The 265157-nt window shown below is 50.3% G+C and overlaps 4 protein-coding genes across 5 annotated transcripts; 1 reads left to right on the top strand and 3 right to left on the bottom strand.

The window, feature by feature from the left end:
- The first annotated feature begins 2578 nt into the window (after positions 1–2578).
- Positions 2579–5840, top strand: Hand1 (heart and neural crest derivatives expressed 1). Its single transcript, XM_021642526.2, has 2 exons — positions 2579–3344; positions 4884–5840. Exons 1-2 carry the CDS (start codon positions 2802–2804, stop codon positions 4986–4988), a joined length of 648 nt encoding a protein of 215 aa, XP_021498201.1. The 5' UTR covers positions 2579–2801; the 3' UTR covers positions 4989–5840.
- Positions 5841–25293: 19453 nt separating this feature from the next.
- Positions 25294–33232, bottom strand: Sap30l (SAP30 like). 2 transcript variants are annotated; one of them, XM_060363677.1, is made up of 5 exons: positions 32540–32655; positions 31803–31923; positions 29074–29196; positions 26932–27030; positions 25294–25565 (listed from the first exon to the last, which is right to left on the bottom strand). In XM_060363677.1, the coding sequence occupies exons 2-5, from the start codon at positions 31893–31895 to the stop codon at positions 25437–25439; spliced, it is 444 nt and encodes a 147-aa protein (XP_060219660.1). In that variant the 5' UTR covers positions 31896–31923; positions 32540–32655; the 3' UTR covers positions 25294–25436. The 2 variants fall into 2 exon arrangements, with proteins under 2 accessions (XP_060219660.1, XP_060219659.1); XM_060363676.1 differs by lacking the exon at positions 31803–31923 and having other exon boundaries at positions 32540–33232.
- LOC132646293 (EP300-interacting inhibitor of differentiation 2-like) lies at positions 32927–33325 on the bottom strand. Its single transcript, XM_060363678.1, has one exon. It carries the CDS (start codon positions 33308–33310, stop codon positions 32927–32929), a length of 384 nt encoding a protein of 127 aa, XP_060219661.1. The 5' UTR covers positions 33311–33325.
- Positions 33326–48244: 14919 nt separating this feature from the next.
- Positions 48245–182785, bottom strand: Galnt10 (polypeptide N-acetylgalactosaminyltransferase 10). The gene is made up of 12 exons (XM_060363679.1): positions 182500–182785; positions 115090–115192; positions 111050–111188; positions 100748–100914; positions 70708–70893; positions 67038–67221; positions 65344–65461; positions 58423–58530; positions 55911–56132; positions 54876–54992; positions 51809–51958; positions 48245–51306 (listed from the first exon to the last, which is right to left on the bottom strand). Exons 1-12 carry the CDS (start codon positions 182656–182658, stop codon positions 51148–51150), a joined length of 1812 nt encoding a protein of 603 aa, XP_060219662.1. The 5' UTR covers positions 182659–182785; the 3' UTR covers positions 48245–51147.
- Between the last annotated feature and the right edge of the window lie 82372 nt (positions 182786–265157).

Raw genomic sequence — 265157 nt, forward strand, 5'->3', positions numbered from 1 at the left:
ACGGTCAGCGCTGTTTTCTCTCTTCTAACTCGTGTCCATTACCCGACACTCCATGGAACTCTACTCCCTGCTTCAGCCTCTGAAATCACGCCGTGGTGACCTCCTGCCTAAAATCCCAGGATCGGGCTAGGCTAACGCAAGACTCTGTTATTAATCAGTTAATCAATAATTAGAATAAAATTAAGCCTGTGGTCTGGCAAGATGGCAAGATGGCAAGATGGTCAAGGCACTTGCCACCAAGGCTAGCCACCTGAGTTTGATCCCAGGGATTTACATACGGAAGGAAAGAGCTGCCTCTGACCTCCGTGGGTACATTACAGCACCCACAAATAATTTGCCTCCCACAAATAATTAGGTTTTAGTTAAAAAGTTTTTGGGCTTGTGAGCACATGTGTGCACCCCTACGTCCAGTGTTCAGAGGTGTGTGCCTCTGATAAAACTGTGACCCTTTAGTCACAGAGAACCCAAACTGAAGACCCTCTGTGTAAGCTACTCAGAGAGCGACGGACATCGAGTTAAAAAAAAAAAAAAAACCTAGGAATGTGTGAATCTTGCAATACTGTACGCATGCCATGTCCCTGTGTTACTTAAGGCCATCTGTAAGAACACGCAGGTGGTTGTGTTTGCCACAGAAGGGACCAGCCCGCATGTATGAACTTATCCTAGTGTCCAGGATGGTCTGCTGGGGTCAGGACTGTGGCTGAATTGAGGATCCAAGCCCTTTTCATGGAGTTATTCCTCTCCATCCAGATTCCCTCATTCAGAGAGTGCCTCGTAGGCTTCTCGGGGAGTCTCATTGGGCTTGGGCGGGCTCTGGGCTCAGACAGCCAGGTCTGCCGCGTGCGTGCGAGGCGCCGGTTTCCAGCTCGCCTGGGGCAAGAAAGCAGGGTCCCAGGACTTCTCTCCACAGCTGCCTACAACCAGGGCGCACAGCCCCACCAGCTCCCACAGGTGGAACCTGGGAGCTCAGACCGGAGCGACTGACTGAGCTTCCATCCCCGCCCCAAAGCCAGCGAGCACTTCTTCTCACAGAAGTCCACGTTTACACGGACACGCAGAATCTCCATACGCACACGCTCCTGTGATTTTACGTAAGCACGACGGCTGTCATCTGCTGCTCCACATTCGTTTTCACTTACCCACTTGCCACTCGGCCTCACATCCCGCCTGCACGCGGTGGCTTTTCTCCCACTGTCCCTGCCTGGTAATTGTCTGGCTCACAGGACGGACCTCAGGAAGCGGCTTCTGGGTGGCTGGATCAAAAGCGAATTAAAAAGAATTGGACGTCATCTTATTTCCCCCTTAATTCACGTTTGACAGAAAGGCACATCTCCCGCATCCCACCTGGGGAAGGAGGGAGACCAGAAAGGATGGTGAGGTTGGAGGGGTCCTTTGGGGCGGGGATCTTAATGAAAAGACGAAGATGCGGAGTCCCAGGCCTGAAGCCTATATCCCAGTCTCCCAGGAAGATGGACGCCATCTCTAAGAAGGCTGCACGGAGAGACCGAGCCTCAGCGGGGTGGCTGTGAAGCGGCCGGGGCTGTCTTCTCCGTGGATATCAGGACAGGGATGGGGGGGGGGGGGCGCTGGTTTCCTACAGTGTGGGCCTCGGGGGAGGTATCTTGATAGGATCAAACATTCTCCTGCGGGTGGGGAGCCGGATGGAGTAGCCCGGCAGTCGCCGGCCCTATGTGCGAATCTTCCCAAGACACCGGGGAGTCCTGCCACAGAGATGCCTTAGGGCCAAGGCGCCGCCAGGCTGCCTGGCCACCGGCTCGGCCTGCCGGCGTTTACACCGAGGCAGGCGCCTGAGAGGCGAGAGGAGCAGAGATCAGCCACAGCCTCCACCCCCAACCCCCAAGCCCGGAACAAACCGGTCAGTGCCCGAGAGCTGGAAGCCCTTTCCCTTTCCCGCCCACTTCCAACTCGGCCTCTGGAAGACTTCTCTGGGAGTCAGCAGCTGGGCTGGAAAGAGAACTGGACCACTGGGAACCACCTTGTGGGGCAGTAGCTACAGGTCCAGCCAGAAACAGGGGACCTAAGGGCGGGGCTGGAGGTGTTAGGGCCTAGCCTACTTCCCTGCTGTGCTGTGGCCTTCGGGCTCCCACGAAGAGCAGTGTCCTTAGAGTTCGGGTTCGGGGATGCTGGATATCCTATTCTGAATTTCAGGCCTCAGAGACAAGAGCCAGTTTTGCTCTGGTCCTCAGTTTCCCTATCTGGGTAATCAAGCGTGCGTGTGCGTCTTGGTGAGGTTCTGTTTTCAAGGGATGATTCTGGAAGCCCTTCCTTGGATCCCTGAGGAAAGGGTAGCTTCACTACAGGGCGTGAGCAGGCCTGGCCTCAAGTTCGTAGCCCCCGCCCTCCCAGGAGGGGAACTGGGAGAGGGGAGGGACATAGGCGGGGCCGTTCCCAGTCCCTGTGGTCAGCCTGGAGTCCTGTGGCGCTTGCTGAGCATGAAACTCCGGACTGCCACCCCCTTTCCTCCTGCTGCCATTGGCTCCAGCTAGAGGTTGACATCAAAGCCGAGGCCTTATATAAGCAGGATCCCGATGGCAAGTCCGCAGAAGGGTTAAAAGGGTCTTTGGAAGTCCGCACCCTCACCTTTGCCGCTCGCAGAAACGCCCAAGAAGCAGAAACCCTCAAGAAGCCGGCAGGTCCGTCGTGTCACTTCCAGCCTTGCTCCGGACTCCTCCAAACCCCAGCCAGTTCGCTGCCTCTGGAGCCCACGGGCGGCCCCGTTCTGTGGGGCGCATGGGGCGGCGCTAACTGGGCTGGCGGCACAGGCCAGGAGCCTCTCCAACATGAACCTCGTGGGCAGCTACGCACACCATCACCACCATCACCACCCACACCCGGCGCACCCCATGCTGCACGAACCCTTCCTCTTTGGTCCGGCCTCCCGTTGCCACCAGGAGCGGCCTTACTTCCAGAGCTGGCTGCTGAGCCCGGCTGAGGCTGCCCCCGATTTCGCCGCCGGCGGGCCACCGCCTACCCCCGCAGTAGCGGCGGCTGCCTACGGTCCCGATGCCAGGCCGGGTCAGAGCCCGGGGCGGCTGGAGGCTCTCGGAGGCCGCCTGCCCAGGCGAAAAGGCTCAGGACCCAAGAAGGAGCGGAGGCGCACGGAGAGCATTAACAGCGCTTTCGCGGAGCTGCGTGAGTGCATCCCCAACGTGCCCGCCGACACTAAGCTCTCCAAGATCAAGACCTTGCGCCTGGCCACCAGCTACATCGCCTACCTGATGGACGTGCTGGCCAAGGATGCGCAGGCGGGTGACCCCGAGGCCTTCAAGGCTGAACTCAAAAAGGCGGATGGAGGCCGCGAGAGCAAGCGGAAAAGGGAGACGGTGAGTTCTGGGGCTGCTAAGCTCCAGCCGAGGGTGCGGGTTGGGGGGAGTAGGAGCAGGCCTGCCCACAGCGAAGAACCGCGCTGTTCCGGATTCGGTTCTGAAAGGCTAGGGGCGGTTCTGAGATTGTCGCAGTACCGTCATTGTGTGCACGGAAGGGAGGCAGGGTCAGTTAAATTCAGTCATTACTGAGTGAACATAGAGTCTTGCGTTTTAAAAGTGATCCTGGGGCCTTTGGGCTTGAATTGAAAACCCTGTCACCCCCCCCCCCCCCAAGAAAGTGCACTCTGTACTATATTTTGTTTTAAATCTGAAGGAGTTCTGAGGCTTCCCATGGCTCTCCTGGAAGCCAGGTTGAGAATGAAGGTAGGAAATGACGTAAATGCTGTAGTCACGTATGAAATTCTCAAAAAAAAAATTTTTTTTAAGTTAAAAAAAATGAACGCAAGTAGGGGCTCCCTACTTTAATTTGCTTTAGTATGAATATCCGAGTTTGGAATCAGTTATCGATTTCCCGATTTCTGAAGGGTTTACTGGAGAGGATTATCTAGCTCCATTGTGGTGCTAATTGGAGAAACAGGCCCAGTTGATGAGTAAAAGGGAGAAGTGGAGTGAAAAGTCAGTTCAGTTTGCTCCACAGGCTGCCAGGGAGGTTGGCTAGGCTATCTCAAGGCTTTGTCTGCCACACACAGGCAAGACGGCCTTTGGCCTTTAAGCTAGCCTAGCCAGCCTTCCTGGGTCTCTTCCCGGTTGAGCCATCTTCCTCCTTAGGACAGTGGGACTTGTGGCCGCCAGAGTTCCTCCAGTTTGGTAGGCGCAGGCCCAGGCCCGGCACAGGCTGGGGACCTTTGCTGACTTTTCATCTGACCCACAGGGCCTGTGGCAAAAGGAGGGCTACCTTACCTGGAGCCACCGGAAAGACAGACTTCCAGCCTCAGCTGCCTGAGGCCTGGGCTGGAGATGCGGGCGGGCGGGTGGGTGGAATAGCACCTTGCTGGAAGCAGTTATAGGGCCAGTCCTGAATCTGGCAGGGCTCTGCCTGGGGCGAGGAGCACCACAGTGGGGTCCCGCTGGGAGAGCGAAGGACTGTGGGGCACAGGCCGATGTGATGTTATCCTCCCTGGGTGAAGGAGGCTTGCAGCACCGCTACTGACACCCCGTGTACCTCCAAGCCAGGATGAAAACACGGAGCAAGCTATGTACGGAGGGTGGCTTGCTATTCCCACCTTCCCACGCCAGCCCTCTAAGAGGCTTGCTCCCTCTGCCCGGAAGGCGCCTTAAAGCCAAAACATCAGTAGCAAACCTCCCCATGCTGGTCTGACCATCCTGAGTCCTAGGAACTTAGAGCAGAAAGGCAGATTTATGATCCCGATTGTCTGCTTCTCAAACAGACATCTGTCACTTATTTAGAGTGCTGCTGCTCCCGACCCATTTCCCCACACCCCTCCAAGCCGGGGGTGGGGTGGGGGGAAGTGAGCCGAATGACTTAAACCTGACTTTCTGGCCTTTGTTTGTTTGTTTGTTTGTGTCCGTTGGCAGCCTCAGCACGAAGGCTTTCCTCCTGCCCTGGGGCCAGGCGAGAAGAGGATTAAAGGGCGCACCGGCTGGCCTCAGCAAGTCTGGGCGCTGGAGCTAAACCAGTGAGACCAGGCCGGCGCCGAGGAGCGGGCCGCGGCTGGCCCCTCTGGCCACCTGGAGAGGCGAAGGAGGAACAGCCGAGGCCGGCCTCCCGGTCCCCCCAACCGCGCGCCTCGCCCCGGTCCCCGCGGAGCGCCGGCGGCGGCTGCAGCTACCCACCAGGATGGCACGTGCAATGTCCTTTGAATTTGTTAATACAAGTAAGAGAAAGAGAAAGTTATATATATTTTTCGCTTCCCGCCGAGGGCGGCTCTTGGAGGCTCCGATGCAAGAAAAGAAGGGACTGCGGGAGCCCAGGCGCCCAAGGACGCGCCCTTCCAGACCCGTCTAGGCGGAACTCAGCCCCAAAGGCCGCGGTCGCGCGGCTCTCTGGTTCGGTCACTCCCGTCGCCCCTTCGGCTCTGCGTTAGCACCCCGGACACCTTCTTCTTGAGTTTTTTAAAAAAAAATGCAATAAGAGTAATTGGTAGTTGCCTGCCAGGAAGACGGACGCTGCCTGGGTTGGTCTCCTCCACAGCGGTGTTTTTCCTCTTTGTCTCTGCACTTCCTACCTGGAGGGAAGGCGCTGCTTCCTTCTGTAGCACCTCTGCTTTCCGAGGGAAACATCTCCCTTCCTTTTCCCTCCCCTCCCCTCTCCCCCCTCTCCTTTCTCCTTCCCCGTCTTCTCGGCCCCCTCTTCCCTTTCCTTCTTTCTCACTCCTCTCCTTTTCTTTCTAAACAAAAGCTTTCCCCTTCGTTGCCGATTTTTTTTTAAAAACGTATTTAAACTACCTATGATGCCTGCTGCTCTCAGGTATACAACTCCCGGTCCCCACCCTCTTTTCTACCTCAAATCCGTGTGCCCACTCGCAGCCCCACCCTGTGCCAAAGCAGTATCTATGCTCTTGACTTAATAAAAAAAACATTTTCAGAGAATCTTCGCGGGCCTGTGTGGAGTTGCTGCCCCGTGGTCTCTGGTGCCAGCTCTCTCCCTCCCTCCCTTCCCCTCCCCCCTTTTCCCTCTCCCCCTTTTTTTTGATAAATACCAAACCAAACTGCAAATCAAGCTGAGGGAAGGAGGGAGGCAAAGAATTTCTGTGTGGAAGAACAGAGTTAAATTCTCAGAAGACAGTCGGGTGGCGGCTGGAGCACGCCTGTAATCCCAGCACACGGGGAGGCAGGGGCAGGCGAATTTCTGAGTTCGAGGACGGCCAAGGCTACACAGAGAAACCCTGCCTCGAAAGACAAAGAAAACAAAAGTCTCCGAAGACAGCAAGCTAGAGTCACTCGTGGAAGTGGGAGGGAGGAAGAACGGAGAAGGTAATCAGACAGAGAGACTTACTTGGTTGGGAGTGCCCAGTCCAGCTTGCACAGCGGTGTGTGGTTTTTTTTTTTTTTTTTTTTTTTTTGTAGCGGTACAATGGGTGTTAGAGCACAAAGGAGCCCCGCCTCTGCTGGGGAATGCTGAGCTCGTGGGGGTCGGCTCCTGTGAGAGCCAGCTCCTATAGATCCCGGGGACTGAACTGGTCCTCTTAGCCCAGCTCCACGCACCGTCCGCCCTGAAGGCTCGCTCCTACGTAACCGCTGTTGTTCTATCCATCAATAACCCGGTGCTAACGGTTAAGCTGAGGTTTCTCTCTTGCAACAGGACACTTAGCAAATGCTCATGAGCGCGTGTGTTGATGTAGGATCCCCAGAGCTCTGTGTCCCCCGACATGCCCATCCTCCGCTCCTGCGTTTGCTGGGGGGCGCGGGTGAGCCTACAGCTAAACCGGGCGCTCAAGGCAGGCGTCTCCTCGGGCGAGAATAACGGTCGCGTGCAAGCGCTCGGTTTCCTGCGTGTGAACGCAGCCACGCGCCCGCTGTCTGGCAGCGGCTTCCAGGCCCCACGGGCGACCGTGGGCGCGAACTCTGCTCAGGCCTGGCCTGGCTCAGGCCGCGGACCGGGCGGGATCGGCGCTCTGCGTGCCCTTGGGCCGCGGATGGAGCCTGAAATGGTAACCCAGGGCGGACGCCTCCACCCGACGTCGGGGTGAATATGGGACCCCATTAGTCTCGGCTGTAAACACCGTGACAGGGGCTGCGAGGCCACGCGGGCCGTTCCGGACGCGAAGGAGTTAATAAAAGGTGTTTTATGGGCGCTGGGAAACGGCGGGGGAGGTGTGAGCTGCGCCCTGCCCGCGCCCCAATCCTTTCTTCTTCTTCCCCTCTGCCACCCGCCGCCAGATCAAACAGGCCGGCGCTTTAACTAGACCAACACCTCGACGTAATGAGCTGGCCGGTGCGCCCCTCCCCCGGCCTCCGAGGCCCCTCCGGGACACGCAGAAAGGAAACCCGAGGCTCGTTACGGGTTTTCTTTCCCTTTTGGAAATGGTGGCGTAAGTGAGGAAACGGAGCGAGGGAACAAACCTTCCTTAGACTCGAACCCAGGACTCTAGTTTAGGTCCTGATCGTCAACCCTTTGGCTAAACTTAAGGGTCCCGTTCCCGTTTCTATTTTTAGCGTGGCAAAGCATCCTAAGCTCGGGAAGAATGCGCGCCCACTTCCACTTCCTTACAGTCCCGGGTGGAGAGGGTCCCTAACCTGGGGCACCTCCTTTGCCCTGCCTTACAGCCAGGCCTTTGCAGGGACATCAGGTTCGGCGGTCCCTACAAAGGGGTGGACCCCTAAATAAGCTCAGACGCCTGTGGTCCCGTGCCCGGCAAGTGGGGCCAGTGCTCAGGGAGGATGGACTCCGGAGACTGACGCAGGGTTCCAAAGGCTTAACCAGAATCCATCCCTGCCTCTGGGTAAGGCCCAGCGGTGAGGGAGAAGGGCACTGTGGCTTTGCGGCCTCAGCTGGGCCTTTTTCAGCCTCCCACCTTGGCGAATACCTTCAGAGCCTGAACCACCACCCACTGTCAGCTCACCTCAGAAGGCATGCTGCTGTTGTTATTATTTTAATTAAGTATTTCGTCTCTTAAAAAAATATGTGTTTGAAACAGAATAGTTGACAACTCAAAAATAAGCACCAGGGATGTGGTATTAAGAAACAGGGATTGCAGGTTTTAACTGCAGAACCAGCGGACTAGGAGTATAAAACTTCTCAAGACCCCAGGCAGACTAATTAGAGACCCACTTAAAGAAATCCATCAGGGTAGTCAGTGGTTATGATCCAGCCCTTAAAACAACCGCTGGGATTGACGAGGGAATTCTCCCTGATACATTAAGGAGCGCCTCTCCAGATAACCCAGTGTTGTCCAGGCATCAAAAACATTTACACCTCCACCTTTGTTGGGGTTTTTTTGTTTGTTTGTTTTGATTTTGGTTTTGCTTTGTTTTGTTTATTTGTTGGCTTTGTTTTGAGACAAGGACTCTAAAGGCCAGGCTGGCCTCAAATTTGTTAATCCTCCCAAATACTGGGATCACAGGCATGAGTCAATAGACCCTGATTTTTTTCACACCTTGATTTCTGACCTGTGGAAATAAAGGGAGTTTTTAATTTCCTTTTGCTTTGGTATATTTTTAAAAACTTTTTTTTTTTACAATGGATAAATACTATTTTTTTTTATATTAAAACAGCAAGTTCTCTTGCCTTCGGTTGCCAGCATACTTTCAATACTGTCTATGTGATGCCCAACCCGGGTTTTGAGTGCCAACCATGTACTGGGCACTCTAGTTATAAACAAAATGAATAAGAGGATGGTCCAAATACAGAGCAGAAATCAACACAGCCCAGCAAATGAGTCCTGAAAGAGCTATGGTTTCCACCATGAATATATATTTTCTTATGTTTAAAGACAGCAGTTAAAATTCACAAATCAGGCCCCTCACACTCTTAGCGTGCATTTATTTCACAGAATCCTGGCTCACACCAGAGAGGTCAGATTAAGGCAATTATGGACTCAGAGAGATAAAGGATTTCGTTCAAGGTCATGTAGACAGTAAAAGTCTGTTCTGGGCTGGGATCAGAGGGAAGAGATGGCTGTCTTCAGAGACCAGGCTTTCCCTTACACCCTGTGACACCTGGCTGTGTGGCTGTGTGCCATGCCACACACTTGTTCGTGAGTGCCTGTGTGTGTGTATTTACATGTGCAGCCAAAGTCAGTTAATTTCCTCTGACTTCCCCTGGAGTAGGTTAAATGAGAGAAGTGAGGGGTTACACATGGGAAAGGGTCTGGGATTCTGCCCTCCTCCCAGACCCCTGTCTGCTGGAGGAAGAGGGCAGCTTCACCCCCTAGGGGTAACATTCTGATCCCAGAAGCCTCCTTTCTAGGGATCTGTGAAGCAGCCACTCAGTTCACTTGCGAGGATCCTTTTCTGAGCTTTTTCTAAGCTTTTTCTGAGCTCTCCCACTCCTCAAGAAAAACAAACAAACAAACAAACAAACAAAAAACAGGCATTCATTACTAGTGCCTGTGCACAGGAGTGCATACGTGAGTAGAGGTCAGAGGGCGACCTTGAGTGGTCATTTTCTCTTTCCACCTTTACTTGGCTTCCAGGGAACAGACTTAGGTGGTCAACTGTGGTAGGCTCCAGTACCATCTCACAGCCCCTCTGACTGCCTCTTTGAGCAGTTTAGTCCCCAAAGCCTAGAAGGAAGCCAGATAAACATGAGGCTTCCTTAGGACAGGTGGGGAAAGAGGAGCTGAGAGTATGGAAGCCACCGGCTCAGGGCCACGGGCCAGAGGAAAGAGCAGTAGGGACAGAAGGCAGCTGTGCCTGCTTGGGGCACAGGGTTCTTTCAGAAAAAGGCAAAACACATTCCCTCCACACAAGCCACAGTTAAGCTATGGCCTAACTAAATCCTCATTTAAAAAAAAGAAAAACCCAAACAAGCCAGCCTCATTCTTAAATGAAAAGTGACTAGGGAAGAAAAAAAAAATGCATGTTCTAAAGTGTCTGAAGCCAACTTCTGATTTCAACCCAATTTGTTTGGGTGAAAAAAGAAAACTTTTTTTTTTCAGCTGAGAGTTTTTACAGCTGAGCTCTCCCAATCCCATAAAAAACACAGTTTATGTGGGAAATAGTGAAAGACTCTTCACTCTAATACACATCCTCTAATGTAAGCAGACACAGGCACTATATAAAGCTCCTGCAGATGTTATTAAAACCAACAGAAATGCACATTTATCCCCACAGAATGGACAATGGGAGGCATCGGACCTCAGCCCAGGAGCCCACATCCACTGTGCAGCTTGGCTAGCATTTTGCTGGGGTTTAGCTAGGGTTCCGGGCCCCCCACCACCCTGAACCTGCATTCCCTTCACACAGATCCCTCATTTCATCGAAGGGGAAACTGAGACTCCACAGACAGAGAGAAGGCGCTTGTTCATGTCTCCTTTGCTTACTGGCGCTTGTTCATGTCTCCTTTGCTTACTATCAGTTTCTATTCCTAATGCTGGGCCAAGTCACTCGTCATTTCTCTCTTTGTCTCTGTCTCCCTCTCTCTCTGTCTGTGTGTATGTGTGTTGCGGGGGCCAGTCCAGAACCCAGGGCCTTCCATGTGCCAGGCAAGTGCTCTGCCACTGAGCCAGCCTCCCCCCAACCCCCTTCAGCTCAGCAGAGCCTCATTTTTCTTATCTACAAGAGAAGAGTCATCTAAAGCTTTCCTGGGTCCTGTTAGTATAGACCAGATAAGGACAGCAGAGCATTAGCTGTTCTCTGTGGTGAGCTGTTTCCATTATTTGATTGAATCTTCCCACCACCTGTTTAATTGGTTTTGTTCACTTAACTTCGGGAAAACACAGACTTATTTCTAGCAGGCCTGTGTTTCATGGACTTGCACAGACCCAGAGAGTGAATTCCAGCATCAACAGCATTATATTCCACACGATGAAGGTAAATCAAAGCTCCCACAGAAGGTAAGTTGAAGCCTATACGAGACATTTGAATAGAGGAGACTGTCTAAGGCACCACTGTTCAGTGGAAACTTTGTGCAAACCACAGAGGTGTTCCGACACGTAATTAGAAAGTGTAGCTACAGCCAGGTGTGGTGGTGCACGCCCGTAATTCCAGAACTCCGGAGGCAGAGGCAGGCGGATCTCTGGGTTTGAGGCCAGCCTGGTCTACAAAGTGAGTCCGTGACAGCCAAGACTACACAGAGAAACCCGGCCTCAAAAACCTAAAACAGAACAAAATTGTAGCTACATTAAAAATATGAAGAAATAGGTTGGCGGGAAAGCTCAGTGGGTTGGTAAAGGTGCTCGCTGCCAAGCCTGAGGACCTGAGTTCTGGGAACTGAAAGTGGTTCTCTCCTTTCCACGAGTGCCCTGGAGTGTGTGCACCCGAGCCCACTCCCACACAGGTGCACACAATACACGCCGCCGTAAACACATGGAACTAAAGCTTATTTTAAAAATTATTAAAAGACTTCAAAAACATAGGCTATGGATATGAGTATTTTGTCTGCCTGGATGTCTGTGCACCACATGCATGCCCCGTGCCTGAGGAAGCCAGTAAATGGTGTCAGAGCCCACGGAACTAGCGTTACAGATGGTTGTGGGTCACCGTGTGGATTTCCGGAACCAAACACGGGTCCCCGGAAGCAGCTACTGCTCTTAACCCCTGGGCTGTCTCTCCAGCGCCTAAACGTTTATTTTAAAGAAGACGCAGGAAGGCTGGGTGTGGTGGTGCATACAATTAATCCCCAAATAAGGAAATCTCGAGGGAGGGGGGGCAGGGGAAGGGAAGGCCGAGGGAGAGGGGGAGTAACTTGGGCTGGAAGAATGGCTCAGTGACTCAGAGCACTTGCTGCTTGCTCTTGTACAACCACATGATGGCTCACAACTGTCCCTAATTCCAATTCCAGGGATCTGCTACCCTCTTCTGGTCCTCAAGGGCACCAGGCACACATGCAGAGCGTGTACAAAACACTCATACACGTGAAGATAGTCAATTAGTCACATGGACCTTCAGTGATCACACCAATAAGTTATCCGCCACTCTTTTTTTAACTGAATTTTTATTGTGATTGGTTGGTTGGTTGATTGGTGGTGATTGGACCTCTTGAGTAGTGCAGGCTAGCCTTGAACTCTGTGTATGGGGGGATGAATTTAAATTCTGATCTTCTTACTTCTGCCCCCTTAGGTGCTGGGATTACAGGTGTGTGTCCTCTCGATCAGTATATGAAGTGCCGGGAATTGAACCCAGGGCTTCATGAATGCTAGGCCAGCACTCTGCCAACCAAGCGAAGTCTCCAGATCCTTATTGTGTTTCGGACAGTGTTGTTTAAACCATCTGGACTTGCCTGCTTCTTTAGACTTAGGAGTTCTGTTTTTTGCTTGGTTGTTTTTTTGTTTGTTTGTTTGCTTGTTTTGAGACTTGGATGATGTGGAACTCACTATATAGACCAGGCTGGCCTTGAATTTACAAGAGATCCACTTGCCCCTGCCTCCTGAGTGCTGGGACTAAAGGGGTGTGCCACCAGCTAGACATGGTGGCACACACCTGTGATCCCAGCACTTGGGGAAGCAGAGGCAGGCAGATCTCTGCGTTCAAGGCCAGCCTGGTCTACAAAGTGGGTCCAGGACAGCCAAGGCTACATAGAGAAACCCTGTCTTGAAAAAAAAAAAATAGCATGTGTGCCACCAAACTGGGCCAAGAGTTTGACTGTGCTGTCACTATTAAGCTGCAGAGCTAAGGCTCAGCTTCAGACAGGCTGGCTCTCCAGCCTGCAGTGAGAGACTGAGGGCGGCAGGATTTGGGTAGTGTGATGCAGCATGTCCTCGGAGAGTCGCTTTTGTTCTGGATTAAGCCTAGGATCAGGAGTCCTCGGCCCAGTCACCCTCAAGCTAATTCTCTAACATCCAAGGACTGCCCATAGCTGTCCTCGTGTCAGGCTAAAATGTTCTGAAGCAGAATGGCACACTCTTGAGGTCACGAGAGAGGCCTGCTCAGACCCCAGAGAACGTGTTCACAACTGCTTTGAGCCGGCTGGGTGAGCTGTGCGCTGTGGAGCCGGCTTCGTCACTGTTCTGAGTGAAGAACTATCTTTTCATTGAATTTGAAGAGAGACGAGCTCCTGGAGAGGGGTCAAAGGTACAGGAAGGGTGAGGCAGTGCTTGGGGAACTGCCTGGCATGGTGAGGCAGGTGGTAGCACCAGCCTTAATGTGGCTTCTGTGGTCGCTGGTATGGGCAGACTGGGGGTAGAGGGGAGGCCTTTCACAGGCCTGAGATGGTGGTGGTGGTGTGTTTGTGAGTGTGAGTATGCGTAACTAGTGTGGGGTAGAAGACTCTGCTTGAGCACTGGACAGCTGCAAATCAAGCTTCTACCTCTCTGCTTGTCTAGGATCTGAATCAGAACACTCAAAAGTCCTGTGGAAAATGTGCTCGTCATCGTCAGGGCTGCCACCGACCAAGGAGAGGGCGCCCCCTGGTGGCCAGTCGGCCTCCTCTGTGCCACGAGGGGCAGAAAAGTCCGGAAGATCCAAAAGCCCTCTCTTAGTAAGGTAGGTAGCACAGACCTCTGAACCCTTGTGCTAAAAGCCTAGGAGATTTGGGGCATGGAGAGCAGACCCAGGAGGGTCATCGAACTGGAAGTTCTGGGCCTGTTGCCAATTCCAGAGGCAACACAGGGTCTGCAGCCTAAGATCACTTAGGCTTTCCTCCCTGAAGGCACCCAGCAACAAACTCTGTCTGGGCCTCCTTGCTTAGCAAAGTCCAAAACACAGGGCATATTTTCTTGGAACGGAGGCTACTGAAAGCATGGCAGTCCCCTGGTTAATCGACTTGCCTCCTGCTACCATTATGCTCTACTGGGCCGATGGAAGGCAAGGTGGGTGTTCCTCCAGACTCTCTTATGTCTGAATACTACTTTCAACCTTTCTATCCTCTTGCCTGGCGCATGCAAGGCGTTCTCCACAAGATCCTCCTGGAAGGTATCTAGCAAACATTCCCCTGCTGTCCTCATCATCACCTCATGCCCAGCTTTGGAGATATTCCAGGCAGAAATACGGATATGACATCAGCAACTAGAGAAACAAACAAACAAACAAACAAACAAAAACCCCAAAAAATCAAAACACAACGCCCTCAGCTGGAGATAGCCACCAAGGAACTGTTTAGGTTGATTCAACCAAGTTCAACCTCATCTCATTTAGAGAGATCCCCTAAGGACCGGGGTCCCCTCAGTGTCGGTCTCCATCAGAGGTCTCACCTCTGGCAATTGCTCACTGACGTGGTCAAGAGCAAGCTGTGAGGAACCCCTGGAGTGCGCAGCTCCCTCAGCAGTCCGGACATCTCCTGTGTGGTGGATGTTCTCTTGGCACTGGCAGAGGGGCTGCCTGAGCACAAGTATCCTGCAACTGCTCTTTGAGCTCAGTCCAGACCTTTCTGTGTGGCCGTGTTCAGACAGGGTCTTACTGTGGCCCAGACTAGTCTCGCTGTGTAGCCAAGGTTGGCCTCGACTTCCAGAGATCCTCTTGTTCTTGTCTCCCAAGTGCTGGGAGGACAAGCTTAAGCCACTACACACCCAGCTTTAACATGGTCCGGTTGCTGGTGGCTGTGAGCCCTTGGTTAGCCTTCCTTAGTGGTCTTAGCATAAGCCTTTGATGCCAGCTCAGGCATCTGCAGGCTCACGGGCACAGCCCTGTCCTCAAAGGCAGGGCCGGTGGACTCCAGACCTTTGCTTTGGTCTCATCACAGCACTTTCCTGTGACTTGGGACAAATCACTTATTTTGTTATGGTTTGAATATGAACTATGACCCCAAAGGGTTGGGAAGTGACTGTCTCCTGAGCACTGCCTGAGCAGACTCACAGTACAATGGCATTACTGGGAGATGGGGCCTGGTTGGAGGAAGCAGTAAGAGGGGTGCGTCTCTTAAAGGAGAAACATGACCCTTTACCTGATGAGCCCTCTTTATTTTTTATTTTATTTAAATCTTTTCATTACATGAGGTGATGAGGAAGGATGGACCGCAGGCAGTCATGAAAGAGGATTGGAAGTAATTTCCCCCCCTCGTTTCAAGTCCATCATAGCTTTTGTTTTGTTTTGTTTATTTTGTTTTTATTGTGATGGATAAGTGGATTCAAATTCTGGGTATTGATGCAGCAAAAACCATTTTCAAATTGCAAAAGGAGCCAACATACGTCATTCCTTTGACATTCAGGGTCCTCGTTACTTCCCTATTGCTGTGATAAGACACCATGACCAAGGCACCTTATAGAAGTAAAAGATTATTAGGACTTACAGTTTCAGAGAATTAGGGTTCACCACCATCATGATGGGGAGCGTGGCAGGCAGGCAGGCAGGCGGGCAGGCATGGCACTGGAGTAGTAGACCAGGCTGGCCTCAGATGCAGAGATCTGCCCAACTGTGCCTTCTGAGCGCTGAAACTAAAGTTGTGTGCCACCACTGACTGGCTAGGACTCACCCCTTGATCCTTAAGCACCAGACAAAGTAAGAGCTAACTGGGCTTGGCACAGGCTTTTGAAACCTCAAAGCCCCCCCCCCCCGACACACCTCCTCCAATAAGGCCAGACCTCCTAATTCTTCCCAAGCATTTCCATCAACTGGGGACCAAGCATTCAAATGTGAGCCTATAGAAGCCATTCTCACTCAAAGCACCATCCTTAGTGACTGTGAAAGTTGGCCTTTTTTCTTGCTTGTTTCCTGAGACAGGGCCTCACTATGTACCCTTCGCTGACCTGAAGCTCACTATGTAGACCAGGCCTCTCCCGAGTGCTGGGATTAAAAGTATGCACCACTACATCTAGTGATTTCCTCTTTTTAAAAAAAATACCTGAATTAAAAACTCCATTGCATATCTGTACTACATAAGTCATCTGTGGATGGACATAGATGGACATTTCCTAGCTATTGTGAATAAAGCAGCAAATGTATGTGAGTGTGTGAGTGTCCCTGTGGTAGAAAATGAGGTCCTTTGGGTATTTCCCCAACATCAGTGTAGCTGGAACAAATGGGAGCTCTTTTTAGCTTTTTTTCTTTAGATAAGCCCCCCCAGACTACAAACTCTAGCTTTTCCTGAGTCCCTTGAGGCCAAGTGCAATTAGGGTAGAATTGCACACAAATGGCTGGGAGGAGCAGCTGGAACCTCAGGTGAGGGTCTAGTGACCCTGCCTACACCCGTTTTTTTCTCTGAAGGAATGTCAACAGTCACCAGGCTCTGCTAGTCCAAGATGGTCTCTTGCAAGCAAGTGCAGCTGGTCTGATGGGGACGGTGGTGGTTTTGCTCAGAGGGCTGATGTGTAACAGTTGTCTGGGCATGCAAGGTGCTTAGCACGGAGCCTGGCACACAGTGAGTTCTTGGCGACAAACATAGTAGCAGGTGATGGGTTCTGCTTTCCTCTTCCCAACTACACTGTTCCACAGCACGTACTGAAAACCCACAGAGAGAGCTGGGTGATGCCCCTTTATAAGACACAAATGTCCAGATTTAAGAGTGCATTGTTGCCCAGTGGTGGTGGCGGCGGCACACGCCTTTAATCAAAGCGGAGGCAGGCAGATCGCTTTGAGTTTGAGGCCAGCCTGATCTACAGAGTGAGTTCCAGGACAGCCAGGGCTACAAAGGGAAACTTTGTCTCAACAAACAAACAAAAATAACAAACAAATAAAAAGTGCCTTCCGGGATCTGGAGAGAGACCTTAGCAGTAAAGAGTCTTTGCTCTTCTAGAGGGCCAGATTTCGGTTCCTAGCAGCCACGTTGGGTGGTTCAGAGGCACCTATAACTCCAGTTCCGGGGCATCTGGCACCCTCTTTTGGCTTTCATGGGCGTGCACGAAGGTAGCATAATGTATAAATGTATGTAATGAACACATATGTACATATAAAGTTTTAAAAAGTAGCCTTGGAGGTTGGTAAAGCGCTTGCCTAGCATGAGGCTATGAGTTTGACTCCCAGCTCCCCAACACACTGGAAATGGTGTTACATGCCTGTAGCCGAAGTTCAAGGTCATCTTCTGTTTCATTGCTATTTCTAGGCCAGCCTGGACTACGAGACAGTCTAGATCAGCAATTATCAACCTTTGGGTCTCCACCCATCTGGGGGTCGAATATTTCCTTTTATAGGGGTTGCCTAAAACCATTCTGCATATCAGATATTTGCGGTATAACTCACAATGGTAGCAAATTACAGTTAGGAAGTAGCAATGAAAATAATTTTACGGTGGTGGTGAGGAACTGGATTAAAGGGTCACTGCATTAGGAGGGTTGAGAACTACCGGTCAAATGAGAAGTTGGGGCACACATAACTGGCACTGACCATTCTACAGTTTAAATGGCACCCAGAAGCAGCCCACTCCCAACCCACCAACCAGGGCTCTCACAGTTGGTATGATGCTGGTGGCCTTCCCTGCCTGGCTGTCCATGTGGTGTCCACCTGTAAGAGAGTAGCGGCTTCAGCTGTTTAATAAATACATCCTGACCTCCAGCTGCCAGGCTCTTTAACGGAAGTGTGCTCCTGCACTGTCCCCCTTGACAAATTCTGATGGTTTCTTTAACCCCATTAAACCCCTGCAGGTGTCCGTACTTCTTTTTTGTGCTAATACTCTAGGGTCCCGGGGAGCTAAAACCTGGCTGGAAGGTTGGGTGTACCTTGTTAACCTCCATCAGACCCTATTAAATCCCCTAACTGGAGTTGTAGTGATTTCCCGGAATCCCTCATTAAAACTGAGCAAATGCTGTCGACGGGGACCGGGGTGACCCACAGCCGTGCAGCTTCAAAGCAAAGCACTTTGACTTCTTTGCTGTGGGGCTGAAGAGTGCTCCCGGAGCCACATGAACCTTGGGTCCACAACCAAAGCAGTTCTAGTACCTCAGGGTCTCTTTAGGGGGGTGGATGGGCATGTTCCATGACCTCTATGAGTGTCTTTACAACCACAGGCAACAGTAGAAATAACATTCAGCTCCCTGCACAGTGTCCCCACGCACACCAGACGCCCACTGGGAAGGGTGGGCACATTATTTTGATTGTTTCCTAGCTTGTTGCCACCCAGGTGGGTCTTTTCATGGCCATCTTTTCATGGCAGGTCCCTCCTGCCATTCTCTTCCTCTTCAACAGTGTACCGTGTAGTACAGGCTGGCCTCAAACCCCTTTTGTAGCTGAGGATGACCTTGAACTTCTGATCCTCCTGTCTCTGCCTCCCAAGTGCTGGGATGGCAGGAGTCATCCCATTCAGTTTATGTAGTGCCTGGGTTCAAACGCTGGGCTTCATAATGCTAGGTCGCACACCACAGTCTGAGCTGCATCTCCAGCCTAAGGCCATCTTTCTTCTCTTCTCTTCTCTTCTCTTCTCTTCTCTTCTCTTCTCTTCTCTTCTCTTCTCTTCTCTTCTCTTTCTTTCTTTCTTTCTTTCTTTCTTTCTTTCTTTCCTCCCTCTCTCTCTCTTCTTGGAAAATCTCACTATTCAGCTGTCATTATTCAATCCCAATTGGCTTAGAACTATGTAGTCCAGGCTGGCCTGGAACCCACATAAATATGCCTATCTACACTTCCTGAATGCTAGGTTTTTGTTTTGTTTTGAGACAGAGTTTCTCTGTGTAGCCCTGGCTGTTCTGGACTCACTCTGTAAACCAGGCTGGCCTTGAACTCAGAGCTCCACCTACCTCTGCCTCCCTGAGTGCTGGGATCACAGGCATGCGCCACTGTGCCCTGCCTGAGTGCTAAGTTTAAAAGCATGCATGCTCCTCTCTTCCTTCCTCCCCTCTACTTCATATTTTCCTCTTTCACTCTCCTCCAGCTTGCTAAGTAATTGAGAATGGCATTGGATGAATGGCTGATCCCCTCTACTTCCCAAGTGCTGGGATCACAAGCATGTCCTCCCACCCCTGGCTGGCTGTCTCCTTCTGAGGCTGTGTGGATGGCAAGAGAGGAGGAGCTAGGCTTTGAAAATTTCCATCAGTTGAGCAGGTGTGCTGGAGCAATGACTCCTCACCTGGGGCCAGGCAGGTCAGGAAGCCTAACTGAGAACCCAATTCAATTACTCTGCTAAATGGACAGAGTAGTAATCCGACTCTCAAAGCCTTACCCTAATCAGAGCGTCTCTTGACCCTCATCTGAGTTCCTTCTGCTTGTAAGGAGACGGCAATTTGCAATTATCGCATAATCCCAGCAAGGGCTGGGAAGAGGTGGGTTGAAGAGCTCTTGGCATCTGAGAGCTACCTGGGAGGTAGGTGGGTGACAACTCAGGGCAGGGCCTCACTCCCAAGACCAGTGGGCAACACAAACTGGACTTGATAGACGAAGACAGAGAAAAGACAAAAATCCTAAAGTTGGGTGGGAAGGGATGGGCGTGGTCATGAGAGCTGGGAGAGGGGTGAACACGTTCAAAACACATTGTATAGGATTCTCAAAGGATTAATAAAAAATTGTTAGAGCCGGGTGTGGTGGTGCACGCCTGTAATCCGAGCACTCTGGTAGGCAGAGGCAGGCATAGCTCTGTGAGTTTGAGGCCAGCATGGTCTACAAAGTGAGTTCCAGGACAGCCAAGGCTACACAGAGAAACCCTGTCTCCAAACAAACGAACAAGAAAACCTTGTTAGGTAGGTCAGCTTTTTGAGGCTGAGATGAGGAAACAGAGTGAAGAGTCCAGCCTGGGCTACATAGTGAGACCTTGTTTCAAAAAGGCCAAAAACAAAAGGAAAGCAGTAGCCAGGTATCACATCTCCATAATCCACCACTCAGGAGGCTGAGGCAGGAGGATCATGGGTTCAAGGGTAGCCTGGGCTACACAGCCAGATTGCCTTTTAAAAAACAAGCAAAACAGTAGGCTGAGCATGGTGGCACAGCCTTTCATCTCCAGCACTCGGGAGGCAGAGAGAGGCAGATCTCTGTGAGTTTGAGGTCAGCCCGGTCTACAAAGATAGTCAGGGTTACACAGAGAAACCCTGTCTGGGGGGCAGGAGGGAAGGGGAAGGAAAAAAAAAAAAAGTAAAACTGGAGAGATGGCTCAGCGGTTAAGAGCACTGGCTGTAAGTCCAAGAGGACCAGGCTCAAGTCCCAGCACCCACAGGGCAGCTCACAACTATTTGTAACTCCAGTTCCAGGGGATCTGACACACATACAATCAGGCAGAGAGCACCAAGGTATAAACACACACACACACACACACACACACACTAAATGAATCATTAATAAGCAAAACACAAGACAATAAAAGAAAACCATCATATACCTCCCTTGGCTTTCTGCTTAAGAAAGAGGCATGGGCATGCACGCTGAGCCTGGCTATGATCCCGGCAGTGTAAGGCTGGGCAGGGTGCTTCCGTGAGGCCTTAGGAACCTGCAGGCTCAAAGCTCAGTCACAGAGCCCTGGCTTCTCCAACTGTGGGATGTCTGTGCGTGTGACTAGCCTGGGGACTGGCAGCAACACATGTTGACGCAGGAGGAGACACAGCAGTCCTTGAGCTGCTGAAGGAAGGTTCTGACACTTTGGCATTGGGGTAGTCTGGATTTCCACTCCTCTTATCACAAGACCTGTTCAAACTGGGAACTGATGTGTAACAGATGTCTGGGCATGCAAGGTGCTTAGCACGGAGCTAATGAGAGGAACCTGGATAGTCCTTTGCAGCCTGTCCCCTATGGGCAGGAGCTAAGCAGGGGGAAGGGGGTGCCTACTGCCTCTCTCCAGGTGAGGGACACACACAGGAGGACCAGGACCTGGGTCCACTCCACTGGGAGCCACATGCCCTTGCCCGCACTGAGGCTGAAGGGCAGTATTGGTGTGGGTCACTAGGGTTGTCACTAAAGCCTGTCACACACCGCTGGGGCCCAGTGTGGGCAGAAGCAGCTAAGATTCTGAGCAGGAATTCAAAGGGAACCATGGAGTATGTCTCTTGCTTGTTCAGATCATTTATTGAGAATTAAAGGTTGGGCCATCCTGTCTGTGTGACACTGCGACGAGAGTCGCATATATGCCAAGGCGAGTCCAGAGAATCGAGACCTTCAACAGTACAGAGCCACAGGCACAAAATCAAAATACAAGTGACCCATTCCCCCCAAGTTTGGCAGGAGAACAAATACAGTTGGAGGCCTGGGATGGAAGGGCACTTACTTTTCAATAAGGCAGTTACAAAGCAGACAAATCCCATTCCCCCAATACACTCCAATCAGCATCGCAGGCAACAGAAAGCAGGGAAGGACGGCGTGTGACAGCAAGCAGAGGGGGGCTTTGTTCAGATATGCCAGGAGGGGGAAGTCACTGGAGATGCTCCACACCGAGCCCCAGACCCACTCTGCCCACCTTAATATCACAGTGACTTTTACCGACCATAAACTTGGAAGCAGTCTGCAATCCAATGAAATAAAGGAAAGGCACCCCCAAAGACCCGTGCTCCCCAGTGCATGAGCTCGTTTCCCCTTCAGTCTGATTGATTGGTTCTGTAGGAGCCCAGAGCCAGGGCCTTCACCCAGCCTCAGAGACAGGGTGAAAGGCAGAGAACACGGACGGAGCCCTCTTTCTAAGGACAGAGAGGATAGGCTAAGACTTTATCCCCCAGGTGTTGGTCCAGCCTTTGACATCTCTGGGCCTAATTCTTACCAACAAAAAGTTCATGTTCGAGAACACAGCCGAGTTTTAAAAAATGGTGAAATAAATCTCATAATGCTTCACATAACTTGTGATTCTATGCTGGGCTACATTCAGAGCGAGCTATCCTGGGTGGCTAGGGGCTGTGGTGGGCATGCCTGCTGGGGTTTTACATACAGCTGGTCTGCTTCTTGGCCAGTCATCTTACTAAGCTTAGCAGGTCCTATCCTCACCTCGTTTCTCCTAGAGTTCTGCAGGTCGGTTCATCCCCAGGAGCCCAGCTGCCCTGGAGGGGCTCCTAGTGATAGGCTCTAGCATGTGCCAGGGCAGCTTACTTTAGATGACCCTGCAAATGACTGAAGAGAGTGCAAATGAGGGGCATTTGCAAAGGCCCCTCACTGACATGTGACCTTGGCAAATCCCTCGGGACTTTGTTTCCCTGATTCACTAAAGAAAAGACATGATGGGATGGCAACCTTGGGTGACTCATGAGGGGCTGGCATGCCTCTGATACTGAGACATGGAGTTCCGGTGACGCCCACCTGAAGGCATGAACCCTCAGCAACCTCGGGTCCTTGGACTCCAGGCAAAGCCTTGTGCTGCTTAAAATCCTCCAGCTGAAGTTTCCCCTCAGAGACACCACGAGCTCTGTGTGGCCGGCTGTCGTGGGACTAAGGCCTCCGTTGACTTGGGAGTCTTGTTAGCATGCTGGTGCCTTGCTAGCAACTTTGGCATGACGGAGCAAGGGCTGAGGGGTTTCTCCAACGTTTCCCAAGACCGATACTTAGGGTAAGCCGGGTGAAAACAACACATTGTATCCTGCTGTTTCCTTCTGGAAGAAAGATACAATGTGTGGGACAATGGGGGCTATGGGTCGCTCTTTGGGCAAAGGACCCAGTCCTGGCAAATTACAGAGAGCGCGGAAAAGCCAGAAGCCAATGACAGAACAGTCTTCCCCAAGAGGTAGTGAACTCTTTGTCCCTGGAGGTAGCCAAGTGTGGACTGCTTCCTGGCTGGATGGGTATAAGCAGAATGTCAGCACCAATGGAGAAGCTGGATGGGAGGATTCAAGACTCTTCAACCTTCCGGATCCCGTTATAGCACAGAGAACCTTCAGATGGTGTTGAGGAGGCAACTTCTTTGGGCCTATGCCTGGGACCAACGCTATCCGACTATCACAAACCAGGCAGTCCCTTGGACGGCACACACCCGTGTGCGCTCGGGAGATGTGACCACTATCTGCTATGCTAAGATCTGCTCTGAGGGCCATTATGAGCACAGCTGTCTATGGCAGGGACACGGGGCACACAGGCACCAAGTTTCTCCAGATACAACCTCCACCTGGAATTTTGGGTTGTTCTTCTTTGTGAGGTTCAGTCATGATCTTTTTTTTTTTCCTTCACAGTTTGTTCCATGAAATGAGAAATCTGTCCGTATGTGTTGTAAAAAAAAAAAAAAAAATTTAAATCCCAAATGAATGGCAGGCTATGGATGTCTCCATCTGATCACCGTTAGGGCATACTGAAGAACTACACCGGGCTGGACTAGAGGCAGGAAGCCACACCACTTCTGGGCTTGAAATTCAGTTCTGCCCAGGAGCACCGAGTAGAGAGAAGACCGCGATGAGGTCATAGGTATGTGTGTGTGTGTGCGTGTGTGTGGCATGGATAGGTGATATGAAAACACAGGCAGCCGAGACAAGCACTGTTCTCTCCACTGCTCCCAAGCCAGGCCCTGGCCCTTCTTGAAGGCAGCAGGCTCTTGCCCATGGCTAAGCCAGCAGATGGGAGGGAAGGGCTGCTGCTCTGACAACACAGCAACGCAGCCAGCTTCTTCTGGATGTGAGTGAGAACAGCTTCTCCCGGTCTGTCAGGCGATCTGTTTTGAAGGGTTGAAAAAGGTAGGCCTGCCTCTGCTTCTCCAGGGCTGCTGCCTGCCTCAGAGAACGAGGATTCTGTGATGGCGTCGGGCTAGAGGGCAGATGTTCTCCAGCGTGGATCTGGACATAAAAACACGGGGACAGGTAGAGCCTAGTGGCACATCTTGCACAGAAGTGAGCCTCTCCAGAGGAAACCAGACTTGATGCTAAAGGAACAGGGACAGAACTTACATGCCCACAGTTTTGGTTTAGGTATCAAAAAGCTACATATTCTTTCTTGACAAGACACTGACGTTCCCACAGGACCGGATAAGCTAAAGGTTCCATCTGCCCACAGCCACCAGCTTCTCCGGGGCTCTCCTGTTGTCTCCTTCTGTGGCAGGAGGGAGAGCGAGCCTTCCGCATGAAGTCTGAGGATTGACCACACCAGGGGGTGCCTCACCAGCCCTCGCTTGCAAACAGCACAGCGCTCATGTTCCACACACACCTCTTTACACATGGTCTACTGGGAAGTGGTCTGCGTGGTATGCATTCTGAACACTGCTTGGAGTTTGGCTACACGGGAACACACTGCATGTTAGTGACAGACACTGGCGCCCTGTCCCCATTCCACAGGAGCATGGTGTTCTGCTCCACAGAAGGAACAGCATCCCACATTCTCCACTCACTCAGTGTAGGGTCAGGTCTGATTTCTGAGAAGCGCTCAGGGGAAGCCATCTGGGAGACATTAAGTGTCCGGCCAGGCCTCTGCTGTCCTGTTAGGGCTTACAAAAAACTCAAAGAAGTGGAATAGGAGAATGACACATTTGACCAGGATGGTTGGGAATTAGGAATCTTTGTCTTATTCCTCTACCTGCACCCTTTGCCCCACAAACTGACTGGAAATTCTGCACAAGTCTTTGGATACAAAAGCTTTGCTCTCCCAGGGTGCTTCAGTTCTGACAGAAGTAGACAAGAAGAGTCTGACAGTCTGACTTGAACAATGACAACAATTAATACTTAAAAGAGCAGTGACCTTTCTTGTCCAGGCTCATGACCTCCTGCCATACAAGGTCAGGGAGCCAAGTCCAGCCACACTGCCTTCCCACAGCTGGGCTTCTGAGCAGGAGTCCCGGGACTTCAGCAGCTCTCCTGCAGGTTGTGAACGAAAGACCGGGAATGTGAGCACAAGCCACCCTGTCTGTCTGTCAGAGCACTTACTGCCAGGAGTGTAAGGGGTCATGGTAGTCACCTCACTCTGTGTAAAACGTAAAAGACCCTCATGAAAGGATGTGGTTTTGTTTAGACTTTTAAAAAAAAAAATCATTTATCTATTGTGTGTGCAGGTCTTTAGCCCCGGTTATCCTTGGCCTCACTGTCCTTCTGCTTTGGTCTTCTGAACTAAAGCATGCACTGCCATGGCCAGCCTGTAACGTCTTTGCGTTGCTTCTAGAATTGCAACAAGTTTTACAACTGCTGAGAGGTCCTTGCTTACCTGAACTCCTTGCGGAGGGGCAGGGTTTCCTCCACCTCTAGTTAAGGAGAGAGCAACATACATGACAGGTCTCAGTGGCAGGAGGAGCGAAGCAGAAGCTGCGTGGCTGGGACAGCTCTTGGCCAATACACACTGGGCGTCCACTGTGTACATGTCACAGGGCAAGTGAGGGACCAGTGTCAAGCCGATTTGCTACTAAATGGGCAAAACTTGCAATAAAGCGGCATGCCCAGCGGGCAAGGGTCAGTCCAAACATGGGCCTACTCTGTCATCCCGCTGTCACTGAGCCATACTGCCGGGGCTGGGCCTTGCCTGTGGCAGCCTGGTACTGCTTGGTGATTGCCAAATGCATATCACCCAGCACTTCTAGAACTGATTTAAAGCTTTGCTGTGTACTCAAGACCCGGTTTTAAAAATTCCTTTTATAATACTGTTGTTTCAGTCTGAGCGGTTATCTTAAGGTCTTTCCGCACACGCGCTGACCTGTGAGAATATAATCCTCCTGACAGAGAGATTTACAGCATCCATCATTCAGACTTTATTTACAGTGGATATGAACAGTCCTCAGGGGCCGAGATGTTGCAGGGACCACCTGTCATGGAGCACCATGCGCCTGTCCTCTCACCAAGGCCTCCATCTCCCCCAGCCGCCTGCGTCTCACTCCAGCTGCTTGCTGCCGTCCGATTTCTGGTCCAGTCTGCTCCTGTTACTCTTCACCATGTAGATGAAATAGGCGAGCGTCTCCTTCTCGTTCACTGGGATGTTCCTGAAGTGTCGGCTCACGGTCTACACAGGAGGAAAGCGCACAGTCCCTTAGGATGTGTGCCAATCGGGCCCTCCATCCCACACTCTGCTAATAGGGGATAGGAGCTGCTTCCAGAAGTGACTGCCTGGCACTCAGGCTTGCCAAGGAGCTGCAGGATGTAGCGCTTTTTCCCAGGCACCACCGTGGCCCAGGATGGCACCAAGGTGTGGATATACTTCAGCAGCAGTAGCAGCTAGCCATTCCTGGCATGACTTCAGCTACCCTGTGGTGTAAAGAGGCTGGGATGGCTCCGGTCGGTTGGCCAATAGCCACCAAGCCTTTCAGGCTCTGGAAGTTGGCCAAAAAAAAAAAAAAAAAAGAGTTCTTTAAAAATTGTATCAAGCTGGGTGTGGTGTTGAATGCCTGTAATCCCAGCACTCAGGAGGCTGAGTCAGACAGGTCAGGAGTCCAGGACCAGCCTCAGCTTCCTTGACAACATGCACACGCTAAAACAAAAACCACCCCAAAATGTCAAATGAACAGTTGATCTAGGGGGGACAGCTGCCCCTGGGAAAGCGTGCCGCTCTGAAGGAGGGTGCTCACTGGCTGTGTCCCAGATTCTGCTTTAGTCTTAATCCTGGAGAAACACACTTCTTCCCCTTGCCCTTCTCCTCCTGCTAGCTGGCAACGGGTCAGCAGCGAAGCTGTGTGCTGCTGTTGTGCCTCTCTGCAGGTGTGGGAAAGGCTGAAAAATGAAGACACATCAGCCTTTCAGGAGGTCCATGCGTGGATGGAGGTGGGTAGGTAGATGAAGACAGACCTGGAAGTAATAAAGTCTATGGGGTGTGTTTTCCTTTTCTCTGCCTCTCAAATTTTCTAGAGTTAAAGAGACAAGGAAGCCGAGTGCATGAGGCAGGAGGTGCGCTTGAGCCCAGCAGCACTGTGGATCACACACAGGAGAGGGCCAGGGGGTGTTAATAAGGGTGACTCTCCACCAGGACAAAAAGTAAGTTAAGAATTCAATGAAGAAAAGAGGTGGAGAAAGTTTGTGTGTTGGGTCAAGTCTTTGAGGTGAGGGAAAGCTCACCTGGTAGATGACTTGCCACATACAAAGAGCCCTGGGTTTGATCCTCACTACCCAGAGACAATCAAACCCTAAACCTAAAGACACAGTGGCCAGTCATGCTGACACACCCGAAAGGATGGGCTCTATGAAGAACTTTGCAAAAATGATGTCATGACTCAGAAGGAGGCCTCAGGTTGTGTGGCTTCTCGAAAGACTATCCCTCTCTGAGCATGGCTTCTTTTGGGGAGCAGAACTTTCAGCCCTGTGTGGGAAGGTGACCTGTGGGAGGAGTAGCTGGGGCACGGGAGCATAGGCTGGACCTCTTGGATGTGTCCACCCACCTCTGCTAGCTGGGCCTTGTTGAAGCCTGGTCGGGTCTGCAGCTTGTAGTGCCGTTTGTAGCGTCGGAGCGTGTTCACCTGCAGCTGGAACAGATCGACCTGGGGAGGAGGAGACACAAGCATGTCTGAGCTCACCCTGCCTGGCACACCCGAAGGAGGGCTGAGGAGGGAAGAAACTGCAGACACTGTCCACCAAGGACTAGTGACTGCCAAGGAGGCTAAAGGCAGCTGTGGAAAGGGCTGTGTGGGTGGAGGATGGTAGGCTGAAGCAGAAGAGGGGCAGAGAGGTAGTGAGAAAGAGGCGAGGAGGGAACGATTCTGACAATGGAAACCTGGAGTGGAGGTCAGGCTGGGCAGCTGGCGGCAGGTCAGCATGTCCTGAGAGGAAGAAGAAGCTCAGGTTGGGGGAGCTGCTTCAGGGTGGAGCTGGATGGGCTGGAGGGAACAGGGAGCTGCTCTGGCGAGCAGACAGAGCTGAGCCCTGCTGTGGCCAGTGCTAGAGGATACCAGGGTGTCCAAAAGGCCGGCTCAGGGACACCTGAAGGAAGTGAGCATGGCTGGGCAGCAGCAGAACACAGAACACCTTGCCTCAGGTGTCACCTTCTTGGAAAGCTACCACAGTGATCTGCCTGCAGGTCAGGGCTGGGGTCTCTGCAGATGGCTCAATAAGGGGCAAGAAGGGCTCCTGTCTCTTTGTTCAGCTAACCGAGGAAGGGGATAAGCTATCCAGTCATGAAGTACAGAAGGCCCAGAAACATGGGTTGCCTTTACCTGCCTCCAAGAGAAGCTCTTGCTTCAGGCAAGTAGAACTCACTTAAAAAAAAAAAAAAAAGTGATCAATATGAGGGTTCAGAGTCATCCATTCATTTCAAAACATTCTTGGAAACCTTTTCCAAAATGCTTGGTCAAAGGGATTCAGAAATTGAATACGTCTTTATGAAACAGCAGCAATGCTGCAGGCAACAGAAAGATTGGAAAGTAAGGCTATGGAAGGGACATGGGGAGAGGGACAGGGACAGGGACAGGGACAGGGCTGAGTTTCACGGGCCCCTTCACACCTGCAAAATAAGGCCTGTCTACTTCTCCTCCCAACCACGAAGTGTGTTCATGGTGAGATAATGTGTCAAATACTCAGTGCACACTGGGCATGGTTCCTTTCACAGACGCCCAAGAGGGAACACTTTGGAAGGAAACCCAGCTGCTATTCCTTCCTGGAGCCCCCTCAGCACACATGGGAACCTTCTGGGGGAGAGGCTGGGGCTCAGGGTTTTGTGCAGTGCTTTTTTGTTTGTTTGTTTGTTTCTCAAGATACAGTTTCTCTCTGTAGCCTTGGCTGTCCTAGACTTGCTTTGTAGACCAGGCTTGTCTTGAACTCACAGAGATCCACCTACCTCTGCCTCCCAGGGTGCTGGGATTACAGGCGTGTGCCACCATGCCCAGCCTTGTGCAGTGCTTTTTTTTTTTTTTTAATTTGGGGGCACATCTTGAAGGCCATGTGGCAGTGTCTGAAGGACGTGCCACTGTCACAACTCAGGCACTGATATCACTGGCCTCCAGAGGTCAGGGGTGTTGTTGCTGATCTTATAACACTCAAGATGCTCACTCCCCTCCCCTCAAATGTCAGTGCCGGCTAAATGACCGCAGTGTGGCTCTGGGGAGAGGCCTCAGCCCACTTGGTGATGGTGACAAGATGAACCTTTACTTTCAGGTCAAACAAGAAGGGGAGAGAGCTGTCTAGATCACACACACTCAGCATTAACTTTAAAGGTGAGGACAGGGTTTTACAAGATGTTATGGGGGCCCTGGTCAGGTTCAAGACACAAAGCCCTTCAGTCTACTGCAAGAACCATGAGCAGAGCTTCTAGCACCACCTGGGACCTTGGCCCTTGGGGCTGTCGGGAGAGTGACTGGCAGGCAGAGCAGCTGATCACCAAGCTTTCTCGGTCAAGATCACTGAAAATCTAGAAAACTTCAGACAAACCACAGCAAGGCAAGCAGAAAAAAAGATGACTGCTTAGTTCAGAAAACATAACAGCTAGGGAGAGAACTGGAGTCAGAACCCTCTCTTCTCATTCTCTTGCTGGGAAGGCTCGAATCACAACCTGTTCTCCCTGCTCTCTCTGCCAGCATTCTGGCCTTTACCTCAGGAATGTCGGTGTCATGCTCAGGGGAATCTCCGCCATCATCGCTTGTCTTCCTCTTCCTTTTATTTCGGACGCTCTGGATGAAATTTTTGTGGAAGTCGCAGATGTACAGGTGCCTTACCTGATGGGAAGAAACTCAACGTCAGTGTCATCCACCCAATGGGACCCGGGGAGTCAGGGGCCTCCTCTTTTGGCCAGGTAGTAGCGAGACGGATGAGTGAGAGACTGGCCACAAGTGAGAGACAGGCCACAGCTTACAACCTTAAGGCCAGGGAAGAAGAAATACAGAGGACTGAAGGTACAGCTCAGTGGAAAGTACATGTCCAACTTGCATATCACACACACACACACACACACACACACACACACACACACACACTACCACCACCACCACCACCACCAACACAGCGTATGAGCACTCAAATCTCTACAGTACAGGGGAGATGGCTGCAGCTGGGAGAAGGCTCTCTTGACAGGTACGGGAAGGAACTATGCACTTGCAGGGGGCAGAGATGGGCAGCATGGACTGGAGATGGCATTCACAACAGCTACCACTGCAGGGTACCAGTGGAAAACCTGACTCCTGCTGCTTCACATCTGATCCACAAAGGAGCACGGAGAAGCAGAATTCTTACAAAGGAGACCCACATAAAAGAGAGTGGATATTACCCCGATTTTCTAATAAATACCACAGCATATTAGTAAAGGTGCCAACAGCAGCTCAAATGTGAAGAGCGTGTTTTTATTTAAGGACGTAAGTACCACAGTTGCCTGGAGGAGCCATTCAAAGACCCTGAGGAACCCAGTGCGCGTGTAAAAGGCCCTGGGAAGGGACAGATGGTGCACAAATGTTCTGGGGGACATCTGAACTGAAGTTTAGTCCTTAAATCCCTGAAGATAAAAGTAAGCTGACAGGAAGTCACCATCAATTAATTCAGGCTGTTTTATGGAGGGAATAATGAAAACTGTTTAGTCAGATGATTATCAGTTTCGTGTGGTTGGATTAGTGAGTCATGAGTCATTTTGAGTTTATACTGAGATGCTGTTTTGCACACAGCAGGCGCTCAATAAGTGCTGATGCACCAATGTACGTATTCTCATATCTAAAAACAGCTTATGCCGGCAAAAGCCCCCTCTTACATGGTCACAATCTTGGATGGCTTTTCTGGATTCCACTCTGGCAATGAAGTTTCAGACATAGTATGTGCCACTGTCCTAAAGAGTAACACAGCTGATACAAGACATGGATCCCCGTCCCATCTCTGGCATCTGGTACTTGGGTTGGCAATGCAGCCAAGTGCCTCTTGGGAGAGCAAGCTGCTTCCCAGAAGCACAGTGGTAAACTGAGGAGATTAGCAGAATGGGGGGTTTCTAAAGCTTAGGTGGGAGGTATCAGATCCAGAGTGGGAAAGAGGGTCCCCCAAGGCTATGAAACCTTCTGAGCCTTGGTAAATGCCCTCCCCCCAATACACTTTCTTTGCATGATTCCCATTTTCAACCACTCTGCAGAAGTAAAGAAGAAACTTGTCAATTGCAAGCTGGCTAGGCATTAATACATTCCAGAGGTGACCAGTGTCCACCTGAAGGGCTGTGGGGTTTTATTTTAAAAGGATGCTTGCTAGGTCCTTTTACAAGACAGCCATTCTCTGTCCTCAACCATGCTCAAGTCTGAACTGCTTTTCAGCAGCCTCAGGGCTCAGTGGCCTTTGTGGGTGCAGTGGGGCCATGAGGGCAGGAGCAAAGGCTCACTGTGGTTGTCTTTTTTTATCCCCTTTCCTCTCCTGTTTCACTTGCTACAACAGCTAGAAATTCCCATAACACAGCAGTCACTTGGGATTGAGTTCCTGCCCAAGCCTGTGGAATGAAACAGAAACTCTTTCAGAGACGACCACACCACCACCTTGAAGTGGACTGAGACGGCCTGTCCGTCTAAGGACATGCCTTCCCAAGCACTGCCTTGGGGGAATGCTTGGGCAGGGTATGGGGGGGGGCTTTCTTCTAGAAAATGTGTGTGACACACTCAACGGTGCTCTACATGGGTTCCCCAGGGGGTGAGTGAGTGGGCAAAGGAAAATGGAGTCTTTTCTGCAACAACCATCCAGATGTGGGAAATGCCCACAGAAACGCCGCCAGCAGCCCACACAGGAGGCACGCACTGTTTCCACTAGGGTATGTTCACTGCCATTCTAGAATTCCCTTTCCATCCCCACATGTGATTATCAGGGGACACCTTAGCGTTTGGCCAGTTTTTGCTTCAGAGTAAATTCATTCATTCATTCATTCACTCATTCATTCTTCACAGACATTTGTAAAAAGAAAGTCCCAATCATTTAAAAACAAAACAACAAACAAACAAACAAACCAAAAACCCCCAAACTATTTCAAAAGAGCCAGACTACAGTGGTTAATTAAATAAACCTGAGAGTGCAAGAGAAGACTCTAGAAGGAAGGATGATGACCTTATTTATTATAGACAAATGAAACTTGGATATAGGGTTTGGAAGCAGGCCAGGTAATGAATGGGTTTAGGAAATCAGCCAGCTTCTAAGTGCAGTGTGCTTGACACCACTGCTTCCTACGCCCAGCCTCAGCTTCTGCTCCATCAGAAGTGTAAAGATGGGCTCTCCTTTCAGCTAACAGGCAATGTCTGATTTCCCCTAACCGTTGGGCATTGATCATTCAAGCTCCCCCGAATACGAGTTCCTTAACTCAGCCCCAATTCCTAACCTGGAAGCGGCCACTCAGGGATTGCAACAACCGATGTGAAACTAACAAGTTCTTAGCCGGTTGGCACGGGCACATCTTCAGAACCGTTAACATCGGTAGGTGAAATCACTCAGGAAGTTTCCTATAATTAGCCACAAGGCGCATTAAAATCCCATTCAATTTCAAATTTCCACATCTCCGCCTCCATCAGCATTACCAAAGACGCTATCCCTCAAGAAAACTGATTCCCCGCCCCCCCTCCAATCACATCCACAGCAACAGCCATCTAAGACCTGGCCTTGGCCTTATTTGTACCACATCTCTGAACAACTCATTCGCCGCCAGCTGCTGCGCTGCAGAGACCGAGGCCGCGGGAAGCAGGAAAGTCGCAGCCACCTTGCTAGTGTCTGAAAGAACGACAAGGTCCCTGGAGGGAGAACGAAGTTGAAGACCAACCTCCGGGTCCCCTCGTCACCCCTCATGCCCAATTCCTGCAAAAGTAACCAACCTCTTTCTGCTCTACTATCCGGCGCAACAGTGACAGCTGGAAACTGCTGTCACTTTCCCAGGCAGGGAGAGTGTGCCAAGCCTTCTCATTTCCCTCAGCCCACCCTCGGGGATGCGGGCAGCACCGCGGAGCACAGAGCGGCCTCCACGATTCTGAGTCCCCCGTCTCGCACAGACCGCGCGGCGAGGCCCAGCGCGCGGAGCGTCCCCGGGGTCCTTCCTGCGGCCCTGCGCTGCGCCCCGAGACTCACGCTCTTGTCGATGTCCAGCTTGAGTTTCTTCTGCGAGATGCTCTTCTGCACCCTCTTGCTGAAGGAGGCGTTGCCCGCGGGCCGGACGCAGCGCTCGCCGTCCGCGATGAGGCAGCAGCTCTGGCCGTAGCCCGGGGCGGCGGCGGGGGCGGCAGGGGGCCCTTCGCGGCTGTCCTCCTCCGTGCTGAAGCCGTTCATCTCCCCGCCCCGGCCCGGCCCCTCCGGGGGAGGGCCCCTGTAGGCCACTCCGCGGCTGCTGGCCCCGCGGGGCAGCTCTTCGCCAGCCCCGCGCCCGGGTCCCACGGTGCGCCCCGGGTCAGGCGCGCTCTAAGCTCCGCGAGGCCCGGCTGCTCTGTGCTCCTGCAGCCCGGGCCCCGTCGGGGATGTTCAGGCCGAGGCTCCGGCCCGGGCTGACGAGGTTCCCCCGGGATCCGGGCCCGGCCGCCCTGGGGTTCCCGAGGCCCCCGCCGGCTCCCGCCTGCTCCGCGCCGCGCGGCAAAGTCTCCACCCAGCGGCTCCCCGTGCAGGGGCCCGGCCTCGAACCCGCCGTGTCCGGGCCCCGCGGTGAGCACGACCCGCCCCAGGGTCCGGCCGCTCGGCGGCGCCCCGAGTCCCCGCGGCAGCCCCTGGGCCGCCCCGGCCGCCGCCCGCCCGACGCGCCGCACCACAACAGTGCGCTCCCCCGCCCGCCGCGGCACAACGGAAGTCCTGCCTCCGTGCGCTCAATGGCCGGATTCTCTTTGTGGGCGGGGCCTCCGTCGCCGCTGGCATTCCCCATTGGGTGCTGCCGCTGCCGGTCTCCGGTGCCAGGCTACTTCCTGGACTCTGCTGGGATGGGTTCAAAGTAGAGAAAGTGCAAGAGGCAAGAGTTAGCCTGGCTAGGGAGAGCAGCGGCGTTCAGTCCTGGCTGTGGAGCTGGATGCTGAGACGGGTCTGGAAGAATGCCGCATGTTCTGGTCCCAGTTAGGTGGTGAGCAGGGTCCTCGCTCCGAGGAGGGATGCTGAGCGGGGTCTGGAAGAAAGCAGGATGTCCTGGTCCGGGGATGGAATGGTGGTGAGCATCTGGCTTTGGGGCGAGATGCTGAGCTGGGTCAGGAGGGACGCGGGGAGGGCTTGCTGAACGAGATGTGGAGGGACGAAGGGTTTCCCCTCCGGGACTGAATGCTGAGCAGCGTCCCCACTCCGGGACGGGACGCTGAGCGAAGACAGGAGATACACAGGGTCCGGTCGAGGGACGGAATGCTGAGCAGATTCCCAGTTCCAGCGCGGGATGCTGAACAGGAACCCGGCTCCATTGTGGGGTTGTGAGCAAGGTGCCAGTTCCGGGACTGAATGCTAAGCTGGGTCTGACAGGCCGCAGGGTCTGGTATACCGCAGGTTGCTGAGTGAGGTCAGGGACAGGGACAGACGTGCCACAGAGATCACGTTTGAAGTGAACTGAAGCATCGTTGTGCGCAGGGAACTGAGGGACAGGCGTAGGGGAGGGGTATGGAAAGGGGACCTTAGGGAGAAAGTGCTACCAGGAGAACAGACTGGGCAAAACGGAAAAGCCTGGGCTGGAAGACCTGCGCAGCCACGGGAGGCAGGGTGCATGACACGGACGTAAAGCCAGCGTGAAGGTGCAGATGCTCATAAAGAGGCGTGGAGAGACGGCAGAGGTCGGATGGGAAGTAGCAACCTCTGGGTACAGCGAGCACCAGGGAAAGAGGGACTTGAGAAGTTCAGGGACAAGAGCAGCCTTCCCTGGGCTGGTCCGCAGGATGGGCTTTGTAGGCTGAGGCCACTCAGCAAGGCCCTTAGGCCACCGACAGAGGACTCACTATCAGACATTACTGATCTGTAGTTTTATTGCTTCAAGCCACGAAGCAGGGAGGAGGCCACCTTGCCCTGCCAAGGCCAGGGTGCTACCTCGCCCTTCCTGAAAGGACACAGGAATAATTTTCTGAGGGTCAGATCATACATCCAGTAGAGTTGTGGGGGGTGGGGGAGGGAAAGGGTAAGAGGCTGGTATGGGTGTCAGTGTCAGGTAAGCTCTTAAATTCTCTTTAAAGGCTTTTTTTTTTTTTTAACTAATTTCATCCAGGAGATAGTATATTAGAAAAATACATCTATCAGATAAAATATAGTATTAGGGCCACCATGGGAGCTGACTCTAACTGGGTGGCAGTGCAGCTGACCAGCACATTCAAAGCTCCGGAATTGCCCCTCCCCCGTACTACTTAAATAGGGTGTGTTGGCACAGTCCTGTAATTCCATCTTTTAGCAGGAGGCTCTGAAGTTCAAGGTCATTCTTGACTACATAACAGGGGGGCCAGTTTTGGTTTTGTGAGATCTTGTCATAAAACAAAACAAAAACAATGTGCATTATGAAATTGCACATATATATATATTCAGGGGACATGGTGATGCATGACTGTAATCCCAGTGCTCTGGGAGGCAGAGGCAGGTGGATGTCTGTGAGTTTGAGGCCAGCCTGGTCTACAAAGTGAGTCCAGGACAGCCAAGGCTACACAGAGAAACTCTGTCTCGAAAAACCAAATAAAATAAAAATACTCTAAAAGTTACCAACAAGAAGTGGTGAAACGAAATTTAACATCTTCAGAAAATGATGTGCACTCGATTTTTAGGGTATATTCAGCATCGGTGTATGTGTGTTAAAATTCACTATCAACTCTTTATTCAAAGAGTGATGGAGAATTGGAGAAATGCCTTTTTCAATACTGAGTAAAAGATGTGACATAAGTTCTGGATGGTGGCACACACCTGTCATGCCAACACCTGAGAAGAAAGCAGCGGGATCAGGAGTTCAGAATCATTCTCAGCTTGTTGAACTTGAGGCTAGCCTGGGCTATGTGAGACCTTGCCCCCTCCCCCCCAAAAAAAAGACAAAACAAGTACATAAAATTGCATGTGGATTGTGATGTGTGTGCATCTATGTCAAAATAATACGTGCAGGAATGGGACACTGGAAAGATACTGCTCTTCCACAGGACCCCAGTTCATTTCCAAACACCTATGTTGTACGGCTCACAGCTGGCAGTAATGCCAGCTCCAGGAGATTTGGCCTCCCTGGGAGGATGTGCAAGAGCGCCCAACCCCAAACACAACACAACACAACACAGCACAACACAAACAACAATTGCTGGGCCAGTGCGATGCCTCAGCAATAAGCTTACTGACCTGAGTTCTATCCCCAGGACCCACGTGGCAGGAGAGAACGGACTCATGCAAGTTGTCCTCTCTCCACAGCCTGCACCACTCCCCCATAGGAAAAAAAAGTACGTAATAATTTTTTTTTCAAAATCAAAAACACACATAGGAAATACTTTAGATTACAAATAGTGATTATTTTGGGGTGGCAGAAATGTGGTTGACATTTTTGTACTTTTGCATTTTTTTCTAACAGGTCTTTTTATTTTACAGTAAAAAAACAAAACAAAACAAAACAAAACAAAAACCCAACAAAACAAAACTAGAGCTGGAGAGATGGCTCAGAGGCTAAGAGCACTGGCTACTCTTCCAGAGGTCCTGAGTTTAAATTCGAGCATCCACATGGTGGCTCACAGCCATCTATAATGAGATCTGAAGCCCTTTTCTGGCCTTCAGGCACACATGCAGGCAGGACACTGTATACATAATAAATAAATAAGTAAATAAAATCTTTAAAAAAGAAAAATAGTAATAAATATTAATGGGAAATCACAGTTTACTAGGAGTCTTGCTGCAGAGTCTATATTCCAGAACAAAGTCTTGAATGTATCATGAGTACTACATAGAGGGGGTGCTCTCGTTTCATTTCTGTTGCTGTGACAAATAACCTGATTAAAAAAAAAAAACAATAGGGGATAAGAGGGTTTGTTTGGCTTATAATTTCAGTCCAACACTGAGGGAAAGTCAAGGCAGGAACTCAAAGTATCATCACATCTGCAGTCACAAGTAGAGAGAGAATAGGTATCCTGGATCCTTGCTTGTCCTTTACACACACACACACACACACACACACACACACACACACACAAAAGATGGTGTGTTTTTATTTTACATGTATTAGTGTTTTACTTGCATGTATGTATGGGAGCATTGCATGCATACAGTGCCCTAGGAGGCCAGAAGAGGGCATCAGATCCTCCGGGACAGAAGTTACAGACAATGTGAGCTACCATGAGGGTGCTGGAAGTAAACCCAGCCCTCTCCAAGAGCAGAAAGTGCTCTAAAGCACTAAACCATCCTCCAGTCCTCCTTTCTCTACTCTTACACAGTCCAGGGCCCCGGGCCAGGGAACAGCACTGCCCACAGTAACTTGGGTCTTTCTATATCAATTAACAATTAAGACAACCTCCACACTGAGACATCCCGCAGGCCAACTTAATGTAGCTAACTACTCATTGAGACTCTTGTCTGTAGTGAGAATTTGGGTTTCTTTTAAAAACACAGAAATAAAAGCTGGCCACGGTGGCACACACCTGTAATCCCAGCATTCTGGGAGGCTCAGGCAGGAGGATTTTGTGCATGTGAGGCCAACCTGGTCTACAAAGTGAGTCCAGGACAGCCAAATAAAACCACACACACACCCCACAGAAGCATTATGGGTATATGTTTTCATTTTAATCCCAGGTGTAAGGATATGAGGCTGTGTCACGGCAGGTGACTATGACTTACCTAATGCTTTAGCAGGGGCATGGTTTTGATAGCTGCAGATAGTTTCTGTGAGTGTGTGATGTTTGGAATTCTTGGAACTTTTCAGAGGATATATAAATGCTAGGGCCCCACAGGTGAGGTGGCTGTTGGTTTGTCAAGTATCCATGGGAAAAGAAACAACGAGAAGAAATTAGATATCCTGACAGCAAAGATCAAAATTACCCCAAGGAACTTGATACTCCTAATCAGCAGGAAGTAGTCTAACGGGAACATAGAGCCCTTTCCTCACTATTCTTCATTTCTGTTCTATCTAGTGTTAGGGGGTTAGAAGAGAGGGTGGAAGAGAGAAAAGGGAACCCACAAAGTAGCAAACAGCTGCTACGCTTCTCAGATGATTTCAGGTTATACCAAGTTGACAGTTAAACTACCTGGCACTGGTAGCTACAAAAGGAAGCATGATTCTGGCCTCGTAAGGATGCCTCACAGATAGGAGAGCATACAGAGAACAAAGTCAGTGTGCACTGGCTCAGAGTCCCTTGGTATGGATGTAAGCCCTGTTTTCTTTGCATGTTTTTTGTTTGTTTTGTTTTTCAAGATAAGATTTATCTGTATAGACCAAAATGCCCTGACTTGCTCTGTAGACCGGGCTGGCCTTGAATTCACAGAGATCAGCCTACTTCTGCTGGGGCTAAATGCGTGAGTAACCACCACCTATCGTCTTTACTTGTTTCCTATGCTGAGATACTTTTTGGAAGAGTCTCGCATTCTGCCAGGTCATTTTGGTACCCAACGGGTTCACTGCCAGCCTCCCTTGGCTGGAGGAGTAAGCAGCTCCCACCTGGGAGGAACCTGTCATTCCTGTGTTCTTTAGGGGCCCCTCTTTTTACTTGCCAAGCCTTTATTGGTACAGTCCCTGGTTAAAATCAGCTCATCTTTAGACCGGAATAAGCACCAAGCCAGTTTGTAGAGCATGTGTGTGTACAGGCGCCATAATTGGAGAGGAGAGAGAGAACAAGGAGTGTGCGCATGCTCTCATGCTCTGACCATCCTTTGCAGACACCCTGGGGTCTTTCTTCCAGGGATGCTCCATCACAACCTTTCCCTATGTGTGTAGCTCTGGCCGTTGCTGTTTTAATGACTTCACAGTATTTCAGCTCATGCACCATTAGGTGGTTGGCTTTGCTGTTGGAACTGTACTCAGATCTGAGCACCACTCTTCATGTGCTGTGATATGTTAACAGATTACTCCCTCCCTCCCTTCTCTTTCATTATGACACAGTGTCTCATGCATCCCAGGCTGGCCTAAAACTCACTGTGTAGTCAAGAATGACCTTAAACATCTGATTCTCCGGCCTTCACCTTCCAAGTTCTGATGACAGACACATGACACCGCACACAGTGGTGGTGAGGATGGAACTCAGGACTTCATGTGTGCTAGGTAAGCGCTCTACTCATTGAGCTACAGCCCCAGCCTCATTTCACTTCAGCCTGCTATAGATAGTGACAAGTGACTGCTCAGTGCCATGCCTGGTATAATGTTAATGAACGCTAACCTGTGCACCTACCTCGATTCACTTGTATTTGCTTCCAATGGCTGGATTTTTTTTGGAGGGGGGCAGGGTTTGTCTTTATGTTTTGCCTGTAGGCATGTATGTGCACCATATGTGTGCCTGATGCCTATGGAGGCCAGAAGAGGGTGTTGGCTCCCCTGGACCTGGAGTTACAGATGCTTGTGAGCTGCCATGTGGGTGCCAGGAATTGAACCCAGGTCTCTGCAAGAGCAGCCAGGGCTCTTAACTACTGAATCATGTCACCAGCCCCAGAGGACATGGGGTCTCTGGGAACTGGCTGGCAGATGGTTGTGAGCCACCTGATGTGGAAACGGAAGCTGAGCATAGGTCCTCCCTGAGAGCAGTAAGAGCTCTGAACCCCCGAGGCATCTCTCTAACCCCAGCATAAGCTTTTCAACACAGAACTTTCCTAACTGGGTGAGGCGGCGCACGCTTTTAATCCCAGCACTCAGGAGGCAGAGGCTAGTGGAGCTCTGTGAGTTTTTGGTCAGCCTGGTCTGCAGAGTGAGTTTCAGGACATCAAGGGCTATGTAGAGAGAACCTGTCTCAAGCAAAACAAAACAAACAAACCTCCAAACAAACACCCCCCCCACCTAAACAACATTAACAAAATAAAAGTTCTTCCTGTTATTTAGGGTTACTATGACAATGGGATGTCAGAAGGGGGATTGTAGTGAAACATTGAAGTTTTCTGTGTCTCCATCAGGTCCCCTGATCCTCTCCTCAGCCTTAGCTACCCTGCTCTCTCCCCATCACCCTGCTAGCCAATCAACTGACAACATAGCAATGATCCCATATCATCCTAGCCTTAAAGTCTCAGGGTTGGTGCCCGTGCTGAGCAGCCACAGGGCAGGAGGCATCTCTCTGTTTCCCTTCCGTCCCTTTTGGAGGGCTGGTGGCAGACGGCACTGGAGCTACTTTCAGTGATTCTGTCTTTGGGGACAGGTGGAAAATTAGTGATAGATTAGGTGGCTCATTATGAGTGTCCTAGACTCAGTCACTGTGAGTGTCCTAGATTGTTTGGGTAGCTGATAGGTTAGACCTTTGGCTCAGGCATCTGTAAGAGTGTCAGTGAGCCCATCAGAACTGAGATGCTATAGTGGTTAATCTTCACTGTCACCACAGCTGGATGTCACACCTCTGTGAGGCCATGAGAGGACGGGTTAAACTTTCCAGAAAAGTTTAACTAAAAAGGAAAGTCCCACCCTGAATGTGAGGCTATCCTCCCTGGGCTGGCCTCTCAGACTGAAGAGAAAAAAAGAAAACTAGTCTCTCTCCCCCCACCCTCCTTCCCAACTGTGGACACAATGTGATCATTTGCCCCACGCCCTGCTACCATGCCTCCCCTTTCAGGATGAACAGTTTACCCTAAAGCTGGAAGCCAAAATAAACTCCTCCTTCCTTGAGTTCCTTCCCCTTGTCACAGTAATGGGACAAGTAACAGATTAAGATGCAGCGCAGTCCTGCGGCTTGGATCGCTAACTCTGGATTTAGTCTGGTTGGGATCCTGGCTCTGCCGCTCAGCCTGGGAACCTTGGGGAAAATGACACAGTCTTGCCATTGCCTCAGTTTCCTCACCTATAAAATAGTAACGTTTTACACTTGTGATAATTATCTGAGTTAGTGGATACAATGAACAATGTAATGCCTGTCACAAGCTGGGTGTTCAGCAGGTGTGAGTTACTATTAGTGGCCAAATCAGTTATTGTTGGGTTTGGCAAATAACAAAATCTCCATAGAAGATTAAATGTTTCTTTTACCCTCAAGAGTTCTGAAGCAATTAGAGACTTTTCCTCAGGGGCCAGCGAACAAGGCTTTTCTGCTACTCCACCATGAGGTGGACTTCTACCCCCACGGTTTCCACCTTGACTAAGATGGCTGCTGGAGTTGCCTTAGCATTTTGACCAGAAGGAAGACAGGGAGTTATAGGGCTCATACAAGCCCATAAGGAGATTTCTTATAGGCTCTGGGTGACCTCCTACTTGTAGCCCTGATCAGCATCTGGCCACACCTGACAGCAGGGAGAAGGGAGTACCGAGAAATGATCTCTGACTTTCTGGTAACCATGTGCACATACACATTTGCATATTGGGGGGGGTCACAGGCTGCTACTGGGTGTCATTCCGTGCTTGTTCACCATTATTATATTTTAAATTATGTGTATGTGTGTGCCTGTGAGCGCCAGTGCCTGAGGAGGTCAGAGGTGGTGTTGGATCTCCCTGAAACTGGAGTCGCCAAGGCTTATGAGATGCCATAGGGGTGCTAGGAACTGAACATGGTTCCTGTGGAAGGTCAGCAGGGAGTCCTCTTAGCCACCGAGCCATTTCTCCAGCTCCAGCTGAGTCTCACAGAACCCGAAGCTCATTGGTTCGGTTAAGCTGGCTGGTTAGACAGGGATCCTCCCACCCCTCCCAGTGTTGGGGTTAAACATGTACTGGGCATCTGAACTCACACTGCCAGGCTTGGCAGCAAGCTCCTTTACCCACAGAGCCCACTAACCCTGGGTGACTCTTTTTATGTATCAGTGTTCAAGACCCTGCTTTAAAGGTCAGTGTGTAGGTCAGTTAAAGGTCAGTTTAGTTACTTTTGTGTCACCGTGACAAAAACAGCTAAGAGCTCTTTATTTTGGCTCATGGTTTTTGAGAGGTCAGCCATCCTACCCAGCAAAGAGAGGGGCAGATCCTTACAGAGAGGGGGCAGTCCCCTAGTTAATTCCAACAAGTCCCCATCTCCTGTCACAAGCTCCCCATGAGCCCATCATATTAGGAATCCATGAATACGATACTACTCTCTTACAGAGCTGGGTGGGCTTCACTCTGCCCCAACCCCCAGTAAAGACTGAGGTCACAGAAACAACTCCGACTCTAGAAAAGGGAGAGGGGTATTCAGATGGGGAGAGATGGATTGAGTGCAGAGCACAGAGACAAGGCTGAGCTACTCTTTTCTGCTCTGGGTGGGTTTGAAGGTTCTTGAAACAGCCAAGAGAATCTACTTTGGCACATACACAAGTTTAGGTATTTTTTTGTATCTGTGCTTTTTTGTTAGACAGTGTTCCACGTGGCCCATGTTGACCTCAAACTCAAGATGACCTTGAACTACTCGTCTCCCTGTCTCCATACACTGAGTGCTGGCATTATGGGTGTGCTGTGCCATGCGCAATTCACAGGGTGCTGGGGATCAACCCAGGGCATGGTGCATGGATGGCCAGCGCGCTACCCACGCAGCCATGGCTCCTGCTCCCAAGTTCCCCTGGTCATCTGCTTGCAACAGTTCCTGAACCCCTTGGAAAGGTTTTTACTGTTTTGGATTCGTCAGTCTGCTCTGCTGGGCATTTAAATCTCTGAGAAAACCCAGGCACATTCAGTCCTTAATTGTCCTTTGAAATATCTAAGGAAGTTTGATTAAGGCAGTGAGTCTTTCAGATGTTTAGGAAGGATTAAATCTATTAAATTTAACAATTCAACACGAACAAAGAACAAATGAAGATGATTCTTCTTATCTTTGCATGAAAAGCTACTGAATTTCAGAGTGCCAAAATCTTCAAATTGAACTTAAAACCTTAAAGGAAAGTTAGTATTTGAAACGGGCAGCCTTAAGCCAGGCTGGTGGCACACAGCAAAAGGATCACGAGTGAGGCAAGCCTGCGCTAGCTACAGAGAGACCTCCTAGTGTGGGGGAAGGGTGGGAAGTAGCTCAGTGGTGCCAGGCTTGCCTAGCCTGTGAGAGGCCCCAAGTTTGTTTTCTAGCACTACAAAAGACAGACAAACACGAACACGTATGCACTTATGCATATATGATGACACACACAACACACGTACCTGTGCATATATGCAGACACAATACACATTATTCAAGTTTAAATAGTTCTTTTTACAAGTCGAGAATTCCTGCTGGCAAGATGGTCCAATGGGTAGAGATGCCTGCGAAGGAGCCCGACTATCTGAGTCAGTCCCCAGACCCACATGGGGGTCTGGAAAATGGACCTTGCAAATTGCCCTACTCCACCTCATGTTATGCACCACCCAGAAGAAATAACCATATATAATATAAAAGTTAAAAAAAAAAAGCTTGGTGGCTCATACCTTTAATCTCAGCATTTGGGAGGCAGAAACAGGCGCATCCATCTCTGTGAGTTTAAGGATAACAGCCTGGTCTACGTATTGAGTTCCAGGACAGTCAGGACTTACACAGAGAGACCCTCTCTCAAAACAAACAAATGAACAAAATATTTGATATTGATAATATCAGTGCTGCGGAAGCAGAGGCAGGCAGATCTCTGTGAGTTTGAGGCCAGCCTGTTTGGCATAGTGAATTCTAGGACAGACAGATCAAAATAGTGAGATCCTTTTATAAATAAATGAAAGAAAAGAAAGAAAGAGAGAGAGAAAAAGAAAGAAGTCAGAATTCTACTTGATAGTGGTACATGCCCATAATTCCAGCATTTGGGAGGCAGAGGCAGGAAGATCAGGAGTTCCAGGTCATCTTTGGCAGGACTTTGATTTAAAAATATGCACATGTGTGTGTCCAGGCCCCCAAAGAGAAAGGGGATCATGAAGGGGAGGGAGAACCCTCAGGGAAGGTGAAGAATAATAGCACAGTGAACTTGAAGAGCAGAAGCGGGGACTTCTAGAAGAAAGGGATCCTGTGAGTGGGGAGGGCCGTGACGGGAGGATGGTGGGGGAGGGGAGAACCAAAGTGTCCTGACACCTGTTCGAAGACACATTGTTTTGTAGATTAACCTACAAATTGATTAAAAATGAGAACCAACACATTTGGAGGGGAAATTGATGGAAATACAGAATCTATATATGAAACTTAAAAAAAAATAAAGCAATTAGAATGAATTTTTGGATTAGCCTATGTCAACTAGTTATGCCAGTGGGGCCCACGTGGTGGCCTCCATCCTGCGGCCTTCAGCTCCTCCTGGCTTCTTCAGTTCCTGCTTACCCAGCAAACTTGTAAGGAGTGACACAGCACGACCAGGAGATATCACGTCATCATTCCGGTCACCGGAAGATTCTAACACCCGTGGACAGAATGAATAACCTTTCCTTTGTAATTCAGTCCCCTGCGGATGTGGTCCAGGAAAGAGAATCAGTCAGCCTTGGTGGGGTTGAGTGATGCGCAGGCCTTGATCTGTGCATCCCAGTGAGCACCTTTCCTGTTTTATTGAGATTGAGCCTGCACGTGTAGCCACAGTCTCCTGAGGGCTGGGATTACGGAGGTGTGTGGCCACAGCTGGATTGCAACTGAGCTCTTAATGGAAAGCATTCTCGTTGGGAGCCACAGCTCAAGGTCAGCAGCAACTTCGCCACCATCCAGCTCTCTCTGCTCCTTCCATCGTCCCGTCTTGCTGTTATCATGTGGTTTAATCATTAATGTGTGTAGACATTATTTAAACCAGATAGCAGAAAGAGTGATGATAAAAACATCTGTGCTGCTTCTGGATTTACTTACCTACTTATCTTTTTCTTTTCAATTCTAGGAATTGAACCCAAGGCCTAGTGTATTCTGATGATTTAGTGCTGGGCCCCAGTCCCAACCCCAGGCTTACATAGTTACCTTGACTAGTTATTCAAACAAAATTATTTATGCCGGCCGTGGTATGCATGCCTGGAGGCACCCGAGAGGCAGAGGCAAGTGGGTCTCCCTGAGTTCCAGGCCAACCTGGTCTACATATAGTGAGAGCCTGCCTCAAAACAGTAACAACAAAGGAAAAAAGTTACTTATTATCACATTGTGTGTGCGGGAGCCCATGTGGAGGTCAGAGGGCAAGCTTGTAGAGTTAGTCCTCTCCCTCCTCCTTCATATGGGGTCTGAGGCCTGGGACTGGGGTTTCCAGGCCTGTACATCAAGCACCTTGCCCTACTGAACCATTTCACAAGCCCCTTTATTTCTTCATGTGGATTTGAATGGGACTGTGTTCCCCAGTCCCTTCCTGTCGGCAGTCGCTGTTGCTAGCCCCGCCTCCAGTCGGCACCATGTTTGTTTCTGTAGCTCCTACTACTGTTTTGTTTTTTTTTTTTTTTTTATGTATCTGAGTATTTTTCCTTCATGTATGCATGTGCATCTAGCGCTTATAGAGGCCAGAAGAGGGCAGCAAGAACTGGAGTTGCAGATGGTTGTGAGCTACCATGTGTGTGCTGGGAACTGGATTTGGGTCCTCTGCATCTCTCCAGCCCTATCAAACACTTTGTTTTTTTGCTTTTTTTCCTCCCGAGACAGGGTTTCTCTAGCTTTGGCTGTCCTGGACTCCCACTTTGTAGACAGGCTGGTCTTAAACTCACATCTATCTGCCTGCCTCTGCCTCTCTGAGTGCTGGGACTAAAGGCCTGTGCCACTATGCCTGGCCTCAACTGCTGTTTTTAAGCAGGCCCTTCACTGAACTCACCTCAGCGTACCAGTTTGTAGGTAACTTAGTCACTGTTCTGTTGCTGTGAAGAGACACCACAACAGCTCTGACAAAAGAAAGCATTTAAGGGCGGGCTTGCTTACATGGCAGAGGGCATGGCAGCAGGCAGAAAGAGAGAATGAGAAAAACAAGAGACCAAGAGGCAGAGGCAGACAAAGGAGAGGGGCGGGGGAGAAGAGAGAAGGAGAGGAGGGTGGAGAGGGGAATGGAGAGGAGAGGGAAAGGGAAGGGAGGGAAAGGGGAGGGAAGGGAAGAAGAGAGGAGAAGAGAGGGAAGGTGGGGAGGAGACAGGAGAGGACAGGAAAGGGGAGGGGAGAGGAGAGGGGAGGGGAGGGGAAATAGAGGAGAGGAGAGGGAAGGGGTGGGGGGAGAAGAGGAGAGGAGGGGGGAGGAGAGAAGAGAGGGGAGGGGATGGGAGGAGAAGGGAGGGGAAGGGAGTAGGAGAGAAGAGGGAAGGGGAGGAGGAAAGGAGAAGAGAGGGAAGGGGAGAGGGGAGGATAAAGGGAAGGGAGGAGAGGAAAGGGAAGGGGAGACGAGGGGAGGGAAGGGAGTAGGAGAGGAGAGGAAAGGGGAGGAGGAAGAGGAGGAGAAGAGAGGGAAGGGGAAGGAAGGGGGAAGGGGAAGGAGGGGAGGAGAGGGGAGGTGAGACAGTCACTGGGCCTGGCAAGGACTTTTGAAACCTCAATGACAGAGCCCCTCAGTGTCACTAGGTTCTTGCTAGACTTCATTATCAGGTCAGGTTTGGGCAGTGTCCACCATACAGTAGACACTTGATACTTTTTGGTTTTGAGTTAGAGTCTCACAATGTAGTCCAGGCTGGACTTGCATTCACAATTCTCCTGCCTCAGCATCCCTGAATGCTAGAGTTACAGGCAAGCTGTACCAGTCTGGGCTACCTGAAACTGAATGAAACGCTACTATTTCTGTCACACTGGTTTCACGGACTTCTGAGAGGCCGTGGAAGACAACATAGGCACAAAGGGCTTTAAAAGCAGCACCTTGGGGTTGGAGAGCCGGATCACTGGTTAAGACTGATTGTTATTCTTGCAGATGACCCAATCCGGTCCTCAACACCCACGTGGTAGGCCACACAGCTACCTGTAACTCTACATACCAGTACCCATATACTCATCTTCAGCAAGCAAGCGAAGGAACAAACGTAGCACCTCCCCCACATGTTGGGAAAGCCAGACAGTTGAATTGTGTGAGGGTAAATAAGGGTTAAGGGAGTGCAGATCCGGTTGAGAAGCCCTGACTAACTCCATTTTGAGAGTGGGTCCAAAGCCAGGCCCAGATTATACACCCTTCCCCCTTTCCTGCTTGATGAGTTCGGGCAGGGGTGGGGGAGAGCACCACAGGATATGGGCAACCAATCAGTAACTGCTCTGGGGCTATGTTAGGGGACTGTTCCTTCCCTTAAATTGGAACCAATCAGGAACATTCAAGTATCCCTTACCATGAACCCATCCAATCCTGTAAGGATTACCTAACTGAGACTGGAAATCCCCTAGCTGGCTTTAAAAGGAGCCTTCCAGGGCTGGAGAGGTGGCTCAGAGGTTAAGAGCACTGGCTGCTCTTCTAGAGGTCCTGAGTTCAATTCTCAGCAACCACGTGGTAGCCACAAACTCTAAGGTGAGATCTGGTGCCCTCTTCTGGCGTGTGGGCACACATGCAGGCAGAACACTGTATACATAACAAATAAATAAATGGCTCCTCTCGTCGTTGCGGTTTTGTTAAGTGGCTGACCCCTGCATGACTCTTGCTTTCTTGAAATAAAAACACTCTTCTTGATTCCATACAGGAGTGGTGGTCTCCTCGAAGTGATTTTGGATTCAACACTGTAAGCCATTAACCTTGGTTCTTGCTTACATAATCCTTCAGTTTCTACATACAATAGGCACCTGACACTTCTCTTTGTCATTCAGCACTGGGTCACAGTTTCTCTATCTTAAAAAAAAAAAAAAAAACAACTCATAACATTTATTTGTTTATTTATTTGTATGAGTGTCTTGCCTACATATGTCTGTGCACATTGTGCCTGTCTGGTACCTGTGGAGGCCAGAAGAGGGACGTGGGTGCCGTGGAACTAGGCTTATAAACAGTTGTGAACCACCCTGCTGGGAACCTGCGTTCTCTGCAAGTGTGGCAGGTGCTCTAACCCACTGAGCCATCTCCCCAGCTCCTTAAATTTTTTTTTTTTAAACAGGATTTCTTTTATTCTCTGAGTGTTTCTGCTTGCGTGTACGCATGTGCACCATGCATGTTTGGTCCTAGCGGAAGTCCGACAGCAGAGCATCAGAGCCCCTGTAAACTGGAGGTAAGGATGGTTGTGAACCACTGTGTGGGTGCTGGGAATCAAACCCGAGTCTCTGAAAGCACAAGTGCTCTTAATCACCGAGCCATCTCTCCAAGTGTGTACCTTTAAGAATAGCGTCACTGTAGTTCTTGCACCTGTTTTTGGGGCCAGAATTCTTTATTCCTTGTACCTGGCCTTCTCCAAGCTGTGGTCCATAGCGCCCTCTGGTGGATGCTTGGCGACAACACCAGGGCCAGCATCTGCTCAGGGTTCCTCTAAGGACAGTGTATTCAAACACAGGTTATTTTACTGTGAATCGAGGCCTGGGTGAGGGTAGGAGTTGCACAAGATATCATAGAGGATGTGTTAGTGATGGTCCTGTAGATGCTAAACAGCCCAGAGACACTTTGGTAAACAGGTCATTTGTGGCTAATGGGGGAGCACAGCTCATTCTCGTCACCGCCCTCCTTTCTGGTCTGATTTAGATGTCACCCCTGTGCTTCTCCACACCAGCACCCCTCTCCAGCTCATGACCTTTGCAGGGGCTGCCCTCTGCCCTCTCCTTGGTTTGGTCTTTCGGCTCTGAAGGGTTATCTCCTGATAGTTCTACCCCAGTTTCTAAGACACCCGGTTTAGCTATCCTTCTCAGCCCTTTGCACCTACCACCATCCTTGCTTTGGTTCTGCCTTCAACTTGGTTCAGCGCCCTGTGGGATATCTGGACACTGGTTCAGTGCTCTGAGGACATGGACAGAAAGGCCGGACAAGGAGCGACATACAAGACACGGCTTTAGAGAAAGTCTGGAGGTTTATTGAAGGATCACAGTCACAACTGAACATGGTAATCCATCCTTCACAAAGCTCACTCTTCCAGGCAGGGGAGGTGGTCTTGGGCTTTCCCCCATGGAATCCCTGTCTCACTGCCCAGCTCCCCCTCCTGCAGCCCCTGGGGACCCCAGCCTTCTGGTCGGGCATAGAGCAGAGCAGAACATGTTAAGATCTCAGAACCCGGGACACGGACACCTCTCTCGCCCAATGGTGGCAGCAGGGCCCTGGCCTAGCATCAGTGGCAAGTGTCGTCAAATTCACGGGCGGAACCGCGCACCCTTTGTCCCTTTTACACTGTCAGTTTTTTGAAAACCATAAGCTGGAACTGCCTCCTGGGCACTGGATGCAAACCGCCTAATCTGTAAGAACTAGGGGCTGCTGAAGCAGGAATGCTGCGCTTCTCAGCTATACACGGGAACCGGGGCGACAGGAGGGCTTGAAGAGGAGCTACGAAGCTGGCTGGCTTTGGAAATCCACTATGCAGTCCGCTGATGATCTGCCACTCCTGGATGCTTTTAAAGCTGGAAGCTCCAGCTGGCAGGGGAGGGAGGGCAACACAGCTTGCCACACAAAGGCCTTAGCCTCAGAGCCAGGACACTCTGAGTTCCAAAATGCTTCCGGAATCATCCGGGCGTGGGGGCCGTGTGGGACACTGCCTTTCTGACCCAGTCTTGTTTTGCGATCTTAGCCTCTGATTAAAGCTTTGGAGGGAAAGGGGCCAGACACCTGGCCTGTCCCTCAGCATGTGGCATGTCCACAGGTCCCTCTGCCTGGGAGGAGTATCAGCTGGGTGGAAATCTGACCCTCTGCCACAAGATTTCCACACCTGAAGCCAAAACAAGGTGGGGATTAAGCACTTGCGGCTGGCCGCTGAGTGGACCTGGTCCTTCCTGTGACACACCTTCAAGTCAAAAGTTCAGTGGTCACAAACAGGGCTGAGGTGAGCTTAGAAGAAGTGGCCGCAGGAGAAGGGGATGGACCAGAGGAGGATGGAATGAAGCGAGCGAGGCTAGAGATGGCTTATGGCTGCACCTGCCTTATTAAACACTTGCTTGGCTTGGCGTCACCTGGATGCCAAGCTGGTCATCTTACCCTTGGTAGTGAGGGACAGGCAGAGCACTTCTTGGGGGGGGGTTCATCATCCCCACTCCCCCACCCTGCCAGGTCCCTAGAACTTGCAGCCTGTTCCAGGAAAGGGCTGCTACACCGCAGGCAGTTGCCTCTGCTGTAGGGGCCTCTGTGTCTCAGGTTCTGCTCCAAGCCTAGCAACTCCTGCTTGAAAGTCAGACACAAAGACACACACTCAGCTCCTAGGACCCCCACCCACCCCTGTCTGTCTAGCAAGGCACTAGGAAGTGGTTCAAGTTTAGGGAAAACTGGCTGTTCAGTTGCATTTTCTCTTTGTAAAAGGCACATTTTTTTTTTAAACTGTAAAATCACTCTCTGAGGACTGACTCCCCCTGGCTTGCAACACGCGTCCCCATTGGACTCTAGACACACACCCACCCACCCCCCGTTATGACTCCTTCCTAGCCACTTGTCAGGTAGAATGTTCATACGGGAAAGGACACTAGGAACCCACAAGTGAGCCGTGATGATGCACAGGAGATGTGTGAAGATGGCTCTGCACCAGCCACTTAGGGTCAACCTAGGCCAACCTAGGGTCCCGATGACCCTAATGCCAGCATCTCTAAGGCAGAGCTCTATCCCCAGGACCACACCTCAGTTACCTCACTGGTAAGGGACACCGTCAAGTGACAGTCACAGGGTAAAGGTGACACTTACCCTGGGACTCTGACATGGGGCTAAGGGTGATCTGGTCAGGGGACAATAGCTCATGAGGTCCTCACTGCGAAGAGGGCTGCGGCTGGGATGGTCAGCCATTGGGTTGTACCAAAGCCTCTGTTCTCCCACTGCCTCTGCCCCTGGGGGAGGGGTGTCACACATGGGCTTGGTGAGGACCTGGCTGCTTACACTATATGCTCACACATCCCCTGGCTCGCCTCTGCTTGCAACAGAACCGTGGCACCTTTCTTAAACTCTAGAGTTCTGTGAGGTTAGAACCACCACGGTCATTGTCTGGGGGATGTTGCCCCAGGGGACTGCAGGAGGAGACACCTCCCTGTCCTCTCTGAGGCAGGGAGCTGCCAAGGAGAGACACAGAGAAAAGGGCTTTGGAGGCATCGGCTGGCAGCTGTTCAGTCTGGAGGTCTACTTATTCAGCTGATGGAGCCCTGAAAACCTGGTGCCCAGAGAGCCCTGACGCTGGCATGGGTGTCTGAAATACCCAGAGAGCCAGGGGAGACATCCTTTATACATCCAGCTGCAGAGTGAGGGGCCCCTTGCCTGGCAGCTGGCCAGTGCTAGGAATGGAACACCCTGAGGTCCCAGTGGGCTCTCAGGGCCTTGGACTAACACGGAAGCTGGGCAGTACTGGCAGTACCCCCCTCCCACCCCCAACACAGGCAGACCGCCTTGCCAGCAGCTGGCACATAGGCTTAAAAGCTGCCCTAAGGCCAATACCACCTTTCCAGAGCACTGTCGTGTCTGGGAGCAGCCTGAGGGCTGGGCAACCTTGTAGAACCAATTTCCTTGCCCAAGGCTGGCCAGGTACTCCTAAACACTTAGGGGGCATGTTGGCAGGCTGGTGAGCTCTGCCGTAACGGAAGCAGGCTCTGCCTTCTCGTAGAGCCGTTTCTATGGCCTGTTCTCCCACTGGCCCCACAACCCAAGCGCTTCAAGAACCCTCTGTCCCCAAGCTCTTTGGCCCAGCACCTTGGGGCCCACAGATGCTTCTTCTCACAGGAGGAAGGTTTGTGAGCTCTGCAGCAACCTGAGGGGCCTTGACGAGGAGGCCTGAGGACTCAGTTTCTGTTGAAATTCTCTAAGACCGTGGAGTTGGTGTGTTCAAAGAGCCACTGCTGGGTGAGGGAGGAGGGGTTGCAGGTGTTCATGAAGATCCTGTGGTCGCTCTCACTGCAGTCCATGCAGCTGCCGCTTACTGGGTGGTACAAGGTCTTGTCCTGCAAAACAGGGAGGGTGTCAGGTGTGTGTGTGTCGTGGGGGGACGGGACACAGCAGCCATGACAGCAGCGAGGAAGTGAGGAGCTGGTCAGACTGGCGGTCACGTCCTGCAGACCCTACTGTTGACTAGATATGGCCCAGTGTCTCCTGTTGCCTTGTGGTGAATGCTACTTCTAAGTAGACCAGGCTGGCCCCCATCTCACTGAGGCCTGTCTGCCTCTGCCTCCTGAGGGCTGGGGTTTAAGATTTACAGCACCACAGCCCCAGCTTGGCTTTCTTTTTAAACGCATGAATCTGGGTTTCGGCCCTCTCTCTCTCTCTCTCTCTCTCTCTCTCTCTCTCTCTCTCTCTCTCTCTCTCTCTCCCTTGGAGCTGGCTCAGTGGCAGAGCAGGATGATCGAGTGGGCAGGCTCTACAGGGCTGAAGGGAGGCGCCTCAGCCGTTCAAACACAGGACCTAGCAGGCGGGTGCTCAGGTCCCCCGCCCCATGCCTCCGCCCACCTTGCGGTACTTCCACAGCTGGTTGCCCTTCATGCTGTGGCAGTCGTAGAGGGTGACCGGGCTGGTGTGGGAGACCGCGTCGAAGCAGAACTTCTTGGTGTGCTGAGGGTCCCCAGGCCGGATGTCCTCCTTCCAGGTGAAGGTGAAAACCTGCGTACACAGGGACACTGCTAGAGGGGCGGCCAACCTTCAGGGGTGATCTTGAGCTCCTGCTCTTCCTGCCTCCCACTCCCAAGTGCTGAAGTTACCGTCATGTGCCGCCATTCCCAGCTTAACTGACTTTACTCAGTAACTAATAACTTACCGTGGTTGAAGCAGGCTTTTACTCCGCAGCCCAGGCTGGCTATGGACCGTGTGAACTACTGTGTCAGCCTCCTGAGCACAACAACTACAGGCATACACTGAAATGTTGGGCTTCTGTTTTGTTTTCGTTTTGAACATAGTTTATTACATAGGAACATCATTATCTGAAGATTATTCAGAAAGTCTGCTTAACAGTTTCAACTTTATTTCTTTTCTTTTCCAGACAGGGTTTCTCTGTGTAGCCCTGGCTGTCCTGGACTCACTTTGTAGACCAGGCTGGCTTCGAATTTAGAGATCCGCCTGCCTCCTCCTACAGGCGTTCAACACCATGCCTGGCTTCTTCTGTTTTGTCTTAAACTAGGAATAATGAAACTCAGGGGTCTGAAAACATTTGTTGACTCTTATCTCCTGTTCTAATAGGCCAGCCTTAACTTTAAAAAAAGAGATTACTTTTATTTAATATGTGCATGAGTGTGTGGGCCCTGTGCCTGCAGAGACAGATAGAGGGCGCTAGGTCCTCTGGAGCTGGAGTGACAAGACTGTGAGCCACCCGGTGTGGCTGCTGGGGACCGGACCTGGGTCTTCTGCAAGAACCACAGGTTCCGTTAACGGCTGAGCCATCTTCCTAAAGCCTCCAGCCACTCAACTTCAAGAGGGATGAACTCTCAGCTAACGCTCTCACTGTGTTGCCTAGTGTGCTCAAGTGCAACCCAGACACAGTGACCCAACAGAAAGGCTTCAGCACGGGCCCCCTCTACAGAGATGAAGTTCCCTCAAAGGCCTTGGTGTCAGGAGACACCCAGGGGACTTCCCAGCCTGAATGCAGACCCACTTCCTGAATTCAGCTTATTAATCCCCCCAGCCCAGCCCAGAACCTTTCCATAGCTTTTACTGAAGACTGTCCACACTGAAGAAGGCTGCCTAAAACCACCCTCACCATCAGGATAACGAGCCCACCCCTCCCCAGGGACCCTGTGCTCCCAGGCCCATCTCCCTCCAGTCCTCTCACGGTGGGTGTCCCCAGGCCACCAGTGATCTGCTCTCTCTCACTAGAGATGGAGTTGCAGCTTTTAGAGCTCTCTGAAGCTAGAATCGGAGTATGCCTTCCTGCCTTTCTTTCTTCCCAACTTAATCTCCTTGTGATCACGCTGGTGGCCAGCACATTTATCAACAGTTCCCTCCCTGGTGTTACTGTCCTGTCTCCCTCTCCTGTGCTGGTCCTCACGCCTGGGCTGTGTGCCGGATTTTGGCTTAAAAAGCAAGCCACTAAGAACTTTTGTGTGTAAATCTTTGACCCAATAGGGCTGCTTAAGTGAGGAGCGTCTAGAAGGCTGGAATTGTGTTGAATCTGCATAGCGGCTTCGAAAGCACAGCCACAGACTCCCAGGAAGAAGCTGCCACCTTTCCTTTCCTCGAGCCTCTGGTTTCCATCAGCAGGGTTTGCGGTGTGCGGTGCTCCGGGCTCCCCGAGTCCTGTTAGAAGCCCCAGCAGTGAACGCTACTCATGCTTTAGTGCATCTGTGTTTTTAATTCGAATCAGCGAGAGAAAAGAATGACAACGGAAGCCGCAGGGATGCAGGGCAAGTAGCTCTGCTGCCTCGGGGAGGAAGGCCAGTCAGTGCAGCCCTTGTGAGGATCAGTGTGGAGAGGCTTCAAGACCAAAAAAACCCACGATACGACCCAGCTCTCCTCCAAGGAATCTCTGCCAACATACCAAGGAGAGACCTGCCATGACTAATTTATTGAGACAAGGACTCACAAAGCACAGGCTGGCCTTGACCTTCCCACGTCCTGCCTCAGCCTCCAGAGTGCTGGGATTAATTACAGGCGTGTGCCGCCACGACCACTGGTGTCAAGGATTAAATCCAGGGCTTTTCACATGTTAGGTGAGTATTCAGGTAGCCATCCCGCATTCCCAGACCTTATTCTCTCAGTGTTGTTTTGTTTGTTTGTTTAAATTTATTTTTCTAGGCCGGGTATGGTCACGACTTTAATTCCTAGCACCCAGGAGGCAAAGGCAAGAGGATCTTGGTGAGTTCAAGGCCAACCTGGCCTCTGTAGCAAGTTCCATGACAGCTAGGGCTACATGGGGAGGCCCTGATTTTTTTTTTTTCAGTAGTGTGTGTATGGTGTGTGCCATTGCATGAGTGTGTTGGTCAGGGGCAGCTTTGGGAATCTGGTTCTCACCTTCTACCCAGAGTTCTGGGGACTGAACTCAGTTTTTCGATCTTTTAAGGCAGCAAGCCCCTTTACTGGCTGGGCCATCTCACCAGCCAGCCCTGGTTAGTGACTTCACAAGCGAAGGAAGACAGACACGTGCCACAGCGCATGCTGCCTTCCAAGGCCAGGCCTTCTGTGAGTCACTGCCCTGCAGAAAGGTCCTTGACAGATCTGGCCAGAGGCTGGTGTCACACTCTTGGATCTGCAGAACCATGAGGACCTCAGGCTAAATAAACTTCCATTCTTTATAAAGTATTCAGAACATGGCACTGAGTTGTACAGTAATAGAAACCAGAGCAAGCAACACACACACAGACAGACATACACACACACAACTAATTAGTGAAATGAGTCAAAAGTTGCCTATGCTTATAGGCGTGAGAGCTGGAGTTTAGTGGATAGTCCAGATGGACAGTGGACCTGTCATTGTGCAGGAAGTCCCTCCCCCTCCCCTGGGGTCCTGGAAGTTCTCAGACAACTGGAATCTGGAAGCTCTCTGACTGACAGCGGTCCCGGGACCTGGGACCCACTGAGTGGGCCTTACCTGCATGCTGTTCCAGGCGGCCTCTCCACGGCCCCGAACACACATCTCCAGCCTCAGCGGGGAGCCCAGCGTGCCGTGCTTCGTGTCTGTGCACAGTCCTGTGCCCACATTTCGAATCTGAGGGTGGAAAGGGAGGACCAACCGCTGAGGCACCTCAAGGGCCCTCGCTGGGTTGGTGGGGAGACTCAGGCAGAAATCCAAGCCAGGCTGAACTTTGAACTGCCTGTGAGGAGCTTAGCCCTGGCTGCTGGGAGGTCCTCCCAAAGGAAGAAGCCTGGAGGCCAAGGCCCTTCTCTGGCCTCACACTGAGAACATTCCATCCAACAGATCCAGGACCCAGTTTGACCTCCATTCCAGGGACCTGAGGGGCAGGTGTCCAGGGACAGTGTCTTGGAAACTATTCGAGAAGGATGGGAGATGTTTGCTATCCATCTAAGTTATCCTTTAGGGCAAGGGAATGGCTCAAGGGAGTGGGAGTTCTTCCCAACTCAGTCCACAGAACGGGCACGGGCCTGGCCCACTCCTCAGCCATGCAGGCTGGACGTCAGCTAGGAGTTCTGGGCTGCACACATCACCAAGAGGCTAGCAACAGTTGAATTAGTTTCGAAAGGGCTTCAGGAGTGCCCATGAGAAGTCCTGTAGTCCGCAGGAAGGGGAGGGGGAAAAGAGGACATTAACTCAGTTCTGAACCTGGCCTCTAAACTCTTAGTCTGTATTTCCGATGGGCAGGATGGGCTGTGTGTCTCACACAGGGGCACGGCTTACAGCGTGCAAGGTCTTGGGTGTCTGATCCCTGGCATGGCAAGTCAAAGGACATTAAAAAAACCAAACCAAACCCAGGAGCGTCTCCCGGTCAAAATGCATGCCAACCCAGCTCAGATACTCAGAATACTCAACACTCAAAACACAATAAAACAAAAGTCAACTCCTCCAGGATGGGGGTCCCGGAGAGAAAGGAGAGAGAGGCTGTGACTTTTAGGCCTTCTTCGGCACGTTCTCGGGGTGTCTGTGTCTGGCCCCTCCATCCACACTCACCTCCCCCCACGCCGCGGCCGGGGGCTCCACGGGTGGGTAGAACTTGGGCAGGTCCCAGGCGATTTTGGTCATAAACCACTTGAAGCTCTTGCAGTTGAGGGAGCTCCGGAGCTTTTTCTGGGCCACGACATCCCCGGGGGAGAGGTGGCGGTACTCCGGCCTGCGCTGGTAGATGTATTCGGCGTACTCATCCATCCACACCTCCGCCACTCGCTTCAGGTTCTGCAATGAGACGCAGCTGCAGGGGTCGGGCTTGCTAGAGAGCCCAGGCTAGCTCTGAGCCATCTCACCAGCCCCCTCACCTTATTTTATTTTATTTTGTGACAGGGTCTCTCACTGAGCTAGGATGGTGAACAGCCAACCCCAGCTATTCTGTCTTTCCCCGGCTGAGCTGTGGTCACACAGGTGTCTATGGGCTAGCTGGAGGGTGCTGGCATCCAAACTCAGCCACCCATGCCTGCACCAAGTCACCTCTCCAGTGCTTCAAAGCCAATCTGAGTTGGGTTTCTGTCATTTTTAACCAACAGTCCTGGCCATTCCGTAAGAAGAAGAATTTGCACCCAGAAGGTCTAATCCCACCAGCAGGTGGGATTTCTAACAGTCCTCAGAGGTTTGAGAGTTTCGTTAGGAAGCCTCAGGGCAGCCGACTACAAAACTACAACCACTGGAATGGGAGGAAGCCCAAAGGGGAGGTAGCCCTGGGCAGAACGATTTGGAGACAGGAAGATTAAGATCCTGTGTGTCAATCAGGTGGGAATCTGGTATCCCTGCCGCACAGACTCAGAATGAGAGCACAAGTGGATGCTTGGAAACCTCTTCCTTCAAACCCAGTCTTCCTTCAATGGCTAGGACCCGATTTCCCCTTCTTTAAGACCCACCCGTGACTAGGCGGGCTTGATTTCTAGCCTGAGGTTCATCTGAGGTCTCCCCTGAAGTGTGATCAGTTATTCACACTGGCCTGGAACGGTCTGCTTCGGGAGCAGACGGCTTGGTGGGGCTGGACAAATGTTGAAGTGTTTTCTGGTGGAGACTTGAGCTCTTTGAACCAGATGGTCTCAATGGCACGGAGATGTAAACCAGCCACGGCCTGTGTAAATGAGGGGGCACGGCCAGGCACCAATGAAACACAGGTGGCAGCTGGGCTTATAGGGAAGCCCTGGGATACACCCCTTGGGGCTAGCTCATGTCAAACAAAGGACCCGACTCGGGACAGGTGGCCAAAGATGTCAGCTGCCCGAATGGGATGCAGGTGAGACACGGCAGCGTGCTGTCCAGCCCCAGCTGTTAACAGGATGCAGCCACGAACACCTGTGTGGACAGTCATGGCTGCTGTTTAGGGAAGGGATACAGGCACCTGTCAGGATACAGCTCAGCGGGTCTGAGCTGGAGTTGTGAGTTATTTAATTGCTCCCATTTCATCTCCATCCATCCTGGAAGCGGAGAACGGAACCCAGGGAGAAGGGAGGCCGGTGTGCCCCCTTCTACAGGGTGCCTGGCTGGAAGGCAGGCTTACATGGTGTCACTGTAGCGTCCAACAGGCTCACACTCATCTTTGGCTTGGAAAAGGGTGACTGTCCCCATGCTCCTGGTGGCCTCCAAGGGTGGCAGTCTCTAGCTTAGGAAAAGGCTGTGGCTCTGTTTTCCTGTTTGTCAGGGCAGGCCAAGGACATCTGGGAGGATTCCTACCTCTCCGTGGAACCCAGCTCCCCGGTTAATGGGATGTCCACGGAGCAGCAGGCCTGGAGGCTGTCTTTAGAGACACCACTAGAGGGCTCTGCCGCCCTGCCTTCCAGCCGTGTTCTGGCTCAGCTGTACCCGAAGCTGGGAAAATCCCTCTCTGGCAAGGAAGGAAGGCCTAGGAAAGTGGACGGCTGAGAATGTAGGCCAGAAGGTCTCCCAAAGTTTCTTTTTTGGGGTGTGGCTTCACTCTGGCTTTTCTCGTACTACCACAAACACTGATGTGTCTTTTCAGAGGCACCTCTTTCACTTATTTTTGAGGTCACCTTTATTTTTTATTTTTCCCAACGAAATTTATTTCCCTAGCAAAAGAACCCCCGTGCCCCCAAGACAGTTTGCTAATGATTACTCCCTGTAGTCAGCGGTCAATTCAGTTACACCCCTTAAAGGGTTTTCAGGTCAGTGAAACAGTTTTACATGTATAGGGGAAGGGTAAAGAAGAGAGCCATTTATTTATGGCTTCTTGCAAGCTTTTCAATAGAAAAGACCGCCACCATGCCTGCTTGACAGGTTTCTTTAATTTTTTTTTTTTTTTTTTTGGTGCTGGGCAATGCTGAGTTCGGAAGGATCAACTCCATTTTCATAAAGCTCCAAATCCAGCCTCAGAGGGGCCGGGCAAACCTCCCAGCCTGGCACAGCCTCCAAGCGGCCGAGCAGGGCTCTATGGAAGTTCCTTTCAGCTGGATTTCACTTGGAAATCTATCAGCCTGGGGCCCCAGGAGGCCTCTCCGCTGCCACAGGCTGCCCCCAATTCCCTGGAAAGCCACCACCTTACCCGGGCCAGGCTGACTCCAGCAGGGACCTTGTAGGGCACATACTTCCTGTAGATATGACCCACTCTGGAGCAGGGGATGTCCTCCATGCGGCCCCCACACATCCACACCTGCAGGGGAAGAAGGGAGGATGAAGGTGCCGCCTCTGTTCTTATGTCCTCTCAGACGCCTGCTCGAAGCCTGTGTGGCCTTCTCAGGCCCTGAACTCAGAATGGTAGGGAGCCAGGCGGGGGGGTGGGGGGGATGCAGCAAGGCAACAGAGTAGAAGCAGCTGACAGCCCTGGCCACCAAGGGCTGTGTGGTTGCCCGCTGCAGCCACTGAGAGGAACAGTTGGAGGCCAGAGGGCAGAAGAAAAAAAGTGGCAAGGCTAGAATAGAAACCCATGGGCGTGACGTGGCTACCATACTCTTGAATTCACAGCAGCTGTGGTGCTTAAGACCTGCCCAGGATTGGGCCCCTATAAACGAAAAGATGGCTCATCAGATAAAACAAACAAACAAACAACACTGCCAAAGCTCTGGAGCTGCATGCAGAAGGAAAGAACCAACTCCCCAAGACTGTCCTCCACCTATGTGCTACAGAACCTCCAAATTCATTAACAAGAACAAAACAGATTGGGCCCCTGATTGTTCCCATATGACTGAGGCTGTTAGCAGTTGCTAGGGAGGGAAGAGACGTTTTCTTCAGTGCTGTAGCCATGGGTAAGGTGTCCGTGATCCTGTGAGTAAAATGAATTAAGCTCCTTGGTTTACATGCACACAAGACCTGAGAAGTGGGGGCAGGCTGGAAAAAAGAAGGAAATCAGTGTGTGTGTGGGGGGCTGCTACATTGTCCTCATTAGCCAGGATGGTCTGACTCAGGGGGGACTATGGTGAAGAGAACACCAAGTGTGCAAAGGCTCATGGGTAGACACAAACACTGTACCATGAATGTGAGAGGCCTGGAGTCCAGCGGAGTGTAAAGGAAGGGAAGGCATAGGCTCTCACCAGGCTCTGGTTGGACAGGATGTCTTCATACCATTTGATTTTACACAGTTGACTCTGCTCACGGAATGGGGTAGGTGCGGTCCTGGGCAGATACTACAGACCAGAATCGGGGCCACAGCGGCTTTGGCTGTGGAGGGTCCCAGCTGCTTCTGGGACGCCGTTAGTCACATTTTCATATCCCACCTCCTGTGGACTGAGAGACTGGCACGGGGCAACCCCAGTTCTGTGCAGCACCCTTGCTGGGGGCTGGGCTTTATGTCCTAATCCATTCGGGGCTCTCAGAGGGTCTTGGGTCTTGCTAGCCCCTGCCAGGATGGATACAGGATGTCCCCTGTGCCGTTTCCCAAGATGGGAGCTGTTCCAGAATGCAGTTAGCAGAGGTGCAGTTCTGATGGTACGGAAGAGGAAAACCCTGGCTGCTCAATCAAACAGAATACTGGTCTCTAGATAATGGGCTCTGGATGCTGGATTAATGTCAAGGCCAAGCCAAGAAGTTTATTTTTAAAGCAGGAGATATCGATCAGCCGCCAGCCTCCCATCAAGGCCACTCTCCTCTCACAGGGATTGATGGGGAAGGATGCTTTTGCCAGGCAGATATGTCTGCCTGCTGCCAGGCCACCCTCTGCCTTTCTGAGTGGTGTTGCCAAGACGGTGGGGACAACTTGCCTACCCTGGCTTTGACATCTCCTGTGACACTGGCATTAGTTAAAGCTGTCCCAAGCTCTGCTGGCTAGGAGTCCTTTCACTGTGCAAGTGGACAAATGAAATCCAAAGCCGCCTTTTTGCAGGGACCTCCAGTTCCCTTGGCCCTGGCTACACTGGCTACCAGCCTGAAGGGACCAGGGTGACCTTGCTCTGCAGGAAGGTCTGAGGCAGCCGAGGTGTTGCCAGAGCCCAGGATGTCCTGAACTCACAGAGGACCTGGCTGAGTCCCCTCCGTGGATTCCTGTCCTGGATGGAGGTGCTGGAGGAGTGTCTCCTTATCTCTCCCCGTCCCATAGCTCTTTCCTCAGTCTGGAGAACTCCTTGTACCCTGAGCTCTGCTGTCTCCCCACCCTCCCCTGCAGGCCCTGACCTGATAGGGCTTCTCGGTTTGCAGCAGGGACTTACAGCACTTGCCTTCGTTGCTTTTCCTTTAAATGCAACATGAGTATGTACACAGACGCAGCTCAGCTGTGAGCCTCGTGGGCGGCTTTGCCTGACGGCACTCTTTCTCTGTGTGGAGGTCTGTCCTATTCACCCCTCCTGGGGCCAGGGAATGGCTTTAGTCTACCAGCTTTAGTCCCCAGCCTTGTGGGCTGAGGTCTCAGGTCTTTCTGTTTGTTTTGAGAAAGCGCCTGGCGTGCTTGTGCTTCCTCTTAGCCAGGAGAGCTGTCACTGTCTGAAAGAAAAGGTCCTACCCCCATCTTTCTCTGGATGCAGCCTGCCTTTATTTTTATCTTGGGTGAAGTGGAACGGACAGTGTCACTACCATGGTCTCCATCAAATCTGTCTTGTAGCAAACATCTTTCAACTGGAGAGACAGAATCCCAAAACTGGGGGATGCCCCTTTCTGGGAAAGAAAGCCAGAGACCCAGGTAGGTGCCCTGAGTTGTATTGGACCATGGCAGCCATGTTAGGCCCTAGCCCTAGCCCTGGCTCTGCTCTTAGCCAGTCACACAGTACCTTCAGGCCTTGCTTCCTGCACAGCCAATGCAGCTTCACATGGGGAAACCAAGGCCGGATGCGGTCAAGTCCCTCCCCAGAACAACACCTTTCTGGCTCCAGGAGGGCCAGGGCTGCAGCTGGCCCTTGGACAGACTCACATTCATCAGGCCAAGGACACTCAAGGAGCTTCCCATCAAGCTCCCATAGACTGCTGGGGAGCTTCAGCAGACAGCCCTGAAGAGGACTGGACATGGATGAGGGGCGGGTGCCTACCTGGGAAGGGTTACTGGCATAAGAGCCCCCAGAGAATGGTGGGGTCAGAAGGGAAGGGGGAGGCATAGAGAGAAGTGGGGTGAGGGGTGGAGGTGCACTGAGCTACAGGGCCCAGTATTTAACCGGCCTCTAGAACGGAGGAGATGCTAAGCTCCAAGCAGGAGACTCACACAATGACCCCTGCAGGAGAAAGAAGGGATCAGTGACTGGTCCAGATATTTCAGACTGTGGTTTTCCTGTTTTATTTTGAGGTAAAGTCTCACGTAGCCCAGGCTAACTTCGAACTCCTAATTCTCCTGCCTCCTAGTGCTTAGGATCACAGGCATGCACCACCAACCTAGTTTATGTTGGGAATCAAACCCAGAGCCCACGCTGGGCAATCATTATATCTAGTGTGCCACATTTCCAGCCCTTGCTTTCCTTTTCCTTTTCCTTTTCTTTTCCCTCCCTCCTTCCCTCCCTCCCTCCCTTCCTTCCTTCTTTCCAACAAAGAACATTGCTATTGTGTAGCCCAAACTAGCCTTTGACCATATCCAACCGATTCATCAATAGCGGAACTGCCTTAATTGGTTATTTACCTTGTGGCAGTAGCTCACAATTGCTGGGCAAACCCTCTCCCACCAAGCTATGCTTTTAGCCCTGGAGTGGGTCTGCTGGGGTTCTCCCATCAGGAGAAACAGGTCTGGTCTGGAATCAGAGCTGGATTATTAATCTGTCAGGCTTCATGGCACAGACAGATCCCTCATGATTTCTGGAAGTGCACTTGTGTCTTTCAGGCCAGCGGCTTTTCTGTCACCATGAAGAATGGGGTCTCAGCAAAGGGAGAGGCTGAGCTCTGGCTGACCCAGAACTTTGTGTTCAGGGAGACACCAGGGCAGATGGACAGGCCTGCCTGCCTTGGGCCTGGAACACAGGCAGGACAGGTGGACTGTCATTGGCCAGGAGGGAGAGGGAGAGAGAGAGAGAGAGAGAGAGAGAGAGAGAGAGAGAGAGCACCGAGAGAAGAATGTCTTCCTCCCTGATGCCAGGGTCACTTATTATTTCGGCTGGCTCATTTTCCCCAGAGAGTGGCCAACATAATTGGATCAGATGGAATTCGAGCCAGCTTCCTTCCACATACTCCAGTGTGGCTTCATTACCAAGTCTTTTGTAAATAAACTGAGTGGAGGAAGAAAAAAAAAACATCATCTGTTCTGCTGTGACTGGCTGAGGAGTGAGTGTCACTATGTGACTTTTTGAAACACATGGAACAAAATGAAATCCTTTTGGTTTTCGAGATCCCTTTGTGAGCGACTCACCGTTGGCTGTTCTCCAAGCCAGCGGTTTCTAGAGAGCAAGTCGCTGGGAGAGTTAGAAATGGCTCTGGCCAGTCACACAGGCGTTCCAGGCCACAGATCTTCAGGCAGCACCTTCCTCACCAGCAATCCTCCAGTTGCTGCGGAGGTAGCCATGGCTTAAGACACGGAAGGATCCCGGATCTACTAGACTTAGTTACCTAGCAACACTTCGCTCTTCAGATGGGTCTTTCCCGAGAACAAGCCTGGAAGAATGTGTCATAAAACAGCGTTTGGCGGCAGACTGTGACTTCAGCGCACCATGGGGTGTAACGTTTGCCAAGCCAGATTACACGGCTAGGGACACTGACCCAACTGACTCTGTGCTACGACTCACAAAACCTGCACCCATGGCAGGCACCATCGATTCTCAGTCTATGGAATGAGCAGCCTCAGGCTGCACAGCCACTGGGAAGGCCCCTACCAAAGGGCCAAAGGCATCTAGGGAGAGGCTCAGGCTATTTCTTTTCTTCTTCTCCTTCTTCTTCCTCTTCCTCCTACTCCTTCTTCTTTCTTCTTCTTTTTTTATCCTCCTCCTTCTTCTTCTATTTTTTTTTCCTTTTAAAAATTATTATTTTAGCTTTAAAAAAATTCTGTAAGCCAGGCAGTGGTGGCGCACGATTTTAATCCCAGTACTCGGGAGGTAGAGGCAGGTTTGAGGCCAGCATGGTCTACTGAGTGAGTTTTACAGCAGCCAGGGCTACACAGAAAGATCCTGTCTCAAAAAAAAAAAAAAAAAAGAAAATTGAACATATGTGTCTGTAACACATATAACAACTACTCTTATGCACATAAGAATAGGAACAGAGGCCACAAGGAGGTGTCTGATCCTTTGGAGTTAGAGGAGCTTGTGAGCTGCCCAATGTGGGCGCTGAGACTTGAACTCAGGTCCTCTACAAGAACATTATGTGCTCTTATCCACCGAGCCACATCTCCAGCACCTTATTTGCTACTTTGGATTTAGGCCTGTTACCCATTCTATTTATTTACCGAGGGCCCAAAGAATAACCAAGTAAAACGGGAAGGACCCCGGGGAGAGGAAAACCTGAGAGGCAAGGGTGAGCGAACGCTGCTGATTTTCTTAGGTTAGCTTTCCTCTCGGTCGCTTTTCTCTTGGTAGGTTAATACGTGGACTTTGGAGCCGGTAAGCTTGGGGTCAGGCCCAGCCACTGTAGACTGTGTAGTCTGAATCCTATTTGCTTGATACCAATGTTAGCTGTATCTGAGAGGCTGAGCCTCTCAAAGGAGAAAGCACCAGTGACCTGGAGGCTAACAGAGACACAGAGTACTGTTTATCGCAGCAGAGAAATGTTACGCAGAATTCTAGGGAGCTGTCTGTATTCCCAACGCCTGAACCGTGCAGCCGGTTCTGTAGTTGATACCGACATCTCGATAATGATAATGCTCTTTAGGACTCTTATTAAGTAGCCTCCTATCAAGCATAATCTCATTAATTCTCAGCAACACTGAGAACCACATAACCACCCACCTCCTTCCATGAAAGCTGAAATTAAGGCTCAGTGAGGGGGACACATCCCGGCCCAAGACCACACAGCTGCTGCTGGAAGGGGACGAGCTAGGACCTGACATGGACCACCCGGGCCCAGCCCCGAGGTCCTTCGCCAGCGCTTGACATCAGATTGCTGCACTGAGGCTTGAGGCTCAGGCCAGTGAAGGTGCTGCTTGTCCCTCATGGACTGGGGGCTTGTCAGCCAGGGTCTGGTCATGCTGAATGCTGGTTCTACTGTTGTGTGTATGTGTGTGCATGTACGCATGTGCCTGTGAGTGCCACAACCTACTACAGAGAGGACAACTTGTGGGAAATGGTTCTCTGCTTCCACCATCTGGGTTCTGGAGATGGAACTCAGGTCATCGGGCTTGGCACTGAGTGTCTTTATCCTAAGCCGCCTCACCAGCCCTTGATACTGGTCCAGATGGACGGCAAGCGTATAGGGCAAGCTCTTCTTTCCCTCGTAGGGGCTGAGCCTTCTCCTGCTCTCCAAACAGAACCCCACAAATACCGAGTAGAAAGCACACTCCTGTAGCTGGTGGTAACTAGATTCTGTAGTAACTTCTTCATAGTCGCTGTCAGGCAGCACGTTGGCTCTCCGATCCAGAGGCAACGGTAAATATTGATTCATGTCATCTTTAGCAATGTCTGTCAGCCACTCATCTCTGGCTGTGGTCCAGGCTCTGTGATGAGCATTTTCTAAGTCATCTCAGTTAACCTTCCCAGGTGGCCGTGTGTGTGTGTGTGTTACTGATCTCATTCAGCAGAGGAGGTAAATCCTGGAGAAATGATCTAAATTGCTCAAAGCCAAAGCTACCCAGTGACAGGATTAGAATTTGGACTGAGTCTTCCCAACTCTTCCACCTACTGGTCTCTGCCCATTCCTGCTGTGATAGAAACAAGAGGAAAGACTTGAACAGGCGACCATGTAGGCCAGCTGGGCATCTGTGGGGCCACGTGGCCGGAGGCCTAGGTTTGTCTGTCTTCATCTTCCCAACACTGGTGCGAAGTTCTGTCACGGCCCTGCCCTGCCTAGCGGAAGCAAATGCTGGTCAGATCTATGGCCGAGGCAGCTTGCAGGTCCCTTCCACCCTCTCACTGTCCCCTACCACAGGGAGTGGCCAGCAGGAGCAGAGAAGCCACAGCAGCTGCCCATGGGAGAAGAGACTCACCTTGAAGGAGATCTCATACTGCTCCCCTCCCCAGATCTCCAAGCCAGGGTCGTATCCGCCCAACTCCCAGAACCACTTCCGGTCCACAGCGAACAACCCTCCAGCCATGACGGGAGACCTGCCGGAGAAGGTGCAAGGTGTGAGGGCATGCATGCAGTCAGGAGCCCCTGCTTCTCGGCTGATGGCGTCCCCAGGAACCCGGCTTATCTGCTGGAGACTCTAAGGCCTCATGGGTGGACACCTGGCCTTCCTGCCTGACACGTCCTCTGCCAAACCGCTGCATTTCAACCCAGCAGGTCCCCAGTCCCTTGATGCAGTCAACACTTGAATGTACTTGTGAAGTGAAATCTGCTGCAGCAGCAGCTCTTCCCCACAGGCCTTGCAGCTGCTCCACAGACCCGTCTCTAGCTTCCCCTGAGTCACAGGGTCTGAACCGTGGTCTTCAGAGTGTGCGCGCCGCAGAACCCTCTAGAGAGACTGAAAAATAACACAGCTCGCTGGGCCCACGCCAGGCCTGTGGAAGCAGCCTCTGGGCTGGAGCCCAAGCACCTGGTTTAGTGCTCGATCCTTTGAGGGTTTTCTCTCACTGAGCTCAGCGGATGCCTGCTTGGCTGTGCTCTCCACAGACGCCGGCTCAGTCCTCCCAGTTACTCTGGGAGCAAGGATGAACTTCATTCATTCATCACTGAATGCCACCCACAAAGCAGGGGCTGGATGGAGTCAGGGGACAGCAGTATGGTGGAGAAGTCACCTCAGCCAGAGGGATCCAGGAGACAGTAAAGGCAGTAAAGTACCGTAAAGGCCTAAGGGAAATACTGACAAAAGCACTAAGAAAGGCTGTGTCTGCTTCCAGCCCTGGGGGTGAGGAAGCAGATAGGATGCTCAGAGGAAAGGCTGTTGAAGAGGTGTGCTGAGGCAAAAACACTGCAGGGGAGAAGGGAACCAGCAAGGCGCAGACGTGAACGCACAGAGGGGTGGCCAGGGGATGAGAGAGTCAGGGTGTGACATGACGGGCTCCAGAAGAAACCATGGCACCCCACACAGGAAGCCGTGTGCACGCTATGTTTGCCGTGTGCACACCTATCAGGGTGGATGGCTGTGTCCCGGTCTGTTGAAAATAGAACCCAAACTTCCAAACCAACATGACCAGAGATGGCCTGTACAGCCCTGCTTGGCCCCAGGACTCATGGGAGAGGCCGATGGGACAAGGCTGCACCTAACCATGTAGTGATTGGAGGGGACCTTCATACAAGAGCGGCTCCTGGGCCATTACTGAGGGTGTGACACGGCACAGTGCTCACCTCAGCCTTCAAAGGAGGCGGGGCTCACCCTGGCCATCCGGATTCCGCCCTTGGGAATCGGTTCAGAACGACCGGCCTCACAGCTGGCTTCTGACCTGGTCTCCCAGCCACAGGTCCAAACCGCTGAACCTACGACCCGCCCTCTTAGGAATGAGCTGTGGTGATACCGTGGGCAGTGTCGATGGGATGGGAACCCTTCACTCAACTTCTGTGGCGTCACCAGAGGTGACATTAACCCTGGGTGGTCTGCGGCAGCTGCTGCACTTGGAGGCACTGCTGCGTGTGAGAGAACGAGGTAAGTTCAGTGGTCAGAGACACCCAACGCTCGTTTCTGAGTGTACTGGTAGGGTCCCCGGGTCACCGCCAGGATGAGCCCCGACCAGTTGTACTTACTCAAATGGCTCACTGGGGTCAGCCTTCTGCAGCTCGGGAGGGATGGGGATGCGTTTGTAGTACATTTCCCAGTCGAAGGCGCCCCGCATGGCGTCCCCGGCCTGCGTCTCGTAGCGGAAGTCATCGTGGTCGATGACGTCGATCATGGGGCACACGATGGTCTTTCGGTTCCGGGCGATGCGGTCTGAGGTGGTGGAGAGATGCCCATTAGTGGAGGCAGCAGCCAGGGGGCTGCCCCTGCTTCAACAGCTCCCAGGATCACCGGAGGCTGGCTTCCTTCCACACCCAGCATGGGGTGGGAGGGTCTGCCTCTGAGCTTGTTAAAAGGCTCGGATAACACAGTATGTGAAGATACCAAACCATGGGGCTACAGGTGTATGGCTCTGCTTTTCTTCTCTGAGGACCCCTCACCATGCTCCTTATTGCAAAATCCTGATCGTGGTTTGCGGCCGAAAGCAGTCAAGTTCCCTAGCGTCTGTCTGTTCCCAGCTGCCCATGGGCACCCACAGCTGTGGTCGGCAGTTAAGACAGTTCAGCTTGAGTTTTCAAACAGCCCAGACTACGCAAGAGGGAGCAGCTAGCCCTCGGAAGCTCTGAGTGTATGTGGGCAGGGTGCACCACCCCATGGTGGAATGCCACGGGCTGAGTGAATCCAAACAGCACATGCGACCCTGACCTGACCCACGCCATGGTTCCTTCCAAGCTTGGGAGGGGCTGACTGAGCCACTGTGCCCAGTCTGTCACAAAGACCCCAGTGCTGGTCTGATTTACCCTATATCATTCCCACAGGGTGCTCTGAGGACCACTGTGGGCTCAGTGGTCTGTCATGAGGGGAAGATGGCCCGTGCCAGGGAGCCTGCTGTTCAGGGTCAAGGGTCATAGGTCACGGGTCATGTTCAAGACTTGCAATGTGGGCCCTAGAGGGCTAGAGAAGGGCAGGAGCCACGTTTTAGCAAGCCGTACAGAATTTTTCACAGCGTCTGTGCCTGTTCTCTCTCTCTCTCTCTCTTTCTTAATCTGAAGGCATGACCCATGGGTAGGTAGGTGAGTGATGGAATTGTGTGTGCGCTTGTGTGCGCATATGCATATATACATGCATACAAGCCTGGAGAACAGTGACCACTCACGGGACAGCAGGTTCTGTTACAGGCAAAACGTCAGGGAGCACGGCTTAGTCCCACTGTGCGTGTGGGCAGGTGTGTCCTAGACTGAGCTGGCCGCTGCATTTCTAACTGCGACACGTGATATGAACCGTTGCAGAGGCTAGAGAGGTAGCTTGGTGGTAGAGCATTTGTTCAGCATACACTAGCCACAACACACACATACACACACATACACACACACACACACACACACACACACACACACACTCACAGAAATGCCACTTGTGTCACGTATCCCCAAATGGACAGTAGCATGACCAGTGCTGGATGGCACGTGGCGTAGGTTTTACACTGCTCTCCTCACCCACTGAGTCAGAATTCCTGGTCCATGGCAGATGCCCTGAGGTGGGAGTGTCTTCATGATGCTTGAGGGGAAGAGGGAGAGACCTGGAGAAGGCACCCCGTTCCGTGGCGGTTTCACTTCCAGAGATTACTGGTATCGAGGACGGCTGACAACTGACCCTGCCGGATGGCAGTGGCCCGTGCTACCTGTACTTGTTTGGGAACTGAATGCCCGGGTTCACATCCCGATGTCACCCCTTCTTCACAGTGCAGCTTTGGGCATGACCGGCCGATGCCTCGGAGTTTTGGTTTTCTTGTTGCGGGGAGGTCTCTGAAGACAGATGCCGGTGTCCCCCGTTTTCTAGGACCATGACGGTTACCGCCAGGCACTCACAGGAGCCACAGAGAGCCTGAGTACCCCTGCCCTCTTTGTCACATGCAGAATGTCGATAAGAACGCTGAGCCTGCCTGCTGGACTGTGTGCGTCAAATCCAGGTTCAGATGTGGCCTAAACTCAGAGGGACTCGCAAAGCCTCGAGGACCATGACAGTAATGAGGCGAAAGGATGATTTCTGAGGTTGGCTTTCCCACCAGGTGGAGTCCTCAGGTTCCCTAATGTCTAATCACTAATGAGGGCAGAGCCAGCCAAGCCCGGAGGTGTCAACGGACTCACAGACAAAAGCCACACTGGGATCCACGTGGAAGTTCTTGGGTTTCTACTAGAGAGGAGGGGAAAAAAGAGAGAGAGAGAGAGAGAGAGCAAGAGGGCTGTGTCTCCTTTCTGTGGAGGATGAAAAAAGCCCTCACCCATTTCCATAGAAACAGAGTTAAGGGCTGTTGAGGCCAGCTCAGCTCAGCGGTCCACCGCTTCACTTTCTTGGAAGGACCCTCCACACGCCCACTCCTCTTGGACTGCAAACGTGCTGGCTGCTGAGGCCGAGGCTTCTCCAGTCTCTCTCTCTTTCCTTCGGTAATGAGAGGCAGATGTAGGCCATGGCTTGGTCTAATCAAATACACAGTTTACCAGAAATTCTGGTCTTGCCCTCAGCCCAGGGAGAGTCCCCGGCACGTAATCCAGTAAGGGCGTAATCCAGTAAATTCATAGTGATGTGGTCAGGGAAAAAAACCCAGCTGGGTTAGCCCGGAAGTCCGTGTGGGGCTTGCTTTCATTCCTCACCCGATTTGCTGCCTCAGTTATTGGACCAGAAGCACTTGGAAGACAGAACTAGTGAGGCCGCTCAGGTCCCTGTACTCTGCATGTCCGCGTGTCTGGCTGGGGCACCGAGGGTCTTTTGGAGGATTGTGCTGCTCATTCATTTGCCATCCACGTCTGTCCTCTGGCGTGGGGTTCACTGTTCTCTTGAGGGTGAGAGCATCACAGCTTGCCCTGGCTCTGCCCTGCCGTGTTTCCCAGTCTTGACAGATCACCGATACTAGCTGTCTGGAAGCATCTGTTTGCCGCCCATCTCTGGGTGGGTCTCCTTGTGCTGTGTGCCCACGCTCTACCCACGGGCTTCGGTGGAAAGTTCCTGGATTGTGCCTCCATCCTGGGCACCTGAGAGTTGTGGAGAACAGGCTCTGGTCCCTGACATACTGTGACTCTGACTCCAGTGCCCCATGGGACAAGCAAGCCACCCAACAGCTCAACTTCAGTTTCTTCTGCTACAGAAGAGACCGGTTCAATACTGTGCGCCCTTGTGAGGCCTGGAGATCTTTCCTGCACCTGGCTCACAGTGTTGGTGCTGAGCGGCAACCATTTTCCCCTGCTATAAACACACACCACTCCCCACCACCAACCATAATTTGGTTGGTGTCAAGAATCCCAGTGTGGCCTTAGACTCACTTTTCAACTGAGGATGACTTTGAACTTCTAATCCCTCTGTCTCTACCTCCCAAGCACTTGGGTGACAGCGGTATCATTCCTCATTTATGCGGTGAAGTACTGGGGAATCGAACCCAGAGACTCATGCTAAGCAAGTGCTCTACCAACTACATCTCCAGGCCTCATAATTTGGCTCTCAATGGTTGGAGGCTTTGGTTTGCTCTCCAACAGCCTGAGAGAAGTCGCCTAGTCACTCTATAAAACGAGGGGACAGATCTGAACTTCTGAACCCCTTCTGGAGCTTGGAGCTCTGCTGTGTGCCGCCAGGTAAGCAGAAGTCTGTGTGTCAGCTTGGGAGTGGCAGGCCACCCGCCTACCCACTCCAGGCCACCCCACTCCTTACCCAGCAGAGGGGGCAGCCAGTTGACGTTGGCTTCACAGTGTGAGTCTAAGAACGTGATGACGTCTCCCGTGGCAGCCGAAGCCCCCAGCATGCGGGTCCTGATCAGGCCTTCCCGCTTCTTGGTCCGGAGAATCCTCACGTTGGGGAAGAGGGCCATGTAGTCCTCCAGCGGCTTCTTCAGGTGCTCTGTGAGGAGACAGAGGGGTTGGGGTAGGTCAGAGTAGCCGCACGAGAACTGCTCTGGGACCCACTAGTTTGGACATGAATTCCCAGCTCACCGCCTCATGTGTCTCAGACGGAGCCAAGAAGGGCAGGGGCCGACATCTACAAATGGGGAGAGGTTCACAGAGGTCCAGGGATGAACTAGGGCTGGGACACGGAGACTTCACGTGTGGGGGTGGGGACTCAGGTATCTGCTTATGGTTGTCTAGTGTCAATTCCCTCACTGCCCAATAGAAAGACTGCTGTTTCCTGAGGAGACTGCCCCTCTCCTTCTGTCCACTGCTCTCCTTCCCCAGGAGTAAGTGGGCGGGGCATGCGGCTCAGGCAGGAAGTCCTGGGAAGAAAAAAGTAACAGGAGGAGAGGGGGTGTGGGTTGCTGCTGAGGCTGCAGGCAAAGCGCAGATAAGACAGGCCCTGTGATGGTTAGATTCAAAGTCACCTAGGAGACAGAGCTCTGGGCGTGTCTTCGAGGAGGGTGTTTCCAGAGAGGATCAAGTGAGGGAAGGACCACCCTGGAGGTGGGCGGCACCAAGAACACAGAGAGAGACACTGTGTTGGTGACTTTTCTATTCACCCTCTCCTGAACCTGAAGCAGACAGTCTACAACACACGACGGCTTTTCTTGTTCCTCTACTCCACCTCTACCACGGCTGGATTTCTGCCCTACCCCTGGAAAGAAAGGTCTTCCTCAGTGAGTCTTGAGTACTTTCTCTCCGGCCAGTGAAACGACTCGCCCGGTAAAGGCACTTGCCACCAAGCCTGCTGACGGGACGCAGAGGGTGGAAGGAGACTCACTCCCTCAGGTTGCCCGCTGTTTCCCGCTCTTGCCCCGTGGCATATGTGTGCTCTTTCCCCTTCCCCCACGCACCTGCAAAAGCCTACAGCACCTGATATTCCCAGCCTGTCTCTCATCCAACTACAAACGAGCCCTGACCCTGCTTAGCTTCCGAGATCAGATGAGGCTACATGAGTTCAAGGTGGTATGGCTATAGACACAAATACTACTTTAAAGAATGGAAGAAAAAGGAGCTGGGGGGAGATGGCTCAGTGGTTAAGAACATTTGCTGCTCTCCCAGAGGGCCCAGATCAGTGGCTAACTTGTTCCAGGGGCAACTGGTGCCCTCTTCTGGCCACCAGGGGCATTGCATGCACATGGTACATATACATATGGTTAGGCAAACATTCACACATATACAATAAAAATAAATAAGTTCAAGCCTTCCCGTTGGTCTCGATATTCATGAGGGCTCAGGATTTTTATAAAAATCTAGAGTGGCTTAAAAAAAAAATCAAAAAACAAAAATGAAAAAGCCCTGTAGCTTATGCCACAGTTAGTGATAGCTGGTGTTCCCTGTAGCCAGGAAAGCTGTGTGTGCTTATAGCCCTCCTTTATTAGACCAGATTTCCTACCCAGGGCAACTGGTTAAAAAAAAAAAAAAAAAAAAGAAAGAAACTAACAGTGCAAAGACTCATCTGAAAAGATAACAGTGTCGTCTGTGACTGAAGATGATGCGAGCCTTTACACCGAAAATCCCATACGTTTCCAAAGAAACCAGAGCAAATGGACTAATTTTAAAAGGATTCAGGACACAGCTCAGTACTGAAGACTCTCTGGATGTGTGTGTATCATCTGGAAAATACAATGAAAAATGATAAAAATATCATTCACATGTCACTAAAACAAGAACAAGTGCACAGCCTAAAATAATATAAAACATTAGCTAGGCGTGGTGGCACACGCCTTTAATCCCGGCACTCTGGAGGCAGAGGCAGGCGATCTCTGAGTTGGAGGCCAGCCTGGTCTACAGAGTGAGTTACAGGACAGCTGGAGTTTCACAGAGACATCCTGTCTTGAAAAACAAAATAAAACAAAATACATGGTTGGAAAAGGTGAAAGAGCAAGACAGTTGGGAAGACACCCCTTGCTCAAGCATCTATCGGGGTGAAGATGGCAATGGTTCCTGGCGACACAGATGTAAAGCTACTGGAATCACAGAGCGCTCTTTTGCAGAGATGACAGTCAACAAACTGCTCTGAAAATTTACACGGCAAGGAAGAGTCCAGAATGGTGGAGGCCTTTCAGGAAAGAGCAGCTTGGAAGACTCACGTTTCTTGATCTCTTCCCTGTCTGAACTTACTATACAGCTGTAGTAATTAAAAAGACAGCACGAGGGCCGAAGAGATGGCTCAGGGGGTGAAGGTGATCGCCACAAAGCCTGACAGCCTGAGTTCCATTTCTGGGGCCGTGTAGAAGGGAAGAACAGGTCTCCACAAGTTGTCCTGACTTTGACAGTGTGCTATGGCATACTTGTGCGTCACACACAATGCATGCACACACGCCTACTGAACAGCATGAGCCTAAGGATCCACCGGCCCCCATACCCCAAGGCTGGGGTTACAGATTTACACAGCCACGCTTGTTTTTTTTTTACATGCGTGCTGGGGATTCGAACTCAGGTCCTCAATCTTGTGCGGTAAGCACTCTACAGCCCCCTCTACTTGTTTTTCTTTAATTTTTATATTAATTACGGTTTATTCACTTTGTATCCCTGCTGTAGCCCCCTCCCTCATTTCCTCCCCATCCCTCCCTCCCTCCCTCCCCTCTACTTGTTTTTAAAGATAACTTTATATAAACCTTATAAATGTACAGTTTTACCATTTGTAATACACCTTTTTAGGATGAAGGGTGCACCAAGCTGTGTTGCCTGGCATCACGAAGGTGGAGCGAGGGGAGGGATTATGGGCACACAAAGAGCCACGCTGAACAGCCAGCATGCACTCTGGGTGAAGTGAGACTCTCACCTCGAGAGGCGTGGCCAAGCGTTGGTGGGAGGCCACCCCTGTGGGCACAGTCTCTTCGAGGAAAACAGGAAACCCGCAGCAAGTCCCTGCCAACTGCTGCTTCCGGGCTGCTTTCAACCAGTGGGTTGTTAAGCCAGTGGGTCGTTAAGTCATGAGCGAGATTATCCTCTGCACCACACACCAGCGCTCCCAAGGAGGGAAAAATGTCACCCTCCACCCCCGTGTGACTGCTGAGGTCCTCACAGGCACAGAGCCCCCATCGCTAAATCACCCTAATTGCAGATGGCTGCAGTCGTTACCGATTGGCCAATTAGGGCCTTTCGACAGCTTGTGGTGGAGTTGGAACGATTATTTAGGGGCGATTACTGGCCTCCTGTCCTTAGGAGAAGGTGTGTTTACTCAAAGCGGGCAGCCTTATTTTACCTGTCTCCCTGCACGGGGACATCCCGGAAGGTGACAGGAGTTGGAGCTAAAAGGAACTGCGGATGGATGAGGACGATGATGGTCACCATGGTGACCATTACAGGGGACCACCTGCTGAGCCTGCCTCACACGCCAGGGTCTCCCCACTTCACATGCATTACCTCAGACACCTACAACACTGGAGGTCCTGCTTACAGAAGAGGATACAAATGCTCAGGGAGGCAATCTGCTCAACCAGCACTTACAAATCACAACGCCACGCCTTAGAGAGATGGATCTCACCTCTCGACTGATTCTTGCTAGCACACCCGTCACTCCAGGCCCCATCCCCCAACCCACACACTTCTTACAGGAGTGAAGGGGGAGAGGGCTAGAGAAGCTAATGCCTTTACCAGGTTCACACAGTAGGTCAACATGGCGGGGCCATCTCCCACTTCAGACCTCTCCCGATGTCATAAAATGCCTTTCACCTTGCCACCCCTGACCCCGCTCGGGTGAGTGCCATCTCCGTTACCCACTACTATGTGGGAGAACTGGGTACATGGTCAGTGCTGGCTTCCAGCGTGGCCACGCTCATTTCCTCCCTGTCCTGCCCGAGATCCTGAGGCTTACAGGGTCTGTACTGTATGGAAAGGCCAGGGAACTGATGAAGGTTCTTCACTGACATCCTCTCCCAAGAATACCTGCAGGTGGTCATGTGACCCTGGACTCACTAGCATGGCAGGAGAGGTTGAATTATTCCCTTGCATCCACTTCAAGGCCCACGCTGGGGGCCGGGCAGATGCTATTGGTTCTGGTGTCAGAGGAGAGGAAACTAGGGCTCAAGGGAGAAAAAGGTCTCACCCTGAGTTTCCCAGCTGCAGAGGACCTGAGGCTACCTAATCCCCCATTGGTCCCTCTCTGTTTGGGGCGGGGGGTGGTTTGAAATGTTCTTTCCTTCCAACACGTGGGTTCTAGTGATCGCACAGCTTGTTGGGTGCAGTGGCTAAGCCATCTTGCTAGCCCAGGCTTTTGGATTCTATACGGGAGACTCAGGGAGTGCTGAACCCCAAAAGGCTGATGATCTGAAATGCACCCCCTAATGTCCCAACTCCCTGATTCCTGGGGCCACGGCACTGTCTGGAAACAGTCCCTAGAGAGCGACTCAGTTCAGGTGCCATCAACACTGGGTGAGGATGGGCTTGAAGCCAGGGGCTGGCAGCCTGTTAGGAGAGAAACTGGACACACGGAGAATGCCAGGGGTCTGCACGTTCCTTCTCCCACGTGGGTCCCAGGATCGAATCAGGACGTCAGGCTTGGCAGCAAGTGCCTTTACCCTCCGAGTCATCTGGTCAGGCCTCGCTTTTTGTCTATTATTGTTGTTGCTGTTATTTTACATTTACTTATTCTTGCGTGTGTGCAGGGTAGGGCGGCACATTCTGATACAATGCAGTTTGGGGGGGTGTAGATTCTCTCCTCAAAGGGCAGTTTGGGGGTGTAGATCCTCTCCTTCCACCATTCAGCTCCTTGTGAGGTGACAGGCACCTCTGCATTCTAAGCCATCTTGCTAACCCCTACTTTATTTATTTATTTGTTTGTTTTGAAGATTTGTTTGTGTTATGTATATGAGTATGCTGTCTTCATGAACACGAGAAGAAGGCATCAGATTCTACTATAGATGGCTGTGAGCCACCCACCATGTGGTTGCTGGGAATTGAACTCAGGACCTCTGGAAGAGCAGCCAGTGCGCTTAACCTCTGAGCCATCTCTCCAACCCCAAGCCCCTTATTTATTATCTTAGTTTTTTTTTCTAATTATATGTGTGTGTGTGTGTTTGTGTGTACACATGTTCCTGTGTGCAGCTGACCAGAGGCGGAAGTCAGACATCTTCCTGTCTCGTTCTCCCCTTTATCTGTGACACGGTCCCACCGAATCTGGAGCTCACTGACTGTCTAGACTGGCAAACACTCTACCACCCCAGCCTTAGAAGCCCTTTTTCTACTTCTGTGACCAGAGTGGGTGCCCATATCAGTTGGTGGCAGTGGCCTGGAACTCACCTCCCATGCCCCCCAGATCAGATCTCTGGACCACAAACTTGGTTGAGGTGGGCTGTGTGGACTCTGCTCATCCTTTGTGCCAGCACCAAGCCAGAGGCTTCTGCATCTTGCTGCCAAATCCTCCGTGGTTTCGTGAGGCTTCCCGTCAGTGCCACAAGGGAAGCGTCCATAGGACATCACTCTTGTCTCATGTCGAGAAACTTGCTGGTTACACAACTGGCAAGCCGAGTGCTGAAGGCAAGACTCACATCCCCTTTGGTCCTCTGGGGAGAGTCTTTGGTGCTCTGAGCTGTAAAATTAATTCCCACGTGGACGATACTGGGATTTCAAAGCATGTAGCCGAAACGCTGTCGGGGGAAGGGACACCAGGAAGGAGGAGGCTCTGCTTGCCCGTTGGATGGAAAACAGGCACTTGTCCAGCTGGTCCTCAGGCCACCTGGGGTCACCAGAGCGTAGCTGCTTTCTTTTGCGTGCTTGTGACGTCCCGGCTCTGCTGGACTCTCCTGGTGTCCTGAGTCGTAGCTCATCTTCAGGGACAGAAGTGCCTAACTGTCAACCTCAGAGCGCCCTAAGGCATCAGTGATCCCTTGGTGGGAAGCAGAGGGCCTGTGGCAGGCGAAGCCATCCTGCTTAGCCCTGCCCTGATATGAAGGTATTGCCCTTCACATATTTAGGAGCAGTGGACCGTCAGCTTTATGGGCTCATGCTTCCTGTGCACCAAAGCCCTATGTGATGCGCTGCTACAGACATGGGTCACTTCATTCCCGAGACTCCAGAAGGTGGTCACCCAAGGCCTTCTTGTGCCCCATACAGGGAAGCTAAGGATCGACAAAGTCCTGTGTGAAGCTGTGTTCAGCCAGCCGGGAGTTGATGGCTGGGATTCAGGCAGGTGGCAGGCATCGTTAACCATGTGACTGAACCGATTCTCCAGTCCTCAGCTGCTCAGCCTACCTGCCTGATGGGGTATCAGTTTCCAGTTACCCAATTCCAAGCCTCAGGGTGGTCCAGGGCTCTCATTTGCTCTGGTAGGTGACAGTATGTGGGAGCATCATCTGCTGTGAGGACCGGTAGGTGACCCGCTGCTGACAAAGATGGCGAGGGATTCTGGAGAGAAGCATTGACCAGAGGCCCACATCTGCCCACATCTGCCCACAAGATGGCGGCATTCAGGACGTGCGGCCCTGTAAACCCAGCCTTTGCTTGCACGGCTGAGAATGGTGAACCGGCGTGGCTTAGCAATGGTGCTAGGGAAGTGGGTGCTGTGTATGAGATGTCTCAGGCAGTAAAGAGCACATCTCGAAAGCACAAGGACCCGAGTTCAAGCTCTAGCATCTGTTCAAGAAAAGTCAGGTGTAGTGGCAAGCACACATGGTCCCAGAGCTGGGGAGGCAGACAGGACGACCCCTGACCCTTACCGATTGGTCAGCCTAGCCTTGTCAGTGAAGCTCCAGGCCATCGAGGGGCCCTGTCTCAAAAACCAAGGTGGCTGGTACCTGAGGAAGGACACCCAAGGCTGACTCTGGTCTCTGCATGTCCACGCATCATCCCCCTCCCCAGACCCACCCCAATGAATCCTAACAAACTTGCACAAGCAGATACATGAGTGTGCACACAACAGACATGCGAAACTGACATACTGGAACGGACTTTCCCCACATCTCCTCTGTGTTCTGATCTGCTGACCAGCTGGGCTTGAAGACCTGGCAACTTCCTTCCCATTCCTACTCTCTAGAGAACTTCCCCAGAATCGTCAGTGATAAAAGAAACCACACTTGATCCTGACAGGGTGGTCCTCCGCCTCATCCTGGGGCAGGTGCTTCTTGCAAGACCCCTAGTTGCTGTGATGACCAAGCATCTGAGAACACACTCTCCATATCTAGAGAGGGCTATCCTCACCTGCTCATCTCAGCGGGACATTCCTCTAAACACTGCCCAGAGACTCAAGGTCTCCTAAATGCCAACTGCCTTCTTCCTTCTCCAAAGACTCTAGAGGGCGTGCTGGGTTTTCCCCTTTCGCCAGAGGCTGCCAGGAGAGTATGCATGCGTCGGCGAAAGTTTTACATCTGTGGGCCTCTTGTCTTGGAGGCTGGAAAGCATGAAGGCCACCGGGAGTCTGTGGGAATCGGGCGGGGGCTCTTTGTCAGAGGCCTGCGGAACATCTAGCCAGACCCCCTTTTAATTACGGCTCGGTGTCTCTTTATGTCACAGCTGGTTCACATGCTGCCTTTCCAAGTCTTAAAATTTATAAATCACATAATCGGCGTAAGGCGGCCACTTTTCAAAAATGCCCACGTAATGCCACAACTGAGTTACTGCAGAGGAGTAACAAGACGAGAGTTTTGGTGTGTAAATGTTTGGGTTGGGGACAGGAGGAAAGAGACGGAGTAAACCGTCTGTACAGTCAGTGCCCCGGATCCACGGGTGATCCCATCTTGTTCAACTGTGTGTGGAAAATACTGGAAAAATCAATTGCGTCTGTACTGCTCACACGTCAAGTCATGACAGGCTTGCTTTTCTTGTCATTATTCCCGGAACAAGAAGGGAGAAAGCCGACCACAGGGTAACACTGCAATGAGGCTTAGGAGCTACCCACTCGGTATGCACAGTACAGTGTCCACTGTACTGTGCACGATAAACAACGTAGGGCGTTGTCAACATTACATTTGTGTGTGTGTGTGTGCACACGAGTGCACATAGGTACACACATATGTGGACATGTGCTATGGCACACATGTGTAGGTCAGAGGGCAACCTGCACGAGTCAGTTCTTTCCTTCCATCACGTAGGTCCCAGGGATTAAACACTGGTCATTAGGCTTGACAGCTTGACTAGGAGATATATGCAGGTGTTTTTTTTTTTTAAATTTTAAATAGAAATGTTTCTTTATTTTTTTTAAAGATTTATTTATTTATTATGTATACAATGTTTTATCTGCATGTACACCTGCATGCCAGAAGATGGCACAAGATCTCACTATAGATGGTTGTGAGCCACCATTTGGTTGCTGGGAATTGAACTCAGGACCTTCGGAAAGGCAGGTAGTGCTCTTTTCCTCTGAGCCATCTCTCCAGCCCCTGTTTTCTTTATTTTTAAAGATTTATTATGTGTACAATGTTCTGCCTGCATGTACACCTGCACACCACAAGAGGGCACCAGATCTCATTATAGATGGCTGTGAGTCACCACATGGTTGCTGGGAATTGAACTCGGGACCTTTGGAAGAGCAGCCAGCGTTCTTCACCTCTGAGCCGTCTCTCCAGCCCACACGTGTAGGTTCTATGCAAATGCTACGCCATCTTGTATGAGGGACTTGAGCATCTGTAGATCTTGGTATCCACTGGGCTCTGAGCACCCAGCTCCCGAGGAAATGCACTCCTATGCAGGGATCATTCCTAAGGAGTCATCTACCTTGTTTCCTGTGACAGGATCTCTCACTGGCCCGTGAGCCTGCCTCTCTCTCTCTGCTTCCCCAGTGCTAGGATTACAGGTGTGTGCCACCATGTCAGCTTTTTAAAGTGAGGTTTGGGGACTGGACTCGGGCTCTCATGCTTGCACGGCAAACACTTTACCAACGGAGCCATTCCTCCAGCCCCTGCATTAAACGAATGAAACAAAACGAAGAACAACAACTAAAACAGCTTGCGGTGGAGTCCAGCCAACACACACAGCATGCCCCCTGAAACACCGATTCCTGGGCGGGTCAAGGAGGAAGATACAGGAGTGGAAGCTGTTCCATCCGCCGGGCCTCCTGGGTAGGAACCTTCCCTGGGTATGGAAGGGGCTTTGGATGACACATGGCAATGGGGGTAAGAAAACAGGAAGGGAAGTTAGGGTGAAAACGTACTGGTTGTTTCCGGGTGAGGGAGATGAGGAGAGAAAGCAGGACAGTGGGACAGCAGACAGTTCCTCAGGGGACAGGGATATACAGAGGTTGTGGGCAGTGGCCCTGGGGTCAGCAATGGCAAGTCTGTCTGCGGCCTCTTCTGGTCAAGAGCTTGGTGCAGCCTCAAGTACAGCCTGGCACCCCTGGGCACGTGTGGTCTTTTAGGAAACTGAGGGTCACCAGCTTCAACAGTTAGTCTCAGATTCTAGGGCAAACACAGAGAAAGCCCTTGAGGAGAAGCCAGTGGACATGAGGACAGCTGACTCCAATGTGAACCCACGGAGCCGCGGTTCATCCGAGGGCACCTAGGAGACCCCACAGGAAAGCTAACCGTAGCTGGCACCTATGGAATAGACTCAGGGTGGGCCTGGCCCTGGCTGGCTGAGTTTAGGGGCGCTTGTGATGGCTGAAACTGACTGGTGACTTGACAGGATCCACAAGTGCCCAGGCGACAAACTCTGGACCAGTCTGTGAGGACATTTCTAGACTAGGTAAACTGAGGTACGAGGACCCACCTTAAATGAGAGCGGCATCAGCCCATGCCTGGGGTCCTGGACTGAACAAAAAGGACCAAATGAGTTGAGCACCAGCACCGTGGACACAATATGAGCAAGCCACCTCTAGCTGGCGCCTCCGGGATTTCCCTGCCATTGAGAGACCGTGCCCCCAAACCACGAGCTAACCTTTGTAAGGTATTTCATCACAGTACAGGAGTAACCAATACAACGGTGCCTCGGGACAGGCATTTAGCTTTCCACCATCTCTCCTTCGGTAAGGAGCCTGCTGGCCCACGGTTTAGGTAAACAGGTGAACTTTATAACAGCCTAAGACCTCACGGCTGGACGTGTGTGGGCCTTCCCCATACACTTCCTTTTGACACCGCATCGCAAATGACCTCATGTGCACAGGTCTCTGCCCGGATCGTGCCTTTGGTGGCTTTAGGAACGGATTACGCTGCTTCCTCAAGCAGTGGCATCCTCCAGGCAGCTCCCAGGGGCTGGAAAGCACTTCATCACACAAATGAAATGCGTGTCCCCATTCCACACGAGATGAGTCACCCATTGAGAGAGCTGCTATTACCTACACAGTCAGCCTTGCCTGCATTTTTAATTTCGGCTAAATGCCTCAGTCTCTTTTCAGCAGGTGGGCAGGGGCATAAATCTGTTTAATAGTCAGACAATGAATGAAAACACTCAGGAAGCCACCTTGACGGAGTTAATTACGTGCCGTTTTCTGAAAGCGAGTCCCCACCAATTGGACACGTCCCTCCCCAGCCGCAGCCCATCCGGGGACCAGGCTCTCACCAGGTCTAGTCCTTAGTTCCGGCTCTTGGTGGCTGTTTTTAAATCATGTCACTTGACAGATGTCTAGGAGTAACACGTGTTTTGTGAAGGATGCAGGCTTCCCTGCCCATCACTCACAGGGTTATCAAGAAAGGAGAAGAAAATTTCCATTCCAGCAAGGTGTTGGCCTGTCAGCTTCTCATCTGTTAAAGGGTAAAAGTGCCTCCCGGGGAATTTTCCTGCACGGTTCATAGAAAGAAAAAGCCGAGTACACACGTTGGAGCTTTCTAAGCACCCCTCCAGCCATCCGTCAACTCCCCACCAAGAAAGAAAAGGGTGGGAGACATAGCTGAGGGAGTAAAGGTGCCAAGCCTGATGGCTCGAGTTCCATTTCTCGTACGTGGTGGAAGGGGAAGTGACCTCTGCAAATTGTCCCCTGAACTACACATACACACACACACACACACACACACACAGTTAAAAAAAGAATTTAAAAAGCTTGGGTGGACAGTGGTGGTGCACACCTTTAATCCCAGCACTCGGAAGGCAGAGGCAGGGAGATTTCTTGGTCTATAGAGTGAGTTCCAGGACAACCAGGGCTACACCGTCAAACCCTGTCTCAAAAACAACAAAACGACAGGGATGAGGAGACAGGTCAGTCGATGGGAGGCTTTTCACGTTTAAGGGCTTGAGTTTGGATCCCTCGCACCCATGGTAAAGGCTGGCCATGGTAGTGTGTATTCGGAATCCCAGCTCTGGAGAGGCAGAGACAAGAGGCTCCCCCGAGCTCCCTGGCTGGACAGCAAAGGCAGATTGGCGAGCTCCAGGTTTGGCGAGAGACCCTGTCTCCAAAAACAGTAGAGGAAGAAGCCTAAACCTGACCTCTGACCTGACCTCTGGCCTCCTTGTGCAGGTGCACACCCACACACCACTCCAAGCCAACGCTGGGTATTTGGGCTTCTCAGACTACTTCCACACTGGGTAGCTCTAGGGTAGGAACTCTGAGAGTTCGAGCTGTTTCTAGAAGTTTCTACCCAGCAATTAATCTGATAGACAGGAGTCTTCTGGCCTCTCGATCTACGACCACAGTTCACGTGGTGACAACCCAGGCGTCGGCCGACTCCCCATTCTCATCCTTCCCATCCTGTCTCCCCAGTCTCATGCTCCACTGTGCGCTGCTTCGCACTGTCTCGCCTTGTCCCTTTATTCTTGCACGTCCCTCAGCTCCAGGCCTCCTGCTCCTCGTTTCTGTCCTAGAGAATCATGGATGCCTGAAGTGCTCCCCAAAGCAGCAGCAGCCCCAGGTGGTGCTCACTCACAGTCCCTGAGGGCTGTGTGGGCTCCCGCCCCGCACAGGTTTCTTGGGGGGTGGGGACAGGAAACAGGGAACAGGGTAATTTATTTCCCTCCCAGCACCTAGCGTCTGGGAGGCGCTGAGAGGCGTCTGGTGAACAATGCTGATTTGGTTTACTTTGTCGCTTTTACAGTTTTAGGTCCCCACAGACAACTCGAACCTTGAAAACTCTCCTGCCCCCACAGAGAAGGAGAGAGACAGCGTGCTGGAGCGGCTTCCACCCAGGTTACTCTCTTTCGAGTGTGCAAGATCAGGGAGCCTGTGTCCTGAAGCAAACAGTGCCGTCCCAGCAGTCAGTACCGAGGAGCTGACTGCTCAGGAACTTGCCACCTGAATGCCACACTATACTTCGCAGAGGAGCGGTGCGTGTTCTCAGCCCGTTATAGCTAAGTCTGCTTTGTGAGATGGCTATGTTTCAGGTGTGACCATGAGTGGAATGGCACAGCAGATGACAGGCCACTACACAAGGAAGGCCCGGTAGGATTTAAGCCAGCAGCCACCGACTCATCAGGTGTATAGTGTAAACACATGTCACATGACAAGCCACACTATCTATCACACCAGTCACCCATGCCAGAGATGGCCAAATCCAACAGTTTATTTCTTGACTGGTTTCCCAATTTTCCTTTTCTGTTTTTTCCTGATTCAACCCCCATTCCCTGCCATTTTCCCTCCGGGGAAACATGAATGTCTCTTTACCCCTGAGAGAGCACCAACAATGAACCGAAGAAATGATCAAGAAATGATTCTCCAATCTGTTTCTGTGAGCTGGGAAGATATTGGGGTAACTTACAGAGGCACAGGTGGCCCTCAAACAGCGACACCACTGAAGAGCCTCCGGTGTGAGCGACAAGGTAGGAAGGCGGCATCCCTGGGGGTCTGTGCACAGCTCAAAGGCAGCTGCGCTGGAATCTCCTCCCTAGCCATTGCTATTGCTGGGGAGGGGCCTGGAGCAATTTCCAGAGTTCGCAAGTTTCCTCAGCCTCCCGAGCCTCCTCCACGGCGGAGTGTTTTAATGCCAAGGACCGCATTGGTGCTGATGTGTCCACATTCCTTCTGGAGCCTCTTTTCCTAGGTATTAATGGCGGTATGTCATGGTCTTTTTTCTGGGTCAGAACCTGTAGATCTGGCAGGTCCTTTCCCCCACTGCCTGTCTTGCTCCTAAGATTATTCCAAGTGAGGGACACGCCCCAGCTCGGTGGACAGGGAGACCAACGTAGGGAGAGGAAGAGGATTCACCCGCTGCCAACGACTGTGCTCCCTGGCTCAGGCTAGGGTATCATCGGAGCCAGAAGGAACACTGCAGGGGACGGCAGCTCAGTTCAGTACAAAGGAGGAAGTTCACACGAGAGCTTCCACCCTTGTCTTCCGTCATTGTCAACCCAACGGGAGGCAGAGCTAACTAACTGGACCGACCTCGGATGTTGGATGAGTGAACCTTCATGGAGCTGAAGGTTCTCTCCAGCCCTGGCACTGCGTGAGTCTACTGTCCCACCATGCAATGCTGAGGGAATGGGAGAAGCCTGACTCCCATTCCCCGATGGCTCTTTCTGAGAGGCAGCCAGTAATCAGCGTGGACAGTGTTTACCTTTTGTATAAACGCTACCCTGTTTATCTACCCCTGTGGTTTTCTCTCGGCCCCAGCTGGGAGCGATTTGTGCTTTCCAATGCCAGGTTTGTTTTAATTTGTCAAAGGCCAGAAAACACACACCAGTGCTGCCCAGCGAGGATGCTGTAGCTGTAGGAGGATCCGTGTGCGAGGCTGGAGTGCTGTGTGTTCTGGACTCAGAGCAGCAACAGGGGGGATGTTCCAGGTCTCCAGTTGATCGGGAGCTGGTTGGTGCCTGGGGATTCTGATTTGCTCCACCTGCGCGTCCTCCCCTAACGGTCAGTGCTCTCATCTCAGGTGGAGGTGTTCTCTAAGGACAGAAGATGTGGCTTGTAGCTGGGGCATCCGAACAAGGAGGGCTGGAGACCTGCGTGGGATGTAGCAAGAAAGTACCCAGTCCTGCAGCTATATTCTTACCATCTAGGGACCCAGAGAGTCAACTCGCTCGGAGAGCAGCATCCCCAGAGGCCAGGGGTGTGAGCTCAGGCACACAGCAGTGACCCAGGGCTAAACAGCGTAAATGCCCCCGGGCTTGTCACTTCCCGGTCACCAACACCTCATTCCCGTGGGTGACCCGGCTCTCCTCTGGGGAGCTTATAAAAATGGTATACAGTAAAGCAAGTTCACAGTTGGAAGATAGGACATACAAGAGAAATTAAATGCCACTTTTTAAACCCAGAGTCCACGTAGCTTCCTATAGTTTTTCTATAGTCTGCTTGGCCATCATGTCCCTAAGGTGAAGAGAAGATCTGTGCAGCCCAGCTCAGTCTTCCTTATTCTGCACTGCACAGGATGGCACAGATTAGGGTAGCTGAGCCTCCAGGACTGGTCAGGGGTGGCATGAGCTGTCGGGGCACTGGCTGGCGAGCTCAGACCTGCATCTACAGAGAAAGGCATCGCTCCTCCATAGGCAAGAGGACACCTTGCACACAGCGACCTCGAGACACCGCACCAAGCATCCTCCAGGATCCTCTTATGCACCCCAAGTCAGATATGGGAATATGGAGGCCAAGTGGCAGAGCAGACATATGGCCAGGTCAGGGTGAGTCCACCGGGATTCTAACCACCGGGACTCCCTCAATCATCAATGTGTGTGTAAAGATTAGCAGACACGCTTGAGGAATGGGTTTGGTTTGGGGAGCTACCCAAGCTGACTGCAGTGGAATTCGTAGGGTGCACATTCTGGGAAAGAGAACATTCACCCAACGGCGCAGGGCGATACAGTCTCTGAGCACCCGAGGAACTGGAAACCGACATCCTTTGCTAATGATCTGTCTCATTAGGATGCACTGAGCAAGTTGTTCGTAATTGCTTTAGATGGAAAGGGGGCAGCTCTTAAGGCTGCGTGAGTACCAAATGCACTCTTTGCTGGGAAGCAAAAATTCAGTGTAGGCAGGATTACGACCTGACCCCCTGGCAGGATGGGAAGCCAAGCTACAGCCTTGTAGGAAATCAGTGATTGGATCAATTGCCTTCTTTCCTCCAAGACTGCCACTTTCCAATTAAATGAGAAATAAGCACTCCTTGAATAAATAAGACATCACAGATAAAAGTGCCATAGGTTTTGTGAGTGTGGAAAAAATAAACAAACAAACTAGACATGCCTGGGAGGAAGGACCCTTAAGCTAGGAACTCCTCTTCCATAAGAGTGGGTATTTCTTGTTTTTTGTTTGTTTGTTTGTTTGTTTTTTGAGACAGGGTTTCTCTGTGTAGTCTGGACTGTCCTGGACTCACTTTGTAGAACAGGCTGGCCTTGAACTCACAGCAGTCCACCTGCCTCTGCCTCCCTGAGTGCCGGGATTACAAGTGTGCCACCACACCTGCCTTCCACAGCTGTATCATATTCCACGCCGGACCTATAGTGCCACCCATTCCTCCGTGGATGAATTTTTAGGTTTTCTAATATAGTGTGATTAAAAGTTGTGTCGCAATGGCTGTCCTTGGGTACGCTCGTGGCTTACACATGGCTGCTTCTCTAAGCTAGAACTGAGCAGCAGGCTCCCCAGATGACTAATACACACGGATCTGGGTTTGAGGTGATACAAAGAAGTAGGGCCCCTCTCAAAGAGGGGTGCAGGTCCTGCCCACATCTGAGGATAGACCTAAGTGATGAAGGGAAGAGGGAGAGAGGTAAGAGAAAGAAAGAAAGAAAGAAAGAAAGAAAGAAAGAAAGAAAGGAAGAAAGGAAGAAAGGAAGGAAGGAAGGAAGGAAGGAAGGAAGGAAGAAGGAGGGGAGGGACGGAGGAATGGGGGAGTAAAAGAGTAAAAGAAGGAGGGGAGGGAGGAGAAGAAGGAGGGAGGAACAGAGTCCATCTGGGTGTGGGTGGGGAGCACTAATTTGGAGGCTCCCCAGAGGCAGACTTCCCTCATTCCTGGGCCTTGGGACCATCTGTGTGTATTTTGGAAGGCACGCCTGTTCACCACCAAAGCCACAGGTCTGACATGGCCAGGGACCCAGGCAGGCTTGTTGCAGTGACCTCATGCATCTCTTGCTGACCCACGTTCTTGCCCTACTCCTCTGAGCCAGTTCAGACGGCCCAGCATTTGTGGGGTGCAAGGAGGCTGCGGTGGTGAGGGGAAGCCGGGAAGGTACATTTTCCTGGTGCTAAGGGTATCGGAAGGAGGAGACAGCGATCGAGAGAGCTCCGCTCTGCTCCAAAGCGAGCACCAATTAAGATGATTACTGGTTTCCCTACAACACAAATACTAATGGCCTGTCACGCTCTGGCATATTTCTCTTGGTAACCTTCAACTCCGAGTGATTAATCAGGCTCTTGTGGGAAGGCTCATACACACACTGGCAGGAAGCAGGAAAGCTAGGGTGGAGCAACCACATGCTCTGGGATGGGGCAGTGTGGGGGAGATGTCCTGAGAATGAATGAAGAGCGAGGAATGAGGGTGAAGACTAGCTGCGTCACTCCAGTCTACCACTCTGGGACCCACAGCTCTGCCAGTTAAAAGCCAGTTAAAAGTGGTTCTAACTCCTGTCCCGTTCCCCAGGGAGAGAGAGAGAGAGATACCACGGTGCACATGAGGGAATGGGAGTGAGCACAGCTCCTCAATCGACAGGCAGACCCCTCACTCCCCCTCTTTTCTTTCTCATGTAATCCAGGATGGTCTCAGACTTGTTATAGGTCTGCGGATGACCTTGAACTCCTGACCCTCCTGCCTCCACCTCCTAAGGGCTGGGGTTATAGGCCTGTGCCATTACACCTGGTTTATGCGGTGCTGGCGATCTGACTCAGGGCTTCTTTTACACTAGGCAGACATTGCCAACTGAGCCACACCCCCAGATCAACACCTACCTTCTTTACAGGCCAGCTCTGCCACAGTTCTTAGGTCTCTGAATCCTCGTCTGCAGAGTAGGAACCCAGTGACTGACAGACTGAACACCCATTTGATAATTATTCAACTACTGCTGTCTGCAAGCCAGGAAGAACGGCATAGGTCTTGGAACCTCAAACAAGCTCCCTAGTTACTGAGACGCTCTCACGCCAGTTTTCAGAGACACCTGTAGATGCAGAACGCTGCACCCTCGGTAGTCACGCTCAGTCTGACATTCGGTGATGATGAGGATATGGTGGGAGCCGTTCATGGACAGCCTAGCCTTCTCCCTCCTCCTCTTCTTCCAGGTAGAGCAAACAGGATCTGAAGTCTGTCCTTCCCAGCCTTCCCCTGAATGGGGCATTCTGGAGTGTCCTGGGCCCTGAGCTAGCCAAATGCTAGTAGATTCTGACCAGTTCTTAGCAATGCATGCTAATGCCTGAGCTGGGGTGGGGGGAGGGTTGAGGGAGCTGCAGGCCGTGTGTTCTTAGAGATGGTTAGCCTGAGGATGTATGGGACAGTGCTAGGCTGGAAACCCTCGCCCCCAAGACCCAGCTGGGGATGTAGGCTCAGCAATGAGAAGAGCCAGAGACCAAGATTTTTGTAGGAATCCCCCTCAGCTTCTAAATATTGGCAACTACCTCAGAACTTAAAAATTATTTTGACCATTAAGTAAGAAGGTCTGTAGGGCTGTTTCTAAGATCTTAAAAGGAACACGGGCTCTTTCTTCAAGGTTAGAAGTTTAGGGCCTAGAGCAAAGGAGAGTAATTCACTAAATAATTCTTGCAGACCAAAGGTGTTTAGTGCATGGGAAAAGGAAGACGGAAGGACACGTCCAGACCACTGCTAACATGGACACACACACACACACACACTGAACATACACACATTGGTATACACACAGGTCACTGGTGCTTTTGGTGTTGTCTGCATTGCACGGAAACAGGCCCATTGCAGGCAATTATCGAACACCAACCCGTCCTCCCTGTCAAAGCCTGCCCACCGCTGTGCCTGGATTCACCTGATGAGCTTGACACCAACTCATCTGAAACACAGCAACCGATCGCCTTATTTCTAGGGAAAGCAGTCAGGGTGGTGGAGATGGTTGCAGCAAGACCAAGCCAGGACATAAGCAGCAGCTTCTCCGTCAGCAGCATTTGCTGCCTTGCAAACTCTTTCTGTTTCTGGTTTTTTTTTTTTTTTAATTTTGTGAGCAAAATTAAGTGAGAAACAAACTTTCAAGGCCTGCCGGCTTCCACTGAACCTGGCCCCTCCTAGTCTTCAGTTGGAGAGGCAGGTGCCTGGCCTGGAGCCCAGGGCCAGGGACCAAATCACAAGGCACACAACAGTGAGCGGCTGGGGATCCCGGCTCCGGGACCTCCCAGGAAGAGAGCAGTACGGCGAGATGGGAGCACCAAAGCGGAGTTCTCAGAGCCTGAGAAGCCTGCCTGCCCAACCTAGGGTAGGGACGGGGATGAGGGCTGACAGAAGGCACCGGGCAGATGCCTGCACCCAGGAATGAGGGTGGTACGCGCTGGGGCTGAGGCTGGACAGGCAAGCGGGTGGATATGTGCATGCGCATGTGTGCCTAGGTGTGTGCGTGTGTCTATGCTTCAGTCTCTTGGCTTGCTCCTGAGGATAGATTCCCTGACTCCCTTCTGCAGCAGCATCCAGCCCTGGTCTGTTGCACCCCAGCCTGGCATGATGCTAAGGGGTACCTCAAATCTATCATGGAGATGACATGAGCTGCCCAAGCCTACTGACGGTGTCACAGTGAGTAGGCAGTCTGGCTGGGAGGTGGCAAAAAAGAAACAGTGGCTGCTGAATGGGCCAGAGCGGGGGTCCTGGTAAGGGTAGGGCTGATGACAGAAGGTGCTCAAGAAGCTTCAGGGTGGTCACGCGGCACACACCCCTTCTGTTCTCTGAGATCTACCTGATTATTATTGTGTTGCTTTCCCTCCACCCAGCAAAGCACGGAGGACCTCGAGCGCCTTGCGTGTCTACGTGCGTGGCAGCCAGAAGTCAACACCAAGCACCTTTCTCCACTGTTTTTTTTCAGGTAGGGTGTCTTAAGAGTTTCTAGTGCTGTGAAGAGACACCGTGACCACGGCAACTCTTATAAAAGGAAACATTTCATTGGTCCTGGCTTGCAGTTGAGGGGTTTAGTCCATTATCATCCTGGCCGGGAGCAGGGTGGTGGCACACAGGCAGATATGGTGCTGGGGAGGTTGCTGAGCGTTCTAACATCTGGATCAGCAGGCAGCAGGAAGAGAGAGACTCCGGGCCTGACTTGGGCTTCTGAAACTTCAAAGGCCAGCCCCAGTGACACACTTCCTCCAACAAAGCCTCACCTACTCCAGCGAGGCCAAACCTCCCAATACTGTCACTCTCTCTAGGCCTCTGGGGGCCATTTTCTTTCACACTACCACACAGGCTCTCTCACTGAGCCTGGAGCTCACAGACTCTAACACTGGCTGTCCAAAGAGCCCCTGAGGTCCTCCTGGCTCCACTCCTCAATGCTAAGATGTCAGGCAGATGTTGCCACACCCAGCTTTTTATGCTGGGGACTAAAGTCAGGTCCTCACATGCATAGAGCAAGCACTTGACTGAGCCATCTCCCCAGCTTGTACTGTCAATCTTATAAGGACACGAGTGTGTCTTCTCTGATGCCTTGACTATGCATACACTCTGCTGACTCCTGTTCATGTTGCCAATTCTTCTCCTGTAGCGTTTTGTAGAATCCCAAGCCTGAGGGACAGGCCCTATCTTCTTCCTTAGGTATTCCTAAAGCCTTACTCAAAGCCTGGCATACACTGGGGGCTCAAAAACCCCAAACAAACTCTTGGGGGCTGTAGGGCACGAGGGTTAGGCAGGGGACCAGAGCTCAGTTCCCAGCACCCACGCCAGGCAGCTCACACATGCCTGGTGATGGCTAGTCTTTGTTATCAACCTGAACTATATCTGGAATCAACTATAACCCAAGGGGCTGGGCATGCCTGTCTGAAGTGGGAAGACTGACCCTGAATCCGGGCCACACCTTCAGGGAGGTGGGGAAGCCCACACAAGGGACCTGGAAGAAAGAAGCTTTTGTGTTTTTTTTTTTTTTTTGCCTTCCTGCCCTCACTCTGAATGGCAGGTTGGTTTACCCCACTGCCGAGGTGTTCCTTTGCTGGTGTCAGACCCTACTTCTTTTTGGTCCCTACACAGACCCTCAGGAATCCTCTGGACTCCAGCACCAGCTTGGGACTGCTGAGACATCCAGCCTGAAAGACAACCAGAATCAGCCATTGCTGGACTACCCAGACTACACAGAGAAAAGAATACATTCATTCGATCGACCCTCCTCTTTTTAGAGAACTCAGACTAATCCACACCTGTGAAAGCAGCATCGTCCCCTCCTCCCCAAGACCTAAAAATCAAAAACAAAATCTTAAAAGAGATAAGTTCCTGGCCAACTTCTTGGCATGGATGGTAAGGGGAACATCCGTGCCTAAGAATGGTTCTTCTTGGTTCTTCCTGGAGCTGTGGCCACTTCTGCTCTGTGGGTTAGTGGGTTAGTGCCCAGGAGGGTTCCTGCTGGTAGGACCAACTTTCAGATACCAGAAGAAAACTCATGACAGAGGACAGAGAAGAGCCCCGTGAAGATTCTTCTAATTGACAGCCAAGGCTTGATGTAATTCACAGGGGAGCAAAGGTTTCATAAACCAAAGGTGAATCAAATATCCTTGGCATTGGCTTCAAAATGTCCAGGCACTTGGCACAGCACACCTTCCTTAGTTTGGCCAGGCCCACATTTCCATTCCTGTCAGACCTGTGTCACTGAGCGCCGGCTGAACTGGAGAAGCACCAACAATCACAAAAGCTGCATCGTAGCACATGCCATGTGGGTGTTGGCAACATATTCAGAGCAGCAAGCGATCTTTTACTTTTTTTTTTTTTTCCCTCAGAGCTGAGGACTAAACCCAGGGCGTTTCATTTGCTAGGCAAGCACTTTCCCATGGACACAACTCTACAAGTACCCTTACCCTAACCGCTAACCACTGAACCATCTCTCCAGCCCCCACCCCTCTTTTAATTCAGCCAAGACCTCAGGCGTGGGACGGTGCCACTGACATTCAGGGCAGGCATTCCACATCTGTTCTCCTCAGTTAACGCTTTCTGGAAACGCGTGAAGGTGTGCCTCACCTTTGTCCTAGTGTTTCTTTCCTTTTTTATTTTTATTTTATTTTTTTGAGCCAGGGGTTCTCTCAGCAGCCCAGGTTGTCCTTCAGCTTGACATAAAGACCAGGCTGGCCTCAAACTCACAGAGCTCTGCCTGCCTCTGTCTCCTGAATACTGGGATGAAAGGCGTGTGCCATCACACCACAATCCTTGGTGTTTCTTAATCCAATCAAGGTAGTGGGGGCTCATGATGTCAGTACAACAACAAAGTAGAGACCCCCACGCCTTGCTTCTTTAGGGTGATGGAGGGATGACAGCCTGGATGGTGGAGGCCTGACCGTGCCACACTTCCTCAGGAGCCTGGCATCAAGTATAGCTACGGCTGCCAGTAACTGGTGCTCCTCAAACATGGAACAGGACTTGTCACTAACTGGCTCTGTGAGGTAAGGCAGTTCCATAAATGAACAAGATGTTCAACTTGGGAGCAGATTCCTGGGAAGCAGTGGGGAATTCACTCCTTGGTGCTGAAGACAGGTGGGCTAAGAACATGAAGCTTCCTAGGGGAAGGGAAACGTGATCTCCGGATTTGAAAACAGCCTTTGCACGTAGGGAACATGCAAGAGAGTTTACCGAGCACAAAGAGCTGGATGCCCTGGATGGAGTTTTACATCTTTTCAAAGTCATGAAGGCGGAGGCAGGCTCGTCTGGGTAAAAGATTTTAGAAATGCAAAGGCATGTATCCCAAGAAAAACCAGAGACCCTTTAAACCTGCTGCCTCGAGTTGGAAAAGATGCAATCTACCCCCGAGTAAAATGGACAGGGCAACAAAAAAGGCAGGACACATCAGCCTGAGGAGCATGCAGGACCCCAAGCACATTCTCCCATAATTTTTTTTTTTTATTATTATTCATTCAGGAACGATTTATTCTATGCCCCGTGAGTTTAGAGTTATGGTCTTGGTGGAAGCCTCAAACAGGTGATTATGGTAATTTAGAGAGAAAGTAGCAAGCCATTTCTGTCACGGGCCGCTCCAGCTGGAGAATAATAGTGTCACCTTGTATTTATAGAGTGTTGAATGATTCTAAAGTACTCTGTCATCTATTAGCTCATCGCATCCCCACCGCAGGCCAGGAAGCCCGGCTGCGTCTCTGCCGTGGAGCTCTGACCCAGGGCTGTCCCCTCCAGGGTTCAGTTTCTCTACTGGAGAAGGAGAAGCTGAACCGCACCTCAGCTGGTAGAATGCTTGCATGGAACCCCAAGTTCTATTCCTGGCACTGCATACACTGGGCCTGGTGGTGGGTGTACACCTATAATCTAAGCAGCTAGAGGTGGAGGCAGGAGGATCAGGTGTTCAAGGGCCATCGTTGGCTACACAACAAGTTTGAGGTAAGCCTGGGCTACGAGAGACAGTATCTAAATAAAAAGGAGAATGAATGTCCTTGTGGTGGTTTGAATAAGAATGACTCCACGGGCTCATATATTCGAATGTTTGGTCGTTAGGGAGTGGCACTGCTTGAGAAGGATTAGAAGGATTAGGAGGTGTGGCCTTGTGGGAAGAAGTGTGTCACCAGGGTTTGAGGTTTCAAAAGCCCACAGCAGGCCAGTCTATCTCTTGGCCCCTGGCTCAAGGATGTGGCTCAGCTGCTGCTCCAGCACCACGTGTGCCACCATGCTCCCTGCCATCGTGATAAACCTCTGCAACTGTAACCACGCCCCCAAATTAAATGCTTTCCTTTATAAGGGAGGCCTTGGTGATGGTGCCTCTTCATAGCAGCGACCAAGAGAGCTTTCATTCCCGTTTTTCTGTTTCTCCCACCAGCTATTCCTTAAGAGGTCTTTGTAGCCCTGACATCTACAGCTCACTCTCTTAGCTCTGGCTCTCAGGACTAAACCTGTGAGCATCCCCAGAAAATCTGGCTGTGATGTGGTTCCCTGGCTCCACCCAGTCAGAGGGTGGAGAGGGGCATGGCCTGGGAATCTGCACAACACAGCCACTCCCCAGAAGATTTCATGCACACCCAACTTTGAGAACTTCTGCTCTCTGCCTCCTGACCCTTTGGCTTAGGTCTTGTCTTATGACACAGGTGAGGCATTGGGGGATATGAATGGGAGGGGGTAAGGGGTGGGGCACAGGGATGACAGACACTGGGGATGGCACAGACTAGTGCCGACTGTGGCCCACAAACCGGGTAATGACAGCCTCTTGAAGATATAATTAGAACCCTCACAACCGGAACAGGATGTTTTAATAATTTAAGTGTGATCTCAGGATTAATGAGCAGTAGTTGAAATGACATGCGGGACCATAAATCCTAGCCTGATGTGGGAAAGTGATGATTTACAACAAGGCTTCCGGGAAAAACAGGGTCTGATGAGCCTGTAGGCTGACGACCCTCCACCCCCCACCCAAAGAATATGTGTTTTTCTAAGCTTGGTGGATGATCTAGTACACTTTCCTGGACCACACCCTCCAAATATGCCACAAAGACTCTTTGTATGCTAACTCAAGGCCCTCTATCACTGAGCCACTCTCCCAGCCCCATACTGGGGGATTCTAGGCAAGCGTGCCTAGTTAATAGTGATAACACAGCCTCACCGTAACACTGACAGACAGACAATGGCTCTTTACTGGATGCTGGCCAGGAGCATCAACTCACACTTAGTCCTCCCTCAACCACGCAGGAGAAAGTGGGAGTGATGGAAAATCCACTCCCATAGGCCTGTACAAGAGAAGGTATGTGCTCTTGGGATGGGGACGGGACGAAATCCACTTGCTCAAAGCACACTGTGTGCATGAGCCTGTGTGCAAATGCCTGTATGTCAGTGTGCATGTCTCTATGTGTTGGTGCTTGTGTGTGTCTCAGTGTACGTAGGTGCACACATATTTATGCATGTGTGTGTTGGTGTGTATATCTGTGTGAGTTGGCACTGGTGTGTGTCTGGTCTGTGTGTGTACACACGCATCCATATGCATGTGTGTGTCAATGTGTGTATGTCTGCGTGTGTTGGTATTGGTGTGTGTGTACATTTGTGCAAATGCCTATGTGTGAATGTGTGTGGATATTCACAACAGGCAAGCAGTGAAGGTGTGAGGAACACAGCTTTACTAACCTGAATCTGCTTCCTTCCGTTTTATTTCCCACCTCATTTTGGTGAGCGTGACAGAAGATAGAACCCAGGGCCTAGCACATGCCAGGCAAGTTCTCTGCCACTAAGCTACTATCCCCCACCTCCCGCTTTCTTTTCCCTTAAGCCTAAGGGAGGAACAGGACGAGAGCTAGTGTCCACTACAGAAAGCGTGTCCCACTGGCCCCTTCTCAGGAAGGACTCGCTCGGGGGTCAATCTCCCTCACTTCTGTGTCACAGGGCTGGGACTAGCTGCAGTGTGCTGGCCGGGAAAGATCAGGGCTGGTTGTTGGGAGGCCCAGCAAAGTGACTGTTGTTGGGACTCATGAAGAAAGGTCAGAGAGCGGTTCAGAGTATTCTAGCGTACACCCTGACAGCGTGCAGAAACGGATCTCCCTGAGCAGACTTGGCAGGAAGCGGAGCTCCCCTCCTCCCTGCTGTGCTCCCCTCACTGCAGCTGGTCTACAATGCACAGGAACCCCCTCTTATGAGTGGGCTCAGACGCCGAGAGCTGACAGCAGACAAGAAGAAGTTAGCGGCTCTTCTAGGGTCCCCACTCGCTTGCAAATAATGCATGCATCTTGAAGAAATGAAGCAAATGAACACAATTTTTTAAAGATTGTTGTGGGATCAAAGAATGTTCTGGAAGGAACTCAGTGTGCTGGCTTCCCAAAGCTAAGCGCAACGCATCTGGTAATGCTTTACAGGAACCTATGTCGCCACAAGAGGCCTCAACACATGCTTGACCCTTTGTTCTCTGTAACGATGTAAAAATTATATGTTCATAAACCTTGTTAATTTGAGGTTGGAAAGCAAGAGGAGAAGACAGACGAGAAATTAAACTTTCAAGGCTGGAGGGAACTGGACACTGTTTTCTCCTTTCAGAAAAATCTCAGAATAAAGACGCATAAAAACGTGTGGCTTTGGCCTCCCTGATTTTCAGTGCTGTGGAGCCATGCCTAGCCGGAGCTGTGAGAGCCAGTAACATTTTAAGCCGGATGGTAACAGCTTCAAAGGTGTTCCTGGATTCAAATCAAACCAGCACGGGCGGGTGTCTGCTAAGACGCGCCTGGAGGCTCAGAAAAGCAGGAAGAGTTCCTGAGGCTTCTGCTGGCCATGACCACATCTGGAGGCTGCCAGGTGTGCGCATCTGTCTTCCTGCACAGGCCTGTGTGCATCTGAGTGTGTGTCCGTGTGTCTGTTTCTATGTGTTGGTGCTACTGCGTGTCCTTCTGTGTTTGTATGTGCACGAGTATTTATTCGTGTGTGTGTGTGTGTGTGTGTGCGCGCGCGCGTGTGTGTGACTTGGCACTGGGATGTGTGTGCACAGGCGCCCACACGGCTGTGTATGTTAACGGGTCTATATCTTTGCGTTGGAGTGTGCATATGCATGTGTACGTATGCACACATGTCCCTGTATGCACACAGTCTGTATACACTGGTGCTGCTTTGTTTGTACGTCTGTATGTGTGCATTGTGTGTGCTGGTGCTGAAAACACCTATTTTTTTTGGCCAATGCCCTTCCTTAACCTATTATAAACAATGTTATTTAAAGAATCTGCACTAATGCTTACAATAAATAAATACAGGAGGCCATATCTTTGTTTGTTTGTGTTGTTTCAAGTCAGGATTTCTCTGTTTAGCTCTGGCTGTCCTGGAATTAGCTCTGTAGACCAGGCTGGACTCAAACTCACAGAGATCAGCCTGCCTCTGCCTCCCGAGTGAGTGCTGGGATTAAAGGTGTATGCCACCATGGCCCATATCTTTTAGAGGATAAGGATCATGTCATGATTGAATATTTTGAATTTTTACTCAAGAGCTTTTGCAGTTTGATCTAGGAGGTGATGTACAGGGTCAGGGTAGGGGTGTAGATTTCTTACGCTTTGCGGTGATGCTAAATACTACGAATTTTCCCTTTAGGTAAACGCTAGCTGAAAGAGGCTTTCTGTCAACTTGCTACACTGTGTTTAAGTCACTTGTATTAGTTACTTTTCTTTCCTGTGACCAAGTATCTGACAGGAAGCAATTTAGGGCAGTGGTTCTCAATCTTCTTAATGTTTCGACCCTTTAATACTGCTCCATGTGTTGTGGGGCCCACCAACAATAAAATTATTTATTTTCCTACCTCATAACTTTAATTTTGCTACTTCTATGAATTGTAATGTAATATCTGTGACCCCTGTAAAAGGGTCACGACCCACAGGTTGAGAACCACTGACTTAGAGCGAGGCCAGCTTATTGCCGGTCCCACACAACTTGAGGCGATCCTGCCCATCATAGCCGGGATGGCACGGTGGAGGCCAGAGCATTGGGAGCATGTGGCTGGGACTCAGCGTATCTGCAGGCACACAGAAGCAGAGGGCAGCCAGGAAGTGGGGACAGGCTTTGTCCTGTCCCTAAACCCCAGGGGCTAACACTGACCCACCTCTTCCAGCAAGGCTCTGCTTCCTAAAGGTCCCACAATCTCCCCAAGCGACACCACCAACTGGGGACCAAGGGTTTAAACACGTGAGCCTGTGGGGACAGTCCTCATCCAAACCATTTGATCACAACAGCATCCGGCCTACAGGTTGGAGCTCTCTCGGTGTTATTGCTCAATCTCCTTCACGTGCTTCCCACTTAGTGAGCTCACTGTGAATGACACTTAGCGGGTTTCGGTTGGCAGAGTGGCCCAGCATCACCCTGAGGACAGACTGACAGCCACAACAAGTCCATGCCCTGTCTCTGGGGACCTTCTGGCGAGGAACTCAATGTCCTGTGCCACTGGGCTTCATTTCCCTCTCATCCCTCTATCAGTGGAATGAAAACAGTTTAAAGTTTGGTCTCAGAGTCTGGGGAGATGACTCAGTCAGTTGGGTGCTTGCCAAATGAGCACGGGGACCTAAGTTTGATTCCCCAGCCTATGTAGAAAGCTGGGCATGGTGGTGCATGCTTATAATCACAGAGCTGGGGAGGCTGAGACAGGAGAATCCTGTGGCTCACTGGACAGCCAAGCTAACGGAATAGCGAGCACCAGAACACTTAGAGGCCCCATCTCAAAAACAAACAAACAAAAACACCAACACACAAGGCGGATGGCTCCTGAGAAATGATGTGAAGGTTAGCTCTAACTGAAGTTCAGGATGATGAGATGGCTTAGTGTGCTTACAACAAAAACCTGACAACTCAAGTCTGGTGCACAGTGGAGGGAGAGAAGTGACTTCCACAACTTGTCCTGTGCCCAAACTCACGCCCATGCATACACACAATAAATAAATAAAATATATTTTAAAAATTTAAATTGCCAATAAGAAAAAACAGAATCACTTGAGAAGAGGACTTCGGTGAGGGACTGCCTACGTGGGTTGGCCTGTGGACACGTCTAGGGAGGACTGTCCTACTCAAGTTATGGGGAAAGACCCCTGCCTACCGTGGGTGGTGCCATTCCCTAAGCAGGGTGTCCTTAGCTGTCTAGGAGTTGAAAAAAATTCAAGCTGAGCACAAGCAAGCAAGTGGCACACATGCATTCATCCGCTCTGCTCTTGACCATGGGTGTGACAGGACCAGAGGTTCTTGGCACTGTGACTCTGCAGAGATGGCCTGTCACCTGGAGTTAGGAAGTCAAACCTCTTTCCCCCTGAGGAGCTTTTCGTCAGGGTGCTTTATCAGAGCAACAGAAACGAAACTAAAACAAACGACGTCTGAGGCCATCACGAACACGTACATGCACACATACATGCAAACACACACATACATGGTTGCAAGGCTTAACCTGTGACTGTGAAACCAGGAGAAAATGCACAGCTGAGCATTCCTGCTGTGCAAGTTTCTGAAATGGAGACAGCTCAGTGGAGTGTCACTTTCTGAAACTAGAACGCAGCTATTTTCCACTGCAAAAAGATGATCCTTTCCTATTCACTGGAACTCTTGAAGCTTACGATGAAATCTGAAGGGATACACCCGATTCTTTTCTCTCCCAGGACATCATTTATATAGTGCTTGATTCATAAACCCCGGCTTTTGCTTTCTTAAAGATGCACAAAAACGTCCCATAAATACATCGATTCTTGCACCCTGTGTTTTTGCCAGACATTCCCCAAAAGTTTATAGATTTCCTTCAATACAAACTCATTGATATTCCGGAAGTGCTCGCTCGAATCTTAGCAGTTCTTGATGTTGAAAGTGAGGAAAAGTGGTTGGGATGTCAGCAAAAGGTGAGGAAAGCCTGGCAAGCCTACGCGTGTGGTCACAGTGGCAGGAGGGGTAGACACGAGGACCTGTAAGCCCGTGCGCATCACAGTGACACCAAGCTGCCATTTCTACAGATTTGGGGCTCTTAGAATTAACTATTCCTTTTTACACACCAGGGAGCTGAAGCACAGAGCGGGGTCCGGTGCCTGGGCTAAGGTCAGAGAGCAAGTAGGGTGAGATCACAGGCCGATTCTTCCAGGCTTGCAGCTAAGTGCCAGGTTAGCTACATGACAAGGAAGGCTTCCCACGGCCATCGGATGCCCCCGGAGTGGGTGGCCGTGAGCTGGAAGGGAGCCTGTCTGTCTTGGGTTTCACTTCTGTGTTCCTTCAAGCCCCAGGTGAGCTGCACAGTCATGAGGCTCTGCACAGGGGCATGGTCACGGGGCTGGAGGCGAGACAGACCCAGCCTAGCGCCTTGCCATGCTGGGGTGGATGCCATAGGCAGGCTGGCTTGACATCTGTGTATTCATTCCATGCCTCCAATCTCCTGCCTCTACCACACACACAAGGCCTAATGTTTGTAGCCTCCCACATAGAGAGAAGGACCAGACTGCAGAGTTCTGGCCTCAAGTTTCTGGAGAAACTTCTAGAAAAAGTCTAAGCTTGCCAGGAGGAGGCTGGGACATTTACCCACAGGTCTCAGCAACCTTCTGTGACCAGAAGGAAGAAGAAGCATGGAGTCAGCTAAGTGACTGCTTTATTTCTGCTTGTTTGTTTGTTTGTTTTGGTTTTTTTGAGACAGGGTTTCTCTGCGTGGCCTTGGCTGTCCTAGAACTTGCCTTGTACACTAGGCTGGCCTCGAACTCACAGAGATCTGACTGCCTCTGCCTCCCAGAGTACTGGGATTACAGGTGTGTGCCATTGTGCCCGGCTTGTTTTTTGCTATGGCTCCCCCATCTGGCTACATGTTTTGGCTGCCAACTTGACACAATCTAGCGTCCCGTTCTAGAAAAGTCGGAACCTCAACCAAAGAACTGCTTGAGCACATTAGTCTTCATGCCTGTCTATAGGGCACTTTCTTTGCTGCTAATTGATACATAGAGGGTCTGGCCCACGGTGGGTGGTGCTGTCCCTAGGCAGGTGGGCTGGGCTGTATCTGAAAGCTGCTGAGGGGAAGTTCGGGATCAAGCCGGTAAGCAGCATGCCTCCATGGGTTTCTGCTTCAGTTCCGGCTTCATCCCCTGACTTGACTCCCTTCAGTGATGAACTGCGACCATGAAATAAATGTGGTGGTGTTTATCACAGCAGTGGAAAAACAAAACAACAACAACAACAAAACCTTGGCCAGCCCCCAAATTAGAGAGATACCAGTCCTGTAAGCAGGCAGACAGGAAAGCAGGAAAGTGACTTAGGCCAGCCACTGCTCATCTAGTTTTCTGTTCTTCACAGTTTAAGCATTTCCCACCGGACCCAAGGGGGATTAAAGTAGGATCTGCTGCCGGGAGGCTGTGGGCGTGAAACGAGATCGTGCGTAAGGAGAACGGTCTGCATGGTCGCTGCCGGGTAAACGGGGGATCACACACCGCACTGCTGGAGAGCACCCCTTTGTAAGCATGGGGCTCAGGAAGCAGGGTGGGTGAGGCCTACCTCGATCGCTGAAGTCGTCCACCAGCACGATCTCCGCCACCAGTCCCGGGGGCGAGCGGTTGAGCACGCTGTGAACGGTGCGCAGCAGCGAGGACCAGCCCTCGTTGTGGAAGGGGATGATGATGCTGGTGTTGGGCAGCGTCTCCAGGTATTGCTTGCTGTTGCAGCTGGAGGGAAGACACGAGGGGAGAAGGACAGGCGTTACTCAGAATCACGGCTCGGCACTCATACTGCAGCGAGACCGCAGATGCGGCCCCAGGCTAAGTGGGAGTCGTGTCTTTTCCCGCCACTAGGGTAGGAGGGAGTGGAGAGACCTCAGCCGCTGCAGGACTTTCCTCTTCCTATTTCCACTGCGAGCCGAGTGGGCCCTGTGTAAAAGACCCTTGTCTCTGTATGAAATCGGGCTTACACACACGCACGCACGCACGCACGCACGCGCGCACGCACGCACGCACGCACGCACGCGCGCACACAAGCCCCCACTGTGAGACTTGTAATCACTGAGACTAGATTTTTGGTCTTTGTTCTTGACACAAAGCCAAAAACCCCTGGTGTTTCCCGAGAAGTGGTTCTGGGAAGCACTTTGGTTTCTGACTCTGGCTCCTAATGACTTCAGAAGTTTCCCCGAGCAGAGTGCCTTTGTTCAAATGAAGTGACTCCTCTGGGCTCCGGGAGGGGATCTGGTCACCTGAGCCACGATCAGAGGGTTGGCTAGGACCAGGAGAAGTCGAGCATTCCTTTAATCCCAGCACTGGCTATGGGCTACACAGCCGGGTCTGGGACAGTCAAGACTACACAGTAAGACCCTATCTCAAACAAAACAAAACAACAACAACAAAAACAACAACCTAAAGGGAAAGTTAACTGGTATTCAAATTCCCTTGGTTTTATGTTTTCCTAAAGTTGGCTAGTTTAAGTGAAGATCAAAATGAAGTCTACATACTGTGGACACGTCTCCTTCGTCTCTCTAATTGCCCATTTTCCCCTTATGATTGTGCACTGAAGATACTGGGAGTCACTGGTACTCCAGGATCTGCAGTGGTCTGCTCCTGGCTATCTGTATGCTTCCTAATGGTGCTGCCTGCAGCCAGCCCCGTGCACACTCGAAACCAGTGGAGACTGTGGGTTTCTAAGTTATTGATTGGTTACTCTGGGGCCTGTATGTGATGCAGAAGCTCTACGTAATTAAATAAGATACCTGTGCAGAGCAGGCCATGCACATGTGTAGAAGTGGCAAGGGTAGACAGAGACACCTTGTCCTGCACCTGATCTCAGGAGAGGGCTGGAGGAGGATGGATCCTTCATCCTTGAGCGTAATGTCAGTGTACTTTTCCACTGGAGCCACTTACGAAGGAGTTCCTTATATTCTTAGTCTTCAGCTTTCTAACGTGTTGGATTTTATCCAGTGCTCTCCCCGCCCCACACATCTACTGTCATTTGTCTTCTCTTGTATTAGTATGGGTGTACCATATCGATCGCTGTTCCTACTTTAAACCAACCTTGCATTTCTGGGATAGCCTTCCTGGCCACTGTACATAATCCTTACATAATGCTGAATTTCATTAATGGGTCTTTTGTTGTGGAGTTCTGTATCAGTTTTTATTAGGAATATTGACATATTATATATTCCTTTATATATACATATATATCTAAGTATATATTAATTTTTGCTATATTGCATTTAGTTTGCTAACAACTAGGCTACTGGGGCTAAATCGATGGCTCAGCAGTTAAAAGCATTTGCTGTTCTTTCAGAGGACCCAGGTTTGGCTCCAGTAGTCACATCAGGTGGCTCATAACCCCAACTCTGGCTCCAGAGGGTTTCAACACCCTCTTCTGGCTTGTTCAGACACTAGGCATACACATGGCTCACATACAAACATGTAGGCACTCATGAGTATACATAAAACAAAACAAACCCTACCTAGGTTATATATATATATATGCATTTTGCCCTACAAAATGCAATATTGTCAGGAAAAACAATTCCACTATTACACTATCATTACCTATTTTTTTCTATAGTGTACATTTCAGCTTTGAAGCTGTGTGAGCGATTCGTCTCTGCATCTTTCTCTCGTCACATGTGCATGGGACATTCGGGTTCACTTGTTATATTTAGTTATTTATCTTTACGGCTTGCATTCTAATTTTTAATTTAGATCTAGTCCTGTTTATATAATTATGTGAAGCATACAGTCCCAAGGCCAACTCTAATGGGTAATTCAAAGATTCCTACCTTTTATTAATGTCTCCTCATCTAGTTTTCCCTTCTTCTGGGGAGGCCACGTTGTTTTGTGGCTAATGGCTACACTGTTTCTACTTTTTTAGTATGAACAGCTGTGGATACAAATTGCTAGCCTCTCAGTCCTTTCCGGGGAAACTTCACAACTTTGCATTTTTTACCGACTGTTACATTGTGGAAACCATGCTACATGGTATACCATGCTTCCAAGGGTCTCCCTGCTACAGTGTCCCAGACTTTCCATTTGTTTCCGTGTGTGTGTGCTGTTGAGATAAGGTCTCTCTTGAACCGGAAGCTGGCTGTTTTGACGAGGGCGGCTGGCTGGAGGGCTCCAGCCCCCCAGTGTGGGGTGACTGGCATGCAGGCACACCATCTTTTCACATCGGTGCTGGAGACTCAGACTCAAGTCCTCACCCTTGCTTTCCCAGTGCTCTAATCCACTGAGACATCTCCACAGCCCATTTTAGGCTTTGAAGAGCTGGGTGAGTCCTGTTCTGGGGAACGGTATCTGAGTCCATTGGCTCAGCTTAAGATCCTTTTACAGAAGGTAAGCTAACTTATTTGCTCCATGACAAACTCTGTTTTGCTTCAGGTGAGAAGAGGGATGAGAAGAGGGAAGCAAGGGGGAGCTGAGAAGGCAGCTGTTCTGAATGCCTCGGGGGACAAATAGGCAGACTGTTCTTGTGTGGCCCCATCTGGGTTTCATTTCTGCTGTGATGATAAAGTATCTTGACAAAAAGACATAAGGAGAAAAGAGGGCTTCCTCTGGTTACAATTCCAGGTTACGGTCCATCACCTCAGGGAACCTGTTTAAACACGGTCCCGGGACACCCACGGTCAGGAATGAGAACCGAACAGAGGGAATGGCGTGCCTAGTGCCCAGCTCGCCCTCTCTGGCCACACACTGGCGCCCAGTCTCCTTCTTAAGTGGGAACCCCTCCCCCCTTCTCTCCCTGCCTGGGGATGAGACAGCTTTCTCTTCAGTGCACCTGGCTGGAAGCGAATGTGGTGCTGAGCACCTGTCTGCCCAGCACTGAAAGCACAGACGCTGAGGGGGAAGTGGGAGGGGAGGGAAGGCTGGGAGTCCAAGGCCAGCCCTAGCCACACAAAAACCTAGAGTGGAAAAACCAACACAGAACCGAAACGACAGCAAGCAAACCCTCAACAACAAACAGCGGCCCACAGCTGGCTGGAATCAGGAGTGGGAAGACGTGTGGGACAAAAGAGACAAAGCTAAGGTCTTTATGAAGCCCTTCTCCATTCACAGCCACGTTGCTGAGAGCCAGCCACACACACACACCTGCTCGAGACACAGCCAGAGGAAGGGAAGTTTACTGCTACTAAGTCATGGGTCTCAGCCCTATCAGGCATCAGTAAGTAGATTTACATTTCTGACTTGCTTGCCCCAGAGTTCGGATGCAGGCAGGCTTAGCTAAACCTTGAAATGTGTCTTTGTGTCTTTGTTACCTGTATGATTCTATGTACTAAAAACTTCTTTGTTCACGTCATAAGCAATTCTTCCTTTTTCTTTTCCTTCCTTCCCCTTTTTTTTTCCCCTCTTTTGAGACAGGGTGCTGCTATCTAACTCAAAGCTGGCTATCTAACCCAAAGCTTGTAATGACCTTCCTGCTTCTGCTAATGACTGTGGTTCCTAAGGGAGGTCATGGCAGCGATGTAGGTGATGGCTGACAGTCACGAGGAGAAAATGGTCTTTACTCCAAGACACTGGATTCACAAAAGGAGAGAAGACAAACAAGCTGGAAAGAGTTCAAACTCCAGAATGTTCTGCCACGGGGTCTACAGAAGCAAAGAGCTGTAAAGTACCAGCACACCTTTCTACAATGAGAGACAACAGACTATTCCAGAGGAATATCACACCGAAATGGAAAGGAGCTAACAAATGACATAATACATAAAAGAAAAGAAACTACTTGTAGAATAAAATGGTCCAAATACATTAAAAAAAAAAAGATTTATTTATTAAGTATACACTGTTCTGTCTGCATGCACACCAGAAGAGGGCACCAGATATCACTATAGATGGTTGTGAGCCACCATGTGGTTGCTGGGAGTTGAACTCAGGACCATTGGAAGAGCAGCTAGTGCTCTTAACCCAGAGGTTAAGAGCCATCTCTCCAGCCCCTCCAACCATTTTGTTGTAAAATCAAATAAAACACTAAACTCACACATGTCCATATATATATTATGAGCAAAGACCAAATGGTTTGCCCTCACTGCTTGGATGGAACTTGGCTCGGAGTGGGTGGAGAGTTGGGACGGAAGACTGCTGCCCCCAGCCCCCCCCCCCCACCCCAAGCCAAATTCGGAGAAGAGAACTTGCCACAAATTCTGTTCCTAATCTAAGATGCTTAGCTGGTCACCATACTCCCCTGATACCATCTTAAAGGAGAAGGAGATGGGATGCTCTGAAAAACAAAGGCGACTTAGGGGAAGACAGGGTTTTATGTTAGTTTACACTTCCGGGTCAGAGTCCATCACTGAGGGGAGTGTGAGCAGGAACTTATGCACAAATCATGAAGGCATGCTGCTTGCTGGCTTTCTTATATAGTCTTGGACCACCTGCCTAAGGAACGGTGATGCCCACAGTGGGCTTGATCTTCCTACATCAAGGAACAATCAAGGCCCACAGACCAACCTGATGAAGACAGATACTCCACCGAGAATCTCTTTTTGGGTGATTCTAGGCTGTGTCAGGTTGACAGATGCCTTCATCTTTCCTTTGTTCTTTTCTTTTTCTTTCAACTCCTCAAGACCAACATCACTTAAAACTCCAACCATCTCTAGCCACTCCAACTGGATTTCCACTGCCTGTTTCTGCAGAGGTGTGAATCATCTTCAGTGTGGAGTATGAAATGCAAGTGGAGAGTGTGTTGGCCATATTTGCTGGACTTCTCTAGCAAAACCTACTCGAAGTGCTAGTCCAAGGACCTCCAGCCATTAACAAGTAAAATACTAATAATCTCCCTCCTCTCTGTGAGACATGAGCCTCTATCCACATGAGGGTACACTGGCAGAAAGAGTCACAGGCTTTGATCTGCTTTCTTCTAGCTGTGCTGACTTTAGCCCAGAGCTCCCCTAAGATTCAGTCTGGTTGATGCAGCGGGAGACCTCCATAAAACCATGCTGAAGGGGCTGGAACCACGTTGTAACCGGGAAGTAACCAACCCAGTGCCTGGCACACCAACAAGTGAATAAAAGCACATGATAAATGGAAGCCTTTATTAAAGATGGGCCTAGCAGCCGGGCGATGGTGGTTGTATGCCTTTCATCCCAGCACTCAGGATGAGGCAGAGGCAGGCAGATCTCTGTGAGTTCAAAGCCCTCCTGGTCCAAGAGTGAGTTCCAGGACAATTAAGGTTACAGCACAGAGAAACCCTGTCCCAAAAATACCAAACAGATGAACGAAGCATCTATTTCTAAAGGATTCGGAAAATGCCTCTGTTTGTAAGAACAATAAAACAACAACAATGAAAACTCCAAACCCACGCACACCGAACACCCCTCGGCTGGTATGGCTGCGGGTGGTTTTCAGCCAGCATGTGTTGTGGGTGAGATACAGGCTTGTTTGAGTTTTAGCTGACAGGCAGCCATTTTTTCTTGTAAGCCATCAATCTTTGCAATTTTCAACCCAAGGGCTGAGCCCGCTGGAATCTGGTTTAAACACCAGAGGGGAAAAAAGTCAATTGGAGAAATTTTATTGGCTGCCATTTTACTTCAAGGCTTGTGAGCTTTTAAATCTTAACATTGGGTCCAAAGGATCAATAACTGCTATCCTAAACAAAACAAAACAAAACAAAACAAAACAAAAAAACCAAAAACCCAAAACACTCTGGTTCATAAGGGAGTTATTTGATTTTAGAGGAGAGCTGATCTGAGTCTCCTGAGAAAGTGCTGAAGAGGAACCCAGACTCCTTTTCCCAGTGCACAGACCTCCCCACCCATAGGGGACCCCAGGCAGATCCTCTTCTGATCCCAGCTCTCACAAGTCACTCTCCTCTCTCCTCCTTTGCGGTCACAGACTCCTACATTGGCTCCCTGCTCCCCTCCGTGGCTTCTGACAATGACTTATTCTTTGTGTGCCTGTGTGCGCATGTGTTTGTGTGCGTGAATGTGTGCCCAGGCGTGCCACGCCGCACATGAAGAGGACAGGGAACAGCCCTGTCCGCCCTCACCTTCTACCTCTTTTGAGGCAGGGTGTCGCTGCTGTCTATACCAAGCTGACTGACCCACGAGCTTTCAGAGCCTCTCTTGTTTTCATCTCTCCATCTCCGTCTTGCTGTGTGAGCGATGAGATTGCAGACACGTTTCTTCCATGTCTCACTTTGGCTCTCAGAAGCTGAACTCGAGTCCCCACGCTTGAAGTGCTTTAACCTCTGAGCCACCTCCCCAGCCTCCTTTCTGGGTTCTGTGAATACAGCTCTAGAGTTGCCACCCAATCTGGAGACGCTCAAGCTGTTATTTTCCTTCTCTTTGCAACAGATTCCAATTACAGGCACGTTAGACAGATCAAAATTGTCCCCATCTTCAGAGAGTTTTCACTTCTCAAAACTTTTATTTCGGTCAGTTTGTTTTGCTTTGCCTTCAAGTTCACTAACACTGGCCCCTGCAATAGCCAATCCATTGTTAGTCTATGTGTATTGCATCTCAGACACGGTTGGTTTCATTTCTGGAATTTGAGAGCTACTGAGATGGCTCAGTGGTTAAGACCACTTGCTGCTCTAGCAGAAGATCTGGCTTCGGTTCCCAGAATCCACTTGGCAGGTCAAAACCATCTACCTGTAGCTACAGTTCCAGGGGATATGCTGTACTTTGCTGTGTTCTGAGAGCGCCAATCATGTACCCACATGGAATACACACATACACATTAAACAAAAATAACGGTGGTAAATAAATCCCCGTTTCCAGACTTTGAGTCTTTTCACATTGCCTATGCCTCTACTTAACTTTACAAATAGAACATGGCTGCAGTGTCCTGCTAAGGCCACATCTGTGTCATCTCCAGGTGGCTCTGACTGTTATTCCAGGTCACCTGCCCTGCTCCTCGGCACTCCTATTAACTTCTGACTGGCTTTTAGCGATCACGGTCAAGTGTCCGTTTGTACGTCCGCACCCTTGAGCTTTGCGTTACACTAAGTTACTTTAAAAAGCACTTTTATCTTTCCGACTCATAATTTACCATTATTTTCAAGACTGGACCCGATGGCTGAAAAGTTCCCACTGAGGTAATTAAACAGCACTGGGCACTATATCTACCTCCTCATGAAGGTTGGGTTAGGATCTTTCCCAGCCTCAGTGGTGGGAAGAGGCACAGTTATCAGCCTTCGGTGGACTTTCTCCAGTCTTCCTTCGTGATTCTTTTGTCTCTGAGACACTTGCTGAACAGGACTCCACTCTGACGGACCCTCAGACAGCACTAGCTCCCTCTGTGTGCTCTGGGGATCCATCAGGTTCTGCCCCACAGTCTCTACTGCTGGAGGCGTGTGCCACCACACCTGGCTATTATGTGGGTGCTGGGGATTTGAACTCGGGTCTTCATGCTTGTGCTGCAAGCACTCCATTAACTGAGCCACCTCCCGGGACCATTTTGTTTTATTAGTGTGTGTAATCCGACTGTCAGAGGTGGCAAGCTTTACCTTCCTTTTCATCTGGTCTCTGTAACCTGTTGGGGTTGTAAGGAGGCTCCAGAGAATCCAGGCTATTACAATAATCTATATGCTCTTTTGAGGAAGTTTAGCACCTATCATGAAATTAACCATGTTAACACAGAAGGAAAAATCCAAAGGGAGTGGAGATGTGGTAGAAAGGGATTCCATCCCCGCCCGCTTCTTCCTGAAGCTAGAGATTGTGGCTGCAGGCCGCTGTCACGCTTAGCTTTGTGCTGGGAAACTGAGCACCCGCCCGCATGCAGCGAGGAGGAGCCTACAGACCCTACTCACTTCTCCAGTCGAGGCTCCCTTGTGTCACCAGCCTTGGGTCCTGAAGAGCCTCTCTGTTCAGTTGCCAAGTGGCTGGGCTGGGCTCCCCATCGAGCAGGGAAACTGGGCCAGCCCACCAGCCAGCCTGTGTTCACACTCACTGGGCTGGAGGTGCAGGCACAGGCCCGCTCACAGCCAGCTGGCCAACATGCTAGCCCAGCAAATCGGGGCCAAACTGCCTGGCTCCTGTTCTCTGTGGGTATGTGTTGCCGGGGCAGCTTCCGGTGCGGGCTGAGGCGGCCGGCATAAACAAACAGCCCGTCCATCCCTCTTTTGCCGCGCTGTTGCCAAAATTTAGTTTGAAGGGATGAAAGGCCAACAGGCCTGGGAGGTTGCTTAAGCTAAAAGAAACCGAGGGCCGCTCAGCCACTCCGATTTACTCATAGGCTCCCACAGCCAAACTGCAGGGGAGTCTTCCCCCTGGGGAGAGAGGAGGTCTGCTTGCCGCCGGGACTCAGCTTCCACACTTGGCGGCTGCAAAAAGCAGGTGTCAGACGTGGCCAACATTAGCAACCGGGAGGCTGGTTGGGTGGACAGGCTCCAACAGAGGTGCCAGAGGGCTCCTGAGCTCAGACACCCTCCCAAGCCCTGGACACATTTCAGGGCAACATTCCTAATGTGAAAGGAAACAAAACAAAACAAAACAAAACAAAAACCCACCACAAACGAAAGAAGAACAAAAGCCCGAAGAAACTGCTTAGCAGGAATAGGCCATTGCTGCCACATCTGTGTTCAACCCCAGGAGCCCACATGGTGGAAGCTGTCCTCTGGCTTCCACAGGCATGTAGTTTCACGTTGCACCCTCACATACATACACATGAAATTTATGAGAGAGAGAGAGAGAGAGAGAGAGAAGGAAGTATAGCCAACTGGGCAGATACCGTCCTCAACTTTGGACTGTCGAGCTGGATTTCCTTCTTCTATGATCATGCAACATCCCACGTGTAATCTACTCCCTCCTTACTGTCTGTGCAGTTTAGCGAGTTACACGAGCCGAGCCTGGCAACAAAGGTCTGTTAACCCAGTTGCTCGGGAGGCTGAGGCGGGGGGACAGGTAGTTGATGGCGCACACCAGAGAACTAGTGCGAGATGAGTCACTATGCTGCTTCCTTGTGGCTCCTGTTGGAGGAAGGTCGGGACAGGTGGTGTAAGTTCTTTTCACAGTTGCAACAATCAGCGCTCTGGGTCTTAGACACGGGGTTTGGTCTGACAATGTGACGCGTCAGCTCACCGTTCTGAACCCAGAAACACCGTCATGGCTGAATGACATTCTCATATGTCAGTGGAAGATTCTAGAGCATTAGTGAAGCCTACGGGAAGCAAATCCTACAGGAAGCACTCCAGGTCCCTCTCTTGTCCCCTCTGGGTAAGAGACGGTGGTAAAGGACCTAGTCCTGAGGGTCAGCCTGTCTTCTACGTGAGGCTTCCCAGATTCTGGTTTCCTTTTCTGCCCTGTGCCTGCAGCAAAGCCACCCGCACACAGGTCTTCTCGGGGCACTGACAGCTGACTCCAGTGCTTGATACAGTTAACCCGAGCGGAGGCCCAAGGCTGGGCTGGAGAGAGAGCCCGATGGGGCCAGCTGTAATGCCAGTACTCTTAACTTACAGTGAGATGGGAGAGAGGAGAGTTTCTAGGAGCTGGCAGCTAGCCTGCTGTATACAGGGTGAATAACAAACAGACCCAGTTCCAAACAAGGCAGAAGGCAAGGACCTATAACAGAGGTTGTCTTCTGACCTCCACAGGTATTGTGGCACAAGTGCCCCTCTCTGTCTCTGTGATACATACACACACACACACACACACACACACACACCGATGTCACTGTTCTGAAGAATTGCTGGTTCCTACATCCTAAGTGACAGAACAGACCAACCGCACCATCCCTGGCCACGCCAACTCCAACTTGCAGAGGGGTCTGATCACCCGAGCCTCTGTTCCACAGGAGGCCGGCAGCACCCCCTGCTAATGGTGTTCTTGTTCATTTGTTTTCATGAATTCACAACCCAGAGCAACGGGCGAAATCCTTAAGATAGCAGAAGAGGAGATGGGGTGCCACTCACTTTGGGTGCCGGATATCGGGGAGAGAGCGATTCAGGGAGATTTTATCACTGACGTAGATGTTAAATCCATTTTCTCGGTATGCCTGGTCCACCCTCTCGGCATCGGTCATGGGGAAAGGCTTCCCCTGTTCTCCATTTCCTAGGGGCAGAGAGCAAATTCAGTGTTGTTGGTTTACCGGATGCCTACAAGGGTTGAGAGTGACTGGACGGCAGACAAAGCCTTACACCTGGGGCTGAAGAGATGGCTCAGCCGCTAAGAGCAGTGCCAAAAAACAAACAAACAAACAAACAAACAAAAAACAAAAACAAAACAAAACAAAAAACACCAAAACCAAAACCAAAACCAAACCAAAACAACCAATCAAGGAGCACATTGGTTACTTCTGCATTACTGTGACCAAGGACCTGAGGAAAGCAACTTAATGAAGGAAGGATTTATTCTAGAAGGTTCTGTCCACTGTCACAAGGCTCTGTGTTCCTGGGCCTGAAGTGAAGTGGAACATAGTGACAGCAGGAATGTGTGGAAGAGGCTGTTTGGCTCAGGGGCGCAGGAAGCAGAGAGGGAGCACAGGAAGGGGCCAGAGGGAGACTCAGCCCCAAGGACAACCCCACCCCCACCCTCACCCCCACCCCATGTTCTACTTTCTTCATAGAGGCTACACCCCTACCTTTGTCTCCCCGAAATAGTCACTATCAGTTTCATCAAAGGAATAAAGCATTCGTTGTTGGGTCCCAAACCCTTCTGGTGGTGTTCTGGAGGGCTTCTCCAGGGCCAGCCACACTTTCTGGAACACACACACACAGATACTCTCTCCCAAGGGTTTCTTCGGAAAGTGGACAGGCCGCTTACTGTCCTCATGAGAAGCCAAATCCTCTCCCTCCCTCTGCCACCCTGACAGGCATGCACTGTGGTAGATCACATACTAATAACTAAGCCTGCTTCCAGGAAACCACTAAGGACGGACATCATGGTTTGTCCGTGGGGACTGAGGACTTCCTCTTCAGGGCCCTGCTATACCGTCTCTGACAGTAATTAATCTCCCCATGCCTTTCTCCTAGACCCATGCCTTCTCGTCTTCCTCCCTAGAACCTAATATTCACCAGGTCAGAGCTCCAAAGACCTTCTTGTCCCTGGAGAGGTCCTTGCAGACAGACCAACAGTGAGCTCTACTAATTTAGGCACTTCCTTAAAAAAACCTACACAAGATTTAAAAGAAAAAAAAATTTTCTTCTGTTTTAAAAATATTTGGGGGCTGGAGATATGGCTCAGCAGTTAATTGCACCTTCTCACAAGGACCTGGGTTTAGGTGCCAGCACCTAAATCATAGAGTGGTTTATGGCAATCCAGAACTCCAGTTCTAGGGAATCTGATGCTCTCTTCTGACCTCCTCAGGCACCAGGCATGCACACAGTACACATACACACACAGGCAAAACACACACACACACACACACACACACACACAGAGGGGCATATAATGAAATAAAGAAATCTCATTTAAAAAAGTGTGTCTGTGTGTGTGAGTATGCGTGAGTATGTGTGTATCTGTGTATGGGTATGTGCCTGTGTGAGTGCAGGTGCCTGTGGAGGCCAGAAGAGGGCATCATGTCCCCTGGAGCTAGAGTTATAAGGCAGTTGTAAGCTGTCTGACAGTGAGTGCTGGGACCAAACTTGTACCTCTAGAAGAGCACCAAATGCTCTTAGCAGAGCTATTTCTCCAGCCCCCAACAATCAAGATTAATAACTTCACCCAAGCATCCCCTTTCCCCAGACTGTGCCAGGGGAAGGGAAAAGAAGGAGAGGGGTATCAGCACTCACTTGGCCAGGATCCTGTTCTTTGTCCTGGACTCCCTATATCAACTCTGTACAGTGGACTCAGAACTCTCACTCTGCAGGTATACTGACATTCATGAAAGGTTACAGAACCAGGCGTGAGGACCAGAGCCTCGCAGTAATGGTACAAGCCATTACAAGCTCCCTGCACCCCCTCCAGAGCCAGCACCCCCTGTCCACTGCATCCCCCTGGACAGGAGAAGGTCTACCTTCTCTAAGATATGACTATCTCCTCTGATACCAGCAGCTTGTCTGGGGAAGTCAAACAAGAGACCACACAGTGAAAACTGTAAACTGTCAAACACCAGATAAACTTGACACGACCTGATTAATATCCAAGTGAGGCAAATGATCTGTGCCATAAACAAAGGTTTGGGATGTAGCTCAGTGGCGGCATGCTTGCCTACCACCTGAGATGCTAGATTGGGGCTGGCTCCTCAGTATGGCTTTAAATAAATAATCAATGATTTCTAAAATGGCACGATGACAAAAGACAGAAGAGCCGCTGTATCCTCTGAGCCAGGTCTGCTTGGGGAGCTGTGCTTCAAGTCACAGCTTCAGTGGACAAGTGGTCAGCAATCTGTGTATGATACATCAAGGGAAGGGTCTCTGATGTTCCGGGAGCATGCTCTCTGGGGCTTCCGGTGGCTGAGACTGGACACGGCCCGGCAGAAGCAGCTCAAGGGTCTGCCCTGCTGAGGGTCCCAACCCTCAGGGGCTGCTGAAGGCCAACCGCCCTCTGGGTGTTACAAAACCAAGGGCATTGACACCGCCGAGGTGCAGCGGCCAGAAAGGGGTCTGCCCTCTGCTCAGAGGGAGGCTTCAGGAGACCCCCACACAGGGGAGCAACGATCAACCCCAAAGGCCAGCCAGCTGGACCCCAGCATTCTGGCAAGGCTGCGGCTTCTGCCTTCTCATCAGACGAGGTCCCCTGGGATGGTCTAGGAAGCTCCTCATGTGTAGTTAGCATTCCTCAGTCCCGTCAGCCATTTTTCCTTTTTTTTTTTCTTTAAATAATTAGGCAACTTCATAAATTACTTTAAAAATATTTACTCTTTAATACTTATGTACAATTTTATTTCAACAGACAATAAATTAAGCAGTAACTTATTTTTTAAAAAATCTCTCTGTTGTTCTTTCTTCCCGTGCTAGGCAGCCCAACGTTCTAATAATTCAGGCACAACTGTCTGGCCAGCTGGCTCTTTGCAGATGTTTCCTCTCTTAATGTAAGTAGCACTCTTCCCCGTTCATGTAACATTCCTGGCACACAGAGTACTGTGTGTCGGGGCTGGGGATGCCCTGGGCATCAGCTCAGTTATTACACCTGTCCTCTTCTGAGCTTTGTAGTGAGCTGGTTTTGTCATGAATAATTTAGAAGGGACAACACCTTAAAACCAGATCGCCACATACAATTTCAATCGCTCAAGCCGCTGTATCCACTTTCCACTCAAGCAAAGCGGCCTCACAGACATCATCTGACTTCACACCCTCAGAACAACCTTCTGAGGCTGCCCAAGCAGACGGCATGTGGTCACCCTCCGATGGGGAGACGGAGGCTCGGGAAGGGTGGCACTCACTGGTGGCCCCGCAGGCTTGCGGGTGGCCTCTGCCTGGCCGCTGCAGAGAAGAATCTCCACACGGTCTCTGCGGCTCCTTGTGCTGGCCCTGCCCCTACCTGCTAGCCTCCCAGGAAGGGTGACAGAACCCCACTAGCAAAAGGAAACTTGAACCGAAGCCCACGCAGCCAAATCTGCAGCTGGTGAGGGGCTGGCTCTGCCCTCCAGACTTGGGTTCAAGGCCCAAGCTGGCCTTGCTCTTCCTGTGTGAGGGCTGGCAGATGACAACATCTCTCTGAGGTACAGGCCTCCTCTGATTCCGTGGGCCATAAAGGCTGGTCACGCTGTAGAAGTTGGAACTTGCTCTGTGCTCAGTCTGTGTCAAGTCAAATCATTGCTCCTTGCTTTAACACGGGACATGCTGGAGACAAGGTCACTTGCTAATCGGAAGGTGGCAGGGCAAACCTGAGAACCGCAGGTCTGGTCCTGACAGCAGAGGCCGGGAAGGGGAAAGGCGGGTACAGGAATTAGGAAGGATGGTGGCAGGCAGGAAGTGAACGAGAGGTCCAGACACTCCTAACACGCTCAGCACTCGCACACCCACCCATGCCACGTGTACACAGCGCCCACAGGCAGCCCTGCCCTCCGTACCTACGCGCTGTGCGTCCCTCCTGATGGCTTCCTCGTTGTGCCAGTCCTTCAGCTTCTGTTCACCTCCCAAGAAAAGTGCCTTTTTCTGTCGACTGTGTAATTCCTTAAAAAGAAAAAAAAAAAAACAACAACAAAAAGAAGAAAGCGTGAACAGGAAGAAAAAGGAAAATATTGGCCGTAACAAAGGCCCGGAGGCTACACTGCCTAAAGGGAACTCTACCACCTCCCGCCCTCACGGCGTCTTCCTGAGTGCCTGCCGCGTGCCCGTTAGGTGGGCAGAGCCCAGGGGGACACAGAGACTCAGCACGACCCCTTGGAGACTCGCCCCCCGGGGAGGATGGAAAGACAGGCATACTCTTTTCACTGCGAGGGAAAGCGCCGCGTGGGTTGCTGCCCGACAGGAAGAATATGTGAAACAGACACAGCAGCCAGAGCAAGCCCGCTTCCCTCGTGAAGAAAGAGAGCAGGGCTGGGCGTGGTGGGCAACCCCCCGTAAGCCTAGCACCCGGGAGGTAGCGGCAGGGAGAGCGTGAGTGCCGGGACAGACTGGCCTACCTAGTGAGACACCGTCATACAACTAGACTGAACGGTGAGTAGAGGCTAAGGGGTGTAGTTCAATGGTGGAGTGGCTGCTTAGTATTCACGAGGCCTCAGCACGCCAAAGGCACAAACAGATGCATGAGCCTGGTTTTAGAAACACTGATTTTTAAAAATTTTTAATTACGTGTATATATGTGTGTGTCTGTAGTGGGGGGGAGGGGGAGGAGTATGTCTATGGAGGCCAGAAGAGGGCATCAGATCCCCTGGGGCTGGAGTTACCAGCGGTTGGGAGGTGTGAAGAACCGAATGTAGGTCCTCGTAAGACCAGTGTACACTCTTAACTGCTAAGCCATCTCTCCAGCCCCACTATGTTTAATTAAAGCCAATCCACTTTGTCTAAAATACAAGCACTTCAATATGCAATCAATGTAAAACATAATTATGGCATTTTTCTCTTTTTTTGGACTAAGACTTTGAACACTTGGGTTCGTGTCAATCCCGACCCCTTTTCCAGTGCTCTGGAACTACAGGTGGCTGGCTAATGGCTACACCTCAGAAATGAGTGTCAGGTGCTGGGATGACAGCCTCCTGCTTTTACAGGAGTCCTGGCAATTCAAAACCAGGCTCTCACGCTCAAGCAGCAAGTGCTTTAACCCCTGAGCCTTCTCCGTTGCTCCAAACACACAACTCTTAAGTAACCCTGATCACGTGGTATTATGTAAAAGAGCACACCAAGACTTTCAAACCAGACGTTATTCGGGGTGTGTCTCTGAAAGTTGAGATCAGTTTCTTTGTTTGCAATCGTCTTCTGGTACTTTCCCTTCCCCCAGCTCCCGGAATGTCCCCTCGACACAGGAGATGAAGGCAAAGGGGAAGGAGCACCTTGAGGATGTGAGCTAGTCAGGAAGGATGACAGGACAGATGAGAAATGCCTTTAGACAGCAAACCGTAGAAGCGTGTTGACGTGTCTGGAGCCCATGTGTGCTCAGTCAACATTTCAAAAGGATCGATCACGGTCCCGGCAACCACTCACTCACTCATCCAAATGGAATTCTAATCTTTGTTTAATCACGGTTTAGTGTGCCTGGCACCCTTTGAGGAGAGGAGAGGACAGAAAGGCGAAACAAAGCCAAATGCAGTCTGCTGGAGAAGAAGGGTTGGTCAAAGCACGCACCCCAAGCCCGAGATTGCAGACTTGGCAGAGCCTGTCAGCAAGGGGCCTTGAACCTCTGGCCCAGCTGGCCAGGGTTCTCAAAACCACAGGAGTGCTGAAAAAGGAACTGGAGAGGGTTGTGGGCTTCAGCCAGGTCTCGGGTTGTATTGCGGGGACAGGCTTTGCTGTAGATGTTAGGGTGAGTCTGTAGAGTCCCAGCCCACCCCTCAGAGGAGCTGGGGTGATTCTGCTCCAGGATCGCATGCACTCATTGAAGCCACACATTAAGTAGATAATTCTAACAGCCTTTCTGTGTCCATGCACGGACATACTCAGAATCACACAGACGGACAGACACATACACACACTCACAATCAGAGTGGACCAGGTTGAACTTATTTAGTCAAATGCATAAAGTTGGTTTATACAAGGTGGCCTGGTCTAAATGAGAATGACCTCCATAGGCTCATATATTTGGATGTTCAGTCCATGTTTTGTGAAAGTGTCTTGGAGGTGTGGCCTTGTTGGAGGAGGTGTGGCCTGTCACTGGTAGCGGCTTTGAAAGTCTCTAAACCAATGCCATGCCCAGTGTCTCTGCCTGCCACCTGCAGGGCAGGATGTAAAGCTCTCAGCTCTTGCTACAGTGCCGTATCTGTCTGCTTCCCACCATGATGACCACAGACTAACCCTCTGTTACCAAGCCCCCAATTAAATGCTTTCCTTTTGGGGGCTGGAGAGATGGCTCAGTGCTTAAGAGCACTGTCTGTTCTTCCAGAGGTCCTGAGTTCAATCCCCAGCAACCACAAGGTGGCTCACAACCATCTATAGTGAGAGCTGGTGCCCTCTTCTGGCCTGCAGATGCACACGGAGGCAGAACACAGTATATGTAACAAAATAAATAAATCTTAAAAAAAAATGTTTCCTTTACAAGAGCTGCCTTGGCCATGTTGTCTCTTCACTGCAGCAGAAGGGACCTGGGTGGTTGTATAACGCATCTCTTCATGAATTTTAAGGGCAAACACTGAGTGATTTCCATTCACCTATGTAACAAGGGATTATCGAAGGCCTACTACGTCCAAGGAATTCTGGGTGAGACAAAGTATGACAGGCAGTCTTAGGGTGCATGGACTGCACTTGGCACCACCCAGCAGACAACCCTTTGGGAGTGCCTGAGAGAGCTTTACCAGAGGGGTTTAACTGAGGAAGGAAAGTACACACCGAGTGTGGATGGAACCATCCCCACGGACGAGGGTCCCGGACTCCATAAAAAGGAGAATGAACTGAGCATCAGCATTCATCTCTCTCTCTGCTTCCTGACTGTGGGCCCAATGTGACCCGTGGTTTCACCCTCACCGCCACCGTGCCATCCCTGACACGACAGACTGTCACCACTGTTAAACCATTAATTAATACAAACCCTTCCTGGGTCTGGAGAGATGGCTCCGTGGTTGAGAGCACTGGCTGCCCTTCCCAAGGACCCGAGTTTTCTCCCCGGAAACTACACCGTGGCTCACGAGCACCTGTAACAATAGCTCCAGGGGAGCTGACGCTCTCTTCTGGCTACCACAGGCACTAGGGATGTACACGGTGCACCGACTACGTGCAGACAAACACCCACACACATCAAAAAAAACAAAACAACAGCTTCCTGCCGTTAAGTCGCTTTTGGTGACGTTGTCATAGCAATAAGAAAAGTAGTTAACATGTATAGTTAAATAAGACAGCCACAGGCTCAACAAACAGGATAAGGAAAGACACACGTCGCTATAGCGTCTTGCCCTGAAGGTGGTACAGATGAAATCTGGAGGTATTTAGAAGAGTCAGAAATCAGTGTTCCCACGGGGGGTGACAGGGAAAGGAGTCTTTGGCAGTGGTGTGGAAGACTGGGGAGGGGTCTGCCTGGGAGCAATGAGGGCGAGATCTAGCTGGGGGACATGCATGAACCAAGAAGGGGAGGTAGAAGGTGAGAGACAGGCCTGACCTGGAGAGAATACACATGGTTCAAAGTGTAGGCATGAGCCACACAGCAGCAGGAAGTCTGGACCAGTGCTGCTTGGCAGGTGGGAGCCACAGAAGGTCTCTGAGCAAGAAACGAGCCACGGCAGAGCTCAGGAATAAAGCACTGAGGACTGGAGAGATGGCTCAGAGGTTAAGAGCACTGGCTGCTCTTTCAGAGGTCCTGAGTTCAATTCCCAGCAACCACATGGTGGCTCACCACCACCTATAATGAGATCTGGTGCCCCTTTCTGGTGTGCAGACAGAACACTGTATACATAATAAATAAATAAATCTTAAAAAAAAGTATTGATACCCACATGCTTTTGCTCAGTTTTCTCCTTCGAGAGAAGTGGGGATGTAGCCTGCTTTGTTTTCATCTAGAGAAAATACTTCCTCTCCCAAACTGAGGACCACTCTTATTCTAGCCCTCACAACTAAGACCCAAGTGAGGATAAGTACATCAGCCTCAACGAGACCTGAGGTTTTGAGAAAGGCACCCCAAGGGTGCCTTTTGGTTTCCTGAGGGGATCCGACATGACCATCCATAAAGGTTGCAAACACTGAGCCACACTTCTGCGACACGTCACCGCTCAAAGGACGGACGATGCATGGTGCATTTAACTTCTACCCCCTTGCCAGAAAACAGCTGCTCAAAGCACAGAAGAACCTCTCGCTACTCCACCAGCCTTGGAAAACTGGGAACTAGATGCCATCTCCTCGATCTAAAATCTAGACCCTTGGCACCACCCTGGTCCGAGAGGAAAGCCTCAGGCAAGCTGCCCTGGCTTTCCAGTGTATCCTCAGGGCTCCACATTTCATGTTTCGTTGGCCCTTCATCTGAGGACTGCCTGTCTCCCCAGACTGTGAGTTCCAGAAAAGCAGGTCTCATTTCGCCAACTAACAGATGGGCAGATCCGCCTCTGTTTTATGTTTTTTTTTTTTTTTCTGGATGGAGGGAAGAAGGTCATGCTGGGATTAGACATGCCTAACACAGTCAAGGGGATTTAAAACCAGAAAGGGCTCTGCAGATTAATTCTATCCTCTGATTAAATGGCTGCAGGTCAGTTTAATGGGCTGCATAATTCTAAAGAGAGAGAGGGCTCACCTGACCCTGAAGTGATTTCTAAGAGATGGCACAGGCTTTGAACTCTCACTCTGCCTCCTCCACGCCAGTCGGCTTCCTGTCTGCATTCCTAACCCCGAGGCCAGTGGGCTCATGGGAGCCAGGGATGGTGTGAAAAAGTCCATTTAGTTTCTAAATACTAGCAAAGAAAAATGGGAAACAGAAATTAAAAAAAAAAAAAATCATTTACAACAGTGCCAACATATCAAATACTTATGGGACAAACTGAGCAAAATATGCAAGATACAGATTGAAAACTACAAATCGGTGCCAGGAGTCAGAGGTCTAGGTAAATCAGGACTCAGGTCCCATTAGAATTTAGAAAGACTCAATGTTACAATGTTATTTCTCCCAGAGGTAGGAGTCCAGCCTGTGGGAGGTGGAATTAGGTCATGAGATTCAGAGCAGCCTGGGAAGCAAAATAAGACCCTGCCTCAAACACAAAACCATGCCAGTCCTTAAAGGACTGATCTGCAGACACAATGCAGCCTTGGCAGAAACCAATCTGGCCTTTTAATTCACGAGATCTGCCAGCCTCTGCTCGAGTGCTGGGATTAAATGTGTGTGCCACTATGCTGTATGCAAAATCTTAAACAAGACACGACATACAGTTTGTGAATTGGGATTAATTACAATTATACCTTTTGTTCTTCAGGGCACGAGCTGTGGACTAGAATATGTCTGTAGAGAGTAACTGGTGAAGGCTTCACATTCGGAGTATAGCAAGAACACTTGGAACCCTGGGTACTGGCCATTAGGGAAACAGGACTCAAACCCAACAGGGAGCATCCTTTACTACTTAGCAGGATAGTGTAATTAAAGAACCAGAAAACAAGTGTTGGCAGGATGTGGGCGGAGAAACTGGAGCCCGTGTTAGCATCGGTGGGAATGCCAGGGGGAACACAGCTCCTGTGGATAAGGTTGGAGGTTTCTCGAAAGGTTAAACAGGGTGATCACGTGACGACCACGTGACTCTCACCTAAAGCAATGGACAGGAGAGGCTCGGACTGGGCACATCCGTGTCCACTGCAGCATTGGCCGTGACTGGCCAAAGATACAAAGCAAGCAGTGTCCAGTACACACAAGCCATGGCTCAGGCACGCAGAAGAACACCACTCAGCCGTAGAAGGGGCAGCCATTTGATAGCTGCTTCTACACAGACAGACCTTGAAAACACAATAACGCTTGGCGAGGTAAGGCAGACGCAGAAGGGAGTGCTGTATGCCTCTGCTTCTGTAAGTAGCTGGAGGATAAAGCCAGTAAAAGAAAGAACAGAGGTATTACTGTGGAGTGAGGCAGGGAGGAGGGGCCTTTGGGGAAAGGTAAGGGAATGGTGAGGCACGGGGAGTGTGTCTAAAGCCAAGAATCACAAACTTGCGAATGGATGGGATTAAAATGTTAGGCTGCCTCCCTCTCTGCATCCTCGCTTTCAGCGCTCACACATCCCGTCGCCAAAATGTCTGTTAGCATGGTAAGGCCTCCTCTGAGGGCTGGGAAATAGCTCAGCTGGTAAAGCGCTTGCTTTGTAAAACAGGGGGAACCGAGTTCAATCCCTGGAGGTCACATTAAAAAAAAAAAAAAGTGATTTATGTCCTGAGTTTGTAACTCCAACACTTGAGAAGGCACAAACAGGCAGGTCCCCAGGAGCTGCCTGGCTGATCAACCTACTCAGCAAGTTCTAGGCGGGTGAGAGATCCTTTGAGACCCTGCCTCAAAAAGGCAACATAGACAGTGTCTGAAGAACAACATCCAAGATTGTTCCCTGGTCTTCACACATATGCACACTACCAACCCCACGTGCACGAGCGCCCACACAGATCTGCACACGCATGCACACATTAAATAAAGGCACTTTGAAATCCCACAGAAAGAAAGTGACCTAACTTTGCTTATTTAATACAGCATTTCAAAGATTTACCCGAATAGACGCCTCCCCGCCCCAACTCACCCCCACGTTTCCACGTAGTGACTGGTAGAGCAGGGAGGAGACTTGGGGACCCCACTGGCCTGCCCACAACCATGGAGTTCATAAGAAAGAGCACAGTGCTCCTCCCACACAATGCAAAACTGGGTTTTGATTTCGATTCGTTTCTTCAAAGCACTAGGTTGCTGAGCGTGGTCACACGTGCCGTTAATCCCAGGGAGGGTGGGGAATTTGTGGCTGGCCAGGGCTAGAAAAGCAAAGCACAACAACAACAACAACAAAAACCCACCAAGGAAAAAGCTAGTAGACATGAAACATTTGCAGGCAATCTCAGTAACTTTGGCAGGAGGGAAATGAATTTTCTGGTAACAACCTCAGAAGTACCCTATATCTGTCTCCTCAACCATCTGTTCCCACAATGATCCACTGATTCACCACAAGCCCATCCATCCATCCATTCATCCATGTTAACTGTGCAACTACTGTTGGTTAGAAAACAGTCATTTTTAAAGAGGTGATGGTTTCTGTCTACGCTACAAGGCAGATCTGAAATCACTCTAGTCTGCAAACTTCTACTAAGGAGCGACGGCACAGCTGTAAGTTCTTCTCTCGGTTAAGAATAGTTCTAGGTGTGGGTGGCAGAGGGGTCCTGGGCTAGGCCCTGGAGGGTGAGTAGAATGGGCATGGGTGGGGTACCACACAGGCAAAGGAAATGAGGTTGTCCCACAAGCCTGGTGTGTATGGCCCATGCATAGACAACGTCTCATTCCCAAACAGTTTCTCATGTGCCCATTTCACCAAAACCTTGGCTTAGTCCAAGGCATTGAAAGTTCTTTTACTCTACAGAATTCAGTTAGATTGGGCACATTACTATGACAGGCTGGCCGGAAGTGGCCCTGACCTTCCATGCTGTTCTGTATCCACTTGCCACGATCCCTGCCATGAGATGTCCTATGGCTCCTTCCATCAAAACAATCACTTCCCCATTTCTGGGAGCTTAGGCTGGCTTCCTGCTTTTGCTTTGGCCAAAACAACAAGGCAGAATGAGGCTTGAACCTAAGCCATTGACACTTGAACTCTTTCACCGGCTGGTTAGTTCCTCTGCCCGACCCAAGGCACTGGGGGAAAAAAAAGCAGAAAAGAAGACCGTGTGGAGACCTGGGGCCACCTGGATGGTCAGCCTTCATCATCACCATGGGTTTGCAATCCCTTAGGAGACCCGCTTCTGTGGGGTGTCTGTGAGTGTGCTTGCAGGGAGCTTTGACTGAGCAGGCAAGAATGATCCAGATTGTGTATAGAGTGGGCTGGGTCCTGGATAAAGCCAGCTGAGCCCCGGGATCCATCCCTCTCTGCTTACTGACGGCAGATGCGATGTGACCAGCGGCCTCATGCTCCTGCCATCCTGCCGTGGCCTCGCCTCTCAGGCTGTCGGCCCACCCATTGCCTTTTAACCAGGCATTTTGTCACAGCAACAGAAAAAGTAACTGGCCTAGACCAGTGGACGGACCATCTCCAAAGAGACGAAAGATCCCAGGCGCAGAAGCAGGGCCTCTGGCTAGGTGTTTGTGATCAGAGATGCTCGGGGGAGCCCAAGGCCAGAAAAGCACCCAGTGGCCTGCAGACCTGTGAGCGAGATCTAGTGGTGGCCACAACAGCACTGACCCTGGATGTGGGCTTTGAAGGTGAGCCAGCCACAAGAGTGTGAGTGTGGGAGAGCTGGCCATGCTTACATTTATACACACACACAGGCCCCCCTCCCTCCCCCCCCCCCCGCACACCCCGACCCCGTGCTTGCAGTGTGTTACGTGGCAAAAGAAAGCAAACTGTGGCCAAATTCACCTAACCCCACACAAATACCTGAGCGGTTCCTCCATCTGGCAGCGTGAAGGGAAGTCAGAGGGATTTGGACTGGGGATCAATTTGCCCTGGAGCTGTGGGCTCTGAAGATGGAGGAGACCATCTGTGGATGGCCTGAGGAACAGAGACCAAGTTTCATCAGATAGCCTGTAATGAAGCGCAGGTTTCAATCCCATATCCACGAGGAACTCAATTCTGCCACCAACTTAAAACAGACTCTTAACTGAGTCCAGGCTGGTAGACACCTTGATTTTGCTCTTGTGACAAAATCCAGTCAGGCTCACTTGGAGTCAAGACCTATAGGGTTCCCGGCTTTAAAATGTGTGATAACGTGTTCCTGGCAACAGAAAACAATCGTACCTCTTAACGCCATTTTGTTTTCTGTTCTATTTTTCCAAACTGGCTGCGAACAAAACCTTTCACCGTATGTTTTCTTCTAGAACCTTGGACAAGCCCACCAAGAGATGGGCTCTTGGCTCCTTCCTTTTAAACATGAGCGGATCCTCTGAACGTCCCACTCAATAGGATGTGGCAAGGCAGACGCCACAGGCGTGTACCATGTGTGTGCCAGGTGCCTGTAGAGGCTAGAAGAGAATTGGAACTGGAGTCACAGACTGTTGGGAGGTATGTGGGTTCTGGGACTCAAACCCAGGTCCTCCGAAAGAGCAACCAGTGCTCTTAACCCCCTGAGCCACCTCTCCAGCTCCAAGCTGCCAAGGTTTAGGGCAATCTGTTGAATACCAACAGTAACCAGAGCAAGCGTGTGGCCTGCACCACACAAAGCTTAACGCAGGACCCTGATCCACACCTGTTCAACAGCGGCCTGCCACCTGTGCCCATGCCATCAAGACAACACCAGAAAGCTCTTCCTCATCCCCTGCAGCTCTCTCATGAGATAGCGGTATCTGCAAATCACCTTCTAGAACACGTCTGGGCTGCACCCATTCTTTTCACTCGGCTCCGTGTGGTCACAAGTTTCTGTTAGGCATCCTGGACATGAGAGGGCCCCGGAGGGCTGGGCTATGTGGCGCAAGCCTGTAATCCCAGCCCTTGGTAGGCAGAGGCAGGCGGATCTCTGTGAGTTCAAGGGCAGCCTGGTCTACAGAGTGAGTCCAGAATAGCCAAGGCTACACAGAGAAACCCAGAGGATGGGAAGGCAAAGTGGAGGAGCAGGAACAGGAGCAGGAGGTGTGTGTGTGTGTTACAATGCGGTTGTGGAGGTCAGAGAACAGTCTGTGGGACTCAGTTTTCTCTTTCCACCAGGTGTGGCACTCGGGCGGCATGCTTGGTGGCACAAGCCCACCCTTGCTGAGCCCTCTTGCCAGCCCCTTCTCTATCACTTTGTTCTGTTAACTTTTCCTATTGCCGTGGCCCAAAACTGAACAAGAAGCAACCGAAGGGGGGTAGGATTTATTCTGGCTCGAAGTGAGAATACAGTCCACCCTGTGGCTTAAGGCTGTGTGGTGCTGCTTGCTCACATCTGGTGGGATCAGAAACGGAGATTGGGACAGAAAATGGAGACAGGCTATAAACGCCCTAGCAACTGACTTCCTCCAACCGGGCTCCCACTTCCCAGTGGTTTCAACGCCTCCCAACACAGCAACGCTGACTAGGGGACAACATTCAAATACGCCAGACTGTTGGGGGCGTTTTACATACAAACCATGCTGCCGACACCCCAGCCTAAGTGAAGCAATCCAAAAGTGACCCATTTCCCTACATCCCAGGATTCTGGGTGACACTCAGCTGGTGCCAACTACCACTTCTCACAAGGTCTGTGGCTACCGTGTAGGCCACAGCCAGTCCTCGGGGCTGGAGCACCCAAGCTTTCATAACGAGTACAGGGCAGACACAGAGCTGACGAGGCAAATGGGCCTGAAAGGAATCACCAAAACCTGTTGTTCTTCTAGCTGTGCAATAGATGTGTGGAGATGCTGGGGCCAGGAGGTGGGGCAGGGCATGCCAGCCTGAGGGGCTTCCCCCTCTGGTACACATTAATTAGGCTTTCGGGTAAGATTGTGCAGAAAGTGCTTTGCGATTTTTAAAGCCTGAAAACCAACGGTCTGATCCAAACCCTTCATTGCATTTTTTTTTTGAAAGCCAAACCCTGCAATTTGATTTGCAATTATAGGAATAATAAAGACAAACTGTGAAAGAGTCAAATAAGAAAGACTCAAAAAAAAAAAACAAAAACCACACAGTAGAAAATAAGTTTCTCCATTCCCAAGCCCCAGTCTTGTGCCCTAGAAATGACCCTTTTCTTGTGGATCTTTCCAGAATCAATAGTGAGAAAACAAACCCAGAGCCTAGTACCAGACAGGCTCCCTCCCTTTTCACTGGACTTTGTGTTCCTTGCCTTTCTTTCTCCCTTTCTAGCTTGCTGAAGTCCCCGGAGTTTCCACAGATCACCCACTGTCACTCCAAGCCACCACCAGCAGCACCACAGCCCATGCACGTTTCCTGTCAGGCCCCTGTGCACGTCCTGTCTGTGAGACCCTGCCTCCCGGTGGGCTCTTTTATGGTAGGGATGACTAAAATTCGGCTCTCCGCACCCTCAGCGTCGGCACTTGCACAGTGCAAGATGCTGTGAAACTCTCGCCAAGCAATCTCAAGCAGAGAGAGGCTGAAAGCAACTCCCTGCAAGGGTAACATCTTCATACCCTTGACCTTGGAGAGTCCCTTCCCGAAGCCTGGCTGCTTTTCTCTGCTTGGCTGGCATATTCATCATTGTCATGTCCTGGGCCCCACCCAGGCCTCTGGTGCCTCAGTTGTTCTCTGTGGTCTCCCCATCTGCTGCCCCCTTCCTCAAATTCAGAAGGAGATGAGGCAGGGTGGCTTTCTTCCCACTCCCCTGTCCCCAGGGTTAGCGTTTGTTGGGCTCTCTTTCACTAGGATCTGCACAGGATGGAACTGCTAGGGATAATGAGATAGGAACATGGACCTGGCTAACCCAAGGCTTAGGGGATTTGCTCATAGTCATCACTCAAGCAACTGCTTTTGATTCCACGGTCTTCTTATTGCATCTGTCTCTTACACTGATGTGCTGTGGCTCTGAAGGACAGGGCCCCAAACAACCAACCCCAGGAGACTCTACCGACAAGCCCCCCTCCCCCCATCATCTAATAGCCTACCGAGCTCCGCCCAGAGGCTCTGGATGTAGACTCAGCTCCAGGGAGGGCCAAAGATCTGGATCGAGGAGGCTCCCACTTTTGTCACCAGTGGTATTTAGGGCACTGCCTATTATGCCCCACGAACTGTAATTAATCAGACTGGTATAATCCCTCCAGGGTGGTGGCACATACAGCCCTTGATCTCCTGGGGCAAGTGAGGAAGTTGGGAGATAGCTGACTGATATAAAAAAAAAAGGGGGGGGGTTTCAATGCGTGCGTGTGTGTGTGTGTGTGTGTGTGTGTGTGTGTGTGTGCACGCCAGGGAGTTAATGTGAGTGGAATGCCTGAGGCGGCCAGGAGAGGGCATCACACCTCCTAGTTACTGGATCTGATGTTCCAGAACAACCGGACGTAAAGGCAGTTGAAAGGCACCTAACGTGGATGGTTGGGAACCGAACTCAGGTCCTGGAAGGACAGCCTGTGTTCTTAACTGCTGAGCCTTCTCTCCAGCCCCACTGCATGTGCTTTTAAAATGACACATTTATAAAATCCAGTAAGAGAAAAGTGCTGGGATGCACAAATGTTCTCAGAACAGAACAACAGAACTAGCATTTATTGAACTTAATAATTTTAAAAGCTCCTTTAAAGTTCTCCGATGGCTTCCCATTGCTCTTAAAACAAAGCCAAATGCTTTACTCCACTTAAAGAATTCTGAAAGGCCTCTGCCCTCCTCCCCTTGGTCTTAGGGCTCCAGGTGCTTTTTATGTCCCTCAAACACACTTTACTATCTCCCACTGTGAGGCCTTTGCACAAGTCATTTCCTCTACCACAAGCACCTGTCACACCCGCCCCTGTTCTAAGACCACCGCACATGTTAGATGTCAGGTCCTCTGGGAAATCTCCTCCAACTTCTCGGTCTAGGCTGCTCCCTGCACAGCTTGATCCCGTCCTGGGCACACGACCTTAGAAAGTGGCCGCACTTGTCATCTGTGCCTGGATAACACACTTCAGAAGGGGAGGGGCAGTGTCTGCTCTGGTCCACAGTAACCCTTGGCTGACCACACTTAGCAACACACCAGGCGTGTGCAATTGCTCAATAAATGCCAGCTCAATAAACTAATTAAACGGATGGATGGGCACTTAATAACACACGGATCCTGGGAACTCCTCCTCAGTGCATCAGCTCATGTTATACTCTGCACAACCCCAGGGGCAGGGTAAAAGTGTCGCCAAGGTCACAGACCAGAGCTAATGCAGTTTACCAGTGGTGCTGGGTCGGTGGAACCTGCCTAATCCCAGCACTGGGGAGGCAGAGGCAGAATAATCTCCGTGGCTGGGTTCAAGGTCAGTCTGCTCTATATAGCAAATTCCAAGCCAGTCAGGGGTACATAGGGAAACCCTGTTTCCAAAAAACAAAACAAAACAAACCAGTGTTCAAGAATTATTTCAATGCTACCGATATAGCGATGATTTTAACCTGGGTTTGCATGACTGCAAGGCTTCCAACTCTCTCGAAAGTTTTGTTTTTAGGGCTGGAGAGAGGGCTCAGCAATCAGGAACACTGTCTGCTCTTCCAGAGGTCCTGAGTTCAGTTCCCAGCAACCACCTGGTGGCTCACAACCAGCTGTAATGGGATCTGATGCCCTCTTCGGGCCTGCAGGTGTACACGCAGATAGAGCACTCAGATATCAGAAACTTCCACTTCACCACTCACATCTATAAAATGCATACATACATGGACATATAAAAATTTGTTTAAAGATTACAATGACTCCGTGCATGTGTAAATGTGTGCGCATGTGTATGCATGTTGAGGAAGGGGACGATTTCTACCCTGTGGATCTGTGAGACTGAATTCAGGTTGCCAGTCTGAACCACCTTACTGTCTCCAATTCTTTACTGGGCAAAACTTGATCTCCAGACCAACAGTTGAGGACATCTGAACTTGCTCTCCTTGCTTTAGTATCCAAACTTCAAAGGGGTGTGCCCTTAGGGACAGTCTTTTCTTCCACACACTTGGATCTAGGGCTCGGGATTCGTATCTCAAACTCTCTACCACATTTTCTAAACTGATTCACATTAAGTTCTCAAGAATTCCATCTCATCCTTGCTTTTCCTATCTCTTCTTGGGTGCTCTTGAGACTGAGACTAGACAGCAACCAGAAAGTCACAAGAGGAAGAAATCTGAGGAGATCGGACAGAGAAGAGTTCAGCATTTGTCATCTCAGCTAATACTACTGACAGGAACCCAACCCGGGAATGGAGAGATGGTTCGGCAGTTATGAAAGCTGGCTGCTCTTCCAGAGGACCCAGGCCCAGTTCCCAGGTCACGTGGCTCACAGCCAGCTCTAGCTTTCGCTCCAGGGAGGCAGACAGACATAGTCACGGATGCACATAGACACAAAGACACAATTTTTAAAAAATAAACTCTTAAAAAAAACATTAACAGCCCCAACTCCAAAATTATACAGCTACATGCTTCTCTGGATAGATTTCTATTAATAGACTCTAACATTCTCTTACTAGCTTTGTGAACCTACAGTGATCCTAAACCACTACTGAAATGTGCAACTGTTGATCTAAATATACCGGTGCTATGTGTCCCTTCAAATGATATATATCACCTGTGGCTCCTTACTTGACATTCAGTCTGGGAAAGGGCTCTTGTAAGTGCTTGGATGCTGGGTGCTGAGCCTCTCTAGCCCACACTTTGGAAGTCGAGAGTTCGAGTCTAGCTACGAGTCATACCGCACATACTGCTGACCTTGCTAGTAACTACTGAAGCTACACACCTGCCACGCAAGACACCATGTCATCAGGAATTCCGAGACTCTGTGCAAAAATGCTGATTTCATGCTTTGTAAACATAACTCTTGTAAAAGAACAGCCTGCCTGTAAAAACTGCTCTTGACATCCCTGGAATAATCTTCAGGGGAAAGGAAGCAGAAGTCTCCCCTGTGCATCCGTTTCTGTAGCCGGCTAACTGTAAAGCACATCTCTTTTACAGAGGAGGCCTGGACACCAAGCTTCACTAAGGCTGCAGAGAACCAAATCCTGCCCCCAAAGACCGGCTTCGAAGGAGGCTCAACTTCTTGAGGAGCATGGTGTCTCTTCAACAAAGGTGCAGGGAGATTGGGAAAACTGGCAATGTTCCACACTCCAGGCTGACTAACCGAGAGCATCTGGGAGATTGAGGAGCCTGAGAAATGATCTCCTCAGATACCTCAGTCAGCTAGCAAGGGAAGAGCGACCCTGACACAAGGCAGCCAGCCAGGCTCATACGGAAGCCAGCAGCGGAGCTAAGAACCCAAACCACAGGACTGATTCACTGCTGAGACTGGGGGTGCTTCTCTGTAAGCCGAGAGTCCTAAGACATGCAGAGACTCCCCCCTTTGCGGCAAGTAAAAATAAACACACAAAACAAATAAAATAAAAATAAGGGAGAAAGACTCTAGTCACCCCGTTTCCTACGATGCTGCGTATTCTGACTTTGACCATGCTGGGTGAGGGCAAGAAAACAGACAAGCCATCTAGCTGAATTCCTGAAGCTCTCCACGACATGTGCTTGCTGGACCTGCTGCCACCCTCCATCCTGCTGCTGTCCCCAGAGGAGACGGATAGGGGCAGGGACCTGTTTTGACAGAAGGTGGCAAAACTGTGCTCGGCTTTAATGTTTATTTCAGGCCTTGTTTTCCACTCCAGCATCTGGATGTTTCGATTTCTCTTTACCATGAAAGCCACGTGTCTCTTTCCTCTCTTGCCTGAACGGATTGAGGAAGTCTGGTGCTATCGGAAGGTGCCCCTCGCTGGCCAACATGAACTCTGTCCATGAAAGCCTACACCAGGCATGGGTCTCAGCAACTCAGGATTAGCATGAGGTTCTGATATGCACAGTGGGCCAAAGAGGCAGGGATCTGCAGATAAACTAAAGGCCGGCTTCCCCAGATGGAAGAGTGTGCGTGCATATGTCTGTGCTTGCGCGCACAGACACAGACATATGTGCCTGAAATGATAGCCTTCGACTTTATTTTCCCGAACTGCCAATTATTCGGCGAGGAAGAAGCACAAAGGGAAAAATAAAGACTCCCTGCAGGAAACAGAGACGAAGGCACACAGGACTCGCCTGTAATTCTGACTGCCTGTAATTGCATGTGAAATTTACAATTAACTCAAAGCAACAAGACAATGTAATTAAGGAGGGTCCCCGTAGCTCCACGCCATCCAGTGTCACCACTGCGAACGGCTTCATGTTCTCCTTTATTATCTTGTCTCCACACATGTGTCTGAAACCCGAAGGCCAACGCAGAGGCCCAGAGGCGGCTTTCTTCATCTCTCAGTTGTCAAGAGGAGTTTACTGTTATTAAATATACTCTGGAAGTAGTGGTCAGAGTCTGTTGTGGCCTAACACATGGATGTGTGTTGTCCCCTCGTGCTGGACATTTAATTTGCTGTTTCCCACTATTAAAGTTTTTGCATGGGGCGGGCGGGCGACTCTGTAGATAAAGTGCTTGCGCGCAAGCGTGAAAAACGGTGTTCAGTTCTACAGCAGGCACATAAAAAGTCTCCGGTGCTGGGAAACTGAGATAGAGTTCCAAGGCAAGCCAGCTGGCCAGACTAGACCTCCTCCATAAAGCGAAGAGGGCCAGTAAGATGTCTCTGTGGATAAAGGAGCTTGCCGCCAAGTCTGAGGAACTAAACTTTATCTCTGGGCCCCACCTAGTGAAAGGAGAGACCCAACTCCCACAAACTGTCCTGCGTCCTACACACACACACACACACACACACACACACACACACACACACAATGGGTAGCCTGCACGAAAGGGCACACAAGAAATGAATGTGCTTTTAAAACTATCGTAAGCCATGATTACAATAACCAAATGCCTACATGAAAAGTGACTGAGGCTCTCTGGCCTCCACATGCAAGGGCTCTTAACTGCTGACACATCCCTCCAGGCCTGGGATCTGACTATTCTGAAGAATAGGCCCTGCTCTGAGGAGGTCACAGCTCGGCAAAGAGGCAGAGCATTGCTGCTGGGGTGCAAACAGCACAGCATGATCCGAACCCTGTACCACCGAAGGTGCCCTTTGTGAACTTAGAACCAAACGCTCTGTAAATTCATGACAGACCATGACAAAGGCCAGTCACTTCCGGTCACACTGCAGGGGTTGGTGTGTAGTGTGAGTGGGGTTCTCCTGTGGTACGCCTCATCCATGTACAGGGAGCAAAGAGCCCAGAGGACCCTTCTAACTCTGTTTTGTTTGCTTGGTTTGGTTTGGTTTGGTTTTTAGCCAGGATCTAATATATCCCAGGCCACCTGCAAACTCACTATGTAGCCCAGGATATCCCTGTCTGTCTCATCTTCCTGTCAGTATCTCATGAGTGACAGGATTATAGGCAGGCTGTGCCTTGCCTGAGGGACTGAACCCAGGGCCTTGTGCATGCCTCGAAAACTCTGTACCAATTTAGCTACACCCCCGGCCCCCAGGGCTGACATTCGGATGATTAATTCTCCCATTCATTCTGGGAGACATCTGGCCAGAATCTTCATGACTGTAAAGATTGCCTGGCAACTTGCAGCCTTTTTTTTTTTTTTTTTTTCTTTCTTTTATATTTAGGGCACAAGGACACAAAACTAGAGACCAATTCCACAAGGTTCTACACGCCTTCAGGCAGAAACAACACAGAAGGGTCCAAAACTCAGAGAAACCTTCCTCCCCAGATCTCCACGCCTGCTTTGGATCTCTCTGGGTTTTCCTGGAACAGGAAAGTCTGCCGGCTTGCCTCTAGAATAAGGTCAGAGAGGGGGCTGTGACCAGCTGCCCACTGGAGCTCAGACGAAAGTTCCCTCTGATGGGTGGCACAGGGGCCCACAAGACGGAGCTGTGAGTTTCAGACTTTCCCGGGGAACAGCTGGGCGGGGGAGGGGAGCCTGGCCTGCTCTGAGACAAGGGTCCATTTATCCTTGTCGTAGACAGGGACTAAAGATGGGTGACAGCCAAGAGCCCTCTGACTTTTTTATTTTTTCTGTCCCTTGGCATTCTAAAAATTCCAACTTGGTGCCTTGTGAAAACAGAACGTGCTACCCTATCATTTCCAACGATGCCAACAGGCGATCAAGGTGCCGTCACCAAGCAAGGGTGTCAGACTTGGCGGCTCATCACCTCCGTAGACCTTTTGTGCGGGCTCAGGAGACAATGTCAAGGCGTCTGACAACTGGATGTTTCAGCACACTCCTCCCCAGCCAGAAATCCTTTCCTTACGTGGCCACATTCTCCTGCCATGCCACATAACTGTCACCTGTATGCTTTCCTGTTGGCCCCCAAATTACTCTGCACAGCAGTCTCTTCTCATTTTCACGGAGGTATGTGTGATGGGTCTGTGTGTGTGTGTGTGTGTGTGTGTGTGTGTGTGTGTACACGTGTGGAGGGGGATTGGCATGCATGTGTGTGGAGCCCTGACGATGACGGAATTATCCTGGATCACTCTTCCGCATCATTCACTGAGGCACAGCCCCAAGGGATCTGGAGTTCGCCGACACGGCAAGTCCCACCCCTGCCTTCAGAGGCCAGCAATACTGGCGGACTGCTTCACCCACCTGACATGTACCTGAGTCCTGGGAATCCGACCTCCCATCCTTATGCCTTAAGACTGAACCACCTCCACCTTCTTTTCTCTCTCTCTCTCTCTTTTAAGATTTATTTATTTATTATGTATGCAGTGGTCTGCCTGCATATACACCTGCACTCCTGAAGAGGGCACCAGACCTCATTATAGATGGTTGTGAGCCACCATGTGTTTGCTGGGAGTTGAACTCAGGCTCTTTGAGCAGGCAGTGCACTTAACTTCTGAGCCATCTCTCCAGCCTCTCCTATATAATTCACCTATATAGTTCACACATATAATTCACAGGACAAGCCCTCTGGAAGTGCAAAATACAATGGATCTTATTCTGACACGGTTGTACACACACTACCACTATCTACACTCGAATTCAGGACTGTTTTCATCGTCCACTAAAGCGATTCTGTAGCGTTGTGGGCACAGTGGTTGAACGTTTATGAATTCGTGTGACAGCACTGACCCCAAGGTGATGAGAACTGAGACATGAGGGCCTGGATTAGCTTTCTCATAAGAGATCTCTATCCCCTCTACCATGTGAGGGCCGAGAAAGAATACACCGTCTTCGTAGCAGAAGACAGGCCCCCATCAGGCACAATGTCTCCTGTCACCTTGATCCTGGGCTTCCAAACCTTCAAGGATGGGAGATACAAACTGTATGTGTGCAAGTCGATCATTTCAGGCACTGTGTAATAAGCATCTGCAGGGATCTGAATGAGAATGCTCCCTCCCGCCAGTCTCCGGCATTTGAACACTCGGTCCCCAGGTGACGGTGTTATTTGGGGAAGTTTAGATGGTGCAGCTTTTCTGGAAAAAGTATGTCACTGGGGCAGACTTTGAGATCAGAAGCCCTGAACCATTTCCAATGAGCCCTCTCCGCTTCATGCTTTGAAGACGTGAGCTTCTGTTCCAGCCACTGTGCCTGCTGCTTGCTGTTAGGATGGCTGGCCTGGAACTCACTACATAGACCAGGCTGGTCTCCAACTCACAGAGGTCTGAATCATCCAAGACTAACCAGTCCCTTCCCATCTCTTCCATGGCAGGCTTAGCCGCTACTAACCCACTTCCTGTCTAGATGGGAGTCACCAGCTCTGGGCTTGTCGTGTATGCAGCACTGTACGCCCTGGCTTCTTCACGCACTGGAAAGACGCCAGGAATTGGCATGCTCCCTGGGGCCTTCTGCTGCATGGCAATTTCATCCCGACTGAAACACTCCCTCTTGGACGGAGGAAGAGGCTTACAAGACTCAGGAAGCAAGAGAAACTCACAAGGCTCAAGAAGTTCGGAAACTTAGGAGTATCACAGAGGTCCCTTACCAAGACCCTACAAATACTAAACAATCCCTAGGGGAGGGGGTTCTTCAGTGGAGCTGCCTGCAAGCTGTGCAGAGCCTAGTGCACAGGAGGGGTTCACTCTGGTTCTGGCTGAACCCACAAATCATGTTTCTGTAGCCTACCATGTCAACAACTTGGACGTTCTGGGGTGCAGCCTCCAGGGATCAGTGCTGAGATGATCCTGTGGGTTCTTGACCAATGGGAAAACTACCTGAAGCAGGGGAAGGACAGCAGGCTAGACAGAGGAAGGGACATGGGGGTCAGAGTTCGGCCTCTAAGTGGGCCTTGGTGATGTCTGCTTGCTTTTGATCCCTTAAGTGCTAGGGTCAACTGGAGTCAGGGTGTAGTAGGGAGAATAAAATCTCCGCTCTCAGCATGGAAAAGAGCACACACACACACCTCCTCTCGGGTGGGAGCTAATGAAACACAGCACACCATCTGCAGGAGCAAGAACTTGGGCGCTTAAGCAGGAGGACAGAACTGGTTAGCAGGGACCTAGTTCTTGCTTAGCCAGGCCAAAGAGGAGATGCAGTTCAGGCAGGATGCTGTAGCCAGTGCTGCTGCTGAGACCTCATGCTTTCTCATCCAAGGAAACACGGCAAGAAGGCAGAGCCAGTAGTTTCTCACTCAGGGAGTACTTGCTGTTCTGCTACCTCTGCTGTCTCTCTTGTCCCCAAAGGGCTGAGCTATTCCCACTTAACCGATTGAGGTTTTTGAGCTCGGCTAATAAATTAATTCCTGAACATTAATCACAGTGGATCCAGCCAGTGCCAGATAACTGCAAGACCAGGGTTTCTACACCTGGGGCTCTAAAGAAAGGGGCTCTAGACTGCGGCCCCGCATAGGGCTGGGTGAGTAGGGATTCCTTTTGCATTTTCAGCTAGATTGGAAACCCGATGAAGCTTATGCTGAAGAACAAGAAGCGTTCAAGTGGGGACCCTACCCTAGCCTAGTTATTTGTCTTGGTGACTCAGAGAGGGTATGGTTCTGGGGACTTCTGCTCTCTCTAGCCAACCAAAGCAGAGGAAGACACATGCCTAGGGTAGCAGGAATGAGACTCCACCTGGGCTTCTCTAGTTGGGAGACCTTCCTTCCCTGAGTCAATCAATGAACGTACCCAGTTCCCAGGAAGATTTGTGTTCTGGGCAAGGGTCCAAGCAAGGGTGCTGTTAGCCTGTGGCCGGGGGCCCACCCATTTCTTCCTCATGGGACCCTGGTTCTCCATTTATAACTTAAGCTGTTCTTCAGCTAAGGAGCCATTGTCTCTCTTCCGTTTCCTAGCACACAGCAAGGTAGGGAGGTGTTGGAGAGTTTCCATGGTGTTCTATAAGATTGCAGGAACAACATTTACTCTGCTGGCTGGACACAGCTGTTTACTAATGAGTCCCCACCCTGCCCCACCCCACCAAACCTCACACACCTGTGTAGTCAACTGGGCCATCCGTAACTCATCCCAACGGGGGTGGGGGGTGGGGGGCCTGCATGGCTGGTCCACGGTTTCTGTGGAGGCTGATTCACAAAGCAGTATCTACCCCTTCTCTTTAGCCTGACATTGCCTACAACCTATTAACAATTAATTAACCCATAATCATTTCATACACTGACACTTGGTTGTGATCAGCATAGAAATGTACAGATCTGAGGAGGTCACACTGAGTCTCAAGAAGAAACTAAAGAGAATTCACTTAGAAGAGCATTAAACAGTACAGCGCCTGAGTGCGCAGCACCAGACCCTCCGCATTGAAGAGACTTGGAGGAGATAGATGCTTTCTGCCACTTTACTCCCCCGAGAGACAGATGCTTTTCAAAGTTATTTCCTGAGACTAGAGCGGTTTTGACAATTTTCTGATTTGCTTAAAATGAGCGATGACGAAATGTCATTAGAAGCATCTGCAATCATTGAGGAAGAAGGGGGAGCGCGTCCTGGATTCTGCCACTGTCTTGCAGGGAAAAGAGACAGGAGACTAATTAAATGGAGCCGGCTCAGCCGGGAGCCTGGCTTCCAGAGGCACAATCTCCCTTGCCAGGCGCAGGGCAGCTGCCTGGCTGCGCTAGCTTCAACGGACCGGCCTAATCCTCCTTCCTCTGTGACAAGCATTCCGATGGTGTCTGGAATAATAATGTAATTACAGAGAGAAAACACCTCAGCCATGAAGGGCAAGGATTTGGAGCTGTTCAAACATGGGAACTAGAATCAAAGCTTGCAAAGGGTGGGATTTAGGGGAGAAGGGGGTTAGGACTGTATTATCATTCCCTCTCCCTCCCTCTCCCGTTCTCTCTGCTGAAATGAATGTAGTCCTCTTATCGTCAGGGAGCATGTTTGGAGACACCCCGTGACCACCTAAAGTGGCAGGCAATGCTGACCCTCTCTAAGCGCTTTATTCTACACATGTGAACCTGAAGTGAGGTTTAATTTAGGAACTGGGCAGTGTAGAGATTAATAAGAACAATGAATTATAAAATGGTACAATTATCTATAATAAAGTTAGATTAAGACCAATGAACTGTCTATTTCTGGAATTTTCCATTTTGTATGTAAGAAAGGGAAACTTCAGACTAGAGGGAACTCAGAGAGGAAATAACTAGCTATGGGATAAGGCCAGCTAGCCCAAAGTAACCTCCACACCGCCCCTGAAATCTCCCAAGATCCTCAAATATATCGCCATTAAAGCGCGCATTTTCTGTTTGTTTGTTGTCTTTACGGTTGCTCCTTGGGTCTTGACACAAAACTCTCTCCACAGTAAGGGGAAAAGATGTAGGTTTGATGGGCAGCAATTGTGCCGTATGCACTTCCTGTTCCTTAGTCAACCTGGGGACTATACACAGAAAGTGCTAAATAAATGCTTGCTGACGGATAAGAAGTATGCTCCATGTTGCTTTTGTTCAGTCTAATTTGGCTCATTTCAGTTTGTAAGAAAACCACCCTGCAGGGTATTCTGGGTGCAAGGGGTGTTATAACTTGTGTAAAAAAAAAATTCATACCTTCCAAAAGCCAAAGCCACAAGCCAGAGCTATGGCTTGCAGGCAGCATACCAGAACATGAAGTTCATTTTTACATTTTTGGGGGTTGGGGCATGCATCTATAATTATTCCAGAATGAAGGCAAAAACTTTCTGCAAAACAGTAACATCTAACAAGTCAGCATTTTTTTTTTTTTTTTTTTTTTTTTTTGAGAAAGACAACTGTACTTTTCCTAGGGTTGACCTCACCAGCGATTCCATTTCTGGATCAAAGTTCTGAAGGGTCATGAAGAACCGATCATAATTCCTGCGTCTGTCTGGAGGTGCCAGAAGAGCAAGAAATGGACAGTGAGGGGTGCCAAGAAAGGCACAGACAACCCACTTCCTCTTAAGTGACAAGGGCCATGGGTTGGAATGGTGAGCAGTCAGGCTGACATCCCATTTATCTGCTGGCCAAAGCCTGAAAGACTAATGTCCCAGTGTGGGTCTGCCTTAGACAAGACACAAAAAAAAGCTGACCAATTCATGTGGCAGAAATCTAAATGGATTCATTTTGAAGGCCTGGTCTCTGCCTTCTCCCAGCGAAGTCTAAATGTTTCCTGGCATGAAGGCTTAGTTAGTGGTGAGCTAGGAATGGAAGTTCATTCCCTATAATCCCTTGGCTGGGGTGGCTGAGGCAGATGAACTGCCATAAGTTTGAGGCCAGCCTGGGCTATCGACTGAGTTCCAGAGCAGCCGGAGCTACGGGGTGAAGCTCGGTCTCTTTTGGATTTTATCTATAAAAAACTCCCTGGAATTTTACATCACACACACACACACACACACACACACACACACACACGTTTTCTTCGTGTGAAATCCCAATTCCTCCCACCTCAGGTCTGGGAAAGAAATCTGATTTCTCCCGTATACTCTCACACCTGCTGGCACTCAGCCTGGCTTCCAGAAGTCAGACGCAACTGATGTGGAAAACCTCCTTTCGTGTTCATAGGATCAACGTACTGTTAGGGTGAAGAGGGGTTTTAAGGAAGGCTTTCTTAAAAACAGAGTCAAACCTTGAGAGCACAAACAAATCGATAAAGCCCGCTCATGCAGAAGCCCTTTCCTCCCAAGGATGGCAGGGGAGAGAGGCCCTGCTTTTCTAGGATGCTGCGTGAAGACCCCAGGAGGCTGAGGTGCACGCATGGGCGCTAAAGCTGACCTTTCCCTCTCTATCTCGAAAAGCCTGAGTCTGCTGGGCTGTGCTGGGCCTGGAACACAGGGCTTAGAGCATACTAGGCAATTGTTCTACCAACTGAGCTGCACCTACAGCCCTATAATGTGGCATTAAAATTCCCTGACTATCTCCTTTAGCAACAACCTGGGCTCCTTGAATCAGGTGCTTCTGGGATTTTGTAGTGCCTGCTGAATATTAAGGCATCTGAGGCTTTGAATATAAAAGCAGGCGACTGTGTACCCAGCCTGCATCTGCCTCCTTTCTAGGGCCTATACCCCGGTCTTGGGGAACAGGTACTTTCCCTGGCTGTTCGTTCCTGAGCTTTTTCATTACATTCCAGATTAAGGGGTCCCCACCATCATCACACGAGGAGGTTATTAGGTAAAGTCCAGAACAGGAAGAAGGTGCTGAGGTAGCCCATGATTTTGGCCAGTAGCAGCAGGAGGGAGACCTTTGCGCTGGAGATGCTCAGCTGAAAACCCAAGTCCAGAGCTACTGGAAGCTTCCTGCTGCCCTGAAGGGGTATAAGGGCCTTCCTGGAAGAGGAAAATGATGCCCAGAAGAGGTCACAGAAGCCTTGGGGTCCCTGGGAGCATCAGGGCAGCAGTGTCCTAGTCTTGCCCATTTTGGTCCCAACAGCTTTGAGAAGACTTCTACATTTGCAAGTGATGACATCTTTAAAACCAGGATGGCAGCCATGGTCACAGGGCTCAGGCAGAGCTAATGCTTGGAAATGCGCAAAGTTCTCTGAAGACCCAAATGTCCAGTTTCCCTGAGCAGACAGTACAGATGGCAGGGCCAGCCCTGGGTGCCCAAAGCAGCGTGTGACAGCTGTGTCTCAATGCTGGAGGCTGGCTGTCTAACCCACAAGCCAGTCAGCCCCTCTTCCTCAAAGGCAGCTGTCTCCCTGGGCCACCTGCCTGAAGTAGGCCCAGTCAGCGAAGCAGAGGTGTGCAAGCTCATCAACCATTGCCAAGGTCCTTCCTGCTACCCTCTCCACTGCAGATGAAAGCCACTGGACGATGGAAGAAACATGCCTTCATCGGTGAGGCCTCAGAAGTGTAGATCCTAAGCCACCGGGACATGCGATGGTAACAGTGTGTGAATCCAACCTGAGCAAAGCCAGGAGGAAGGAAGGGACTCTCCTGAGGGCAGAGTCCCCGTGCAGGGAGAGTGCCACAGCCTGCGTGACCTCCAGGGCCAGGATCAGGGCCAGGCAAGAGGCCAGCCCCTGACACGCACATCACTCCAGAAGCTACTGGGCTCACAAGATCAATACATTCAGGGAAAGGAAAACTAGAGGCTGGAAGTCTGTGTCCAGCAATGCTGGCATTCAAGGTCAAAGGACAAGACTGCTATTAAACGCTGAAGAATGTAAGGCATATCACTCCCAGGAGCCCATCAGAGAATCTACCAGAAAAAGCCTCAGTGAGCCGAGCCAACTGCAGACGCATCACTGTGCAGACGGCGGAAACATTACACAGCTGCCCTGGGACTAAGGGAGAGGTGCTAAGAGGGACTGTGAAGAGTGACAGACAGGGGGCACCTAGAAACACCCAGAGGAGGACAGCGGGCGCAAGGAGAGTTTCCAGTGCTCTCCAGGCCTGGGGAGGTTATATTAACGATGCTTTGCAGACACTGTCAGGACTGTTGTCCAGTAAAGGTAACTAGGATTCTTCATGGCCCGAGAATAAGAAAATAGGAGTCTTAGGTTTCAATTAAAAACATACATCAGGATACGTGAGATAGCCTATGTTCGTATGTGAATACAGCTGTGTTTATAACCCCTCTCTCCTAAGGGTTCCCCCAGAAAAAGTCAAGAGCATACACGGTGGCCAAAAGCATCCCTGGTATCCAGTTCTCAGTCTTAAAAATCCCATTTTCCACCGAAAGAAGCCAGGCAGAGCTTCTCAGGGAAACGGCTGATGCCCAGCCCGAGGCAGAAAAAGCATAGGCTGCATGCAGGTATCGGATATGGCAGAGACCAGTGACACTCTCAGAGAATCCAGGGTAATGTCATTAGGACTGGAGAGCCCCACAGAAGGACACAGAAGACACCACGAGACACGGTGTGTCTACCGATGAGGAGGCCGAGGGTCACCCAGGGTCCCTGCCACAGGGACCAGCTGCAGTCTGGTAAGGTTTTTGTATTAGCTGCTGCTTGGCAGAAAATATGGAGAAGCCGGGAGCGCTGGAAGCTGTGCCCTAAGTGTTCGGCAAGCAAAGGCCAGCTTGCCAGGCCAAACCATAAGACACGGATATCACGGAGGGTGAGGGTGCGCGCCCCACTGGGATATGAATCTGAGTATTAAATCTGTTTTCTCAGTGGCTGCCAAGAAGGTAAATCTGTTCCTGTAGGAGAGAGGAAGTTGATGGCACAGGGCATGGGCACCTGGGAAACAGCCAGTTTCCTCATCTTCGTGGCATGGAGGGGGGGCGGCCCTTTAATTCATTACCTTGAGTTGTCTCCTACATTTCCTGCTTTCCTGTATCTTATTTTTTTCAGTAAAAAGTATATTGTGGAACAGACAGGGATGCCAGGGAGGAGAGAAAAGCTATTTATACCTTGTGGCTTGATAAGTCTTGGGCTGAGAGCTAGGCACCATGGGATGGGGGTGTTCCAGACACAGGTCATACCTCACACAAGGCAGGGAGGTAGAAATGGGGTGTGGCTCCCTCTGAGAAGAGCCAGTGGTCTGACTCCGGGTGGGGAGTGGCTCACTCGAAGAGAGCAGAAGGAAATAAATCTAAGAAGTGTTGGCTGAGGGTCATCCGTCTCATTCTGCTAGGACAACATGTCTGTTGTCCAAAGAACGAAAGGCCAGTGTGTCTGAAAGTGGCAGGGGCTGGCATCCTCACCCCAGGGGTCACGCCTTAGCAGAAAACTCTGATTTCATGCATTTATCCATTCTGCAGGGTTCTGTTATCTACATGAGTTCTGAAGCTGCCGCCCCTCCCTCGTCTTGGCACAACGAAGACATTTACCTAGGGGAGAACGGGCCCAGGATGGCAGAGCCGGAGACGGCAGGAGAGTGACTATCAGATCATACTGGCTGAGCCGCTGAATTAATTCATTCCACAGTCGCCCTTCAGCCAGGTTCTTAGGCAGAAGTGATAAATCTCCTTATCATTTGAACGAGCTGTGCCTCCCATTAATTACAGCTACAAGCAGCCAAAAATTATGCATGGGGCTTCTAGGGGAGATAATCAAAAGGTCCACTCAGGGGTGATACTCGAGGAAATAAAACTACATCTAAACAGCGCCTAGACCCTCAAGTCCAGAAGACACACCCAGCAGTCTCCTGGTTCTACAAGGGGTTCTCATGGCTGCCTTAACTTCAACACTTAATCACACAAATCTAACTGGTGTCAGGCTCGAAGGAGAGCTGATCCCAGGAAAGGGGGAGAAAAATGAAAAGAAAATGCAATTTAACAGTAACCCGCAGAGACCACCGGCTGAGCAAGATTGATTCCACAGAATCTCCGTTTGTCTCCCTGGAATCTCTTCATGGAATCCAATGCTTGGGGTCCCCGGAAAGCATGGCTGCTTACATAGGGTATGTGCACGTGATCAAGAAAGACAGTCTCTCACATGCTCTTGAAGGCCAAGGGTGACCTGGAGGGTAGCAAGAGAGAGAAGCCGTCTGCGGCCTCTGCAATCAAGGAGGAAAGGCTGTGTGGCCTCACCTCCTTGGGGATTCTGACTCTCAGTAGCAGGAGCACCGGGGATTAGGGATGTATGTGTGGGCCTGCCATGGGGTCTGCAGTCCCTCAACTGTTTGAGACTGGCGCCTTGGCCTGACCACAGCTGGGAAGGTCAGGCCCTTGCTGGACTTACATCCCGAAGACCACACAGGGACAGAGCTGTTAGTGGGATCAGGAATCGGGGCCAGGATTAAGGGAGTCTACCCTCTTGGCTGTTCAAAATGCCTCTCCGCCTGTTGCTTTGACTCCGACAGCCTCTAGTGTGAGGGCTGGTGCTGCGCCCCACCCCCTGACCTAGAACCCTGTACTCCGGGGGGGGGGGGGCGGGGAGAGACAGAACAGGCCAGCAGTAAGGCTCAGAACGAAGCACCGGCACCAGTGCCAGAAACTAAGAATGCAAATTCCAGACTGTGCCCTCAATCCGACGGAGCTCACCCTGGGCTAGGGGCTGGAAACAGCAGGTTAACAAGCCCACAAGAACTTGGGGCAAGCAGAAAGGGGCAGGTAACGGAGGGAGAGACCTAAGTACGTGGCTGCGAAGCAGCAGAGGCTGAATGAGGTACCCGGCGGATGCCCACCCTTTCCCAGGGCAATGGCAAAGTGGAAAGAGTACGATCTCTCAGTGATTTGTGACAGCCTTACAAAATACAAACTGCATGTCCAAGGACTCCCCCCCCCACAAACACACACGCGCACACACACACACACACACACACACACACACACACGCACCAGGGCTTCATCATCCTGCTCTCTTGACTTGCTGGCGGAGCAGAAACGTAAAAGTGGCTGTGGTCAGCTGGTGACTGTCACAGCCGCTGGGTTTGCTCTTGCGTCTGCGCTCGCTTTCATTCTGCCAACTTCCTACACGGTGAAATTTCACGGCTGTTGGCAAAGAAAACAAGAAGCTCTCACCTCACGCTCTCTGAGGTCTCCCTCTGCCTCCGATAAGTCTTGGCGCATTTCAGGGGCTCTCGGGCCCAGCACCCCAAGAACTGCCAGGCCTCAAACCCATACTCTTCAGGACCAGCTGGGGTGGGGCCTCCCAGGGAAGCCACACTGAACTGGCAAGAGCATGTCCTCTCCCTGTGGCCCACAGCTGGGTAGGGCTACTCCATGAATCGCCTCTCATGCCGGCAGAGCACTCCAGCAATATGCACCCCAAGTACTGCCTTGCTTTGTTTCCACAGCCCTGCCAGACAGGTATTTCCCTCAGATTACAGATGGGGACACGTGAGGCTCTGTTATCCCCTGCCTGGGTCTCCTAACCAGGCCCCAAAACGTCTCAACCCTAGGTGCCCTGTGGAGTTCCAGAGGACAGGAGCACCCTGGCGCTGGCTTGGGGCTGTACACACCTGGCCTTGAGTTGCCTTCCTTATCCAAGAAACAGATTCATGCCCACTCCGTCCCCACTCATAGGGCAGAATGGCTGTTTTCAGCCAACAGGCTAGTCCTTAAGACTTGAGCACAGGGGCTGGAGAGATGGCTCGGAGTGGTGATTCCCAGCAACCACACGGTAGCTCACAACCATCTAGAATGGGATCTGATGTTCTCTTCTGTCATGCAGGCATACATGCAAATAGAGCACTCATATACATAAATAAATGTTAAAAAAAAAAAGACTTGAGTGCCCATCTTTTAGGTGCTAGAGAGGCTCTTACTTCTCCCACTCCTGCCCTGGGAACAACAGGAAGGACCCATATCCTTAACATCCAACCTCCTGTCTATCACATAAGAGTGATAGAGAAGCCAATGGAGTCGTCGGTTTCTGAGAATACACAACTGTGATTAGACTGTCACTCATCCTTACTGGATCCACCATCAACCCAACACTTTCCCCTCTTTGGGTCCTTATCAAGACCCAGGGAGAGCCACTGTGACTTATCACCTTGTAGGTGAGGACATGGGGCTAAGAGAAGAGACTCAGGTACGGTCATCTGGGACTAGGAATGGCCCTGGCAGTGTTCGATAGCCAGGCCTGAGGGTTGTCCTGTACCTGTCAGTTTATCAGACTGCATACCCGTGAGGGAAAGGCATCCATCTCTCATAGGCCTTATACTCCACCTGGCATGCTGCAAGCACAAGCTTGAGTGCTCTCTCTCTCTCTCTCTCTCTCACACACACACACACACACACACACACACACACACACACACACACACACGAGTCAGGGGGCAGAATACCACATGGGGACTGGAATGGGAGCCTCCGGATTTGGAGAGACCCTTCATGTCTAATCGGCTCTAACAGCTCAGACTCCTGTGAGCTTCAGGCTTTCTCAGCAGGCCTACAGACTCACCAGCAATCTTATCCAGCGAAGGACAAGAGTCATGGATGTCACCCTCTGAGCACAAAGCCTGGCTGTTAGTAGCTGCTTACTAAAAACACAGATAAAGCTAGAAACAGAAGCTGCCAACCCATGGGCTGCCCAAGACTCAGCATTTCTTCCCTAGGAGAATCTGAGCCGCTTAAGCCCCGGGGCCAGGGCACTCATGCCTCTAACCTCAGCAAGTCCCCTAAGCAGAGGATTCAAGAGCTCCCTGCCCAGGGTAGTGACTCTGAGTTGTGCCCACGACAAGCAGGCCAATCCCTCCCAATTACAGTATCCAGCTCCTAAGGTCCCTCACTGCAAGATGAGGAAGAGATGTTGTCCTTCTGCAGGGGAACAGTGCTGGGACTTTTGCCCATCTGAAGCCTGTGGAAGATGACACTGTGAGGACACACAGAAACATGGCAGCCAGGCTAGAAAAGCCTTGAATGGTCAACTGAAGAAAGGCACAGACAGGAGGCTCTGAGTTCACACCCTGACAGGTCATGATAGGGCAAGCCTGGGGTGGGGGGCAGGGAAGCTAAGGCAGGAGGATTGTCTTGAGTGTCCGGCTAGCCTAGACTAGACTGCACAGTGATGTCCTCGACGAAAGAAAAACACCAAGAACCAAACAACAATGGGTTCACATACCAGCCCTGCCCTTGGCCAGCCTTCAGGGTTCCCTTCGCTGCGCACCGACGTCCTCGTGTGACCAGGAAGAAATGACAGCCTTCCTCCTGAGGTGTGTGTACATCAAACCCGCAGCTCACCCGGTGCATTGTGCACACACAGGGAGAGAGCAATCAGTGGCCACATTATAGAGAAGACACGTTTTTGTTTTTGTTTTTTTTTTTCCTGGAGATAAAGAAACCAACCTCTTCAGACAATAAGAGAGCCAAGGAGGAATTCAGCTGAAACACAAACGGGGGCAGAAACCGCCTCCCATGGATGAGTATTTATGAAGCCAATTTCAGCTCTAACAGTTAATGATTCCCCGATGGCGTCCATGCAGTAGCATCCTCAGAGGGGGACGAATCCTCCCCCAACCAGTGCCCCTGGGGCTGCACACGCTCTTGAGCCTCAGCAGCGCTTCCTGATCAGCCATAATCCCGCTAATGACCTCAGAGAGGAGCGGGGAGAGGGGTGGATGCAGGTGGAGGGAATCCAGCTACTTTGCTTCCTCCAGACAAACTTTTGCCTGAAACAGATGAATTCAATCTACATATTAATGCGGATTACTAATTAATGACTAAAAAAAAAAAAAAAAGGGAGGGTTTAAAAACATAATAGCATCCAGGAGTCTCTGGGTAAGATCGAGGAGGAAATAAGCCAGCCCCTTTTATTTTATTTTTTCGTATTTTTAACATTTTATGATTTTATGGTTGAAGGAAATGGCGGGCATTAGGAGGATTCGTGCAACACACAGAGAGATAAAACAGGAGAGTATGGTGGAGGGGCGGTCACCTCTGTCCCAGGTCACTGGGAGCCCCCGTGCACAGTTCTAGGTCACCTCAGGGTTGAGGCCACGTCCTGACCTCTGCAGCTTCTGTGCCCACACACAGCAGCCAAAATGACATGTGATGACAGCAACGCTTGTCAGCAGAGGACAAGGGCAGCCCACGGCAACACTTCCAAAGGGTCCAATGGGGAGAGGAAGGGGGAGTTCTGAAAACCCTTGTCTGGGGAAAGGGAAGCGGATACTAACTGCCGGAGCCCAGCTGACCATGCACTGGGAATGGCAGCAGGTCCCGGGCTCTTTCTCAGTCTAAAGCCAGCCTCACACTAGAGCACCAGAGAAACAGACACGACAGCAGGCTCTGGTGACAGGAGGGTTAGGAGGACTGCAAGGCCAGCCTGGGCTACATGAGACTCAGGAGAGAAAGGAGAGCAGGAGAGGGGAAGGAGGGGAGAGAAGAGGAGGGCAGGGAAGGAAAGGGGATGTATAGATGCAGATCTTGGTCCCAGGCTCACAGAGATGACAGGGCAGGAACAAGGACTCACACAGGCTCCCTCGGACCCTTCACTGAAAAATCTTCCTAGCAGGCTAGTGCGTTGGAGTGCTGAAGGCGGCATCTCTTCTCATACACACTGAACACCCTGGCTTTTAATTTAACCTAGAAACTTAAACCCTAGTTCCTCTTCTTCTTTGAAGCCCTTGACTCCTCTTGATCAAAACGCCTGTATAATTTGGCTGCCAGACGCCTGGTGGGTGTGTAACGATTGAGTGGGTGGAGGAGGCCCTCAGCGTCACAGGGAGAACCTGGCAGCCCCCAGTACAGGCAGCACCGGTGGCGGCTGCCACTGCAGCCGCTGCTGCCAGGTATCTGGTCCAGCCTGCACTCCTATCTCAGAGTGCTTTCTTTATAATTTTACGTTATGCGCATGAGTGTTTTGATTGCATGCTTGCATGTCAGGGATCAGAAGAGGGCATCAGATCCCCTGGAGCTACAGGTGGTTGTGAGCCTTAATGTGGGTGCTGGGAATTGAAACCTGGGTCCTCTGTAAGGGTGACAAGTGTTCTTAACTGTCAAGTCCTCCTCTCCAGTCCCCAAAGCTCTTCCTATCAACTAGGGAGTCAGATAGAACCAGCTGAGGACTTTGGGGGGAGGGGGGAAGAGGAAGCCAACCTAATATTTAGTGACATGTCTTTCTACCCTTGTCTACCCTGGTCACCTCCAAACAGACAAGCCCAGACGTGGTAGGTAAGGCCTGAGCCACACAGCCAGCCTACAGCCGGGGTGTGTGAAAAAGGCCGAAGCTTAGCCTGGAGGGCTGCCACACTCCGCCTGCCTGGCCCCATCCATCAGCCTGGGGAGGAAGGGGGGTGGAGAGGGGTTGTGTGTCTCATTTTCCAGCATAGCTTTGGGGACATTTTCTAAATGTGACCCTATTTCTGTTATGAGGCTCAAAGTGCTCCAGCCGCAAGATCATAAATACTCAAAAGTGACTGCTAATGGCTACGGCAGCTTGTAGAATGCCAAATGGCAGTGAGGAGTGGCGACCGTAAATTACACATGGCCTCCCTCCTCCCTCTCCATCTTGCCGAGGTGTTCGGTGAGTTGGCGGTGATAAGACACACTTTCCAGTGGGTGTCACGGGGTTCCCTGTGAACTTAGGTGGAGCTCTGAAAAATACTCCCAACAGATGCTAAAAAGAACACTGAAGACGGCTGGGATTTTCAGACAGGACAAATCCATTAAAGATACGTTGAATGAGCTGGGCAGAGTGGATCATCAAGGATCATTATGGGTTGGAGGCCAGCCTGGACTATACTGCAAGACCTTGCCTTAAATAAAAACAAAGAAGTCACAGCTTTATGACCCGAGTTTGAGGCCCTGAACCCGCATATGAAGGCTGGCTTTAACTGTCAACCCCACGTGATCTAGAGCGACTTGGGGAGAACACGGACTCAGTGAGGGGTTGCCTAGGTCAGGCTGGCCTGCAGGGACTTTTCTTGATTGCTTTATCTGATACGGCAAGGGCCAGTCCAAAAGCGGTAGCACCACTCCCTGGGGTTTGGGGTCCCAGACTGTGTAGGAGGAGAGCAAGATAGCTGAGACCTAGCCATGCACGCATTCCTTTCTCTCTGCTCTTGACCATGGATATGAGGATCGCTGCCTCGAGTACCTGTGGCTGTGACTCCCCTACAGTGATGCCTGTGAGCTGGAACTGTGAGCCAGAACGCTTCCTCCCCCGAGATGCTTTTTTCTCGGGGTGGGTTATCGCTGCAACGAAAATGAGAAGTTTTTTTACCATCAAAGTTGTCTGAGACACACAATGCACAACAGTAAGACGTGAAACAGCAACTAAAAAGTTGAAGTGTGTACCCATGTTAAAAAATATATACATATGTGGCCCAAACAAAGATGAACATACTTAGTATAGGAAAGCAATAGTTACAAGAATGGAGATGATGACAGCCATGACTGGGATCAGGGGCTACAGTCATAGCTCAGCGGTAGAGCTCTTGCCTCTCATGCAAGAGGCCAAAGGTTCAATCCTCAGTACTGCCTGTAAGTAAACAGCTGCCCTGGGTCAGAAACTGGGCTGGGCACTGGACATGGATTATCTAATGGAGTTCCTGTGATCATTCCATGCAATAGATGCTGTGATTATCCTTATTTTATCCCCGAGAGTGGTGCTGAAGTCATTTGTCCGAAGTCACAGCTGGAGGGATGGGCTGGGGGTGTGCACACAAGCAGAGTCTGGGCTCAGGCTAACTCTGCTGGTCTCCCAGTCAAAGCATACAGAGAGAGAGAGAGACAGAGACAGAGACAGAGAACGCGCAGCAGGGGCCTGCAGAGCTCAGCAGCACGTCAGGGTTCAATGGCACACGCACCTGTGCTCTCCATGCTCAGAAGGCAGAAGCAGGAAGTTTATGAACCCTAGACCATCCTGGACTACTCTATCCCCAGGGGCCATGTCAATGTCACATTACAGAGCCTGTGGTTGGCATAATGAGCAAAGGCCATGACTTTAGACACCCGTTAGGAAACGGTAAACATCTGAAGTGCCCTGCTCCTCCTAGGCCTTTTAGACTCAGTTCCTTCTTCAGCGAGATGAAGGCAAGGCCAGCTTCCAGCTGTTAAGACAATTGGATGACATCGCATACACGAAAAGCCCTTTGAAACTCCGAAAAGCACTGCCCTGACTGTATTATTCATAAGAATTCATTGATGAAAATTTTTAAGTCCAGCCCTGACATGGAAGGTAACAGCATAGCAATAGCAGAATATCCACAGTCACCTCAATTCCACCTCTGGTCTCCTCTCTCTCTCTCTCTCTCTCTCTCTCTCACACACACACACACACACACACACACACACACACACACAGAGAGAGAGAGAGAGAGAGAGAGAGAGAGATTTTAAAATAAATAATAAAAAACAATTAAACTGAAGGGAAATCCTGGGCAACTACACTGACTCCACCCTAGACACAGACCATCTGAATCTACCTGGTGGCGGTTCTAGCAAGGCTCCTGACCTCATGCCGCTCCACTTCCCTCACATACAGAACGCGCTCACGATTCACAAGGAGCAAACGCCTTAACCACATGGCACAGAGCAATGCAGGGAAGAGTAAACACGGAGGTGCCGACAGCTGCGCCACACACCACGCCAAGAACACGGTCCTCTGGATTTCTGCAGAGGCGCCCCCACAGCCTTGAGCCTCTCTCCTGCCCCGGAGCAAAGGGCTGGTCACTCCTGCAGCATTAGCCGCTAAGGCTCTGGGGAAAAAAAAACCCACAATTGCCATCATGACCTGATTTGGCTTTGTGGGACCTGTGGGGAGGTTCTTTAAAGAGAATGAAAGCTGGAGTGTTGCTAAGTTGCTAGGGTGTTTATCTAACATGCATAAGGTCTCTGGTTCGGTCCCCAGCACTGCATGAATAGGAAGGATGGTCCATGCTTATAATCCCAGGACTCAGGATTGAAAGCAGACTAAAAGCAGAGGAACTAGAAAAGGTGAGCTGGAAATGATGAACAGTGGTGTGGAAGCACGAGCCTAGTACACCCTTTCCTCCCCAACTAGCTTTTTTGGTCATGGTGTTTCATCACAGCAATAGAAACTCTAATCAGGATGCCCGGCATGGTGGCACAAGCCTTTAACCTCAGCACTCAGGAGGCAGAGAGAAGCAAGTGAATCTCTGAGTTCGAGGCCAGCCTGATCTTCACAACAAGTTCCACAATAGTGGGACCCTGTCTCAAAAACAAAAACTGAACATCATCAACAACAAAAAACTAGGAAGGAAGGAGGAAAGGAAGGAAGGCAAAGAAGGGGGGAGGAGGAAATCTCATAGGTACACCTCTAGCCTAACACGTGCAAGGTCCTCCATTCAATCCCCTGCACGTGGGTGGGGGAAAAAGGAAATCAAGGCATGCACATGGGGCGTTTTGCAAATGCTGACAGATGTGTCTTAATTCAACTCCGTTGCCCAGAAGCTGGGGGAAAAAAAATGCCTGTGGCTCTGCCCCAAAGGAGGGGAAGTATCAGTGTCGAGACAGTGGTGAGACTGGCTAAACTACCTCATTTTTGCAAAGTAAGGGCATGTGACCCTAGAACGTGCGTCTGGGCCCCACCCATGATGCAGAGAGGCTGGGGCTTGCTGGTGAGCCAGACAGGGGCTGCCACGCCAGCAGAAGATGGGCCCACAAATGAGAAGACAGCAAGACCCATAGAGCCAAATGCTCTCCGAGTCTAACCCCTGACTGTCCCCTGCTGAGTACAAGACTGTCCTGTTCCCCTCAGGCCCCACCCAACTGTCAACCCTGAAGAATACAGACCCGACAAGAGGAAAAACCCAGACTTCTCTCCTTGGGCCACAACTCCCTTCCAGGACCCTCTGTCACCTCTGCTCTGGGTCCTTAGGCTCACTCCTCAAGATTGGCCACACCAGCTAGGCCACAGCAGCTAAGCCACACCAGAAGCCTTGGCCTCATTCTGGGGTCAGCCCCTGGGGCTATTTTATCCTTCAGACATTTGACTAACAGTATTTCTCTGAAGCAGCTTTCCTTTATGTCGCAGCACTCAACGCTCTGGCCGGCGTCTGCTGCACCTTCTGTTTATTCTTCAGGGCTGGTCTCCGTCCTACCTTGACTGGGGGCTCTGTCTACCACGCGCCCACCAGAAACAAGCTGGATAGCTCACAGCCACTTGTTGCTGCAGGACTGTTTTGCTGTGCTGAAGGCACAAGGCAGGGGCTCCAGGACCCCTGGGGTGCTGACACCCTGAAAACCCACAGCCTTAATTCGCTGACCTGATGGCCTTGATGCCTCACAATGCTTCTGGAGGCTGCGGCCTTTGCTGGTGACAGTCTCTTGCAGAGACGGCAAGACAAGACTGCCCACAGTTGCTGTGTTTCCTGTTCACAGAATCCTTCCAGAAGCAGCTTGGCTTCGCAAACATTCATTCATTATTCATTTCCTTCCTCGGGGTACTGTCTCTGCGGCATTCCAAAAGGACGAGCCTGGAATGGCTTCCCATCTGCGGATCCACCTGATCCAAGCCGACCTTGGCAAACCTTGCCAGGAGCACCCGGTCGCCAAAGCCTGGTGAGTCTGCGATGCCAAGGACCCAGCTGTGGTCAGGTCTCTGTCCCATCCACGGCATCAGTAAAGTGAGCCAACATGTTCATGGTTTAACTCTAATCTGCATAACCACCCTCGGAAGGATGGCGCTGAGAGGACTAGCCCTGTGGTACAGATGGGGATCTATCGAATGGCTGTACCGTTTGTCCGAGGTCAGAGTGGCAGAGCTGATGAGAGCCCAGAGACAGACACCATGGCATACCATCCTCCCTTCTACGTGCTGACCACGTTTTCTTACATGTTAATCTATGGGCATGGGGCAGGGAGGGTGTTTGTGCAGGTCACAGAACATCTGTGGAGTTCGTTCTCTCCTTCCACCATATGGGTTCTGGGAGACCAAACTGAGGTTGTTGGGGTTTGGTAGTCCGATGAGCCATCTCAGCAGCCCCCTGAGGATGATTTAAAGAATGCCTTGAATACTCAGAACAAACCTCCGCTGACTTAATGACACCGATACTTAGAAAATAGAAAGAAACGGATGCGATGAAGTGGAAAGTCCTCAACAAGGAACAAATAAGACACTGCTCTGCCTGCCCGAAAGGCTCCCCCTGAAGCTGGCCCTCGTTAGCCTCCACCATGCTGGCCCCTCCCCAGCCTCTAGTGAGCCCATTCCCAGAAGCCTTAGGAGTCTCCACCCTCCATAACCTTCCTGCCGACACACTCTTCCGAGCTTCGTGCCATGAACTTAGAAGTTATGTTGTCGGGGCTCAGGAAACACTCCTCCAAGTTCAGAGCTCTGAGAAGCAGCACTGCCCCCAACCTCTTTCAACTCTCCCTCTCACAGAAGGCAGCTTTCAAAAGATCCTCCTTCAACCACGCCCAGACAGATTTTCCTTTTTTTGTCCCTTTCTGTGACTACAGGGGTGCAGTGTACCATGACAGTTTTGTTCCTCACCTTCCCAGGACTGTCACACCTCTCCAGAGCCAGGGGACCTGTGTTCCGTGTCATGGTAGTTTCATCGTTTGTGGTCTGGCCTGCGCCAGGCTATGGATGCCGATCATCCATATCCCCATTTCCCTCTCCCCTATAAAGAATGTGTTATAAACTTCCAATGTCATTGCATCTTGGGGTGTCTGTGTGCCTACAGTCCTTCCAGGCAACATGATGAACTCAGTGATTCTAGCAGGCTGGAACTTTCAGAGGGAAATAGGAATGTCCCCTCAGTTTGTTTGCAGACCTCCCGCTCCTCTTATATCAGCACCACAAATATTGCCCCATCGTTGACTGGCTTATTTGCCATCTAGGGTTTCCTCCCCACCCCACCCTCACTATAGTGGAAGCCTCCAGAAGGCTGGGTATGGTTTTTGTCACTATACACAACTGTTTCTAACATATGGCAGGCAATAAGCGAGCTGAATAAATAAATCTTGTTTGCACTGGATGAGTGTGCTTGCCTGTAACAACTCATTTATAGTAACCTAACGACTTACACTAGCCAAAGCCCTTCCTATAACCAACTGAGAGAAGGGTAGCATTTTCTATAGGTCCCAAAGACACAACAAAGATCAAGAGAGGTTCGTTGGCTCGCCTGGAGTCACTGAGCATGGGCAGAGGTGGGCTTTGGACTCACACAGGCACGGGTTTCCTAACCTTTTCCATAAAACTCTGCTTGGAATGTTTTCCCTCTAGTGCCTTCCCTCTGCCTTGAAGATCCTCACAGGTCACTGTGCTTTCAACAAGTCCATGGCTCTCCCTCCCCAAAGTGCAGAGAGAGGCCCTCCTACCTCCCACCCCAAGTCCAAACAGATACACAGCAGGAGATGGCAGATAAACAGACTCTGACGTGAGACTCATTCATAAATAAAAGGTGCTGAGGACTCTGCAGGGAAGCCACTGGCACAGAAGCCCGGGGCGTGGGCATTCTCATGGGCCATGCAGCATACAAAGCATCGGCCCACAGACTGTACACCAAGCACGAGAAAGGAGCGTAGAGGCTGGGGCCTGACAGCTTGTGGCTCGTGCCAGCGTCCACGTGAGACAAGGGATGGAGGCCTACCCACCATGACCTAGGACTCCAAGCCTAGGACTAACAGGACACCGCTGACGGCCTCCTCTTCCTGTGTCTATGATGCATACCTGATTGTTCCCGCTCATAGCTAAAAAGAAATCTGGGTTTGCTTAGCTTTTAGTCTCTGCCATGGGCACGTTAGAGAAATCATAGCTAACGAGACAGAAGCCAGGCAACAGGCACACACCTTTCGTGGCCCCTCTACACAGAGGTCTTTACAGGCATACCCCGTCATTTGTCGCTGCAATACGGCACTGTTGTCTATAAGGCTCACGCCAGAACCTCACAATTAAGCGATCTGAAAAGAAAATCTGAGAACATAAAAGTGTTTTAACTTTACAATCCCGTCCTCTGACCTACACACATACACACGATGTGGGACACACACCCACACACATATACAAATTATTAAGCTTAATTTAAAAGATTTTTGTAAAAAGAGAGAAACAAACAAACAATTCAGGCCATTCACTTGATGTTACTGAAGTGCAGAGTCCCCACAGGGCTCAAGGCTGCTACTGGAAGCAGGAACAGGGGAACAGGAAGATGGGAAGACAGGCGTCAGTGGCGGCCAGTGGCTTGGGGAGAGCCGTGAGTGAGGCCTGGATGTGATTAGCTCTGAGGGCGCCTTCGTGGCAGAGCTCATTTGCTCTGCAATGGCGTCCCTACCAGACCCAGAGGGCCCCATCAGGGCACATGCCTGTGGTTTCTCTCTTTTCCTTCTTTCATTCTGAAGCAGTCTTTGGCACCCTTGGAAGGTGCCAGGGTTATAACCCCCCAGATGCAGGGTTATAATGGTGATCGTTTGGGCAAAGCTGGAGGCCTGACACATGATTCCATGGAGGAACAATGAGAGGCAGCACCCCAGAACATCCAGGGCGGTTCTGTATAGATAAAAGAGCTGCAAGCAAACCCCACAGGCTTCCCCAAGCCCTGGGGTAGTGCAGGAAGGGGGCAGGATGGCATCTTTTCATTCTGGTGCCCTTGAGAAGTGGAATTCTGTGCCAGCATCTGACAGGAAAGTACCAGACTTTTCTATACCTCACCCTCCCCCCAAAAAACAAACAAACAAACAAACAAACAAATAAACAAACTCCTTACCAGGTCTATTTTAATAAAAGGGTTGTTTAAAATGTCAGTGATGGGCAAGGATGAAGCTGCCTGCGTCTGCTCCTTGCAGTTTCTCCTCTGGAACTGCTTAGCCTCCATGTGTTCAGGCCCCACCAAGCTGTTGGATCACAATGATGCGGCTTCTGCAGGCTCATACATCTCACCTATCAGGGGAGGGCTATGTTTGGACAGCACCGCACGTGACCCTCAGGAGGTCCCCTATGACAAAACCCATAACTGAGCCCACTGACCCTTTCTAACAGTTAGGGTATGCCCTGTGCCGTATCGCCAGAGGGTGCTGGGTCCTAACCTAGCCCAGGCTGCCCCTTCCTCACCCAGAACTCTGCAACTGGCCTAATACATACATGGGCCCGACCCTGATCATATCCCCTGCCATGGGAACTCATGACCTTTGAAGGACCCTCACTGATAGGAGTTTGTTTTCTGGAAAATTCTCCCCCTACTTAAGTGGAAGAAGGTCTCTCCCAGGACCCTCCACCACTGTGTCAAGGGTCTTTGCTGTAAGCCCTCCCGCTGGCAGCACACGGGCATTTATCTGAGCTAAATTCTCCAGGCAATGCAACAACGGGGTTTCTCAGCACTTGCCTTCAGGTACAGTCGTCTGATGGCCCCACCACTCCGCAGATCTTTTCTGTGCTAACCTTGGTTCTCCCCACTACCTGGGGGCAGGGGGATTAAGTGAGTACCAGGCTCTCCCCTGAAGACACGCAGAAAGGCCACAGGATTCGGCCCCTTCCCAAACACTGAACGTGGTCTGTCCACATTGGGCTCCGCCTCCCAGACAGACCTCCCAGCGCCTCTCAGGATCATTCTCCTCCCTTCAGATCATTTCTGAGACAGAAAAACCATCTGGAATTTCCTGTATTTAAAAAAAAAACAACAAAAAAAACCCTAAAATAACAAAAAACACCCAAGTCACAGAGAACCGAAGTCGCTCTCTCTTCAGAGTTTTAAAAATAAGTAGCCGTGTTCTGAATCGAAGCTCTTTTACAGAGAGGAAGCAAACAATGTGCCAAGATTCCCCAGCTCAGAGCTGAGGTTACAAGGAGATGAATTCTCTCTCCTGCACTTCCTGACACTTGCCGGAAGATCAATACTGTGGGAGTGCAGGAAGCATCAGGCTTTTTATGTCATCTCACGGATGAGTGTGTGTGTGTGTGTGTGTGTGTGTGTGTGTGTGCGCGCGCGCGCGCGCGCGCGCGCGCACGTGTGTACACATGCAGAGGCAGTGCAAAAGGGAGAGAGCAGAGGGTGGATGAGGAAAGGGAGGTGAAGGAGAGCAAGAAGGACAGGGAGGGAGATACACATTAGAATGATACTGAAGTCACTGTCTGTCTCAAGGGTCAAATATCAATTTTGGGAACACTGGACTTGGGCCAGATCACTGCAAGGTCTTGTCACACTTAGGGAAATGCCTGTCTGGTCACCTACAGAATTCTCATTCTAGGAGAGAGTGTTTAATACATACATTCATACATATATACATACATACATACACACACATATCTATGCATGTATGTATACATATATATCTCTTCTCTTCTCTTCTCTTCTCTTCTCTTCTCTTCTCTTCTCTTCTCTTCTCTTCTCTTCTCTTCTCTTCTCTTCTCTTCTCTTCTCTTCTCTTCTCAGAATTCTGGCTCCAGCAGGTGTGACATGGCACAGGCTCAGAAGCTGTGTGTGAGTCTGACAGGTGCCTGGTTCCTAGGTGTGGCAGCGCTCCATCCTGTCTTCCATGGCTTGGCTCCCATGGTTGCTAGAGGCGGGGGGCTGAGGCACAGGAAGTGAGGTACGCAGGTACAGCCCTCAGGAGCACATGCACCCTCGTGTTGGGAAGAGATGCTATCAAGGTCACCCTGGCTGTGCTGGGATGTGGAGGAAGCCAAGACATCCACAAGCCCAGGGCTCAGAGGCCACCCATGCTGGCTGAAGAGCAGCCAAGACATCTCAGCAGGGATCTGGCTGCGTGTGGGGAGGACCTGGGCGGGAGATGTCCAAGATGGAAGCCCTTCTCAGTTGGGCAATAGGCAGAGCACATGGTTGTGGCAGAAGAAGCTGGGGACAGCAGAAGAGGCTGGTGACAGTGGTAGAGGCTGGATCATGCCAGGCCTGGGCAGCAAGAACTCTAGATTCTGTCCGAGCAGCCATGGGAACCAGCAGGAGATCTGACATGCTCAAACTTGAGCTTTGGAAGATGGTTACCATGCAGAACAGGATTCAAGGAAAACAACAGTGGAGGAAGAAGGAAGGAGAGGCCCTTGCCTAGCACATGTGCAGGAGAGTCTGGGCCCAGTCTCTGGTATTGCCAAAGAAGGCTGACATACAGTGAATGGACCCTTCACCATAAAGAAAGAAAAGAACAAGTGGGGGTCAGCAGGGTGACGGGAAATTTGCAGGCTTCGGGTATCTCAACACAGTTCCCACAGGATGGCTAACTCCTCCTCGCTGGAGAAAGCCAGGGTGAGACAGGAAACTCTCCCTCTCTGTTTCCACTGCTGTGGGTTGCTTCCTTCCCTTAGGCTCTGGAACCTAAGGAAGCTGTCAGTCGGTTTTAAAGCAACAAGTGGCAAAATCAAGAAGGTTCTAGAAAGGCTTTTGATAGTCAGTCAGGCCTCATACTTGCCATTTAGGGATGTAAGTTCTGTCTAAATCACAGCTTGCTTATGGCCAGCCCTCTAAAGTTACTGTGCCTTTTGCCTCACCACACTCCTGTAAAACTGGGGTCCCCATCCCATGGGGGATACTGAGCCTCATGTATCTGCTCACAGACAGCTAGACACAGGGCAAGAGAGAAAGTCTCAGCTATCGATGATCCCCAACCTCTACTGTAATTAATTAAAATGTCTCCAAAACAAAGCTCTGGAGACACTCTCCTCTGTTGGGAAGGCCTAGAAGGATTCTGGGATGACAGGGCAGGCCTGCTGGCCAGCTGAGAAGTCTTGACCACTCCCATAAGACAGAGGAGCCTGCTTGGGCAGGGGGTGGGGAGGGGAACAACCATGGGGTAGGCTGGAGAGTCAGGCCTGGGTGACGGGAAAGAAGCTGGCAGGAGGGGCACAAGAGGCCTGTTCCTTTCCTTCTACCTCTCCTACTGTTTTGATCCACACCGAAGCAGGTCAGATCAACAACACATCTTGAAGAGAGAAGGATCTCCAAATGCCAGAGCAGGTCCCACCTATCCTCGGAAGCCCGTCAAGCCACAAACTATCATCTCCATTACAGGGAGTACTGAGGATTCTTAAAAAGCTCAGCCTCTTTCCAGTTTCTTCCTTCAGACCTCCCTATGCCATTGAGAGTGACAGGGTCAAGAGCTACTACACCAGGCTCACCTGGCTGCTGAGCCCCCAAGGACAAAGGTCAAAGTTTACCATCCTGCCTGCTCCCCTTACTGCTTGTGGCTGCATTCAGAGACAAGGGGGGCCCTTTCCACCTTCTCCGCCATCTGATTTTTCCATCAGAGGGAGAGGAGGGGACAGACACAGCAGCGGCTAGGGGCAGCTGCTGAGAGGCTAATGGACTCCCATCCCCCAGCCTCAGATTCCACCCCCCACCCCAGCCTCAACACAAACACAGCGAGACAACGGGGCTACCATGTCGCCTTCCCCCACCACCAATCTGAGTGGTGAGAGATGACATGGAGACCAGCCATCCAGCTGAGGTCTGTGTAGTTTACAAAGGGTAGAGGTGGGAGGGGGGCAGACGAAGGGTCGGGAGAGGTGACTAATCGAAAGGAGGAGGGGAGGGGGGAAATGAGGCTCTCTGGGAGGCTGAGGGCTAATCTATTCATCATCCCGTTCGATACTTTTGTGGGGGGGGTGATACGTTATAGGCAAACTGCCTACTAAGCCTCTGGGCACACAGGGAAACAAATTGACCAAGAGGTAAAAGGTAATGTTCTTATAATTAAAGCAAGACCACCCTGGGGAGGGCGGAGGGCACACCCCTCTCTGGAAGCCAGTGGAGGATTTCTTTCCCTGGGTCGATAACCACAAGAACGAGGGAATCATCCAGGCTCCACTCACAAGTTAAAAACTGAGGAAGTTTCCGGTAGGCAGGACTTTGTTTCGTGAAATCGGGTTGTCATGTCGTCTAACCAGGACATAGCTAGTGAACAACAAAGGCCTAATAGGACCATCCATCACTGGGTTCATGCAGTGTTTCCACAACTGAAGCCTCTTGTTTGGTAAGTTCAAAAACATCCTTCATCACTAGAAAGTCTCAACTTTCAGATTTCTAAGGTTTACTGTGACTCAATGGGACTTTGCTGTTGCTTGAGGGTTTTGTGTGTTTTCTTTCTGACACAGTATCTCTCTCTCTCTCTCTCTGGTTTCTTATTTGTTTGGAGACAGGGCTTCTCTGTGTAGCCCTGGCTGTCCTGGAATGCACTCTGTAGACCAGGTTGTCCTGGAACTCACAGAGATCCACCTGCCTCTGCCGCCCTGAGTGCTGGGATTAAAGGCATGCGCCACCACCACGCCTGGCTGACACGGGACTTCTCACAGCTGAGTGTGACCCGATCCTCTTGCCTCCCCCTCCACAGCGCTGGGGTGCTGTGCACCACCACAGTGAGCGCCGCACTCACTGATTTCTTTTCTGTGCATGCGTGTGGGCAAGCGTGTGCCAGAGGACAGCCTGTAAGAGCCAGTTCTCTCCTCTCACCATGTGCGCACCAGCCGTTGGGACTGGCAGAGAGTGCCTTTACCCACTGAGCCATCACACTGATCCCAACACACTCAGTTCTGTTCGGTGCTGGGGACTAAATCCAGAGCTTCCTGAATGCTAGGCAGGGCACTCTGCCAACTGAGTTACAGCCTGGCCCAGTGTGATGGTCTGTGGCTGTGGCTGATGGAGATGGATGTCATTTTTTTTTGTGTGTGTGTGCACATAGCCAGCTCTGCCTTTGCTCTGGGATTAATCTTCAATTAGACCGAAGCCAAAATAGTAAGCCTGTGACTTGCAACGTGATAAATATGGGCCCGTGACACCTGCGAATGGTTTTAAAAATTATTCTCGTTCCTCTGAAGAGAGTTAGGAGAAAGAACGTTCAAAGGCCAGTATGGGATACCCATGTGGGTTTCCAGAGCTTGTAAAGTACCGTCTGGGATGACTTCTAGGTGTCCCAGCTTGGGTCTCTGCTTCCTCTCTCACCATGGCATCCTTAACAGAAAGCAACGAAAGCTCCAGTGGCACAAACCAGCGTTAAGGGGAAATAAAGGTAGGAGAGATGGTGTAAGGGAAAATAAACGTAGGAGAGATGGTAGATAATACCATCATTGACAGTACCTCATGCCCAGAGCTACAGAAGCCTCAGCAGCTAGAGCAGAGGAAGTCCTTCAGGTATCCAGTGCTGGGCACCCCCACTGATCCCTTGCTTAGGGCCAGAATCAACACCCCACTAAACCAGGGGCTTCTGGGAATATGGCAGAGAGAAGAGAAAAGAGAGAATATGGAAGCCCCAAGAAGTAATATCTTCAGTGCATGCTATAGCCTGACTATCCATTTAATAACTAATTAACTAATTAATTAGTAGCAGTGAGGCAGGGCTTAACTCTGTAGCTCAGGCCGGCCTGGAACTTGCAGTGATCCTCCTGCTTCAGTCTCCGGAGTGCTGGAATGACATGCTCAAGCCACTGCCACCTAGCACAGGCTCTGCCATCTCAGAGGCAAGGGAGAGCCCAGTTACGTCCCATATCTGGAAAGAAGAGATAGGAATGACAATGGAAAGGGAGAGAAGGAAACCTCCATGTCCTAGAGCTACTCAAGCCAAGACTAGGTGAGGCCTGTGAAGGCCACTGGCCAGACTTTTTCTCAGAGAGGGGACGTCTGTTGATACATCTGAAGATCCCTTTCCCAACCCCTAAACTCTGCTTCTCAGACTATCAGCGATTCTTTCAACGTGATTTTAGTTGTCTCGTTGTATGTGTGCACACATGTGTGCATGTATGTTCACAGGGTACATATCCATTTGGATACATAAGCATGCACTGGTAGGTCAGTGGTCAACATTGGGTGTCATTCCTCCATCTTTGGTTTTTGAGACTAAACCTGTAGCTCATTAGCCAGTCTAGGCCGGCTGTTTAATGAGCTCCAGGGATCTGTCTATCTCTGCCCTCTATCTGTGGCCTGGCCGCTGGGGTCACACATACCTATTTCATTTTCTTTTTAAAATGGGGGTGTAGGGGTCTGAACTTAGCTTGTTATGCCTGCATGGCAGGCACTTGACCAACTGAGCCATCTCCCCAGCATGGTTTTAGCCCAAGCTGCCCTCCACCCCTCTGTGTAACCAAAGATGACTTCAATATGTTTAATTTTATTTTTAAATGACACCAGTTATGTGTGTAGATACTGGTACTTCAGGCCCCATGGTGGCTGACAGAAGTGACTGGTGTTTTTCTGTGGGTTTCTTCTCAGGTAATCCTGGCATCAGCTCCACCAGTGACTATTATCCTGATCTTGGTGGAATGGACCTCTCAGTTTCAGGGCTGTCCTCATCTCCCTTCTTCCTCTCACCCCCCTCCTCCTCTTTCCTACCTTTTGAAAGGCTGCCCCCCCCCCCCCCCCCCGTGAGAGGAGTGGAAAATGAGGTGAGAATCTAAGGCGTCTCCTGACCAGCCAAGCAAGAGGCTGGATCTGCTCCTGCCACTTTATGCCCAGGTGTGGCTAGGGGCACATTCACCCAGACTTGATGTGTAATAAGTGCACTGAAATGAGCGGTCATTTGAAACACTGGCCCACAATAGCCACGCCAAATTAAAAAAAAAAAAAAAATCCCTTTGGGTTTCGAAAAGGAAGGGTTTTAAGTCGGAAGTGAAGAAAGAACATAAGAGACTCGGAGGGTTTTCATGGCGGGGCTGCCATTCCCACGATGAGAGTTTGATGCCTCGGGGCTTAGTGAAACCTTGGCCTGGTTCCAAAGCGACCCTGCACAGCATAGCCGACAAGTCAGGAAAGAAGAAACACAGTCGTTGTACCTCTGAAGTCCTGCAAGCTGCTTATTACTGGGTTTGGGGTTCGGCTCCTGATTTTGTTTGGAGAGGCTGTTGGGGACCCTCAGAATTCAGACCCAAACTCATTTTTCTCAGAAGCATTTTTTTTTTTATTAATAAAGACACAGTGTGAGTGGCAGTGGGCAGGGCAGTGGGAGGGGCTCTCGGCCTTCCTCCAGACAGAGAGCTTCATCAGAGGCCCCAGGACCCAGGGAGGTTCAAGAATTCCACAACCCAGGCCTGCACCCTGCCTGACTCAGGCTGTCACCCTGCCAGGGCTCTTTGTTCAACAAAGAAAGCATGTCAGGGAGGGTTGCCAGCTCATCTTAGCTTCCTAAAAATCCGCATAGGCCGTGATCTGGGCCTGCGGAGGAGGTTAAGAGCAGGCCTGCCTGATGGCCTTCGCATCCACATGGACGGAGCTGAGAAACAGATTCAACGCCTGCTGGATACGCCTGTTTTCCCCTTCATCTTTCACTTTTATTTTTTAATTATGTAGAAACAGAAAGACACAGGCTAAAGCACAAGGTTTGAAAGCCCCACATTTAGCCGGGCGTGGTGGCTCACGCCTTTAATCCTAGCACTTGGGAGGCAGAGGCAGGTGGATCTGGCAGGAGTTGGAGGCCAGTCAGATCTAGAGTTCCAGGACAGCCAGGGTTACATGCCCTATCTAAAATAATAATAATAATAATAATAATAATAATAATAATAATAATAAAGCCCTGGATTAATTAATTCCTGTCCCTGGATCTCACAATGTAGCTGAGAATGACTTTGAACTTCTGATTCTTCTTTCTTTACCTCCTAAGTCGCAAGGTGAGCCTGACCACCATTGCTGGTTTATAAAGTACTGGGACTCATGCATGCTTGGCAAGAGCTCTACCAACTGAGCTACATCACCAGCTCAAAGCTCCAAAGCTCTGAACTTCCAATCCTTCTGCCTCCACCCTCCCAATGCTGGGACTATACAGATGCCCACCACCACACCCAATTTAAAGAACGCTTACTGGGCCAGTATCTTAACTGTAACTTCCTGGGACCCTGAGCTAGAATCTTCCAACAAAGTCCTTGATCCCACCCAAACCGGGAGCAAATGAATATCCGTGTGTTAAACCTCCATGTTTGAGAAGGATGTTTTTAAATGGCGATAAATAACCAAGAAAGGAAATGCACTGTGTTCAAGAGCAAGTGGGCAACCGGAAAATTGTGTGTGTTTTAATAGAGAAAGAGCAATCCACGATATTAGATGAACTCAGATTGAAACTCTGAAACCACCTGGCTTCAGACAATCAAAAAGTCATCACCAGAAAAGGTGGCGTTGTAGGAGGTCCCTTCAGCTGAGGCTGACAGTATGGCACAGCACGCTCCCTCTTCTAGGGACCGCTCCACAGGAAGTACAGCCAGCCTACCAGGGCCACACTGCCTGCCTGCAGGCTCCCTGAAGGCACCAAGCCCTTTTCTGTCACCTGCCTCTGGACTTAAGGGTTTGCTTTCTCCCCCAGCTCCTTTCTCTTTTATCCACCTACTTCTATTCACGGAATTTTATATTTTTGTTTGTCTGTTTTGATACAGGGTATCTTGCGGCCCAGGCTGACATCAAGTGGTCTAAGTAGCCAAAGATGATTCCTTACCCTCCGGCCTCCACCTCCTGAGGGCCGGGTGGGGCTGCAGCAACACATCCCAATTATGTGGTGCTTGGGATGGAACCCAGGACTTCTTACCTGCTAAGGAAACTCTCTACCAACTGAGAGGTGTCCTCAGCCCCTCTGTAGTTGGTTGGTTGTTTTGCTTTAAGGGGGAAGGGGAAACAGAGACAAGGGAGAGAGGAGGTGGAGAGGGAGGAAACAGGGTCTCATGTAGCTCAGGCTGGCCTCACAGCAATCCTGTTTCCGCCTTTGCGGGCTGGGGGTTACTATGCGTGTGAGCTGCTGCGTCCTGCTTATTCACTCTTCAGTTCTCTACATACACTTTAAGCCTGCAGGAAGATGCAGGTAAGAAACAGCTTCCACTGCCTTCGCTGACACTTGGCTGTGATTATGTCACTCATTTCTCATTCTCCTCTTTCTCTGTCTCTGATTTTTTTTTTTCTGAACCACATGAAAGTTGATATAACTTGATTTTCAATTCTTCAGTGTGTGTCTCCAAAGAATAAAGACATCAACATGGATACAACACTATGGTCTAACTACAAACCACATACAAAAATCCTCACTAACATTCTTTATACCTTTTCTTTTTTCCCCAGTCAGTGTCTCATGCAGCCCGGGCTAGCCTTGAAACTGTTATGTAGCCAAGGATGACCTTGAATGGCTGATCCTCCTGCTGAGATTACAGGCCCAGGACACCACTCTCAATCTATGCTCATATACACATATATTTTTAAATTCTGGTCCAGGACAGCATCCAGGTCTGTTCACTCCCTTTCCACATATCTAACGTGGGGCACTGTGTAAAACAGCAAAACGATGGGGAACCAGACAAAGCTACCGTCCTTGTAGATTTACAGTTACTAGCGAGACAGACTCATCAAACAACCTCACTAAGTTTTAAGACTATATAAACGAAGACACGGAGCTTTAACGGGGAAGAGATCCGTAAGTGCGGTGTGAGCTAGGAAGTCCCACCTGGGTGGGGGCAGGGGGACATGAGCTGAGATCTGGAGGGAGCAACAGCATCAGCAAGGCAAATGGTGTGTATGGAAGTGCTGTCGGGTTGTGCAGACTTGTGTGCTGTGAATGTGAGCAGGCGTGCATGTGTATGTAGTCCATATGTGTACGTGTCTGGTGTGTACACATATGTTTGGCACGTGGAGCATGTGTGTGCATCTCTGATGTGTGCATGTGTGCCCATGAGCGCTTGCATCACGTGTGCAAGTATGATATATTTGTGCAAGTATTTGGTGTGTGCATGTATGATATATTTGGTGCATGCATGGTTTGGGTGTGCTCATGTGTGCATATGTGTGTGCTCATGAGTATACAAGCACCAAAAAACCAAAAACAACAACAACAAAAAAAACGACTCCCTGCAGTGAGGAGAACAGGCACAGAGGCTTCACAGCAGGAGGACAAGAGGCTGGTCTGCATTTAGTGAGGATGGAGGTGGTGTCAGGAGGACAGCACAAGGAGGGGCCTGGGGCAGAGCTCAGGTCTCTGTTCTAGAGCAGGAAGCTGCTGAGGAGCTCTCAGGAGAGCAGTGGCATAATTTACAAACCAGAAGCAAAGTAATGAAAATAAGATGGGTCAACCAGCCCTTAGCTCCAATTCCCAAATCCAAAATGCATTTTTAATAACTTCTTAAATTAACTTGTACAGTGACAGAGCCTGCCCTGAATAGACACGGGCCTGTTCGTCGCCTTTATTTCTCCAGCAGTGTCTGTACTTTTGTCACGAGGAAAAATAAAAGCATTTGATTTCGCAGGAGCCTCTGTAGACCCCCCCCCAGCAAGGCGACCATGTGATACAATGCAGGCCCTCCCCCCGGATGTTCCCAAACAGACGGCAGCCGCGCTGGGGTTATACATGGAATGCTTCCCCAGGTTCATGTTCAAATTCTAGCTAGCTGCCACTTTGACGGTACCTAAGAGGTAGGAAGTAATGAGGTTAACAGGTTACAAGGGTGGGGCCCCCATCAATGGGATTAGCGCCTTCCGAAGAACAGACTTAGGGCTCCTAAGCCGCCACGGGACACAAGGCATCCGCCATCTGTAAACAGAGAGAGCCCTCATGGGGGAAAGACCGCACTGGCACCCCAAGCTTGGACTGCCAGCCTCCACAGCTGTGAGAAGTAAATGCTTATTATTTAAATCGCTTGTCTGTGGTACTTTTATTATTATCAGGCCAAACTATGACAGTCACTTCTAAGTTTTGCTTCCTTTAGGCTCCAAAGACGCTGTCACGGCCTGCAAAAAAATGTCCCTGTACCTTTAAACCTGTTTCCCTTCACAGTACTGTGTGTGCTATGTCCCTAAAAGGGGCTGGGCGACACCACGGTGCAGAAGAAGGGCTTTCGCATGCTAGCTGGACAGGCAGTAAGGGTAGTGGCCCTGGCACCGGGTTCCTGCAGTACACAGGTCTTCATGTCTGGATCTTACACTGTCCGCTTCCTCACTAGCATCCGGTGCCAGCAGCTTCCTCAGCACCTGCTGACGAGTGGCTTCCCAGCCAGAATTCCTGCTGTGAGACACTTCACCTGAGCTGCCTCCCCTAGCACCCTAGCAGGAAGATCTCCACCACATTTCACGAGTGGGGCCCGCTGCAGGTGCTTCTCTGCCACGGGAGTGCCCTCTCCAATACAGCCAGGGGTCCAGTAGGTGACCTCCACATCAGCCTTGGCTGGAGGGTGCTTCCAGGACTTCATTTCAGCAGCCCTCAGTCAGGGCAGGCCTGTAGTGACAACGGCATCTGTCACTAACAGCCGGAGACTGGTCCAAGTGCTCTGTGTGTGTGTGTGTGTGTGTGTGTGTGTGTGTGTGTGTGTGTCTGTCTGTGCACGTGCGCGCGCACACACACTCTCTCTCTCATTTAAGTCTGATAACTGGCTGGTGTGATGACTCAGTAGATACAAACACACTTCCCAGGAAAGATGGCAGGAGGGAACCGACTCCACAAAATTGTCCTCTGATCTCCACACAAGCATCCAAACACACAGATTATACAGGAACATAACGATCCTGACAAGAAGCCTTGGAAGCAGGTTCTAGAACCATGGATCTTCATTTTATTTATTTTATTTTTCCCATGGTGCTGGGGATGGAGTCCAGGACCTTCAGCACACAGCCAAACACCCACCACTGAGTAGCCAGCTTAAAAATGAGAAAACAAAGAGATTAAAGCATACAACCCAACTCACATGGCTAATAAAGTGCCAAACAGGCTCAACCCCACTCAAACCTGGGGCCTTAAGCCTACAGTTAGACCAGGCATGGAGGCTCATGCCCATGATCCCAACACTTGGGAGGTGGAAACAAAAGAAGGAGGAGCTCCTTTGACTATACAGGCAGTTCCAGGGTAGACTACCTGAGACCCTGTACATAAAACAAAAACAGTGGGGTTGCAGAGATGGCTCAGTGGTCAAGAACACTAGTTACTCTTCTAAAGAATCGAGGTTCAATGCCAGCATCCATGTGACAATTCACAACCACCTGTAATTCCAGTTCCCGGGGGGATCTGGCTCCCTCTTCTGGCCTCCACAAGCACCAGACATACACATATGTGTGCTCAGACACACATACAGGCAAAACATCAATTCACAAAAACTAAAAGTAACTTAGAAATGAAAACAAGGATTTAAAAGCCTAGGGTTAAGCAGTGTGATGATGGTTACTTTCTACTGCCAACACAATCTGGAAATACCTAGGAAAAGAATTTGAAGGAAGGAGTGTGTAGATGGGGCTGGCCTGTGGCATATCTGTGGGGGGCTGTCTATACTGTATTAATTGATGTGGGAAGACCCCAGCCCCAGTCCCTGGCTTTGTGCCTTGGATTACATTAGAGTAAGGAATGCGAGATAAGCGCTGAGCATGTGTGTAGCCATTCTTTCTGCTCTTGATCAGACACATAATGGGACTAGCTACTCCAAGTTCCTGCCTCCTTGGCCTCTGTGCTATGAGAAACTGTAACACAGATAAAACTGTGATTCCAAACCCCCCCCCCAAAAAAAAATTTTCTCCCCTACGTTTAATGTTTGTTGGGAGATTTTTTTTTTTATCATAGCAACAGACATGGGACTAATGTGGGGAGGGACACGGAGGAGGGAGGAGCAGTTGGGAAGGCAGTCTGGGGCTGCTCTGCATCTTTTACTGCGCTTCCTCCAACACTGGCAAGTACTCTGCCCCGGAATGACCTGTCTAGCGCTCTGGCGGTCCTCAAGGACAGGGAAAGCCGTCCTTTCCTCTTGGAAGTCAAGTGCTTAGCAGAGCCAGCCTGGGGCACATCCAGTACTGAGTCAGATGCTGATGAGTGATGGACGGGTTAATGAAAGCAGAACCCAGCTTGTAGGGCAGCTCCATAGACAGAGGCCATCAGGTGCTGCTGCTCCTCTGCCTCACCTGGCAAGGAAGGAAAGAAGGAAAGAAGGAAGGAAGGGAAGGGAGGGAAGGAGGGAGGGGAGGAAGGAAGAAAGGGGAGGGAGGGAGGGGGAGGGAGGGAGGGAGGGTAGAAAGGGAAGGAGGGAGGGAGGGAGGAAAGGAAGAAAGGGAGGGAGGGAGGGAAGGAAGGGAAGGAGGGAGGGAGGAAAGAAAGGAAGGAAGGAAGGAAGGGAGGGAGGGAAGGAGGGAGGGGAGGGAAGAAAGGGAAGGAAGGAAGGAAGGAAACCCATGTTTTCAACTCTTGAACTGCAGAATGTGTGAAAAGCAATCTGGCCAGGTGATTTCGTGGCTGGGTACTCTCTGCTCCAGGACCAGAAGACAGGCCTTTCTAGATCCCACATGCCAGTGTCTTTCAGTCCCACACCTGTCTTACCTTCTCAAGGCCAAGTGCCAATGAATTTGGAAGACCTTGAGTATCCTATACTGCCCCCCCCATCTCCCATCCTATAATTCTGACTGTGTTGTCACCCCACCTGCCTGGAGTGCCTCTGCTCCCACCCTCTCCCCAGTCTAGTGAAGGCTAACCCACCTTATTCTCCTCGAAGGAAGGAAGTCAAGATTCCCTTCTGTAAGCCTCCTGCAGCCATAGCCCAAACACTATGGCTCTCCCACACATTCATTATTGTCCTGTGCCAGGGCTACTACAGAGGCCCTTCCTAGTCCAGAATAGAGACACCAGACTCTGTGTGCTAGCCAGCTTCTCAGTGGCTGGGATGTGGTGTGGGCTACGAAACAGCTCATTCCTGCCCCTCTCTGCTTCACACCCTCAGGTATTCAGCGAGGATAATTACATTCTCCTAGCAGCTGGTGGAAGACTAAAACAAACAGGGCAGCAGAGGGCTTATCCCTGCACCTGGCAAAACAGCTAGCAACAGTCAATGTCACCAACTTCTAGAGCTCAGAGACTTCAAGTGGTAGATCCTGTGGCTGTAGCACCAGTCATCAGGACACAGCAGGATGAGTGAGAGGATTCACTCTCTCTCTCTACCTCAGCGGCTGCTCTCTTTGCCTGCATAACCATGGCTACCTATCCGGTCATCTTCTGCCCCAAACCATCCTAGCTTCCCAGTCTCCCAGACCAGCAGCCAGAGCCAAAGATCCAGCACACACAGTTTCAGTAACCACTGCCTTCCCCGCTGCTGCTGGGCTGACGGTCCCTTTCCTGGACCTGGCCCTTCTATGCACACACTGCTAAGGTCTCGGCCTATGTAAAAATGACCTGTTTATAGAAACCCTTTCTGACCTTAACTGGCGCTGGTCTCCCAGGCAGCACCAAGCCTGTCTGTGTTTCCCTTTTGGCTGGGAGCTGTGAAGGCAGGGGCTGGCTCTTATATCTAGCACACAGTAACCCTCCAGATCAATTTAGTAGGGACTCAGAACAAAAACTATTTGTTGTAATCAATGCAGGAACCTGGGACAAAACCGTACAGGGAGGAGGAGGGAGGGAGGGAGGGAAGGAGAGAGTGATTGATTTTAACCAGGAGTGTGGCTTTAGTTAAAGAACACATGTGTGCAGTGTGACATGTGTAAGGAGATAACCTTTCCCATAAACTAAAAAGGAACAGAAGTAACTGGAAGAGGTTAAGACGATTACCCGTGGCTCTGGACGTGCTGGGTACTTCTTGTTTATGGTTTCTCTAGGTTCCCAGGGCTCTCTTTCCTCTTTCCCCATCAGTCATAGACGATGAAGAATATCCTCCACTCCAGCACAGTCCCATCCAATTCCTACCCTCTTTCTATGGAAGGTTTTATTCTGAGGTACTGGGACTTACGAATTTAATGCATGACCTGGGTGGGGAATATGTCAACAACTCCCCTCAAATCCTCCTGTCTGTTTATCCACTTCACAGGAGCTGTGAGTGTAGGAAGAGCCTGGCCAACAGCCCTTCTCCTCAGAGACCCACCACACACTGACAGGATTCAGTTCCACCTGCAGCAAACACCCCCCCCCCTTAAGTTCCACCCCACCCCACCCCAACCACCCCTGCCACCGAGGCGCAAGCAGGGGCCCACATGCCAAAGAACCACAGGGAAAAAGAAAATACCAGCCAGGAGAAGGTATTTCAAATTGTCAAGACCGGCTGAAGGGAATGCATAAAACCCTCCTCCGGCAAGGGTAGCAAACAAGCCTCGGGCTGAGGATGGAGACTGCCTGGGGGAGAGAAGTGGAGCCCCGCCAGGGTTCCTCTAAGCAATGCCAACAATCCTTGGCTGCTACTCTGAGCTCACACTCTCACAGCCCTCGCATCTCACCAGGGAAGAAGGAAGTCTGTCTCTCCCCCTTCTTTCCAGCACGGGTGGGGGGGGGGGGCAGGCAGAATGTTCACATGAGATAGATGCAAGGAGAGAGCAGGTGGGAAGGTCCAGCAGTCAGTGGCCCTGCCCTGAGGGTGCTCAGACCAGAGCATGCACCAGCGTTTCACCCATCAGCGAACAGTTTGAGCACCCACCATGTGCTATCGCTGTGTATGCAGCAGTGGCTAAGTCAGACAAGGCGCACACCTCCATGGTGCCCAACAGAAGCATGAACCGGTGAGTGACCAGTGAGCGACCAGTGAGGCCAGGCTAGTTGGTGCTAAGGTGAAGTGTGGACAATCCTGGTGAGATAGTGCAGAGGGATGAGAGGGGTGGTCTCTCTGAGGAGACACTGGAGCTGAGACCTCAAAGATCATGACCCAGTCACGCACCAGTCTTTGGGAAGAGCATTCGACATCACAGGGTCATCATGTCTGGGGTGCTGGGTAGGCAGAAGTCAACAGCACCTGTATATTTTGTGGGCGCTGCCTTGAGAAGCCACTGGGAAACTTCAGAGGAGGGACAGGTGCCTCTGAGCTCTGCCTGGGACATGTTCTCTGATTGTATGTACCGACTGGACTATGATCTCACAGGAGGGTGTGGCTATGATCTCAGAAAGGTGGGGCAGGCGCCCCGTGTGGGGATGTCAGCAGGAGGAAGTATTTGGTATGCGCTACAGAGCTCTGCTCAGATACAAAGATAGGCTGGACTCACAGAAGAGAGTGCAAGGCCTTACTGTGTGCCCGGAGCTGCGAAGACCCTCAAGCCTCCTCCTCTCAGTGAACACAATCTACAAATGTGGAAATGGAGGCACCTCAGAGTCTGAGGCCAGCTCAAGGTCCTGAAGGCTTCTGAGCCAACTCCTGAAGGCTCCCACCTGTCAGTCTGGGGGTTCCTCTTTCAGGAAGAGAGCAGAGCAGGGGCCTGCAAACCAGAGCCTGCCCGCTCAGCATGCTGCCTGTTCTACAAAGAAAGTTCTATTAGAACGTGGAGCATTCACTCATGATGTAGCCAGGCTTATTCCACAATGGCATATTCGACTGGCTCCAACAGAAAACAGACTGTCCATAAGCCCAAGGGATCTCTTGACTGAAAAATTATCCCCTGACGCAATGGTCATTTGGGGGAGTAGAAGTCCCAGGCAGGGGGACTGTGGGCAACAACCTAGGATCCTGCCCACCCTCTCCCCCCACCCCCCTCCCATCTAATGCTTTCCCAGCAGAGTTCCTGCTGGAATGGCTCAGAAACACAGCTTCCCTCTGCCAAGCAAGCACTAGGTCCATGGCATTATACAAAGCAGTAGGTTCTACATACTTCCAAGAAGACAGGTGGATCCCTCCTCCAACGGTCAGCTAAGGCTTTCTGGGAAAGGAACGACTTGAGAAGAGACAGAAAAGCTGAGTGGAGAGCACCCTGAGCCACTGTGGAAAACCGAGGAACCCACTGAGAGAAGTGGGATGAGCTCCCATCACTGGGAGGTTCAAGTTTAAGACGGCTGCCCAACCAGGACCTGGCACCAGCCCCAAGGAGGAGAGCTATACCATGTTTTTTGTTTTTTCGTTCTTGTTTTGTTTTGTTTTGTGCCCTTTTAAACGCTGCAGGAAGAAAGTGAGCAGAGCCTGACAATTTGGATTGAAAGTAATCAAACGTCCCTTTATTACCTCTGGCTTGGCACCTGGCAGCCTTCTCAATGTCCCCCATTGTTCCCTGGCTCCGGCCCTGGCAGGAGCTGTCACCTGTCTCTCCTGCTGCCGGGGGGGGGGGGGGGGGGGGGGGGGGGGGGGGGCTGGAGAGCGGCAGGATTTAGGCTGGGGATAGGAAGCTACCAGGATCTGCACCACCCCAGAGGGTAGGAAACTTCCTCCATACTAGAGTTCTGACAACTGTGCCCAGGGGAGGGCAGGCAAGAAGAGCTGTGGGTAGCAAACTGTCTTATCCCTCTTAATGTACATTGCTCACACTGCCAGGAAAGTCAGTTTCCATGATTCAGGCAGAGAGGTGAAATGACTCCCCCGCTTGGGGTCAATCAAATAACTGTGGGAGCCAGGAGCCTAAGCACGAGTACCCACCGTGGCTGGTTTCTGCACAAACCTGGGAGTTACTGAGGCGTCCTCAGCCTACTGACCCATCTGTGACAACAGGCAGGCTGCCCCTCCCCAAGGGATCGGTGGGCTGAAGAAAGGTCACACTGAGTGTCAAACACAGACTGGCTCAGTTAGCGATCGCCACTGTCTCTGCAAAGGAGCCAGGGCGCAAAGACAGGGCAGGCTGTAATCCCAGAACTGCTACCACCCCAAGCCAAGGCTCCCCCTGCAGCTTCCCTGCCCCACGCACCTGCATGGCACAAGCCCCTAGGCGAAGTTCCGGAACTGTGGTCACCACATCCAAGGTCACTAGACTCAGAACTGCATGGTTGCATTCGGCTGAATTGAGATTCCCCTGCGCCCCCACCAGTATACTCTGGGGACTCCAATCTGACCACACACGGGTCCTCTGCTCTTTGGGTTGCCTGAGCTGCCTGTTGCTGGGGCAGCTGTCCTCACCCTCCTGAAGATCCAGCCATACCCCCAACATTAGGAATGCACAGCTGGAACAGGCTGGCAGCCAGCAGAGAAGAAAACAGGGTAGGCCATATCCACACAGCTGCGAACAAACTACCACCCACAGGCCCCTAGCAACGAGGGAGCTTCACCAGACAGAGGGGCACTGAGTTCAGAGGCCTAGCGAGAAGCAAGGGACCCCACTCTTGGTGACATGGGGCAGGAATCTGCACATAAGCTTAGGTTGTAAGCGTGCATAGGTGGTCTGTCTGATAACCAGGGATGACAGGCTTTCTTGTTCCCCCTGGAGAAAGTCTGTGAGTTAGAAGGCTCAGCCACTCAACTCACCTGCTCTTATCTCCTCACAGAATTTTCAAATGTCTCCCATGATTGTTCAAAAGGGAGCGACACCAAGTTTCAGGCCACAGAGGGTGAGGGATTCAGGAAGCTAGAGAGAGATGATGGGGGATTGTCTAGAGAGAGGCAGCCGCTTTGGGACCCAGCACATTTTTCATGATACTCACCCCTGGGCCAGGTCACCAGACTTTCAAATTTTTACCCCCAAATTTCAAACTTTATCCCAAATTTTTATCTTCAATTAATTTTCCTAAAATAATAGGATAAAGTGGATTTTTCTTAAAAATACGAATTATTTAACAACTTATTTTTTGATTATGTCATTTATCCTCTGACAGTTTCCATACACGTTTACAATGTAATTTGGTTGCATTCGCCTCCAACTCCCACCTCTCCCTCCCACCACTACGTCTTCTTTTTGAATAACCGCCTGAATCCAACTGGTGCTGCTTCGCTGGGGTGTGGGCCGGCCCACTGAGCACCCTGCCAATAGCCACAACTCTCCAGGAAAAAAAATGACTCCCCTTCCTCCAGCAGCTACCAACTGTCCTCAGCCAGGGATAGGGCCTCGACGGACCCTACCCTATCAGTGCTAGAATGTTGACTGGCTTTAACCAGCTTACTAACATCTAGTAACAAATGAGATCTGGCCAAGTGAGGGCTGGCCCTGGACAAGCCGCATCTTACTACTGGTGGCCCATGGGTCATGGTTTCGTACTCAGTAGAGGACACACACACACACACACACACACACACACACACTGGGGAAATGGGATGGGGAGTGGGGCCTAGCTTAGTCCATAAAGTGCTTCCGTTACAAGCATGAAGGCCAGAATTCATGCCTAGAAGGCATACAAGAAAGAAAGAAAGAAGGGAGGAGGAAGGGAGAGAAGGAAGAATGAAGGGAGGGAGGGAGAGAGCAGCCAGCCTTGGTGACACAGCTGTAACCCAACAAGGAAATGGAGGCAGAGACAGGAGGAGGCGTGAAGCTCAGTAGTCAGTGTAACCTAACTGGTGAGCCCTAAGTCTCAGTGACAGATCCTGTCTCAAAAAACACGGCAGGCACTAACCAAAGAATGACATCTCCAGGTTGACCTCTGGCCCTCACATCCAAGTTCATATATGCACAAGGGAGCCCACGCGCAGTCCACATTCATCCCCCACCCCATACACACATCCACACACTCCCACACACAATTAACGAAAGAAGACCTGCTGAAGGAAACAGCTGTTAAGGCTCACTGTCAACAGAATAACCATCGATCCAAATTACAGACCCTGGCACACGGGAATCATTAACTTGTTGCTGAAGTTAGGCAGCAAATTTAGAAACTAGTTATTTCACAAATACATACACACACACACACACACACACACGCATGCACCCACTGCTGTCAGCAGCTGACAACGATCAATACTCAGGAGGAAACAGACGAGAAGAAACAGTTCTCACTTGAGAGTACAGTGTGCCTGAGCAAAGGGAAGACACACATACCTCCACCAGATGTGCTAGGAAACTTCTTCCCTACAAGGTCCCCCATCACCAACCAGCCTCCTGAGGGGACGCACACCAGCACACAACCGGACGCCCAGGCTCTCGGGAGCCCAAAGGAGCATGTCCAGCCATGACCCTCATCCAGACGCTGCTATTGGACACACTCGGTGAAGGCGCAGCTTTCTAGAAGCAACAGCTATCAGAATAAGCTCTGGGTTTACAGCCTTCGGTGGTGGTAACCTCCAACTTGTCCTTCTGTACTCGCCAAGGGAGGGGACAGACTGGACTCAGCCCGAACACACAGACAGCGGCTCTAAAGCAGTAGAGAGAGGCAGCCAAGCCTCTTCCCCTCATTGCTTGGCTCTGTGGCCCCAGATACCCTACTGCACCCCACTGACCTCAGTCTCCCCATTTTAACTAACACCAGGGCACTGGGACATGGTGTAACATATTCATTTGGGAAGGAGGAGCTTGATGCCTCAAAGGTCAGTCATGGTACCTAATTCAGGGGTGGCCAGGCCTGGTAATGAGATAGGACCAGTTCCCAGCTCCACCACCGTCCTTTCTGCTGCCATCCCTAAAGGGAGAGGCTCATGAGTTCTCCATGATGACGCCCTTCCCTGGGGCCCCTGGTTCAGGCACCCTGCCCTGGTCACACAGGTACAGCCCCAACACCGCCCTGGAAGGCAGCAGATGGCTGGTGCCCAACCCAAAGCAGAGCATGCCAAAGGTAACCACTCAGACCGGATCTAGACCAGGATGCCTGACCTGCTGGCATCTGGCAGAGTGCTGCTCCTCACGCAACAGGAAGGCTTTGGAGAAAGGCACTCCCAAAGAAGAGGCCTGCGGAAGCCACTCTTGTGGGAGTGGAGTAGGCCCAAGAAGTGGTCTGTCTCCCAGAGGAAGCAAAGAAGAGCTGTGTGTGGAAAGCGCCGGGATGACGCTCAGCCACATTCTTTGAAGTCACCATCCTTTCCAGGCTCAGGAGTTCTTAACACCCTGATGCTCACAGAGAGCCATTCCTGAGGCTGAGCACTCCCATCCCCCGAGCCCTGGACAGGGCCTAGAGAGGCTAAACACACTTTCTAGAGGTGACTGGTGAGGAGATAATTCTAGAAAGATGTCAGCGGCTTGGGTTCTCTCCCAGGTGGGAAGCAGAAGGGCACCACCCGGAAGACTGCTTCAAGTTCCAAACAGTCGGAGAGCTTCATGCAAAGAGAAGTGTTGGCATGCGCGACACCATTCGTACCACACACATTAGCTCCCAGCAATGGCAGTGCTCAGAAGCTGTGCCGCCTCCACGTGGGCCAGACCTTCTTCCCAGAGACAGCATAAGATAGCCTGAGCTTCCTCGCAGTCACAGAGGAGATTAAAGCACACGCAAACACACACACACACACAAAACAGTCCCTACCCAAAGCCAGGTCAAGCTGAACCACAGCCATTTTCACTGCCATCAGGGGCTCTCCTTCTGTGCTAAGTGCCATGCTCAGGGCTTTTGCGCTCGGTGACCTGTGAATAGTCCATCCTCAAAAGAAGCTCCACTCTTGTGACAGAGGTCAGGGATCTCAGGTACAGGCGTCAGGTAGCCCACCCAGGCTGGGGGATTTGCATCAGGCTGTGGGGTGACAAATCTGGACCCTCGTACGCTGCCCAAACCACAGTCTCAGAGAGCAGGAAGGTCGGCCCAATGGACATGGAAGCCAGAACTGGATGTAGAGTGCCTTCCTCCACCACTCATGGCCTAATTGCCCTCAGACAGGGTCACCCACTGAGTCAGACGGCTGTCTGGCTAGCCCCGCTGTCTAGCGGGCTCACAGAATCCAACTGTCTTTGCTCCCAACACTGGGGTGACAGGCGCACACAGCCATGCCTGGCTGGCTTTGTACGTGGGTGCTGGAGATTCAAACCCAGGTCCCTCAAGCTTGTCGAGCAGCAATGTTACCTACTGAGCCATGTCCCCAAACCCCAAACAACCCTCCCCCCACGTTGTAATCATTCTCACTAATGCCGTTTTAGGCAGTGGCTTCTCTCCTGAGAAAGGAAGAAGAACCAGCATTTGAAGCTCAGCTTTGTCTCAAGAGCAAAAAGGGAAGAAACGGGCCTGCTTTCTGCCTTCCCATCTGCTATCAACACTCAGCAGAGGGCAGCAAACGGGAGCCATGGAAAAGATAAGAGGGAGGAGAGCGCCACACGGAGAGGGAGCTACACACGCATAAACACACACCCACCCACCGCAGCAAGCGGAATTGTTTAGCTTCCTCTAGCTTCCAAAGTATGAACACTCCGCCTCCTCCAGTGAACAGGGCCAGGCAGGAAAAAAAAAAAAAAGTCAAAGCTGAAGAGACAGAAGTTCTTTTTTCAGCTTGAGAAAAATGTGCAGTAGACTGGCTTTTGGTGTGTGGAAGGGACCTGTGTGAGGGGAAAGGAGGGTGGTGGCAGGGCTATCGAGATGAAATAGCAGGACGGCTTTCAACCCTCCACGCTGTGTCGGCAAAAATCTGGGCCCCAGCCTCCCCAGCTTTGAACGAGGCCACACTCTAAGGCTCAGCCCCAGACGGGCAGGGCTGATGGGAGCACAAACTCACAGACACAGCGTCTGCACTTGAGAGTGAGTCGTCCGGGTGACTGAGGGGTGGTGTCCTCATGGTGACTGAGCCCAACGCCTGGAGCGACACCCCAGGACCCTGGGTAGACGCACTGGCTTCTGCTCCGGGTATATCTCTGTCCCGTGAGTATTCAGATTCTTCTGTGGGGAGCTATTCTTTCTCCCACCTGAGGAGACCAACCCACCCCCAGCCCCAGCACGGAGGGGGTGCACCGGCAGACATGTCGTTGTCACAGGTTCTGAGCACGGGGAACCCCAAACTGGGATAGGAAGACTGGCTAGGGCTCAAAGGAAGGGAGGTTTCTTCTCTTCTACCAGGCAGCCAGAGACAGACTCTTTTCCAGGATCATGTTCTGCTCCCATAGGGACTCGGTCTAGGTCGGAGCTAACGGAGAAAAACCCAGAAGCGGGAGAACCCAGATCACCCAATACTCAGAACCAGGAGTCTGTGAGCTTCTGTATCATTTCAGGCTGAATTCACTGTTATTCAAAATAGAGACAGAACAGAACATAAGGGGGCTCTGAGGACCAGTTAGCTCAGTCTGCTGAGGACAGTAACACTGCCATGTGCCACATACCTCTGAATCCCTCTACCCCAAGCTGGGTCCCTTCACAGCCTTAACGTTTAATTCATTTTATTTGCCGGCCTCCAGGACTCGGCGAGAACATCTTAGCTCTCAGGGGAAATAATGGCAGAGAAGGCGCAAATATTAGTCTGTAGAGGAAAATCCTCGGCTGTGAAACGGAGCGTGAACCTCTGAGCACTGCATTCCAGCCTGAATTCCTCCTGTGAGAACCTGTTTAAGTGATCAACCCCTACGGGGCCTCAGTTTCCATCAGACAAAAATAAAGGGGGTTGGTCTAGGGGTCCTCTGACGCCCCCGCCTGACTTGACGAGTTCAGTCATTCAATAAACACATTCTACCTTCCTGGTCTCCAGATACCTCAGGGCAGGAAGGCCACGGTGGAACCCACGGGCACTCAGACCTGTAGAATGTACTTTCTGCCCCCACTCTCCCAGACATGAGAACAGTGGTTCTCTGGAGAAGCAAGATTCTTACACCAACCCCCTGCTTCGTCACATATCCCCAGAAGATGTGAGGACCAGGGCTATGCAAAACAGAGATGCCACCATGAAGAGCAGTGAGCTCTCACAGGGCGCCCTTCACCTCCAGGTGCCTTTTATAAAGCGACAAAAGACATCCTGGATGCCATTTCTGAATAAGAGCCAGCTGTAGACAAGGTACAATTAGCGAGCTAGATGGTTATCTTTTAAATAGGCCTTTTCGTTCCCATCCCTGGTTCCATTATCTGTTATCTGTCACCGGAGCCAACACACACAAAAGCTGCCTGAGAGAAGAAGCTAGAACACGAACAAACACCTAAGTCGGGGCTTCGGCTTGACTCTAGACCTTTCCTACACAAAACTCACGGAACCCTGGGATGTCTGATTCGGAAAAGCCATAACAAAACATCTATTTCCCACATTAAAAACAATGCCAACAATCCCACTTGAGAAGCCCTGCTGAGCAACAGACTGAGGCCAAGTCTGGGATTTGTGGTAACTATTGATTAGGAATGCCTGCCCTGGCCATGGGTGGGTGGGGGCCATAATGCCTCCCTCCTTTCTGAATCTACGTGCATTCCACAGGTGAGGAATGCCAGGCCCAGAGAGGTTAAACCACTCCTCTGAGGTCTCAATGGAATCAGGGCAAGAGAAAACCAAAAGTCAGACTTTCCTCCCAGGCTTTCCTCAGTGTGGCATCCTTGGCAGACAGGAGGCCCAGGAGGAGAAGGCAGAGGCATATTTGCCCTGGTAAGTCAAGAACCCTTCCCTCGTGGCATCAGATTTCATCTGGGCAAGCTGACAGAGAAGTGATTAGCAGTCAAATGGATACCAGCTCCTCCTTGGAAAAGCAAAGAAACCACTCCAGACCACACTGCCATGGTGCTTAACTTGCTGACGGGTAAGGTTCTACTACCGAGCAGACTGAAAAGAGGGGGAAGTTTTGATTTTGGGATGTTCCAAGAATAAAGTTCAGCTCTGACATAATGAGAGAGAGAGAGAGAAAAAAAAAAACCCAGATACTTAAAAATCACAGGCACCAGTATGCCACAATCCCACCAATCTCTACCGAACAGATGCCATTACCCAGGGAAGCCATTTCCCACGAGAGTTCCTGGCTCAGAAGTGGGGAGGAACTACATCAGGATTCCTACTGGGGGATTTTAAAAACCAGCTCCCAAGTCTGCAAGATGAAACCAGTCGTAGAATTAAACCAAGATGTCAGGCCTCCTAGGGAGTGGGGAAGAGAAGGATCCCCAAGTTAAAATAAAAATGGCCTTGAGGGCAGCTTTCCTTATTGGATCCTTCAGCCTTCTGTGTGAGCAGCTAGAGCCCGAGTATATGACGTGGGCTTTACAAATCAAATGTCCTGCCTGGTGGCTCCAGCAGCATCGGGATGAGACATCACAGGGCAAGGCATCAGAGGACTGCTCAAACCGAGATAAGTAACCTCACGGAAGAGCCACCAAAATCTCTCAAGGGGATAAAGTCCCAACAAGTGTTTTTCCAGAGCCAGGTCTCACGTAGCCAAAGTTGGCCTTTAACTCTCGGTGCTGAAGGCTGTTTCCCAGCTAGCCACCTGATATGGAGGAGCGGGAGAAGCCAGCGTCTTTTCTGGAGGCCGGCTGACATTTAGAAGAGGGACGGGAGGGCTTTGCATCTGCAGGATCGAGTACAAAGGGGCTGTGTGGAAATTTGGCAGAGCGGTCCAGAAAGGCGGCCCATGAATGCGGAATCCTGCCACACCTACCAGGGCCCATCCTTGGGAAACAGGTCCCTTCTGTGACCCCCCAAGAAGCAAGGATAATCACATAGAAGCCCTCCTGAACCCCTTCACCATTTCTTCCTCCCTTCTATGGCAGACAGAAAACCAGAGCGCCTAGACCAGCCCTTGCAGGGAGGTCCAGGTAGCACCTCCAAGAAGCACGCAGTAGCTGCTCCTCTCTCTGCTCAAGAGGTGGCCTTACTACATCAATACCCTCTTGTACAGTGAGTAATTTACCTCGAAAGCTAAGGCCAAACTGACAGTTAACCTTGACCTTCTTGGTATACATCTGGGTCTACAGAAAATGAATATTAGAATGTCTCTGGCCTCCGTGGCAAGTGACATATGAGGGCTCTCTCCAAGCTGAGGCAGAATGTCAAGAGCTATTTTAGAACTGCTCACAGCTATTTCACAGGAGAGTCTACACCTGGCTGGACACAACAACCCCACCACCACCACCACCACCACCTCCCACCCAGCCAGGGCTGTGTCCAACAGGGCATCCCAAGGTAGGAATCCGATAAGGGACCTCAGGAAAGGAAAAAGAAGTGGTCTGCCCCACTCCCTGCTGGTACACTCCCCAATCATACACACAGAGTAAGCAAGGCTCAGAGAGGGAGGCCGGAGGCATCAATGCCCAGCAAGTTAATAGCTGTGCTAAGAACAGTGGCCTTCTGTCGGTGATGCCACACGAGCCAGTAACAGAGGGAAGAGATTCCCCACAGGAAAACCCCACTCGGACAGAGAGTTTAAGGCAGAGAGGTCTCAACTGGCTTTCAGAATTTGAACCAGGAATTTAGAAATGGAGTTTCCCAACTTTCCAAACAGTGAGACCTACCAAATAGATAGATCACCCAGACCTCTAGGATGATTTACAAATTACTAGAGAGACAAGCCAAGTTCAAACTGATTAGCTCTGTAGCAAAGAGTCTTCCGTGCCCCCGAAACCAGAATGCCCAGATGGCAGTCTAATGCTGGAAGGGAAGGGGGTATAGCCATCAATCTCAAGAAGTCAGCCTCTTCCCTCAAGGCCAGCCAGCAATCAGTCAAGGCTGACCCTGATGCACACCTGCCCACTTCCCGTGGGGCTAGGAAATCCCAGAAGCAACTGTGAAACGCCACACTAGAGGAAGCGATTCAAGTGTGCCCATGTGTGCCAGGGGCTGGGATGGTCAGAGGAAAGTGATGGAGCTTATCTATTCCAGGGGGCGTTAGACACCTGTGGCTCTCAGACATTTGGAGAACCTTCTACCAGAGCGCCTCTATGTGGCTTCTGAACTCCCCCAATGTCAAAGCCTGCAAGCTGGAGACAGACAGTCACTACCCAACCTCCCCTGGGGCATCGGCTCAGGAGTCTCAAAAGAGGCACAAAATCCGCTTAAGATAGAGCCTGGGTGGTGTGGGGGCTGGGAGGAGAGATGGCTCAGCAGTCAAGAGCACTGACTGGTCTTCCAGAAGTCCCAGGTTTGATTCCTAGCACCCACATGGTGTTTCAGTGCCCTCTGTAAGTCCAGTTTCAGGGGATCCTATGCCTTCTTCTGGCCTTAGGGAGTACCAGGAATGCATGAGGTGCAGACATACAGGTACCAGGCAAGGCACACATACACATGAAAGGAGGGGAAAAAGGAAGGGAAGAAGGGAAGGGAAGGAAGAAAGACAGGCTCCAGGTAGGCAAAAAGAAAGGAAGGAAAGAGGGAGGGAGGGCAGAAGCTCCAGGCGGCAAACCAGGAAGGGGTCTAGTCTGAGACGAAACACTAGAGCCAGCAGGTGAAGATGGTGGGGTAGGGACAGAGACGGTCTGAAGAACACCAACAACGACCAGCACCTCAGAGAGAACCATCCTGGGTGGAGATGCTGGTAAGATACTCCAGAAAGAGAGAGCTGAAGCAGCCAGGAATAACAGACCGCAATAAGAGGAGCGGGGTAAACTAGGAGAAGCGCCTAGGGTTAAACACTGCTTTAGGCTGGAGTAGGCGGCTGGCTAAGTCTTAAGCCTCGATGTTCCCATCCCCAAAATGGGAAGCTCTGACTCGGAGCAGACGCGAAGGACAGGTGGAGCAAGGAACTGCAGGGTGGGAGCGAAGTCGGGGAGAGGGTGTTCCGACCCTCGGCCGCGGACCACTCACCTGTACCGCCGCGGGGGCCACTGCCGCCCCTGATCCCCCTGGGCTGCCGTCGGGCTGTCGCTCGCGGTACAGAGCCCAGAGCCCCACGTTGGGCAAAAGGACCAGGGCCGCAAGAGCCAGCGCCACCGCCTGCAGGAGCCGCTTCTCTTTGCGCCTCATCGGGGCCAGTCCGCCCCGCCGCGCCCCGCCGCGCTCGCCCCCGGCTTTGCGCGTCCGCCCGTCCGCCCGGCGGCGGCAGCAGTTCGGCCAGCAGAAGCGGCCGCGGCGCCGGCCCCGCTCCAACTCCGCGGCACTTCCGCTGCTCGCCGGCGGGGGAGCCGGGCGCCTCCACCGTGTCGCCGCCGTGGGGGTGCATTCCCGGCCCCACCATCCCTCGGCATCTCATCCCACTTCCTGCACCTCGCCTTCCGCCGAGGGATGCACCGTTGAGCCCTATCCGCCTCCATCCTTCAATCGTCTACCTACTTACTGAGAATCTCCGGCCTTCAGGGTGCACGAGGGCCCGGACTCTTGACTGTTCTCCCCCCGAGGGCCGTGATGGTGCGTCCCGCTTCTCTGCCGCTCCCCGCCCGCTACAGCTTTGCCAAAGTCCCGGAGTTGGGGAGTTGGGCGTTCGCCTGGGGCCCCGGGGCGCGCGATCGGGGACGCCCCAGGGAACCCGCGTGGCTCTCTGCCAGCCCTCAGACCGCAAGAGCCCCGGGGCTGGGCAGACACGCTGCAACCTACAGCGCTGGGGCACTACTGCAGCCCACTCTTTCCTGGCTCTGCCCCGGGACATGCAGACCGGACCCGTCTTTGACCTAGGGACTCCGCGCAACCTGTGTGCAGAGGGCACCTTGCGCATAGCTCAATAGGCGACCTGGTTTCCTTCTTCCTCCTCTGGAAGCTGCGGGGTGCTGGATGCCCTGTCACCAATCTGAGCTCTTTGCAAAACCAACGAGGAGGTGACCGGAGCCCTCCTTGCGAGAGCTGTTCTCAGGCACATCCCAAGACTTAGACTTCCGTCCAGTCCCAAGTGTGCTTCGGGATACAGTGCCCAGAGCACGTTCCCGAAACGTAGTGTCCTTTCTCGAATTCAAACCATCAGCGAGCGCCCACAGTGGACCAGACAGTGACCAGGCGTGAGGAGCAAGGAAAAGCAGACGGCGCACTGGTGCGGGGGGGGGGGGGGCGCCGGACAGAGGGAGGAGCTGCATCGCTGAAAGCTAAGTTGTGCGGGCCAGAACAGGGGCAATTTATCCAAAGAAGTCCGGCTTCTGAGCCTTGGACCTGGACCCTCCGGAAGCTTGCGGGATCCTCCTCCAGGCTCTCAGTACCTGTCTTTTAACAGCGTGCTCCCGGATGCCCAGGGGCAATGCCCTGCTCTCTGCTTTCCTCTTTGCCAACCTTCCTTCGGGCGCATGCGTTCGCTTGATCCTCTGCTTCTCCAGCGAAGCCACTGAGCCCTGTGACTACCCACCCCCATCCTGGGACCAGTGTCCTAAATTCTACCCTGGTAGTTCTGGTTCTAGGCTGAGCAGTGATTTTCCTGACATCATGGCTGGGTCACTCCACTGCAGACTCCGTAGTCATCTCCCTCGCTGCCTGGCCCTTCTTTCTCTGGTTCTGTTGCTAGCTTTGTGTGTTCCTCCGTGTGCTGTTGACAATACAGATCCTTGAACGAAAAGCAAACAAAACTCTTTATGTCAGGAGAGACACCTCTATGTCTAGGGAAATCACCACCTCATCCTCCATGTCTCCGCAAACCCAGCCTCCTTGCTTTTCGTCAGAACATGGCAGGCACTCACTCCTACATCAGAACCTTTGCCTTATCACCTTAACCTAGGTGTACCCTCTAACCATTCTCCTGTTTATAGCTCCGACCCTTACTTACATCTTTTGAAAAAACTTTTAGGGACTGATGGCTCAGTGGTTAAGAACACTTGCTGCTCTTCCAGAAGACACAGCACACACATCACCCACAACTGCCTGTAACTCTAGTTCCAGGGCATCTCTCCTGGGCTGTGTGGGCACCTGCACACATGTGGTGCACAGCCATACATTTAAGCACACACACACATACTCAGTAAATAACAAATGTCTTTAAAAATAATTTGTATGCTGAGACTCACAGCCAAACTTTGGGCAGAGCACAGGGAGTCTTATGAAAAGAGTCAGGGGATAGAAAGACCCAGAGGGGATAGGATTTCCATAAGAAGACCAACAGAGCCAACAAATCTGGGCCCATGGGGGCCGGCAGAGACTGATGCACCAACCAAGGACCATGCATGGAGAGGATCTAGACCCCTGCTCAGATCTAGCTGATTGGCAGCTCAGTCTCCATGTGGATGGCCTAGTAAGGGGAGCAGGGGTTATCTCTGCCGTGGACTCTATTGCCTGCTCTTTGATCACTTCCCCCTGTGGGGGGTGGGGGAGAGGTGCCAGGCCAGAGAGGAAAAGGATGCAGGCAGTCTTGTTGAGACTTGATAGGCTAGGGTCAGATGGTAAGGGAAGAGAACTCCCCCTTTCTGAGGACTAGGGAAGGATGATGGGAGAAAAGAGTAAGGGATGGTGGGACCAGAGGAGATGCCGGAGGGGGCTATGATCAAAATGTAAAGTAAATAAATTTAAATAAAATAAGAAAAAAAAACAATAATTTGTAGTGTTCTACAATATACATAACAGTTTTTATTACCATTTTAGCTATTGAAAAAAACACTTTCATTACATTTCTTTAGTGTGTTTATATGTGTGTGTTCCCCCAGGAGAATGAGAATGAGGGATGCGTCTAAGACTCAGAAAGTAAATGAGTCTTACAAGACTCAGGAAGTTTAGAAAGTTACAAAATGCCAAGGTCCCTCCCCAGAGTTACATAAGCTTGTAATAATCCGGGAAGTCTTCAGGATCAACCATGCTGCTCTCAGGTTGTGCGCGGAGCTCCAGCGTGCATGAGCTGTCAGTGATGCCTCTGCAAACAGCCCAAATAGCCAACTGGCTTCCTAAGCTAGACTTGGGTGGAATCATTCTTTGGTATTTTGTCAGTGTCCTATCTATGACAGACAGCTACTCACACCTTCCCAGGAGAAGTCACACAGGCATGCCCTACAATTTGTTTATCCCGTTCTCTGGTGATGGACATTGGGCTGTTCCCACCATTCCCCAGGTGTGAGTAATGCTGAGCTCCCATGCTGCCATGAGTATGCAGCTTTGGTGTAGTTAGATAACATCGCTTCCCCATCCCCGAGCACAGTTTAGGTTGCACCGGCTGTAATGATCCTGCTACGAACACTGTGCCTTCCTTTCACCTTAGAATAAGCCATGAGAGGGCTGAAGAGATGGCTCGGTCCGCAAAGCACTGGCAAAGTGGGAGGACCCGAGATCCAGTCTCCAGAGCCCAAGTGAAAAGCTAGGGTTACGGAAGTGCATACCCGTGATCCCAAGGATAAAGGAGATGGAGACAGGTGGAGCCCTAGAAGCTCTTTGGTCAGGCAAAGTAAAGAGAGGGGGGAAGGTGCCTGTGGAATGACACCAAAGTTGTCCTCCGCCCCGTACATGTGTGCGCGCACACACACCAATAACCTGTGAGACTCCTTAGCTCAGTGGGAGCCTAGATTTCGCCATTTCTCACCCTCTCAAGTTGCCTTGGTTTTTACAGACACACCTGACAGCCTCACCTCAGGGCCTACCCACATTAGCTTTGTGAACTTGACACAGCCTATAGCTGTCTGACAGGGGACCCTCAACTGAAGAACTGCTTAGATCAGCTTAGCAGGTGCGCGTGTCTGCAGGGGCTTGCCTTGGTTGTTGATTGATGTAGACGGGCTCAGCCTACAGTGTGAGGTCCCCTCGGCAGGAGGTCTCGAGTTGTAGAAAGCTAGAGGAACACACTAGAGAGAGCAAGCAGCCTTCTGTGATTCCTGCCTGGAGCCCCTACACTGACTTCCTCCAACGACAGACTGTGACCTGGAAGTATAAGCCAAACTACTCCCTTTTGCCCCACCCCCACCCACAAATTGCTTTTGGTCAGTGTTTTATCACAGCACCAGAAGGGAAACCAGAACTGGGCCTTTGCCTTTGCAGATTCCTAGACCTCTTTTCCTGTCAACCTTTGCAGGGTTCTCTTCATTCTCTCAGGAACCAGACCAGAGGTCCTACCTCTTGAGATGGCTTCCCTAGCCAGCGTCTCAGAAATCTCATCTCCGTTTGCTTGGTTTTCCTTGAGAGCAGGTCTGAGGCTGGGCCTCCCTGTCAAGAACAGAAGTCCTGAGCATTTGTTTCCTACAAACACTTCCATCTCAGCCAACACATAACCTGCCTTTATTGCTGACCAGAAAACTGGGGGTCCTCATCCTGCAGAAGAATCTGTGACAAGTGCCCAAGGACCTCAGTTCACTGTCCCCTACATCTTGTAAAGCTGATGTCCTGCTCAGTAATTCCTGGCTGGGTGAAACATGCAGTTAATGTCTCTAGAGGGGAAAAAAATGCATTCCGTGTCTCTCTCCTCCCCCTCTTCTTCCAGCTCCCTAGAGCATCCCACAGGAAATTGGATTTGAGCTTTCTCTCATGACTTAGCAAAGTCACTTGTTGATCAAAGCCCTCAGCAGCTCAATCTGCCCCCAATGGGGACTCCAGTCTGAGAAGCCAGCTTTAATCTGAAGTCTCTTTGATCACTCTCTACCATGCGGGATGGGCCCGACAGGAGGAGGGCTCCCGGGATTTTATCCTACTCACAGAGAAAATGCCACTTCCCTGGAAAACCAAGCTAGCCAAGAGCTGAAATTCAGAGCTCTTGCTTACAGACCAAGCCGTGTCACTAAGCTTGCCGTGGCCAGTAAATGAGATTGTGCACACAAAGGACTTATGGCAGACCCCATCCAATGTGAGTACAGTAACTGTGGATGGAAAAAAAGCTCATCACCAACAGGATCATGGAGGCGATAGAAGGAGGAGGGTCAGCTGCAGGACAAGTCACACTTTTCTGAGCTGTGCCTTGCTCTCCTCCTCTCCTGAAACCATCTGAAGATAGCTCTGCCTGCTCCTCGGGTTCCGGCCCTGAGACTCTGCGTTTGCTCTTGATTCCGTCAGCTGCTTGCCAGATCTCCCAAGTGGCCAGCTGACACTCATCAGCTTGCTGGACCATGAGCTCTTCACACTGATCCTTCTGAAAATGCTCTCTTCCACACCCATGTCTCACTGTAGCTTCATCGCAGCACACAGCCCTCTTTGCCACAGGCTTCGCTCCTCCTTCGTCATTGGAGGCTCTAGACAGAGTATCCTCTAAGAGCCTTGGGGCAAGCATCTTGTCTTCTCACACCCTGCCACCTCCGCCCAGGGAGAAAAGCAGGAACCCTGACGCTTCAGAAGGGTCTGTGTCCAGTGAGGTTCTCTTCCCATTCTCACTTCTTTTGGCATTTCTTTAATGAGCTGTTTGTTTCCTTTGTGGCTGGCTGGCTCCTCAGTGTTCTATTCTGTCAGCAGCAACCGGAAGAGCCACTCAAGGAAGAGGGTAGCAGGTGCAAGCCTTCAGCATGCCTGTTCAGCTGGGCATGCTCACCTCACCTTCAGAAGCCCTGTTGCAGAGCCAGGCTGGCTCGGCCAAGCTGAGTGAAGGAACATGAAGTCCTTGAGGTGTAGGTGAGGTCAGTCTGTTTCAAGCACTGTTTAAGCTTGTCAAGGCCTTGAGCAAATTCAAGTTCCCATTTCTTCCTCAGCTGGGCTTGGTGCACAGCTGTAACCCCAGCTTGGGGGTAGGACAATCAGAAGTTCAAGGCCAGCCTACTAGACTGTAATTACATGTAATTGTAATATAATACATGGAAGCCAGCTAGACTATAACAGAGGCCAGCCTGGACTACACATGGAGGCCAGCTGGGACTAGATGAGATATTCTTTCTCTCTGTGTCTCTCTCTGGCTCTGTCTCTTGGTCTCTCCCTTTCTCTCTCTCAAACAAAACAAAAACAACCAAGTGGGGCTGGAGAGATAACTTGGCGGTTTAGGGCATTTGCTGGTCTTACAAAGGATTCAGTTCCTAGCACCCACATAGCAGTTCCCAGCACTCCCAACCACTGGTAACTCCCGTTCCACGGGCTCTGACTCCCTCTTCTTGCTTCTGAGGGCGCCAGATACATACACAGTGTGCATACAGACATGCAAGCAAAGCACCCTGTCCTAGTTTGTGTCTCTGTTGCTGTGGTAAGACACTGACCAAGAGCAACTTGGAAAGGGAGGGGTTTATTGGGCATACAAGTTACAGTAGTCCCTCATCAAGGAAAGCCAGGTCAGGAACCTGGAGGCAGGAATTGAAGCAGAGATCATGAAGGGAAGATGCTTACTGGCTTGGTCTCCAGTTTGCTCAGCTTGTTTTCTTATGTTACCCAAGACCACCAGCCCAGGGCACTAGATTTATAATCCACCACCGTATGGGTGTTGGGAACTGAACGCATATGGCCCTCTGCAAGAACAGCATTGGCTCTCCATTGCTGAGCCATCTCTCCAGCCCCTAATCATTTTTCACTTTTGTACAAAGAAAGCGAGAGTTGAAGATGGGGAGTGGTGTATGGGGCAGAGGGGTCTCTCTGAGTGTCTGAGTCTCCCTGGAAAGATCTGTTCTTCAGGTGCCTCTGCAAGATGAGGAGCTTGGGTGCTATGAAGCTGTTGGCTGTATGGTAGGGTCACCATGCTCAGCCCTGCACCCCAGGCCAATAAGCCAGGCTCTCCAGAGCTCTGAGAATGCTATCCTCAGGGTACCACTTTATTTCCATAGCAAATTAGAACCTAGACTAACTTTTTTTTTCTACACAGTGGGTCACCTGACATTTCATTAGATGGTACCTGCCAGTAAACAGCAGTGAGGTCAGAGAGGTCAGCTTGGATCTAACAGCCAAGAGTGAATCCCGAAATTGGGCTTGGTGCCTCTCGTATGAACTTACTGGTCAATAATTTGAGGGGTAGACTTCAGGTGGCAGTACTTTCAGGTAACCATAACTCTTGGAAAGTAGAGATGGGAGGTTCAAGGTCATTTTTGGCTACTTAGGATGTTCCAGTCCAGCCTAAGTACAAGAGATCAAGCCTCTAAAACAAAACAAAACAAAACAAAACAAAACAAACAAACAAAAAGAAAAGAAAAGAATCTGACTGGCTGGTGAGAATCAGAGCCACAGAAAGTTAAGATCCACGGTTGGGAAACGGAGGCTCTTGGAGAGGGCAGCTCCACTCCTTTCTACGATTGCAGTGTGGTTTCTTCCTCCCAGGTCCATTAACCAGGAAGTGCTAAAGGCACCGCATCACCTCAGTCTGTCCTTCTGATTGCCTGAGTAAAATCCACCGAGTTTCCCCTGAGATCGACAAGTCATCTCTCAGCACAGAGGGCTGGGCCAGAAGTGACTCTACCCTCAACTGCTGTATTTGCGGATCAGAGCATCGTCTCCTCTTTGGTTACAGTGATCCTTCCAGGGATGGGTGCCAGAACTAATGGAAGGTACATTTGAGCTGTGAGATTCTGTGGAGGGACAAATAGTCCCTGGGCTCTAGCTGCCTAAAGTGTTGGACATGAGCTTGCCGAGGGGCACGGACTGGACTGGATCCACCTTTACTCAGAGCTCAAGGGAAGAGTGGAGATACATCTGCAGAAACCATGCTGGTGGTTCACACCTGTAACCTCAGGGCTTTGGAGGTAGAGACAGGAATTTTGAATTCGAGGCCATCCTCTGCTATTGGCCAGCCAGAACTTGGTAAGGGGTAGGGAGAAGGGAGGAGTCATCTATCTGTTTGCTTTGAATTTACCCCCTAGGATATCCAGAGGGAGGAGATTCTGAGGGAGAGAGAAAGAATGGTGCTTAGATATCTCAAGCAAAAGACAGCTAGCTCTTTTGCTGTTAAGTTTTCCTCTGTAAGTAGCCAACGCTCTAATCACCCTGCTTTCTCCACACAAGCCTCCCTCTTTAGGCTCTGGTCCCAGACCCTCTTCTTCCCCGAAGGCTGACTGATGGGTAACACACATTTCTAGCCTTAGGGTACAATGCTTCCCTTGAGGTCACCTACCATCTGTCCTGTTGTTCTGTTAAATTCTTCTCTAGTTTCTTGGCATGGTGTACTAGACCCACAGTCAAGGTGAGCCTCCTGAGAACACAGGAAAAAGGAATGGAGCCCACCTCCAAAACCACCACTGCCCCTAGGCCTCCACTCCACCTGACATTTCACATGGGACCTAATAATGCTGGCTTTATTGTCTAGTACAATTTACATGTATCCTTAGCCTTCTGGGCATGCTTTGTAGGACAGATTTCAAATGCCTGCAAGAGACTATGATTAAACCTCAGCTGTGTCCGGTGGCTGAATTATTCATTTCAGGGACTGCCCCTTCCTCTGTGGACTGGATTGGCCTAGATAGGAAAGGTGAGCTTGGACTTTCTCAGAAAAAAAAAAAAAAAATTCAAATACCAGAGCTAGAGTAGCCAGTGTCTCACACATGTTAAATCTTTATCCACCATCATCTCACACATGTTAAATCTTTGTCCACACCGACCCCTCCCAGGTTGGTTTTATTATTTCAGACAGTTACTAGTGATGTTGAGGAGTGTGTTTCTTCCCTGGGTTGGTTTCATTCTGTGTATAATGCCATGGATTCATTTGCTTATTCATTCAGCAGGTTTCCATAAGGAACCTGCCACATACCACCATGAAATTCCTGGGCATCCTGTGACAGGCAAATGGGTGGTACACCCCCTCCTGAGGATCACAATCCAGAGAGAGGGGAAGGCACCGTGAAAATGAACACACAAGTAACAGCCAGTTGAGTAGGGAAAAGGAGAAAGGCCCTCCCAGATGGTAGGGGCAAATGTGGTGTTGAAATGCAAGTCCAGCACTCAGCAGTTGTACTAATGATTGACCATCCTGACTCCATCTTAAAATTCGAAGCCATCTTATTACAACGTCAAAATAAGATCATTTCTTTTTTCTGTAAAACTTAAATTTTACCAGGTCTTGACCCATTTTCTAGAAGTTGACACATTCTACACCCAGTACCAGTGGTTCTCAACCTTCCTAATGCTGCGACCTTTTAATATAGTTCCTCCTGTGGTGGTGACCTCAACCATAAAATTACTTCTGTTGCTACTTCATAACTGTAGTTTTAATTCTGTTATGAGTTGTCATGTAAATGTCTGTGCTTTCCAATGGTCTTTTGTGGGTCTTGACCCACAGGTTGAGAACCAGTGCCCTACTCCCTGACCTCTACCCTCATAAGAAAAGACATTCTGCCAAATAATTTTGAAATGTTCAGCCACGTTCCTACGTTAATGAAAAAAAAAAAAAAGAAAAAGAAAAAGAAATGAAAAGGAAAGGACATGACTGCTCCTAGGTATGGTGGAGGAGAAGGTTTCTTGTAGATAAAAGGGAGAGCACAGCCAGAGTCAGAGACATATGGGAGAGTCTAGAATGGACATGACCCTGACTGAGCTGGGCCATGTGGGGAGAAGGGGAAGGAAAGGGAGAAGGGAAAAAAGAGGTAGCAGGTGCAGCAGCCAGGAAGCCCCCCCAAACGAGAGTAGACAATAGAGCAGGTAACCAAAGTGGTTGGATTATACAGGGAAAGGCAGCTGGAGGAAGGGCAGCCCAGCCCCTAGGATGGAGAAGTGTAGGGTAGGAGTGGGATATGCCCACCAGGAGGGCCCTGTAATGGGTAGGGACTAGGGGATGCAGTGAGAACCTGGCAGCCACTGTCTACTTTGATAGGCACCTTAGCCATTTGTCCCAGGTTTGAAACCCAACACTACCAAAATTCCTCTGGAAATCTCCCCAACCCTTGAAAACCCCCTCCCCTCCTAGTCTTGTAGTTTCAGAGGTTATATAAATTCCGCCTTCTCCTGTGTTCTGTGCTATTTCCTTAAACCTCACTTTAGGGAGATAGCCTTGTCTGACAGGAAAAACAACAACAACAAACCCATGCTTATTTCGACTAAAAGAATTTGGGTAACGGTCTTTAGTTCTATGGGATTAACATTACAGTGCCAGCTTCAGCTGCAGTTCTAGGGATACAGGGCTTACTAGACTCTCTCTCTCTCTCTCTCTCTCTCCCTCTCTCTCTCTGACTTGCTGACTCTTCTCAGTCTATACATCACACCACCCATAGCTGATTGAACCATGTCTAATCTACAGAGCAGAGTGACAAATTGATTTCTGCTCTTCTAAGCATATGCCACAGGAGGAGAACATGAGTTATGCCTGCCTGGCTCATCCATTCCCTGGTTCACCAAACACAAGCTGTGGGTTGGCCCATGACCTAGGTACCAGGACCCAAAGATAAATGATGTGATATTTTATTGGAGGTAATAAGGTTGCTATGAGAACCTAGAGAAAGGCTCTGATTCTGCTAAGAGCCAAGTTGAAGAGGTTACAGGGTCAGTGATGCCTGGGTGAGTGTTGAAAGAGGCTTGGGGGTTTTCTGGAAAGATAGAGAAGGGGGTCAAAGCACAAGCGTTAGCAGTCATGGAGGCAAGGAGACCATGCAGAGAGGTACAGGCTTTTCGAGGAAACCCTCAGCAAAGTGCCCTCAAATAGCCTGTGGGCTCAGATGCCACCCATCCACAGGGCCTGCCCCTGCGCTTGGCCCTGGGGGCAACATGAGAGCAGCACATCAGGCTCCTGGGCACAGAGGCAGAGTTACTCAAGGACAAAGCAGTAGATTACTGAGGGAGTGAAGAGTGTGTGACAGTGAACACAAACAGAAAACAAGGGAGCAAGGAGCTGGATGAGAGAGAGAAGCACTCTGAATAGGGCAGGAAGGGAAGCTGCTCCCGGCCAAGCCACCTAAAAACTGAAATCTCTAATCAGTGTGTATGTGTGTGTTTGCACATGGGACAGGGACTGACTATAAAGCCCAGGTCAGCCTAGAATTCAAAATCCTCCTGCCTCCGCATCCTGAATGCTAGAATTACAAGCATGTATCACCACACCCAACTCTATGACATAATGATGATCTGTCATCAGGGGAGGGGCACTTTGCATGGGCCTGTCATGGCGGTCCCCCTGAGGAACTATTCCTCAAAACAGATCTGGTATAAAAGGGGATTTATTAAGGGGGGAAGGTGGAAAGTGAGCCATGAGGGCAGAGAGAGAGAGAAGGCAGGGAGAAAGAGAAAGGGGATGCAGACAGAGAGAGCAGGAGGAGAGAGGAAAGCTGGAACACAGAGAGAGCGAGCTGGGGCTGGCCCAGGGTCCTCATAGCCAGCTCACCTAACACAGCAGGCAACGGCAGGTGATGACGCAGACAATTGCTAGGACCCTGAAGACAGGCCAGCTAACCAGCCTGTACGCTGACACCCAGTTGCACATTTGCTTGTTGGATGTCAATGATAGGGTCTCATACAGCCAGCCTAAGTTTGCCTTAAATTCATGGAGATGATGACCATGAAATAAGTTTGTGTGTGTGTGTGTGTGTGCGCGCGTGCGCGTTGGGGTATTTATGGTGTGATGACAGGTGTGTGTGCAGGTACACATGACCATGTGAGCAAGTGGGAGCAAGAGGCTGCAGTTGCCCTGCTTTATCAGCCTCCACCTTGTTCTCTTGAAACAAGTCTCTCACTGACCTTTGAGCTAGGCTGGCCGCCAGCAAGCCCCAGCAATCCTCCTGTCTCTCTACCCAGCCTCTTAAATAGGCACTGGGGATTTGAACTCAGATCTTCATTCTTGCAAAACAACTGCTTATCCACTGAGCCACAGCCCCCGCCCCCCCCCACATACCCCTAGTCCTGACCTTCTGACCTTCCCCGCTACTGTGTCCTGAGTATAGTGCTAGAGATGGAATCTAAGATTTAGCGCACGCTGGGCAATCACTCGATACCAACCCATCCGTGTCCCCAGTCCCTGCCTGTATATTTCACATTCTTATTTCAGTAATCTGACATGTGCATATGTTATAAAATTAAGGCACTTGGTTATACTAAAAGGCACTCCTCCGTATATCCTGGTCCCTGGAAGCCACTTACTTCTAACTGTTTTACTTTTAACGGTGGCAGACATTTGCTGGGTATATTTGTCACAGACCAAGCCCTGTGCTGAGCCCCTGCTGTACATGCCCTCCTCGAGGGAGCATGTGAGGTGGGTACCATCACTATGTTCCATTGACAGATGGGTAACTAAGGCAGGGGGCAGTTAAGTGACCAGTCAAAGGTCCCACAGCTCAGGAGCAGCCGAAGTGGGATGTGAGCTCAGGCGCTCTGACTCCAGGCCCCTCCTCCTGTGCCCTTAATCATGCAACTCCAGCGGTTTCTTCAGATGATTTATTAGTTCTGCTTCTTGATATACCACTGCAGACAGCAGCTACTGACATCATGGTATGATTGATGGGGCTTTCTCTCACCAAATCCCCCTCCTCTGTCTACGGTTTTAGATGGTTACCAGCGAAGTTGAGCCCCGATGGGGGGCTGTAAAACGTGCATCCAAACCTCTGCTCCTAGTTCCTGCTCGACAAGCGACTGTCATTTGCTTGTGTGAGATCCACCTGTGAGGTGAACGATGGACAGTCTGTCTCTGAATTTCCAGTTATCCATCCCCACCCAGCGTAGTGTCACTTCTGTGTCAGACACATGCCCGGCGCTTGAGAAATTGTCTGTGTGCTAGAGCAAACACAGAGGAACGCTCAGGCGGGAGGCAGGCCTGGCAAACGCAGTCTGCAGTGTCAGAGGCGCAGTGCCCTCTGGGGAGGGAAGAAAGCACGAGGAAATGGACACTCAAGGAGACGCCCTTCAGATCAACTGTCAGAAAGTGCTTCACCTTGGAGCTGGACAATGCATGCCCAGAGCAATCTCGATATAAATTAAGGTTGCCTGGCCTCCAGCACCTGGCCAGCTCTCCATGGTCCTGCAAGGACTTCACAGCACACAGGCTCTGTCCAGCTGGCTCTCCCAGCAGACACTGGGATTTCCCGGCTGGTTTCGCAGGCTGGAAAACCTACACGTGTTCCTGTGAAGGGAGCAGCATTAGGGGCTCTGTCCATACTGACTCTCTGCCTGTCACCCTCCACCATCTCTGGATTAGCTGCCACTCCCCTGAGTGTTTTTTATGCACATTTTAAAAAACTCTGTGTGTGTGTTGGGGTTCCTGTGTACTGTGCAGGTGTACGTGGGAGGCAAGTGTGTGCCAGGGTGTGAACAAAGTTCAACCCTGTGTGTTGTTTCTCTGGAACCATCAGCTTGATATCTGAAATAAAGTCTCTCACGGGGACCTGGTGCTCACTGATTCGGCCAGGCTCTCTCCATCTCCCCCAGTGTTGGGATTCTAAGCATGCGCCACCAGAACCGGCTTTAAAAAACAAAAACAAAAAACAAACAAAAAAAACCATGAACCAAACAAAAAAGACCAACAAAGCAAAACAGGAGTTTTGAGCATCAAACATGTCCACGCATCAGGCACTCTGCCAGCTGAGCCACCTCCCCAGGTCCCTCTAGGTCATTCCTCATTCATCCTTTGCAGGTTGGGTGACATGGAGCAGACCATAGCCCTGCATTACTAAGTATCTGTCCCTTTATTACTCACGGCACAGCAGTGATAGTGCGTCTGCTGGAGTCATTGCTTGTGTCCTGTGGGTGACCAGAACTCCCACGGGGTGGAAAGCACCTCTGAGTTTTCCCACTACAGGCCTCCTCCACAGCCAGCACAGCAGCTACCAGGATGAACAAAGGAGAGAGTGAACCCATTTAGTGAAGTGATCCAGCCTTTACACACCCCAGAACCTCCTTACACCTAAGAAAGGGACTCAGAAGCTGGCCATCGCCAGCCTTCCCCGTCCGTTCTCACACAGCTCATCTTCTGAGAGTGTAGTACTGACATCTCCGGTGACTCTCGGACACTTCTGGGGTGCACTGTTCTCACCTCTCAACATGTTCTGATGCCCTTATCCCCAACCTTGGCTGTCAATGCTGTCACATCCTGCTTTTTTTCTCACGGGTTCTGGGGACCACACTCGGGTCTTTATGTTTGCAGAGCAGGCACTCAAATGACTGAGCATCTCCCCGGCCCACAGCTTCAAATTTCTAAAAGTCCAAATGTGACTTAGCATCTCCCTGCCTCCCCCCAACCCCATACATATACTCTTGTTTGCATGCTGGGGTAACAGTCCAGGACTTCATTTCCTTCCCCTGCCTCACTGGCTGTAAGAGGCCATGCTTCTCACCTCATCAGGACCTGATGGCCTTGCAGGCACACACACATGCACGCACTCACACACGCAGAGGTTAAAAACAAAAGCCAAAGTCCACCCCACAGGCGATAAGATGCTCCGAGGAGTAGTGAGCTCTGGTCCAGGAAGGTGTGTAAGCAGATGTTGGCTCCATACCGGGCTGACACCTGAGGTGAGGACTCGGACGTTAGCCCAGAGTTCACTGGAGACCTTTTCCACAGCCCTTACCTCTCAGAACCATGCTGTTAGTTCATGCCATTCGGTGGCATCCTTTATGGAGTGGGGGAGTTTCCTGGTTCAAGTTTCACTTTTGAGATGAAAACACGTGTTCTGAAAGGTCTGATGGGAGCCAGGGTGTGAAGAAAAATTTTAGACCATCTTCTGATCGGACTATGCCAGAGCTCCCCCCCAACACACTTTCCTCAGGAGAACGGCACCCTGCCTCCGCTCCCGGCTCCTTCTCCGCCCTCCCCTAATAGTACATAACTGACACAAAGAGCCAGAGGCTCAAGCGGGGCCTTGGAGCTACCGTCCGCAGTAACTGTGCCTAACGCCCCGTGTAATCACCGCCATGCGTCTCTGTCAAGAGCTGCCTTCTGCTTCAGTGAGGTCCCTGGAAACTCCTCGTCAGACCTTCTGTGCAGGAAACAAATGGACAAGTTAGGATGGGAGCAAATCCTGCTGTCCTTCTGCTCACAGCAGCCCTATTTAGCAAAACGGCTTGGCAGGGATGAAAGAGGAGCAATCTCTGAGGCGAAGGATGTGGGGCAGGGGGTGGGCTGCTGTGGGATCCAGCCAATGGCTTGAGAATCAGAGAGTTGACATGCCAGTTGTTAAGGATCTAAGGCAGGAGTTGTGAGGAGAGGGGGCCGTTTGCTTATGTGTCCTTTCTCCCAACCTATTCATTTCCTATCAGCCAAGTGTGGACTGAATGGAGCCTGCAGACTGAAGGACTCCTTAGAACTTCCTGGTTGTGGAGGGTGGAAATGTTGCAGATTCAGAGCCAAAATCAGCTCGTGTTGTGGTTTCTCCTCTTAATAGCCATTAATCACCTTCCTCTGCATATGACCTAAGATCTGCAGGACTATCAGGAAAGACTTTTAGAAAGCCTCAGCCGACCCTCATCGTCCCCCAAAAAATGCCATCAGAAGGCATCTGAGATCTACAGCAAGATCTCCCACTTCGTTGTAACCTCATGTCTTAACCTTGTACATGACAGGTGCCTTGATTTGTGGCTGTCTTTTGTTTCGTAACTTTACAGGTTTGGGTCACCATATCCATGTTGGGACAAGTCATTCAAGGTGATCTGAGTCCGATAAAAGCTCTCTTATTTCCTTTGAGGAGAGAGAGAGAGAGAGAGAGAGAGAGAGAGAGAGAGAGAGAGCTGTGCTTTGCATGGACACAGCAAAGAGCACCTTCTCTAGCCGCAGGCTTGTGCATTGTCATCTAACCTGTCTTCTTGCCCAAGTTCTAAGTCTGTGAGTCTGGACACAGTGGTGCATATCTTTAATCCCAGCATTTGGGAGGCAGAAGCAGGCAGATCTCAGTGAGTCTGAGGCTAGCCTGGTCTACATAGTGAGTTCTAAGCTAGCCTGAGATACATAGTGAGACCCTGTCTGAAAAAAAAAAAGTGGGTAGGGTGTATCATACCCCAGCATTATCCTTGGAGACCAAAATCTTTTGAGCCATGAGTGTTTACTCCTGGAGTTGCCTCTCTCCTCCATCTAAGGACACCACATCGGTGTCACTGAGCACCAGCCATCTTTGCACCTGTAAAAACAACTTTAAGAACAGTACTCCGGAGCCAGACATAGTGGCTTTTGTCTTTGATCCGAGCACTCAGGAAACAGAGGCAGGCAGATCTCTGCGTTTTGGAGACCGGTCTGCAAAGTGAGTTTCTGAACAGTCACAGGCATATAGTGAGACCCTGTCTTGTAAAAATTAACAAGCAAAACCAAAAGAAAACAAACAAACAAAAAAACAAAAAACAAAAAACAAAACAGTAGGCTGAATGGGAGAGAGAGCTCAGTTGGTAAAGTGTTTGCTATGCAAGCATAAAGAACTGAGTTCAACCCCCCCCCCCCGAAAAAGGTAGAAAAATATGGGCCTGGTCTCATTGGTGAAGAGATGGAGACAATCTGATCTCTGGAACTCCCTTCCCTTTCCTTTTCTCCCCTCCCTTCCCCTTCCCTTCCCTTCCCTTCCCTTCCCTTCCCTTCCCTTCCCTTCCCTTCCCTTCCCTTCCCTTCCCTTCCCTTCCCTTCCTTTCCCTTCCCTTCCTCTTCTCTTTCTAGACAGCCTAGCCTAATTGGTGAGCTCCAGGTTTAGAGAGAACCTGTCTCAGAAAACAAGGTAGAGAGCAACTAAAAACAAGCGACATTTATCTCTTGCCTCTACATAAAAAGAACAGAAGCCACATACTAAGAGACACAGTGCTGAGAATACCACATGCATGCCCTCAAGTGTCCATAGAGATTTTTGTTCTGTTTTTTAAATCACATAAGTGAAGCAAAGGGTGGCCAAGTGAATTGTGAGGGGTCAACATCTGTAGCTGGGTCCCCAGGAACAAAATCAGAGGGGACATCAGCTCTGACCACACCTGAAGGGGTGACTCTGGGCTCAGGCTCCTTCAAGGCATTAGAATTGTTCTTGTAATTTCTCAATACTATGGTACCTCCTTGCTGTAAAGTGGAGGTCACAAGGCAATCACACGCTCTCTGTCTGTGACTCCTAATGCCCCAACAACCACTCGTCTTCATCACCAAAACACATCATGGCAAAAAACTTTCATGTGGTTAATATAGGACCTTGAGATGGAGAGATCATTCTTCCCCTGCCTGGACGGGCTCAGGTTGGTCCTAGGGCTGCTCTAGGAGGGAAGCCGGTGTCAATCTGACAGTGAAGAAATGTCAAACCGCTGTGCTGCTGGCCTTGGAGCCTGGGAAGGGCTGTAAGCTAAGGAATAAGAGCAGCCTCCATGCGGAGGAGAGGCAAGAAGGAGATGCCCCTGGAGCCCCCAAAAAGAACTCGGGGAATCCATCTAGAACCTCTATGCAGGCTGTTGGGTTTGAATGTGAAGTGGCCCCCATTGCAGGCTCATGTGTCTGAACACTTGGTCCTCAGCCGGAGAGGCTGTTCTGGGAGGCTGTGGACCCTTTAGGGAAGTGGCCTCGATGGAGGAAGTGAGTCTGGAGCATTGCCTTTCCGGTTATGGCTAGGTTGTGTTTCCAGGCTGAGTTATTTGTGTCTTGATTCTCCAGAGGTGAGTGCCCACTGCTGTGGTCATGAGCACCTGGCCACCATACCTCCCTTGCCGCGATGGACTTTGCCCCCCTAAACCTTGAACTGAAATAAACCCGTCCTCTCCCCAGTTGCTCCTTGAGATATTTTATCACAGCAATAAGAAAACAATTCGCAGTGTTGCAAGATAAAAAAGTCTAAGCCTGAAATAGTTTGTTACAGTGAGAGCCTGTCTCAAAAATAAAGAAGTAACTGTAACACTAGTAGTTAAAGAAGAGGCCATGAATTTGGGAGGGGAGGGGACACACAAGGGACTGGAGAGTAGAATGATGTAAGTACAGGACACAAACGTGAATTTTAAAAATTGAAAAATAGAAATAAATTAGAAAATAAATTCAGCTCGAATGCATTTGAGTTGGAAAAAGTAAAAGTGAAACAACAACAACAACAAAATAAAACATGAAAAGCCCAAATGTAACTAAATTTATTTACTAGTGTGACTAGAAGTCTGCAGCCTAAGGGCTGGCTCTGAGCGCTACCACTGGGTATGGACATTTTGTGGTTGTCACCAGGGTTTGCTTCTGCCCCTTCTCAGCTTCTCTTTCTTCTCTCTGTGTTGACTGGATGGTTAATCTTCACTGTTGACTTGACTGAATTTAGAATCACCATGGAAACACACAGCTGGGCATGTCTACAAAGGTATTTCCAGAGAGGCGTAACTGAGGAAGGAAAGCCTGCCTTGAGTGTGGGCGGCGCCACTCCCCAGGCTTCCGCCCTGGACTTAATGAAAAGGAGAACATGAGCTGAGCCCCAGCATTCATCTGTCTCTGCTTCCGGAGTTCAGTTGCTATGTGACCAGCTGCCTCACACTCCTGCCTCCATGACTTCCCAAGTCATAACTGACTGTACTCTCAAACCCCAAACCACAACAAGCTCTTCCTTGTCATTGCTTCTTATCAGGTGTTTGGTCCCAGTTGACAAGAAAAGTAACAAATAGAACCAGCTTTTTTTCCCCAGCAGGTTCTGGCCATCTGGGAGACCTCAGAAAACCCAGGCTCATTCATGGCCAGCTTAGCCACTCCTAGGAAAAGAACATCTTTACATCAGTTCTAGCAGATGTCTGGATTCTGGCCAGTTTCCTGTACCCATTTCAGAATCAATTATGGAGGGGTGGTGGAACACTCTGGTTAGGCTTGTGTCACTTGCTTACGTGGACTGGGGGTGTGGATCAGACAGGCTCTCTAGAGCCACATAGGCTGGTAACTGGGGAAGGGCAATCCTCAAGAGCAAGAGTGGAGTCCTGTATGAAAGAATGGAGGAAAGGTTGAACAGTGTTGGAGACCAGTTTCTTCCAATGAAACATTCCTTCAAGGAGGAGGAGGGTGACTAGATTTAGGAAGTAAACCTCAGAAGTTTAGAAAAGCTGAAACCGGTAAACTTCACCAGCCGCTCCCCAGAGATACAGGAAGCAGTAAACAGCTGATCGACAACGAGACTGATTAGGTGAGCTGCCAAGAGGAGATTCCTGGACCTCTGGAGCTTCCTGTAAGATGCGAAGGGAGCTCCAGGGTCTCAGCTTTCCTGAGTCTGGGAGGGTTTTTCAGAGATCACTGCTTTTGAGTCACTTATGTTCCTGTAAGTGACCGCTCACCCATCCTCCAGTTAGTAACTCCAATAAAAAACACATTTGTTGGCCAAGTTGGACTTTGGTGCCGTCAATACAATGCTCTGTCATGGGTTGGGTCTTTTTGTAGGATGAATAGACATATGTCTGTCATGTCTCCCCAGGAAAAGTCCCTCACACAACAGACAAAGTACAGCCTTTTTTTGTTCTTGAGACCACCTAAAACGTAGGACATAGAAAGAAAATGATAATCCTGCCTCCTAATCCCAGAGACCTCTGATTCTGCCAAACAGTTCAGGCCAAGGGTGGGCACTGAGTCTGCTACTAAAACTAGTGGGATTTACCTCGAATGTGAGAGTATGGGAGAGAGGGAGTGGGCAGAAGTTACAATTTCTGCCCAGGAACAGCCCAGCATCTCAGGGCTGGAAGGTCACGAAGTCTAACGCCTCCATCCTCATCACGACACTGTCCCCTGTCTGGTGGCTGGACACCCCCCTCCCCTTCTTAAACTCTGACCATTAAAAACTAATATTTCTGAGTTTCAATCTGTTGTCCTGTAGAACCCAGTCTGTTCACACACCTTTGGAATGGGCCAGAATATAGAAGTGCAAACACTTCCAGTCACACCTTTCCTTTTTTTTTTTTTTTAAGACAAGGTTTTAAGTAACAGAGGTAACCTTAAACTCTGGCCCCTTTGCCCCCACTTCTCAGGTACCGGGTCCCATGTGTGCCCCGCCACGCCTGGCTGAGAAACCGATTCTGCTGGAGTACTTTCACAAGAAGAATAGGAAAGAAAGCAAGATTAAACGGTCGGGTGAAGCAGAGTGTGGTGGCTCATGGGTAATCCCATGATAAGTGATAAGGCAGGAGGATTGCCTGGAGCTCAAGGGTGGCCTTGGCTACAGAAAACGAAAATAAAAGCTGGGTTACAGGACACCCTGTCTCAGCCCACCCCCACCCCCTCCAAACAAGTCTCTGAACGCACCGACACACCACGGCAATCTGAAGGGAAGTGTGACCGTGGCAAGACCCAGGCACACAGCAGCTACCTGCCAGAGGTTCTTCCCAGGGTGCTTTGACAACTTGATTCATATGATGGACAGCTGATCTTAGGGACCCAATAGAGGCCTGGAGACCAGGCTGATTCCCCGCTGGGTGACTTCACTATTTCTTTGATTGACAGTTCAGCCTTAAGGCTCTTCAGTCAGAGGGAAAGGTTAGCTTTTTACCCTTTTCTGAGGTCATTGGATGGCTCCTGGCTTCCCCTATCTTCTTTTTTTAACCACTGTGTGTTCCAGAAGCATCTGAGAGTCATCTCCTAGTCAAAGGCACCGCCTCCCCCAGGTAGAATCCCAGTACAAAGCACAGTGCCCTGGAGGATTGTACTCAGAAACTGTCTTCTGGTTTGGAGATGATATCCCCCCAGGCAGTTGTCCAGGACGGTGAGGAGGGAGGTGGTACACGGAGATCACTGACAAGAGCACGGGCAGGACAGGATCCTGTCAACATGGCAAGATGTATCTGCTTGTGGGTAATTATCCTCGGCATTTTCCTACACTCCAGATCTCATAAAGAGGCTTCAAAGAGCGGTTCTCTGGGGACTGTTTTATCAAAAGGGATTTAACATGAGGAAAAGCGTCTAGATCAAACCCGGCTACTAATTGTAACAACAAGATCTGGGGGGAAAATCTTGACAGGGAGTTTTTGAAGCTGTGGGGGAGAGGGAGGAGGGGGATATGCAGATTTTGCAGATTGACCGGACACCACGCGCCAGTCAGTCCCCAGTCGTCTGCGCCGCGCTGTGGGCCGGCCGCAGCAGTGAGCAGAGACTAAGGACTTGGAACCGAAACCTGCAGCTGGTGGGGCGCCATCTGCTGTCTTTCACCATCGTGTCACTCGTGTTTAACGCAGCCCATTCATCAGTTTCCTGTGAGTGAGGACCACACAGTCACTGCATGCTGGGACTGAGCGAGCGCCGGCCCCAGCAGTAGGGAGGAGGGGAGATGTTTCTTTTAGAAGCTGGTGATAGTCAAGCCCCCACTTGACCATCTTAACTGGAGGGGACACTCCCTCATCTCCCCACCCCTGTTATTTTTTTTTTCCCAGGAAACCCCTCTGGTTCAGTTGCTTGAAGGGCACAGCTGCCTCATTTCAGACGGGTCTGGTTTTCTTCTCAGGTTAGACTGGGACCAAGAGCCTGAAGCTGGGGGATGTCGCTCAGTTGGTACAGAGCTTGCCTGCCATGCATAAGGCCCTAGATTCCATCCCCAGTAACAGTGAACTGGACATTATGGTGCATGCCAGCAATCCTGGGGTTTAGGAATTGGAGGCCGGAGGATAAGGAGTTCAGGCCGGAGGATAAGGAGTTCAGGTCATTCAGTTTATATCGAGAGTTCAAAACCTGCCTGGGACATGTGAGACCTTGACTTAAGAAAAAGAACAAAACCACCACCGCCAAACAACTGTCTATTCGTGAACGGAATTCATGAATAGAATTCATGTCTATTCCTTCCCTGTCTCTCCCAACATCCACATGATGATCAGATCTTGGCCTTGCCTGTCACAAGCTGTGTACCTGTGAGCAGGCAGCTCATCCATACTTTTCTTCAGCTTCCTTACACAGGAAACAGGATAATGGAAATCTTCATTATGAGAAAAAAAAATGTGTGCAAGGGCAGGCTAGATGACTTGACAGGTAATGGTGTATGCCCTCAACCCTGGCATCATGAATTTGACTCCCAGGGACCACAAGGCAGAGAGAACCAATTCCTGCAATTGTCCTCTGACCTCCACTTACGTGGCATTGCATGGAATGGTTGCATCACATGCACAAATACACACACACACACACACACACACACACATGCAATACCACACACAATATATATGCAAAATAAACAAATATTAAACACAATGTAATTCTTTATGTTTTCAAAAAGGCAAGAAAAATGTATGTGAGAGGCTTAGACTGTTGGCAGGTGCAAGGAAGGTGTGATAATTAGAGTATGGGGGGGTTACTTTTCTGAGGCGGGCTTACCATGTGTTACTGTATATTTGAGTGGTTGTAGGCCTCTGTCTGCCTCTCCCGGATACATCACGAACTCCAGCAGAGCTGTCTGACCTTTTCTTATATCTCCAGCCTTTCTCAGTGATTTGGTCACTGTTTTGGTAATGACCTAAGGAATAAAGGACCCACCCCACAGTGCTGAGGGAGGAAGAGTGAGGGGTACTGGAAAAAGCAGTTCTCTTGGAGGTTGTTGTGTCGTCCCCCCCCCCCAATATCTCCAGCAGCTGCCTGTGCTTGAAGCCACCATAAAAAGCATCCTTAAAGTCGAGGTGAGCAGGAGTCCAGCCCAGCCTCTATCTTGGCTCCGTGCTGTCGCAGCCTGAGGAGGAGGAGAAAGCAGGCAGGCAGGCAGGTGCAGGAGCCCACAGGATGGCTAGAGGCAGGGTGAGCAATCAGAGGTGCTCTAGGTGGACATTTTGGAGGCAGAGGCAGACAGCCAGGGACACCTATAGTTGACAGAGGCATGGTGGGAGCCGAAGAAGCAAAGGAGCGAAGACAAGTGTTGGGCCTGGCAGGGAATTCTCTAAAGGCTGACAGGCTTCCGCTGGATGGTGATTTATGAGCAGTGAGCGTTTCCCCCACAGCAGAGCCTCCAGAGAGGCTGGCTGGAGTGGGATTTGGCAGCTCCCAGAGCCGGGGAGATCATGATGCATAGGAGTTCAGCCTCCCTGCCCATCTCACACATTCTAAATAGACACCTGTGAGAGCGTGTAGGTGGCTCAAGCCTGGAATCCCAGCAGTTCAAGGCTAGCTTCAGCTACAGAAGGAGCACAAGGCTAGCCTGGACTCCTTGCCTCACACACTCCATCCCAAAACATTGAGACCCACACAGGACATTTTTGACTCAAGATTGAAGGTGTTTAGCTAATCTCCACCGCTCCCCTCCCCTTCCCTCTCCTCTTCCCTTCCTGCTTCCCCTTCTCTCCTCCCTTCTACTTTCTTCCTTCCTCCATCCCTATCCCTTTCCTCCCTCCTCTTTTTCCCTTTTAAATTATTCAGCATACAGAGAGTAGTACAAGGCAGGCAGGGCCACCCAGATCCAATAAGACATGATTCTTAACTTTTAAAGTGTCCTCAGTGGTAGTATGTGAGAGGAAAGCAGCCATCAGCAGGATGGTGGGTACTGTGTAGCAGCTGCTTACGACATCAGTGTTTAATTTTGTTTGTGTGTGAGCTTCCTGGGTATGTGGGGAGGTAGGCACAAAATGAGCCAAGCAACAATCATCAAATTTGCAACTGAAGTTTCTGGGGGGATGAGTAGAAATGGAACCTGGAATGGAAACCAAGGAGCTTGTTTCATCTGTATGTAAATAAGATGGTCCTTATTTCACTTGGGGGAAAGGGCAGTGAGGTGACTCCGTGAATGAAAGCGCTTGCTGCCAAGCCTGAGTATCTGAGTTCGATACCCAGAACTTCCGTATGGCCAAAAGAGAGGACAGGCTCCTAAAAGTTGTGTCCTCTGACTTCCACACGGGTTTTGTGGGATGGGGAGAGGTACTCTGTGCATCTGTCTTGTAATAAATTTGTAAACGAAAAGGAGGACCATGTAATGGTGTTTCAGAGCAGCCATTCTTAAATGGCAGGCACCATTCTTGTAAATTTCTCACACTGAAGGAAAGAAGCTAAAGGAACCAGGCAGCGGGCTGTGACACAGTGAGATGTTTATTCTTCCACATTTATGCAAATGCAGGAGCACCAGGGCTGGCCGGCCGGCCAAAGGCCGCACTGAGGCGCCCTCTCACATAGCCCTGCATCTTTCATTCCTCTGTCTACACACTGAGTAAGAGAGTCTACAGGACATGCTCAGCAAGATTCAACGAGGCCCCTTCCTCCCATGACTAACTGCTACACCTCAGAGACTCAGCATCAGGCTGGACAAGTGAGTGTTTACAACAATTCTCACACCTCCTGTGACAGGTTGAGAACATGGGAGAACTGGGTGTGGGCTGTGGTGATTACATTAGATGCCAGCTCTGTGGGGATATGAAGGATCCTTCCTTCACGTCCTGTGACATGAGTATCCTGTGACATGAGCAAATGTTTAGACTTTGTTTTTTGGTTTCATTTTTTTTTTTGAAGATAGGTAGCCCTGACTTGAACTTGACTTGGACTTGAACTTACTATGTAGCTGAGGATGACCTTGGACCCCTGTTCCTTCTGCCTCTACCTCATAAGTGCTAAGACTGCAGGCATGTTCCACTGTGCCTCCATTAAATGTCTGGCTCTTTTAAAGGCCCTTTTCCCGCATTTGTAGAACGGAAGTGATTCCTATCTCATTGCAATGTCATAGATATTAAATGAGCTGTGTGCGTAAGAGCCTAGCCCATTGCTCAGGTTAAGCAGCCATAAATAGTTACTTCCTGTTGGGGCCATAGTTGCTTTTGGGAACACGTTCTGTTCCCATTGGAGGACCCCATCAGTAGGCCTAGCCGAGGAGGGGATAGAAGCTTGTGGTATCTGACCAGTGCTCTATAGACAGGCAAGGCCAAACAGGGGCATTTTTTCCCACATTATAAGGGCACACCTGCTCTATGTGTTTAGAATGGAACCTGAATTTGCTCAGTGTGGATGGCTCAGCACACACACTAGTTAATGCTTTGCTTGCTCTCATTTTACTCTGGTCCAGGTGGTGCTGGGAGGCATGTAGGACTGGTATGGGCAGACACTAACCACACTGACAGCTGCACAAAGACCAACAGTGAGGGAGAGGGCAGTCTGGGCAAAACAGACCACCTGGCCGGTGAAAAGCGAGGAGCTCTGGAATGACTGAGCACTTTAGTCCTGTTCTCTGCATAACCAGCTGGCTGGAGATGAGAGGGAGGGCCACTTCCTGGGGTATAATTCGACTGCTCTCTGGGACCTGCAGCTCTCAATGAAGTGCCACTTAGAGGTTCTCTGCTCATCTGCTCATGCACCCCAGATGTGAGCATTTGGGAGAGCAAGCATCAGAGGCAGATGAGAAACTGAAGCTCAGAGAGAGAGAGAGAGGCTGCGGGGCATATAGATGGGAGACAGATACAGGCTTCTCTGTGCCCCAGGTTCCAACTTTCTGCCCAGGATCGAAGAACATCCCTCCAGTCTTTCCCCACTGAGACTTCCAACCCACTTTCAACAGGCTCTAACCAGAACTCCACCCAAGATCCAGGGGTGGTCAGCTCACTTGGCCTTCACCAGGGAGCCAGTCTGCAGCACTCATGGGAGACTGCCCCAAAGCCTAGCAGAGGCCTGGTGAGGTTTGCCAGGGGCTTCAGTTTCAGCCTCTACCAGCAACTCTCACTGACCCTGGAAAGTCTGATAGCTTCCTAGAGCTGTTCCTGGGCCCTCAGAGTCTTGGCCTTGTGGAAGCCCAGGGGGACTGACCACGGCAGCCTTCGCAGGAACAGCAAGAGCCCAGGGGGCAGAGCTGTGCCTCATTGCTGTTGGCTCCGAGTGACTGACCTGAACAGACTTGAGGGTCAACCTGTGTGGGAGTGTTTCCATGCTGGCTGTAACCCAGGGCCAGTGTTACTCAAAGGCCACTCCCAGCCCTCTCTGAGGCTCCAGAGTGTGCACAGGTGTGAGCTGGAGTTGCTTGCTCTGCCTGGCATGCCTGCTCATAGCACTCCTCAGGTGAAGGCAGTGGCCGGTCGATAACAGTAACAATTTGCAGCCAGTGACCTGTTATTTAACCAGAGTTCATTAGCGCGGGTACCACAGTCATCATCGTAACAGTCAGTAGGCATCCCTCGTGGCCTTCTGAGAGGAGAGGGCTGCGAGGGCCGTGAAGGCTGTCAGGCTGCGACCGAGAGAAAGAAAAGGAAAGAGGATCAAAATGTCAGAGTCAAAAAGATTTGATGCCATTACTGTGCTGCGTTAATTAACTTGACAAATATCTTTGAGCACGAGTGTATGTCATGGCCTCTTTTAGATGTCAAGGGTTTTGGAGTCGGACAAGGTGTTCATCAGTGCGTTTGGCTTTCTGCCGCTGTGTGTGGTGTGTATGCACACAGTATGTGTATGTGTGTGCATGTTTATGTGTGTGTGGTATGTGTGTTGAAGACTAAGGTCTTGTACATGCTACACACAGCCTACCACAAAGCCACATTGCCAGTCCTTTTTGAAAAAAAAAATCACCCTTTAATAAGCTCTTTAGTAACCTTAGCAGCTTAATGTGGCACACATTTCTGATATCAGGAGTCCGAGTATCCGTTCTCTCCAAGGATGCCACTGAGAACCGTCCCGAGGCTGGGAGAAACTCAGTGGTTAAGTTGCTTGCTGTGCAAGCATCAGAAACAGAGTTCATGTAGGAACCCATGTAAGTGGTAGATGGGTGTGGTGGCTGACCTGCCATTCCAGCCGACGAAATCAAAGACAGAGAATTCCTGAAGCAAGCTGGCTGCTGGCGCTAGCCGTGTCGGCTAGCTCTGGGTTTGATTGAGAGGCCTGCCTTGATGATGAATAACGTGGTGATGGAGGACAACTCCTGACATCAACCACAGGCTTTCATATGTGTGCACACACATATGCCTGCACACCCGTACGTGTGTGCCCACACACATGCAAAACACACATGTATACACTACATACGCCACACACACATAAAAATGGGGGAAAGAAAAAAGACCTGTCTGATGCCTCATCAGAAGTTTTGGCCAGGGAAGGATAACAGTCCTGTGACAGGCAAGTGTTCTGAGAAACCCATTAGTAGGTGATTTGTTGTTGTGAGACTAGTACAGAGTGTACTTGCACAAATCCACAGTGCAGAACCTGCCACAGGCACTGGCTGTGTGGTAAGTGTGTGCAGAGGCCCCTATACGCCTTAGCTTATTTTTTTCCTGGGCTCAAATAGAAGGAAACAACATTGAGATTCAGACAAGCCTAAGAGAGCATGGTACAATCAAGGGCTATTTCTAACCGGAGTTACACAAGGCTGACTCAGCACAGGATTTTCTAGCGAGCATTCTTCCTTAATAAGTAGGGATGTGGTTCAAAAGCAAAGGACAGTGCAATAAAGAATACACAAAGTAAACTAGCCATCCATGTATGTAGATTGCTTTGTGTTGCCATGACAGAATGCCTGAGTCTGGGTAATTTATACAATTAACAATGCAGCCGGGGCACACCCACACACATGCATGCACACAAATAAATGAATAAATAAATAATTAGGAAAAAAAAGAATGAATGACAATGGCTGTGACACCCCCAGGCAACGGGAAACTTTCAGCTTTATTATAACCTGAGAAGGCTGTAAAATTAATTCATTATTTTGTATATATTAATGGAGACCTGTTAGATTTATGATAAGCCTTCAGGCACTTAGGGCTGGGCAGATATCAACCAGCGAAGCTAGCTTGTCTGCTTCCCATTCAAAAATCCCCGCAAATATTTGCACATGTTCCACTTGGGCTGCTTCTGCTCCATCAGGCCAGTCCTCAGAGCGAGCTGCTCTTGGCCACGTGTTCCTGGTTACTTTTAGGAACTTTATAAACACCACATTCTGGGGCTGGAGAGGCAGCTCAGCAGTTAAAGAGTGCCCGCTGCACGTGTAAGGGACCTGGATCTGGTCCCAGCACTCACATGGGGTGATTCATAAACCTCTGTAACTTCAGCTTCAAGGGATTAATGCCCTCTCCTGGCCTCTGTGAGAACCTGCATAAACATCCCCTCCCCCCACACACACCACACACGCTCACACCTACAAATAAAACATGACGTAAATCTTCAAAGCAAAGCAAAAACTGCCATGTATTAGTCAGGTCTGATGACACATGCCTGTAATTCCAGCACTCAGGAGGCGAAGGCAGGAGAGTCAGGAGTTCAAGGCCTGACTGTACTATGTGATGAGTTAGGGCCAGTCGGGGCTCCAAGAGACCCCATTTCTTAAAACAAACAAACAAACAAACAAATCATCTGTCCTGGTCCCCTTCAGAGACCCTAATGAACTGGTTGGTCTCAGGTAGGCTCAGACGACAGGATTTTGACAGCTCCCCCTATTATTTTGAAATGGGGTGACACAGAACTGTCGTGACAGACTAATTCCTCCTGTGCTACCGATGGGGAGTTAGAGATGCTGAGCCCCAGAAAGGAGACATCTGTCAAAGGGTGCACCAGAGTGAAGAACCCAAGGCCCTGAGCTGGGGGCGCAGGCAGATGCCTTCCTTCTTCGATGTCTTTTCTGTCCCTTTCTCTAGGCCTCTGTCTTGGTTGCTTTCCTTGTTGCCAAGACAGAAACAACTTAAGGGTCATGTTCTAGTTTTGTTCTGCCGTAAAACACTCTGACCAAAAGCAATGTAGGAAAGGGGGAAAGGGTTCATTAAGACTACGCTTCCAGGTCGTACGTACTCCACCATTGATGGAAGTCAGGGCAGGAACTCAAGACGGACCTTGAAGCTGAAAAGGTGGAGGAGGAGGTTGGCTGGTTCCTGGGTTCTTGTCTGGATAGATTTCTTATACCTGCCAGGAGCACTTTCCCATGGAAGATGCTGCCTCCAGTATGCTAGGCTTTTCTGCATCAATTGAAACCCCACCACCACCACCACCACCACACACAGGCTCACAGGCCAATCTGATCTGGGCAATGCCTCTCTGGAGCCTCCCTTCTCAGGTGACTCCCGGCTGTGTCAAAGCAATTTAGGACAGAAGGGTAAAGGTGGTCAATCTACTAATAGGGCCTGAGGAGGCTGCTGGTCCACAGGGCAGCAGACAGGAATGGGGAAGGGGGACCAGGCCTGGGTCTCCAGCTGAACACCCACTTGAAGGCTCTGTCTACAACCTTCCAAAATAGCACCGCCAGCTGAGTGCCTAGAACAGGAGCCCACAGCAAGCATTTCAGAGTCAAACCAAATCGGACTCCTTTCCCTAACCTTGACAAAGAAGGGCAGATGCTGTCAGAGTCCCATCTATGGCAGATAACCCTCAGATCCCATTTGGCTAAAAGACTGCCTCATAGCCCCTGCATGGCTTCTGCAGTCTCTGTGGACTGTGCCCTGGAGTGAGGCTAGCTGAAAGACTTGTTTTCAAACATGCCCTTTTCCAGGACGTTGTCTGTCGAAGCAGGGAGAAGTTCACTCAGCAGGAACCAGCTCTGGCTGGGTTTAATCTATGGTGCGCTTATTAGAATTAGGGTTTTAATTAAAACTGACATTTCAAAGACTACCTCTGAGGAAGCCCTGTGTTCGTTGAAAGCTCATCATGGCGGCAGAGGTGTCCCTCCCTCATGATAGTCGATGGCAGCAAAATCATTGCTCTGTTTCTCTTCCTGGTGTGGGTGGGCCTTTTGACATCACACTATCAGTGAGGACTGGCACATAGGGCAAGGGTGGTTCGTCATGCCCTGTGGAGACCAGGACTCCCCCGTGGTTCTGTAGTTTGTATTGACCCTTGTGAGACTTCAGTTTCCTCACATATAAACAGATTGCTCACTGTCTGCTTTTGAGGGAGGAAAGATTAATTTTATTTTTAATTATGTGTATGTGTGTGTGTGGAAAGAGAGAGAGAGAGAGAGAGAGAGAGAGAGAGAGAGAGAGTACATTCTGATAAGTGGCTGGCTGGCGCTGATCAAATCCTTCTCCACCAAACCCAGGAACTCACTTTTCTCCCCTCTAGCACCCGTGACTGGTATGAAAGGCAGCATCTCTCAGGCATCTCGAGGGAAGCTGCTGTTCCCCATCCTTCAGGAGCAAAAGTGAAGGGTCGCTTAGTAAGCTGGAGTCTGAAGGCTGAGGGGACTCAGGATTCTCTTCCTCCATTCTTTCTTTTGATGTATTTATTCCACTGAGCTTAGTGTCCCTGGTGAGTGTCACACAGCCACCACTGCCACCTGCATTACGTCAGGAGGTGGAATGAGCCTCCTTCAGAAGCTGCCTCGAGAGGAATGAGGAAAGGGCAGCTTTCATCATGAGACTGGGTGGGAAACCCAGGTGCCAGGAGACTTGGCTTGTGGGCAGCTGAGGACAGGACTCCTCTGAGACTCATGGTCACCTTGGAAGGAGACATCGTCACCCACAAGGTGCTGAGGAGGAACCAAAACAGTCCCCATCTTTCCTGCAGTCACTCAGCTGAGAAGCTAGGGCTGAAAACCAGGTAAAGAAACTGAGGCTAGAAAGGCCACACAGCTACATAGATCATCTGCTTTCCTTTGGAACAAGACCTGTAGAAAGTTCTGGAGGCTCTATTGAGCTTCTAACTAGGAAAAAAGAGAAATGTCATGGGGCTCTTCGTGAAGTCAGGAGGCAAGCCAGGTGGTGGTGGTGCACACCTTGAATCCTAGCACTCGGGAGAGAGAGGCAGGTGGATCTCTGAGTTTGAGGCCACCTGGTCTACAGAGTGAGTTCCAGGACCGCCAGAGAGAAACCCTGTCTCAGCAAACAAACAAACGAAAAGTCAAGTCTGGACATCCTTCCTCAGCCCTCAACAGCCTGGGAAGCCAACAGAAAACTGGGTTAGGCTGTGGCTTGGAGGAAGTCAGGGGTCATGGAGACGGTGTGGGTGTCCGCACAACCTGGTTCACAGGTGACAAGCCAGTATCAGAAAAAAAGTCAAATCCTCCTCGCTCTCCCAGCTCCAAACATGCAGCTCTCTCTGATGACAACAGGCTAGCCTGGGCCTAGAGGAGGGGCAGACCCTCAGAAACAGGGAGCACCTAATGTGACTTGGCTAGATAATCAGCTAACCCCACCCTCTCCAATTAACTGGCTAATTAATGAGCTCACCAAACATTTAGTATTCATCAGATGCCTTGCCAGGCATTATTTGCTCTCTTTGCAAACACGTTTAGCAGAAAGCAAGCTCCTCCAGACTCCCCCAACTGCCAGGGAAAGCCACCATCACTTCCTCTCAGTATTTGCAGCTTCTGCCGCTGCAGGCTTAGCCTCAGAACATTCCTGCCACCCTTCAGGGCCCCCTCCAGCTGCCCCATTCCTGGAAAGCCATCCTGATCCTTCCAAGTGACCTCGGTCCTAGCTGCTTCCCCACTCCTCCTCCTCCGGGCACTTCAAATGCATAAATGGCCCTGGAGATTCACTGCCACATTTGTCTTCCCCACTTGGCAGTGAGCTCCACCCAGGCTAGGACCACCTTTGTCATGTTGTTGTATCTTTGGTTCCTGGTGTGCGTGTGTGTCTCAACCAGAGCTGCCGTACCAGCTTAGTGGTCCAGCGCCAGCCTGGTTCTTTGTCCTGTCTGCTGGCTGTGATTTTAGACCTGAACCATATCATTAATGAGCAATAGTGAGCCCCTGGGCCGGCCTGGGAGCACTGGAAGTGATACCGTGTTGGAAGGATGGGGGAGGGGATTTCAATGAGGCTGGAGTGGTTGTTGAGATGGAGAGCATTGTTTCATCTCCTCGGATGTAGACACATGACAGCTTCAGATTCAATTCCGAGATTCTATATCTCAATCCCTGTTCTCATTCTGGAGTGATTGGGGAGACTGAGAACCAGGGATGTAGGTCAAGTGTAGCCCCAAAATTATCCACAGCCTAATCTCTGCACTCCAGGAATGTCACCTTCCACAGCAGAAGGTCGCCTAGTTAAGGAAGTCAGGATAGAGGGGATTTCCTGCATGAGCCCATGTGTGAACCAGCAGGGTCCTGAGAGGCTGAGCGGGGCTGGCTACAGTGAAAGCGGGAAGAGGACAAGGCTGACCACAGAGGGGTGGATTGTTGTGACTTGCTCAGAAGACAGAGGATGGGCCACACACCTCAGGAGACCACTAAAAGCTGAAAAGAGCTCCCAGAGGTGCCTTCTGCCAACACCGACTTTAACTTCAGAGCCTTGTCTCCGTGATGCGTGATGCTTGCTTGCTGTGTGTGTGTGTGTGTGAGAGAGAGAGAGAGAGAGAGAGAGAGAGAATGTTTGAGACAGGGTCTCATGTAACCTGGACTGACCTCAAACTCACTTTGTATCAGAGGATGAGCTTGAACTTCTCACTCTCCTCTCTCTACCTCCTGAGTGCTGGGATAACCTTCATAAAAAGATTCCCTTTGGATCTTTAATCTGAAGGCTCTAGTGTCATGGAAGACTTTGAGTCAATAAACTTTCTCTCTCTCATCTTGCTCTCTCTCTCATGCAGACACACAGAGCCTCACAAATTTCTTGTTTATGAGGTGCTGGGGTTTAGACCCAGCTAGGTAAGCACTCTAGGAACTGACTTGCTTCCTCTGTTTTGGACCCTAAAGGGTAGCATGGTTGTTTGTAGCATCAAGCTGATGCAATGCCCCTGGCCAGCTCCATCAGCTGTCAGAGTGGGAAAGGGAGCATGGAACTTGGCTGCCACCCCTGCAGAGGTCCAGATACCTCCTTCAACCAACAGGACGTTGGAGCTTACACTGAGAAGTGCCTGTCCCTGGGGAAGCAGGCAAGCCAAGGGACAGCTTGGTAACTTGAGACTTCCCCTTCACTTGGGCTATGCAAGCATAGACGCCTCTTCTCACAGTGCACCTGAAATCTGGGACCACCACTACATCAAACTGTACCTATACCCCAACTCAAACTGTGAAGTAAGTCTCCCCTGCTTTCTACTTAGTCTTTTCCTGGATCAGCTCCTCCAGAGCCCCGGTTCGCAGCAGAAGGAAGCTACAATAGGTACAGCGTTCCCATTTGGATAGCGCAATCCTGCAGGACCCAGGCCTTTCCCCCGAAGCCAGGGCCATTTACAGACATGGTTCTTTTGTGGATTTGTCTGGTTCCCGGTACTGTCTGTGCCCCCTCCCACCCCCAGAAGGCCAGGCTCTGAGACGAGCCAGGTGAGATCCCTGGAGGTTTGTCGCAGACTCTGCTAAGGACTGCCTGCCCTGGGCAGACTTATTCATCAAACTCGAGTTCTTGCTGCCTGTGCCAAGCTAGCGACTTACCTGAGGCTTCTTGTGCTTTGTGCTAATCTCTCCCTGGGGAAAGCTGAACCTGGGATGGGAGAGTTGTGGGGAAGCTGAGAGTTAATATGCTGAGACACAGGCTCCCTCGGCAGATAGGCAGCTACAGCCAGCAGGAACGGTTCCCTACCCTGACAGGTTTGCGAGGCCAGGTTCCGCCAAGCAGGGAGGAGTGGGTCAGCTACCGCTCAAAGGCTCTCGCTGCTTGAAGAGTTGTGCTTGGCCCACCCTGGTGCATTTTAATTGGGATGCATTGTTCCTTCCTGGCCTTCCTTTCCTCCCTCCTTCTTCTGTTATTAGTCACTCTCACTGTTCTTGAAGAACGAGACATTTATGGTGGCACTAAGGCCATGGTGAGAATTCCTAGGTCACGTCTGCCAACATAATCAGGCAGGAGACATAACAATTAGACTTAAAGACCTGTGTTCAGCTGTAGATTTGACTCATGCTAGAGCACCATGTAGCAGGTCCCATTATTTTCTTTGTATGGGCTGTGTGCAGGGGACAAACTCTGTCTGCTGCTGAGTTGGGAAAGTTGTGCTTTTCTCTCTGTCCTACACAGACTGGGTGTCTTTGGGCAGCCCCTTCACCTCACCCGATGGCACTTCGGTTCTGTGCTTTCAAAGAGCTGGACGGCATGGTCTTTAAGTTCCCACAAGATCCCAGAAAACCTCTGTGAGCTCCAGTGGGGAGGAGTTGTCCCAGGGGTGAGGAGACTCTGAGGTACTAAACAGGAGTCACACAGAAGACCAACATTTTAGCAGCCAGTAACCACGCAGAATGATGGAGGAAGAAAGGGAGGTAGAGACTAAGTTCCTGAGCACGGGAGGAGACCTTGAGTGAGGGCTGGACCTGTGACGAGAGGGAGGGGGCACCATCTGTCTTGTCTTAGACATAGGGATGCTGTAATGGGGGACTGAGACCTTCAGGGGAGGAGGCTGAAGCTACAGGATCCGGTGAGCTGAAGGTGGGGGCGGGGTGGGGAGCCAAGAGTAGGGGAATGAAAGAAGCCAGGGGGTAGCACAGGAGAAAGGGCAATAAACTCTCATCCTACAGGGCTTAGCCTCAGTGTTCTCATCTGTAAAGTGGCGCTGGCTCCCAGGACTGTGGTGAGGACTATTAAACTAATGCATGGTACCACCAGAACAGCACCGATTAGCATGTTTAACAAATAACGATTCTAGTCTATTTTGTGTTGCTATAGCAATCTACTTTAGTACTTTACAACAGAAAAGGAAGTCTAAATAAGCTTAACGCTTAAGTAACTCTAAGTTTTGAGGGCCAGGTTGAGTGGTGAGTCCTTTGATCTTGACTGTCAACTAGATGAGGTCTGAAGTTACCTAGGAGACCAGTCTCCAGAGTTCACTAAAGTGAACCCTAGCCATCCCAAGGACTGGAGTCCCGGACGGAGTAAAGGGTTAGAGTGAGCTGGGCATCAGCATTCAGTTCTCTCTGCTTCCTGACTGGGATGTACCATGACAGCTGCCTCACACCCCTCCACCCTGACTTCCCCACCGCAATGGACTGTGCCCTCTTGAACTGTGAACCAGAGTAAACCCCTCCTTCCTTAAACTGCTTCTTGTTATTTAATCACAGCAATGGAAAAGAACTAAGACAGGTGGCTTCCTCTGCTTGGCTGCTGGTGAGGAGTCCTCTGACATCTCAGACTTGGCAAAGAAGGAAACTGACCAAATAGAGAACAGACCAGACACTCTCAGGTGAACTAATCTGGGTCCCTGGGGAACTACATTAATCCCTTCTGAGGGTAATGCCTTCCAGTGAACTAACTACCTTTCACTGAGTCCCACCACTTCAGGCTCCGTTCTCTCATCACCACTGGGAACTCGCCTCCACTGAGTGACTCTCTGGAAGACACACCGAACCCCATTCAAACCATGACAATGACCTTTGTTACCAATACTCGTTCACACAACAAATGTTTATTGATTGTCTCCTTGTACCGGACATTGTTCTAGGTGTTGGAGCATATCAGTGAGCAGATAGACATGTTCCCTGCTCCCGTGGCATTTCATGCTTGCTTCTCTTGCACTCGCAGGCCTGTGAGGAAGGTCTGGTGCCTGCTGATATGGTGTTTACTGGACTATGGGAAGCCAAGCAAGTTACTAAGATGTGTAAGAATTGTGCAATTTTGGTTTCTTTTTAAAACACAGAAATGTTGTGGGGCTGTATTTTCTTTCAATCACAGATGTGGGGATGCGAGGCTGCTTCGAAGCAGCTGACTCTGATTGCCTTGTGCTCTAGCAGGTGCACGGTTTTGACAGCTGCCGATTGTTTCTGTGAGTGTGTGCCCTTTGGAACTCTGGGGACTTTTCAGACGAACTATAAATGCTAGGGCCCCGAAAAGAGGGTTTGCTGTTTTGGCTGCTGGTTGGATGCTGTTGGTTGCTGTTTGTCAAGTAGTCAAGTGAAATTAGATAGCCTGACGTTGAAGTTCAAAGTTGCCCCAGGGAATTCAATGCCCCTAATGAGCAGGAAGTAGTCTAACGATAACTTTTAATTTTTTTATTTTATTTTTTATAATTTATGCAATTTATATTCCAATTGTAGCTCCTCCCTCATCTCCTCCTGGTCCTACACCCCCTCCCTCTTTTCCCCTATTCCCTTAACCCTAGTCCACTGAAATGGGGAGTCCTCCTCCCCTGCCATCTGACTCTAGCTTATCAAGTCTCATCAGGACTGCCTGGATCCTCTTCCTCTGTGGCCTGGGAAGGCCACATCACCAGGAGGAAGTGATCAAAGAGCAGGCGGCAACTAGTTCATGTCAGAGACAGCCCCTGATAGAAAACATACTGAGTGAGGTAACCCAGAACCAGAACCAGAACCAGAACCAGAACCAGAAAGACACGCTTAAAGACTCACTTAAAAGCAGAAATTAGCCATATATTATAGGATAACCATACTAAAGTCCACAGACCTAAAGAAGCTAAACAACAAGGAGGAGGCCTAAATCTCGTTCAGAATGGCAAACAGGATAGACACCAGAAGAGCTGGAGGAGAGGAAACAGGACAGGAGCCTACCATGGAAGTCTTCTGAAAGGCTCCACCCAGCAGGAGATCAAAGCAGAGGCAGAGACTCACAGTTTGAAGATAGTTTTGTTCCCTGTTGTTTCTATCCTTTTTCTCTCCTAACTGGTGTTAGGGGGCTGTCTAGTTTTAAGGGTGGAGAAGGGTAGAAGAGAGTAAGGGACCCACAAAGTAGCAAATGTCGGCAACACGAAGACATGAAGCTAGTGTGCAGCAGGGGCAGGATTTGAACACAAGTCTACGAAGCATCCTGGAGCCCCCTCCACTACCTCACACTGCGTCTGAAAGACAACACAGAGTTAACTGTTGCATGGATGGTTAGCTTGTCCATATTTTCAGTGTCATTTTTCCCCATGTGGTGCAGGTTCTGTTTCAATTGATTAATTTTAACTAAGGTTTTTGAGACAATGTCTCACTGTGTATCCCAGGCTGGCCTGGAATTCACTGTGTATCCTAGGATGGTCTTAGATTCATGATCCTCCTGCCTCAGCCTCCTGAGTGCTGGAATCACAACCATGCAGTACTCTGCTCAGGAGTGGACCAGATTTTGAAGTCTGTCTCACTAGGCCCTGGGGTGGAAAGCTGAGTTTGGGGGAGTTCACTAAAGAAAGCTGGAGAGAGGGAGGGTAAGGATTAAAGAAAAGATTAGGGGTAGCTTAACCGGAATCTGGACTGGGCGCGTGTTCACCCTGTGGCCCCCTGTGAAGGAAACCTTCAGTCGGTGTGTGCACTGACGGCAGACACAAATAGGTACTGAACAACTAAGATGCCAGATAGTGTATTGGAGAACAGAGAATCACAGCTGTGGTGTGCTGGGTCCCTGTCCTTTCGGAACCCATGATGTGTCTATGTGCGTATGCATGTGTGTGTGTGTGCATGTGCCTATGTACTGAAAAATGGGAGAACAGCCACCAGCAACCATGGCTTTCTGTCAACAAAGACTCCTTTGCTCTCATCTCTGTCCCCCAGCCTTGCCTCTTGATGCCCTTCCAGCCTTCTGCTCACTAGAGGGGCTGGCCCACACAGGCTCCCCAAGGCCCCTTGGCTCATGGAGCCCCACACAGTGCAGTGGAGACTGGGCCCAGAGCACAATGCCTGGCTCAGACTCTCCTTATCCCTGTGCTCTGTGCAGGCAGTCAATGCTAATCCAATCTTCTGGGACCAAATGAAACAGCCTGTATGCAAAAGGTCTGGGCTCGCTTTCTGATTTTCAAATGACCTACATAATCGCCTCACCCCAGCCTGCCTGGGAGGGCGCTACTGCCAGCACAGCCCCAGCAAGCGCTTGCCCTGCTGGGTGCTGGCTAGGGTTTCTTCTGATCTTGCCAAGTAGAAAGGAGAGGCCTGGCCAAGGGTTCCTGCGGCCTTATTCTCAAGTCAGACTTAAATTAGCTCCCTATAGGACCACCCGCAGCCTCCCTTTCTCACTTTGGGACATGGAAGGAGTTGAGCCAAGCCATCTTCAAGTTCTTCCCAGTGGAGTATGGTGGCAGAAGCCTGTAATTTCAGTACTTGGGAGGTGGGGGAAAGGATATTAGAAGCCAGCCTCAGCTACACAGCAAATTTGAGGCCTACCAAGGATACATGAAACACTGTCACAAACAAACAAACAAACAAGAAACTCTACAGAAAACCAAAAACCCAAACCACGACAACAAAATCAACAGGTAAGTGAAGCCCCAAACAAAACAAAACAAAACAAAACCAATAGTTAAAAAAAAGGATTCCCTTTCCCTGCCTGGTGGTTCTGAGCCACTCACTAGTAACAGCCCATTCAACTTAGCCTCCCAGCCTGAAAATGTCTTCAGGCACTGACAGCGGTGGGGCAGGACGTTTAACAAGAGTGTCACCGTACAGGGACACTGTGAGTGTGCAATTGAACAGTCCCAGGTTGGTGTCCACTGTAGACTCCATGTATGCATACAGACCTCATACGCGGGGGTGAATGCACGCGCATAGACTTTCTGAATACCACAGGGCGGATAAGGAAGGGCGCACAAGCACACATAGCTTTTCAGTAGTGTGCTTTCCGGTCATTGAACTCAGGTTCCAGGGCTTGCAGGGCGAGCGCTTCCCTGACTGAGCTCTCTCTCCCCAAACCTGACGGAACAGCAATCGCAAGGAGCCTCCTGGCTGCCGAGAACTTCATGGTTTAGCAACGAATGTCAAGTGTCTCCGTGCTCTGCACTACTGGAGAGAGGAAACCTTCATTCCTCTGGGAGGAAGGCAGCGCCCTGCTGGAGCCATTCTCACTGGGTCCCCTGTCTGGATGACAGTGACCCAGCACGAGGAGGTCTTTGACAAGCTTTTAGATGCTGCATGGGATGGAGCTTGCCGGGGATGACCATGCAGACACAGTTTATAGTCAGTTGAAAATCTTTATTCCAAATGGCTGGAGCTACACGCAGGTAGACCAAGACTGTAGCCCCGAGCATTTAGACCAGCGGTTCTCAATCTTCCTAACGCTGCGACCCTTTGATACAGTTCCTCATGCTGTGGTGACCCTCCCCCCCGCAACCATGAAATTATTTCCTTTGCCACTTCACAACTGTAATTTTGCTGTTGTGAGTTGTAATGTAGACATCTGTGTTTTCAGATGGTCTTAGGTGACCCCCGTGAAGGGGTTGTCCGACCCTCGAAGGGGTTTTGACTCACACATTGAGAACCATTTAGAGGAAAGGACTTTTAAAGGCAAAACTCACACCCTGGTATCTTGTTCTGTAGCTTCAGCAGGAGGCTTTTGTGCAAGCAAGCAGTCTAGCTGAACCTAAGTTAGCTGGGGCATCTTGACCTCAGGTTCCTAGAGCAGAGTTGGGTAATTTTCCGAGAGAGTCTCCGTCAAGGGGATCCGAGTCTAGGTAAACCTAAAATGGCCCCAGCAAGAATGCAAGGGGCACTGCCCTGTCCCAACATCCTCAGCTGGCTGTTTCCTAACTGCCTTCCATCACTCATCCCTCAGCTTGGAGAGCTTTCCCAGAACTCCTTGTGCTATCCTGGGTTGCCATCTCACTACTCTGTTTTGTTTCTTTTATTTGGTTAGGTGCTGAGACAGGATCTCACAGTCCTCCTGTTTCAGCCTCTGAGTGCTGGGGTGACAGGTGAACGCTGTTCCACACAGCTCTCTCCATAACCATGCTCACACTTACAGCACTTGTTTCTGTGTGAAATCATCCTTACAGAGTTGTCTCCGGGCTTGCTCCTCTGGCTTGTCCCCAGAGCTGGTGAGTAATTGTTGAATGAATGGACCCTGCAAATGCAATACTCCTCCTCCCCTCATTCTTGGCTCTTTCTGCTTTTTTCCCTTGAAATGACTGCTTTTCTAGCACGCTTATATGTCTGCCTGTCTCCCTCAGAGCCCAGCTGCAGCTGCCAGCTTCCCTCCCATCTTCCTCCTCAGGGAGCTCTCGGCCCCCTCCCTGCCACCCACCCTCAGCTGGGAACCCTCCTGCATGCTTGTTCTCTCCTCCAGCCCCCTGGCTTCTGCTGCCCAAAGGTGATACTGCTGTTTGGAAATGAAATGTCCTTCACAGGCTCTTGTGTTTGAATACTTGGTCCCCAGCTGCTGGCTCTGATTTTGGAGGTGGTGCCCAGATGGTGGAAATGGATCCCTGGATGGTAGGCTTGAAGTTTGCAGCCCGGCACTGCTTTCTGTCTTGTCTCTGCTTCCACTGTCCTGTCACACCCAGAGTGAGGAGGCCAGGAGTTCCAGCCCCACCCTCACCTGGCCTTCCTGCCACTGGTGAACCCCAAGCCCTTAAACTGTGGTCTCAGATAAGTCCTCCTTTCTCTAAGATACCTGTGTCAGGGGGCTTGTTCACAGGGGCAAGAAAAGAATTCATTTAGAATGTTCTACCCCTCCCCAGTCCAGCTGGAGGACCACTCTGCTTATCCTCCCCCCACCCCACTTAATGACGTCTTTTGACACACAGAGCTGTTGGGGTTTTTGTTTTGTTCTGTTTTAATCTTTATTTTGAAGAAGATCGTTTTGTCCCTATTTATCTGATGGTTAGTGCTGGGTTCTGACTGACAAATCTTTACTGACGTCTGGGTTCCAGGTGCGTAGCGTTTCTTTTCACATTGTTTGTCTTTCCACTTCTGTGCCTTACATCTTATTTATTTGTTTGCTTGCTAATTTGTGGGCTCATATGTGCTCTGATGTACTTGTGAAGTTCGAGGAATAACTTGTGGGACTCATTTCTTTGTTTCCACCATGCAGGTCCCAAGCATTAAACTCAGGTTGACAGGCTTGGTGACAAGTGCTTTTACCCACTGGGCCATTTTGCTAGTCCTGTACTTTTCTCTTTAAGAGGATTTTTTTTTTCTTGAGACAGGGTTTTTCTGAGTAGCTCTGGCTGTCCTGGAGCTTGCTCTGTAGACCAGGCTGGCCTTGAACTCAAGGATCCACTTGTCTCCGCATCTGGGTGTTGAGATTAAAGGTATGTACCACCACGCCCAACTAAAGAGGAATGTTTTGATGACAGCAAATAGTCAGGTCTTGAATTGTTTTATTTTTTAAAACAGCCTTGGATCTTTGAAGAGTTTTTTGGTCCATCTAAATTTAATGGACATCCCTGAAATTATTGATATTTTAAACTCAGAGTCTGTCATCGCTTTGTTTCACATTTTTCTCATGGTCTGTGTCCCCTCTGCCTTTGTGAATTTACTTGAATTACGTTCAATATTCCATCGCCTCTTCTCTATTGGCTTTTTGGTGTCCCTTCTTGTTTTGTATGGTTGATTTATGGAAACAGGATTCATCTTCCACCTACTATGGTCCACTTGCGGTTAATAGTCTATCAGCTCATGTGTGTGGCACAGAGCTTCTTGTACTCACACATAAGCGCCAGAGGAGCTAGGAATGTTAAACACACAAGGTTGTCCCTTTAATGGGAGGAATATGTAACCTGTTTTCTGGCCTGAAGACTAAGAGTGGTGTTGACCTTGATTTTTTTTTTTTTTTAACAAACCTACTTTATTTAGTGTTATTGAATGCTTCTTCCTCCCTTCCAACCCCTCAACACCGGGTAGGAGGCAAAGAAAGTTAATGGGGGCAGGGAGTGGAGTTCTCTCTGCTACTTCCCGCTGGGTAGGGTCAGGATTCTTTTGGGGGCAATACCAATATCAGTTGTCCAGAAATCCAGAAGGTAACTGGCAGATCAGCACACAGCGAGCGCAGCAGCAGGACGAACCAGCAGCAAGCAGTCCTCCTCCAAGCAACTGTGTCTTCTTCCTCTGGGCTGTCATATTTATACCCCTCAAAGTTCTCAGAATTCAACTTATTCCACCTGGTAAAGTCTATGCTCTGCATGAGACACTTAACAGGTTTAGACAAACTAAAACCCCTAACTTGGAATTTTAACAAAAGCATGTTTACATATCATAAGCCAAAACATTCACAAGTGGATGTGTTTACTAACCTGGTGACATTTGTGCTATCCGTGTGTCCACACTGGATCCTCCCCTAAGCCCTTATCATGAGCTTATTGATCTATAGGACCTATCTTTATGGAAGCGGTCACATATGCTTCACAAAGCAATTTGATGTAGTCATGGCTTAAGCTTTTTTTGTGTGCTTAGGATTGAGTTGATTGACATTGGGAAAATTTTTCACCAAATTGTGCTGTGCTTAATTATGCTTAAAATAAACTACTTGGGTTCAGACTCCTGAAGTTGAACCATTACTGGCTACTGAGTCGTGCTGAACCAAACTTCCGTCTTGCCTCCCTTAGATCATTATTCTTCTAGTCATGGTGGTCACAGATATCCCTGTGAATCACATAACCGGAGATAAGACACAGATAACAGCATATTCCTATTTGTACCTACCCATCATTTCTTAGGGAAAATGTCCTTCTATACAAGTTGTACATTCTACAGAGTCTACATAATATTATTACTTTAAACTGTCAATTATATGTATATTTTTAAATTAAGAAACAGAAGAAGGGGGCTGGAGTGATAACTTACTGGCTAAGAGCACATACTGCTCTTGTAGAGGACCCAAGTTCATTTTTCAGCACCCTTGCCAGGCAGCTCAAAACTGCCTATGACACTAGCTCCAGGGGACCTGCTGCCCTCTTCTGGCCTCTATGGGTACTGCACTATGTGTTCATACACATTTTGCCCTCTTCTAAAAGCTGTTGTCCTGCATGTACAATTTCAGGTTGATCAACATTGCCTTATTTACTTTCTATTGGCACTTTCAATAGGATATTACTTTTTTTTTGCCTATTACACATTATTTCTAATCAAAACTGGATGGTTCCCCTCTGTTCTCCAGCATGTAATGTATCCTTTGGCTCAGCTCTCACCAACTATAATTATCCCTTCCTACTTAAAACAAACAAACAAACAAAAAAAACAAAAACAAAAAACAATGGGATGGGCAGTTTTGTTTTAAGCAATTTGAAAGTAAAAAGTTTATATGCTATTTGTGATTTTTCTGCTTGAGAAAAAAACATTAGGTTGTTTGGAGCTGTAGATCCAACTGAATTAGTTTGGCTTATGTTGTTGTAATATAACACTCTAACCCAAAGAAATGTGGGGAAGAAAGGGTTTATTTGGCTTACAGGTTTCAGTCTGTTATTGAGGAAAGAGTCAAGAAAGGAACTCAAGGCAGGAACCTGAAGGCAGGAATTGAAGAAGCTGCCATGGCTTGATTCTCATGACCTGTTCAACCTGATTTCTTATACAACCCAAACCATCTGCCCAGGGGTTCCCCCAGTGAGCTACATCAATCATCAGTGAAAAAAAAATGCCTCCACCAACATTCCCACAGGACAAACCGTTGGAAGCAATTCCTCAGGTCTAGTTTCTTTCAAGAGGGCTCTAGCCTGTATCAACTTGACAAAAATAAACCAGCACAATAGCCATTTCATTCCTGGGTATATATCAAAAGGGCTCTGGGTCAGCACACCACAGAGATACTTGGGCATTCATGTTTATCACTAATTCTCAACATTCAAGAAAGGAAACCAGACTGAAGTCCATCAACAGACGAATGGATACAGTACACAGATACAATGGAATTTTGGAATCAGAAGTCATTATATTAAACAAAATAAGCCAGGCTTAGAAAGACAAATTTCACATTTTTCCTCACACGGAGAATCTAGATTTAAAAATGTGTGTGTGTGTGCCTGTGTGTGCGTGTGTCCATATGCCACATGCGTGTGATACCCATGGTGTCAGAACCACGGAGCTGAAGTTTTAGAGGCCATTGTAAGCTGTCCAGTTTTGGTGCTGGGAACTGAATTCTGGCCCTTTGGAGGAGCTGTGTGTGTGTGTTGAGACATGGTTTCTGTGTGTAGTCTTGGCTATCTTGGACTCACTTTGCAGACCAGGATGGCCTCAACTCACAGAGATCTGCCTGCTTCTGCCTCCCTGAGTCCTGGCATTTATAGGCGTGTGCCACTATGCCTGGCTGCAATGTGTGCTCTTAACCACTGAACCATTTCTCCAGCCCATGTAGTTTTAATTTACATTTCGCTCACCATAGGCAAGTCTGAGTATCTTTTCACAGTATTAAAAGCCTCTTGTCCACCTACCCTGTGGACTTGTAGAATGGTTCAATAGTGTGTTTTTCTGCTCTTGGCCTGATTTGGCTCCAGTTTTAAGCTCTTTTATGTCAGGTGTACAGATTCTGCTATGTATGAGTATAACTGTCAGTTTGTCATTGTTTTCCCCTTTTGTTGTAAAGTCTTCAGCCTTGTGGATAGTCTGTGAATTGTTGTGATTTTCCACATATCCCCTATTGCACATTGGCTTTGAGCTGTGGTTAGGAGGACTGGCTTCTTTGCTGGGCTGTAGAGTTCAGCACTATTTTCTTCTACTATTTCTGTTTCTGTGTTTCAACTTCTCGTGGTGAGAAACAGGAGGAACTGGCCCAGCTTTGTTTTTTCTGTACCTTTTATTTTCTAAGCATTCACACACACACACACACACACACACACACACACACACACACACTGGTTTCATATTTTGCTTTTGTAATGTGTTAAATTCTCATATGCAATTAGGTCATTTTCTGACCTTCCCATTCTATTTTGTTCCTGTTGTCTGACACTATGTGGTTACAGCACCAGGAAGCCTGACCCTCTCTGTTCCCTTGTAATGTTCCTTACTGTTCTGGTTTGTGTTTCTCCCCATCGGGTTTCTAATCACTTTGTTCAGCCGCAGGGAAAAAAAAAAAAAAGAAAGAAAGAAATGAAAACAAAAGCAGAAAACCCTGATGGTAATTTTTATCTGAATTGCTTAGGGCTTATTAATTAACTTAGGGCAATGATCATATTTACGACGTTAATTTTTCCTATCCAAGAACATGGTGTCAGGGGACTTGGTGTGCATGCGTGGGTGAGTGGGTGGAGGTGGGATCATGGGGATGCTCACTCACATAGGTATATGTGGAGGTCAAAAGTCAATGTCAGTTGTCTTCATCAATTTAGGTCTTTCTCCGAGCCTGGACCTTACCGGTTCAGTTTGGCTACAGTGGCTGGCCAGGGAGCTCCAGGAAGCTGTTTTCTCTGCCCTCAGTTCTGGGGTTACTGATGCACACTACTGTACCAGGCTTTTACACGGACCCTGGGGATCTGAACTTAGGTTCTCACACTTGCATTGCAAGCACTTCATCCACTTTATCCCAGCCCTTTGCCTGACACTCTTGATGACTTCACTGGTAACATTCCCTGTGTGATCTTGAGGCTGGTAACCCCTGGGTCTCAGCTCTGCTGAGTTTATACAGATGCTGCCTCTCCCAAGGAGTTGTCCCTGTGTTTGTCCGTGATCTCCATTAATGTCTCTCACTCGGCCTTTATCAGTGCACATGTGTCCTGCTCACTCCCCTTCTGGGCTAATAGCTGTCCAGGAACTGGTATACATTGTAATCCACAAGACTGATGCTGCTAACCTTAGCTCGGGGCTCTGAGCTGGGCCTGTCACAGGGACTACCTCACAGTCTTCCTTGGCAGTCAACAACTAGCTAGGATCAAGCCAAATCCAGTCCGCATGACTTTCAGCATAGATTTTTTTCTTTTTTCTTTTTTTGAGACAGAATATCACTATGTGGCTCTGGCTGTTCTGGACCTCACTACGCTGATCAGGCAAGCCTTGAGCTCATAGAGATCTAGCCTCTTCTGCCTCCCTAGTGCTGGGATAGAAGGTGTGTGCCACTGAGCCTGGATCGGTATAAAAGACTTCACAAAATTGAATTTGTTGCCAGCACTTAAACATGAAGAGGTGTCACACACCAATACAGATTTTCAGAGGGGCAGAAGGTGTGGTGGGCTGGGGTGTGGCTCCTTGGGTGGGATGTGTGCCCATCATGCAAAAAGCTCTGGGTCTGGTGCTTAGCACCACATAAATACCAGACACAGTACACATGCCTGTAACCATAGCAACTCAGGAGGTAGAGTATGGGAATCAGAAGTTCAAGGTCATTCATAATTACCTAGCAAGTTGGATGCTTGTTTGGGCTATATGAGAGTCTATCTTTTCTCTCCTTACTTTTTTTCCCCCTCTCCGTGGGCTCTGAAGGGCTTTGAGTCTACTACGCCTTAAAGCCACCAGAGAAAGACAAATGGAACCCCAGGACCTGTGAAATACCTGCAGAATGAATTAATACTCTCTTAATGATCAGGTCGTGAGAGTTGGACTGACTTGGTGAAGGTCATGTGGTCAGCACGGGGCAGAGAGAGGGATCTACAGGTGTTTGGCTGGCTGCACAGCCAGGGCTGGGTGTCTGAGAGCCGTGTGCCTTCTCCCTATTAGCTGACTAATGGCCGCAGACATGGTCTCAGGCCCTTAACGATCCTGGTTGCTCTCCTATGGAACATTAGCACTCGCCTCATTAACGCAGCCCCTGGGGGAAAGAGGCCTCAGGCTCCTTGGAGAAATGTCTCCGCCTGACTGCAGCTTCTGTGTCAAGGCTCTTTCTCTTCTTGTTTCTCTTACCACGGGATTTCCCCCAGGCCTTGTCAAATCTGCTGACAGCTGGCACCAGGGGACTGTGGGAAGGTAGAAGGAAGGTTGCCCCGGGCAAGATACAGGTCTCCACACATGGCTCAGGGCTACTTTGCCTCTTTTAAAAATAATTTTTAATGGTGTGTGTGTGGGGGGGAAGCATGTATGTGCATGCACAAGTGTATGCTGGTCCCCTGGAAAACAGAAGAGGCTGTTGAACCCTCTGGAGCTGGAGTTGCAGGTGGTGGTGGTAGCTACTCTGTATGCGTGCTAGGAATCAAACTCTGATCCTCTGCAAGGGCAGGAGCAAGCACCCTTACCCAACTGAGCATCTTTTCAGGCCCATGTTTTGTCTCTTTAGAGGGGAAAAAAAAGAACACACAAAGGTGGCATTTCTTCAGGATGGTAGAAATTGCCAGGTAATTTCCCTGAGAACCGCATTAGCCACTGTGCTGTTGGCCAAGTCCAGGAGAACTTCATAAACACGGCCCTGAATCAGGTGGGAGGTGAGGAAACATCCTGTAGAGACAGAATACTGTAATGCAAAGATGGTGGCTGCGGAGCACCTGACTAAGGCAGGCAGGCAGCAAGGGTTCCACTTGAGACCCAAGGAGATGAAGTAGCAGACCCCAGGAAGGGAGGGAGGGAGAGAAACCCAGGAGGATGGGAGGTGCTGCCAGCAGCACAGCACACTAGCGCCTTGGGAAAGACCTGGTGGTGGAGAAAGCAGGCTGAGCAGTTAGTGGGTACAGGGCTGTGACATCTGCGCAGGCGGATGCAGGGGAACTCATCCTTTATCCAGGCGCAGGTCTGAGGCAAAAGGATGCAGAGAGCTGTTTTCATTCTCTTCTGATCAAACTCACTGCTGCCCAGACACACTCCCCAGGGCAGCTGAGTCCTGTCATCCCTTTGCCAGCCCAGGTTCCCTTTCATATTCTGATTGAAAACTAAGGTGGGTAGGATGGGAGTATGGCTCAATTGGCAAGGTGCTTTCCTAGCCTGCAGGAGGCCTGGAAGTCCTGGGTTCAGCCAGGACAAAGCAGCTGTGGTGGCACAGACCTGTACTTCCAGCACCCCAGAGGTGGACACAGGAGCTGCAGGAGTTCACAGTTATTCCTTAGTTACATAGAAAGTTTGAGGCCAACCTGGGCCACATGAGACACCCCTTCCTCCCCCGTTTAAGATAGAAGGAAGGAAGAGCAAATTAAAATGAACAAACTAAAAACAAATTTAAAAGAAAAGAAACTAAGAAAAGAGAGGCTGGGGGGGAGGGCTGGTGGGGAGCGTATTCCTGGAGGAGCTTCCTTTCATCTATTCCACCCACAGCTGGTGAAGAATCAGGACATCAGAGGAGGGCCGTGAGGGCTCCCTGGGACTGTCTCCTGCCGGGTGAGGGTTCTGCAAGAACAGGGCACTGACTCAGCGACATGACTACTACTCTCAACCTCCGTGGGTACTGAGTGTAGTTAGCTACCTAGGCCAGAAGTTCCTCTTAAGTCTAAGGCTTGAGTGATTGTGACTAACAGCTGGTACCCTCCTTTTTTTTTTTCTCCTCCCTCCCTTTCTTTCTTCCTTTCTTGTACTAGAGGGTTGAACCCCCGAGCCACACCCACAGCTTGAGAGGTAGCTCTTGTGTGGAGGTCAAGGATAACCTGTGATAGCTGTTTCTCTCCTTCCACCATGTGGGTCTTGGAGATCGTCTCAAGTCATCAATCTTAGTGGCAAGCACCTTTACCCACAAATCTGGCCAACCCAAGTAGCATTTTAGATTGGATTAGACTTTCAACAGACAGAATGTTCTAGCCTTTGCTGTAGTCATCATCGCCAAATAAGGATGGTATCAGACTGTGCGTACAACAGGAGGCAGGAAATCAAAGAGGACCAAGGGCTGCATTTATGGCTCCATAAATCAGAGCCTCATCTGTCATGTCCCTGAATCTGCAGAATAGTTTAGAAGGCAGGTGCATTATTCTCTTGATTTTAGAAGACCAGGGGAGGAAGCTCCAAAGGATGAAGAACTCAGTCATAGCCTTGCAGCTGATGAGAAGCTGAGCCCAGAGAGAATGCCCAGAAGCAGGCCTGTGGCTCAGGCCCAGAGCAGCAGGGCTTTCCGGGGACAAGACTCAGACTCCCTCTGTGACTGTCTAGTGCAGGGATGAGTAACTCACCATATGTCTGGTTTCTTGTTTCATTGTCAGGTGGATGTTGAAAAACAAACAAACAAACAATAACCAGCTAGCTCGGCAGTGGTGGCGCATGCCTGTAATCCTAGCACCTGGGATCCCATCTCTATGTGAGTTCATGAGTTCAAGGACAGCCTGGTCTTCAGAGTTCCAGGACAGCTTGGGCTATACAGAGAAACCCTGTCTCAAAAACCCAAATGAACCAAACAACCAAAAAAAAAAAAAATCAGTTACATAGATATAGAGTTTTGTGGTCAGCACATTCAGTGCTTACTCAGTAAGTAATTATGGGCACTGAGCCAAGGCCAGGGCAAGACACCTGCACACTTCTCCCCCACCCCTTTGAGATGAAGGCTAAGTGTGTTGTATAAGTATGACTCTGAGCCCAGGGCACCCGATGCTACATCCAGATTTTTACATCACAGGGCAAATCGGACCAGGAACACACAGTTGGAAAGAGAAATGTATACAGCCGATGAAGACAAGTGCTGATGTTTGAATGTGAAATGCTCCCTGACAGGCTCATGTGTTTGAAAATGTGGTCCCCAACTGGTGGCATTGTTTGGGGAGATTATGGAACTTTCAGGTGGTGGAGACTTGCTGAAGGAAATGGGCCAATGGGGCAGGCGCTCAGGTTTTATAGCTGCGCCTCACTTCCTGTTCTTTCTCTGCTTCCTGTGTGTGGGATGAGACTGGGCACTGAGAGTCTCCAGCCTTCAGGCCACTTGTATAGTACTTGGCCCTCACGTATGTGTGTGTCAGACTTTTTCTCATATGTGAACTGTTCACTCCGTTCATGCTTGGTATGAAACCTGGGTAGGGAAAGACTTCTCTCTCTCTCTCTCTCTCTCTCTTTTATCTACGGACATCTTTCATACCTGAACTTGATGCTATGGTCTCTATCCCCTCCACTCCTGTCTCCAGTTAGCTCTGCAGATGAGATAAGGGAGGTTAAAAGAAAGATTGGTTGAGCTGCTGAGGAGATGACGTAGTAGATTAAGGCACTTGTGGCCAACCTTGGTGACCTGAGTTTAGTCCCTGGGACCCTTCTGTTAGAAGGCGAGAGACTGACTCTCAACTTGTCCTCTGGCCTTTGTACATGGACTCTGTTTCACACACACACACACACACACACACACACACACACACACACATTAAAATATAAAATAAAATATTAGTGACTTGCCTAAATCACACATAGCCAAAGACATACCACCAGCATCACACCAAAATGCTTCTCCGTGTGTGCCAGGCCCTGTGGCATCTGCTCTCACAGCCTTCATGGATCGGGAGGACCAGGCCAGTACTTTTCCACTGCCCAGTGATTTTCCCATATTCTCATTCCTGAAGTCCTTATTTCCTGCAAGGAGCCTCTGGCCTGGGGCAGACCTTGAAGTAGGATTCTGGGAATGGCTTGAGCCTTAGAGAAGGGGAGAATTCGACATGTTTCTCTAGCCTGGACACATCATACCCACTGTTGTTATCTCATCCTTTATAAATAAGTGAGAAAGGTGCTCTCTGCGTGCGGCGAGTCTCTGTTTCCTTTGTCTTTATTGCACAGCGTGAAGCCTACAGCTTCTAACTTCCAGGTTCAGAGTGCGGAGCTTGGTTGAAGGTCTCCCTGGCTCCCAGCTCTCTGCTTTGTGGTATGGGTGAGTTGTTCAACTTGAAAGTTGTGTCAGTCCTGCAATCTACATTCTGGCTGGAAAAACAAACACTGAATAAAGAAAGTCACCGATGTGTGAATGTCAGGGGCTGGAGCGAGGACTCTATGGCAAAGCACTTGTCGGCACAAGCAGAAGGACCTGAGCTTGTATCTCTAGAATTTGTCTAACGGGCCTGTGGGGGTGGGGGCAGGGTCTAGGGGTCTTGTGTGTAGTCCTGGCACTTTGAGAGGCAGAGACAAGAGGAAAAGGCAGCTAGCTTAGTGCCTAGTTTTAGATTTACTGCAACAGACTTTGAAAAACCACTAAACCAAAACAATAAAAAAAGAGAAAACAAAGCTGGCACCAATCTCTGGTTTCCCCATGTGAGCACGTAGGTGGCTGAGAGCACTGGCAGCTCTTCCAGAAAACAGGAGTCTAGTTTCTAGCACCCAATGTCTTGTGGCTCATCTAACTACAGCTCCAGGGGATCTGATGCCTGCTTCTGGCCTTTGTGACCACACACACACACACACACACACACACACACACACAGCATACATACAGAGAGACACATACTCAGACACATGAATATAAATAAAATATTGTTTCTTTTAAAGAACAGAGAACAATAAATTTACGACCTCATGGCACTGCTCAGCTTACTTTCTCTGCTTTTATGCAATCCAGAATCCCTGGCCAGAGGGTGGAGCCACCCACTGTGGGTGGGACTTCCTATTAATCAAGACAATCCCTAACAGAGATGCCCACAAGTCAACCTAATCTAGACAACCTCTCATTGAGACTCCTTTCCCACATAACCGCAGATGTGTCTAGTTGACCATTAAAAGTAACCGTCTTAGCTGGGTGTAGGAGCACTTGCCTTTAATTTCAGGACTCGGGAGAGGCAGGCACATCCCTGTGAGTTCAAGGCCAGTCTGGTCTCTGTATTGAGTTCTAGGACAGCCAGGACTATATATAAATATAATGAGATCCTGTCTCAAAAAATGAAAACAAACAACAACAATTAAAAAACAAACAAATAAGCCTGGCATGCTGCATACACCTGTAATCCCAGCACTTGGGGAGGCAGAAGCAAGCAGATGGCCGTGAGTTCGAGGCCAGCCTGGTCTACAAAGTGAGTCTAGGACAGTCAAGGCTACACAGAGAAACCCTGTCTCAAAAAAAAAAAAAAAAACAACCCAAAACAAACAAACAAAAAAACAAAACCCAAATACACACAAACACCTAACCATCTCAGGGTTTTCTTTGGCTCTCAGCTTAAGGGTACAGTTCACCATGGCAGGGAGGTGTAGAAACAGGAGCTGAGGCACCCGCTCACTTTGCATCCACCGTCAGGAAGCAGCAGGCAGCAGATACTGGTACTCAGCTCACCTTGTCTTTTCACTCACTCCAGGACTCCAGCCTGTGGCATGGAACTGCACACGGGGAAGGGGGGGGGCTGCCCACCTCAGTTATCCCAGCCTAGAAACTCTCTCTCAAGTCTAGAGGCTTGTCTCCTAGGTGACACTAGGTCTTGTCAAGCTGATATGGCTGTCAGTACGAGAAGGCTCCAGAGAGGCAGTGGCACAGCCTCCTTCCATTGGGGTGGGAATCTTCATCATCCAGGGGGTCTCTTCTGTCTCCATTTCTGGCCAGAACTTCACTCTCCTACAGCTGGTTGGCTGGAAGCAAGAAATGGCTTCTCTTCAGCAAAGAGATGGGGCGAGGGGTGAAAGGAAGGGAGGCAGGCAAGCAGAAGTTGTAAATGGATCCTGGTTCTTGTAATGTGTTCTCAGATTCTGGGAATCAGGGCATGGGTATCTTGGGGAGGCCATTATTAACTACACTGTGAGGAATTCTGATGTGATAACAAACCTGTTTGTTTGGTCTGGACTTTATGTTGCCTCATGGTGGCACCTTGGACCACCTCTTGCCTCTCAGGGTAGACACAGCAAAGAACCCACCACTCAGCTTTGAATGTTTCCCAAGCAAGCCTAGGCCTAGGCCTCCATGCAGCCACTGTCCGTCGGTGGGTGTTCATGTCTCTCCACCGTCAGGGAACAGAAGCCTGCGTTCCGAGGCCCTCCCCTCTGTTTTCTGCCTTTCCATCATAGGGCTTGAGCCCCTGCCCCTTCCAGAGAAATCTCCAGGCTATTCAGGTCAGACCCTCACACTCCTCACTCCATTTTCCTTTGAGGAGTTGTTTGATAGAACAAATGTGCGCATGTGCGCGCGCGCGCGCGCGCGCGCGCGCGCGCGCACACAGGGTGGGGATAGGGTGCCCATATGATCTCAGGGCTGGGCTGTTGAGTGCTAAGTGGGAAGAAGTAATGGAAACTCCTGGTGACTCATTTCCCAGATGAACCCACTAGCTTTTGCTTTGGCATTTGACGGCAATTCAAGCATGGTCTCCCAAGAGGGTTTCTTTTTTCTTTCTTTCTTTCTTTTTTTTTTTTTTTGTTAGTTTTGTTTTGTTTTTTTCTTTGCTTTTTGAGACAGAGTTTCTCTGTGTACCCTTGGCTGTCCTGGAACTCTCTTTCTATGACCAGGCTGGCTTCAAATTCACAGAGATCCGCCTGCCTCTGCCTCTGGAGTACTGGGACTAAAGGTGTGACCTATCACAGCCCAGCAAGAATTATTTTTCTGACCCTGTGATTACCTACCTCACACTCCATCTTGTCCTCTGAATATTCTTTCATCGATATGACCATTTATTTCACCCAGTTTCCCACAGCACATAGTATTCGTGGTACATATGTCATCTGATAAATGTTCTTTTTGTATCTGTTTTATGTTAGGTGCTGTGACAAACACCGGGGACAACAGACCAAGCAGAAAATGCCCCTCCCCCCAAAAAGTAAGAGCTCTGACCTATGGCGCTCGTATTGACAAAGGAGGCAGGTAATCAAAACTTTCAGCCCAAAACACAACTCCCAACAGAAAGGGAGAGAATAAGCATCAGTTTATTCTGAGCCAGATGTAAGTGATCACAGTACCAGGACACACACGGACCCAGGTTGCTCTGAGTAAGATGTTCCAATGTGGAAACAATTGGACTAAATTTGATTGTCATGGAAAAAAAAAAGTATAGTAGGGAAGTCACATCTGCTGGGCTTCAGGATGCTCAGTCACTGGGGGAGGGGTGTGGAGGAGGGATGGCTAGACTTAGCTGAGGACCAACTGTGTTTCCTGCTACAGGGAGACATGGCAGCTTCTGGAAGGACAGCCATCGCACAGGAAACCCACAGGAAAGTGCTAACATTCTGGTCAGGAGGACGGGAGGGCAAGGCTGTCTGCCACTTTCTCTGCCTTCCTGTCCCGGTGAAGGAACTCGGAGGTGTTGCTTCTCTTATTAATCTAGCTGTAAGCATTTTTTACACCTGCTGTCCTCACATCCCTGGGCCCCTGAGGAATAAGGCACAGAGCCTTTGGAACATCATTAAAATGCTGTCCAGAAAGAGGCACCGCTGAGCCTGGTGGGCAAGTTGCTAAGAACTGCAGGAGCAAAGGACGGACAGGAGCGGCTGGGCGGACAGTCCAGGCAGGGACTAGTTCCCGCTGGCTCTGCAACAGCCTGAACAACAATTGTGTATGCATCTCCTCTCTTCCAGGCTGAGGTTTAAACACTGGTAAAAGAAAAAAAAAAACCAAAAAAAAAAACAAAAACCAGCTTCCATGGTCTTCTGTAGCCCGGGCTGACCTACTCAGCATGTAGCTCAGGGTGATCCTCTTGTTTCTGTCCCCAGATTGCTGGAGTCACAGGTGTGCACCCTATAGTTGGTTTTAGTTTCTATGACCTCTGATGACCTAGACACCTGAATGGTTAGTTAGCGTAGCTTCTATGAGCAGGGGTGCAGAGAAACCACCAAAATGACCCATCCATGGGTGGGAAGAAGGTTTTTATTATAGATGTGAGAAAGGGGGAGGGAAGAGGGAGAGAGGGAGAGAGGGAGAGAGGGAGAGAAAGAGACAGAGAGAGAAGGAAAGAGAAAGAGAAGCCAGAGACCTTTGGAGAAGGCCAAAGCAGTCATGACTACTCTCTGGAGTAGAGAGGAGAGGGATAGACTGGTAAGGGCCAGGACTATCACTGTCTCTTCTTCAGGAACACAGAGAAGAGTGGGAACACGGAAAAACCTCCTGGGTAATTAAGAAAACTGGTAGCTGCAGGGTGGGGGAAGAGAATCCTGTGAACTGGAACAACCTGGAAGTTGGGGGTAGTTGGGCAGGGAGCTTGCCAGCCTGGTACCTTTGACATGCACTGTAGGTACAACTATAGGTAGCAGGCAATAGGGAAGAAACCAGGCTCCTGAGGAATGAGAGTGTGCTTTTCAGCAATCCTACAGTCCAGCCTGAGCAGAGCCAAGGCTCCATTTTGGACCAAGTCAGTGGGCTTGCTCCTTTTTGGGGGGTGCTTGGTGTCTTTTCCCTTTGGACCTGACAATCTCCTGATGACAATGAGCTAACTGACTACTTCATGTTCCTAAATCTAGTTGTAGCACGGTTATTTCTAAGATATGTGTAATCCTGGGCTGTCATTTAAGCTTCTCCCTTCTCTTTCTCTGCCCTGTCCTCGAGTCTACACAAAACAGAGTGCTCCCAAAGGAGTTAGAGGTTGTTCTCAGTCAAGTCTGAGCAATTGGAGCCTGGGGACCCAGATTCTGATCGCCTGGAGTGACTCGGTCTCTGCAGACCACGGACTTTGTACTTTACAGCCACAGCACAAAAGCAGACCATAAATCAGGGAATTCAGCAAGTACATCAGTGAAGGCCCTGACTAGGCAAGCTAAGCTAAGTGGGGAAGTCTGCTGCCATAGGCAAAGGTCTTACCTGATGGTCAAAGGGCGTTAGGGCACATATAGAGGTGAGTGATTATTGACTATTGAGAGGGCTACAGAGATCTCAAGGCGATCAGCTCTGGGTATGCATAAGTCCTACTCTTCACAAGGATGTTTTAATCCGCCCATAAGTCCGTGGAGCCTTCGACGCAGGGGTGGGGTTTTCTGGAAGGTGAAGATGTGCCTGTCAGTCATCTGTGTGTTCCTGTCTACTGGTCTGCTTCTGCCTCTGTTTATGAACCGCTTTGCTTTCTTGAGCAAACCATCTCACCAGAGAGGTAAGGCATTAGCCCTGGTAGACTGCCATGCCTCTGGATCCCAAGACCTGCATAAAGTCGCCTGTTTTGTGGTTCCTTCCCCAGACTAGGAGGAAGAGTCCAGCCTGAACAAACCAGACCTGACTAAACCAGACCGTGAGAGGAAAGAGGGGGAGGGAGAGCAAGAGAGAAGAGAGGGTGGGGGGAGAGCAAGACAGGAACTACTGACCAAGAGAGGCAGCCTGGGCAAAGAGACCAGTGGAGCCACATCGCTGAGTTTTATACAGGGTTGGGGTTGGAGGGAAAGGAGCCCAGCTCCTGGGAGGGAGGAGTTTAGGGAAGGGGGTGGGGGAAGAAGTGCTGGGAGGAGCCATGGGTATTCACTGAGACTTGTCTTGGGTTTAAGATCTAACACAGAGGACCTGGTTTTGGCTCTCATCTCCCATGTGGTGGCTCGCCCTGTCTGTAACTCTGGTTCCAGATGATTTAACAGCGTCTCTGGCCCCTGTGAAGATCAGGCATGCATGTGCTATACATATATACATGCAAGTAAAACACTTGTACACATTAAAAAAAAAAAGCAGATCTTAAAAAAAAAAATAAACAAGGCTCCCAAGGAATGACACTCATTTGTGCACACACACGCATGCACCTGCAGAAATGAAAACATGGCTGCTTCCAGGCTCCTTTCAAGTCTGTCCCTCTACTCCTTGGAGACAGCCATGGGCTGAGATCCCTCCCCACCCTCCTTCCGCAAGCCTGTGGGACAGGCCCAAAGCCCAGCAGGACCCGAAGACTGGGCTCAAGGGTGGCTGGGATCTTCCTGGCAGCTGCGGTGCCTGAATCCCCTTCTGCAGCTTTCGAGCTCTGCCCACTTCCTGGGAACTTCCACTCCCCACCCCCCATCCACTTCTGGGTGGACTCTCTGGTGAGTTGATATTGCTTCTGAAATCTCCATTTGGGGTGAATTCTCAACCTCCATTATTTCACTTTAAATTCTGGTGCAAACCCTTTTAAGCAAGTGCCCTCTGCTGGGGCGGACTCTGGGCTCCATTCTAAGAGCCTTGTTGGGAGCAACTGCTGGCTCGTGGACCGCTGGCGGATGGCTTCAGCGAGCCAGGTTCCCACTTTGGCAGGCGATGAAGCCTGGTCTCTCCCGCTGGGAAAGGCACTGGCTTATCAGCCTTAGCCTCAGCTACTCCGGTGTGGAGCCTGGGGCCTTCAGAATTTCCTTTCCCTCAATTGCTTCCTCTCAAAGGTATTTGCATTTAAACAAGAGCTGGCGCCCCTGCTGACTATTTTCCCCTCTTTTGATTCCCTTGCTGAGGCAGCCCCGTTGCTGGCCTGTTGGAGCCTGGAGGACTCCATGGCAACAGGCTGGGAGTTGAATGGCGTGAACCTCACCTCTTTTTCTTTTTGCAGACTGGTTGGCAAGGCAGACCACTTAGGAGAATTTTCAAGAAAGTGAAAACGGAACCCTTTGCCACCTTGGTATCTCCTGGGTTTGCTGTAAAAAACAAAAACAAACAAACAAACAAACAAACAAAAAAACCTGTGAATAGATTGCAGGGGTTGGGGAGGGGTGGAGCCATGGAGGGTAATGGACAGAAGTCAATGATGAGCTTATTCGTCCCCCAGTCTCCAATGAAGCTCCAGCAGTTCTGAGGAGCCTGCCATATTTGATGATGTTTAAGTCCACGAGGGATGTCAGGGTACAGGAAGAACAAGGTCTCTGGAAGCTTTCTGTTGCTGTGATTAAAAACATTCTGACCATAAGCAACTTGGGGGAGGAAAGGGGTCATTTGGCTAACCCTTCCGGGTCACACTTATCGCTGGAGAAAGTCAAGGCAGGAACTCAAGCAGGATCCTGAAGCAGAAACCATGGAGGAATGCTGTTTGCTCACTCCCTCACAGACGCATGCTCAAATTAGCTTTCCTATCCAGCCCAGAAATTCCTGCCTGGGGAAAGATGTTACAACAACAATTACGATTTGAGACAATCTCCCTCAGACACACCCAAAGGCCAGCCTGATCTCAGTAATCCTTCAAGGAAGACTTCCTTCTCAGACTTCTGTAGGCTCTCAAGTTGACAGTGAAAGCTGATTAGGACACTTGAGTACAGTGCACACGGCTGATGGGTGGGTAGTCCCTCTGGACAGAAACACTGGAGGGAAGTGGGAGGCACATAAGATTCAGGAAGTTCCTGAAACTTACAGGCACAGGCAGTGGAGAAAGTGACAAGAATCACAAGGTTCCTCCTCAAGGTTACATAAGCAGTAACAGCTGGCACCAGGACAGGTAGAGATATCAGCTGTTGTTTAGTAACCCTGGAGGGTATAGCAAGTTGGGGAAGTGCCACTGTAGACTCAATCACATGCCCCTGAAGCATTGGCCTACCACAGAGCCACAGCTCAGCCAAATACTCATTTCTGCAAGTCCTTAAGGTGGTCTGCCTTTTTAATCCTCAGGTCGTGGCTGGAGCTGCAGAGTTTATTGTGGCTCAATGACTCCTGGTGTCTAGTGGGTTAACAGGGACACAGACAAGGCCATGGCCAGTTCATAGTTACGGCCTTGGACTGAATCAAGGGGTGTGCTGTGGTTTAATATGTGTTTTGCTTTCTCCTGTGGGTCCACTGTGATGAAAGGCTTGCCTAGTCCCCAGGGCACTATTTTAGGGGAGTTATTTTTTGTTGTTTTGGCATGCGTGTACATATTTTTATGCACATATGTGTTTGGATACATGTGTGTGAGGGTGTGTGTAAGCCAGAGGCCAATCTTAGATGTTTTGTGAGACAGGGTCTTTCACTTTTACCTGGAACTTATTGACCTGGCCAGGCTGGCTGGTCAGTAAGCCCCAGAGATCCTCCTGTCTCTGCTTTCCCGCTACTGGGCTTCCAGGCCTATCCCACCATGCCTAGTATTTTCATGTGGACCGTGAGGATTAAACTAAGGTCACCACGTTTGTGTATCAGACTCCAGGTGTCACACTGGTTATGGGGCAGGCCAAGTGTTCCCATGTTCTTCTCATCTTATTCAATGTGCTGAAAAATAAGTGCACATGGATTTGCCAAGTAGCAAGGAAACTTTATCAAGAGCCAAGTGATAGCACAGGTCAGCCACATGCTGTCAAGGGTGACAGGAAGCCTCATGGGTGAGAGTACTCAAGAGTCCTAATTAGTGTTTGGGGCTTCGTTTTAGGAAGGTTCAAGAGAAGGAGGAGGTTAGTTGCTAGGGGCATAGGGTGGGTTTCTATTTTTTAAATATTTATTTTATGATTAATTATGTGTGTTGTGTATGTGTATGACTGCAGGTGCCCTCAGAGGCCCTCAGAATGTGTCAGATCTTCTGAAGATGGAGTTACAGGTGGTTGTGAGCTGCCCAGCACATATGCTGAGACCTGAACTCAGATCCTCTGCCAGAGAAGCATGTGCTCTTTCTTTCTTTCTTTCTTTCTTTCTTTCTTTCTTTCTTTCTTTCTTTCTTTCTTCTTCTTCTTCTTCTTCTTCTTCTTCTTCTTCTTTTTCAAGATTTATTTGTTTATTATGTATAGAGTGTTCTGTCTGCATCCCAGGAGAGGGCAAATAATCTCATAATAGATGGCTGTGAGCCATCACTTGCCTGCTGGGAATTGAACTCAGGACCTCTGGAAGAACAACCAACAAGCACTGTGTGGTGGGGAGCATGTGGGGTGCCCGTGGGCAGGGTGACTAGAACTGATGCTGGGCTTTGTTGGTTTAGGTTTGAGGCCCAGGTCCTCCATGTGGGTGGGGTGGCTGATCGGCTGGCAGGCTGGTAGACTGACTTGCAGACTCAGTTCGGGGCTTTGGGTGGTATGACTGATAGGCAGGCAGGTGTGGGGCGGGAGGGGCTCCAACCACACTTTCAACAGCACCAGGCTTTCTGTTGGGGAGTGACGAATGAAAGCCACAGGGTGAGAGCTTTCGTTCCTGGCTGGCTTGCACTATTCCCTTGCCTGTACAATCTCCCCCAACTATTAGAGGTTAAACAGTGATTTTTGCATCATTTCTTGCTAAATTGTTAGCTCCTACCAGCCTTGCGTTCATTACCCCCCACGCCCGACTCCCGCCCTTCTTTCCTGGCCCAGCAGAATCCTTGGGACGCTGTCCAAAGTGCTGACAAGTAGTTTTCTTGTGGAAAGCTCAACTTTGCCAAAACGCTGCACTGCATACAGTCAGGGTCTAGGGCTGGGGACCCAGTATGCAAGTCTTGGGAAAGAGAGGAGACCTCTGGCCAGCTCCAGGTCACTGCCTTCTGGCAATATTTCTTCTAGAAAGTGTTGTTTATCTTGGCTCTCTCTGAGCCTTTAGGATTCATGCATAACCAGGTGGACAGCGAAGGTCCAGATGGTAAGTACCACTTTCGGATGCTCAGCTAGGATGGCAGACAGACAGCAGAATCTGAACTCATTCTATTTGCTAGCTTGCCACTATTACACACTGGCAGTGCGCCAGACACCACAGTGTCCTCAGCACGCATTTTCTCAAGCAGTCCTCGGCGTCACTCAGTATGGTAGGTACTGTTATTTTTCTCTGTGTTATAGTTAAGGAAGGGTACAACTTCAAAGACAGATGGCAGGCCCCTGAGAGGGCTCAGCAGGCCGGGGCACTTGCTGCCAAGACTGATAACCTGAGTTTGATCCCCAGAACCCACAGAGAGGAAGGAGAACTCCTACAAGTTTTCCTCTGACACATAGCACATGGATACCTCCTTCCAAATACATATATGCAATTCATAAAACAGAGATAAATGGTTTGACGGAGAATGAGAGATGAGGTCTGATCTGGGGATTTCCTGATGATAGAGAGCCCACTCTCAAACCATCCTGCTATCCACTGTGTGTAAGCCTAGAAATGAGTTTGAATTCTCAGAAACTGTTCTACACCAACACCACGCCAGTCAGGGTAGAGCTTCAATTGTAAGAATGTGGGCTGGCTCACATGACTCTTGCCTCCCTTTGCCGGTGATGATCTGGGTGTTGTGACATTTCTGTGATCCCACACTCGGAGAGATGAGAGCTGCAGACAGAGCAACTGTGGACCAGCTGGCCTGTTGTATGCAGCAATGAACAAACAAGAGATCCTGTCTCAAAAGATACGGAAGGAGGGGACTGACGCCTAGATTGTCCCTTGACCTCCACATACACATTGTGACACACGTGTGCCTCCCCCTGCCCCCTTTCTCTCCTGCTTTCTCTCACACACATACACACATGCACTTTTTTTTTTAAATACAGCCAGCTCTCTCCGTAGATCTCTGAACTCCCCAGCTGTAGATGTAATGAGTTATTTCTCTTCCCTGTAACCAAGCCACCCTAGTTGAGCAAGTGGGCCCTCTCCTATAGGGCATAAGCTTGAGTCCACATGTGTAGTGTGAGAATTTTCCTGGGGAGAGATGATAAATGCCCACATCTATTCACCCAAGAAAGAGACCAAAAGTCACAACTGCACCAAAATCCAACTCAGTGAACCGATGCATTTTCTTGGGTTACTTGCAGGAAATTTTTTTGGGTTACTTTCAAATCAGGTGCATGATTTGAAAGCACCTGCATCACAGAAAAGCGCACTCCAGCAATGGAGGCTGCAGCCCTGGAGCTCTCTGCACAGCTTGCAGTCAGAGCCTCCTCCCCAGCTCCAGGCAGCTTAAAGCTTCTGTAAAGCTGGGGTTGGGACGGGGGTGGGGCAGGGGGCAGCTCTCCTGGCTCTTGCAGGGCTCAGTGTTCCTGAACATTTGCTGTCTGTTCGCCTCCTGAGTCTCATGTGTTTCCTCCCAACTCCTGAAAGAAAGGTTTAACTCAGAGGAAACTGTTCTGCACCATGCCAGTCAGGATAGAGCTTCAATTATAAGGGTGTGGGCTGGCTCACATGACCTTTGCCTCCCTTTGCCGGTGATGATCTGATGCAGTTCATTTTCTGCCTTCCTCCTGAACACGCGGCTGCTCTAAGCTCAGGAACATGGGGTGGGAGAGCCCCAAGATAACTGCAAGGGAGAGCTTTGTTGCTGACAGCGCCTTTGTCTTCGGCAGGTACCTGGTGTCTGCCTTCAGCAGGGATCTCACTTCACTGAACACTTGAACGCCCCTGGAGGATGTCACTTTCTTATTTGTGGAAATGTCAGGCACCAAAGGGCAAGGACCACTTAACATGTCATGGAACAGTGCGCCTGGAAAATCCACCTTCAGCTCTGCATCTGGGAACACAGGTAAGATGTACTGAGAGCGGCCAGATGGGAGGAGCGCATTTGATGTGAGGATGGGGTCACACCATCCAAGCAAGCAGCTCGCTTCTCCCAGGTTATCACACCCCTACTTGATCCTTTCATCCCTGCACTCCAGTTCTTCATTCGCAGAACCCCACTATCCTAATGCCCTTCTTCATTTCCTCCCATCAGTTCTTCTTCTCTGGCTTGCCCTTTGACTGTTCTGCTGTGTTCTCATTTGCCAAGAATATTTGACCTTACCCTTCTGCCTCTCACTTCTCCCTCCCCAGTTCATTCTGTGGGTTAGTGGCCACTGGGAGACTGTAAGTGGGCAGTTCTCAGGATCAGCCTCCCAGTATGTGATGCTTCAATGGTTTTTTCCTTCCTTCCTTCCTTCCTTCCTTCCTTCCTTCCTTCCTTCCTTCCAAACCATACAAATGAATTCACATGCTGTGCAGCGTGTGACTTCCTAAAGCCACGGAGGCACAGAGAAACATCAGACCCCCCCCATGCACTCATAAACATATTTTATCATCCTGTAAATGTCTAGGACAGAAGATGTGGGAGGAGAGGTGGCAGCAATAGGCCTGCTCTGGAGTCAGCTATCCATAGACTCTGAGAAGTTTCTATCTGCTTCTGTTCTCTGAAAGATTTCACAAAGCCAGACCCCTGTCCTTTCATTGCCAGTGGGAAGAGTCAATCTTTACCAGCTGAGCCTGGCTCTTGCTGAACACGTGGGTGCCTCAAATATCACCCGTTATCTGTTTGTCTGATTCTGCAGATGTGGCAGGTAGTTAAGGGTAGAGTGATGGGATACCAAGCTTATGGACGGGGATGGAGAATGCAGAACAGGGAACAGTGACAGGATGTGATGTTAAGGAGCTCTTGGGTCCAGGGCTCACTCAAGCAAGTGCCTCTACCCACTGTTTGATTCTAGGCTCTCTTATAAGATGTCAGAACTGTGGGATCCCTTTCTGGGAGACTCACTCCCACTCTGGCTAGCACCAGGATTCAGCCTTTTCCTTCTCCTAGTATGAGGCTCCTGGGGGACATTCAAACTTCTGGAGGTCCATTATCTCAGTACTATGACAGACAGAAGGAGGAGCTCACGTGCCTCTTGAGGGTATCTTCTTTCCTACATTACAGTAACATCTTTGGGTTTGGTTCCAAGTGTGATTAGGGACACTGGAAGGCCATGAGTTGCTGACGTGGTCTGCTTGTGTCTAAAGGGCCCATCACCAGACTTCCCATTTTCCCTGTAGGAGCCCCCGGCTAAAGTGGCCAGGTCTTCTGGCTCCCCAGGGAATGCTGAAAATCTGGCTGATTCTCACATTTGGTCTACCAATTTTAGATTACCGACAACCCATTGCGGAACTTTAAAACAGTGGGCAGGGCAGGTTGGCCAAGAGCCTCGGAGCCCCCAAACTGAAGAGGCATTGCTCCATGCACGCCGCACAACTGATTGATAGGAACTTCTGGGTCCCAGGTGTCAAGTGTGCACAGGGCAAGTGGAAGGGTTCGTGTGCGAGTGTGTCGAGGAGAGGCTTCAGATAAAACATTTAGTGTGATGCTTATGAACATTCAACACAGTCGTAACATGTCTGTGTAGGTTTTAATTTGAAAGGATTAGATGAAGGTTTGAAAATGGATGACCTTTAAAATTTCTCCCGGCTCAAAGATCCTAAGACGATAAAAAGAAAGTCCTCATTAATCAGACTGTGTGTTTAATAGCAGAAGACAGGGCTGTGTTCCTTAGCCTTGATTTAGTTTCTCCATTTAAAACATATTATACAGAAGGCATCTTGGAGAAGATAATAGTGAGTTCTGAGATAACAGAACTTGAGGCAAAACTCAGGGCAGTGGGAGACCAGCGAGTGTCTGCTGGTTACACATAGCTTTCCTGTAAAGGTGTGGGGAAGGGAAGAGCGGGTTAGAACCCCTGCCATCAAGTATTTACGGCCCAGCCTCTGATCACCTTGTTCTTCTCCTCAAGAGACCTGGCACTTACATGTGCCCATAAGTGAAAACCCAGTTGATGGTTCCATTCATCTTCATTGTTAACTTGACCGGATCATCTAGGAGACACAGATCTGGGCCTCTCTGTGAGGGTGTCTCCGGAAAGGAGGCTGAGTTGAACTGAGGTGGGAAAATCCGTTCTGAATGTGAACAGCGCTGTATTGTGGCCTTCCATCTCGTGCTGGAGAAAAAGGAAAAAGTGAGCTGAGTACCAGTGTTCATCTCTCTCTGCTTCCTGCATCTGGATGCAACATGACCAGTTCCTGATACTTCCCCACCATGGTGGACTGCTTCCTCAAACTGTAAACCAGAGCAAACCTTTCTTTCCTTCTGTTGCTCTCATCTGGTATTTTTTACAGCATTGAGGAAAGTAGTTAATACAGGTTCCATATTTCTTTCTGACCACTGGGCTGGAAATTGGGAAGAAAAGGACACATAGAGTCTGGGTTGCCTGGTTAGAGGCAGGTAGATCTGAAGAAAGACATTCCTTGCTAAGGAGAGACTCCTCCTCAAGCCATGCTGGGTGCCCCCTCATTCCTAAGAGCTGTTGTGGAAAGGCATGGAACAGAGCTGGAGCATGCTCTGCCCTGGACAGAACTCCAGGATGGAGTGGCCACCAACAGGCTCTAGGGGGCATGCTGGGTTTGAGTACTGTCAACCCAGGGTAATGTTTGCACTTGACAGTGGCAAATAAATCAGATGGCTTCTTGGACTGGTACCCAGGGGCACTTGGACCACAAACATGCCTCTATGCACACAGGCCCTGAGTTATTTAATCAAGCTTCAGAGGCCACCACGGGTTGGGAACATGAAGAGATGACCATTTACCAATGGCAGTGTGAGGTCAAAGCACTTGACTAGGTAGTTTCTGTTCTCTGGATCTCAAATGTTAGCATCCTTGACAGCGTGAGTGTTGATTTGAGTGTAAAATATCTCCCATAGTTTCATGTGTTTGGGCTGCTGAGTCTCCAGCTACTGGCACTGTTTTAGAAGGTTGTAGAGCTTAGGAAGTGAGTCACTGGAGGTGTGATCCCAACTTCCCATCTACTCGCTGCTTCCTGATTACAGACTGAATGTGACCAAAGGCCTCACTCTCCTGACACCATGACTCCCCTGCTGTGACAGACTCTCTCTTCCAATCATGAGCAAAAACACGCCTCCCTTCCTTCAGTTGCCTGTTGTTGGGAATTTGGTCTCATGGTAAGAAAATCAGGTGATACCACAGTGACGGGGAAGCGTCACATCACTGCTCAGACAGAAGGTGAGGACGCCGATATTGCATCCCCGTGAGGCTGCATCCACCCACCCAGCTGTGATGTTCAACAACGGTCACAAGCATCTTGGCTTGAGTAAGAGCAAAGAAGTCACAAATCAAGGGACGTCAAAAGCCCGAGTAGAGGCACTGGCTATGTGGGTTTAGCAAAGCGATGAGGCCTCTGCTGTGGCCTCAGAGGCTAACTGCTGCCATCCTGAGCCTTTGGGTTGGTGAAAGGCAGGGGTCTGTTTTAAAACGTGGTTATAAGTGACAATAAAGACTCTAAGCGGGCTGGAGAGACGGCTCAGCTGTTAAGAGTATGCAGGCACTGAAGTTGTGGAGGACTGGAGATGGGCTCCCCGAACCCACGACCACCTGTAACTCTAGCTCCAGGGGATCCAACACCCTTTTTTTGAATTCTGTGGGCACTGCACCCATATATACAAGCTCCCACACAAGCACAAGCACATATAATTAAACACACACACACACACACACACACACACACACACACACATGTATATATAGCCCAAAACAACCTGCCTCCGAACCTGCAACATTTCTCCTCTCCACAGTCACAGACACTCCTGTCAGCCAGTCAGGAGTCAGCCAGTCAGCCAGTCAGCCAGTCAGCCAGCTGTGTAGTCTTTAACACAAATACAGTTTTCCCCCTCTAGGAACTCCACTAAGGAATAATAATAAATTCCATTCCCCTGCCTTGAGTCAGTGTTGAGGGGGAGAAATGGAAGACTTGGATGAGTGAGAGGACTTCTGAGATACTGTAAGAAATAGGGAGTTAGAGGAAAAAAACAAAAGGGGACCATAGAATGGTGAGAGGGAGGAGGATGCCACTTTGGGAGAGAGGTTCTTTTGTTTGCTACTTTTTAAAATTTTTTACCTATTTTAATTTTAGGTGTGTTTGATGTTTTGCCTGCATGTATGTCTGTAGGGTGTCGGATCCCCTGGGACAGGAGTTACAGACAGTTGTGAGCTGCCATGTGGGTGCTGGGAATAGAACCCGGGTCCTCTAGAAGAGCAGCCGGTGCTCTACCTAACGAGCCATCTCTCCAGCCCTTGTTTGGTACTTTTGCCTGTGACTACAGGAAACACCCAGGCTGCTGTTCCCTGTAGCTCAGGGCACAGTGGATTCCAGCTATCACTTCATCACTCTGAAGTGTTAATTAGAGGATCAGCTACAGTCCCAACATTGGGGTGGCAGAGACTGGCTGGCCTCCAGGCCAGTGAGAGACCTAAAGCTGACTTCCACGGTGGTTTGAGGGAGGAATGTCCCCCATAGGATCCTGTATTTGCACACTTGGTTTCCAGACGGTGGTGCTGTTTGGGGGAGGTTTAGAAGGTGTGGCCTTGCTGGAGAAACTATGTCAGTGGATCTGGACTTTGAGACTGAAAAGCTCCGAGCTACAGTTGGCGCTCTTTCTGCTGAGGATGTGAGCTCTCAGCTTCCTGCTCTGGACACCGAGCCTGCTTCCACCTCCATAATGGATCCTTTCTACCACAATGGGGCCTTTGTTTGTTCGTTTTTTGAGACAGGTTTTCTTTGTGTAGCCCTAGCTGTCCTGGAACTTTCTCTGTAGACCAGGCTGGCTTCAAACTCACAGAGATCCTCCTGCCTCTGGCTCCTTAGTGCTGGGATTAAAGGCATAGGCCATTACCGCTTGGCATGAAACCCTTCCTTCTATAAATTGCCTTGGTCATGGTATTTTATCACTGCAACAGAATATTAATCAATACAATCTTTGACCATATGCACATGTAATAAAAAAATAACTGTATCAAAGCAGCTACTGAGACTCATAAACAAACTTTGGGCAGAGTGCAGGGAATCTTAGGAAAGAAAGGGGAGATAGTAAGACCTGGAGAGGACAGGAGCTCCACAAGGAGAACAACAGAACCAAAATATCAGGCACAGGGGTCTTTTCTGAGACTGATACTCCAACCAAGGACCATTCATGGATATAACCTAGAACCTCTGCTCAGATGTAGCCCATGGCAGCTCAGTATACAAGCGGGTTCCTAGTAAGGGAAACAGGGACTGTCTCTGACATGAAATCAGTGGCTGGCTCTTTGACTGCCTCCCCCTGATGGGGGAGCAGCCTTGCCAGGCCACAGAGGAGGACATTGCAGCCAGTCCTGATGAGACCTGATAAGCTAGGGTCAGAGGGAGGGGGAGGAAGACCTCACCTATCAGTGGATTTGGAGAGGGGCATAGGAGGGGATGAGGGAGGGAGGGTAGGATTGGGAGGGGAGGAGGGAGGAGGAGGGGGCTACAGCTGGGATACAAAGTGAATAAACTGTAATTATTATAAAGAATAAAAATTTAATTTAAAAAACCACCCCATAAGCTGTGGCCCACTGCATTATGGCCCACTGCAGCTTCATGGCCAGAGGAAGCCCAGGGCTGTTGTGCTGCAGCTGCCTTTCTGGTTAGGCTACCTATGAAGCCTTCTCTGCACTTTTAACTGTCGTTCCTGGCAGAGGAAAACGACAGTCTAGTTCTTGAAATCTAATCTAGGGGGCAGAGGCTGGCAGGCAGGCAGCAAGACTCATGATAAAGCAGTAGTAGATGCCACATGTGTCTGGCTGACTGTGACTGGAAGGTGACCTGGTGCAGCGCGCAGAGGGCTCTCCAGGGCGCGTGCACCACAGATGAGCTTCTTGGCGATGTACTCCTAGCTAATGAATTCAGATGAGCGCTTAGGGGAGACTGCGTCTACCTGGGTAGCTCCTGGAGAACCTTTCATTTATTTGAATCGTGTCTTAGATCTGCCCTCTGTGATCAAATTAATGAAGAGGAGCACACACACAAAGCCCCTTGGTGTGGGATGAAAAAGACATCAGGCTCAGAAGAAAGGGTGAGAGCGAGAGAGCAGAGAGTGCCTGCAGGGCTCCTGTGCTTTACTGCCTGGCAGGAGCTTCACAGAGCTGGCTCTGTCTAGGGAGATGCTGGGCAGAAGTGAGGGAAGGCTGCTGTCTCATGGAGTCCCACTAACGGGGCGGTAGATCTGTGCAAAGGCCTCCCCTAGGAAGACCTACCCTTTCTGCATACCTCAGGTTCCTCCAGTCGTCCACACGTTTTCACTCTTGGATTATTTTTTTGGAGGGGGAAAGGAGCTTGGCAGGAAGCTAGGAGGTGAGGGAGGGGGCTGTGTCTGCTCTGGAAGTGAGAGCAGAGGATCTTCGGCAGATTCAGGTGATGCCTGCCTCGTCTGGGGCCTTGGCTCAGCAGCAGAGTGCCTGCTTAGCATTCATGAAGTTCTGAGTTCTGTCCACAGTTCTGAGGAAGGGTGGGGTGGGGTGGGGTGGGGTGGGGTAGGGTGGGGTGGGGTGGGGTGGGGGAGGAAAAAACACCGAAATAAACAAAACCACAAAGGGCAGAGGCTTGTCTTTATAACGACAAGGAAGCAATCACCCCCCTAGCACCTGTCCACAGCCCAGCTACTAGGAGGGAGAGGCTGCAGGTCCCTCTCTCTCCTGCTAGGGTAGGGTGGGGTGGGGTGGGGGAGGAAAAACACCGAAATAAACAAAACCACAAAGGACACAGGCTTGTCTTTATAACGACAAGGAATCAATCACCCCCCTAGCACCTGTCCACAGGCCAGCTACTAGGAGGGAGAGGCTGCAGGTCCTTCTCTCTCCTGCTGCTAAGCTCTCCTGTTTTTCTGAAGCTCCAAGAGAGGATGAAACAAAAAAAAAAAAAAAATTTGCAGAGAGCGAGACCTGGGTTCAAATCCTGCCTCTATCTCTACCTAGCCATGAGCATTTACCTCCCTGAATCTCAACCTTCTTTCTTACAAAATTGGAAATGAGCCCCTTGCACTTGTCAATCTAGCACCAGAGCTAACGGTGCTAACAGCCCCTCTGAGTCTTGGCTCCTTCAGATGAAGCAGGGTTAAACTCCCCCCCCCCCCTTTGACTCCGTATGCCTGAGAAATTGTTTATGTGACCGGGAGTATGCAGGAGTCTAAAATAGTCACACAAGCAGACCATTACTCACAATGATAAACTGTACAGAAACTTCGTTTAATTTTTCACACTATAAATTATTTATTGGTGTGTGTGTGTGTGTGTGTGTGTGTGTGTGTGCCGCAGCATGGAGGGTCTTGCAGATTGAACCCGGGTCATCAGGCTTGGCATCAAGCCCGTTCTTTCCCTGTTGAGCCATCTTCAGCATACATATACTTTTAGCATTTATTATAGACAAAATCAAACTTGCTTGCTAATGAGATAAATAAGCTTGCTTATTTATATATATATAATTCATGTTGGGTTGAATATTTGATGCTGCAGGACACAGCATCTTCAGAGCTGGCAGGAATTTTGATTTTATAATCATCAGCGCCAAGAAGGCTGATTCACATGAATACACGGTACGAACGACAGAAGCGTGTTCAGAGCCATTTCAGAAATTGTCAGGAATCCTGTTAGATCCCAAGACAGCACTCATTTAATGATTTTTTTTAAAAGACTAAGCTCAAGTCACAACCCAAACAGCAATTTTAAAATCAAGCATTCTAATACAACACATCCCAAACATATACTAATTTGAGACACGCTGAGGAGTGATGGTGGAAAATGCTCAGTCTTTGTTTTTCATGATTAGATCATTATGTTTCTACAAGAAGTAAAAACTTTGCATGAATAGTAAGTCATTACAATTTGGAATGTATCACAGCCTTGAATCTGGCTGAGGTTAGTCAGGCAGTATTCCTTACTATCCAGTGGCTGATGGCAGGTGAGCTGCAGAGGTTATGTGTTCAGTGAAGTCAACGGCTATGTAACAGAGCACAGGCGGGCACTGCCAGAAATGTCATGACTTCACTGTGTGTGCCTTCTTAACCTTTGTTTTTATTTTACATCTGTAAGTGTTTTGCCCGACATGTTTAGTTTCAAATTAATTTCCGGTTTTTCTATATTCAGACCTTTATCATTGCTGAATTTTTTTTTTTCAACCATCACATTCAGAGGCATGAGCCACTGTTTAAGCAGCAGTGGTCAATCTGAGATGGAGTAATAAGATAAATGGAAGAAATGGTGAGGATTTCTGCTTCTTGGGGCTGATGCTGGGGTTAAAGGGCCCAGCTCTGTGATGGGAAGCCTGGTTGCAGCTCCTGCTGGCTCCTAGGTGCCCTCCACTGCTCAGATGACTTTAAAGGCAGCAGCTGATAGTCCTTGCCCTCATCACTTCTGGTCAGGTGGTGTGTGTGAGCATGTGCGCAAGTGTGCCAGGGTGTGTGTATGTGTGTGTATGTTTATACTTCCATGTGTGTGCAGGACAGAGGACTACCTGCAGTGTCCTTCCTCAGGAGCTGTCTGCCTTTATTTTTGTTGTCACAGGTTCTTTCATTGGCCTGGAACTTGACAAGAGGGCAGGGCTAGCTGGCCAGTGGAGCCCAGGGATCTGCCTGTGCTGGTTATTACAAGTGCGTGCCACCACACCCGGCTGAGAACTGTGCTCGGTCCTTGTGTTTGCAAGGGAAGTACTTTATGAACTGAGCCGTCTCACCAGTCCCCAGTCCTGACGTTTTATTTTTTTCTCACACGGGTTTGACTCCACGTGCAAGGCTGCTTCTAATGACTGGCAATAAGACCTGCTCTCCCCCTCTCCTGCCCCTTCCCTACCTTTCCAGCTCATGGTTGTCTCAAGATGAGCAAACAGAGTCCTCTGAGGAGAGAGGAGCTCCCAGAGGCCTCTGGAAGAATAACTGTGAACAAGAGAATATCGAGGAACTTACCCCTCCCCCCACCCCCGTAAATGTCCTGGACCAACCTGGTCCTGTTTGATATAAAGGCTTGAAGAGCAAATTAAATACCCCATCTTCTCACTGTTTCCAGGTAGAGCTTAGGAGGGGATGTGCCAGCTATCAAAGAAGGAGAGGCGTGGGGTGGGGGTGCTGCCTCATCCTTCCCCACACTGTTAGAAAGGGCAGCTCTAGCACATCTAACGAATATTAGCTGGAGTTGGTGACTTCCAGGCCTGGAATAATAAACTAGATGCCGCTGGATGTTAGAGATGACTTAATCCAAGAGAGAGAGAGAGAGAGAGAGAGAGAGAGAGAGAGAGAGCGAGAGCCTGTGCTTGGTGAAGAGACCAATAGCTCTACAGCTGGGAGGAAGGTAAGTCCATGAGACTCCTTGAGGGGCCAGAGGGGCCAGGGTGTAGGTGGGGGCCAGTCTTGGCTTCCTTCCTCTGCATTTCTGCTCCACTGTTGTTTGCTTGTGTCACACCTACACACCATGCACTCTGTTACTATCCTGGCTTCCTTAATATTTGAATTAATTCCATTTTTTTTTTATTCCTAAATAATTGAATTTTGAAAGGCAACTTCCATAAGGGAAAAGCAGGGATCATTTTGCCCCGGTCACAGGCAACTGCAGAAATAAACGCTACAAGAGCCAGTCAGTGAGAACAAGACACTCTTGTGTGGGGTTGAGGAGGTCACTCAGTTGGCAGAGTGCCTTCATGGAGCCCTGGACTTACTCTCTGTCGCCATATAAAGCTGTTTGTGGCAGTGCACACCTGTAACCCCTGAACTCAGGAGGTGGAGGCAGGAGGATCAGTTCAGGGTTGTCCTTTAACAGAGGAGACCCTGTCTTAAACAAGTAACAGAGATGCTTCTCCCCACACACGCAGAGTGATTGCTCTCACGGTTAGGAGAGTTGTCCTGTTGAACAGAACGTGGGAACAGCTTTCAAGTCAAAGCCGCCAAGCTCAGCGGGAAGGAAGATTTGTGGGAAAGTTCCTAGAAGTTGCATCTGAGGCTCAGCACTGTGCCACTTGGCAGTGCTGCTCTGTCGCCCAGGAATGACAGTATGTGTGTCAGGGAAGTTGTCACAATCACTAAATGAGAAGCCCTTTGAGTAGCAGATAGCACAAGGTGGTACAGGACTGTAATCGGGAGGATGTCTGCAATGCAGGCCTGGACTTCATAGTGAGTTCCAAGCCAGCCAGAGATACATAGCAAGGCTCTGCCAAAATTACTGACTGACAGACAGACAGACAGACTGACGAACAAGACGGAAGCCAGAGAGATGGTTCAGTAGTTAAGAGGACTTCCTGTTCTTGCAGAGGACATTGCTTTGGTCCTTAGCATCCACACTGGGTGGCTCAAAGCTGCCTGTAATTCAAACTCCAGGAAATGTAACACTCTCTTCTGGCCCCTGCAGGTACCTGTACTAACCACATGCACACACAAACACACATACATGTAGTGAGAATCCTGGAATCTTGGTTTCCTTAAGCTCAGAAATATTATAAGAATATGTTTTTGTTTTAATCCCAGGTGTGGGGATACGGGACTGCATCGGACTAGTTGATTTGCCTCGTGTTCTAGGAGAGGTGCGGTTTTGTCAGTTGAGGATAGTTTCTGCAATTGTGTGACATTTGGAATTCTGGGAACTTTTCAAAGGGTGTATAAATGCTGGGGCCCTGAGAGGCAGGGTTGTTGGTCATTCGGGGATTTGGTTGTGGTTTGGGTTTTGTTGTTGTTTTTTTAAAATTTTTTAAAAGTTTTATTTCTTTTATGTGCTCTCTCTGCATGTACACCTGCATGCCAGGAAAGGGCATCAGATCACATTATCGATGGTTGTGAGCCACCATGTGGTTTCTGGGAATCGAACTCAAGACCCCTGGAAGAGCAGACAGTGCTCCTAACTGCTGAGTCATCTCTCTAGCTTTGGTTGTGATTTGAATAGTCAGGCTCAAAGAAGAAACAAGAAGAAAGAAATTAGATTCAGATCTCTCTCCCCCCCCCCCCATCCTTCTTTCTTTCTTCTCTAGCGATAGGGGTGTGAAACCAGGAAGGATAAAAGGTGGCGAAAAAGAAGAACCCACAAAGTAGCAAAGTCAAGACACACACACACAAAACCTGGAAATAGTGTCTCAAATGTTATTTAGAAAAGGTCTTACTCTGAAGCCTAGGCTCACTTGGACCTCACTATTTAGACCAAGCTGACCTTGAACTCACAGTAATCCTCCTGCCTCTGGTCCTTGGGTGCTGAGATTACAGGCAGGAACCACCCAGCTGGTTTCAGCCCCTGCATGTGAGGGGTCATATGATAGATATTTTGCCTTCAGTCTCTGTTGCCCTTACTAGCAAGAAGATCGTCACATGTGGCATAGAGGGTGACGCGACTATGTTTCAGTGAGCCTCCACTCACGCCAACAGCTGGCAGTCTGGAAGGCTGTAGTTGGTGCTGGAGAGTCATAGGTGTGGAAAACAAAGCAAGCCAAATGCCGTGCAGATGCTACGAATAAAGTTCCTATCCTCATGCCTGGCAGCAGTAGACCTTCCCCAACCCCCCCCCCCCACTTCTGAATTGAGTTCCACATACCCGAAACACAGACTCTAATCCTAAAACTGTGGTTTCTCTAGCTGCTGCTGTCTATACTGCCTCTCCATCCCCCGACCCCAATCTCCCTACCTCCACCCTGCAAGTGGCAGTGGGAACAGATTCCGAACTTGTAGTAGAAGAGAAGTTGAAAGATGGGTCGAGGGCTAGGGGAAATAGCTTAGTGGACAGAGAGCAAGCGTGGGAGAGTTTGATTTCCAGAATCCACCTGGAAAACCATGCCTGGTGATGCAAGTTTATAATTGCGGCGCTGTGGAGGGGAAGAGGTGGGATCCTTGAGGCTTGTTGGTCAGGCAATCTAGCCTAGTCAGTGAGCCCCAGGGCCCAGTGAGAGACCTGTCTCAAAAGAGGTAGATGGCTCCTTAGGACCAACATCCCAGAATATCCTTTGGCCTGTACGTGTATACACAGACACGTACACCTGGGTGCTTGAGTATGTGCATACAAACACACACACACACACACACACACACACACACACACACAACTATTTGTCAGCAGTCACAACTTGAGTTTTATCTTCTCACTGCACATGAAGAAATTGCAGCTCCTTAGAATGGAGCGAGCTACTTAGTGTTCTGCCACGAGCGGCCTGACATCAGCCCTAGGAACAAAAGGCCCAGGGCCAGCTGCATGCCATCAGCTGGGTGAGTCCCTTTCCACTCTCTAATTTCCATGATAAAGAAGGAGCGCGGGAGAGGGGTTTAGAGAGGGAGATGATGCTGATGGCTCAGGAGTCTGTGCCAACCTCGGAGGGAGAAGGACCGAGTCCTCAGAAAACATAAAACAGAGTGGGGAGGGCATAGAGCCACCCAGCTCCTGTCATTACTGTGTGCCCTCACTGAAGGTCTGGCCCGTCTCCACTTCTCTGTTCCTCAGTGTCCCCGAACATAACCAGACAGAGCATCTATCGCGTCTTGCACGGGCCTCTCCAGTGCCTGTATCTTATTTGCTCCTCACAATGGTGCTGAAGTGTTATACCCACTGGAGGGTTGAGCTAGGCGAAGCACGGAGAGGCTATTTAAATTCCCGAGGTGACTGAGTAGCTTAGCAAGGGGTGCTGCTGGGATTCTAGCGAGCGTCTGTCTGGTTTACAACCTGAGGCTTTTGCCAGCATAAAAACAACCATCAAAGAGTCTGTGTTCATGCCTAAGTGAGGTCTTAAATGTGGAGGCCCTGTGGTCCACAGAGCTTTGGGCCCAAGCTCCTTTATGGATGTCCCGGTCTTCAAGATGACCAAGAATCGGCACATGGAGAAGAATGCTGCGTGTGCACATGTAGATACAGATGTAGATACAGAGGTCAGCCTTGGGGGTGGCCTTCCTCAGGAGCTGTCCATCTTGTAATTTTTTGTTTGTTTGTTTGGGTTCCACACCTCCCCCACCCCCATTCAGAGAATTGAACCCAGGTCTTCATGAATATCAGTCAAGTGGTCTACTAAGAATATCTCTCCACGTGAGATGACCCTTCTGGCCTGGACCTTGCCCCTTTGGCTAGGCTAGCTGGCCAGAAGGTTTCAGAACTCACTCTGTCTCCACCTCCCAAGCACTTGGATTTCACATGCACGCTACCATGCCTGGTGTTTTCATGAATGGTTATAGGGATCTGCTGTGAGATTTTTTTTTCCCCTGAGGTGATGGAAACATCTACCCCTTTCTCATAATGTCTTGACGGCAGACCAACGTTCGATTTCGCCAAAGCTCACAGAGGAGAATAGTAAGTTTATTGGGCTTCCCTACAGAGCATGGATGAGAAAGGATTACCGACGGAGCATGGGTGTCCCCAAAGCCACAGCACTGGAGTGCCGGCGCCCATTTGCGAGGAAGACCTCCTCACAGCCATAGAGAAGGAGTTCCCAGTTAACCTTCCCAATCTACATATTTAAACTCCTCTCAAGACACCCTCCCCCAGGCCTTGTATGATTATAGCAGAATTGCACACAAATGGCTGGGAAGGGTATCCGGGTATTCAGCGGAAGGCCCAGGGGCCGCTTCCTTCTGTAGACAATGTCTAGGAAGCAGGCCTGATAGGAGTGAGTTCTTGCAAGGAGGCACCAGTGATTTCATGAAGCTGGTGGTCGTTTTTGCTCAGATGACTGTGTTGTACAAGACAGAACTTCAGTGACCATGCACTGTCCCTGGCTCTGAAGAGCCCTAGAAGGCTGGCACAGACACCATTTCCTATCATGCTTAATGTACAGTGGCAACAAGGCACCAGGGATTCAGGGCTTGAAGACTGTCAGAGGGGGTCAATCTAATTCTCTCAGAAGGTAGGGGAGTAATAAGTAGCCGCAGTTCCTTTGCTTCCTTAAACTGCAGGCACTAGATGGAAGGACAGATGATTATAGAGTGCTCCAAGGAAATGGAGATAAATGACTTTAGATCCAACATGATAAGAAGAACAGAATTCCGACACCCAGAAGAGACCAAAGCTGCATCAGGAAATGGCTTGGAAATGGAGAACTTTGAGCTCAGGGCTAGAATCATCACAGGTGGGTAATGTTGGCTGTCTCCCTGGTACATTTGGGGTATTCTCTGGGAGGATTCTCTGCTTTGGAATTCCCAGAATTCAACATAAAGATCTTTCCTCTCTCAGTAAAGTTTTCTCCTCGTGGAAAGCAGTTTAAACAATAACCCTGAAAACCCGAGTTTAATATCTAAGAGAACTGGGTCCAAAAAGCCGCCCTCTGGCTTAGGTGCATAAGACCATGTCCATGAATGCAAGTAACTATGGTATCAGTCATAGGCACAGAGGGTGCTGAGAAGGCAAATCTCATAAATGATAGAGGGAAGCTTTAAGACCTGGTTTTGTTGTTGTCACTGTCATTGTTTTCCCAAAGAAGTACTATAATGTAGGTCCTGGTAGGGCAATGTTCCCCCACTACAGCCTTGACTGAGTCAATGTTCCAGGCCAACCGTGCTGGAAGGAATGGAAAGGTCATCTGAGTCAGAGTGGTGACAGGCAGAGCCCAAGTGCTAGCTGAGAGTGAGAGGCTCTTGATTGGAGAGCTGGTGTCCCTAGCCACTATCCCGCTCTCCACATTTCACTCTTCACTTTAATTCTCTTGATGACCAAGGCAGTTTTTAGCCCTTCCTAGCCTTATTGATCCATTAAAAAAAAATAAAAATAAAACCTGGGGGTGGGAGTAGAAAAGGTGAGCTAGTAAGAGGGGACAGTGGCTGAACAAGGATCCAATGTTTTGGGTCCTTCCTCTCCAGATCCCATGGTAGTGGGGAGCGTGGCTCCAACTTCACCAGGAGTGAGTGGAAGAAATTCAAGGCCCCAGGCTGCCAGCCACAGCAAGAAGACATTTTTGTTTAGATATGGTCTTTGGATCGGCTGCAAAACATGAGGGACCCATTGTGTAGGAGGCCAAGCTGCTCACCTCTTAGAGCTTTGTGGCTCTCATCTTTAACAGGGGGCTCAGGATAAACTACAGGGCTCTTTGTTTTGCTTTTTATTTATTTACTTACTTACTTATTAAAGTATATGTATGTTACCGCATGTCTGCAGTGACAATAAGAGCCAGAGGAGGGCAGCATATCCTTTGAAACAGGAGTTTCAGGTGGTTGCAATATGGCCAATGTAGGTGCTGGCAACCAACCAGGGTCCTCAGCAAGAGCAGCGAGTGCTCTTAGCCTCTGAGCCGTCTCTCCAGCTCAGGATAAACTACTGTTTAATGAATCCACCAGGCTGAGTGCTCCAGTCCTCACAAATGTCCAAAGGAAATGCTGGATTCATTTTATGGCAGGGAAATCAACTACTCTCAGACACACAAACATGTGTGGGAAGGCCTGGTGGTATTTCATTGACTTGTCTCACTCTGTGATCTACTGCAAAGGACCAGAGAGGGGCTGACTGCTTAGGTCTAAAGCTCCTTGCTTAGCCTGGCTTTGGAGCAGGTTACTTAACAGAAATGAGTTTCATTTTTTTTCTTTTTTCTTTTCTTTTGAGATAATGGGAGAGTAGAACAGGCCTCACCTCATTGATTTTTCAGGTGGATTAAATGAAATTAAGTTTGCAATGGGTTTCTGAGCCTGTGGTGAGGTTCAATGTTTAGCTAATATTCTTAAGCTGCATGCAAATTTTATGCAAATGAACCAGTGGCTGCCCTGAATTCTTCGGCCAGGAAAATGGTTCTGATAAGATCCCTTCTGGCTTTCAAGAGCATTAGTGAGAGCTAGAAAGTCACCTCCTATTATCAGGACACTGGGCTGCCTCTTGGAAGGTTATCACTCTTCCACTCACCTGATTAGCATAACCCATGAAGTAAGAGACACAGGTGTGCAGACCACGCTCTTCAAATAAAATCTTCAGTGAGCAGCCAGAAATGGGACAAGAGTTTGTCTGCTTGTTTTAAAATTCCTAAGCCCAGAACTTTTGTGTATCATGATGTCAGAAAGAACAAAGCAGGGCAAGTTTCAAGAAGAATGGGAGCCGAAGATGTCTGCATGTGTTCATGCTTGTGAGAATGAGAAGTCAGGGAGAAGAGAAAGCTGAGGCAGGAAGGGAAACCTCCTTCAAGCTAGGCTTCGTGCCTCCCTGTGCCCTCTGTAACTGGGAATGCAGTTTCTGGATGTCTGGATGTCAACTCCACGTGTTCTCTCTAATTCCAACCCAGGATTTGGCCAAATTCCCTCTTTCCCCTTCCACTTTCCTCAGGTCTGTCCATGCCTTGTGGATTTGTTGACGCGCCCTCACCCTGGTGCCTTCCCTGCAAAAAGCTTGCTGAATATGGGTTGCAGCTGATCTCCAGGAGTTGCCCCCACCAAGCTCTTGCGGATAATAATAAACACACATCCACACCAAGCTGCGCCTGATGCCTGGCCGACTCCCGCCCAGGAATGGGAGCAGCTGGCGGACGCTGAAGAGCCACGTGCCCCGTGTCCGATCAGTGACACCACAGCAGCCTCTGCTGGCTGCCCCTGGAACTACAGGAAGATGGCCTGGAGTTTCCAGTCATAGCTGTTGAGAGACTCGCTGTGGAGCAGACATGGTTTGCCACGCTGTGGGTATAACAGTGGGAACGAAAGTCCTCGAATCGGTTAAGTTTTATGCTTTTTAGCATGTGTGGGGCTAGAAACCAAATGCATGTATATGCCAATGCATGATGGATGGCAGGATCTACGGAAAAGGTAAAGTGGAAGTGAGGGATACAGGGGGGAGGAGGGGAGCAATTTGTGTGTCCAGTGGGTATCTCGCTGTAGCACTCTCTGCTCTGTAAACCTGTAGCTAAAGCTATTCCAGGAACCATCAAGCCCAAGCAATCCTCCTGTCTCTACTCCCTACAGTACCGTGGTTTCATGTTTGAGTCAGCCTCAGTCCAGTTTTCTAAGTGGACACATAAGGACCCTAATGCAGGTCCTCATGTTTGCAACAGCACGTGTTCTTACTACTGAGCCGTCTTGACAGGCTGGAGGGTGGTGGTTTGAAGTAAGGCGTTGGAGAAGCCTCACGCGGTGAGGTGTCTCTAGAAGTCGCAGGCGAAACAGCAGAGGGAAAGTCTGATGGTATCTGGCGTGATCTGGTATCTGTTAGTATATCTGGCATAAACTGAGCCAGTGGAGAGCAGAAAAAGATGCTCCCTGAGAGGTGGTAGGCAGGCTGTGTCAGGAAGTGGGCCCCTGCTGTGGTCCCCAGCCTAGGAGCGTTACTGTCCCCAAAGGGTTGGACAGAACACAAATGATCTGGCCCTATTCGGACCTAATGAGTCAGACACATGGCAGTGGGGCAGGCCTGAAGTGTGGAAACTTTCAGCCAATGTGTGTGTGTGTGTGTGTGTGCGCGCGCGCGCACGCGCGCACTTTGGCTTTCATTAAAAGACAAGAAACCAGTTAAAGTTTCTAGTCAGGAGAATGACTTGATTAAACTTTCAGAAGCAGACACACCTGTACCAGGTTTTGGTTGGTCTGAGATGTGGTCTGGGCTCTGCAGTTTCTACAGCTCCCCCAACGGGTTCTAACATGTAGCCAGTGATGAAGTCATGCTGGCTTCTGGGTGAAGAGGTGGTGGAGTCATAGGGAGAAGCAGGGAGCTGAGTCAGAAGGTTATCAGACAGAGAGAACTAAGATGGCCTGACAAGTGTCTTAGGGGTTCTGGGTCTAACTTGAGGCTGAAACAGACATTTGCAGCAGCTCTGAGACTGAGTTGGCGCATGTGAGGGACAGAGTTCTGAATGGCTCCTGTGTTTACTCTAAGGATGCTTCTCCGGGAGGCGGGGAGGGCCAGGAGTTTGATTTTAAATATATTATGCTTGAGATGTTTTGTTTTGTTTTGTTTTGAGACAGTGTCTCACTATGTAGCTCAGCTGTCCTGGAATCCTCTCTATAGACCAGGCTGGCCTTGAACTCACAGAGATCTGCCTGCCTCTCTCAAGTGCTGTGATTAAAGTGTGTGTGCCACCATGCTCCAGCTGAGATGTCTTTTTGAGACACAACTGGAGATGCTGACTGGGCCTCACTCAGGGGAGGTGACCAGGCTGGGTGTGGAGCCCTCAGTGACAGAAGGTGATAAAGGACTCAAAGCCAGACGAGATGAAGTCAGTTAGGAGGGAAGAAAAGAACAAACAAACAAACTCCCTGTATTTCTGAAGCAGCCCCCCCTGGGGGGGGGACTGCACCACAGATAGGAAGCAGTTGCCTCAGGGACCCAAGAGGGAAGAGTTGCAAGAAGGAAGAGTAGTCAGAAGCTGTTCATCAAGATGGGGAAAGCCCACAGGGTTCCGTGGCATGGAAGCGCAAGGGACCACAGTGACAGAAATGTCAGCAGAGGGATGATGCAAGGGGCAGAGGTCCTTCTAGAGCAGGAGGAGAAAAACTGGAGACAGGGAGATAAGTAGGTCATTGGAAACTTTAGTTTTGAATAGGAAAGAACCAGCAAGTTTTTCTCTTTATTGGGAAGAACCTCCAATACCCGGGAAATGTGCAGACATTTTAATAAGAACAAATGTTTATTGAGCGTATTTTTATACTCTCTGCACTGCACTTAATGCTGCACATGAATTATGTTCCCCCAAACACTTCTTCCTCTCCACAGTGCTCTGGAAAGTTCTATTGTTATCTATAATTTACTGACAGAGGAGTCTGAGCTCTGAAGAATTAGTTTGCATTCCCACAGACACAGCCGGAGAGACCAGAGAGCGGAGGGACACCCTTGAGCCAAGGGCATCAACAGAAGAGATTCCTCTTACCTCCTGAAGAGCCAGATCTTGTAGACCTTGTGCCTGCCTGGGGGTGCTCTGCATACATACTTGAACTTTGATGGTCCCCCAAAGGAACATGCTGGCAATCAACAGTAAGTTAAAGCAATCATGTTCACAGTACAATGTACAGATCCCCAGGCTTCGCACAAGCTTCCCAGGTTACCCCGTTCTGCTGTGTCACCTGGTACTATGTGGCTGTGTGCGGGCCTGCTTACTTTCTGTATCACCCCCAGGGCTCCCAAACAGGACCACAGGGAACAGATGCTGTTTCCATGAAAAGCACCTGGATGCTCAGGTGTCCTCCTCTACCGCTGACCCTGAGTTGCACCCCTCTGGACCAGGCTTTCCAGGGTCTTTCCAGGGTCTGTGGGCACACTGCTCTGACAGTATCCTGTATCCTCAGTAGAAGCCTTGCTGATGCCTGGATTTCATAATCAAATTTCATGTTTGTGAGTAAGGACATTTCTGTTGTATTAAGCCACTGAGTTCGTGGTGATTATTTCTTGTTTGATTTTCAAGACAGGGTTTCTCTGTGTAGCCCTGGCTGTCCTGGAACTGACTCTGTAGACTTAGGCTGACCTTGAACTCAGAGATCCACCTGCCTCTTCCTCCTAAATGCTGGGATTAAAAGTGTGCACTACCACCACCCATCAAGGAAATTAGCAGAGTAACCCCCAAACCTGGCAGTAATCTGAGAAGGGTTTTATGCCCCTCCAATCCCAGTGTGAGTCAGAACACACTGGATTGAAATCACCATTAAGAACACACCAAGTAAGCGGGGTAGTGATGGCACCTGCCTTTAGTACACCAAGGAGAGGCCTGCTGGGAGTCTCTCTGGGGATACTGTGATTTGGAGATGATTTTAAAGACGGGAGGATTAAAGTCTTGAAAGAGCAAGGGTCACATGGTGAGGTGGCAGAGGTAATCGCAGGCTTTGCTATCGCTTTGGTTCATATTCCTCTTGGTGTCCCTCGGGTGATTAGGAAGTATTTGTTGAGTGAATGAAAGTCACAGGGAAAAGGTTCTGCTTCTTTCCCAAGGCTCCTGGTTTGTAGGATAGAGGCCAGTGCTGCTTTGTTGGAAGTTGGAGATGCTCTCTTTCAGATGCTCGGGTTAACATATCCTGGCTGCAGTGACATTATTCTGTCAAAAATGCCACGGCTTTTTGGAGATGTAGCCAGAGAAGGACATTTTAATGTTGAAGCTTTGCATGTTTTCCTTCACCATTGAAGGAGGATGTCATGGGCTGGCAAGATGGCTCGGGGGGGGGGGGGGAAGGTGCTTGCTGTTACACTTCATAGACCCAGTTCCATCCTGGGATACCATGGGGGAAGGAAAGACTGACTCCTTCAAGTTATCCTGTGGCCTCTGTATGAACAGTGTGGCACATGTGGCCATCCCCCAGTAATAAAATATATATATATAAAAGTTAGAAAGAATGCTGGGCACAGTGGCGTGCACCTTTAATCCCAGCACTAGGGAAATAGAGGCAGGTGGATCTCTGTGAGTTCAAGGCTAGCCTGATCTACAGAGTGAGCTACCAGGGTTCTGTTACACAGAGAAACCCTGTCTCAACAAACAAGAACAACAATAAGAAGTTAAGAAGAACAAGACTTTCCTAATCAGTTGGACAGGCCTATTAAATACATGATAATGGCCCCACACGTGACTCCAGTCACCATAGCATCCCCTGGAACTCTGATTATGCTAACTCACTGACTGTAGTTGCTGTAGCGCCCCCTAGAGCTTGTGATTGTACTGATCCACTGTTACTCAAGGAGCCTCAGGCCTTACCATGAACTCCTAACTGGTTGCTCTCCTAGGACATAAGCAATGAAATCAATAGTCAGCATTTATCAAAACAGCAATGGGAGGCCACACATCCCTTAGAAGCTCATTGTTATGTTATCACCAGTTTTCACCATAAAAATTAATGATGTGGAAGACACCCAGCACCCCGCCCTGGCCTTGCAGTCCAGGGTGACAGAAGACATCCAGTGCCCCACCCCCACCTCGCAGTGGGTGCCACTGCAGTGAACAAACATGTGATGGAGAGGAGGGAAAGACAGAAAAACAGAGCAGAGCGTGTGCTATAGAGAGAAGGGGAACTGGAGCTGTGATGGCTGTGACAGGTGAGAGAGGGGGCTGAGGTGACATGCTCTTATTGCCCGGTAGGATCGTGTGGAGGGGAATGGTGAACAAAGGCCTAGAGCTTATGTAGAGGCAGAGGCAGCCCTCAAACCTGCTGCCCAGACGCTGCATTGCTCTGGGTCTGAGCAATGACAGAGCTCCGAGGTGAGATAAGGTTCACTTTCTGGATTGGACCTCCTTGAAGGACCAACATGCTCTGCAATGCCACTGGAGGACATGTTGGTGTCTGTAGTCCATGCTGCCACCCTAGGCCAGAATGAAGCCTGAGATCCATGTTGACATATGTAGTCTGCACCGACGCCTGATGTCTTAGTGATGTCCTTGGCATTTGCTGCCTCAGGGGGCCATGCTGATGGGAGTGTCCTGAGTAGCCAGCTGAGGCTGTGTTGAGTCCCGTGGTCCGTGTACCCACTGAAGGCCGTGAGTGGGTCAGTGGTCCTGATAGGACTACGGGCCATGTTGATGTCTGCAGTCTGTGTTACCACCGAAGCCCATGTGAATGTCCATGGTGCAGGGCAAACATGCAGCAGAATATTCATTCAGAGTTTAAAAGAACTTACTCTACAGATAAAGTGCCTCAAATGGGC

This window comes from Meriones unguiculatus, chromosome 11 (genome assembly GCF_030254825.1).
Source record: "Meriones unguiculatus strain TT.TT164.6M chromosome 11, Bangor_MerUng_6.1, whole genome shotgun sequence".
NCBI classification, from domain to species: Eukaryota; Metazoa; Chordata; class Mammalia; order Rodentia; family Muridae; genus Meriones; species Meriones unguiculatus.

Excerpts from the sequence above, each read along its gene's own strand:
- Hand1 (XM_021642526.2), top strand. The coding sequence starts at position 2,802 with ATGAACCTCGTGGGCAGCTACGCACACCATCACCACCATCACCACCCA. Across the intron at positions 3,345-4,883 it reads GCAAGCGGAAAAGGGAGACG|CCTCAGCACGAAGGCTTTCC; the intron begins GTGAGTTCTGGG and ends GTCCGTTGGCAG.
- Sap30l (XM_060363676.1), bottom strand. The coding sequence starts at position 32,737 with ATGAACGGCTTCAGCACGGAGGAGGACAGCCGCGAAGGGCCCCCTGCC. Across the intron at positions 27,031-29,073 it reads ATGACACCGACATTCCTGAG|GTCGATCTGTTCCAGCTGCA; the intron begins GTAAAGGCCAGA and ends CCTCCTCCCCAG. Across the intron at positions 25,566-26,931 it reads ACAAGGCCCAGCTAGCAGAG|ACCGTGAGCCGACACTTCAG; the intron begins GTGGGTGGACAC and ends CCTCCTGTGTAG.
- LOC132646293 (XM_060363678.1), bottom strand. The coding sequence starts at position 33,310 with ATGCCAGCGGCGACGGAGGCCCCGCCCACAAAGAGAATCCGGCCATTG.
- Galnt10 (XM_060363679.1), bottom strand. The coding sequence starts at position 182,658 with ATGAGGCGCAAAGAGAAGCGGCTCCTGCAGGCGGTGGCGCTGGCTCTT. Across the intron at positions 100,915-111,049 it reads CCCGATATCCGGCACCCAAA|CTGCAACAGCAAGCAATACC; the intron begins GTGAGTGGCACC and ends TCTTCCCTCCAG. Across the intron at positions 51,307-51,808 it reads AGCTGTGGAAGTACCGCAAG|GACAAGACCTTGTACCACCC; the intron begins GTGGGCGGAGGC and ends CCTGTTTTGCAG.